This window comes from Dermacentor andersoni, chromosome 8, assembly GCF_023375885.2.
Source record: "Dermacentor andersoni chromosome 8, qqDerAnde1_hic_scaffold, whole genome shotgun sequence".
Taxonomy (NCBI): Eukaryota; Metazoa; Arthropoda; class Arachnida; order Ixodida; family Ixodidae; genus Dermacentor; species Dermacentor andersoni.
Genome location: NC_092821.1, coordinates 9676664 through 9965021, shown reverse-complemented (window position 1 = coordinate 9965021; position 288358 = coordinate 9676664). Strand labels below are relative to the sequence as shown.

At 47.2% G+C, this 288358-nt stretch overlaps 1 protein-coding gene and 1 long non-coding RNA gene across 4 annotated transcripts; one reads left to right on the top strand and one right to left on the bottom strand.

The window, feature by feature from the left end:
* Positions 1–54380: 54380 nt before the first annotated feature.
* Positions 54381–269927, bottom strand: LOC126526671 (uncharacterized). 3 transcript variants are annotated; one of them, XM_050174533.2, is made up of 5 exons: positions 269276–269927; positions 132036–132444; positions 114996–115176; positions 101593–102471; positions 54381–58246 (listed from the first exon to the last, which is right to left on the bottom strand). In XM_050174533.2, exons 2-5 carry the CDS (start codon positions 132262–132264, stop codon positions 56392–56394), a joined length of 3144 nt encoding a protein of 1047 aa, XP_050030490.1. In that variant the 5' UTR covers positions 132265–132444; positions 269276–269927; the 3' UTR covers positions 54381–56391. The 3 variants fall into 3 exon arrangements, 1 of the variants encoding a protein (XP_050030490.1); XR_008611555.1 differs by lacking the exons at positions 54381–58246; positions 101593–102471; positions 114996–115176; positions 132036–132444 and adding exons at positions 192619–193120; positions 195749–195844; positions 196825–196919; XR_008611554.1 differs by lacking the exons at positions 54381–58246; positions 101593–102471; positions 114996–115176; positions 132036–132444; positions 269276–269927 and adding exons at positions 192619–193120; positions 195749–195844; positions 196825–196919; positions 197945–198685.
* On the top strand, positions 103993–155122 carry LOC129383676 (uncharacterized). Its single transcript, XR_008611556.2, has 5 exons — positions 103993–104128; positions 105009–105153; positions 107726–107821; positions 143906–144129; positions 153860–155122. It is a non-coding gene; the product is annotated as an uncharacterized lncRNA (long non-coding RNA).
* Positions 269928–288358: the final 18431 nt, after the last annotated feature.

The window sequence follows — 288358 nt, the reverse complement described above, 5'->3', positions numbered from 1 at the left end:
ATGCCCGTGGATCCCTTAAAAAAGCAACAGCATGACCAGCAAGTCGCCAGCCCACTTCTCGTCCAAGCTTGTAATTGAAGTGGATACCATCTCGTTCAAAACCACCACGCCTTCTCACTTCCTTGTTAATTCGACAACCTCGAAACCTTCCTCCCGGCTCACTTTCCATATCGCCTCATTAGTAGCCACTACTACTCTTTGTACATAACTGTCACGTACAGGCACCTCCGGCACCGTGCACACCATGATCTGCACCTGAGGGGACAGCTCGCGCATGTCGTCTACCCCTTATCCAAGCGCTTAACTGTTTAAAGCGTCATTTAGCCCACCTGCTGTTATGACAAGGTTGCGCACGTGGACATTTTCGGTGAACTTTGCTTTGGCAGACTCCATCACAGAACCCAGTGTGTGCCCTGGAGATGTCTCTACGGCCACTCTTTTATCGTCCTTCACCCTCTCCACAATTGCTTCTGAACACCTAGCCAGATTTGTGTCACCAGCGATAATTACCACTTCACTCTCTCCTACCTCTCCCTGCTTCATTTTGTCCTTTTCCACGTGATTCGGACTGCTCCTAATTTTTTGTGTGGCGGCCTCAAGGTAGGTGCCACACTTTGCCATCTACCCCCTCCCCACGTTGCACGCATTCCACGTGCTTTGCTGGCTTTGCTGTCACCTCGGGAGGCTGCGTTCCACTGTCATTAATGACAGCAATGCAGCTGAGCCTTGGGAAAATTCAGAGCGGAATGTGAGGGAATTTTGCATTCAAAAGCTTGGCATTGCTGTTACATCCGTTGCCAGAGCTCACCGCTTAGAACGTTTTCCGACAGACAAGAAGCGACCCATCACTGCAAAATTTTATAATGAAAAAGAAGTCGAATCTGTCCTTAGTCTTGGCTACAAACTAAAGAACACCAATTCAAGTATATCACGCGATTACTCTGAGGCAGTTCGTCTGAAACGCCGTGGACTATGGCAGTTTTCTAAAACGATAAAGAAGGAGGGTGACCGCATTCGTCTGTCGTTCAATAAACTTCGTGTGAACAATGATTTTTATCTCTGGGATACCACTGGCAATCGGACTGTGCGTGTGTCCGAGTCTTCTACCGAATGACACTATCAAAGTAATCATGATGCTTCCGATCGTGCACCACCATCATTGTCGGGACAGAAGAGTTAGATAGCATGTGTTTCCTATACACTAACATCAGAAGCGTTGCGGCGAAAAGTGTTGCCCTCTCCTCCCTTATCGACTCCACTGGGGCCTCGATATTAGCACGGACTGAAACGTGGCTTAACAATTATATTTCCGACGATAACATCCTTTCATGCGAATCAGGTTTCAATTTTTTTCGATGTGACAGAAAGGACAGGAGAGGAGGTGGCGTCCTTATTGCGGTGAAGCAAGAAATTATTACCGTACCAGTTGTTGCTTCCTCTTTTCTAGAATGTATATCCATCTCTATAAAGTGCATTACTACAAATATTATTGCCGGTGTGTTGTACCGTCCACCCGACCTGTACGATGGGTTTGCTGACGAATTTTGTCGCCTACTGACTGATATGTGTACGCGTTTTCCAAATTCTGCCCTAATTATCTTTGGTGATTTTAATTTCCCTAGTATCGATTGGAACACTCTATCTGTCTTACAAGTGATCAGAATGCGCACGCTTTCCTGCTGTCTTGTCTAGATTTTCGCCTAACTCAGCTCATTAGAAAGCCCACGCTATCCGCAGGTACCACTGCCACCATTCTCGACCTAATTCTAACCAATAATCCCGATGCTTTTTTCTAAAATATTTCATCTTAGTGGACTTTCTGACCATGACATCATTACCGGGTGCATCAATCACCGTATACTTGACAGGAAAACTACCTCAAAGCTGATCAGGTGTGATAACAGGCCTAATTTTGACCAGATGAATCTCGAATTAACCACCTTTTCTGGGCGGTTGTTTGCCGAATGTGCTTTCCTTTCCATGGAACAGAACTGGACGCTGTTCAAAAAGACGATACTTAACCTCCCCCCCCCCCCCCGTTATCTCAATTAGGTGCAGTAAAAGAGCGCCTTGGTTCAATGAGCGGCTGCGAAGAGCCAATAACAAGAAAAAGCGTTTGTATAGGCAGGCAGTTGCTAACAACCTATTAACTACGTGGGAAACCTACAAGAAAAGCGACAAGGATTACCAAAGAATGCTGAAAGCCACCCGGCGCCAGTTCTACAGTGCCGTCTTACCCACTATGCTATCTAATAATCCCCAAAGATTTTTGAGCGTAATTAACCCACATTCACGTCCCGATTCATCCTTAACAAATTCTAATAGTGATCAGCTGGACGATCCCCATTCTGCTCAACTCTTTAACAACGCTTTTTCGTCTGTTTTCACTCATGAAGTCATTACCCCTTCTCTATCACTCAGTTCACTTCACGATTATTCCATGCCCTCTATAGTCATAAGTGATGATGGTATTCTTTCTTTATTAAATAACCTTAAAGATACTACAAGCACCGACCCGCTTGGCTTTAACTACAAAATACTTAGAAATGTATCTCAGAGTATTTTTCAAGTCCTATCTGCACTTTTTTCTCGGTCTTTATCATCTGGCTTCATCCCTCATGACTGGCGAGTAGCTAAAGTAATGCCAATTTTCAAATCTGGCAGCCGCTCTGATCCCCTAAACTATAGACCCATTTCATTGACTTGCACCTTCTCAAAGCTCCTTGAACATGTCATACACACCCATATTATTATCTTGAAGATCACAACATCATATTTAAATATCAGCACGGTTTTCGCAAGGGATTTTCTTGCGACACTCAGCTTGCTGGATTTACTAACGACTTATTTACTTTAGTAGACGCGGGGACTCAAGTCGACGATTTGTTTCCCGATTTTTCTAAGGCATTTGATCGGGTCCCCTACCATCGATTACTACTAAAGTTATCGCATCTCAATGTTCACCCTCAGGTTTTAGCATGGATTAAAGACTTCCTTTCATCTCGCGTTCAGTTCACCACTGTTAATGGTTCTAACTCTTCAATGGCTCAAGTCACATCCGGTGTACTCCAGGGGAGCGTGCTTGGTCCCCTATTCTTTGTAATATTTATTAATGATTTACTTAATTGTGTATCTTCCCAAATCAGACTGTTCGCTGATGACTGTGTTGTGTACCGTGCCATTAAAGGGGAAACTGACCACCAATTTTTACAAACTGACCTCGATTCAATTAACACTTGGTGTTCATCGTGGCTAATGATCCTAAACCACTCTAAAACCCCGTATTCATAAATGCAACTTAAGTCGAAGCCCATGCTTGACTTGATTTAAATGACGCCTGGCGTTAACGTGCACAAAGACGCTCACTGCGCTTCCTTCGGCGCGTTCGCGATAGGCGTCACTTAGATCAAGTCAAGCATCGGCTTCAACTTAAGTTGCATTTCTGAATACGGGGGTTAGACAAAGCTGGTCTCCTTTACAAGAAACTCTTCCCGCATCCCAACCGCACACACTATTAATCATGTAACAGTTGAGACAGCTTCTACTTACAAATATTTAGGAGTTCACCTTCAGTACGACTTAACCTGGAACTATCACATTCATCTGATTCTAGCAGCTGCTAACTGTTCTCTTGGCCTCTTAAAACGTAACCTTCGACACGCTCCGGCACCTGTGCGTAAACTTGCTTGTATCACCCTAATCCGACCTAAAATCGAGTACGCTTCAGCCATATGGGACCCGGATCAAACCTACCTCATAGATAACATTGAATCCCTGCAGAACCGTGCTGCTCGTTTCATTTTTTCAGATTACTCACGTTTAACTAGCGTCACAATGTGAAAGGCTCGTGCTGGTCTTAATAATCTTTCCCATCGTCATAAACTTGCTCGCTTAACACTTTTTCACAAAATGTACCACCACCCGTTGCTTCATGACGATTTCTTTCAATCACCAACGGTGGTCTTTCCACGCCGTGACCATCCTTTCAAGATCAAACGCATCATTTGCCGAACTTCGTCTTTTGCGAAATCATTCATACCCAAAACAATTATTCAGTGCAACCAGCTGCCTGCTTCAATCGCAACTGAAATGAATTCATCTAAATTTCATGAACTTCTAAAAAATGAATGCGATGAGTAGCCTTGTTTCTAGTTTTGTTCCGTTACCGCAATGTGTTTGATTTTTAATATTTTTTGTTCTGTTTATTATGTTGCGTTTTTCCATTATGTCTCATTGAGTGTTGCTGTTCTGCTATTTTATTCTTGTTGCATATTCCTTGAATACGCTTCTCTATGTGTTTATTGAATTTTGTCATCCCCCCATGCAATACCCTCGTTGTGAAGGTCTTTAGAGGTTTCTTGAAATAAAATAAATAAGTAAATATATATTTAAGTATATGCACACATGTACACGCACATACTAACGCCTACATGTGTACATATACATACATGGTTGTCAATACAAAAGAAAACACGTATAAGGTAAAATTGAGTACAATGAAGTTGGAGATGGTCAGTCATCTGCTGTAAAAATACGGATGCACAGGATATGTCCCCAATGGCAGGGGGTAGGCCGTACCAGTTTGCCAGTATGCGAAGAAAAAACAAGGTTACAAATGTTGACGTTTGTGAACGTGGTCGTGAAACCTGCTGCGATTGACTGGTCCGGTATGACATGCGCGATGCGGGCGTGATATAGGGTGCTTGGTGAAAGGTGCCTTTCTTTTGGAATGATCAGCGGCATCGGAGCCAGCTGTGAAAAAAAGACGACGAGCAACGTGAGACTAGTAGAAAGAGCGTGAACGGCAGTATGGGAACGCTGGCATGGTGAGTGGCATGGGAACCAGCTGTGGATGAACACCACTATCAATGCGACAGCAGTGGTATGAGCGCGAGCGGCAGTACTGGAACGCTGGCATGATAAGGGGTGTTGGAGCCAGCTGTGAAAGAAGACCACTATGAACGCAAAAGCAGTGACACGATGGTGAGCGGCAGTACAGGAACGCTGGCATGATGAGCGGCATCGCAGCCAGCTGTGGAAGAAGAAGGCAATGAATGCGCGAGCAGTGGCATGAGTGCGAGCGCCAGTACGGGAACGCTGGCATAATGAGAGGCATCGGAGTCAGCTATAGAAGAAGGTGACGATGAACACGCGAGCAGTGGTCTCAGCGGAAGTACGGGAATGCTGGCATGATGAGCGGCATCGGAGCCAGCTGTGGAAGGAGACGACTATGAACGCAAGAGCAGTGGCACGATGGTGAGTGGCAGTATGCGAACGCTGGCATCGTGAGCGGCATCGCGGGCAGCTGTGGAAGAATGCTACTATAACGCGCCAGCAGTGGCTCGAGCGGAAGTGCGGGAACGTGGCATGATAAACGGCATTGGAACCAGCTATGGAAGAAGACAAAAATGAATGCGCGAGCAGTGGCACGAGTCCAAGCGCCAGTACGGGAACGGTGGCCTAATGAGCGGCACCGCATTCAGCTACGGAAGAAGACGATGATGAACACGCGAACACGCGTGTTAGCGGAAGTACGGAACGCTGGCATGATAAGCGGCTTTGGAGCCAGTTGGGAAAGAAGGCGACTATGAACGCAGGAGCCGTGGCACGATGGTGACCGGCAGTATGGAAATGCTGGCATGATGAGCGGCACCGCAGCCAGGTATGGAAGAACACTACTATAAACGGGCCAACAGTGGTGTTAGCGGAAGTACGGGAGCGCTGGCATGATCAGCTGCATCAGAGCCAGCTTTGGAATAAGACGACTATTAACGCAAGAGCAGTGGCACGATATTGAGCGGCTGTAAGGGTACGCTGGCATGATGAGCGGACTCGCAGGCAGCTGTGGAGCGAGCGGAAGTTTGGGAACGCTCGCATGATAAGCGGCGTTGGAGCCAGCTTTGGAAAAAGACGACGATGAACACGCGAGCAGTGGCATGAGCGAAAATACGGGAATGCTGGCATGATCAGCGGCGTAGGAGCGAGCTGTGGAAGAAAACGACGATGTGCACGTGAGCTGTGGCGTCAGCGGAGGCACGGGAAGCTGGCATGATGAGCGGCATCGGAGCCAGCTGTGGGAAAAAAACGACTATGAATGCGCGAGCAGCGTCACGTGAAGGAGCGGCCGTATGGGAACGCTGGTATGATGAGCGACTTTCAGCTATATGTGGCAGAAGACTACGATGAACACGCGTGCAGTGGCGTGAGCGAAAGTATGGGAACGGTGGCATGATTAGCGGCGTCGGAGCGAGCTGTGGAAGAAGACGAGATGAACACTCGAGCAGTGGCGTGAGCGGAAGCCCGGTAACGCTGGTGTGACGAGCGGCATCGGAGCGACCTGTGGAAGATGATGACTAAGAACGCGCGAGAGGTGGCACGAGCGAGAGCGACAGTATGAGAACGCTGGCAGGCATGATGATGGGCATCGCAGCCAGCAGTGGAAGAAGACGATGAACACGCGAGCAGTGCCGTTAGCGGCAGTACGCGAACGCTGGAATGACGAGCGGCAGCGGAGACAGCTGTGGAAGACTACGAACGAGCAAGCAGTGGTACGAGCGCGAGCGGCATTATGGGAACGCTGGCATGATGAGCGGCATCGGAGCGAGCTGCGGAAGAAGATGACGATGAATATGCGAGAAGTGGCGTGAGCGGCCGTATGAGAATGCTGGCATCATTAGCTGCTTTCAGGTATATGTGGCAGAAGACGACGAACAAGCGAGTAGTGGTGTGAGCAGAAGTACGGGAATGCTGGCATGATCGGCGGCGTCAGAGCCAGCTTTTGAAGAAGACGACGAGAACACGCGAGCAGTGGCGTGAGCGGAAGTACGGTAACGCTGCCATGATGAGCGGCATCGGAGCCAGCTGGGGAAGTAGACGACTATGAACGCGCGAGCAGTGGCACGAACGCGAGCGGCCGCATGGGAACGTTGGCAGGATGAGTGGCATCGCAGCCAGCTGTGGAAGAGGACTACTATGAACGTGCAGGCAGTGGCGTAAGCGAAAGTATGGGAACGATGACATGATGAGCGCCGTTAGAGCCAGCTGTGGAATAAGACGATTAAAAATGCCCGAGCAGTGTCACGAGCGCAAGCAGCAGTACGGGAACGCAGGCATGATGAATGGCATCAGAGCCAGCTGTGGAAGAAGACGATGAACACGCGAACAGTAGCGTGAGTGGAAGTACGGGAACGCTGGCATGATGAACGGCGTCGGAGCCACCTGTGGAAGCAGACGACTACGAACACGAAAGCAGTGGTACGAGCGCGTGTGCCAGTATGGGGACACTGGCATGATGAGCGGCATCGCAGGCAGCTGCGGAAGAACACGATGATGTACAAGAGAGCAGTGGCGTGAGCGGAAGCATGGGAACGCTGGTTTGATGAGCGGAATTGGAGCAAGCCGTGGAAAGAGACGACAATGAATACGCGAGCAGTGGCACGAGTGCGAGCGCCAATACGTGAACGCTGGCATAATGAGCGGCATCGGACTCAGCTATGGAAGAAGACGACGACAAACACGCGAACAGTTGTGTTAGCGGAAGTACAGGAACGCTGGCATGATTAGCGACATCGCAGCCAGCTGTGCAAGAAGGCTACTATAACGCCCCAGCAGTGGCGTATGCGGAAGTACTGGAACGCTGGCATGATGAGCGGCATTGCACCCAGCTGTGGAAGAAGACGAAAATGAATGCGCGAGCAGTGGCACGAGTGCGAGCGCCAGTAGGGGAACGCTGGCATAATGAGCGGCACCGGATTCAGCGATGGAAGAAGACGATGAACACACGAGCAGTGCCGTTAGCGGAAGTAGGCCAACGCTGGAACGACGAGCGGCATCGGAGCCAGCTGTTGAAGAAGACTGTGAACGCGGAAGCAGCGGTACGAGCGCGAGCGGCAGTATGGGAACGCTGGCAGATGAGTGGCATCGGAGCAAGCTGTGGAAGTAGACGACAATGAATACGCTAGCAGTGGCGTGAGCGGAATTACGGGAAATCTGACATGACCAGCGGCATTGGAGCCGCTGGTCACGACGATGAACGATGAAGACGACGACGATGAACACGCGAGCAAAGGCGTGAGCAGAAGTACGGGAACGGTGGCGTGATCAGTGGCGTCAGATCCAGCTGTGGAAGAAGACGACGATGAACACCCGTGCAGTGGCGTGAGCGGAAGCAAGCTAACACTGGCATGACGAGCGGCATCGGAGCCACCTGTGGAAGAAGGTGTCTAAGAACGCTCGAGCAGTAGCAGGAGCGGGAGGGGAAGTATGGGAACGCTGGCATGACGAGCGGCATCGGAGCCAGCTGCGAAAGAAGATGACGATGAATGCGCGAGCAGTGGGACGAGTGCGAGCGCCAGTACGGAACGCTGGCATAATGAGCGGCACCGGATTCCACTATGGAAGAAGACGAGGATGAACACGTGAACGGCGGTGTTAGCGGAAGTACGGGAACGCTGGTATGATGAATGGCATCGGAGCCAGCTGTTGAAGAAGGCAACTATGAACGCATGCGTAGTGGCATGATGGTGAGCGGCAGTATGGGAACGCTGGCATGAGGAGCGGCATCGCATCCAGCTGTGGAAGAAGATTACTATGAACGCGGCAGCAGTTGTGTAAGCAGAAGTACGGGAACGCTGGCAGGATGAGCGGCATCAGAGCCAGCTGTGGAAGACGACTATTAACTCAAAGGCCGAGGCACCATGCTGAGCGGCAATATGGGAACGCTGGCATGATAAGTGGCATCGCAGCCAGCTGTGGAAAAGACTACTATGAACGAGCCAGCAGTGGAGCGAGTGGAAGTTCGGAAATGCTGGCATGATTAGCAGCGTTGGAGCCAGCTTTGGAAGAAGACGACAATGAATGCGCGAGGAGTGGCATGAGTGTGAGCGCAAGTACGAGAACGCTGGCATAATGAGCGGCATCGGAGCGAGCTGTGGCATAACACGACTCTGAACGCGCGAGCAGCAGCACGAGCACGAGCACGAGCGGCCGTTTGGGAAGGCTGGCACGATGAGCAGCTTTCAGCTAGCTGTTGCACAACACGACGATGAACAGGCGACCAGTGGCGTGAGCAGGAGTACGGCAACGCTGGCATGATCAGCGGCGTCATAGCCAGCTGTGGAAGACGACGATATACACGCGAGCAGTGGCGTGAGCGGAAGCATTGAAACGCTGGCATAATGAGCGGAATTGGAGCCACCTGTGGAAGATATATAAGAACGCGTGAGCATTGACACTAGCGGGAGCGGCAGTATGGGAACGCCGGTATGATGATCAGCATCGCAGCCAGCTGTTGAAGAAGACGACGATGTACACGCCAGCAGTGGGAACACTGACATGATGACATGCATCGAAGTCAGCTGTGGAAGAAGACTACTATGAACGCGTGAACAGTGGCACGAGCGCTAGCGGCAGTACGGCAACGCAGGCATGATGAGCGGTATCGGAGCCAACCGTGGAAGAAGACAATTAACACGCGAGCAGTGCCGTTAGCGGATGTACGCGAACGCTAGAATGACGAGCGGCATTGGAGCCAGCTGTCGAAGAATACTATGAACGCGCAAGCAGTGGTACGAGCGCGAGCGGCAAGATGGGAACGCTGGCACGATGAGCGGCATCGGAGCCAGCTGTGGAAGAAGACGACGATGAACACGCGAACAGCATTGTGAGCGGAAGTACGAGAACTATGGCATTATGAGCGGCAGTGCAGCCAGCTGTGGAAGATGACGACTATGAACGTGCGAGCAATGGCACGAGAACGAGTGGCTGTATGGGAACGCTGGCATAATGAGCGGCTTTCAGCTATATGTGGCAGAAGACGACGATGAAGAAGCGAGAAGTTATATTAGCAGAAGTACGGAAACGCTGCCATGATCAGCGGCGTCAGAGCCACTTTTGGAAGAAGACGTCGATGAACACGCGAGCAGTGGCATGAGCGGAAGTGAGGCAACGCTGGCATGATGAGCGACATTCGAGCCAGCTGTGGAAGAAGACGATGATCAACACACGGGCAGTGGCGGGAACGGACGTACGGGAATGCCGTCATGATCTGCGGCATCGGAGCCAGTTGTGGAAGAAGACGACGATGAACACGCGAGCAGTGGCACGAGCGGAAGTACGGGAAAGCTGGCATGATGAGCGGCATCGGAGCCTGCTGTAGAAGAACACGACTATAAATGCGCGAGCAGTCGACGAGAACGAGCGCCCGTATGGGGACGCTGGTAAGATGAACGGCTTTCAGGTATATGTGGCAGAAGACGACGATGAAAACGCGAGCAGTGGCGTAAGCTTAAGTACGGGAACACTGGCATGATCAGCGGCGTCAAATCCACCTGTGTAAGACGACGATGTACACGCGAGCAGTGGCCTGAGCGGAAGCAAGGTAACGTTGGCATGACGAGCGGCATCGCAGCCACCTCTGGGTGAAGATGACTAAGAACGCGCGAGCGGCAGTACGGGAACGCAGGCATGATGAGCGGCATCGCAGCCAGCTGTGGAAGAAGACGACGATATACATGCGAGCAGTGGTGTGAGCGGAAGTACGCGAACGCTGGCATGAGCGGCATCGGTGCCAGCTGTGGAAGAACACGACTATGAATGCCCGAGTAGTGGCACGAGTGCGAGTGGCGTATCGGAACGTTGTAAGGATGAGTGGCATTAGAGGCAGCCCTGGAAGAAGACTATGAACGCGCGAGCAGTGGCGCGAGCGCGAGTGGCAGTGTGGGAACACTGGCATGGTGAGCGGTTTTCAGCTATACGTTGCCGAAGACGACGATGAACAAGCGAGAAGTGGTGTCAGCTGAACTGCGGGAACTCTGGCATGATCATAGGCGTCAGAGCCAGCTTTGGAAGAAGACGACGATGACCACACGAGCATTGACATGAGCGGAAGCACGTGAATGCTGGCATGATTAGCGGCATCGCAGCGAGCTGTGAAAGAGGACGACTATGAACACGCGATCAGTACCGAAGCACGGGAACGCTGGCATGATGAGCGCATTGGGGCCAGCTGTGGAAGAAGACGACTATGAACGGGCGGGCAGTGGCGCGAGCGCGAGCGGCCGTATGGGAACGTTAGCATGATGAGTGACATCACAGCCAGCTGTGGAAGAAGACTACGATGAACACGCGAGCAATGGCATGAGCGGAAGTACGGGAATGCTGGCATGATCAGCGGCATCGCAGCGAGCCTTGGAAGACGACGACCACGAACACGCGAGCAGTAGCGTGAGGGGAAGTACGGGAACACGGGAATGATGAGCGCAATTGAGCCAGCTATGAAAGAAGACGACTATGAACGCGCGGACAGTGGCCCGAGCGCGAGGGGCCTATGGGAACGTTGGCATGATGAGCGGCTGTAGCAAGTAGGTGACGCCCCCTCGGACGTAATTTTGGTTCACCCGCCAAGCTCGGCGGCCTGCTATAGCTCGGCAGGCAACAGTGGTCACCCGCACCACAATAAACACCGACGAGCACGGCAGCTCGCAGGTCAGTAATCTTTCAGCACCACCACGCTGAGAAGCCCTCCCTTGTTCACGACACGGGGTGGATCGTGACACTGGCGACGAGGATGGGATCCGTGTGACTCTAGCGACGAAGCTGGCGACGAGTACCTACGGAGCGTCCCACGCCGCCGCGAGCGGCGAAACACCGCCCCCCGTTGCTGTCGCCATGCCGCTGTACGGAAGGCTCGAGCCGTTCGAGGGAGATGGGTCCGCCTGGCAAATTTACGAGGAGCAAGTCCACGTGTTCTTCCGGGCAAACGACACACCCGAGGCCAAACAGCGGGACATTTTCCTAGCCAGCTGCGGGACCCGCGTCTTCAGCCTCTTGCTCGACCTTCTGAAGCCAGCCACGCCGCACGTTAAGACGCTGGGTGAGCTGCTTGCCATACTGCGCTCGCATTTTAACCCAGCACCGTCCACACTAATGGAGCGTTTCCGCTTCAACAACCGGAGCCGCCGGGAAGGAGAGATCCTCGGGCAATTCGTTGCTGCGCTACGAGGGTTAGCGAGTGCCTGCGCCTTCGGGGACCAATTGGACTCGCTGCTCCGGGACCGTTTCGTCTGCGGAATCAACAACCCCGCCATGCAGACGCGACTCCTGGAGCTTCCCGACCCGTCGCTGGACGACGCCGTGAAGGCAGCTCTGGCAATGGAAGCTGCCGCCAAGGACGCCGGCGAGATTTCCCGTGCGACTGGCTCACCGTCGACGGAAGCGGCGGTCAACAAATTCGCGACAAAGGGCAGTACCTGCGGTCGCTGTGGTGGTGCCCACTCCCCTTCACAGTGCCAGTTCTCTCAAGCACAATGCTTTACGTGCGGGAAAACTGGGCACCTGGCACGTGTATGCCGAAGTGGGAGGACTAACAGCAAGCAGCAGCCGGATTCAAGCCCAGGTACAACACAAGCCCGCGGCCAGGGTAGCCGTCGCAAGGGTACGCGGCGGAGGCATGCGGCAGCAAGCTCAAGCTCTTCCGCGGCCAGGCTCCACGTCGTGGCCGAGGACCCGCCGATTTTCGACATGTGGCACACAGGCTTTGTACCGTCGTCTGTGCCGCCATACATGCTGACCGTCGAAATATGCGGGCACCCCATTTCCATGGAGCTGGACACGGGGGCCAGCGTGTCTGTAATGGCCGGGAAGCTTTTCAAGCGGACTTTCCCCGGCGTGTCCGTCGAGGCTTCGGGCGTGATGCTGCGCAGCTACTCCGGGCAACTCTCCCAGGTCCAGGGTCAGGCACAGGTCAGCGTTCGCTTTGGCGACAGGGAGGCAACCCTTCCCCTTTACTTAACGAAGGGGTCGTCGCCGACGCTGCTGGGCCGAAACTGGATTCATGCATTGGGCGTTCGTCTGCCACAGTACCAGGAAGCCAGCCTGCATGTGGTGCAAGACGTCCCCAGCCTCCTGACCCAGTTCAAGTCCCTGTTCCAGCCAGGGGTGGGCACATTTGCCGGCACGTCGGCTGGCATCTATGTACCTGAGGGAGCCCGGCCACGTTTTTTCAAGCCTCGCCCACTGCCGTTCGCCCTGAAGGACGGGGTTACCCAGGAGCTGCAACGGTTGCAGCGAGAGGGCATCCTGGTGCCCGTAAAGACATCTGAATGGGCCGCTCCCATCGTGCCAGTCCTCAAGCGAGATGGCAGTGTCAGAATCTGCGGGGATTTCAAAGTTACCATCAACCCCGTCGCTACCGTCGAGAAGTACCCGCTGCCCCGGATTGAAGATCTCTGGTCAGCATTGTCCGGTGGACAAAAGTTTACCAAGCTCGACCTCAGAGATGCTTACCAGCAGCTGGTGCTCCAGGATGCCTCCCGGAAGTATGTCACTATATCGACAACTTTGGGACTCTTTCAGTACACGCGCTTACCGTTTGGCGTGGCCTCAGCCCCAGCCATATTCCAGAGGGAGATGGACAACCTCTTCAGGGGCATGAGGCACGTGGCGGTGTACTTGGACGACATCCTGGTTACTGGCAGCGACGACGGTGACCGCCTGCAGAACCTGCACAACGTCTTGGCACGACTACAGGACGCCGGCCTCAAGCTCAAGCTGGAAAAGTGTGTTTTCCTAGCCCCCAGCGTTGAGTACTTGGGACATATCATTTCCCAGGCAGGCCTAGCCCCGGCTCCCCGCAAAGTTGATGCGGTGCTCAAGGCACCTAAGCCCCAGGACAAGAAGGAGCTTCAGAGCTACCTGGGCCTCATCAACTTCTACAGGAGTTTTCTGCCGAACCTGTCGCAGCATCTACAGCCGCTCCATCTTCTGCTTCGAGATGGTCAGCAATGGGTCTGGAAGAAGGAGCAGGACCAGGCCTTCCAGCGCAGCAAGGAGCTAATCACCAAGGCTCCAGTGCTGGTGCATTTCGATCCTGCTAAGCCTGTAGTCCTTACCGTAGATGCGTCGCCGTACGGTGTGGGAGCCGTCCTGGCACACCGGGACAAAGATGGCCAGGAACACCCTGTGTCGTTTGCTTCCCGACGGCTTCATGCTGCAGAACAACGTTACAGCCAGCTGGACAAGGAAGGTTTGGCCCTCATGTTCGGTGTCGAACGCTTTCACCAGTACCTTTGGGGCCGGAAGTTCGAGGCGGTCACAGACCACAAGCCGCTGTTGGGGCTGCTGGGGCCTGACAAGGCAGTTCCTGTGCAGGCATCGCCTCGAGTGGTACGCTGGGCCTTGAGGCTGGCGGCTTACAGCTACCAGCTGGTTTACCGTCCGGGAAAGGACCTGGGACCTGCTGATGCCCTGAGCCGCCTGCCCCTGCCAGAGGTGCCTGATGCTGTTCCAGAACCTGCTGAAGTGTTCATGTTGGAACACGCGTACCCGGAGGTGCTCTCCAGATCTGCGGTATCTCAAGCGACCAGCCGGGACCCAGTCCTGTCTCAGGTGGTCAAGGCGGTGTCCCGTGGAGAGGAATTGGTGCAGCAGGCCTATAGCCACAAGGCCACTGAGCTGAGCTTGCAGCAGGGCTGCCTACTGTGGGGTTCGAGGGTGGTGATCCCACAAAGTCTCCGGTCCAGGGTTCTGCAGTTGCTGCACGCGGGTCATCCAGGGATAGAAAAGACTAAGATGGTGGCCCGGTCCCATGTTTGGTGGCCTGGCCTGGACCAAGACATCGCGCAGTTGGTGCAGAGCTGCCAAATCTGCCAGGAGAATCAGCGAGCCGCGCGTCGTGTGGAAATCACCCCCTGGCCGTTCCCACAGAGACCCTGGTCCCGCTTACATGTGGACTTTGGGGGACCCTTCAAGGGCCATTACTTCCTGGTGGTGGTGGATGCTTTTACAAAGTGGGTAGAGGTTATACCCGTCACCACCCCATCAGCAGGCGCGACCATTGCAGCGCTACGACAGGTCTTCGCCGCCCAGGGGTTGCCAGATGTCATCGTGTCCGACAATGGTCCTGCTTTCGCCAGCGCAGAGTACCTGGCCTGGCTGACGAAAAACGGAATCCGCCGGATGATGGTTCCACCGTACCACCCTGCTTCAAATGGTGCAGCCGAGCGGGTGGTGCAAACCATCAAAGACAAGCTCAAGAAGAGCCAGACTGGGGATTTCCGGACGCAGATTGCTCGGATACTATTCCAGTACCGGACCACACCTCACGATGTCACTGGCCGTGCCCCCTGTGAGCTCCTGCTGGGTCGGATGGTCAAGACACCCTTGCACGTCTTGCATCCGGACCTCCAATCCACAGTGCTTTTGAAGCAGCTGAAGCAGAAGCTGGCTGCTGACCAAGGATGCCGTCCCGGGCCTTTGCCAGAGTCGGGAGCTCCAGTTTTCGCCAGGAACTTCCGTCCTGGCTCACCCTGGTCTGCCGGACAGGTGGTGTCTCCTGCCAGCGCCTCATCGCTGCTCGTCCGCATGCCAGACGGGGCCATGTGGCATAGACACGCCGACCATGTCAGACCTCGCCTCGGGACCTGGCCAGCACCCTCGACTGCCACTGAGTTCCAGCCCGCAGGAGGACTACCGGCAGCACCAGTCGCTTCTAGCGGAGTACCACCTACCTCGGAGGCGGCAACCGTAGCCAGTGGTGCGGCACCCGTTGGACCGGTGTCGAGCTCGGCACCACTCACGAGGCCGACCACTACGGACCCTCCGGATGGAGTGAGGCTGGCCCAGGCAGCACCCGGCGTTGCCACACCCGACCCGTCAACACCGGTGCCCAGGCGGAGTACTCGACGGCGGAGGCCACCAGACCGTTACTCGCCTGGGTAGCAGGCACTGTCGACCCAGCAAGGGTAGAGGCAGAGCCTCATAGTGTGAACTTGGACATTTGTTTGAACTTGGACGTTTGTTTTTTATTTTAACAAACAAACTGGGGGTGAGGGGTTGTAGCAAGTAGGTGACGCCCCCTCGGACGTAATTTTGGTTCACCCGCCAAGCTCGGCGGCCTGCTATAGCTCGGCAGGCAACAGTGGTCACCCGCACCACAATAAACACCGACGAGCACGGCAGCTCGCAGGTCAGTAATCTTTCAGCACCACCACGCTGAGAAGCCCTCCCTTGTTCACGACACGGGGTGGATCGTGACAGCGGCATTAGAACCAGCTCTGGAAGAAGACTATGAACGCGCGGACAGTGGCCCGAGCGCGAGGGGCCTATGGGAACGTTGGCATGATGAGTGGCATTGGAACCAGCTCTGGAAGAAGACTATGAACACGCGAGCAGTGGCATGAGCGGAAGTACGGGAATGCTGGCACGATCAGCGGCATTGCATCGGGCTGTGGAAGAGGACGACCAGGAACACGCGAGCAGTGGCGTGAGCGGTGGTACGGGAACGCTGGCATGAGCGCATTGGAGCCAGCTGTAGAAGAAGACGACGATGAACACGCGAGCAATAGCATGAGCGGAAGTACGGGAATGCTGTCATGATGAGCTGCATCGCAGCGAGCTGTGGAAGAAGACGACTATGAAAGCGCGAGCAGTGGCAGGAGTGCGAGCGCCAGTACGAGATCGCTGGCATAATGAGCGGCATCGGAGTGAGCTATGGGAGAAGACGACGATGAACACGAGAGCAGTGGTGTCAGCGGAAGTACGGGACCGCTGGCATGATCAGCGGCATCGCAGCCAGCTGTGGAAGACGACGATGAACACGAGGGCAGTGGCATGAGCGGAAGTACGGGAATGCTGGCATGATCAGCGGCATCGCAGCGAGCTGTGGAAGAGGACGACCACGAACACTCCAGCAGTGGCGTGAGCGGAAGTTGGGGAATGCTGGCATGATGAGCGTATTGGAACCAGCTGTGGAAGAAGACGACTACCAACGCGCGAGCAGTGGCCCTTATGTAATACCCCCTAAGCGGGATCGTTAAGGTAATAAAGTGAAGTCAAGAGTGCGAGTGGCAGTATGGGAACGCTGGCATGATGAGTGGCATTAAGGTCATTGGAGCGAGCGGCAGTATAGAAACGCTGGCACGATGACCGGCACCGTATTTTATTTATCTTGCTATACGATTTGGGTGCAGTACAAGCAAGTATTGTGGAGAAGCTTTTTAAAGCACATAAAATGTGTATAACCCCCTCCCTCCCCCCTAAATAAACAACGCCTACCAGATCAAAAATGACGCATAAAAGCGTCTCTGAAATGGAAGCAGAAACAGAAGTCTACTCTTGAGAAATCATCCCTTATGTCTGCACATATACGGACATGCTTTGGTTTTATTGTCATTGTTTAGACACAATTTCTGAAACCTGTGCTTATTGAAACAAGGCATATATTCAGAAAAAAGTGTAGAATAATATATAATGCCTTGTAGTTACGAGCGCACGCGGAAATACTTGGCCCACATCTGGTACGGTATCGAGAGACCTCAGAGAAGCTACCTGACGAAACAAAGCAAGTGTAGAGGTTATCTACTTGATGGTAGTACACTTGGTCTTATAACTCGTAGGTCTCTCAACTAGCCTACAAGAAGCAGCGTACTGACAGGGAAGGACTTCTTATTTTGCCCTTAATTCTCAAGACATGGTGAAGTAAGGTTGTGTTCATTGTATGTGCGTGCTGAATTGGGGTAAATGAAAATGCTTTCACCCAAACGTATAACGTTGCAGACCGTTGTCCTCATGAGCAACAGTAGACTTGTATGTTGTTATAGTGCCATAAAGCCTAGTTCACGATTTAGAGTATAAAAAGGGGTAAAAAAGAAACTCATTTCATGTATGTGAATGTGCTTTAGGAACGCTTAACCGCAATACTTGCGTGTACTGTGGTGACAATGTATAACATGCGAGAAGAAAAAAATTATCCCGGCAGACAAAGGTTTCAGATCCGCACCTGAGATAAACACCACAACCGTTGGCGAGATGGGTTTCCAGTTTTTATAACAAATTCTGTCTCTGCTTCGCTGCAAGAAACTATAAGACGGGTGAGTACCTGAGGTGATAAAATATACAAGCGTAGACAAGTAAGGTTTACAGTTTTTGTAATAACGCGCTGCTTGCATACACCAAGTATGCCCTCAAGTTCTCATTCGCTTCACTGGAATGCACTGAATGCTTCGCCGCGTTACAAACCTGCCGTGCGGGGAAGCAACCAAAAATTAGTGTTTTCTATTTTCGTACGTGAAGAATCGTAGCAAACTCGGTGTTTTAGAAAAGTTTCCACCTTGATGTACACTTCATTCCAAGAAGAGACAAGACAATTACGTGCTGGCCACGGGCTTTTCCTTCATGCACTACGGGTATAAGAAAATCATATCCCACGAGGAATTGGGGGCTACAGGAAAATGCTTATGGTTTGAAGCATAGTTTGAAGGCTTATGGACGTACATCTGCAAAAATATGCGCACTTCTCATTCCGTGTGGCATGCACTCACCCACTCCGTGTTATGTGGCGTCGAAATATTTTGGACAAGTGTGCGCTGCGCGTAACGTATGCGGCGTTGACTCTTACCTGATCCTACAAGCGTTCTCAGAAATATGCACTCTGAATTGCAACAAAAACTTACCGTGTAGTCCTCATTTCTGTGTCTTCAACACATGATTCCATGATCATGCCGCCACCGTCTTCTTCCTTTTCTACGTGGCGAGTGTCCACGTTTCGCATGAATGCTTTTTCAGCGTCGTTGAAAAGGGACCGACGCGCTCTCGGCAGCGAGGCGAAGAGTTGTCAACGGCATGCACACAACGATTGCGCAACGTTGGACAGGCTTTAAGTATTTAAACTTGCTTCACGTGCCTCGGATACACCACAATTCAAGTGATGCCTGCTCGTATCCCCAAGTAGGCGTCAGTGCGCACTGCTGCATCGCGTTTACCGCGGCCGAAGCCCAGCGTCTGAGCTTAAACACACTCAAATCTCGAAGGCAACATCGGAAGCCGGGGCCTTCGGAGCCGCCATGCTAGTGGAAGTGGCCTGCGGCGACAGCCAATTGGCCCGCAGCTCTGACCCCCCGGCACGCAGGGGATATGATTTCCGTATACGCGGCCCGGTATGGCACTAGCTTCGGGATCGGCCCACGAGTGCTTAATGCCTGTTTCACCTCCGCCGCGAGTCGGCCCGGCAATGTGCTATCTTCGGGATTTTGTTCTGCACGCGGACACAATAGTGGGGAACGTCGCCTTTAAGGGGAAGCAGAAGCTCGGGTGCTATGTATATACATTTAAATGGTGAATTCGTTTTTCTCGGCAACCACTGCGCAAACTTTGACGAGGTTTGTTGCATTTAAAAGATAATCTTAAAATCCATTGACTGCTCGTGTCCAATATGTGAGTGAGATCGTAATTTTATTATTAAAAATTGGAAAAATCGCAAATTTCCAGAAAACAACACTATGAAGAGTACAATTCTCTTTCGGCAATGAAAAATGATATCACAATTCTGTGCATTGAATCCAACAGTACATCTCAAGCGGACAAATTTTCTATTATACACATGAATCTCAAAAAATATTGTAACATGAAAATACAGATTTTGCAGAACCCTCGTACACAATGTAATGAATTCACGTAATATATAGATTGACATAGGGAATTTGTCCCCTTTGAATGATCTAATGAATGCCATTTAAAGAACCGCGATATCGGTTCTTGATGCAGAGCTATTGAGTTCTAAATTTTGTGCTTCTGTGTTTATCGCGCTTCAGAATTCTTGAATACATTCTAAACAAAAATTCAGGGCTTAAAGAGAAATTCTGCTTCCAGCGGTCACTAGAATTTACACATCTTTCTGAAATGCAATAAATTCCATTGAAATCGATCCAGGTGTTAACTCAGAAAAGCCTTTCGGCGTTTTACATGTATTTGAACAGGCCACATCGCAGTTGGGCCCAAGCTAAAGCTTCCTCTTAACGGCTTCGTTGTAAAAAGAAAAAAAATCAGAAAAAACGCCTCAAGCTTCAACATCACCAACCAAGATTTTGTCATGATTGCACCGTCACCGATGGCACGGCTCTGTGAGCCGCTACCAAGCTGTTCCGGTTCGTTATCTTCCTTGCCTCGGCGGCAGCGCATTGTCTAGGCGCCAGCGAGGCACTATATATCTGCACCATCATTATGTCATGCGTCGCCTCTGCGACGAAGCAAGCTCTCAGCCGCACACGTTCGCTACTATATTGACACTAAGGGTGCGATCTTGTACGCGTTCCAAAATAGAACGGAGGCGGTCCGTTCCATCAAGCCTCACACAATTGGTCAATTTGAACCGCAACGAATGCCATGACGTCAATTGTCACGTGAGCCGTGACGTCTTGCTGCTAATAATCATTCCGTGTCGTCTGCTAACGGACGAACGCCACGGAACGGACGGAGAGTCCGTCCGGAGCGATAGAGCGGATTAGAAAGGCTACCAGACGGCTTGGATTGCATTAGAACGTAAGTGCTTCGGACAGTTAGCACCTTTCGTATCCGGTTCAATCCGATTCCGCGCTCCCAACAGTTGGAGAACATGGCGTTTTTCTCTGCCGTGCCTTTTCGTGTCGCCTGTGCGGCTGCTGCACTCGTGCATAGACGATGACCCGAGGTAGATGATGCATTTGAAGAGTTGACGAAAGAAGAGTTCTGGCAGTATTTTCGTCTGTCCAAACGAACAGTGCGTAGCTTGTGCGACGAGCTTGACCCTATCATTGCATGCCAGCGAGCCAGTGCCCTTTCCACAGAAAGGAAGGTGTTGTACGCGCTGCGATTCTTCGGCACCGGAAGCTTCCAGAGGAGCGTTGGTCGCGAGGAACACGTAGGCATGGCACAGTCGGCCATGAGCAGCACGATTCACGAGGTGACGGAGGCCATCATTTCCGTGTCTGCCCGGAGAAAGTTGGTGGACTTTCCATTGACACCGGCTACCAAGGATGAGGCAAAGGCGGCGTTTGCGCGACGCGGCGCCATTCCAGGCGTGCTAGCGTGCGTCGATGGCACATTGATCGCCATTATGAAGCCAGAGGGACTCAGCCCGGCTGACACGGCGAGCTTCATTGTCGAGAAAGGGTTATTACGCCCTAAACGTCATGGTCGTAAGTACCGTTGGAATGTTTTACTTCAAACTGTGGTTGCCATTTTTACTCGCCTATAGTTGCAATTGTTCAGTTTAATGCCCAAGCTGGCATAACAAGTAATGTAACGATTAAAAGAGGACATGCGGGGAACTGGTCACGAGCTCGTTGAAATCTGACATGTCGGGAGTAATGATGAGTGCCATGTGTTGTGCATAATCAGTCTGCCGTTCCAAAATTGTGTTTTAAATGGGCAGCAGTCGTAGCAGAAATGGATACACTGTAGGGAAGACACGATGGAAGCATTTTGAACACGGAAGTACTTACAACCATTGCATGGGCTGGCTTTGGCTCGTATGGGGGTTCTTGCGCAGTATCGGGCCTCGAGGTTTCATTTAGCTATCAATTAGTGCGAACCATAGGCGTCCACACAAGGGGGGGGGGCGCATTGCGCCCCCCCCAATTGCAAGACCCTGTTCACGCCTATGGCTGAAACAGTCTACTACTTGTACCAGCGTACGTGTATTCTTTTGTGCATATGAATGGCAAAACGGATTTCGAGCATATCTGCAGCGCTATTTTTGTATTGCTCCCCATTGCAGGTGTGCAACGCGGAACTTCGCATTCTTGTTGTGGACCCCCGGTTCCCTGGTTCGTGCCATGACTCTTGGGTGTGGCAGCATAACCCACTGCGTGCACGCCTAGCCGCACAACTGCAGCCTGGCGAGTATCTGCTTGGTTAGTATTCGTAATGCGTACCCCTAACTAGGGCAGAGAATCAGCTGTCACTTTCTGTAATAGGAGACTCAGGATATCCTCTCGAGCCATGGCTGCTTCTTCCAGTACCTGGCAGCCATGCCGGCACCACCTCTGAAGGCCACTACAACCAGGAGCACGCATCCATGCGCAATGTTGTGGAGAGATGTATCGGGGTGTTAAAAAGCAAGTTCCGCTGCTTGCAGCGCTTTCGGACACTGCTATATAGCCCCGATAGAGCAGCGCGAATCATTTATGCATGCGTTGCTCTCCATACCATTGCCTTGGACGCGGGCGACTGGACATTGGACGATTATGGCGGGGAAGTGCCACCAGCTGAGGAGCCAGAGGAGCCAGGAGACATGCAGGTGCTGGCGCCACACGACGTGTTCCTCAGAGGAAGGCAGCAGCACAGCGCCGTTGTCAACCTTTTCTGAAGGACACAGGAATGGCGAGTTTTCATAATACATAATTTATTTATACAAAGTGCAGTGCCCTTAGGCTATCACAGGGCTGTGTTTGTACAGCGGAAAATACAATAAAAAATTTGTATGCACAACAAGTGCACCTCCATACGGATGTTCAATGTTCCAAATCCACACATCCGACAGATTATGGTAATTTAAACACAAACGAAGTACACTTCGTTTCGCCAACGACTTGAAAAATTATGGACCGATCAGCTTACTGTCTGTTGCCTACAAAGTATTTACTAAGGTAATTGCAAATAGAATCAGGGACACTTTAGACTTCCGTCAACCAAAGGACCAGGCAGGATTCCGTAAAGGCTACTCAACAATTGACCATATTCACACTATCAATCAAGTGATAGAGAAATGTGCAGAATATAACCAACCCTTATATATAGCTTTCATTGATTAGGAGAACGCGTGTGATTCAGTCGAAACCTCAGCAGTCGTGGAGGCATTGCGGAATCAGGGTGTAGACGAGCCGTATGTAAAAATACTGAAAGATGTCTATAGCGGCTCCACAGCCACCGTAGTCCTCCATAAAGAAAGCAACAAAATCCCAATGAAGAAAGGCGTCAGGCAGGGATATACAATCTCTCCAATGCTATTCACAGCATGTTTACAGGAGGTATTCAGAGACCTGGATTGGGAAGAATTGGGGATAAGAGTTAATGGAGAATACCTTAGTAACTTGCGATTCGCTGATGATATTGCCTTGCTTCTCAGGGCAACTCGGGGGACCAGCTGCAACGCATGCTCACTGACCTGGAGAGGCAAAGCCGAAGGGTGGGTCTAAAAATTAATTTGCAGAAAACTAAAGTAATGTTTAACAGTCTCGGAAGAGAACAGCAGTTTACCATAGGTAGTGAGGCACTGGAAGTGGTAAGGGAATACATCTACTTAGGACAGGTAGTGACTGCGGATCCGGATCATGACACTGAAATAATCAGAAGAATTAGAATGGGCTGGGGCGCGTTTGGCAGGCATTCTCAGATCATGAACAGCAGGTTGCCATTATCCCTTAAAAGAAAAGTTTATAACAGCTGTGTCTTACCAGTACTCACGTACGGGGCAGAAACCTGGAGGTTTGCGAAAAGGGTTCTACTTAAATTGAGGACGACGCAACGAGCTATGGAAAGAATAATGATAGGTGTAACGTTAAGGGATAAGAAAAGAGCTGATTAGGTGAGGGAACAAACGCGAGTTAATGATATCTTAGTTGAAATCAAGGAAAAGAAATGGGCATGGGCAGGACACGTAATGAGGAGGGAAGATAACCGATGGTCATTAAGGGTTACGGACTGGATTCCAAAGGAAGGGCAGCGTAGCAGGGGGCGGCAGAAAGTTAGGTGGGCGGATGACATTAAGAAGTTTGCAGGGACAACATGGCCACAATTAGTACATGACCGGGGTAGTTGGAGAAGTATGGGAGAGGCCTTTGCCCTGCAGTGGGCGTAACCAGGATGATGATGATGATGATGAAGTACACTTATACAAAGAATCCTTTAAATAGAATGCCACAGCCGCGGAAACAATTGTACCCTCGTCACTATGCAAGTCTCCATGGCTGCCACTTATTAACAGTAGTACTCGTGAAGCAGTCGTAAGGCAATGCTTCATGCCCCTTCATCTGTGAAGAACTGCATTCGCTGCAGCTGCCAAGCTTGCATTGTTTTATGCAATATGCACATCACAAAGTGCTTCTTTCCTCGTGTAACATTAGAAATACGACGCTACAACAGCTTGTATGTGTTGTGTGCATCGTGTGATATGCCACTTTCTGTAGATGCAGCAGTTGTTACTTTCTACTCATGTCCAAACATGTGTTTGTTTTGCCATAGTTGGTGGTTACAGTAATAGGAAATTGGCACAAAGTACTTCTTTCCTAGTGGAACATGAAACGCGGTAGCAACGTGAAAGTGCAGCCTTTTCTTTAAATATCACATGAAATATGAAATAAAAACATCCCTTGACCCATCATAGTCATGACAGACTTGATGGAAGCAATACATATGATTGGCACTCTGTACTCATGGTCCCCATCAGCAAAAGGTGCGCAGAATTTTCATAAAACACACCAGAATGAACGCGACCGCCGCATCCTGTGCATTGGGACGCTCAGTGTACATTGGTAGGAGCGAGACAATATGCTTGCTAGCCATCTCTTGTGCTAGGTGTATCAAAACTTCTGTGCCAGCATGAATACGCAGGCGAGGCAAGCAAGTAAAGTGTAATGAATGCGGATTCAAACACAAACAAAATGTAACGCCGAGTGTAGTGACAGCATTACACTCGTCACATCATGTCCAAATGGGTAGATGTAAATTAACGTAAAAGCGCAAAAAATAGGTCTACTTTATCACACTCTATGATGACAAGTACATCACAAACCTTGTGGTACAACATGCTTCAGGTAGCAAAGCATGTGACAACATTGCAACATCAGCATCACACAATTCGTTTTCACCACGGCACGTAAAATTTGCAGTTACGTTTACGTGACCTTGCAACAAAGTATGACTATCCCAGGTATGTCCGTTCCCTTGTCAGTGTTATGAGTCACTGACTAGAAGCATTCATTTCCCGGAAGCAATTGTAGTGCGATGCTAAACAACAGGTGAATCATAATTGTAAAAGGGTGAGTGCACTTGCCAGCTGTGATGAAACATGTTACTTAAAACATGAATAATTGGCTCTACAATCTCACAGCACCCAGAAAGTGTCACGCGTGAAAGTTATTCTTGCAATGACTCCCTTGGAACGAAGACTAGAGGAAACCAATCACTGGTGTGGTGCAATGATGATGGTCATTTTCATTTGTGAAACTATGCAACTTAAAGAGTGACTACTTTGGTGCTCTGAAAAAAAGACGACATTGTAGTCGTTGCACCTTAGCCTCACTGTGCCGAAATGAAAATATCACAGTGCAAACACTATGCGGTAACGCTTCATAATGAGTGCAGTAAGCTACAACACAGTGAAGCAACATAAATATCACAGTACAAAACCCATACACAGAAATCGACAACTATTTGTAACGATTCCAGTGTGAATGACTAGGCGCCTTCGAAATGTGTAAATAAAAAAAGCACGCTGGCATTGCAGCTGGATAAGCATAAATAGAAAGAGGCAAATACCACATAACAAAAATGGGCGCACGCATTGCACCTCTCAACCAAAAAATTCTCCTCTATTACTCATAAAGGAAACTCAAACAATAAATAAACAAAACAAACGGAACTGGTGAAACACAAATGAATAAAATGATACTGAAAATTATGAATTAATTTCTCTCTTGCTGCAGGTGCGCAGCGATGTCGTGCGCTATGGCGCGCATCTGCTCCAGGATCCCCTCCTCAGCTGCTGCCGTCCGCTCTGCCGCGACAGCGAGGCGGGTGGTGGAGGCCTCGATTCTCGGCAGCACCTGGAATGAATAATCATGGTGGAACTGTTCGCATCAGTTGCTGATTACTCGCAACAAGCTCACGGCTGGAAGCTGCTGTTGTGAAGAATTGCAACGTGCACAACGATTCTCTCTCTGCTGAAGAGCCACTGGCCTGATGGCATCCTTTGGCAGTGTCAAGCGTCGCGTACAAGCTATGCCCTCTTCGTTTGGACAGACAAAGACCTGCTGGAACTACTCTTCCGTCATCTACTCTAATGCATCTCTCACCACCAAACAGCTCTTTTCAGGGCTAACCAACCTTTTGTCCGGCGGCTGATTGTTGGCAAGACACGTTACCGAGCCCTTTATACAACGCATATTTCTTGTTTACATCCCAAGCTGATTTGTTTTTCAGATTCATGATTTACTTATAACAAAGCATAAAGAATATTTATGTCCTTCATGTAAACTGACACCGAAGGGCCTACCATCCTGCAGCATCTCGTCGCCCTGTTCCAGGCTGCGGGCGCACTGCGGCGACATCGTCGTCAAAATATCCACCCGTCGCGGTCGCTGTCGACGTGGTGGCCGAACAGGGCGCTGCAACACTGAAAGCATACAGCATTTTCTACAGTTGCACTGCATTTTATGGTACGAATAAAAGTGGCTATGGCCATGTTATGGTTTATTGGGCTAGTTGAATAAAATACAAGCGCTCATTTTATTTAACAGCTTGAGGATCAATAACTTACCAGGTGCAGCGGCCACCCTTTCGGTAGGCGACGCGCCGCGCGGTGGATCCTCTGCCGCTGTAGAGTAAACACATTAAATGTTTACGAACTGCACACACACTTGGCGATAATTAAAACACTGATTCCTCTGATGATTACGTGTCGCTGTGCTTCTCACGCCCGCAGCCTCGTCTGTACCTTGGACGACTACTTCCATGGCGGAGGTGGGGACGTCAGCCTGCTGGAAAGTGTCATAAGCGTGGCTATTCGTTACAATGCCTATGTTGCAAGTTTTCGTACTAATTTGCGAAAATATTGTGCAATTATTGAGTGCTTAATTATCCCATGTGTTACCATCCTCGTGCACTTCCGTGAAGGCATTTTAATTCTGTGCTAATCACTTAACCCCCCTTTTTCCCGAAAGCGCAGCCAACTGAGATTCTAGTTGATTACCCTACCTGCTTTTCCATTCTCTCCTACGCTATTTTCCTGTTCACCAACGGTGTCGCGTTCCGCTGAAGGTACCACTTACAGATAATGGCAAACTCTAAACCGGCACCGTTCAGGAACCCATGATATTACGGCGGCAGTGTGCTCACCCCTTGGTAGGGGAGGTCGGTCACGCCGTGGAGGCGGACAGTCCCGGTCAGCTGCAGGACTCGGCCATGAAAACCATGTAGTCGCCCCCCTCCTGTGCTTCTGAATATACACGCCAATGTCGAAGGACAAATCGCCCAGACCATTGGACGGTCACTCACCTTTGTTCTTGGGCAATTGCGGCAGCGTTGCGGCGGGCCTCAAACACTTGCTTGCGCCACCACTCCTGCCCCTGCTTAGTGGTTTTCGCGACACGGCTTTGCGTGTTCAGAGCGTCGGTCAGCTGCTGCCACAGCCATCGGCGGTCGCCAGCAGTGAAGCGCGGCCCCAGCTCGCTGGATCTTATAGGCAGCTGGGGATGCTGTTGCATGAAGGCGACCACCGTCTCCTTCTGTGCCTCCGACACGCGCGGCCCCTTCACCGGTGCTTTCACGTTTAGCGCCATGGCTTCAACTGAACGACTGAACCAACCGCTTCACATTTCGCGCCGTGTGCTTGAAACGGGGTGGTAGCTAGCGCCATCATTAAACGTTTCGCAAAACTGCGACACCACCTAGCGCCATTTGAAGACATTAACCGCAATATTTTGTTTCAGTAGTTTTGCATTCCAAATAGAATCGTTGAAAAGCAACACCAACACATTTTGCTACTCACTCATAATAGCTAAATATTTCTCAACATGTTGGAAACGCTTCTCAACATATGATACGGTCCCCAAGCAGACGTCAAGAGCGTGACGCAGGCTTGCACTTCGCTCATTGGCTGTGTGCTTCCTCTCGTTCTCGCGAACACTGCGGACCGCCTATTTCGTTACGTATAGAACGGAGGCGGTTCGTTCTTTTTTGGAACGCGTACAAGATCGCGTCCTAAATTTTGAAACTGCTTGCCTTCGAAAAAACAGCGTGAATAAAAATCGAAAGCGGACTGGGCACAAGGAACATGCTCACGGAGCGATACCATGGAGTAATACAGTAAACGACAAGAGTGGACTCGAGCCGTTACGCAGCCGAGCTATGGAGCTTCGACGATTCGACTAGGTGGCAGAGCACATCAAGAAAAATGTGGCTGCGGTTGCGGCTAGTAGCTTGACAGGCAGCACGACTCAATACGTGCGAGGCCTAGTCAGGCCCCGTCGCCAGGCTCGCGGAGTCTCGTTTTCTTTAAAAAGTTTCCGAGAATCGTTGTTGGGTTCTCCTGCCAGCGTGTGGCACTACTGCTTCGTCGCCGGTGTATGGTAAGGCTACAGGAAATTCTTTTGCGCGTTGTTAAAGAGTAATTCTCTTCGTAGTAACTTATGTCACTGTTAGCGGCATGAAAGAGTAACGGCAGCCTTGAAGCCGTAAACAGCTGCTGCCCATTTGCAACGCTGAATTTCATTTCGCATTCTACTTTTCTTTGTCCTGCGCAGCAATGAGTGTTGATGCTAGTGATAACAGCGTCGCGGCCACGTTCGAGCTGCCAGGCACTTTTGATACAATAACGAAGCTAGAAAATAAAATAGTTCGCTATAAATGCGGCGTGCGAACCCATGCCGTTCGGTGCCGAGAGCTTTATGCTATACACAGCGGCTTCTGAAAACGTATGGTGCTCCACTTTTGCAAGAGAAATGCAGGTATTTCTAAAGCGGTACACGTGCAGCAGTTGCACTATGGCAATAGTGTAAGCTCTCTTAACCTCTGTAGTATGCTATGTGCGCTCGGGCTGCACATAGCCTGCATTGGGCTGCAGGCACGTGTTTTCATGTTGTAATTGTGTGTGGAGTCCTTACGGTAGAAAAGTTCTTGTTTCTTAGCATTTATAACAGTGCTTCCTTGACCTTACGTTAGAAAGAATATGCATTATGCAAAGGAACGCAGAATCTCCATTCAATAGCTTTGAAGCCTACAGTATTGCTTACCTTCTGCCTGTCATTCTACATATTGCAGGAATCTCTACTCTTTCATCCAAGTACACTCTACAGTAGAAGGATATCCTGCATATACAAGGGCAAATTTTGAAGTATCAGGAGACGATTGCAAGGCGTCGAAGACAGCAGGTGAATACCCCCAACACAAAGTACTTGACTGAGATGCCAATATCTTGCAGCTGTTTAATGAGGCACACACTGGCTTACACATTAGAGATGGGAATGTTGGTGCGCGCCCAGTTATTTTTGTAGCCATTTTATTGTGTCACGCAACCATTCACAAAATTTTGCTGCCTTCATTCACCCTCCTTACAAGAAAAGCGTCATGTGCTTTCCTTCTAAAACGTTCTTCTAATTTTTTTTTTCTTTATCTAAATAGTTGCAACACGTCTTGTATGCGTTTTGCATGTCTAAGGTTATTGCCATCACGCCATTCATTTCCAACTATATTCCATTACTTGCATTTCGCAGTTTCTTGCCATTTTCATGTCTGTCACATTTCTCACAATCTTGCAAATTCTTGCACAATCTCACAAATTGTTGTCTGCTGTTTTCGTGCTCTTGGCTGTGCAGCAAGTTGATCTGTGTTGAAGGAACATGGCACATTTATTTAGGATACTTCCTTCGGTGTGGGTTACTAGAAGTACGATATCACAAACGATAAACTTCTACTTCCTCTGCATTTGGCATGATTGTTGCGCAGAGTAACGGCTTGGAACAGCAAATATGAATTTAAACAATACATACATAAAGAGAAACACCTTTGCGCGCTCGTCATCGCAACATATAAACAGCGGCCCAAGCGGCTGAATGAAAGCACTCGACTTATGCGACGTTATGGGTCACACAAAAATAATCAAAGAAATGAAACTGAAATAATGCCCTCTAAGATTCGGCAGCGTGCGGTGACCATCTTGAAGGCTGGGGCGTTTCGCAGATACCGCTTGGTGCGCTGATAGCTAAAGTCAGGTTGGTGTCCCTCTCCCGCAGGGAGCAGAGTTGCGCATGGGTGCGCCCTTGTGTTCCAGCTGTGCAGTGAAGTCACCCCTCGCGCGCGGAGGAGGACCCGCGGTGTTCCATTTGCTTTTTTGTCGGTTGGTCGCGAGCTACATGCGGCAATTGTTCGCAAACGCTGAGAAAGATAACACTTTTTAATGCAGGCTACGCTCGAATGAATGGCGTAGGCGGAGGGATGCCAACCTCCTAAAATGTTTAGTTTGTCTGTACACGCACATATACAAACACTCGCACGAACGTACACATAGGCGCAGGGCCCCCCTCGATCGCTCGAAATAAAATCCTGACTATGTCCGTGACTCGAAAAGATCAAAAGTTCTCATGCAAAGACGCATTACCTTGCAACGAAATGCGGTGCAATGTTTTTCAGCATGCATATGAAATTTTTTCGCGGAGGCCGGAAGACAAGAAATGTTTTAAGGGGTGTTTAATAAAAGCTACACACACGCGCATTACACAATTATGTGAGGACATTTTGGCTGCCGAAATCACACGAATTATGATCGTCACCAAGAAATCTATTGTGCCTGCAGTTATCTCAGGGACCGTTAAGCTGCTGCACGTGTTCGATATATGCGGTACAGACACGTTAAACCCATTTCAAATGTTCACATGCGCACATTTTATGCAAACCTTACTGTTACAATTTATACATTAACATTAACAGCTGCTGCGTAGTAGCAAATCTTCAAGTGGAAAACATTCAAGATGCACGACCTCCTAGAGCAAATTTATTTCGTACAAGGGAATGTATGAGCAATGGCTGGTTGCAGCAGGGGTTGAGTGATGGTTCTTGTAGCCTCGGGGGCAGAATCCAAAGCCACTGGAAAAGCAACAAGTTATTAAGAGCCACAAAAGGTAATTTTTATTGCACTAATTAAATAAGATGGCAAACTTGTAAAGTAATTATTCACGCATTGCAGACTGTGATGTGCTAACACATTTTTCTTTATCTCTTCATACTAGTCAGGTCAATTTACTATAACACAGCACTTATTTAACGTACCAAAATAATTTCATATTCCTCATGTCGACTAAGGCTGATCGAACAAGCAACATATTGCGGGCGGTAAATGCTGAAGCTATCACACCTATCTCATCCGCGGGAAGCAAGATGTTTTTGCTTACTACGAAACAATGAACTCCAGTGCATCAATTGACCTTACATGAAAAATTAGAATGCCGACAATAAAATATAAAAACGGATATGAGAAAAGCCAGGTACAGCGGGCAAATTTCAGCTGCTAATATTTACTCTGTTTCGAACACGCTGTTCTGGAGCCGCATATTCAGAACAGTCGTACAAGCAACACAGAGAATTTGGCAAGTTGGTAAGTTAACATTCTTGGCCTATATGCGCAGCACGACACAGACGTGTAGTCCTTTTTTGTACCACGTCTGTGCCGCGCTGCACATATACACCAAAAATTGCACAAGTGAACAACCTCTCATGCCAGGCGTGCGCATTTCAGCGTGTACAGGAGTGCTACTCGAGATAAAGGCTGCTTTAGTGTAAACAAGACGAACTCACCTCTGTAAACAAGGGGAACGCAACTCGCATATCGTGGTCCCTTTTGGAGCCGGCCGGTCTCGTCCGTCCGCACGGCACTGCGTAAAAAGCTTTGCCACCTTCCGTCCTATTTGTGCAGTTTGGTGCGCTGCAACTTGTCATACTGGAATACAAGTGTCAAAGTGATATAGAACTCAGCAAAGTGACAGCATTTCACCACAGTCGTGAAGTTTGAACTTAATATCTTCGAACACCGTACGTGCAACCCGCAGGCAATCATTGCTACGCACGCTCGACGGACCACCGCTTGCAATTTCGATGGCACTGACGGAACCGAGTCTCCGCCTTTTTCGTAAAGTTGGCTTCGCAGTGGTGCAGTTCATCACTTGACGTCATTTTACCCCACGTGATAGCGCTCGGCGAAGAGCAGTGCGAGCGGCGCTGGCAAAGTTATGCGCAACTCTGTTCCCTGCGGGAGCATATACAGGAATACTAAAGTCGGGCGCAGGCGCCTACGGGAGTGTGCAATCAGCGTGGTCATACTTGCGCGACACGCTATGGTGGCCTGCCACCAGGACATCATGAAGTTGCGGCGATGACAGTTTACATTCGGTGCTCGAGAATAAAAACGAGACATTCAGAGACGTCCGAGGGACGTCAATATCGCCGCGACGCCAACTGTGCCCAACCACGCTGACGACGAAGACGACGACCTCCTGTGTGCAAGCGAGGTGCTAGAGAAGAAGCCTGAACTGAGCGCTTGTCCTAATTACCTCGTCAAATTCGTCGGAAGTGCCACTCTTGAAGTAAACGGCACACTCAACTAATGACGAATCATAAATGTGGCAGGTTCGTTTTCATCAACACGCACAGTTACAGAACTTACAAAAGAACTGTGAAAACTTTAAATACGACGGCATGCCATTCAGTTGTCGTACAATAAAATTACAGAAGCCATTATTTTTCACCGGAAATATAGCTCTAAATATGATGGCTTGTTATTGCGGTGTCGTGGAACGAAAACACTGACTTCTGCAATTTTTACGGTAAATTCCTGCATACGTGACGGTGCGTTATTGCAGTGCTGTGGAATGAAATCACGGACGTCTGTACATATTACGGGACATTCTATTCAGCCGGTTGCTGCCGGGAAAATTCCAGTAAGAACAGCATCGAATTTTTGTTGGGTGTGGGTACACCATCAAATGCGCTGTGGCAAGTATTTTGTGAAGTGTTGTCCGTACTGCAAAGTGTCTCTTACGAGGAAGCTCAAGCTCTCGGCCTAATATCTAAATATATGGGAAAAGAGAAATCGTTTTTCTCGGCAACCCCTGCACTGAATTTAAGGTGCGTTAAGAACCAAGGGTTCTACTCAAATTGAGGACGGCGCAACGAGCTATGGAAAGAAGAATGATAGGTGTAACGTTAAGAGATAAGAAAAGAGCAGATTGGGTTAGGGAAGAAACGCGAGTTAATGACATCTTAGTTGAAATCAAGAAAAAGAAATGGGCATGGGCAGGACATGTAATGAGGAGGGAAGATAACCGATGGTCATTAAGGGTTACGGACTGGATTCCAAGGGAAGGGAAGCGGTAGCAGGCGACGGCACAAAGTTAGGTGGGCGGATGAGATTAAGAAGTTTGCAGGGACGACATGGCCAGAATTAGTACATGACCGGGGTTGGTGGAGAAGTATGGGAGAGGCCTTTGCCCTGCAGTGGGCGTAGCCAGGCTGATGATGATGATGAAATACCGCTCTCCGCTCTTGTCTCAAGTGAGCCATGCCACTGGTAGACGTGCTGGGTATCGGATCATCGCCTAATGATAGGGAGGGCTCCTGCGAGTAGCCCTGCATCCATCCCTTCAAGACATCATCCACGCGTCGAGACACCTGTGCACCGCGCAAGCCGCCGCCTGCAAGGTCTGTGCCCGGAATTCGGCCTCTTGCAAGGAACTTTGTCAGCGACCTCACCGAGTCAGGAAATGGCGCTTGCAAGTTCAACCCAGGTGACTGTTCAAAAAAATCTAGTCCCCACAAACTTCCACGATGACACGTATGAAGACGCCGAAGAGTGGCTAGACCCGTATGAACGCATACCGAAGGTCAATCAGTGGCGTGGGGACCAGAAGCTTTACAATGTGTACTTCGCTCTTGAAGGTAGTGCTAGGACGTGGTTCCAAAATAACGCGGCACATTTGACAACGTGGGACGAATTTTGCCACCGGCTATTTGATACCTTCGGAAACACTGATCGCCGAGATAATCCACAACGCCTTCTCGAATTGCGCATTCAGAAGCCCAACGAAAGTGTCGATGTTTGCCGAGAACATGTCTCTCTTCTTTCGCCGCGCGGATCCCAACATGCCTGATTAGAAGCTGAGCCATTTCATGCGCGGCATCAAAGAACAGCTATTCACTGGTCTCGTGTGTAACCCGCCTACAACAGTTCAACAATCCATTAAGGAAGCCACAACAATCGAGCGGGTGCTGCAGCAGCGTTGCCGGCAATACGAACGCCTGACTAACGATGTGCCTGCAGGAGCCGCAGTACTGACAGTGACAGACGAGACCTCGCTGCGTGAACTAATAAAAGACATTGTGCGCGACGAGATTGCGAAGCAAACTGCGACGCCGAAGGAGTTTACTATTGCTTCGGTCGCTGAAGCTGTCCGTCCAAAAATCCGGCAAGCATTCGCATCGCCTGAGCCACTCCCTGAACCGTGTAACGAGCCGCGCTTCGAGCCACGCGCATACAGTAACGCAGACGCTGTCCGTCGCCCGCTTTCTACCGTGCCAGTACAGCAGTACCACCAGCGGCCACCTATTGGTGCCTGGACACAGAGGGAGCATTTCCCGCGACCCCTGCTTCGCAGGACCGTCGTATGGCGCACTGCTGATCGCCGACCATTGTGTTTTCAGTGTGGCGAACCAGGGCATATTTATCGTTTTTGCCCTCGTCGCCAGGGTGGCATTCAGGAAATGTCACTTGCCACTGCGCGAACGTTTCTAGAGAGACATCCACGCTTCGACGACCGTGTCACTCGGGAACAAGACAGCTCAGCTAATCTTGGGTCGCGCTCGCCGTCTCCCTTGCGTTATTCGCCGAACCGACGCAGTTTCGTCGACATGGTAAGAGGCCGCTCTCCAAGCCCACTGCGGTGAAACTGAAATCGGCGACCTCCGGGGGGAAGGTTGCAAGTCGTCGAACCGCCGAAAATCCCCCATAATTACTGAGAAATGAGCAGAGCAAGCCGGAGAAACGGAACGCCGACGAATTTGTGAGTGCCTACCTACTGTTGACAATTGATGGGCATGACGTGACAGCTTTAGTTGATACTGGCGCAGACTTTTCCATAATGACCGGCTTAAGAAAGTGAAAATGCAATAAATGGGCTCTTACATTCGAAATACCGGGGGCCAGATAATGACACCTACAGGAAAATGTACTGCACGACTCCAGATAGCAAATACAGCTTTTGTTGCCACTTTTATGAATTTAAAGGACTGCTGCAGATCACTCATCCTTGGAATGAACTTTTTGCGGGAGTACGGCGCCGTGGTTAACAAACGGGACGGCGAGATAACCTTGTCAAGTAGTCCAGAGACGAGCCACGACGAAGAGCACCAATGTACATCGTTACGTGTCGGCGACGACGACGTCTACATACCACCACTATCATGCAGCCTTGTCAGTTGCGGACAAAAGTGTAATGAGGACGGTGTAGCCGAACAATTAACTGCACTTCTGTTCCATCAAGGTGTTTCCATTGCTCGGGGTATCGTCAGCCCAATTGGTGGTCGCACAGAGGTACTACTGAATAACTTTACCAGTGAACGCGGGCACATCAGTAAAGGCACCGCTGTGGCATAGTTTGACGAAATTGACCACGTTCAACACTGCTTTGCTGTAAAAGAGGAATCGACCACCGATACGATGCCACATGCACCCATCGTCGACGTTGTCCCAGGTTTAGCGCCGCAACAGAAACAAAGTCTCCGGAAACTGCTTGACGACTTTGAGTACTGCTTCTCTACAACGTCCTGAGTGCGTCAAACACCACTGACGAAACACCGCATCATTATGGAGAAAACGGCAATGCCCATACGACAGTACCCGTACCGCGTGGCTGAGAAAGAGCGCAAAGCAATACAGCAGCAAGTCAAGAAAATGATAGAAGATGATATCATCCAGCCGTCAAAAAGCCCTTGGGCATCGCCCGTGGTACTCGTTAAAAATAAGGATGGTAGCCAGCGGTTTTGTATCGATTATCGCAAGCTCAATCGGGTTACGAAAAAAGATGTGTATCCCTTACCACGCATCGACGATTCTCTCAATAGGCTACGACATGCACGTTACTTCTCATCGATGGACCTAAAAAGTGGACACTGGCAAATAGAGGTCGACGAGCAGGATCGCGAAAAGACTGCTTTTGTGACACCTGATGGGCTCAATGAATTCAACGTTCTCCCTTTTGGGTTGTGCTCCGCCCCAGCCACGTTCCTAAAGCTAATGGATACTGTTCTCTTCGACCCCAAGTAGAAGACTTGCTTAGTCTATCTAGACGATGTCATTGTGTATTCTGCCACATTTGATGAACATCTCAGATGGCTACGGTCAGTTCTTCAAGCCATACGGTACGCTGGGCTTACCTTAAAACTTGAAAAGTACAACTTCAGCTAAGAAGAACTGCAGTTCTTGGGGCACGTTGTAAGCCACACAGGTGTCACACCTGATCCTGAGAAATTCGCAGCCGTCGCAAAATTTTCAAGGCCTACAGACAAGAAAGCAGTCAGGTGCTTCCTGGGCCTATGCGCGTATTACCGGCGATTTATTGCAGGCTTGTCACGCATCGCCTCACCGCTCACCTGCCTAACCAGAGAAGATGTCACGTTTGTGTGCGGCGGGAAGCAGGAGGCGGCATTTAACGAGTTGCAGCACCATCTACAAACTTCGCCTGTTCTCACCCACTTTGACGTGTATGCGCCGACGATGATCCACACCGAGGCCAGCAACGTGGGTCTAGGCGCTTTCCTTGTTCAGCGGCAAGACGGCGCTGAGCGAGTAGAACACTGTCACGTGCCGAGTCGAACTACTCCACCACAGAGAAGGAATGCTTGGCTGTAGTATAGGCAGTTACCAAGTTCCGCCCGTACATATACGGCCGCCCATTTCAAGTCATAAGTGACCACCATTCTCTCTGTTTGTTGACCAACATGAAAGATCCATCTGCAGGCTTGGCGCGCTGGAGCCTACGGCTTCAAGAGTACGACATGACACTGATCTATAAATCGGGAAGGCAGCACTTAGACGCTGACTGCCTTTCCGGATCGCCGATCAAGTCGTCAGGCGGAGATGATGACGAATCTGCATGCTTTTTAGGTCTTGTTGATGCGGCCGCCATCTCTAAACAGCAAGAGGACCAGGAGCTCGCTTCACTAACTGATTTCTTAGAAGGCCGCACCATAAACAAGGTCGGATTGTTCGCAAGGCACCTGTCATCATTCTGCACACGCAACAGTGTTCTTTTTAGGAGGAACTTCTACTACAAGCTACTATGCAGCAACAACTCACAGCTATACAACAGTCAGCGGCACAACAACAATTCGCAACTCAACAACAACACTCTGGCACTCAGTTGGCGGAACGCATCATGAGACTAGGGGAACGCATACTAGCACTGGAAGCTCGTCAAAGCGGGCGCCCCAACAAGACAGCTCATCAGACCCTACCAGATTAGCCAGATTCTCTGAGCTCTCCAGAACCCCCTCCTGTGCACGCATCACCGCCCTTTCGTAACAAAGATGGCTCCTCCTCAACATATATGCAGTAAGCGCGGAGGCTCCCCAGACAAAACCACGGTGTGGCAGTGGAATTGCCGGGTCTACAAAAACAAGCATGGATCACTGATACAATACATCGGTACATCAACAAGACCACCTGAAATCTTCGCACTGCAAGAAACGAACACACACGTCCGCCTACCCGGATACCTCACGTATGACACCGATACAGATGACAGCCTTCACACCCTGGTCAATAAGAAACTAGTGGCCGTTCAATACCATCTTCAACAATCCGAATCGCTTGCCATTCTGCTCGAAATTATCCCAGAGACAAGAAAGGGTCGCATGTTTGTTCTAAACGTATACTGTCGGCCGAAAAGCGCGCCATCGGTCCTAAAACAGGTTTTGGAGCAAGCCACGCACGCAGTAGGCAAACATCCACTTCTAATAGTGGGCGACTTTATAGCAGCTCACCCCCTCTAGGGTTATACCTATACCAACCCCAGTGGAAACCTGCTTCACAAAGTTATTGAGAACAGGGATCTCACACTCGTCAACAATCCAAGGAATAGCACGAGGCTCGGCAAAATGTTGACAGAGACACGAACGCCGACTTAACGCTCACCAGAAGTATCCTTCAAGCTTGCTGGACCAATCTGGAGGAGTACCTAGGCAGCGACTACGCGCTGCTAGCCACCACTCTCCATGGGCTCAAATACAAAGCCAGGATAGGCACTGCTCGCCTCACGGATCGGACCAAGCTGCGGGAGATAAGAGAGGGAAGAGCTACGAACGAACAGAGCCAACAGTTTCAGTCAATTACAGACTGGATCACTAAGCTTCACCAGGATGTGAAGGCGCCTACCAAAATGCTTGAAACATCCACCACCACTCCGAGCATCGACGATCGCTTGCTCCACACGTGGGAAGCCCGGTGTAACTTGCTGAAGCGTTGGAAAAGGCAAAGATTAAATCGCAAGCTCAATAGGCGAATCGCACTACTCACACAAGAGGCTGCAAAATACGCTACCACACTATGCCGACAAAATTGGCTATCCCTCTGCGACAGCTTGCGAGGAAGACTGAGTACTTCCAAGACGTGGACGTTATTGAGGTATTTAATAAACCCGGCCAGCAGAAAACCTGATCCCACCACAATATGGCCCCAGTAATTCACCAATTTCCAGGAAGCTAGGCGGACCTCCTTTTGACTCTCAAAGCCCAGTACCTCCCCACACAGCCATCGGAGCCTCTGCCACCCTACACCGGCACCCCTAACAAGCTCCTAGATGAGGACATTCTTCTACATGAAGTAACAGCGCCGATAATGGGCTTGAGACGCCAGACAGGCCCGGGATTGGACCAAATTACCAATAAGGCACTTGTAAATCTTGACAGGCCCTTGCTACAAGAGCTTACCGCTCATCTTAAGGAAGTGTGGAGGGAAGGAAACCTTCCCGAGGGCTGCAAAATGGCCGAGGTTCGTCTGGTACCGAAGTCAGGCAAGCCACCAGCCATTGAGAACCTACGACTGATCTCCCTCGCTTCGTGTGTAGGAAAGCTCCTCGAGCACATCGTTCTAAACCGGCTATAACTATTCCTGGAGGACTCAGGAAAACTTCCAACAGCGATGACAGGATTGCGTCCACACCTCAGAACTCAAGACACCCTATTTCAGCTGAAAGAGGAGGTGATTGTACCAGCGACACGCAACTCCCCCACGGCTATCCTCGCTTTAAATCTTAAAGGGGCGTTCGATAACGTCAAGGATACAGCAATCTTACAGAGGCTAAACACGCTCGGCTGTGGGGCCGGGACGTATTCCTATATCATAGATTTCCTCTCAGATAGAAAAGCCATCCTAAAGGTCGGGGACCAAGCCACAAACCCCTTCCTACTGGGCGGGCGCGGCACACCACAGGGCAAAGTGTTACAGTGAACTCTCACTTGAGTGAACTTCAAGGGACCGTAGAAAATAGTTCACTTAAATGAAAGTTCACTAAACTGAATATTCACTAGACTTACATAAGACATGGCATCCATAGTGCTAGAAATCTGTGAAATGGAATTTGTACATATCAACAAGTACAAGGTTCATAACAGTTATAATGCTGCTTATCGCACTTAGAAAAAAAATCTGTAAGCTTCTTCTGCACTTGTACTTTTAAAGGACAGGAAGTAACAAAACTGTCCAAGAAGTCAATGTTTTTCTAGACTTCTGGCACAGCTTGCTGTTGAGACACAAAGTCTCTCGACTTTCCAATGGACCCTACAACCTAAGCTAGAGCTATAGGGCTTGAAACTGGCTCGGCAGTTGCCTCTTCGTCTCTTCTTCACCTCTTGATCGAAAGAAAGAGACGACGACCATGCCACGATGAGCCACTCGGAAAAAAACACACACCATGTGGTTTGTGGTGTGACAGATCGCCGCTTTGCTCTGGCGGTGTTGTAAGCGCCAGCGATGTTACTTTGTTCATGGCCTCCGAGATTACATGCTTGCTCGTTTTGTGCGGGCGATCGCGGAGGCCATGCCTTGTTGACGTTCCTTCTACGCGCCGCCGCTTTACCCCAGGGGCGCTGTAGCGCCAACAACGTTACATTGCCGCTGGAGCTGCGGTTTGATGAGGGCGGGCATCGGTTCGTATCATAAAAATAAGCCTTGGTCCTGTGAGCGAGTTCGTTAAGCTGAAATATTGACTGTTCCAAAATTAGTTTAAGTGAAACATTTTGGCATAGAATCTATAAGAAAACTGCCGGGGATTTTTAAAAAGTTCGTTATTCTGAAATATTCGATAAACCGACGTTCGTACAACTGAGAGTTTACTGTATTCCCTCTTCTTTTCAGGATCACCCTAATAGGCCTGCCGCAGCTCCTCCATAATATCCCGGGGATACGGCATGGCCAATATGCCGACGACATTACCATCTGGTCGTCAACAGGGTCCATCGGGGGAAATGGAGAGCCACTTGCAGGAAGCGGCAGACGTGGTGAGCGACTATGCTAAGTCATGCGGCCTCAGCTGCGCCCCCCCAAAAGTCGGAGGTATTCCTGGTCTCACCGCGAAAGAAGCACGCATCCGACTCGCCCACTATTAACATACAGCTGGAGGGACACACCATCGCTCCGTCTCAAAGCGTAAAGATATTGGGAATGGCTTTCCAGTCGGATCGCACCAATACAATATTAATTCACAAGCTTAAGAATACAACAGCGCAAGTTACCCACATGATCCGGCGAATAACAACCAAGACAAGAGGCATGGGGCAGGCGGACACGCTTTCGCTTGTCCAAGCCTTCGTCATATGTCTCGAATAACTTACGCTATTCCATACAAACTACTCAACGCAACGGAACGCAAGAGAATTAACACAATGATCAGAAAGGCACATAAGCAGGCGATAGGCCTGCGGATCAACACGTCAACAGAACGGCTACCACGACTAGGTGTGCACAACACGGCAGAGGAGCTGATAGAGGCTCATTTATCCAGTCAGCGAAAAAGGCTGGCGCTTACGGAAGCAGGGAGGTCCATCTTCTTACGCCTGGGGCTCTCTGCCCCTCTCAGCCATCCGCCGCCTCAGACTGTGAGCTAACCCCATGCCATCTCGAGCAACATCACCGTACATCCTCTACCTCGCAACCTGCGCCCAATGCACCACGCAGAGCGAAGGGAGGCCCGGGCCCTGGCCATACGCAAGCGACACGGGGCTTTGATCTTTACAGCTTACACGGACGCGGATTCTTACGCAAGACGCGCCGCCACAACAGCCACCGTAGTCGTCAACAAAGAACATTGGAGCAGCATTTCGCTCACACGAGACAACCCTCCAAGCCGAGGCAGCGGCCATAGCCCTCGCGCTCTCCCAAACAGAGGTTGCAGTCATAGTGACGGACTCCCAACAGGCGTGCCGCAACTTTGCTAGCGCCAGAATTCATATCATTTCCCTCCAGATCATCATTCAAAAGCCGCCAACGAGATCAGTTATGATCATCTGGGCGTCAGCGCATCACAACATTCCAGGCAACGAGGTCGCCAACCACGTGGCTCGAGATTTGACCCACCGAGCCGACACTGAGGAATCCGAACTCGAGCGCATGCACCCTCTAGTCTCGTACCAAGACATCACATGACACTACACGCTAACCCGCAGAACATATGCACGCACACACAAGTCACTACTTAGAGAGCAGGAGCGATTCCACCGAGCTCTACAGGTTAATACCCAACCAGAAATCACCTGGTAGCCCCTACACAATTCTCTCCGCAATGCCGCTTCTGCGCAGAGCCCGGATCCCTGAAGCACATAGTAGGGGGTTGCAGAGCGGCATTATTGAATCGTCCGAACCCTTACCCCACCAACAAGCTTTGGGGGAGAGCCTCTGCAAGCTCCGACCTCGAGGATCAGTAACGACTGATTGCGACGCGGCCCGAGCTCAAGGCATTCTGGAATGAGGACGCTTTTCCAAAGCTGGATTCACCCAATAAAAATGTTTATTATCTCTCTCTCTCTCTCCCTTCAACTAGGAGCAGATATCTACTAGTTGTCTTTAAAACTCGTGCAGGCCATCGTGCAGGCCTGTCACGATGAAGCTACCTCAGGCCACCTAGTCTACATACGAACACGAACATTACCACGGATCAAAGATGAGTACTACGGCCACGGCTTGCAGCACAGGTGAAGCTCTACGTTCGAACATGCCTTGGCTGTCAGCAACGGAACATACCTCCTACGAAACCTGCCGGACTATTACATCCCGTTCCAGTGCCAGAAACGCCGTTTGCACAAATTGCAATGGGCCTTTTGGGCCCATTCCCAATATCTGCTGCTTGATATAAGTACATCATAGTTGCGACAGATTACCTCATGCGATATGCTGAAACCAAGGCATTTCCAAGCAGAACAGCAGCCGAGGCCGCACAGTTATTCATCAAAAACGTCGTCTTGCGGCACGGTGCTCCAGCGGTCATCGTAACCGACAGGGGAACCGCGTTCACGGCTGAACTTTTCCGGACTGTACGCACCCTCACTGGCAGGGCACACAAAAGGACGACAGCCTATCACCCGCGAAGCAATGGACTCTCGCAGACTCACAAGACACTCGCAGACATGCTGTGGATGTATGTCGATGTAGAACACAAGAACTGGGACCAAATATTACCCTACGTAACGTTTGCGTATAATACGGCTCAGCAAGAAACAACAAGAATGACGTTATTCAGACTCCTCCACGGTTGAGAAGTGACTACAATGCTGGATGCTATGCTTCCTCACGATTCCAGCGACTCTAAAACTGACGCGGCATATTTTACAGAACACGCTGAAGAAGCAAGACAGCTCACGTGCGTTCGCATAACTAGCGAGCAAGACCGTGATGGCCGACGTTACAGTCAACACCATCGAGAAGCATCGCAGAAACTGTAGCGCTTATTTGTATGCTAATATACAAGTGCTGTAGAGAGCTAGATAAGATGGTAGAGAGGGGGCAAGCAGAAGAGGTGGAGAATAAGTAGAATCGGAGTATTCGCGAAATGAGTGAATCACACCTTTGACGTCATTCGCTCACAGTTCTCATAGAGCAGGGAAGTACGGGACAGGAAAAAGACGACGTGAGATAACGAAACTCTACTACTACACGACAGCGGTTGCGAGCAAACTGAAGGTACGGTATTCTACCTTTCTGATATTTCAGAAAAATAAGCATGGAAATTTGTCAAGTGCAGAGCTGACGCAGGGCGTGCACACACAAAGCTGCAAATAATTACCGTAGAGTTTAAGTGACACTACTGAAGTGGTCGCACGTCAAATCAAGAGTTTTGTGCCCGCCGTGGTAGCTTGAAGGCTATGGCATTGTTCGAGGTCGCGGGTTCGATCCCCGCCACGGCAGCCGGATTTCAACGGGAGCAAAATGCGAAAACGGTCGTGCATTTTGATTTCGGAGGACGTTAAAAAACACCAGGGTATCAAAGTTAATCCGGAGTACGCCCATACGGCGCCCCTCATAATCCCATAGTGTTTTTGCAAGTAGAGCACCATAATTCGGCCAACGCGTCTGCCTCGATGCATTGTGCCATGTGAAAATGCCAATGCTCAGCATGTTGCAAACAATGGCGCACAACAACGCATCAAGCAAATACGGCTCGCTGTATGTTGTGTATTACGCAGACAAAGAGTAGTAGTGCACGCAGGGTAACATTTGGCCATCAAATCCCTTCTCTCGTGCAGCGTTCCTAACTAGAACGGCTGCAGAAATTACATAATCTCAGTGAGATGGGTGTAGTCCGCCATTTTATTCCAACTTCTTTTTCACTTATCCCCTAGCACACTTCGTCTTCTTTCATGCATCCAGCGCAGACCACCTCACTCATCCGGACTTCTTTTAATTAGACCTCCTGGGGTACTACTTGAATATCTTTCCAATAGAGGCGCACTCCATTTGAACCGAGGCTCCGGTGTACTAGACGTTTTTCAGTATTCCATGCTGGGATGCTGTCTTAATCACTTGAGATGGTCCGCAAAATTTATAATTTGACAGTACAGCATCTTTGCTTACAAGAACATAGTCTCCAGGTCGTATGTGCGGTATCTCGCTAGTGTGCCTTTTATCAAAGTTGCTCTCCATGCGGCGCTTGTAGACCTCCTGTTCTTTGACAGTTTTCCTTAATTCAGCGAGTTCGAGGTTCTCTAGTTGGCCTAGCTCACGATCTGCAGGAAGTAGGGCCGCTGTACCCGAAGATGCAAAATGAGGGCTGCAGCCTAAACCAATGATGTACGACCTGTTGTGATCTTTCACAGCGGCCTCGAGACAGCACTTCCAGCAACCAGTAAAATATGGATACATTTTCAGATACTGTTAGACGTCTCGTATGGCACGTTTCGCTAGGCCGTTTGCTGCTGGGTGGTATGGAGAAGAATACTTGATCATTATGCCGTGCTCCTGTGCCCACTTTGATAATTTGGCACTCCGGAAAGCCGGCCCGTTGTTGCAGACGAATGTCTTTGTGTGTTTAAAACATTCAGCGTTAAAGGGAAGCTGAAGAGTCTGTCGAATTCAATAAGACGCTCATATACAGATGCGGGAACCTTATAAAACCATGCAGGTAAAATTTTGTGGGCGATTTTTCACTTAGGAGCGACGTGATCGTCGGTTAAAATTGCACTGTAGCTCCGCCCCCCGTCGAGCGCCGCGCGCTGCTGCTGACGCTGACGATGAGAGCGGAGACCGGAAACCGCGGCGTAGTGACGTCAGGACTGGTGTTCTGTTCCTTCGCAGTCTCCGCAATCATGCCTGACCATGCTTATTTCGCATGCGTGCCGTCCCATTCTGCTTCGCTCGACCCTACATTCCTTTGTTTGTGTGTATGTAGGGTGGTAATTGACGTTGGCAGCATCAATTGAACTTGTAGGCCGATCATGCCGGCGCTCTGTGCAGCCTACGGTTGAACGAACACCAGCGGCCGCGACGAAGTTCCGATGTTCTATTAGTTCCCGCAATAAGCTTTCAGCTAAGTTGGAGGCTGCTGTGAAGCGAAATAACTTCAAGCGCTCAAGAACACGAGTGCCGTGCTCTAACCACTTCCGTGACGACGATTACTACCAGAGTTTACCAATAATGCGTGCTTTGGGTTCTCCTTCGTGTTAGCACGCTGAACGGAAGGTGCATGTTTATCTCCCACCCTTGACGCAGGTTTCATCGCCACCGCCGCAAATTTTCTATTCGCACGTGTGTTGTGAAACAGCCGGCCATGTAAATCTGATGAGAAATTTCTTCTAAGTGCGCCAGAAGCCATCATGTCCGCCCGACCAAGGAGTGTCGTGTTATAGATTAAGAATTCTTGGAATCATAGTTGCTCGTACGTGATACTTTTCATTGATCAACTGGAGCTCTTCTGTGCTTTCAAAAATGAAGCGCCAACGGTAACGGCACACAAAGAAGGAACAAAAGACAGGACAAGGCGCTACTTGCAATTGTTTATTGAATTAAAAGGTCGCTGATTATATAGCCATGGGGAGAGGGGGACGAAAAAAGAGGGACTTTTTTGATTCTACGAACTCGAAGATTGTAAAACGTGCGATTGCCACTATGTGCCTCGAGTCCGCTCTTAAAAATCGTGCTGTCATAAGGCCCAAGCAAGCTTTGACGAACAGATTTTGAAGTTGAGGAAGGGTGGCTTTCCAAGTTTGGTTTTAAGCGCAGTTTCGAAGGCGCTTTTGAAAAAGGTGAAAAAAGAAAGAAAAAGAAGCAGTGAAGAATGTCAAACATTCGAAAAGAAAACTAAACCAGTGGTGATACCGTATTCTCATAAAGTGGCGCATAATCTCAAACACGTCACCGTGAAATACAAAGTCCCTGTGGTTTTTTCCGCGCCCCGAAAGCTTGCTGCTTTGTGCCGCCTGATTGGTTCTGATGACTCGAAGAAAGTAGGGTATTCTATTAAACATACGAAACCTTTTATTAAGTGTGCAGAAGGGGTAGTATACCACATACCACTCAAGTGTGGGAAAGACTATATCGGCCAAACTGGGCGAGGTATCAATGAACGCCTGCGGGAGCGTAAGCTTTCACTGAAAAACGGTTATGGTTCATACTTGCCGCTTGCCTCAATGTAATTATTGGCACTGAGGTCTGTAGAAAGTTCAAAAGGTCATCAAATGTTCTTGAACCTTTGAGCTGGACATGACTACGCATCTCGATACACAACCATTGCGTTATCAAAGCTACAAGAACAGGAGACGACAGCTTCGGTTCTGCAGAATACGACAGGCGACGCTGCTCCAGATAGTATTCAAGCCGAGAGCCCCCTGTATACCTGAACAATAGTGCTCCATCCCATATTTCTACTGCGTTGCCTTCGAAAGCCGCTAAAAAGTTGCTTTTCCACTGTTGCCAACATGTTCGTCCATGATCCATGAGTTGTACATCATACCATTTTCTGGCTATAGCGCCCAAGTAGCGGCGCATATTCAAAATCTTTGTGTCGTCGGAGTGCCTCAAGTTCTTGTCACAGACATACTCGAAAAACCACAACCAATTGCGCGCGAGTTACCTTTAAAGCATCCGGTTCAACAATGCCTCGTGTTGAGTGCCCTCGATTAAGCGCTTGGACAAAAGTTCTCATTATTTCATTCTGCTGCATAATGTGTCTTTGCAGTTCCATAACAGTCAAGTATACGCTCACCTTCCCGGCAGGCCTTTCCTCTTTGAGGGTGCCATGTCATGTGGGTTCCCGAACCAGTTCGCTCAGTGTCTGTAGCTGTAGATTCACTGTCACCAATCCTGTTTGCACGAGGCCTTGGCGGCTGATTGCATCTTGTTGCAGCACCACGTTGATCCGCGCGGTAGAACTAACCTTGAGAGGAAGGTCCGCCGCTGGCTCACCGTGCATTTGGTATCGGGTGAACACAACAGACTCCGATGACGCCTGGTCGACGAAAAATGTCCTGCCCGCATGGCTGGTCATTGAATCCTGTCGACTGCGCTGAAATGTAGCGTTCTTAACTAGAATGGCAGCAGAAATGGCATAATCTTAGTGAGACGGGTGTCGTCTGCCATTTTATTTCAACTTCTTCGTCTTCAGTTCTCCCTTAGCCTACTTCTTCGTCTTCATGCATACAAAGCAGACCGCTTCGTCTCGCATTGCAGTGTACACTGAACACTGCGTGCGACACAGTAAACACAGTGCACACAGTACGTGTGATCCGCATCATTTTTAGACTGAATTTATCTGCTTAAGAACGGTGCTCATTAATGCAACATTTTCATTCGCACTGAGCAAAAGCGGCTGTCGTGTCCACGGTAGAATTGATTTAAACGGCTTCAATCTTATGACCACATCATTGCCAACTTCTTAGGGATTGTAGTCGTCACAACGGGATACAAGTGACAGGGAAATGAGGAGGTTCATGAACGGCAAGTAGGTAGTAGCTTGCACAAGACCCTCAGGAAAATGAAATGACTCTTTGAGCAGCGTGGTCAGGAGGCCGTACTATGGTTTCAACATCTATGAAAAATCCCCAAAAATATGAACAGAAGCCGACAAAAATGCGGGCATTTCTGGAAAGGCGAAAGCGCTCGAAATCTCAGGAGGTCATTAGCTTAAATATAAAAGATGACCTAAAAATAAAAAAGAAAACACTTAATGTAGACAGGGTGGCCAAATTTTGACGCATATAAGTTGGGCTGTTGAAGCAGTTCAGCTGAAACCCGATGGTGCGAAATAATGCGAGAATGTCGGCCAGTGTTGTAGAGAGGTCAAGTAGGTTCTGTGAACGACGTCAGCGCCCGGCAGCGGTCAGGCGAGTGCCCGTATAAGCGAGATGCCTCGTCGTCAGTAGTTACAGGGTGATTCGGGTCTGAAATATTGGACGTGGATTCCATCATATTAAATACAGTGTCATTCTTCGACGGCTAGTACCGATTTTCGGGCAATGAGGATGGGAACAAATTGTCTCACGTGCCGACTGTCACATTCGTCGAACTACCAACATTCCTTGCCCGCCGTAGTTGCTTAGTTTTTATTGGGTTCGGCTGCTAATAACGAGGTCGCGGGATCGAATACCAGCCACGGCATCCGTATTTTGATGGGTGTGAAATGCGAAAACCCCGGTGTACTTAGGGATAGGCGCACGTTAAAGATCCCTAGGTGGTCCAAATTATACCGGAATCCCCCACTACGGCGTGCCTCATAATGATATCGTGGTTTTGGCACGTAAAATCCCATAATGTATTATGAAACATTCGTTATTCCTGGCCTTCGCAATCGCACAACCCTTGATTACAAATGTCAGAAGTAGTGCGCCAGGTATTCGAGTATGTGGGTAGCTTTATGGCGTTCGATAATTGCTTGTGTACATTGCGGCTATATCATAAAGGCAGAACGGGAACATGGTAGACAATATGGAGAACACAGAAATCCCGCATTTATTACTGCCCAATAATTTTAAATAGCGGTCTTCACGCACGTGAAGACTACTTTGGGAACTAACTGGAAGTGCTATATATGACGAACCCAAAGGTGTACCTGCCCGGTGGCCAGTAAATGTGACGCAATATTGCGAGCACCATAGCATGCTAACAGACGACTACGATGAGACAGTTGCACAATTCTTGTGTCGTGACTTTTGCGTCAAGGTGCAAAACCAACTCATCCATATATCCATCCTAATACTTAAGCACATCTCGACTTACAGCTGCTGCGGCAGCCCATGAGTGCGGATTGCAAAGTCGCTAGGTCAATAATTGGGGCACCTTAACGAAGTCGATAGGTCAAAAGCAAATGCCACCCACGAAGGCATCTCTCGTAGACGCTGTGCGATGTTCGGACGTTAAGAATGTGTGCCGACTGAAGAAAGGCTGCCACGGAGTGCTTCTTACGGTTACGCTAGCTGGTTTACTCCATAGCATCGAAAAGAAAAAAAGTAAAAGGCAATAAAGAAGAAAAAGAACTGTATCAAAGCCCAGAATCAATTATCGCTCGTCGCGGCTAAACACTGTTAGCATGATAAGCCCAATCCAGGCGACGAACGCCTACGCTTTATCAAGAACACTGATAACGCCGGCGGGACAAGCATTGTGGAGAAGTTACGTGCGCGTGAATAGCTTTTAATTATTTCATTTTTGTTTTGTTGCCGTCATCACCACGTCTCCGCGGGAATTTCGATAAGTTTAAGGTCAGTACGCCACGTGATGGCACTCAAGCTAGCTAAATCCTCGTGTTCAGAAAAGCTGGATGCGTTATGTCCGCACTCGTCTTCGCCCTTTACTTAGAAGCGCTCAGTCGGAGCATCTTGAACTGCGGCAATTTTCGTAGCTTTAATATTCTTGGTAATGTGGTAAATGTGTTAGAATACGCTGATGATATCGCATTCTTCTGCAAAGACAAGCCCAGCATGGATAAAGCTTTTTCTATCATACAAGGGTTTCGTACTGTCTCAGTTGCACAAATAAGTAGTTCTAAGAGCTCAGGGCTATGACTTCGATCTAGGGCCATTACATCGTCACATTATGCTGGCACTAAATGGTCTTGTGTGCCAGTTAAATATCTGGGAGTCCCACTACGTGCCTACAAGTTAGGTGCACACTACGTTCCAGCCCTCCAGCGCTGCCAAAATACCTTTGTCCAAAAATTGTCTTTCAATATTCGGAAGCCTGTAACATGATTTTACCAACCAGTTTTCTATCTCTTTCAGGTTCTTCGCAGTGCAAGGCTTTACAATCAATGTTTTCAGAGGATGTTCTCAACATGTACATAGTCTTCCAGTTTTGAACGTATGAGACGCGACAACACTTTTCGACCAGTGAGTGCGGGAGGGCTAGCGTTGGTGCATTTGTATGTGCGATAGTAAGTCAGGCGCTTTCATTTTTTCGGGATAGCTCTCGTCCGGTATTAAGAGCCTTCTTGCAGGTCAACTTGGCTCATGTCTTTCCAGAATTTGTGATGTCTCCAAACTTGCTTTCTAGACCTTGTTTAGGGGGGTTCATCCGTAATTAAGGTTGACTCTTTTATTGATTTTCTCACTGTTCGCTTCTCTAAAGATTATTTATTCACCGTGCCACGAAAATATATTACTACTACAACTAACCTCGGGAATGTTAGCCAGCGCCACCACTCACAAACCTTGGCGGCGGATGTGGAACATCCTTTCTGCCGCAGGCGTCATGAGTAGGTGATCTTTTTGAATGGAGGCAACTGGCTAATCAAACACCACATGCTACTTGAAAAACAAACATAAATACCCAAGAAAGTGGTTTGGGGAACGGCGCCGCGATAGCACAATTGCTTAGGGTATTGCAAGCATAATTAGAAGAGGTGGGATCGTTCCCCACCTGCGGCAAGTTGTTTTTTTTATCCACTTTTATTGCCATTATTTATCGCTTCTTTATTTTAATTAGTATGTACACGTCATTTCCCCTATGCTCTCTTTGGCGTTTTTGTTGACTTCTCATGATATAATTAATGAAATTCACGCCCCTTGGTTAACAACCTTTCTTCTCCTTCATTAGATAACGAGTTGATCGAATTCTGCAACCTTGATGCCTTCAGATAGCATGTCTGGGTTTATTGGTCAGTGGCCTTCATTCAAAAAGATCGCTTGCTCGTGACGCCTGCGGCAGAAAGCATGTTCCATATCCGCAGCCAAGGTTTGCGAGTGGTTACGCGGGCTAACACTCCCAAGGTTAGTTGTAGTAGTAAAACATAAATGCCCAAGAAAGTGGATTGGGAAACGGCGCCGCGGTAGCTCATTTGGTAAGACCATCGCAAGCGTAATGCGAAGACGTGGGATCGTTCCCCATCTGCGGCAAGTTTTTTTATCCAATTTCATTGCTATTAATTTATCATTTCTTTAATTGAATTAGTAAGTACACGTAATTTCACCTATGCTGTCCTCCTCGTCTTTGTTGGCTCCTCATGATATGATTATAAAAATCGCGCCCTTTGGTTAACCCCCTTTCTTATTGTATACTGAAACATTGCCCATAAGAACATGGCTTCGGAGAAAGTAAAGTTTCGTTTCAACAAAGAACTGTCGCCTTTGTGACGTGCCTTAAACTATTGAACACTGCTTTATTGATCGTACAAATGCCATTTTAACTTGGGATGTCATCCATAGCGACTTTCAGAAAATATTTTGATATAAATTCTCAGAATATTCAATATCTTGTTCCATGCGATGATATAGGTAACATACGATATGTTTTTACTGATGGGCTTGCATAACTTATGGGAAACTCGTACGTAGAAAAACAATTTCCTCAAGATCGCATTTCATTCAAATGATTAAGCACTGAAAGGCCATTTACGACAAGAAGAATGTCAGCAGGTTACATATCAACTTTTGATTAGATGTTTGACTTTTCCTTCGAGTTTTTCGTTCTGATGGAACGTATTGCTTTGTCTGACATTTTCTTTGTATGTACTGCTCGTATAGATCGCTTATTACAGCATGGTGCTCATAATCTTGTGAATACCCGCCATGGTTGCTTAGTGGCTATGGTGTTGGACTGATAAGCACGAGGTCGCGGTATGGGATCCCGACCACGGCGGCCGCATTTCGATGGGGGCGAAATGAAAAACACCAGTGCACGTTAAAGAACTCCAGGTGGTCCAAATTTCCGGAGTCCCCCACTACGGCGTGGTTCGTAATCAGAAAGTGGTTATGGCCTGTAAAACCCCATAATTAACAAAAAATATTGGAGACAGTTCCTGTAGATACATCATTTCATTGATTGGAATTAATGCCATGTCGAAAAAAAAAACAGCCGTGGCGTCGAGGAAGCATGCTCGTCTCACTCCCGGAAGGCTCGCGGGTTCTACTCCCACCCAGACAAGAATCATCAATTCTTTTCAAATGCATTATTTCAATTTTTTACAGGGGCCTTTCTGAGAAATTTGGCGTGACCGAACATTTTTACGCGTTATTTCTTTCTTTGCGCCATCGGACATTCCCGGTACCACGATTCGATGACGCCCCCGAGTGCGACGAATTTTCGCGCGATCGGGTATACCAAGCTTCCGCATTAAGCCTGCATTAGCCCCGTCTACACAGGCTGCAATTGAGCCATTTATCGACAGTGAAAAACGCACTCACCTCCAGTATTCGCGAGTCCACTTCTTCAAAGCAAGGGTCACGCGTCGCGCTTTATGGGATGTAGAAGCATGGCGTAATCCCTGCCATGACGAAAACATTTTGGCTGCTAGATACTGCAGCTTGATGATTATGCCATGTGGGCACTGCCATACGGTAGCCATGTTGTGCCCTCCCGCAACAGAACGACATATTCACGGTGGAAGCTAAACTGATGTCGGGTGGCGCCGAGCGCGCCAAACGTATAAACACAGTCTCTGAGAGTGCACAAGCGTTGCAGGTTTAGTGTGGCTAAACGAACGCGTACAGCTCCAGAAACAGCGACAGCCATTTAGAAAATCTGTGATGCGGTGCCCTTGCATGAAGGTAGTTGGGCGAGAATTCTTTGTTTAAATATTTTAGTTCACTGCAGGCAGTCGATGGTTTGCACTTCTTGCTGCTCGAATAATCGAGCCAGCAGCATCATAGCACGCTGAGTAGTAGACCAGGGGCTCGCATTGCACGATGCTCGACGTAGCGTGGTGCCAACTTAGGGGCCTGGACTAAATTTTTTTAGAGCGCAGCTCTTAAGCGCCCGTTCCTGCGGCGAGCGTTGACGTCGGTGGCGTAGCCGAGCGACCGAGCACACCGAAAGATGAAAGAGCGCACGCGTTGCGGGAACGCGCGGACGCGAGCCGTGAACGGTGGAGACCAACGAGAGCGGCCCCTTCAGTGACGTGCCCGTGGGAAACGTGTCATGCCGACACGCCGGACCGCTCTTTCGTAGTATCGTATGTGCGTGGTAGCCCTCGTTCGTGATTATTTGGTTTGCTTGATTTGGCATCATTGGCGTTTATCTCGCCTGTCATCGTTTGCGAATTTTGTAATTGATTGTGCGCACTACGCGAATTGTTTAACACTTTTGGGAAGCTACGCGGGCACCAGCGACTACACTGGAACCTTCGACGAATTCGTGTATAAAAGCCGACGAGCTTGACCCGCAGATCAGATTTCTGGCGCTCGCCCGCTCTGCTCGCCGCTATTGTTGTGCTTGACCGTTACTTGTTTTAAAAAGACCTAAATTTCTAACTCACCGTTTCGACACTGTGTCATTCATCACTGTCGCAACACATGACAATATAATCATAATGCAAAATATTGTCAGCGAATTCTTTCTGCACAGTGAGCAACGCAAGCGGTAGAAGTGATTCGACTGCTGCAGGTGTTGAGCTAGCTGCCCGAGCAGCGCCGCCGCCGAGAGGACCCTGTCATTTAGATGCTTTGCCACAATATGTTGCAAATTCAGGAGACCTATACAGCTGCGCTGAAAGTTCGCATTCGTCAGTATCGTAATCGTCGGTGAACTCTTTTGCTTGGTACATTTACCCGTCGCGAAATTGCTCAGTGAAAGCGGCCTTGATGTGCAGCCGTCACATCATTAGCAGAAGGGATAAACGTGGAAAGCCTAGACAAAGAATACTATCGCAATAATAAATTAAGCAGCTGGTCTTAGAATCCCGTTTTCAACTGTTTTGAAGGGTTACCTTTACAAAAAGCAATTGTTTGTGCGGTCAGATTGAGAAAGGCGTTATTCCTTTTCTATTTGACGAATTTGCTGTGTGCCAATGTTAAATACACCGTCGGCGGTTGCCGAAATCTATATGTCACGTTTACCTAATCTGAAGCATGACTGACAAAATGTTGGCGTGATGCCATATTTTGCGACTCCAGAATGAGGACGCTAATTGCACAGGCAGGATAAGCGCACACTGCACGATTTCTATTTTACCGCTGCTCCACAGCAGCCGTTTTCGTTACGTAATTCGACACGGCAGATGGCTACAATTTTGAAGGATACAGCGGAATGTGATAGGGTGCGTGTTCAGCTTTTCGGCACCCAACAGGCTGCACTGAAAAATTTGGTTGAATTGTACGAACCAGCTCATGACGGCATGATCAAAACACGGCGGAGGCACTTAGCAGCACGGCGAAGCAGTTTATGCGATAAAGACCGCCCATTTTAGCTGGACCTCTTTACGGCAGTACTGGAAGTCCGCCGTAAATAATTGTAAAAAAAAAAATCTGGAATTCCAAATTTCCCAATCGCCTCAGCAGTTTCTGAATATCTGCCGCCACCTGCTCTAAGAAATCAGGGTTGTTTAAGAAAGACATCATTTGGCGGCGATGCTGTATTTCAGGCAAAGGTGATATTCCGTTTTCCGCTATTTACGGTAGATTATGATACTAAAGACACTCGAAAACTTCGTACTGTATTTGGACAAGGTTATGAAAAAGCACTCTCTCATCAGTAAAAAGCGGCTCTCTGAGCATTTAAAGATTGTTTTATTTTATATTTGCAGTTCGTGCGTAATTTACACTTTATTTAGAACACACTTATTCGACGCCCCTTCCAGTTGGTGGCGTCTAACCGAAGTTATAACAGATTCGAACGACATAAATGTCTTTTAGAAAAGAACGAAACTCACATTCAATCCGACTTTAAGGCAAGAACCTCACAGCGGAGGCCATCTCTATAGAGGAGGAAGTCCTTATAGGCTACGCAGGTAGTGAGGAAAAAGGACAGGCAGGTCAGCCGACCAGAAGCGGCCGTGTCTGCGACTGGCAGCACACTGCGTGGGCTGCCTCGCGTTTGCCCTAAAAGATTATGTGGCCGCGGTGGCGTAGCCTACGACCGTGATATTATTAGAAAGCATACTCGACGTCCACAGCAATAACAAAGAAAAGCAAAATTTTATATTTATTTTCGCGGAAAACTGGGCTCATTGAAGTTCAAAATACGTAGGCAGTCACATTCTTCTTTGGTCACAACACTCACGGCACATAGATGGGTTGATCACAAGTGGTTGACATTGGGGCTACAACAGCAGTTTCCGTTAACCTTGTCGATCTCTAGCGAGAAACTACCACCCTTTGCATGAGTTTGTCGCAAGGCATTGAAAACATTTAATGAACGCAGACTGAATGTTTCTTTAGCAATATGTTTCCGGGAGCCGCTACATTTCTAGGGGATACAACAAAGACGTGCCGATTTCATGTTCATCGATCATAATTAAAGCATGATAAATTAATGCGTTCACCGTAGCAGTACCCTGCTTAAGAAGTAGCTATCATAGTGACAATCAACTGTTTGGATAGCACGAATCTGAAGCAATAATTGTTTTCTTGTCGAGGCAAATAAGAAAGATTCCACATACAAACAAGCCATCTAAATATTTGTATCTGGTCCGTCCTTTCTCACCCATTAGTTGCTGTGTTCGATATACATACTCAGTATCTAGCCTTAAAATTAACATCCTAAGGGATAACTAAAGTTATTGTTATTAATTCAACGGCCTATTCCTACAACCCCAGTGACTTATTCAAGGATGACGCCCAACAACGCAGTAACTTGTATTTTTGCTCTAAATATGTTTTAATTTGCAATGATCGGTGTCTTGACATACTTACAATAGGCAATTTATATAATCGCATCTATTCAAAACAAGCCCTGCTTTTTCTTGTCATCAATGTGTACGTACAGAAGTGCATATCACAATTCACAAAATTTTGATTAGATGCCGCAGTTATAACTAACTTCTAAGCAAATGCTAATCAGTACTTGTAAAGGTAACGTCATTGCTCGTAAGTGAAAAAGGAAATCACAAGTTATTTGACATGTAAAACTACCAGTAATAAAGTCGCCAATATATAAAATAACTTCATCAACGCAAGAAACAAATCCAAATTTGTCATGCAATGCCTCACATATACGAATATTTGTAGTTGAAGTGCCCCCGGAAACTTAAAATGCCTGTAACTTAAGTATTTTGTACGCACTTTACATTTACAGAGCTTGCTTTATGTAATAACGCTTGCACGTTGGCCAACGGTCGGTCCCGCAACTCAAGATAGCGACAAGGGTCAACTGCCTCACGACGCGCAAATATTGACAAAGAAATAGAACTTCGTCAATCTGCCAAAATATCTTCAAGTGCCAGAGAAGCTGTAATACTTAAAAATCATTTGTTTGGTCACACAGAATTTGCCGAAACTATAAAAAATAAATTAGGGAATATCCAGTCACTCTCTCTAATACACAATGGAATACAGACAGTCAGATAGCACATTTCAGGGACATCACATCAGAAAACACATCACGCCAGTTTCCACAGTGGTCCAAAAGTAGGGTGTCCTTATGCCATGATGGCAATGATATCTTTCACTCTCGCCACAGGCTTCACACATAAAGATAGGGCGAGATTGTGTCATTTAGGTCTCACCAAAGCGCCTTCCTTTAGGTTTTGTTATTACAGTTCTCGCTACAGACGTCCTCGCTCGGTGGCGACACAGCACTTCAGAACGCAGAGAAACGAAACAGCTACGCCTTGTCCGTATTGTTACATAGTATGTGCATAATCCGCCGTCCACTCTTGGATTGAAAAAAAAAAATACGTGTTCATAATTGCAGAACTCGCACTCTACTACGCCAAACTGCGAATACGATGTACAGAAATCGACGCCGTTACAAGACAGCTGATTTGAGCTTGCAGGTGTCCTTTTGAATTCTCGCACCTTCCTTGCACAGCCAGCGATACACAAAATGCGCATGATATGTAACGCCCGTTTTCATGACATTAACACAAGCTGCTAGGAATGTCGACCATTTAATATTTTGCTACCCGTGACACTGACGTTCTCAATGCGGTAACTTTGTTTAGCTTTCGTTTTCTCAGAAGCTTTCTGTCATATGCTGTCCATGGGCATTTCCTCTGATCCAACATGTCGAGTTGCTGATGCTGTGCCATCGGCTTTGGATTTGCGAAACTGGCAAGAACGTCTCATCAGTGTTAGCGTCGCAAATGCGAGAATAAATATGGCGACAGCACCGACGCAACCAAGCGCTACAGGAAGCGTAGGAAACCGAGTACAATTCTCTGGCACCTCGTCGTAACCAGATGGGCAGTGCGTTTCTCCGTCACACCAAAGTTCAGGGCTAATGCAGGCTTCCAGTTCAGGGCATTCGTAGAGACAGTCCACGTTCCGGAAAGACTGTCCAGTGTTAGATTTGAAGAAAGGCCGCGTGACCTCCATCCACCTGACCCTGAACGGAGTGGAACTTCCCGTGCAGAGGGTTTCGAGAAGCAAACGCTCCGGCCTTGTTGACGACGACGAAGACATCACGCTAGAGCCATTGGACCAGGAAGGTGAGAAAATGTCGACCCCGGTTATGCTTTCCTGCGCTTCGTCGTGACTACTAGAGTCGGCACAGATGATCGTAGTGTGCGTGAAGTCTTCACCAGAATACACGAGCAGGCGGCTGTCCCCGCAGTTTCGAGACTGCCGCTTTCCCCCGATTACATTCAGATAGAGGAATTTCTCTGGGGCGGCCTCAAGAAGCCACCGACAGCGCTTATATACACCGGAGCGATACGCACCCATTCCTGGACCAGCGAGTCCATTGTCATCGCTAGTGGCTGTGAGCGCCAGTGATGCTTCTCCAACAATTCCTCGTAAGAGCCCCGTGTCTCCACCGCAGTCATTTGGGGGCAAGAACTCGTAACTCGCTTCAAATCCAAAGTTTGTGAAATCTTCATCAACAGTCATTCCAACAATGACGAAGCTGAGGAGCAGTTCACTGCCCACCGATGTGACATCTAAAGGAGATGGTAAAAACGTGGAGTTGCTGCATATACAGCCGGCTGGTATGGAAATGGCCAACCACGATTCTGTGATCCTGAGTTCAGCATGCCGTTGTTTACCAGCACTCGGTCCAAAGGCAGCCACAAAGTGCCGGCTATCATATTTACAAGTGTAGCGCAACTGAGTGGGATCGTACGCCGTGGAGCAACCTTCAGAAGCGAAGAAAACTTTGTCAAACCGCAGGCGTACACGTTGAGAAGAAGTGCCTTGGAAGCGATACGTGCAGGCGAGGTCTTGTTGCCCCCCTCGACCATAGAAAAATGTATTTCTCGGTGAGGCTACGCGACCACGTGACTTTGTTGTGCTGCGGAACACGCGGTCGCACTGACTGTTGTTGACTGGCGCACCGTTCTGAGATGTGTCCACGAACTCGTAGCGGGCAACCAAGGAACTCGTCTGTGATGTCACATCGCCATTGCCAAAGACTCTATACAAGAGTGCCATTCTCGGGCTGCTAGACAGGTAGCTTTCAGTCTCTACGTGGCATGGACGTGGTGGCACAAGGCTTGGATAGTCGTTTGCGTGGCTGCAGATACGAGGTATTGACTTCTCACAGAAGCGTCCCACGAAACCTGCAATAGCGCTGTGATCGCTGGCGTTTTTTTCTCCAGTATGTCTTCCATATTGGAACCTCTCTTGCAGCACTGGTGGTGGCACAAAGCCTGTATCAAACACAGGAGAATCGTAGATTTCCAATTGACTTACATCACATTTTTCGACACTGGACCATGGTTGTCTGTCTGGTACGAAGTAACTGGTGAAGTAGAGCCAGACGCGGTCAAAGCGTGAGCGGCCCCGGAACTCGAACGTGCATATTGTGTTGTCTGGAAGAGTCTGTCTCGGCGTGTAGATAATTCCAGAGCGCCTTTCAGAGCTGTCGACCACAAATTTGCAGGACCTGCATGGAAAAGAAAAAAAAATTGACCATGAAAAAAGGCACCAGGTATATTATTGCTAATTATATACACTCGCCAACACATGTTCGATGCATTGTGCATTAATCCATATCTGCGACTAGGCACCACAACTATAGAGCTGACTATAGCACTACTTATCACATTGCGGCACGGCAACGTGACATTTAAAAGGAAGCTGTGGTGTACTATGACAACATCGGAAATTTCCACGGCAGTGTCAGGACAAAGGTCAGTTCCAAGGTAGCACGTCGTTTGTGGTCAATGACTGGCTCTATCAAGGCCTACTGTTACATTGGCAAAACCAGTTGTGGGCTGTTCCTTTCTAACGTCTGCGGCGCAGGGCTAGTCCAAAATTATAGGTATGCTTTGCCATTTATGTGCAAACAACGCACTCTAAACTCACTTCTATGGCAACTTTTAGGTATGTTATATAATATAAACTACATGTACGTGATATCTATGTAAAATATTATGTTTCTGCCTAAAATATACACAAGCAGATGTGCACACGTAAACTTTAAGGTTAATACGAGGGCAGACACCATGATATCTTTATTATGCTGTAAAACGTACTTATTCCGCCTATGCTTGCGTAAGGACTCAGGTTGTTCGTAGCATGGATTGGAAGTTTGTTCACTAAAGTGCCCTGCACCTATACTACGTTATATTGTCTCGGATAAATTTACAATAGCACACGTATTTTCTAAAACATGCCATCCATACATAAAAAGGCAATGTGAAAGAACTCTGGGAAAGTGAGAAAAATTTTAGGTTTAGTAAAGAAACATTGTTGAAGGGAAAATGTAAAGATTATTTGCTTGCGAAACATTACTTTTTGTTTAAGGTTCAAGGCGCAGTTTTCAGCATATTAGCAGAATATCTCTCTTTATGGTAAAGTGCATGAGAATTCTGAAATAAATGCTGTGAACACAATAGGTTTTGTTCATGCAGTTGCTGTTTTCCGTTTGTGGAGCCGCGAAAGTGCAGGTAGACGGATCTCAAATGCACAGTACAATTAGCCTTATTTGCGGGTAAATATGCTGCTACTCAGAGGGCCAGCCATATCAATCCAAGCCCATGGACATACAGAATGACCCAGCCAACTTAAGCCAAGGTTTAAAAACATGCCAAAGCACTCCAGAAGGACGCCACCAAATGGATCGCATTGACTATTATACGACAAAGTCATACTATTTCTTACAGCGAATCTATTTACCTGATGGGCCTATATGAATGAACCGTATGCGTGGACTCGTAGGAGAGTATCTGGGCTGGCTAACGCCCGTTGAGGGGACACAAAAGATGGTGGCGCTGTGTGGTCTCTTAGGGGGTGCGGGGCTATCTAGGCTGGCTAAAGTCCGTAAAATGCACAAAAAAGATGGCAGTGCGAGCGCCGAATAGGGGGAAAGCCTACGACAGTATGGTGGAGAAGAAAGATAGGACACGCGATTTCACCGCGCGCCGCACCCGCTGAGTCGGTTGTTGTTTACACGTCTTTATTCACATTTTTGTCCTTAAAGGGCTGCGGTGAATTGGGTTCGGAAGTGGCGGGAGTGAGAAGGTGAGGGAAACAGTGGGGGACTTAATTATCTACATCATGGGGTCTGATGCTTTCGCTGGTACGCTCGAGATGAAGAAGTCTGGTCCCAGTGGCTGGAGCCTCAGGATCATCCAGGAATTCGTACAGTGACCGCCGGAGCTCGTTGGCGGTCGCAGCACTGCAGTGTCTCGCTAGCGCCGAGGTCTGTAGGGAGGTTGGTCGTTATTCCGTTGGGAGCGAAGCGAAGGCCCTTTGCCTGGGGCCAGAATACAGCGGGCAGTCCCAGATTAAGTGTTCGAGGTCCGCCCTGGTGTTGCAGGGGCTGCAGGTACCCGCACGCGGACATTCCAGGCCACAAGGGTCCTCCTTTCTGCAAAAACACTGCACGAGGAAGGGAGTAAGGAGTGTGCCAGTCTGTACCTGCCGGAGCAGAACCTGCTGCCGACGAGTAACAGCCTGGGAGGGAAGGGGAGGAATGTCCATGGGATTGGACGTAGTGAAGAGATAGCTGCACCGGTGGCGCTTGGCTTCGGCTATTGCTTCCATGGGATCGTACCACTGACTGTGTATTTCCGTGTCTTCAGGTACGTTGTTCAGTAATTGTTCGGGAGGTTTCGACAGCGCGGATAGTAGCGTGGCGCGCGCTAGTCGATGGGCCCGTTCATTTCCTGGTATACCCGCGTGCCCCGGGATCCAGTGTAACTGAAAATCATGACCTTGGTCAAGCAGACGACGCACTTGGAGGCGGAGTTGGACCACAGCAGGGGTTGTGCGAGTGTCCTGGCAAGCTCTAAAGGCATTTTCAGAGTCCGTAAACACTCTGTAGTGGTGCTTAACCTCTCTTGGAAATTTGTTGGCAGTGTGTTCAGCATGCCGGAGTGCACCCGCACTGGCCGCCTTCGCTGCCAGCTGCATCTGCTGTCCTCTGCGCTCAATGCAACGGCGCGGCGGTTTTGATGGAAAAACACGGGGATGTGCTTCCCGGTAGCCACCGCGGTGTGTAAGAACCAGATTGCGCATTGCAAAGGTAGACCGCTGCAATAGTTTCAACGCCAACAAAAGTGGAGAAATTGGGAGACCACGCACTGTCCACACGGCCGAAGAAGGAGCTGAGTACGAGTAGAGGCATTGACAGCAGAGACGCGACTATAACCATCGACAACGTTTGTCCGTGTGAAAGCGAAGTATCCGGTCAATGACTTTGCCTCCGAAAAAAGTCAGTGAGAGCAGATCTGAGGTTCTAATCTTCGCCGTCGAGCGCAAGCTGCCGATGAAAATCACCCACTGGAGGCCGCTCGTAGGTGTCACGCTAGGTCATTCGAGTCTGCGTCGAAGCGACAGAAGCGTCAGTTACCACTTCCTTCAAGTTTCACGGGGGCGAGTTCCAAATTGAAGAGAATGTTTCTATTCCAGGAGCATGTAACACGCGGCAGCCCTCCCTGGAACGCTGCTTTCGGCAAATGACGGCAGCCGGCGACACAAGTTTAAGCTTGTGCCGTCGCCTGCAGTAGCTCGCATCCCCATAAGCGCAGGCAAATTTGCACATTTTTTTAAAATAAACCAGGCAGTTAACTGAGCCAAGTGTTATACTAAGTGAAGTCGACGCCAAAATGCAATCATTCTGCAAGATTTGAGTAAGAACATTGCAGTGGTGAGCGCAAAATTTTTTTCGAACACGCGCAGGACTCTTAAATATTCAAAAGTGTATTCTAATCATAGAGCGAGCTCAGTGAGTAGTGTTGCGTTCTCATGTCAGTTAGTGGCTGTGGATTACATTGGATGAATAAGTTATGGCAAATGAGTTTGCGGACTCCAGCTATTCGGTGGAAGGTTCATGAATGAGAAATCACTTCCTGCAGCTTCGCTATGTACTTTCGTGCTACATTGGAGTGGACGAGAATTTTACTTTTCATATGGAATAAATAGAATATCAGTAGGCAGTATAGCTGATGTGCTGGAATAAATATTCCATGACTAGCTTTCGCCGCGTGCGGTGCACTCGTGCCTAGCGCCTGTGCAACACGAGAGCTTCTTTAACGTGGATAACATTTTTGGCGCCAGCAGACGAGGAGAGAAGGGAGACATTGACAACACAATCTGGGGTTCCGCCCTTCTGTCCTGGGCTCTCGGTGCTAAGAATATCATCCAAGTTGGAGTAGGAACGTGTCCAACATATAGCAGTTCATTATCGTAATTTCGCGGCCAAAACAAACCCCGAAGAAAGACATGTAGGGTTTCTTTCATGGGGAATCTTGCCTCTCTTGCGCCATAAGAACTGCGTTCGCGTAAATACTAAGAAGCACGACGTACTTCGCTTCTTCGGCCGCCTAAACATACGTCCAAACGGGATAATAGTGGCCGATACACAGTCTCTAATGGCGAAGCGTCAGTTTTTGTCGTCAGACTTGGACCGTTGATCAGGCGGCACACGATCATGATCATGATCATCCGCATTGCTAAAGCCACGGTCCTGAGCAACGGGAGGAGTACGTGCACCATGGGCCCGCTCTTCCTAGATGTAATATGAAAATGAATGTTTTACAATAAAATAAATTGGCAGTAACAACGTGCCATTATGCAATGATCTGCGGCCGATAAAGTAGCATCTAGATGACCCCGCCCCTCCCCCCCCCCACGCTTCCCTCCCTTTCAAGGAACCCTCGATGTCAGACCCGGAGGGGGGGGTGGTATTCTGTAGATGATCATGAAGTGGATATAGCCATTTGATCCACTGCGGAAGTTCTCATTAGCTGGGATGCCTGATTAGTTCTGATGGAAGTTCTGATTTAGCTGGAAATTCTCATTAACGTGCGAGATGTTCCGGAATGACTTCTTGCAGATATTTACTAGTGTCGAGCCCAAAGCAAAAGCTGAAGCTCTTCTAGAAGTTCCAGTGCAAGTTCGCAACGAAAGCATGACGATTTTCAGATATGACTAACCTGTTCAGACACGCCGATGCCTACATGCCAAAAGAGAAAAAAGTTCGCTTCTTGATGAGGCGTGTCAAACAAGAGCGCTTCGCTGGATTGATACACAAGTCGCCCAAGAAATTTGCTGAATTTGTTTTGAAGGCCATAACCATCGAGCAAGGACTCGAAGTTAGGAACAGGCAACCCGCCGCGGTTGCTTATTAGCTATGGTGTTGGGCTGTTAATCACGAGGTCTCGGGATGGAACCCCGGCCACGGCGGTCGCATTTCGAGGGGGAGGGGGGGGGGGGGGGGGGCGAAACGCGAAAACACACTTGTGCTTGGGTTTAGGAGCAGGTTAAAGAACTCCAGGTGGTCCCAATTTCTGGAGTCCCCCACTGCGGTGCGCCTCATAACCGGATTGTGGTTTTGGCACGTGAAACCTCGTAATTCATTTTTTTCGGAACAGGCAGTACAATTGCCGCACACTCCTTATGAACTACGCCGAAGTTCAACCACTCGGCACCGAAGTCCTGTGCGAGAGCATCAGAGCGTTCGTGTGAGAGGATTCATAATGGTAACAGCCCGAGCAAGATGACGACGGAATGAAAGGACACAGGACGAGCGCTGTCCTGTATCAGCCCTCGTCCTGTGTCATTTAACTGCGTCGTAGTCTTGTTCGCGCTGTTACCATTATAAATGTACACCAACTCGCCCAACTTTGCACTTTAATACGCGTGAGAGGAGCTTCAGAGAATGTTCCGAAGATCGCAGCTTCAATTTGCATCAATCGCTGATGTTGTGCGAGAAGAATTAGAGTGGTCATTGGGCCATCCCGAGGCACAGCCGGAATCGCCACAGGATCATCCTGAAGCGATCACCAATACTGCCGTCACCCGCCATCAAAGTAAATCTCTGCGCCCGCGCCAGGGCGTCGTAAAAACGCAGCATAGGCCATGGTGGTCCGTGAAGGCGTCGAAGGGGCGGCCATAAAGGTACGGACGAAACTTAGCCAAAGTCCAAACTATGTGTAAGTAGTCTTTGTCAGTGATGGAATAACTACACTCAGCTTTCTTCGGGGTTCGACTCGCGTACTCAACAACGTATTCTTGGTATCCTGGTTTTCTTAGAGCCAATACTGCCCTAAGGCCGACACCGCTGGCATCAGTTTGGACCTCCGTAGGCGCATTAGGTTCAAAGTGACAAAGAATTGGTGGCGACGTCAGTAAGCGCCGTAGCGTCAGAAAAAATTCGTCGCATGCTCGTCACCAAGCACAAAGGCAGCTAGAAGCTGTCAGAAGCTTGGTAAGAGGCGGGACGACAGAAGCAAAGCCACGCACAAATCGACGAAGATACCAGCACAGCCTAATGAACCTTCGAAGCGTTTTCTTTGAATTAGGTTTGGGATATTCGGCTACAAACCGGATCTTCGCGGTGTCAAGAAGGAGGCCCTCATTGCAGACGATGTTACCTAGTGTCTTCAGCTGGCGCGCAGCAAGATTGCAATTATTATGTTAAGTAGTAGGCTAGTAGAGGTAAGGCACGTGATAATTTCACGAAAATGAACAAGTGAGTTGGAAAATATCGGGAAAAAACAACAATTTCGTCAAGGTAGCAGGGACTTGAATCCACTTGTACCCAAGAAGGAAATTATCAATACCACGTTCGAAAGTAGCTGGGGCATTGCGGGATCCGAACGACATGACGTTACAGCGCGTCAGAGTGACTAAATCTGTTTTAGGTCGGTCATGGTCGGCCATTGGAACTTGCGAATAACCCGAGCATAAATCCAGTGGCGATAAATATTCCGACCGTTGGAAAGAATCGAGTGCATCATAGATACGCATCAATGGGTATACATCCTTCCGAGTTACTGATTCGGTGACAGTCGACACCGTCTGATAGATATATCCATTTTGCGCACAAGTATAACAGGAGACCACCAGGGGTAGTGGGATGGCTGTGTTTACACAACGTTTAAGGATATCATCGACTTATTCGATGATAATACGGCGTTCTTCCGCTGCAACTTGATATGGTCGTTGGCTTAAGGGCGCATGACAACCGGAGTCATTGTGGTGTGTTACGCTCGTTCTACGATCCAAAGATGGTTGATGGCAAACGAAGGAGGAGCGGAAGGACCGAAAAAGGGCCAGGAGTTCGCTATGACATGTTGACAATAGATCGGCGGCAATAGAAGGGTAGAAACTGTCTGGAGCTGGAGGTTCGGGAACAGGTAATGTCATGGCATTCAGTTGAACATGGGGTTTGTCCTCAGCAAACTCCAGGGAGCGCAGGAGGTCCACATCTGGTATGTGGCCCAAACATTCCTCACGAAGTAACGGAGGATGTGAGCCAGTTGGAAACGAACATGGTTGCAACAGTCAATTCAACGGTAAATACGGCAAACGGCAATAGTAGGCGGTGTCGGTGGAGAAGAATTTCTGACGGGTTAAACAAAACACTTCCGTCTGAAGTGGCCTTACAGGACAGGGGTCGCCGTTTTCAACGTAGATCTATGTCCGCAGCAACAGCAAGTTTGTGAGCATCGAGAAGAGCTATGGAAAGAGAGGTTTGCAGTGACTTCAGGGCCACTTCTGCATAGACGCAGCTGATGATGACACGCGGACGCGAAAGGAAGTCCCATCCGAGATTAACGTCGTGGGAGCATGACGGCAGCATGAAAAGCTCTATGACATGAAGTTCCACTTAAATAACGACACGCCCGGTTCACACAGTTGAAGGTATATTGTACAGTTAGCTGGCACTGACGGAACACTGGTCCCGAGAACGACGCGGACACGTTTTATGTTACGGCATAGATTCTCGCAGATTAGTGGAAACGGCGGCCCCATCGTCAATAAGCGCTAGTGCAGCGGTTCTTTTAACAGCGACGTCGACAACCTTTGGTGGCGAAACAGATGGAGGCCTTGGGTAGTTTCGACTCGCATGCAGCTTTTGCCTCCGGAACTGCAACAATCAATTTCCCTCTTCTGTAGTAGGTCGGCGACGCGTGGGCGACAGTGAACGTCGTCATGAAGATGGGAACTGGCGGTTGGCAAGGATGGTTGATCATCAGAGTGCACCTTGGTGGCGTCCGTGACGACGAAGCAACGAGCCTGCTCACAATGTCAAATGTGGAAGGTGTATATCGGCGACAGTGGCGGGAACGGGTCCAGCGACACCATAGGTGAAGCAGATGGGTCTATTTTCCGGCGTTCGCCACGCGTCTCGGTGGCGAAAGACCAAATGGGAGCGGTGCATCATACGCGGTCGCCCGCAAGGCATGGATCGGCATCGTAGGTCGAGCATATGGCGCAGGCAGTTCATGGGGCCGAACCGCGACGGAAGCGTGGGTAAGCGATGCAATGGCGGGAAAATCTTGAGGCTTGGTGGGAGGGCCTCAGCAACCTGGGTCCGAATGACATGTTGAAGGTCCGGAGCCAAAGTGCAGTCTCGTGCGTGAGAGGTAGAAATGAAAGTTTACACGCTGCCTTTTCACTGATAAAGTCCTTGATCGTAGATAGCAGCGGCGGTTGATTGGCAGAGCGCTCAGCTAGCTCTATAGTGTCAGGCATCGTGAGGGCTTGGCGGACAATCGTGCGCTGCCTATGCAACTCATCAAAGCTCTGGCACAATGAGACCACTGAAGCAATTGTGGTGGGGTTTCGCGCGAGCAGCATTTGAAAAGCGACGTCCTCGATGCTATTCAGTATGTGTTTTATTTTCTTCTCCTCCGTTATGACGGAGTTGACGCGGTTGCAGAGATTGAGCACATCCTCGATGTAGGCGAAGAAATTCTTGCCGGGATGCTGCGAACGCTGGAGCGAGCGCTGCTCTGCCCGAAGCTGGCATGCCGTAGGCCGACCAAAGACGTCCGTAATGGAAGTCTTGAAAGCGGAAAAAGAGTGAATATCGGTCTCGCGGTTGTGATACCACAGATTTAAAATAGGACGCGAGTCAGCATCATTTGATCGTCCTATTTGTTATTGGCGCTAACTGGTTCATAAGTTGAGAACCAATATTTAGCAACTCAGTCACGTGAGCCGTTGAAGATGGGAGGATCGCGCTAACGATACACGGCACCAAAGGTGGCATGGGTTGCCGGAGGGTAAGTCTGAGTTGAGGTCACGTTGGCCATAGAGCACGAGCAGAAGGCAGCGTCCGGAAACGAATTTCCAGGTTGGTGCAGGGCACCCACGCAGCCTGCACCTTATGTCATGTGATTTATTAACGTGAATCGTCAAGGAACGACGGGCAACCTCAAAGACGAGCGCCAAGAAACGGTAGGAGTGAAGCTATCAAAATTCAGGCAAGCGAAAGCTTGGGTTGCGTGGCTATGACCAAGCTGTGGCTTGCTTGCTTGATTGACCGCTTCATCGTTACCTGGTGTTCATTACACTATTTATGTGTAGCACCATTCAGAGCGATACGAATTGCGAGTGTGGTGCGTTCTTTTAAAGTAAAGTCTTGATTAGCGCATTGCCAACCCTTTTTCGTATCGAGAATTTAGCCTCATATCGTAGGCTGCTCACGTTGAATGGGCAGTCCGCAAATGTCAGCTGCTATTTCCTACTGGCAACGACTGGCCAGCGTGCTGTTCCGAATAGTTACACCTCTTCGTCCGTATATATATATATATATCTATATATATATATATATATATATATAAAGGGGTCGCTGGAGGTCTTGAAGATAGGTTACCGGGAACGCCTGCCGGACTTCATCGCGCACCACTTCGGCGATTGACGCGATGTGTCTACCAAGTGTCGGTGTCATGATCTTTTGAATTTCCTCTCTGATAGCTCTCTGACCAACTCACGCAAGGAGTTACTGCGGTCACTGCGGCGGCATTGATTGTAGTGCTGGCGGACAGTCGATCGTATTGCCTGCATCTTTGATGAAGGGCCCGCTCAATAGCCTTAGCCTCTTTGATAAACTCAGCGACAGTGACTGGTGGATTGCGCACAAGCCCCGTGAACAACTGCTCTTTTACACCTCGCTGAGGTAGCGCAACTTCTTATCTTCGGGCATGTTCGGGTCGACTCTACGAAAGAGGCGGGCCACGTCCTCGGCGAACATTGTGACCGACTCGTTAGGTTGTTGCACGCGTAGCTCAATCATTTGCTGGGCGCGGTCGCGTCGGTCGGCACTCGCAAAACTTTCCGTGATCCTCTGCCGAAAGTCATGCCAGCTCGTGAGGCTACCCTCGCGGTTCTAGAACCAAGTACGGCCGCTGTCGTCAAGGGCGAAATAGACGTGGGAGAGCTTTTGCTGCTCAGTCCACTGATTAATCTGTGCGACGCGTTCATACTTGTCCAGCCAGTCTTCAATGTCTTCGAAGACAGCACCGCGATAGCGATCGGGAACCAGCGGATGCAGAACGGTTATCTGTTGTGGAGTGGGAAACCGACTGGTTTGGAGTGATTGTGGCGGACTGGTTTCGGCCATTGCGAGATGCGTGCAGCTCCTGGAGAGAGGTGGTTGAAGAGCGGAGAACTCCGGGGCAAGGCCTAGCAGTCGACGACTAAAGCGATGCACGGGTGTCGTAACTGGTGACAGTGCGTCCGGGCTAGATGAACTACTCCCAGAAGGACTCCGACGCATCAGACGCGGTCCGTACCCCGCACCTCCACCAGTGTCGCGGTACAACGCGGACAGATCACAGGGAGACGTTGTTCACGAACAACAGGACAATCTATTCAAAAACAAACAGAGCAGAGACACGTCTTCTTCATCACCAAATGTCGCTCTGAGCCACTAGGCGGAGTCCGTTAGTGCTCCCACCGTCGTCGTCGTCTGCATAGAATATGCGCGTCAATATATATATATATATATATATATATATATATATATATATATGTAATTATATATATATACCATGACTACAGGAGATGGATGGATGGATGGATGAAAAACTTTATTAGGGTCCTTTAGGGCGCGCCCTAGCGCGCAGCGGGCCGCTCCCACGTCGGGACAGAGAGGCCGAGCCTCTCCGCCACGTCGCGGGCCCGTTGGACAGCCCATAACTGTTCTTCGAGGCTGGGGCTGTGTAGGACAGCATCCCAGCGTGAAGAAGTGTTACTTTCATCGCCGCGTAACGCGGGGCATCGCCAGAGCATGAGAGGTAAGTTCGCTAAGTCATTGCATAGTGCACATGTATTTGTCGTCTGAATTTCGGGGTACATCTTGTGAAGCAGTAGGGGGTTTGGGTATGCCCCCGTCTGTAGAAGCCTTAGTGTCAAAGCCTGAGGTCTATTGAGTTTGCAATGTGGGAGGGGGTAGATCCTCCGAGCCAAGTAAAAGTGCTTAGCGATTTCGGTGTACGAGGAAGGAGAGTCCCGATTGTCAGTACCCCCGGCGTCACGTTGCCCGGTAGCTACGCGGTTGATGATCCCTCGCGCAGCTCCGTGTGCCGACTCACTGAGGTTGGGCGGGGCATCCTCGATCTGTCCCATGTGGGCTGGAAACCAGATCAATGTGTGTGGCTTGATCTCTTTGCTTCCTAATATCCCTAGGGCCGGCTCGGATATGGTTCCTTTGGCAAATGCCCTAACAGCTGTTATCGAGTCACTGTAGATTGATGTCCTCTTGTCGTCCAATAAGGCCATCGCTATTGCAGCCTGCTCTGCGATTTCAGAGGACGTCGTCCGAATAGAGAGTGCGTTCGTTATTTGCCTTTCATGATTTATGCTAACTACAGCGAAGGCCTGTCCGTCGGCCTTCGCTGCGTCTACGAAACTGTTCTCTGAAGCCCGTTCACGAGCCTTTTCCAGGAGAGCCTTCGCGCGCTCCCGACGTCTTCCCACGTTGTGTTCTGGGTGGACGTTTCGTGGGATCGGGGCGACAGTGATGCGGTCCCGCTGCTCTCGAGGGATGCTGCAGAACTTTGTTTTGATTACTCTGGGGGGAACGCCCAGCTCCTGTAAGATGTGTCTTCCAGCTTGTGTGGTAGATAGGCTGACGAACTGGGCCCTCTCCTGTGCTTCCGGTATTTCCTCTAGCGTGTTATGCATGCCAAGTTGAAGTAAGCGTTCCGTGGGAGTGTATATGGGGAGGCCGAGAGCTCTCTTGATTGCCTTCCTGATTAATGCTTTGAGCTTATCCCTCTCCGATCTTTGCCAGTTGTGCATGGCCGCGACGTAAGTGAAATGACACATTACGAACGCATGTACAAATCTCACGAGGTTATCTTCTCCGAGGCCTTGCTGCCGGTTGGCCACTCTTCTGATTAGTCTGATGGCATTGTCCGTCCTCTTAGTGAGTCTCAGCACTGTCTGGTTGTTTGAACCATCGAGTCCACCATCATGCCGAGAATCCGGATAGCATCCACCCTCGGAATATAGCCTCCGTCGTTGCCCACGGGCTTTTCGACGGCTGGATGATGTCGTCGCGCAGTATTTCGTCGACTTGTTGCCCAATAGCTTCAAGTTCTCGCGTCGAAACTCGACAAGGGCTCTGGCGGAGTGGTCGAGCACACTCTTCTGTTAATATGCGATGCCTTGCAATTGGTGTTTGTCGAATCCTCGATGCCCTGGAAAAGCAGTCTTTGTATTGTCGCAGAACACTTCTGATCTGCTGCTCCTTACTCAAAGGAAGACTTGGATTTACGTCGAAGTCTGGTTCGGGGGCTATGTTAATCGGGGTAGATGCGGCAGAATCCGATAAGACAAAGCCATTGCTGGTTTCCACAATTTCCTCGATGTACGCGATTGTCGTGCCCTTCTTCACGTGCTTGAACTCTTGGCTGAAGTTGGTTAGCATAACTTCCGCTTTCCCTCCGTGGAGTCGAGCGATCCCTCTTGCGACGCAAATATCATGGTCGAGCAGTAGATGTTAATCGCCCTCGATGACGCCTTCTGCGTCAGCGAGTGTGTCGGTGCAGACGGAAATAATAATGCTGGAGCGCGGCGGGATGCTCACTTGATCTTCGAGCACACTCAAGGCGTGGTGACTAAGAGAGCTCTTCGGCGGTATCCCTTGATCTTCCGACAGCGTTATCGATTTTGACTTCAGGTATATGATTTTGCCGTGTTGGTTCAGGAAGTCCGCGCCGAGAATGACGTCTCGTGAACACTGTTGGAGGATAACGAAGGTGGCAGGGTAAGTCCGGTCATGAACGTTAATTCTTGCCGTGCAGATTCCAGTCGGAGTAATGAGGTGTTCCAGCGGTTCGAATTTTAGGGCCTTCCCATGCAGTTTTAATTTTCTTCAACTGGGCGGCGATGTGTCCACTCATTACGGAGTATCGGCCCCTGTGTTCACTAAGGTGGTAACTGCGTGGCCGTCGAGAAGCAAGTCGAGCTCGGTGGTTCTTTGGCGTTGCAGTTATGTCTTGGCGCCGCATCACGGCTGCATCGTGTTGAACAGAAGCTGGAACGTCGCGTTGTCAATTCGTCTTTAGTCGGTGTAGCCTTGGCTTCGTGACTTCGTCGGGACGGCGGCGTGTCGTTATTATGTCGTCGAGATGGTCTCTTCGTCGTCTTCGTGGGTGGCAGAGGATCGTCGTCAGTTCGACGAACAGCAACCGCATCTCCATCGGTTGCTGCTTTTAGTTTTCCGGATATGAGCTCGCAGAGTGGCCCCGGGCTGGGCCGGTGTATGGTCGGCGCTGCAGCAACAAGTACCGACCTGGTGACGGCGAACGGGACGGTCGTCGAGGGCTCCACTGAGTGGCGGCAAGGTAGTCCGCGATATCGCGAGGTCGTTCGCCTATCTGTGGTCCCGGCGCGTTAACGGCGAACCCTCGGAGTCCCATCTCCCGGTATGGGCATCGACGGTTTCAATGTACTGTTTCACAGTAGACAAATGTGTGCTGTTTTAATTTTCGTCTTTTCCTTCATTATGTAGCTCTTTTTGCAGTTTTTTCATGTTTGTACGTTGCCTTTAACATTGGTCCATCACGCAGTTAACAAATTTTTATTTCTATAGTTACTTATTCTCACTGTTATCGACAAGTTATTGCTGCTTTACTATCACTATTTGTTTGTGGTTTTTATGTTGCCATGCGAAAAGCGTTCTGTTTCTTCTATATTGTACTCCGGGGAGCTGGGAACTAGTCAAGCTGACTTGTCGGCTTCTTTTCCCGCACTCCGTCACTTCATGAGTGCAATAAAGATTGTTATTATTATTATTATTATTATTATTATTATTATTATTATTATTATTATTATTATTATTATTATTATGTGCCCGGCTCCTCCGCAGTGATAGCAAAGGGGACGGTGGTCGGGGGCGCGCCAAACACCAGTCATTCTTGGAATCCCGCCTGGGGCCATGGGTTGGCGTGCTGGCGGCGGGGGTGGTGGCGGGGGTGGTGGCGGACAACGGAACTGTGTCGTCACTGAGCCCTGCCGTGGGCGCGGAGGGGGTACGTGACGGCTGGTTACAGCGGCGTATGTCATCGCTTGCGGCTGAGGATGCGGCAATTCAGGGGCTACTCCGAGTTGTTGTTGGAGCTCCTCACGGACGGCGCCGGCAATTGAAGCCACTTGAGGATGTGATGAAGGGAACAGCTTTTGTAGCTCCTCCCGCACGACCGCTCGGATAGTCTCGCGCAGGTCGTTGGTGGCCAGTGATTCAACTCCGGCGTAGCTTGTCGAGTTCGTGCGGCGGTTGAATTGCCGGTTCCGCATTTCCAGTGTGTTGTCGGTGCTAGTTGCCTCGCGAAGAAACTCGTCGACAGTCTTCGGTGGGCTTCGTAGCATTCCAGCGAATAGTTCTTCCTTTACACCACGCATTAGTAGGCAGACTTTCTTTTCCTCGGACATATCCGGGTAGGCATGGCGGAATAGGCGGCTCATTTCTTCTGTAAAAATCGCGGTGGTCCCATTAGGCAGCTGCACTCGGGTTTCTAGCAGTGCTTGGGCTCGTGCTCGGCGTACGACGCTTGTAAATGTCTGCAAGAAGCCGCATCGGAACAGGTCCCACGTCGTTAAGGTGGCTTCTCGGTTCTCGAACTACGTCCTGGCAGCGTCTTCCAATGCGAAGAAGACATGTCGTGGTTTGTCGTCGCTGTTACAGCTGTTAAACGCAGCGACCCTCTCATACATCCCAAGCCAGGTTTCCGGGTCCTCGAATGTTGAACAGCGGAACGTCGGAGGCTCCCTGGGCTGCTGCAGCACGATGGGGGACGCTGGGGCTGCCATTGTGGTTGCCTTGGCCACAATCTCCCTGGTCTTCTCAGGTAGAAGTCCGTGCTCCGGGGGCAACTGTTGAAGACGGCGGCTTGCTCGATGGTCCGGGACTACGTTGGTATTCTCGTTGCGGTCCGGGCTTGGATCACGGCTTGTTGGGGGCGTCCGGTACATGAACAAAAAGCACCTCCACCAGATGTCACGTGGTGGTGACGTTGAAGGATATAGTAGCAATACTGTGAAAGACAAAACTAACTTTTATTGGTCGAACCTGTGCCCACAAAAACAGGCTACACTTATAGCACAACGATAGCGGCGAACACGGTCGGCGATCGTCGTAAATCTCATCAGCGGGTCAAGGGCGTCGGCTTTTAAACAGCAGTCGTAGAATGTTCGAGACTAATCGCTGGGATCCGCGTGTCTTCCACAAAGTTCTACACCATTAGCGTCATGCGATGAACTCAGATAACACAAGGGTCGGCGACAGCAGACAGCGGATACAAGCATCGATAACATTCCAGAATCTTCTGATACACGCAGGCGCGTCCGGCGCTGTGCGATAACATTTGTTAGGCGGTGAAGCGTGTCGCCCGGTAAAGACAAGTACACGTGTCAATATATATATTGACGCATGCTCCATCTAGAGATTAGACGATGATGATGATAGTGGTTTAACGGACTCCGTGTCGTGGGACTGGGGAAATGTGGAGGCGAAGAAGGCGTCTTTGTTCTGGTGGTTTTGCAACAGCCTGTTCCGCCGTCTTCCACAACGTATTGCCTCTTGTTCGCGTTGAACCGCGGCACTGGTTGAGGTGCGGGTTACACAACCCTGCCTGATCCTCCGGACTCCTCCTGGGAGCCATTCATCCAGCCCGTCTCTAATTACAACTCCTGTGCATCGCTTCAGTCGGCGGTTGCTAGGTGTTGCCCACGAACTCCACTCCATACAGGAACGTCCGTCCGAGCGCTGTCTACCTCTGCCAATGGCGCTCGCCAGCCCGCCACAAGTTCCACGACTTCCAGAAGACAGCTCCACTCACAGTCCGTCCCAGGAAACTCTCCTGAAACCACTGGTTTCTCATCGCTTTCATGGCGGTGCACGTGAAAACGTTTAAGACTGTCTTGACCAATACGAACGTGTTGCCGGCGTCAATCGGTGGGCTGCTCAAAAGGATCTCTCCCACGTGTATTTCGCCCTTGACGGTAGTGCTCGCACGTGGCTCGAAAACCAAGAGACCAACATCACTACAGAGAATTATTTCCAGCGTCATCTCATTGAAACATTTGGGAGTGTTGATTGACAGGACGTGCCAAGTAACTACTTGAGTTGTGCATCCAGGCACCGAACGAAACCGTAGCAATGTTTGCCGAGGGCAAGATCCACCTGCGTCGTAAAAGTGACCCTCACAAGCCCCAGGAAAACCAGTTGCGATACCTTATGCACGACGTTAAAGAAGAACTATTCGCCGGGCTTGTGCGCAGTCCACCGAGTACTGTGGCTGATTTGATAAAGGAAGTCGCTGGTGTTGAACGCCCACTCCGTCTAAGGTGCAGGCAGCACGATCGCTTGCCCAACAGCGCTCCAATCAACGCCCGCCGCAGTGACCGTTAGCAGTCACAACTCTGCGTGACCTAATTCGGGAGATTCTTCGCGAAAAGCTTCGGAAGCTCTGGACACCGGCATTGAGCACACCCATGGCTTCATTTGCTGATGCCGCCTGTTATGAAATCAGGCAAGCGTTCTCGGCAGGCGATCCTAGTCAGGATCAGCGTCCCATAAATTACGCCGACGCCCTCCGACGTGAACCCTCTGTTACGCCCATGGGGTCGCACCATCAGCCGCCGAGAGGCTCACCCTGGTCATCACCACCAGAGGAAACTTTGAGACATCCGCATGTTGTTGCAGTTCCGTCCTACATCCAGCCGCCGTCAGCTACCCTCTGGTCACCGCCACAAGACGAGACTTCGAGGCTTCCACAAATTCGAAAAACCGACGTATGGCACGCTGCTGTCTATAGGCCTGTCATAACTGCGGATGTATCGCTTATATTTGCCGCTTTTGCTGGTACCGTGACACCTCTTTCCGACGTCATCAATTCTGGTCTGACGGTCAGCTCACCTGCGAGATATACAACCTATGACGGGACGATGCTGCCTTTCAAGGTCCTGCGGTAACGCGCACTCTGAACGAGGGCTCTCTGCCTAATCACCAGACCGATTTGAGCCGACGGTAACGCTCTTCGTCCCGTGCTCATTCATCTTATCCGAATGGACGTCTTTTTGCTGACCTTCAGGGAGGCAGGTCGCCCAGCCCACGCCGAGGAAACTAACGGCGGTGACCTCTGGGCGTAAGGTTGCGAGCCGACAACAAGACGATAAAAAACCTGCAATGACCCTGCTGCAGGACGCCGTAAAATTGACCAACTCCGACACCGACGAAATTATAAATGTCGATAAAATTGTGAACGCAAATCTTACTGTTTCTGTTGAGGGACAGCAAGTGACAGCACTAGTCTACACTGGTGCCAATTATTCCATAACGAGTCAAGGTCCAGCCGTTCGTCTTAAGAAAGCAAACACCCTGGACAGGACCCCATATAAGGACTGCAATTCGCCAACTGCTCATGCCTGCTGGAAGCTGTACTGTGAGAATCAGCATTGCAGATTTTTCTTTCGTGGCCACTTTGTCATTCTTCCAACATGTTTTAACGGTTTCATCATAGGCACGTATATTCCAAAGGAATGTGGCGCCATAATCAACATCCCCGACGGCTCGATTACATTTTATAAGAGGCTTGACTTAACTCCCTGCTTACCGCCGCAACGCAACTCCTTTCGTCTTACCCAAAACGACGTAGTCGTCCCACCTCGGTCATGTATCCTTGTTTCCGTAGCATGTGACGCACCATTTCATTATGAAGGAGTTGCAGACCAAGCAACACCGTTGTTATTTACTCACGGTAGGCACATTGCACGAGGCATTGTAAATGTCAACGATGGGCGCAGAAACCTATTGTTAACCAGTTTTAACACAGGTCGACGGCACCTACCAAGTAGCACGGGCGTGGCCTATTACGACGACGTCGCTGCTGTTCGTGGGTACTTTTCAGTACTCGAGGAAGCATCTGCACAAGACCCCGCACCTCGGCTTGACGTAAACGTTACTTTACCGCAACACGAGCGAGAACGGCTTCTTGCGCTCCTGGCCGAGTTACACGACCGCTTTGCGTCGACGTCAAGGACCCGTCGGACGCCTTAACCAAGCACCGAATAACCACAGAGGACACAATGAGACTGATTCATAAAACCCTTATTTTGTGGCCTTAAAGAAGGGAAGGCGATACAACAGGAGGTAAACTAAAAGCTTGAAAACGATGTGATTCAGCCTTCCAAGAACCCTTGGGCATCATCTGTAGTTTTAGTCAAGAAGGAAGGCAGCATGCGTTTCTGTGTGAATCATCGAAAGCTAAATCAGGTTATAAAAAGACGTGTATCCGCTTCCCCGCATAGACAATTCCCTTGATAGGCTTCAAAATGCTCGTTATTTCTTTTCCACGGACTTTAAAATCGCTTTGGCAAATCGCGGTAGACCCGAGGAACCGTGAGAAAACCGCTTTTGTCACGCCAGATGGACTATACGACTAAACGAATTTGGTCTTGCCTTTCGGCTTGTGGTCTGTACCTGCTACTTCCCAACTGCTTATTAATGCCGTGATTTCGGGGCTAAAGTGAAAACCTGCTCAGTCTATCTCGACGATGTCAGTGCTTTCCGCAACGTTTGAAGAGCCCTTTGACTGACTTAAAGTGGTTCTGCACTCAATACGTCGGCCGGCCTCACCCTAAAGCCGGACAAACGTAATTTTGGTTTGAGGAGCTAGAGTTTCTTGGCCATGTTGTAAGTCACGCAGGTTTCCTCCCGGATCCTTAACAATTACCGTTGTCGCACAGTTCTCTGTACCCTCAGATAAAAAGGCTGTCCGGCGCTTTCTGGGCCTCTGCGCATATTATCGGCGCTTTATTGCAGACTTTGCTTGCATTGCGTCGCCGTTAACTCACCTCACGAGGAATGACGTTGCTTTTGTATGGTCCTACGAACAGCAAGCTCGATTTCCCGATTCGCGGGACTGTTTACAAACGCCCCCTGTGCTTGCCCGCTTTGACGAGAAAGGCCCTACAATGCTTCACACTGATCCGAGCAATGAAGGTCTCGGAGCCGTGCTTGGGCAGTGCCAGGAGGACACAGAAAGGGTGATCACTTATGCAAGCAGACTGCTCTCACGCACAGAACCAAACTACTGCACAACTGAGAAGGAATGCCTAGTCGTTGTATGGGTGGTTACAAAATTTCGTCCATATTTGTATGGTCGCCCCTTCAAAGTTATCAATGACAATCACTCGCTCTGCTAGCTCACAAATCCTAAAGATCTTTCCGGGTGATTAGCATGTTGCAGCCTTAGACTCCAAGAATTTGACGTGATGGTCATGTAGAAGTAGAGGAAACGCCATACCGACGCCGACTGCCTGTCTCGGTCACCCATAGAGTCGGCTGCTTTTCCGATGAAGAGGAAACAGTATTCCTCGGTCTTCTCGACACGTCTACGATTGCACAACAGGGTGTCGACCCTGAGCTGCTTGGCATGATTAACTTCTTGGAAGGACAAACTCAGACAGCACCTAAGTGTTTTGCAAGAGGATTGTCATTGTTTTTCTTAAGGAACAATGTTCTACACAAAATGAACTTCTCTTTGAGCGGATCCAGCTATTTGCTCGTCGTTTCTAGTGCTCTTCGTTTTGTAGTGGAAGCATGTCACAACGAGATCAGTTCTGGGCAACTAGGATACACGCGAACGCTGAACAGAGTGCGACAAAGATACTGTTGGCCAAGACTGCTCATTGCCGTGAAACATAACGTTCGGATCTGCCTAGAAAATCAGCTGCGCAATCCATCCCCAACAAAAGCAGCCGGTTTGCTACAACCCGATCGAGTACCGCAAATGCCATTTGACCAGGTCGGATTGGACCTATTGGGTCCAATGCCTACTTCTCCTGCGGGTAACCACTAGGTTATTTTGCAACTGACTTTCTTGCTCGCTACACCGAAACAAAAGCTATCCAGAGAGGCACATCAGCAAAGGTGGCACGACTTTTCATTCAGAATGTCATGGCACATAGCGCATTTACCATCATCATAAGAGATCGAGGCACCGCATTCACAGCCGCGCTTTTGGCACGCATCATGATGCTCAGTGGCACGACTCCTCGAAATGCAGCAGCCTACCATGCACAAAAAATGGACTAACAAAGCGTCTGAACAAATCACTCGAGGACAAGCTTTCAATGTACGTGAATATACACCACAAAGGTTGGGACGAGATTCTGCCTTATGTCACGTTTCCTTATAACACGGCTAAACAATAAACTACACAGATGGCTCCATGCAGCCTCCTTTACGGACCGGAAGTAAGGATGCCATGGGTGGTAGAATGGCTCGATGCCATTCTACCACCCGAACCTGACGACATTCACACGGATGCTGATGCGTTTACGCAACGTGCGGAAGAAGCCAGGCAGCTCGCACGCGTGCGAGTATATCGGCAGCAGGAATACGACACAGGTCCTACCATAGGTCTATCATAGGCCTGTGACTTCTGAACGAATAACCGAGTATGGCTCTGGACGCCTACAGACCTTTTTATCGGGCCACAAGGACAGGGCGCGCGGCGAGCCTTTCCTCCTCTCTGGCTTGTGCGATGGGGCGCGGTTCTGCTTGAAAGCATTGCTGTCACGTGCTGCGGAACGATTTCGAGATCAGACTAGTGTGTATGTGTTGTCAACTATTTTGTGTATATAGGCTTTTATGTAACGAAGAGAACTGGTGTCTCTGTATTACAAGTATGAAATGGTAAATCTGCTCATTATCTGATCGCTTGGAGTAGGGACTAAAACATGAAACATAGGAGCGCATGCTCGTGCATGGCCAACCTAAGGGAACCACGAAACATCTAGGCGGCAGACGCTATCAAATATTTGTGATACACGGGCATCGTTCTCAAGTATTTTATGTGTAGTAGGCTTGAAATCACAATAAGTCTACGCTAGCCATCAGGCATGAGGCCAACGCCGCGGTTCAACACAACGATCACTGCGGTTGGGGTACCAGCATGATACTTACATAAACTATGTGCTTCGGCATTGCCTTTTCGCCATGTAAAGCCATACCATATGAGATGGATCGCATAAAAAGAATGGGATCGCTATTTTTGAGGACAGTATTCCCGTAACACAACCCAAACACAATCCGGTGATAATCCTCTTTCTCAAAAAAAAAAGAGAAAACGGGCTAACGCCGCAATACGACTTCGCATAGTCACGCCGCACAACGTTTATATATCTATAAACGTTGATTCTGTATGCCTGGACCCTCCGCTATATAGAACAAATATATCTGTAATCCAGCACGTACCACTGCATAGAACATTCGCCCAGTTCGTAAAAACGATCGCTTTGCTGGAGAAGCTTAATTCACACTGTAGGGTATGCTCTCCTTGCTAACCAAAACAATTTTATTGATGGCTGAAAACCTCATCTACCGAACCAAGTCTCCACGCAATGTTTCCTGCAGCGAACAGATTGCACGCGTGTCAAAGTATAACAGCACGGCTCCTGTCGTAGCAGAACAGTGCCCACGCTGTTACGATCGTCGCGTCCGTTTCATTGGTCCTAAAACGTAGCTTAGAACTAGAGAATAATACTGCAATAAGGAAACATTAGTGAATGTAACATTCAGAAATACACAATTGATCTCCGAGGCTGATTGCAGGCTACAATATGCGCGCACATATCGCGCTGCGTGCTTCGTCTGCCTCAACGCAAGCAGTAAGTCCGGCCATACCGACTTAAACCACTTCAGTACCTCTCACAGAACTGCTTACCACACAGAAGACGCACGTCATACTAAATAGACCGCACGAGCGGTCTACTTAGTATGAGTAGTATGAGTAGTATGTAGCCGTGGCATCGCCAGAAACTACGGCCGACCGTATACCTGTCATGCAAGATGGAGCACTCGCCCAAGGCAGCATGCCGAGTGCCTATGGATGGCGCCACTGCGTAGCTGTATGGTGCCGCCCATGAAAAAGGGGTGTATACGAAAACGGGACTATTCGAGAAGCTCCTCAGGCGATATTTTGTACCCTATAAAGTACTGTGACGGCTAAGTGACGTCACCTACGATTTCGCTCCAGATAGCCCTTACTACACAAGGCGCCACTAACAACGTTCTGAACTTGCGCATGTGGCGCGCATGAAGTCCTATGTATACGAGTGACTGTAGGGCAGACTTTCCTTTTGACCAAGCGAATTTTCTTGTTGAGCATCGGGGCGATGTTCATTTAGAGAGAGCGCGAATGATGCGTGCTCTATGTAGGCATGTTGACGACGGTGAGGAGAGTGCTGTAACTGACCCTGAGTAGTGGGACAGAGAAAATGCAGAGACGAAGAAGTCGTCTTTCTTCCGGTGGTTTTCCAACAGCCTGTTCCACCATCTTGCTCAACGTATTGTTGTCTCTTGTTCGCGCTGAACCGCGACAATATATTGTGTGAAGGGCGCGGTCGCTCAGTCTACGCCAGCAGGCCCCTGCCCTGGCTGGCCACCCCCTAGAGCGCCGATACCAAGCCTCGAACCACAGCTCGCGCACAGAAATCACTTTGTCCTCCATTTCTTCTCCTGCTGGCTCCAATGACGGAGTTCGCATACTGCCCCTCCCTCTGAGAAGGCGATAATGGCACTAGCCCACGGTGGCTCACAGCGGCGGCACCGCGCCCCCGGCGGCGGGCAAACCTTGTAGACTGCTGCACCGAACGAGGGTCGGCGAAACAGGCAACCTCAGAGTCACCAAGGCCTTCCAGGAACCCGAAGGCCCTAAACCTGGTTGGTTACCGGACTGGCGCTTCGCGAAAATGCGGCAGACCAGATCGTGGAGCCTCCGAGTTGTCGAAGACCAGAAGGCCCTGAAGCATTCTTGGAGGCCCAACTGGTCCGGTCTTCCTGGACCTTGTTATGACGACTGCGCGCCGCAGGTCGCCGGAAGTAGCACCTCTCTGCTCGCTGCCATTCCACCACACAGAGACAACACGGCACCTCACCTCGCAGTTAACAGGAGGGGAAGATCGCAGATGATGATCGTCGCTCGAACGGTGCCACTTCCACTACCATTGCCAACTCACCTCAAGGGCCCACGAGGTTCTCGCTGTAGCCGTCTTTGAACTCCTATTCACCAGAATCATCGTTAGCGTCGTCTTTGCTGCCGCTGCCGCTGGGCGCCGCGGGGAACCGCTGCCAGAGTCCGAGATTTGGCACTCCTCGGGGTCGAAGAGGACAGCGCGCCGTTCTTGTTCTAGGCTTCGCTACCCGACGAGCGGTTCTTTCGAACCGTTTTCGTCGACAGCTTGCCTTTTCGTGCCTTGGCGGCTCCCTTGACGTCAACGGTCCAGTCGCCATCGCCCTCCGACGTATCCGAGTCGCTGGATGCTCCCGCGCCGCCGGTTTTGGAGCCACACGTGGTCTCCGTGCTTCGACTACTTGTCGCATTGATGCAGTACTGTTTCGCGTTGATGCAATAACCGCGCCGGCAGCTCCCTTCTCCAACCGTGGCGCCGGGAACTTAAGCAGTGCGTAGGAGACCGCTCTGCCCCCGTGTCTCATGCCGGACCTGATGACGGTGACAGAGGAGGAGCCGGCGGAAATGCTCCTCAGCAAACGCCAGAGCTGCAGCTGGCCCCGCGGAGATGGTCACGCACCAGGCCAGGCAGGCGTCGGTACTGGCCGTGTAAGGGACGCCGCCCGCCTTCCTCGCGATCATAGTCCATCCCGGAACGCGGCCGAGCTTCACGTTACAGGCGCTAGTGTGGGAACGGCGCAGGCCCCAGTCCGCGCCAGCAGGTCCCAGTCCTGGCCGGCCGCGCCCAAGAGCGCCCAGCCAAGCCTCGAACGACCGCTCGCGCACGCTAGTCACATTGTCCTCCACTTCGACTGCTGGCTCTGTTTCCGGTGCCGTGATTATATAGATATATATACATACATATATATATATATATATATATATATTTATTTATTTATTTGTGTGTGCGTATATATATATATATATATATATATATATATATATATATATATATATATATATATACACCAGAGCACAATCGGTGACGAGCAACTTCACCGATTAAAAAAATCTTTTTCTTCACCAAGACTAGTGGAGATGCCAACGGGCTTTTCGACGGCCGGATGATGTCGACGCGCAGCATTTCATCGATGTGTCGCCTTATAGGTTTTCGTTCTCGCGTCTGAACTCAGTAAGTGCTCTGACGGATTGATCGACCACACGTTTCGGTAATGATGCGATACCTTGCAACTGCTTTCTGTTGAATCCTCGATGACATCAAAAAGGAGTTTTTGTATCATCTGAGAAGACTTTTGAGCTCTTGCTACTTACTCATGGCGAGACTTCGATTTATTTAAAGTTTGGTTCAGCAACTATGGCGGTCGAGGTATATGTGGCAGAATCCGAAGGGACAAACGCATTGACTGGTTTCCACAATTTCCTCGATATATGTAGTCGCTGTGTTCTTCCGGAGGTGTTTGCATTCCTGAGTGATGTTTGCCAGCATTACTTTCGCTTTTCTTTCATGCAATCGAGCAATCCCTCTTGGGACGGAGATTTCGAGGTCTGGAAGATGTTGGTTGCCCTCGACGACGCCTCCTACGTCTTCCGTTGTTTTGGCGCCGACAGAAATAATGATACTGAAGCGAGGATGCTGACTACCTTCGAACACACTTAAGTCATGGTGGCTCCGAGAACTCTGGCTGTATCGCTTGATCTTCAGACAGCGCATTCGACTTCGACTTCAGGTCGATGATTGCGCCGTATTGGTTCAGGAAATCCATGCCGAGAATTTCGTCTCATCAACACTGTTGGAAGATAATGAAGGTCGCAGGGAAGGTCCGGCCATGAACGGTAATTCTTGCCATGCAAATTTCACTCGATGTGCTCCATTGTACTCCAGCTGTCCGGATCTGAGGGCCTTTCTCGGACTACCTGCGGTCTTGTTTTTGTGCATTTATGCGAATAATTTATTATGAGTGTCTAAAGATGTTCCCATTTTTGATGCCGCCATCATGTATGCCTTGTAACGGACCACCGGTCCAATCAAGCTATTTTTCCAACAGCTTTTAGCCAATGGTGTCCAACAGAACTCTTCTATTTCTGGAAATAAATGTTTACTGTATTGCATTGTATTCCCATGCAGCCTCAACAATCTTCAACTGGACGGCCTAGGGTCTAGTGATGACGAAGTAGTCGGCTCCTGTTTTCCACTACAGCGGCGAGTGCCTGGCCATGGAAAAGCACGTCGAGGTCAGAAGATTTTTGTCTTGGGTTCTACTGAAGTCTTGGCATCGAATTACGGCGGCTCCGCGTTGCCATCTGGCTGGCACGCCACGTCGTCACGTCTGCTTTTCTAGGAATATTCTTGGCTTCAAAGCTACGTTGGGTTGGCGGCCTATCGCTGCTACGTCGTCCAGGCGTCTTCGTTGGCGGAATAGGATCTTCGTCGTTTTGACCAACGAAACCGTACCTCCATCGGTTGCCGCTTTTAGTTTTCCCGATACGGACTTAGGACCGTCCACCAGCGAGGCCAGTACATGGGCGGCACTGTGGTGGCAGCTAGCGTCCTCGTGAACGCGAAAGGAAAGGACGCCGGGTCCTCCACTCAGTGGCTACCACGTATACTGGCGGCCAACATTCTGTGGCAGTAAAGGGAAAGCTACGAGCGCTGTCAGGATTGGGGGCTCAATCCCATCGCTAGTGATCCGTTGTCAAGATTGGAGTCCGGCATGAACTCGAAGGTAGCTGGCCCATGCCGTCGTCCAACTTATCCACGCTGAGGACGTTGATGAACGGAAGAACTGCTTCTCATCGAGAACGAGGAATATGGGTTTATTTACAGTATTTATATCAGTCTAACATGACTGCTTGAGAGAGGGTCTCAGTCCAACATGACTGCTTAAGAGAAGTGTGTCGAGCATCCGCACGACAGCAGTTTTTAAACACTCGGTCCTCCCGCGATACAAGGCGACGCGAACGTTCGTTTGGTGATCGCAAACTAGCCGCCTCTCCGCAGCACGGTCTACACGCACAAAAGCACACACGTTCGAAGGTCCGGAACCGACGTCAGAGGGGCCCCGTAGAACTCAGAGCCGTTCCGGGTAGCGCGTTGGGGAGATTGGGAACAATAGTTCGCCCGCCGAACTCATTCCTTCACAAAGTCGATTTAGTCACGCTGTGGCTAGAAGTTGGCGGCGACGCTCCCGGAATGCTGCCGCCACAGTCGCAAGTGGGTCGCAATCTTGTACTGCAGCTCGCCGTTCCTAACAGCGCCGGGATGCTGCCGCCATAGTCGCAAGCGGGTGGCAAACTTGCACTGCAGCTGGCCGTTCTTAACAACGCCTCCATGGCCCGAGAAATCTTGACTGTCTAGCGCTGACAACCGCTGGGCAGGAAGAGAACGGCTGGTGGTCAGGGGGTGATTGATGCCTTGGCTCGCAACGACCACTTGTGTATTGATGTCACCGCCCCAAAACATTCAACAAGGACAGGCAACTGCAAAATGAACCCCACAACACGGCTCTGCGCCGAGATGACGTACATTGGCTCTCACCTTAGACCCGCTAGGCTTCAAGAAAATAAATAATAATAATAACATAAGTGCAGAAACAAAAAAAAATGCTGCATTTCGCTATGCCAATTTCTGAAGCAATTTCGTGCTGACAAATTCAGCAATCATGGAGGGAAACCTGCTAAATGAGAGGAGATCTTCTTGGCTTAAAGAAATTAACACTAGTAACCCTAAAATTTAGGCGGGACCCTCAAACGCAGAATTCAAATTAGCCTGCTCAAACCATCAGCATTGCTATGCAACTTTCCCTTCTTATAACTAACGGAGAAGTTGTGCTCTTGGAGAGTGAGGCTCCATCGGAGCAAGCGGCCATTTTTGTGTGACATTTGATTGAGCCACGTCAGAGGACAGTGGTCGGTCTCGAAGATGAATTTCGCTCCGTACAAGTAACACGACATCTTCTGGGCGGCCAAACTAAACAAGCGCATTCCTTCTCTGAAGCGCTGTAGGCTTCCTCTCTTACATTTAGTTTACGGCTGGCATAGAGGATAGGATGCTCCTCGTTATCGTCGCCGACCTGACTGAGTACCACGCCCATACCTTTGTCGCTTGCGTCGCATTGAACTATGAATTCCTTTGTGTAGTCTGGCGCGCGAAGCACAGTACGAGAAACCAATAGCGTTTTCAAACTTTGGAAAGCGTTCTCTTTGTCCTTATCCCAGTGTAGGTTACTTGGTGCTCCCTTTCGGAGGGCGTCCGTTAATGGACTTGCCATTTGCGAGTAATTCGGAATGTACCGTTGATAGTACCCCACAAGTCCCGAAAATGAACGAAGGTCTGTTTTCTTTCGCGGCTGAGAAAATTCTCCGATCGTAGCTATTTTCAACTCGGCCGGCCGTCTCATGCCCTGACCGACAACATGGCCCAGATAAGTAACCTGCGAACAACCAAACCTACACTTTTCCGCTTTTATCGTTAAGCCGGCTTCCCTCAACCGTGAGAACACCTGTTTGAGGTGCGGTACGCGTTGTTCCCAGCTGTCCGAAAAAATTGCTACATCATCAAGATAGGGCAAGGCGAACCCCTGCAAGTCTTTTAGGACAATATCCCTTAACTTAGAGAAGCTAAACGGCGCGTTCTTCAGCCCGAAGCTGAGTGCCAGAGGGCGAAAAGTGCCTACAGGTGAGATGAATGCGGCATAGCGGCTGGCACTTTCTGAAATGGGAACTTGCCAGTACCCCCGCACGAGATCTATAGTTGAAATGTATTTAGCAGCGCTAACTCTTTCAATTCGCTCCTCAATGTTGGGTATCGGGTACAGCTGATCCCTAGTGATGGCATTCAACTTCCTGTAGTCAACACATGGACGAGGGTCCTTGTTAGGGTTTTCTACCAGTATTAGCGGTGACGTGTAGTCACTCTCAACGGGCTCAATAACTCCCAACTCTAACATGCGCTGTATCTCTGCCTCCATAATCTCTCTCTGTCTTGGAGACACCCTGTAAGGCTTTGATCTTACTGGTTGGGTTGATGTTAGCTCAATTTCATGCGTTATTAGTTCGGTTCTACCCGGCCGATCGCTGAATCTGTCGAGATATTCCCCTAACACCTCTTTTAGCTCATCTAGCTGGTCGGGTCTTAGAGCGTGCGAGCTTACCGAGTGTTCTACTACTTTTTCTAGGCCGATTTCAGAGTTGGAGGTCGCCCTATACTCCTTAAACTTGGTACTAGTGCCATCCTGCTCTTTGATGGTATAGTTAACGACTCCGCTCCGCTCTACATACGGCTTCATCAAATTACAGTGATATAGCTTCACTTCCTTCCTGCGACCGGGCATTTTCAGAGCATAGTTAGTATCTGAAAGCTTGTGCAACACTTTAACGGGCCCGTCCCAGTGAACTTCAAGCTTGTTCTTTCTTGAAGGTTTGAGGATCATTACCTGGTCTCCGGCGTTAAACGTTCGAAGCCTCGCATTCTTGTCGTAATAGAATTTGGCATTCTTTTGAGCTACTCCCATGTTTTTTCCGACTAGTTCTTGGGTTGCGCTTAGCCGTTCCAGCAGATTTAGCACGTATTCTACTACTGTTGGACTCTTCCCTCTTTCCTCCCACATCTCTCTTAACATTCTCAGTGGAGAACGGAGTGTCCTCCCATACACTAATTCTGCTGGCGAGAACCCTGTCGCTTCATGTGGAACCGTTCGCAAAGCAAACAAAGTTGCCGGCAGTCCTCCCTCCGGCAGTCCTCCCAGTCCTCCTTGTGCTCATAACAGAGCGCACGCAAAACTCGCTTAAGCACCGAATGCCACCTCTCTACACTGTTTGACTGAGGGTGATAGACAGAACTGTGTAATAACTTTACCCCGCACTATTGCAAGAATGTGGAAGTCAGTGCGCTCGTGAATACTGACCCTTGATCTGCCTGAATTTCGGCTGGAAACCCAACTCGTGCAAACACTGTCAAAAGCGCGTCTACTACTTCGGTGGAACTGAGCTCTTTCAAAGGGATTGCTTCTGGAAACTTGTAGCCGGACACAGCATGGTAAACAAGTACCTGTAGCCCGATTTTGTTTTTGGAAGAGGCCCTACCGTGTCTATTACAAGTCGTCTGAAAGGCTCTGTTATTAAGGGCACTACCTTCAGTGGAGCTGTCCATGTCTCTCCAGGTTTACCACAACGCTGGCAGGCGTCGCACGATCTTACAAAGTTTTCTACGTCTTTGAAACAGCCAGGCCAGTAGTATTCCATAAGCAATCTTTCCTTTGATTTGTTTATGCCTAGGTGGCCGGACCACCCATTTCCATGACAGAGACTCAAAAGGTCTGCCCTGTACTTAGTAGGTACGACTAACTGATCTAAAATCCTACCCTTTCGATCTCTGTAGTGCCGATACAACAATCCTCCTCTCTCATGTATCGTCACGTTGCGCCTAGCAATGCCTTCTTTAGCTGTGTCATGTAATTTAGCTAAGCTCTCATCATTCTTTTGCTCGGCTGCCAGTGACTCTCTATCCACACGTAAGAGCTGATCAAAGTTCTTTGAGGCCGGTGATAATAACGACCCTGTCTCACTTGTGAGTGCGTCACCTTGCGCTGGCTAGGGAGCATGGCTAGGGAGGAGGGTAACTTCTAATCGCTTGTAACTCCATTAATACGTAACGCTTCACTTAAATTGTGGTGCGAATGTCCTACTTAAGCTGTACCCTACGCGTCTACAAAATTTGTCCGAACCGTTTCAGGGGCCCTTTAAAAGCGCAGCTTTTCTTTGCAAACCTCTCCGGGTTTTTGTGAACGTGAGCGCTACGTGGCATTTCTTTTGCCGGAAACCAATCACAGCGGAGAACGTGCGTGACGTCACCGCCGCTAGGAGCCTCGGAGCACCACCAGATGGCGCTCGCGTCCGCGCACCTGCTTCGAGGTTGTGGAAGTAAACAGGGAAGTGAGGTATGGTGTTTTTAAACGAGACCGGATCTACTTCGAGTACAGGCTGGCACGAGAAGTGGGGTGGCGACTTAGTGGTGGCGCTGTTGCTTTCTTTAGGGGGCCCACGGGCGCTCAGGAGGCCAGAGTAGGTAGTAATGAAGAAGGTCCCCTAGGGGAACCTCAGAAGGGCATCGCCGTCGATAACAGAAAAAGGAAGAAAGCAACAAAGAGAGCTCGCCATGCAATAGGCTACATAAATATGCAGCGTGGCAGAAAAAAGGAAAAGTGGTCAGAGATTGAGGACCAGTTCAACAGAGAACAAATAGGGGTGTATACGGTTACACAAACGCACCTTAGAGAATCGGAAGAGCCGCCAGTGATTGAGAATTATGTGTGGGAAGGGTGCAACAGAACTAAGTCGGAAAGAAAAAGGGAGCGGGAGTCGGAATGCTCATTCATCACGCAGCCAAATGGAAAAGAGTAAATTCAAAATGTCAAGAGTATCTTTTGTTATCAGGCACAATGAGTGGGAAAAAAAGTTGGCTGGGCGTTACGTATTTGTGGACCGGAAATAATTGCACAGACAAGAATAAAGAGTTAGTGGACTGCATAAGTGCTGATATTAAGGGTTTCAGGAATGATGCTGAGATTATCCTATTAGGTGACATGAATGCCTACATCAGTGTTTAGATGCCTGTACCGACAACAACAGGAAGTCAATGCTAGAGCTTTGTGAGCAACATAACCTCGTTATCGAGAATACAGGGCCTAAGTGTGAAGGGCAGATCACGTGGTAAGTGGGAAACCGGCAATCAACTATTACCTGATGACAGAAGGAATTCATGATAAGCTGAGAGAATTGGTAATTGATGAGGAAGGGTATAGCAGCGTAGGGAGTGACCATAAACGTATCATTTTGTAAATGGTATATCTAGTAGGGAAAGAGAGCAAGGAGGGCAAAAATGGCCAGCCCGAATTTGAACGCTGAATAAATAACAAATATAGTCACTGGAGACGACAAATAACTTGGGAAATGGCCAAATAAAGAGTGGGAATATAGTGTGCTTCTAAGTATATTAACAACAGAAATACGGAAAGAGAAACAACATATTCGTTGGATAGGAAAAACGAAACCGAAAAGCTGGTGGAAGAGCGAGATACGAGAAGCGATAGCCTAACAACAGAAATCATCCCGAGAGCACAGGCAGGCAAAGAAGGCGCACTTGCCGCAGGATGAAGTAACCAGTAAATTGTAAATATACCGAGACCATGGTTAAAATACTGGTGCAAGCAAAATTAAAAGGTGACAGTGAACGTTGGTTGTCAGAAATCCGTGAGAAAAAGAAGGCCGCCCCTAGAATATTTTGGAACCACACAAAATTATTAGGCAGGAAGTCAACAACCACACAACGACATATCCTAGACGAAGATGAAAATAGATTGGAATGAGAAGCGGTAATAAATTACATCAAAAAAATAGCAGCCGAATCTTTCCAAGCCAATGACAAGGTTGTATTTGAAGAAAAAAAGAGCCTGAAAGAGACTCAAGTCGAAAAGGTGCTGGTGCTGACAAATTTGAACTGGAAGAACGCGGAAGGGAAAATTCCTAAGCGCACAGCCACCGGGCTAGACGACGTTCCCGTTAGGCTGATTATTGAACAAGGAGCAAAAAGTAAGGAAGCTCTGATGAATGCAGTGGAAACAATTTTTAAAAGATAGACGAATACGAGACAGTTGACGACAAAGCAGAATGAATTTAATTTATAAAGGTAAGGGGGAGAAAGATAGAATTCACTCGTATAGACCATTGACCATTATATCGGTAATGTACAGGCTAGCAATGCAGGCAATCAAATTAAAGCTTAAAGCACGGGCAGAGAATAATGGCATTTTGGGAGAACTTCAGAATGGCTTCACAATATGTAGGCGTCTAGATGATTACTTATTTGTTCTTACTCAGTGTATTGAAACATCAAAGTAGAAAGCAGACGGTTATATACGACATCTTTAGACATTATAGGAGCCTACGACAACGTAGACTGCAACATTTTATGGGATATTCCGGAAAGGGAAGGCTTAGGTGACGATTGTATGCAGCTTTTGAAAGAGATTTACCTAGAAAATGGGATTTGCCGTTGAATGGGAAGCGATGAGGAGCGAGAAGAAAGTTCAGGTCCACCAGGGACTGAGGCAGGGGTGCCCTTTATCCCCACTGCTGTTTATGATGCACATGGTGGGGATAGAGAGGGCGCTAGAAGTAAGTAATATCAGCTTTATTCACTCATACAAAGAGGCGGGTAGAGTAGTAGAGCAGCAGCTTCCAGGTTTATTTGATGCGGACGACATTGTGTTGCAAGCTAACAAGGAAAGTGATTGGCAACGTCTGGCTAATATCTGTGGAAAGGAAATCAACAATTTAGGTTTGAAATTTAGTGTTAGAAAATCAGGTGTTATAGCATTCAATGAAAACAGTGAACAGACAGTGGCGATGCAGGGCCAAGAAATACACCGGGTAACAGAATATAAGTACCTTGGTATATGGATAAACGAAGGTAATAGATGTAGCGAAACACAGGAAAAAACAATAACAGTGTAGCGGAAGAGAAATGGGGCAGCCTTAATGAAGCACAGAGCGCTATGGGGATACAATAGGTACGAGGTATCTGGAAAGGTGTAATGGTTCCAGGACTTACTTTTGAAAATGAGGTTGTTTGCTTTAAATCAGGTGTACAATCAGGACTCGATGGAAACCAAATGTCAGTGGGTCGCCTTGCATTGGGCGCTCACGGGAAGACTACAAATAGAGCTGTGCAGGGTGATATGGGCTGGACTAGTTTTGACGTGAGGGAAGCTTGCAGTAAAATTGAGTATGAACAACGACTGAGGAATATGGAAGAAAGTGATTGGGCTAGGAGAGTGTTGAGGCGTCTGTACAGGAAAAAACATTGATTCACAGTGGAGGAAGAGAACTAGGAACCTTACCAGCAAGTATGCGGCTTGTAGAGTGGGCAACACAGCAACAAAGCACGTCAAGCGGAAAGCCGGACAGGCTGAAATAGTCCCATGGGTGGGGGCAATGGAAGAGAAACCTGCCATGAGGTACTACTTAAGAGGAAAAGGCGAAATCAGGAAAGAAACAATTTACAATAACTCAAAGGGAAGCTCATTACTTCTCGAAGCGAGATCGGGATGCCTTAGAACACGCACCTATAAAGCACATCTATACATAAGAAGGAAGGAGAAGCATGTGCTTGCTACGGTAAAGCTAGGGAAACTACGAAGCATGTTTTATTAGAATGTTAAGACGTCTACCCAGTGGTCCATTTAGGCACCACTGAACTCCTTGAAGCCATTGAGTTCAGTGAGAGCAGTGGAAAAGTAAACATGTCCGCAATAGGGATCAGTAAGAGGCAATTGGAAGATTGGTGGAAGAAAAGTAGGGAAACGACAAAAAAGTGAGACGTACAAAAGCACAGTTCACAATAGGGGATCAGAAAATTTGGTTGTGGGAGTTCATCGGTTTTTTTTTTTATTGCTTAACCTAGGTATAATATTAGGCAGTATAAGAGCGAGAGCTTGGTGGCACAATCAACCGCCCCGTTCCAAAGGGGACGCTCATAACATCCATGAATCCATCCACCCTGCATCATCATCATCATCATCATCACCACCACCACTATTACCGTGGCAGTGGCGGCAGCGGCCGTGCGGAAAAAAAGAACAAAAACAAACAAACTCGTGTTTCGATACTATAGGCTCTCACCGAAATCTTCGCCGTATGTGGATTCCATTTCGTTGGATCTGCTACTTTTTCCTGTTTTTTAAGGTATCGTATAATGGCCGTTCCATGACCTTTCCTATCTGGTGCCTGTTTATATTTTGGTAAAGAAGAAAGTCTGCTCATCGCAGGTTACAGCGCTGGCAGAAAGATTGTATAGCTTCTGGCGGTTCAGGGTGGGCGCACGTGGTTGGATTGCCTATACAGTGTCCTCCTCCAATTTAGAGTCATATGCAGTTGTTAGAGTGCGCTCTGTGCTGTCGCTCTTTGCACCCTTATTCATGTATTTCCCGCAGTACCTCATTTGTTGAGCATGCACTAACTGGAACACAAGAATGTACTTGTGGAAGTCATTTTTTACCTGCCTGTATATCTCTTCTTGGGTTCTTGCCAGTTTGGTGCCACCACTTATTCCTATTATGCCCTGGACAATGTGGGCATAATAAATAAATAAATGAAGATTCGGCTGAACCCAACTCATGATGACTGTCAATGATGCTGCATTTAGCAGGAATCAATAAAGGGGCACAACGTATTGCACCTGTGCAACCGGTTTCTGCATGAAGCGTGCATTCCAGCGAGACTCCTCTTGCGGGTTCACCTCAAAGTACTAGGCGCCGCCTAGAGCCGCCGCCGCGAATCCTCGGCGTGGCACCTGAAATGCAGAGCTCTCCAGTGCACAAGATCGCTTAGGAATGAGTCATGTGTTAGCGGGGCTCCTTGCTCGCAGTTCTTATCGGACACGCTGTGCCATCTAGCGGCACACCCAGAGGGACATACTTAGTGACCTTAGCTAGCGAGGGGTTCATTGAAGTACGGTTCCTTGCATTCACGGCGCAGCTCGCTAAAGCACAGGTGTGAAAGACGCTCATGGAAAACCGGCGTAGACACAGTACATTTGTGGCTTAGCCTTCTATAGCGTCGGATCGCTTTCCTTCAGGAAACCCTTGTGATGTGCGTTTGATTCCGCTTTGCATCGGAGAAAGTTAAGGGATATTTTCAATGCGATTCCTAGAGGGCTTCACTGGCTTCCCGGGGGCTGCGTTTATTTGTTTTTGTGTCTATATATCTATGTTCGTGTCTACGCATTTTCCCACCTACCTGAGTCACTTCATAGTCAGTGATCGAGTGGCTAGCGCATCGAGATTCTGTGCAGAAGTGACAGGGTTCCAAATCAACTGTCAGACCAGATTATGTCACTGAGTATGCGGCGATGCGTACGCACGTGTCGCTCTTCAACGAACTTCGTTCAGGAACACGTGGGTATATGTAACATGCAGGATTGGGTAGGCAGTGTTATTCCAAGACGCTCTTTCACACCGACTGGAAGCACCGCGTATGTATCACTTGGTTTTACTGGTGTATAATGAAACTGTGCCATATAAAATAAGTGACGACGTTGAGCCACAGTAAACCAGAGTCTATTTTTACTGAGCAGAAGTCCCCAGCTGACGGTCACTCCTCGGCGGATAAATCTTCGGCCAGCTCGCGCCGGTCGCTCGCGATCTCAGCCACGCGCCCGCTTCGCTTGCTAGGCAACGGTCTGTCCTTAGCGAGGCGCCGTTCTCCTCGTCTTGATCGACGTCGACGCTGCTACAAAGCTGTTGGACACCAACCTGTGTCACTGGCTATGTTTCGCTGAGTGTGCGGTGAGCGAGGAAGCAATTCTGAGAGTTCGCAGGCATCGGAGCGTCACGCTTCTCGTCTGGGAGGACGCGTGCCCTTCTCGACAGTACCGCCAGAAAGCCTAACCTGCCCAAAAGAATGGGGATACAAGAGCTACAAGGTGCTCCAGGGCCGGCGAAAATATATAATGATTCCATGACTTACATTTTGAAATGCGGTTGTTTGTATTAGATCAGGGGTACAATCTGACCTCGATGGCAACGAAAGGGCAGTTGGACGCCTCGCATTGGGCGCTCAAGGAAAGACAGTAAATTGAGCTGTGCAGGATGATATGGGCTGGTCAATTTTGAAGTGAGGGAATCGTGCAGTCAAATTCATTTCGAATACCACCTGAGGAATATGGAAGGAATTAAATGGATTGCAAAAGTGTTCCGATATTTGTACAAGAAACACATTGAGACAACATGGAGGAAAAGAACTAGGAAGTGTACCGGCATGTTTGCGACAGGTGTAATGAGTAATGCGGCAACAAATAACGTCAAACGCAATGTAAGAGAGGCTGAGACAGTCTCATGTGTGGCGGCAATGAATAAAAACCTGCTATGAGTAGCTACCTAAGAGGAAAACAAGAAATTAGCAATGAAACAAGTCATGATAATAAAAGGGAAACTCTACTTTGGAAGCGAGATCAGGATGCTAGAAGGCGCACTTATAAAGCGGGGTACATGAAAGAAGCAATGGCAGGTAGTTGCTGCGGTAAAGCTAGGGAATTAACGGAGCATGTTTTATCAGAATGTAAAGCTATCCGGCCAGCTGTGTTTAGGCTCCTCTGGCCTCTTTTGAGCCCTTGGTTTCAGCGAGAGCAGAGGGAAAGTAAACATGTCCGCAATAGAATTAGTAAGAGGCGATGGTAAGTTTGGTGCCAAAAAAGTAAGGACACCGCAAACAGCGGATGCGCACAAAAACAAGAGTTCCCAATAGTGTTTCTGAAAGTTTTATGCTGGGAATTTTTTTTTGTTGTTTTTTAGAGATAGGTAGGACATTAGGCAAGATGTAACAAGAGCTTGGTGATGCAAGCAACCACCCCGTTTTAAAGGGGACGCTCGTAGCATCCATCCACCCGTCCATTCATCCAAGCGCGAGAGAGGAGCCTGGTTGTCGCATGACGCGTTTACCAGCGTTAGCACGCACCTAAAGCATTTGGTGGCTAGTCAGCGCTCTGTCCTGTGCTCTTTACTCGCTCGTCCTGTTTCTGTTACTCGCTGTTTCTGTTCTTTTTTTTTATTCCAAAGATGAACCAACCAGCCCCATTGAACACACTGATAACGTACATAACTCGTTTGGACGGTGACAATACGTTGTGTCGCTATATGGATCCAATGCTAACGCATCATCGTTGACAGTCATCGTGAGATTGGTTCTGCCGCAATTGGTTCGTCCCTGTAGAGTGGTAACTTCCCAGTGGCACATACTTAGTTACCCAAGTTGGCACCAGACGTTCACTGAAGAGTGGCACACACCTTTTGGCACATACCCACAGACCCCAGTGCGTATGAAACAGGTTCATTGAAGATTAGTACAGACCGAGTGGCACCTGCTCGAAACTCCAAGTAGGCATTAAAGAGCTTCAGTGAAACGCGACCTACCCAGTCGTGCATCTACATTTACCCATGGCGGTGTGAAATAGGATCGTGGAATAGAGGGGCTCACATATCCACTTTGCTGCGTAGTCATTCACCCAAGTTGGTGTGAAGGCTGGTTTTGCAGCCTGTTCCGTCAGGAAAGCAATACTGTGGGCAACCCATTCAACCATTGACTACAGAGTGAGTCAGGTAGGCGGGCAAAAGATAGATAGATAGATAGATAGATAGATAGATAGATAGATAGATAGATAGATAGATAGATAGATAGATAGATAGATAGATAGATAGATAGATAGATAGATAGATAGTTTCGGTAAGTGTGTGACGTAGTCGAAGAATGCTAACGCGCTAAAAAATTCCCGAAAAATCAATCTAGTTATCAATGTCGACGTTAATTGGGTTCGCACTGGAGCAAAATTGCCTCCGCCGGAAGATGAGGCATGTGTGCAGCCGTATTCATCTATCACGCTTCCCGCTGAACAAGTGGCGCCATCTGGCGGTGCTGCCAAAACGAGGTGGTGTTCCTTTGTTAATATACATTCAGACTAGACGGTCTCAATATATATTTCGTGATGCCATAATGACCTGCGCCACAGCAATCATAGACCACACTATTTTTTTGTAATCGAAGAGCGGCACCAACTCAAAGGCACATACTCATCTGCTCAAATCAAAGAGGTCCGTGAAAGAGCGGAACATAGCCAGCGACTCAAGTTAGCACGAAATAGATCTATTAAAGAGCGGTTGATGCGCGGGGCACATAAGTTAGATACGAGCGAACACTTTTTAGTCTCTGTGTACGCAATTTGGGGACGCCAGTATTGCTTGGCACCTACAAGGCGTTCGGAAAAGCGAGTGCCTTGCAGCACTAACATACATCAAGCTAGATCACAACAGTTAGGCCGGTGACCCGCAACTTCGCAACTACGTAAGCCGCTAACGTTACCACATTGATATGCTAAAACTAAATCACCTGCCTTTAGCTCAAACAAAATAACATTCGTGCGTAAACCTGCACCATGCACTCAGGCCGCCAATGGAAATTGACCCTTGAAACGTTTAACTACCGAACCCTCCAGAGTGAGGCAAGCTTAGCAGGACTCTTCGAAGAACTATCAGACATTGTTTAGGACCTTATGGACCTTAGTGAGATTAGAAGAACTGTGAGGCTTACACACTGCTAAATAACGGCCATCATCTCTGCTATAGAGTTCTCCCGGATAAGAAGCAATACGGGGTAGGATTCCTAATCTATAAGGACACAGCGGGAAACATTGACGAATTCTACAGCATTAACGAGAGGGTACCAATAGTCGTAATCAAACACAATAAGAGGTATCGATTAAAGGTAATACAAACCTACTCTCCAACGTCCAGTCACGACGATGAGGAAGTAGATAAGTTTTACGAAGATGCTGAATTAGCGATGAGAAAAGTGCAAACGCGGTATACAGTAGCAATTCGTGACAGCAGGCGGATGAACAGGCAACTGGCAACTACGCTGTCGATGATCAAACACTTGAGGAGAGATGTTGGTAGAATTCGCAGAAAGGAATAAGGTGAGAATAATGAACACCTTTTTCAGGAAACGTAGCAACACAAAACGGATCTGGAAAACCCTAATGGTGAAACGACAAAAGAAATTAATTTCATACTTTCTGCTGATTCCAGCATAGTGCAGGATGTAGAAGTGATAGGTAGGATAAACTGCAGTGACCATAGGTTAGTAAGGGCCAGGATTCACCTCAATTAGAATAGAGAAAGAGTAAAATTGGTCAAGAAAGAACAGGTCAACTTTGAGGCACTAATGGTAAAAGGAGATAAATTTAGGCTGGTACTTGTAAACAAATATGCAGCCTTAGAACAGAGAGATGGTGATGATGGCATAGAGGAAATGAATGAAACCGCAACGAGGCTGGCTTCCGAGGCAGCAATTGAAGTGGGAGGCAAAGCATCAAGGCAACCAATAGGCAAGCTCTCCCAAGCAACAAATGACCTAATAAAGAAGCAACAAAGAATGAAAGTGTCCAACTCAAGAGATAAGATATATTTCGTGGAACTGTCAAAACTGATCAACAAAGCGAAAATAAGCGATATTAGAAATTACAACGTGAGAAAGACTGATGATCTGTAAAAAATGGACGCAGCCTGAAACCAGTGAAAAGGAAACTTGGCATAGGACAAACCAAGACATATGCAGTGAAAGAAAAGCAGGGTAACACCATCAACAATCTCGAAGGTATATTAAAAGCAGCGGAAGAATTCTATACTGGCCTGTACAGTACCCAGAAGACTCAGGATTACTCTGTTCGAAACAATAATGAACACTATACAGAAACTCCTCCTATAACTAGAGGTGTGGTCAGAAGGGCACTGCAAGGCATGAAACGGGGAAAAGCTGCAGGAGAGGAAGGAATTACAGTCGATTTAATCAAAGATGGAGGAGACATAATACTAGAAAAACTGGTGGCTCTGTATACGAAGTGTCTATCACCTGCAAGGGTCTCAGAAAATTGGAAGAACGCAAACATTATACTAATCCACAAAAAGGGCGACGTTATAGAACTGAAAAATTATAGGCCCATTAGCTTATGCCCAGTATTATATAAAATATTTACCAAAATAGTATCCAAAAGAATAAGGGCAATATTATACTTTAGTCAACCAAGGGAGCAGACTGGCTTCAGGAAAGGATACTCTGCAATGGATCATATCTATGTCATTAATCAGGTTATCAAGAAATTAGCAGAGTAAAATAAGCCTCTCTATTTGAGTAGAACTTGTTGCTGGGAGAGTTGGTTGGGATCTAATGAATACATTGTGGCGCGAAAAAAAAGGAAAATAATGACTTGGGAAGGAAGAGTACGAAACAACGAATTGAGCGCTGAACTTCAACTGATTTTATTTTTAGAGCAGGGCAGGGAGAATGAACAAATGCGCGTGCGTACATCAGTGTTGCCTAGAGCGATTACAGTGACGTTTTCCACATTTGCAACTCGTTTTCAAACAGAAAAACAGACGTATCACTAATACAACTCGTGTCTCTTACTTTTATGTGATATGCCTCCAAACGTTCTCTTGCTAACATATCACAACTCCTGCCAAGTATCTTTATCTCGCGCAGTAGAGGCTGGCATGTTCCTTCCAGGCAAACCCTGCAATGCGCAGGTAAATGCGCGTTACCTTTGTTGATTACAGACAGTTCATGCTCCCGGGCCCGGTCATTAACACATCTCCCCGTTTGTCCAACGTAGGATTTCCCACATTTTAGCGGTATTTCGTATATAACGCCCGTCACACATTACACGTATACTGTCTAGTGTGCTTTTTCTGGCATCCTGACTTTTTGTCAACGCGGCTTATGCGCGGACACAGTCCAGAACGTGCGTGGTGCCGCGAAAACAACTCGCACACCAAACCTTGTGGCGACTTTCTTCAAGTTGTGGGAAAGCTTGTGGACCTATGGCACCACTGCGGGTTTGCCTCGTTTTTGGTCGGGCCTAGGCGTATGCCTTTTCCCTTCACCTTCTGGAGCAATGTTTTGACACCGCCCCAACGACCGAGCTCGGGTAGCCGGCTGTGTGTAGCCTCGCCAATTGCTTATCAAAGCTAGTCTGCATCGCGTTGGCGCACGGCATCATGAGAGCAGATTCAAGCCAGAGTGGCTATTCCTCTTTTAACTAGCTTTGAGTGTGCCGAATCATACGGTAGCAATTCCTTCTGGGCACGTGGACTATACTGCCAACATACGTGGTCTTTGTCAAAAACTAAAGACAGATCTAAAAACTGTAGAGTGCCATGGGAAGGGATTTCATGTGCAAATAGAATGCCCTTCCCATCTAGTCTAAAAACATCTAAGATCTGGCTAATGCACTGGTCAACCGTAAAATTATGGTTACTTTTTAAAAGAATAAAAAATCATCGACATATCTAAAAGACTTAAGGTAGAACCTATCGTCAAAGGAACTGTGCAGGTCGCGGTCAATTGAAGCCAAGAAAATGTCACACAGCACAGGAGCGACGCAGGACCCAATGCATATCTCTTGTCGTTGAACATACAAGTCGTCGTTAAAAGAAATAAAAGTAGACTTTAGGTAAAATTCCAATAAAAGCATAAAATTGTCAATGGATATGCCCACTATATTCTGAAAATCTACTGTGCCGTTGCGGTCAATGCAATCCCTAACAGAGGCACACATTTCCTGTTGAGGCACTGAGTAAAACAAATCAACTACGTCTACAGAAAAAGCGTGTGCGATAGAGGCGTTTCCTTTCAGGAAGACCACGTATGTTGGCAGTATAGCCCACGTGCCCAGAAGGAATTGCTACCGTATGATTCGGCGCACTCAAAGCTAGTTAAAAGAGGGATAGCCACTCTTTGCCTTGAATCTGCTCTCTTGAAGTCGTGCCCCCACGCGATGCAGACTAGCTTTGATAAGCAACTGGCGAGGCTACACACAGCCGGCTACCCGATCTCAGTCGTTGGGGCAGTGTCAAAAACATTGCTCCAGAAGGTGAAGGGAAAAAGTCATACGCCTAGGCCCGACCAAAAACGAAGCAAACCCGCAGTGGTGCCATACGTCCACAAGCTTTCCCACAACTTGAAGAAAGTCGCCACAAGGTTTGGTGTGCCAGTTGTTTTCTCGGCACCACGCAAGTTGGTTGGACTGTGTGCGCGCATAAGCCGCGTTGACAAAAAGTCAGGATGCCAGAAAAAGCACACTAGACAGTATACGTGTAATGTGTGACGGGCGTTATATACGAAATACCGCTAAAATGTGGGAAATCTTACGTTGGACAAACGGGGAGATGTGTTAATGACCGGGCCCGGGAGCATGATCTGTCTGTAATCAACAAAGGCAACGCTCATTTACCTGCGCATTGCACGGTTTGCCTGAAACGAACATGCCAGCCTCTACTGCGCGAGATAGATACTTGGCAGGAGTGGTGATACGTTAGCAAGAGGACTTTTGGAGGCATATCACATAAGAGGCACGAGTTGTATTAGTGATACGTCTGTTTTTCTGTTTGAAAACGAAATGCAAATGTTGAAAACGCCACTGTAATCGCTCTAGGCAGCACTGATGTACGCATGCGCATTTGTGCATTCTCCCTGCAGTGCTCTAAGAATAAAATCAGTTGAAGTTCAGCGCTCAATCTGTCGTTTCGTGCTCTTCCTTCCCAAGTCTTTGTTTTCCTTTTTTTGGCGCAACAATGTATTCAATATAAGCCTCTCTATATGGCTTTCAAAGATTACGAAAAAGCATTTGATTCACCAGCAGTCATAGAAGCATTGCGTAATCAAGCGGTACAGAACGCTTATGTAGATACCTTGGAAAATATCTGCAGAGGTTCCATATCTACCTTAATTCTACACAAGCAGGAAGATACCTATAAAGAATGGGGTCCGACAGGGAGACACAATCTCTCCAATCTTATTCACTGCGTGCTTAGAAGTATGCAAGCTATTAAACTGGGAAGGCTTAGGAATAAACATCGATGGCGGATATAACAGCAACCTTCTGTTTGCGGATGCCATTATTGTATTCAGCAACACTGCGGACGAGTTACCACAAATGATTGAGGACCTTAACTGGGAGAGCGCAAGAGTAGGGCTGAATATTAATATGCAGAAGACAAATATGATAATAAATAACGGGCAAGGGAAGAAAAGTTCAAGATCGCAAGTCAGCCTCTAGAGTCTGTGAAGGAGTACGTTTACATAGGTCAACTATTCACAGGGAACCCTGACCATGAGAAGGAAATTCAAAGAAGAATAAAAATGGGTTGGATTGCATACGGCAGACATCGTGAGCTCCTGACTGGGAGCTTACCGTTATCATTGAAAATTAAAGTATACAATTAGTGCATTTTACCAGTGCTGACATATTGCGCAAAGACTTGGAGACTGACAATGAAGCTTGAGAACACGTTAAAGACCGCGCAAAGGGCGATGGAACGAAGAACGCTAGGCATAACTTTAAGAGACAGAAAGAGAGCGGTTTGGATCAGAGAGAAAACGGATATACACGATATTCTGATAGGCACTAAGAGAAACAATGGCGCTGGGAATGTCATGTAATGCGGAGATTAGATAACCGTTGGACCATTAGGGTGACAGATTGGGTACCAAGAGAATGGCAGCGCAGTAGAGGAAGGCGGAAGACAGGGTGATCTGACGAAATTAGGAAATTTGTGGGTGCTAGTTAGAATCGGTTGGCGCAAGACAGGGTTAATTGAACATCGAAGGGAGAGGTCTTCGTCCTGCAGTGAACATAAATAGGCCGATTCTGATGATGACAATGATGCACTCTCAATTCCTTTCACAGTTTCACTTCAAACATTTCATTAAAGCATGCTCTAATTTTTCCTATGGGGCGACTTATTTATTTTGATTACGATTAGTTGTTAATGGCGTATTTTCTAATTATTCCATTCATTTGTTTCATGCAACACGAGACTAACACTGCTACATGAATTCGCATACAGTTTTCGTGGCGCCTGTATTATGTACCTTTCCGCCTAACCTTCTATTTATTACTTTAGGCTTTCCAGATACTGCTGAGATTTACAACTGGAAATGAAAGTGTCAATTTTCCTACCTTCCGACCAATCGAAGCTCCGTAGGATCGATGAATCGCACCGACACATCCATTTCGACACGGGAGTCAAGGAGTTGCTGGAAGGGGACGCTCACCAGCCGCACAGTAGCGTCTGGTCCAGAGGAAATGACTTCAGGAAGTTGACCAGATCCGCAGAACTGAAGTAGCACCACCGCATCACGTTCACTGCCGGGAGCACCGTCTAATATCTGCACCACGTCACCGGCACATTCCGTCGTCAGGGCCAGAATACCGCCAGCATTTGCTAATCCACTGTGAATGCTAATCTTGTACTCATTCTTCTGGTGGAACACAATCTGTGCAACTCTTCCTGGAGGCGAGTATGTCTGGTGGACGTGGTAAGTGCAGGTGACGTTCCTCAAGTAGAAACCCGGATAATTCGGTGAACGAACTCGACAGTTTTGTTCGTGGCAGTTGGTCAGCACACGGTCGCAGTAGCTTCCGGCTACTTTATCGCCGTAGTATACGCTGTCACGGTGGGATTCAGCCCTCTTCAGGAAGCGATAAGTGAGGAACACTCCTGCTGTGGCCATATTGATGGTAGACGTGACGGGAAATGTTACAGTTAGACTCACGTTTGGACGCGAGCTGTAAAAGGCGGCACTTCGACCAACGAGGCTCCCACAAAACCCACCAAACTCTAGAGGGCTGATGTTAACATGTGGGACTTGAGGAGATGATCCTCGATCTGGCGAAGCTAGCCGTGCAATTGTGTTGTGGTGACTACGGTGGTGAGGGCGCTCCTTCGTGAGAAGCAGGGCCTGCAGAACATACGGCTGCCTCGTCACTGCCAGCGCGTTTCTCTCGAGCTCTTCGGAGACTTGCATATGGCCTTGCAGGCAGCTGGGACTGGAGTTGCTGCGAGGGGAAATGAAAAATAAGCTTTCTTGGGTAAAATGTTACAATCGGTCAAACGAATGAACGAATGAATCAGTCAAACAATCATTCAATCAATCAAAAAGACAGATAATACGAAAATTATGAGAAAAACTGTTGAACAACGTGTAAGACTGAGAAATTATTGGTTATAACATTAGTAGTACTAATTATCGGTCAATCAATCAATCAATAAATCAATCAATCAAACTTTTATTTAGGTGTCCAGTAATAACTGCAGAGCCTTCGTATTGGTGTACTTAAAGAGTAATACGCGAGGCAAAATGTGATAGACAAAACAATGTGAGATAGTGAGACAGAAACATAGGCAAACAAAATCCAAGGAGGCAGACGTAAGCGAGAGGTAATTGCATGCGAATATCTAGATATATGCAAAACATAGAAAATAAACTCTGAAATATGTGGATACAGGCCGAGTACTTATTACATGTTTTTTGGAGTCGAGCCAAAGAATAGGATGAATGGACGGCTGCAATGAGTGTCCCTATTGAGTCGGTGCGGTGCGTTGCGCCACCAAGCTCTTTCCTAAACTTGGCCTAATGTCTTACATATCCTTTTGTTAAACACAGAAAAATTCATAGCAGACAGACTCTAACGCCGTTCAGAAAACGCGGAATGCTGTCTCTTCTAGTTCTGAGGCAAGTCGCCCATAATCGAGAAGCTTCGAACGCTACGTATCACCTTATGGAAGAACATATAATAAGCAATAATTTAATCAATCAATCAATTACTAATTTATTTACCGCGCCCAGCAACGAACTTAATGTCAGAGTGCTGCCGCAAGCATACACTAGTAAAAAAAAAAAAACTGCAGGAGAGTAAATTTAAAAATGAGGAACAATGAATAATTACAATAATTTAGAAAAAAGTGTGCACCCAGCAAAGCTCAAGGTAGATAGAAAAGAAAAAGGAGAAGAAGAGCCATTGAACGACGTTTGAAAGAACGCCAAGTTCGGAAAAGAACAAAGACCGCGAGTTTGGAATAATATTGTCACAGTCGGTAATGTGGGAAGAAGAGGACGCTGATGGTGGCCTTGGAGACGAGGAAGAAGAGATTAGTGTTATCGCTGCTCCACGCTTATTGGCACAGCTATTAAAAGCCATCTGTGAATTGACGCCCGCCATCACTTTCTACCGATGTTGAAGACGCACCTGACAACGCTCGAGCCACCGCGACTAGGTCTTCGAGAAACGAATTCAACAACAGCGGACACTCAGCAAAAACTGGCAACACGAAACACGTCACGCCTAGTTTCAACTCCATCCGTTAGTTGACGCGAGCATCAGAAAAAAAACGAATGTGAAATGAACTTACAGACAACGTTTTATATTTTTTTATTCTTTCCCACTAAAAAAGTTTTGCGTGCAAATGAACTTGTAATTTGCGACTTATTTTTCTTGCGTCGCCTAGCAACAAGCTAGCGGCACGCCACAAGCGCGTGCATGCGTCATGCGCCTGACATGCCGTAGGAGCGAGCGAGGACGGCCGCTATTGCGAAGCTCGCGAGCACGGCGATACGTCTATTTTGGATGTAGCCAGTTTTTTGGGCTCCTGACGTTCCCTTGTATTCCGTCTGCATTTCGACACGGCACCACTGCACTACTGGACTATAGCAAGGTGGGAAATTTTGTTTGAAAGTCTGCGACGCACTTCAAGCACATATAGGCGTACCGCAAAAAACTGAACCTATATAGTGACGCAGTTATCGAAAAACAGCTTCGCCGTCCAAGCGTAGTTAGAGTTAATTACTCGTACCGGGAGATGTTTGCGACGCTTTCTATGAGCCCAAGCATTATTATAACCTATTTCGGCAGTTTTTGGCCACGCTCGCCGCACCTGGCTTTGTGACGAAAAGCACCTTGGCCGTGTGACGCAGTTTCGCGTGTACTGGATCTTACCGGGACAAATTTTGGCGCTTTCTCTGACCCCAGACATTATTGTAAATAATTTCACTACTTTTTGGGGTACATTTCAAGCGCAGTAGCCGAGCTCGGTGTAGTGGCGCAGTTAGCGAAAAGCAGCTCGGCTGTGTGCCGCAGTTTGTTTCGCGTGTACAGCATATTACTGGGAGATGTTCGTGACGCATTCTCTGACCCCCAAAATTATTGTAATTCATTTCGTAACATTTTCGGATACTCTTGAGCCATGGTCGCCACGTCCGGGGTTGTTAAGCTGCTATAGCAAAAAAGCAAGGCAGCCGTGGTGAGTTACTTTTGCGTGTACTGTATTTTAGTGGCCCAAGTTTGTGACGTTTATCGATCTGCAACAGCGCCTACGGGAATGTCGACTCTTTACGCTGACTATATTACTCTACGGAAAGACTGCGCCGGCCGGGAAGAAGCAAAACATGGCGCGAGCCGGCGGAGGAGGCGATTCTTTTCGGCGGCGATTCTCGTCATGTCTTTGCACCAGCGACGTTAGGCGACTGTGTTCGCGTTGTGAAGGCGTCCGGCCGCGTCGGCGATCGCAGTTATGTTAAATTCCGCCGATGTTGCAGGAAATCGTAAGAAGCCAGTGCAACATGGACAACTCGTTGAGAGTGCAACTGCAGGGCGACAATCAGCAACGATGAGCCTCCATGTGCACTGGAGGGTCGGGCCCCGGAGTGTGTGCTGTACAGCTGCGAACCAGTGTTGATAACGGTAGGTTGATTCTTGGTTACCATAGTACAAAATGCTTAATTTCTGCCATTGCATGATTATGAGCCAGCAGATAACGAATCCCGGTGATTAAACGTACATTCGTGTAGTACTAATGCAGACACGCTCATTGAAGTTATAGCGTGTTAACTACCTATATTTGCAGGCGTAGTTCCGTTTCGATTTCCTCAAGTTGGATTACTACTGGCGATATTTTTTGCTTGCGTAGTCAGGTGTCATTTCGTTGAAACTTCATGCACGGATTTTCACTAGGGCTTCCGCTTTTCCCGCCGCTGGTAATCGGGTGTAGCCTTGTGACTATGAAATTTTCCGTTTTTTTCATCTCCCTCGTGGACTTTCTGAAATGAATTCATTGAATTTTCTAGGTTACGTTGGCTGAACGATGGCTTTATTCTGAACCGTTTTCTGGTGTGTTACGCAATTTCCTCGGTGTAATGTGTGGATTTGCGTGGGTTTCTGGCTTTCCTGTTCAATGCGCCGAGTTCACTAGAATTCAAAGCGAAATTTAGTTTAAAGGTTGTTTGAAGGCAAAATAATCATTTACCTCCGACGACGTAGCAGCAGAAAAATGTATCGGTTTGCGCTTGAACCAGAATTTGCCGTAATGTAACTTGGAGAGGACCCAGGCAAGTAAACATGGAGGGGCACGGTGAGGGGGGGCGCAGACCCCGCCCCCCCCCCCGCCTTCGAAATTACGTGCCATATCTCGCACCCCCCTGCCCACGGCACCAATCCTTAGACACCTTCCTAAAGCGCCGCCAAATCAAACTTGAGACTTGACAGCTGTTCGGCAGCCAGCATTTTGCTGTCTTTTTTACTTCTTTTGAATGGCAATAGTTATTGGCATCTCCTGGGTTGTGACAGTAAAACTTCATTTTGGCCTAGTTGGTACATTTGGCCCTAGTTGGTCTAGTTGGGGTGTGAAGGCCAGTTTTCTCATTGATGCGGTGCCAGCGCGATAAACTTGAGATGCGTTCAGTTGTCACCATCTATTGCAACGGCCACGTGCATCGCTGTTGCTTCGTTCGTTCAACCTTCTTTGTTTAGATTCATCCCGGGACCACGAAAGGGATTCATTTTGTAGTCAGCTGCTCTGTATGCTCGTGGAGCAAGTTGCGATCGGCGAAAACGCCAGTGGCGTTTAACGTTTCCTTTTGCATCATTACTTCCTCGAGTGACGGCTCGCCGCGACGCTGGCGGATCCTCGGAACCGTATACCCATGATATGTGTTACATAAGGTGAAAAATAAAATAATACGAGACAGCGTCCATCACCAAACCCTGCAATAACCGTTAAACCTGTAAGCAATATGAATGTCTCCCGTTAGCTCGACTGGTTTCTCCGTTATTGCACAGCACTTTTCGAGAAAATTGGCAACTGGAAACAAGAGGCGCAAGGAGTTCGCTAATTAAGCAATGTACTAAGGGATAGAGGCAAGGCAACAGCCAAACAGAAAGGAAGAAAGAACATTAAGAAATATAACCGTTGTGAAAATATTGATGAATCGACGTCTTTTTATTTAAAAAAAGAAGTAGAGAAAACGCCGTCGGAAGTGGAGAATGATTCCGTCTGTTTTGAATGACGCTTCTACAGTTAGCAGTCGAGCCACCTAACGTAGCCACATCTATGCTGTGCTTATGTGGGTGTTTTTGTATCCTTCCGCGGTGGGCGCAGTACCTCTAGAACCGCAGCGTCTGGCGCTCTACGCGGATGTACGAGAATGGTGACCACGCATCGTTACTCAACTTCCCAAGTAACAATACGAGTCGGTTTTGGCACTTGGAAGAGCAGTAAACGAAGCCTTTAAAAGAACTGTGATTGTTCCGCAAATATATATTTCTTTATAATTCTTCCAGACATAATTCAGAAAACGCTACTAGAAATCTTTATTTTAAATTTTCGCTTGCTTACTTGTTCTTGGTAGTGTTCTTCCTGTGCGAGTCCATTTGTTGTGGTTCCTTGTTTGTCAAGTAAAGGAGAGGTGTATCTCACAGGCGTACCTGTGAGATGCACTTTATTTTATTTCTCTTTTGCGGGTGTGGCGAACGGTTGACATTATTCAAGTTTTTACCAGTAAAGGTATCCCCCAACCCTCATTTTCATAGAAAACTTACCTTGGGCTGCCCCCCCCCCCCCCCCTAAAAAACATCCTTGGTACGTGCCTGACAGGAGCTGTACACTCGTTTCTTTTAGAAGAGGCGAAGTTCTATGCACAGGCAAAATTTCAAAGGCGCAATATATCACGTCCAACTAGCAGTTTTGAAGTTTTATTGCAGACTGAAAAAAATCATTGAATTTCTGTACTTTCGTCATTTCATTATGTCTGAGAGCAGCGTTTCACTGCTAAAAACTATGGAAGAACAAAAAATAATATGTTCTGCATTTTGCTTATGTCTAGTGATTGGTATGTAGTGTTGATTTTCGCCTATGAGGTACCCACTCGCACCAAAACAGGCCTTCATAATACTTTTCATGTGAGCTTTTGTTTCTAGGATTATCAAATTTCTGCAATTTCTTTTTATTCTCACCTAACTGAATTTCTTTTCTATACAGATTTAAAGCGGGAGAGGTCAACACTAATAGCAACGCCACCAAAGAAAGCAGAACCCCCGTTTCTCCAGTGCAACTATACAGTGGACCACATCACCGGTAAGCGAGAAACTGGCCCAACATGGCTTGTCATTTCACTGCGAACAGATCATATGCTTGTGATGAAGCACACGAAGAAAAACCTGTTATTTGACCAGCAGAAAAGTGTGGTGGGGTGCAGAATGAGACAAGGGTTTGCAATATTGCTCACATGCAGGATGTGCTACCACTATACTATCACTACACATATTCACGAGCCGTCCACACATTTCTGCTGAGTTCACACGAGTGGGAAGTCACTGAGTCAGTTTACGCAAGAGTAAATGAACGCAAGCACAGATTAATGCCAATGAGTGTAAGGGAAACAAATGAGTACCCCTGAGTGCCAGCTGACAATGTGGGCTAATTTGTTGCGACCTGCAAGTGTGAAGAAATATGACTGCGAAATAAACCATAAGGCCAAACATATTGAGTTCATGTTGAAGACGACAAGTATACGTGAAATGTGTTTGTGCAGTATGTGAGGAACAGTGGCGTAGCCAGAAATTTTGTTCGGGGGGGGCTCACGTTGCAGCTCGGCCTCCTCCTTAAGAGGAAACATTAGGTCAGATGCTCCTGTCTAAATACACGTAGCAGGAGAATTCGTTTTTCTCGGCAACCACTGCACCAAATTTGACGAGGTTTGTTGGATTTAAAAGAAAAACTTAAATTCTAGTGAACGTCTGTTTCGAATTTTCGATTTAGGTCGTCAATATTTTATTTAAAGTGGCAAAAATCGAAAATTTTCAGAAAACGAGACAATTAAGTTTAGAACTCTGTAAATCAGCAATGAAAATTGATATCACAATTCTGTGAATTGCACATAATAGTACATCTACAGCGGACAATATTGATATGTTACACATGAGTCTAAAAAAATTAAGTATTATGGAAGTACGGCTTTTGCAGAACCCTTGTACATAACATTACTAATCCACGTAAGATACAAATTGACATATCGAATTTGTCCGCTTTGAATGGTGTAATGGATGCCGTTTACAGATCCGCGATATCTGTTCTTGATCCAGAGCTATTAATTTGTAAACTTCGTGCTTCTATTTTTTTTTTCGAACTTTCAAATTTTTTTATATATTTTAAACAAAGTTCAGGCCCTAAATTGAAATTCCGCTTCCAACAGACACTAGAATTTAACTTACTCTCTCAAATGCAACAAATTTCGTTAAAAGCGATTCAGGAGTTATCACAGAAAAGCGTTTCTGCGTTTTACATGTATCTGAATAGGCCACGTCGGAGTAGGGCCCGAGCTAAAGCTTCCTCTCAAACAATTTGCCTAGGGATCAAATACATGAATAATAACTACATTGCCATTGCCAAAGATGCTGCAAACGAATTCTTGAACGCTAAGCACTGTCAATACAAGTAAAATATGTATTTTTTCCATATAAGAATACACTCGTATGTGCCAAAAATTGTGCCCCACTTAACTGATGTCAATGCTTTCATGTGTTTTGTCTATTTAATAAGGAAAGAAAATATCACACGAACTTTAGAACTACATCAGTTCGAAGCCAGCAAAGCAGTGCATTCCGCTGATGTGAAAAATGTAAAGGCCATGAAATGAACGAGTTGAGAACAAATATATTAATGACACTTTGTCATTCAAGATCCTTGTTTACATTCTTGTACATATGCAACGGCCAGTGAAAAATCTCAATGACGCTGTCATTTGTTCCAGCGTATTACGCAGCAGCAGCTGTCACCGGACGTGTATCGTAATTGCACCGAAATTATAGTCGCAACAGAGCACGTATAAAAAGCAGGAGTTCTGCAGAATATACGAGGGCGAGTCAAATGAAAGTGAGCCAATGCGAATATATGACAAACCGGGTACTATAATTAAAAGTAGCCCCCATGAGCATTTAGACATTTGTCCCATTGACTAACGAGTAGCGCAATTCCCGTCTCATAAAGCTCCTTGGGTCGCTCCTTCAAAACCTCTGCAACTGACTTTCACTTCATCGTCCGAGACGAATCTGGTTCCCTTGAGCTGTTTTTTCGTTTGCCCCAAAATGTGGAAGTTGCAAGGCAACAGGTCTTAGCTGTGTGGCAGATGTTGCAGCGTTTCCCGCTTGAACTTTGCCAGTTTTGTTTTAACCCCATCAGCGACGTGGGGACGGGCATTGTCATGGAACAAGATGACCTCATTCGTCAATTTTGCACGTAGCTTGTTCTTGATTGGGGCACACTGCCGATCCCGCGTTTCGCAATATCGGAAACAATTGATAGTCTCTCAAGATTTAGCAAATTCTATGAGTAATGGCCCCTGACGATCTAAAAATAAAAGTCAACAACACCTTTCTGGCAGAAATGACGGCCTTTGCTTTCTTTGGGGGTGGCGAGTTCGAATGTTTCCATTGTAAGCTTTGCCGTCGTGTTTCAGACTCTTAGTAGTGGCATGATGGTTCGTCTCCAATCACAATTGCAGACAAGAAATCGTCACCCTTATTGTGATAGCGGATCAGATGACTAAAGGCAACGCCGATCTTCTCCGTATTCTGGCGGTAGTTCAAAATCTTGCGCATCCACTGCGCGCACAAGAGCCGATAACGGAGATGTTCATGAATTATGGCGTGAACCAAACCGCGACTGATATTCATACGCTTAGCAGTTCATCGATGCTTATCCTCCGTTCTTGTCTCATCAGCTCATCAACCTTTGCAATTTTGTTAGGGGTGATTGCACGATGGCTTTGGCACGGTCTGGGATCGTCCTTGCAACTTTCAGGTCCTTTTTTGAACCGTTTGTTCCAACGCTTCACAGTGGCCAATGAAATGCAATGTTCCATGTACACGGCAGCCATACGGCGACTAATTTCTTTTTGAGAAACACCTTCAGCTGTCAAAAACCTCACGGCACCACGCTGCTCAACTTCTGGAACGTCCATTACGGCACGCAACCATGTACAACCCAGTGTATGAGAGCATTAAAGAACATTTATCCTCACACCAGCGTGTCACTTTTGTAAATGAGAGATCCCTGTGTGCTACGCGCAGGCCTTGCAGATAATCAACAGAACCATAATTGCGCGCGGTGGGTAGGCTCACTTTCATTTGACTCGCCCTCGTACATTAGAAATGCGAAGATACAATGGAATATAGAAATGGGAAGAAACAGCTTGATAAAGGGCAAAACAGTGCCACTGGAAACAAAGTTCACTGCACGTATACACAAAACCTCGCAACAAGATATTTAAGCATACGTATAAATAAATCTCTAATAAATCTACGTATCTAAGAAAAAGTCACGGTATATAATGCGTCAAACAAGGCAAATAAACATGTTGCGCAATCACAGATTCACAGAATCCTAGATCCTGGCCCCATTCCATCCACTCCATCCGATGTATCGCGCGACGGAAGGCGGCGCGCTTGCTCCTCACTTTTCTCCCTTGCGCACACAAGACAGCCACCATCGTCGGCTCACCCATTTCCCCCCCCCCCCCCCCACACACGCTTTCACTTGCACATACAGCATGCGGCGCGGGGTCACGATGTTACCGCACTTGGACTTTATGCGGAACATGAGGACGACGGCGACGGCAGCAGTGCGCCTAGAGTGACGATATAATAGCTATCGCAATAATATAGTAAGAGTATCCGGCAACTGAAGCGTCCCATGGCCCATTTCTTTCCGCAAAAGAAGTAACAAAATAGAATTTTCACGATGCGACAATTCGCTGCACCGCAACAATGCTTCTTTTTTCCTTTTGTGAGGCGGGGGCACCGTAATAAAAAAAAACGCGAAGTATGTTGGTCACAATCGAATGCTTACTTTGGGCAACTAATAATGCTACTAAAGGAATGTCAAAGAAAACACGAGACGCTTGGTCCACCAAGAACCATGCGCATACTGCTCGGTATCCTACGCCGGGGAGACAAGACTTTCTGGAGAGGTTGCGCTCAAGCGAACGCGGTGCAATCCGTCGAGCCCCCACAGTGATGGTGGCTAGCGACCATTGTTTCTTTTTCTCGTCTGCTAGCCAGAAAGCATCCAAAACTCTGCCAGGCGAAAATGCACACGGCCAGAGAAAACCGAACGCGCACCGAAGTGCGCTGCTTGATGGACGGGGCAACACGATAAGAACGCATGTGCTCTGGCTGGCTCTGGCAGCGCGCGGGTAGGGGAGCGAGAACAAAAAAAATTGAAGAGGCTCAACGTGTCCTCGCGATTAAAAGTAAAAGTAGAAACAATAAATAAGAACGTAGTTACCTTTGCTGGCTTTAGTGTCTTCACTGGATGCTTTGGCGCAGGTGAAAAAAAAATGTTGATATTTTTTTATGTGACATGACAGCACGAATGAACCACCACAACGCTTCGTCTCATCAGGCCTCGCTGCGGGCTTTGTCAACTTGTCTGATAGTGTGTTAATTTGGCTTGTCTCGTTGTATGGCCCGATGTACGACTTTGGAAAAATCAATGCACCTTTGGCGTCAAATATTTATGGGAGCATTAAACTTACAATATTGCACAATTGAAAATCTAAAGCGCACGTTTCGGGATGTCAATGCACCTTTCACATAAAAAGTTTATGAGAACTTTATACCCATAAAGTTTCGCAATTGATATCCACGCGCTCCGTAAATTTCATGATAGAGTGTAGATTCAGCGACCTCCGCGAGATGCCGCGGCGAGCCCGTTCGCCTTCAAAACGTCCTTGAAACATTGTGCTCGGATGGGGCTACTTGCGTTATGTGACTCCCGGTGCATGGGCGTTGCCGCGAAATTCAGCCCGAGTTCGCAATTTTCGCGGTGAAATGGCTTTTCGAGCGTGAAAAAGACGCTCTAGACAAAATCGAGAATGATTTCCGGCCCCGGAGGTTGCTTTGGTAGGCGGTGCATGGACAGCACGAAAAAATTTCGGGGGGGGGCTGAAGCCCCATAAGCCCCCCCCCCCCTGGCTACGCCCCTGGTGAGGAACGTAAAAGAGCAAATTTCGATCGCTTGAGTTGCTTGTTCAGAAGATTACGCGCGTTCGTCTATTGTCATGGCTTGAATACTATGTTTACACCATGCATGGATTATTTTATTCAGAGTAAGCAGGGATGTACTTTAGTGCTAATAATGCCATTGCAATTCCAAATACAGTGCTGTAAGTTGAAAGGTCATCCCATGTACACAATTTCTTATTGGTTATGCACATGTGATGTATGGGGTACAGAATGCTGTGCTTTCTGTAGTAAATCATTGCCACCTAGTTGTATAATGTTAAGATGGAAAACTGGGCGTGTTGGTTAGGTATGATTTGATGTGAAAGGTGCAAAGATGACAAACAAAAAGATAAAAACACAGACCGGGCACCTTATTTACTTCAAGCAATGTTCAGTCAGGAAAAAATGCCGCTATTTTATACGAGGAGCACAATCACAGTTCATCTGTGCACATTTGCATTCAGGTAAAGCAGGTTTATTTTAATGAAATGAAAATTAAAGAAAGAGACGTAGTCACCTTATAATGGTGACGGCTATTCTTTTCGAAGAGAAGAAACAACAATGTAGCAGTTCATTTTTGCGATAATAAGATTTATGAAACAGTCTTGCCACTATCACCAGCCTCAATGATCTTTTCGGCGTCAATTACTCTAACCAATTTGACACGGCACGTGGCAGACGTGACAATTTGGCTTACATTTGTAATGTCTAAAATGACTTGCTAAGTTGCGCTCTCTCCCATTTCTAGCATTCTTTTGATCTTGCCTTGGTCAATCATTCACGCAGTGCTCGATTTGCTCTACATACTTTCTACAACGTGACAAAGGAATTACATAAACGACCCCTGCCTGATATGTATGACATAATGTATTTAATTTTGTGGCACAGGCCGGTGTCTTGTGAAAAAAAGGGTTGGTCTTTCTGCAGATCTTTTAAAAGCGTGCATGGGGCAGAAAACACCATCGTTACATTAGGTCACTCGGCAATCTTTGTCAAATTATGCCACATGCGGTGTATATAAGGTATGACTGGTACCTCTTCTTTTTCGCGAGGTACCTTCTGGGTCTGTTGGCGAGTTCAGAACTTCTTCAGGATTTTTTATGCTACGGAAACTGGCATAAGTTGTGGGTAGCCTGCCTGGGTACATTACAGAAATTATTTATTCATTGATCGATTCATTACGTTTATATTTGGATATGGTTACTATTCTTAGAAAGTTTATTATAGTGCACAGGATGAGCTGCAAAGCTAAGCAAGGTTCAAGAGTGCGCTAGTTGGTATTTTGTAACGAATGATTGGATACCTTAACAGAGAGAGTATAAGATTGGGGTTGAATATTAATATGCAGAAGACAAAGATAATGATCAAAAGCCGGGCAAAGGAACAAGAGTTCAGGATCATCACCAGTCAGCCTCGAGAGTCTGTGAAGGAGTACGTTTACCTAGGTCATTTACTCACAGGGGAACGTGATCACGAGAAGGAAATTTAAATAATAAGAATGGGCTGGGGCATTCGGCAGACATTGTCAGACACTTACTGGAAGCTTACTATTACTACCATTAAGTTGAGAGATAGCACTCTTTCTGTCTGCTTTTAGTCTGTCTGTATGACTTCGCGCTACAATTCAATATAATATCAACTTACCATTATCATTCAGAGGAAAGGTATACAGTCAATGCAATCTACCGGTGCTAACAAATGGGGCAGGTACCTGGAGACTGTCAAAGAAGCTCGAAAACAAGTTAAGGACCACGCAAAGAGCGATGGAACGAAGAATGTTAGCCATAACGTTAAGAGACAAGAAGAGAACGGTGTGGGTGAGAAAGCAAACAGGGATAGCCAATATTCTAATCGACATTAAGAGAAAGAAATGGAGCTGAGGAGGTCCTGTAATGCTGCTGCTGCTGCTGATGATGATGATGACGATGATTATGATGATGATTATGATGATGATGTTAATTATGATGATTATGATGATGATTATGACTATGATGATGACGATGATGATGATCTCATAAATGTGAAGCGCCATCAAGAAAACTGTGACCAGAGGGCTATTTGTGTCCGTCCTCTCGTTCGTGCTTTCTCCTTCGCGCTGCGAGTGGATTAGCTGTGACATCTTTGGAGTGGTACACATAAATACACAATGCACAATCTACAGAACATAGACATGTTGGTAAAACAAGGCCAGATAGAGGAATGAACAGCGAAGAGAAGCAGTCAAACAGAGCACTGAATGTTCTCACCTGGCACGGTGGTAGAATCCCACTTGGAAGGAAAGGAAAGAGATCTCCACGAGGTCTCCCATCTCCCCACCAGCAGCGACGAACTCCATCCGACACACGAACGACAGGTGACGTTGAAAGGGTTCACTCATGCGCAGTGCGTACTTGGCGCCTTGTTGGCCGTAGTAGGTGCGGTTGCAGTCTGCGCGTAATAAGTTGGGGTAAAAATTAAAATGCTGCAACAGGTATGAAAAACACCTGAAAAGTGCGGTCCACGTCACTGACAGGCACATTGTGTTTTTATTTTATCGGCACCAACTTTTTTCTTAAAATTGCCAGTGTCAGATAGCATGGTTTTAACCCTTTGGATAAATTACTCGACGAGGCTGCCATTACTTATACAACATCTCAAGATGCCTAATTGTAAAATTAACATAATTACGCGAATTAACCTTTTAGTTAATTAACTACGTTAACTTTTTAGTTTATCACATACTAAGTGTGCGAAATGTTGCTAGTGAGATTGAAGGACATATTGTCACAGCCTAGTAGGAGACGGGAAAGCCGGTGTCGAGGACGTAAAAAAGCACTTTATCAGAGCAGTCAACGCGACGTCGTTGTCGTTCTGTTTTTCTACTCGCGCGCTACTTCAGCGTCGTTTTCATTGCCTGGCACATACCCGCGGGGACCATAGAAGAGGTGGCATTTGTCCCTCCTTTGAAAAGGAGGCATCGTCCCGATGCACGAACGTCCGAAGGCTGTGCACAGACGGTGCAAAGATGAGGTCATGAGAAAAAGTATGGCTTCATACGAAGCACCTGCACAACCTCGGGCAGATGCCGCCGGCGTTTGGAGCAGTTATGGCTGTGGGGGTCAACTTCATAATTCACATCGTTGATGCGGCGCAGAACTGTATACAGGCCGAAGTATCTTTGCAGGAGCTTCTCAGACAGCCCCCGCCGACGAATCGGAGTCCAGAGCCACACCTCGTCACCGACGTTGTATGTGACGGGTCTGTGCCCAATATTGTAGTGTTGGGCATCGTATACCTGTTGTTCTTGGATTCGGAAACGCGCAAGCTGCCTGGCTTCCTCTGCGCGTTGTGTAAACTCCTCGGCACCAGTCTCCTCGTCACCGCTCTCGTGTGGCAGCATTGCGTCCGAAATTGTCACTTCCCGGCCATAAACGAGGTTGAAAGGCGTCACGCGTGTTGTCTCTTGGCGCGCTGTATTATATGCAAATGTAACGTATGGTAAAATCTCGTCCCACTTCTTGTGGTCGACTTCGATGTACATACTCATCATGCCTGCCAGAATCTCATTCAAACGTTCTATCAGCCCATTGGTTTGGGGATGATAAGCCGTGGCCTTTCGGTGAGTGGTACCACTTAGTCGCAAAACGGTGTCCAGAAGCGCAGCCGTGAACGCAGATCATCTGTCTGTTATGACCACTGCGGGAGCGCCATGCCTTAGGACGACGGCTTCGATGAAAAATCGCGCTGCTTCGGCTGCTGTTCCACGTTGGATAGCACCTGTTTCGGCGTATAGAGTAAGGTAATCTGTGACGACGATTATCCATCTGTTTCCGGCAGTAGACTGTGGAAACGGGCCTAACCGGTCCATGCCAATTTGTTCGAACGGCGCTTGCGGTATCTGGACAGGATGCAGCAGTCCAGCTGGCTTGCCGGGTAGGGCTTTGCGGCGCTGGCAATCAAGGCATGTCTGTATGTAACGTTTCACGATCAACGCAAGTCTTGACCAATAGTACTTTAGCCTAATTCTTGCCAATGTGCGGGGGTAACCCAAGTGACCAGCGGTCGGCTCGTTGTGAAAGGCATGTAGGACTTTGTCGCGAAGAGATGCGGGAATGACAAGTAAGTAGCTGTTGCCACTAGGTGAAAAGTTCTTTTTATAGAGAACGTCGTGGCGCAAGCAAAACGAAGGCAGCCCTCTCGCGAACAACCTCGGCACGCTGCTTGTTTTTCCCTCCAAGTAATCGAAAAGAGGAACCAGTTCTGCGTCCTCGCGATGGTGGCGTGAAACGGTGACACTATCTACTACGCCTAAAAAAGCCGCGTCATCATCGTCGTGCACTGCGGTCTCCACAGGAGACCGAGAAAGGCAGTCGGCGTCGGTGTGTCGTTTTCCTGATTTGTAGGCAACCGTGAAGTCGAACTCTTGAAGCCGAAGACTCAAGCGCGCAAGCCCACCAGCTGGATCTTTTAAATTAGCCAGCCAGCAAAGTGCATGATGATCACTGACAACGGTGAAACACCGACCATACAAATATGGCCGAAATTTTAGGACGGCCCACACTAGTGCGAGGCATTCTTTTTCTGTAGTGGAGTAGTCAGCCTCCGTCCTTGATAGCGTCCCACTGGCGTAAGCAATCACTCTTTCGGTGCCGTCCTGCCACTGTACAAGCACTGCGCCACGGCCGACATTACTAGCGTCGGTATGAAGAATCGTAGGAGCGTCGTCATCAAAGTGTGGGCGCACGGGAGGCGTCTGGAGCCGTTGCCGTAGGTCGTCAAATGCCCGTTGCTGGTTTTCGTCCCACACGAAGGGGACATCTTCTCTGGTGAGATGTGTTAATGGCCATGTGATGCGTTAAAATTCCGCAATAAAGCGTCGGTAGTAGGCGCAAAGGCCCAGAAAACGTGGCACGGCCTTTTTATCTGATGGCGTTGGGAAATTAGCAACGGCAGAGATTTTATCAGGGTCAGGTCGGACACCTTCACGACTAACAACGTGACCGAGAAATTGAAGTTCTTGAAAGCCAAAATGGCACTTTTCAGGTTTTAAAGTTAGGCCAGCTGAGCGTATAGCTTCAAACACCGCCTTTAGTCTCCGTAAGTGTTCCTCGAATGTGACGGAGAAAACAATCACGTCGCTGAGGTACACCAGACAGGTTTGCCATTTGAGGCCTGAGAGTACCGTGCCCATTAGTCGTTGAAACGTTGCTGGCGCAGAACACAAACCGAAGGGGAGCACCTGACATTCATAAAGTCCGTCGGGCGTCACAAAAGCGGTCTTCTCAGGGGTCTCTTTCATCAGCTTCTATTTGCCAGTAGCCGCTTTTCAAGTCCATCGACGAAAAGTAACGTGCGTTTCGTAGCCTGTCCAGTGAATCGTCGATACGCGGTAGCGGATAAACGTCTTTCTTTGTGATGTGGTTGAGTTTTCGATAGTCGACGCAGAAGCGCAGGCTACCGTCCTTATTTTTCACCAATACGACAGGCGATGCCCAAGGACTCTTAGATGGCCGAATAGCCCCGTCCTCAAGCATCGTCTTCACTTGGGTTTGTATTGCCTCGCGCTCTTTCGGAGCTACACGATAAGGATTCTGCCGAATTGGTCTGGCGTCGGCTTCGGTGACAATACGGGGCTTAGTGAGCGGTGTCTGGCTGACTGGTGAAGTTGATGAGAAGCAGCTCTTAAACTCATCGGTGAGCTCAAGAAGGCTGTTGCGTTCGACGGGCGACAAGGTGAGACTGATGTCAACCACATGGGTAGTGTTGTAAATCGCACCGCTGGCACGAGTTGTTGCAACCTCAGTGCTGACGCCCGTTGTTGCAAATGGGTCGCAAGCCCCAAGGGTAGCGTTGGCCTGGCGGCCTGGGGCACAACTGGAAGCATCCAAGGTCCCGGCAAAGCATGAGTCAACTGGTAACAGAACAACTTGTTTATTCTAACATCGCAAAAGAGCGGCCGGTCAGGTCGACCGAAGTGGAGAGACGGGAGTGCACGTTACTCAACAGAAGAAATGGGAGCCTCTCTCTCGGCGTCCGGGGGCAGCTGCTCTTATACTCTCGGAGTTGAGGGCAAGAAGGAACGTCTCGGGTTGAGACCACGTGACTCTGAGCCCGGACAGGCTGAGAGACATGTTGAGACGAGTGTAGTGACGCATCGCCGAGCCGGCGCCGATCAGACCTCCTCGCTTCACACTTGGGGAGCTCCTCTCCCCGGCTGCTGCGCTTTGACAAGCGTGGCACACACACACACACACGAAGACACGTGGCACTGAAACACGCCTGGACGCGCTTGGCGGGGAGGCGTATCGGCGGCGCTGAACGGGCCAAAATGTCCGCCGCTTTGAACGAAGCCCCGGCGTCCGTTGCATCCACGCCGGCTATACCGCGCGTCGTAGGCGAAACGTAACAGACCGCCCCGCCGGGGGAAGGAGATCCCGATGGACAGGGGACTGCATCCGCTGTCCGGAGGGATGTCGCTTGATGATGCTCATAACCGAAGTCGGTCGTCCTTCGGCGTTTCTTGAGCGCAGCGCACAGAGAAGGCCTCGTTCTCTCGTTCAGGTTCACACAAGACACTGCAAAGTGACTTCGGGAGAGTTGACATTTTTGTTCTGGTTCCCGGCAAGCGTTAGAACTACGCCGAAACTCAACCGCTCAGTCAGCAAGCACGGCACAACCCTCACTAAGCCCTGCCAGGCTCTTTCCCCTTTTATACTACTGCCTAGTTCCTTACAGTAGTTTAGCAGCACTCAGAACGCGTCCACAAATCGGAAAATTGCACTAGAAAGCACATCATCACTTTGAAACACTACACAAAAGCAATATGTTAGAAATCCTGCCTCAGGAAGAAAAACATCAGTAACAAACAATTTTGAGGCTGATTCCCACGTTAGGGGCTTCGACTTAAGCCATCGGCGTTACCGTTGAGACTCCCCTTTTTGTAACGCACCTCAAAGGAATGTTGTTGCAAACGAGGCTCCAGCGCAGGAGGCGGCCATTTGTGGAAGAGATGGTCTGCAGCCATTGGAGAGGGCAGTGATCCGTCTCGAAGCATGCGAAGCGGAGAACGCAGCGAGCGACCGTACACTAGCTCAGCTGGCGAAAACCCCGTAGCCGCATGCGGCGCGGTCTTTAATGCCAACGTCACCCCAGGCAGACACAGCTCCCAGTCAGTTTGTTGTTCAAACCACAATGCTCTCAACACGCGCTTCATGATGGAGTGGAGCTTCTCAACGGAATTCGACTGTGGGTGGTACACTGAGCTGTCTAACAGCTTTACCCCACACCTTTCGAGAAAAGTTGTCGTCAAAGCGCTAGTAAACGCTGTGCCCTGATCTGACTGGATTTCCGCAGGAAAACCAACTCGCGCAAATATGGACAGTAGTGCATTGACTATCTCAACTGAGCTGAGTTCTTTAAGCGGCACTGCTTCAGGGAACTTTGTCGCTGGGCAGATCACAGTCAAAATGTGTCTGTACCCCGTGGTTGTTACCGGCAGAGGTCCCACTGTATCAATAACGAGCCGTCTAAAAGGCTCCGTAATGATAGGTACCAACTTCAACGGCGCCCTCGATTTGTCCCCTGGTTTGCCCACCCGCTGACAGGTGTCACATGTCCTCACAAAGTGGTCTGCGTCCCGAAAACACCCTGGCCAATAGTACTCTTGCAAGAGACGGTCCTTAGTTTTCTTAACTCCTAGGTGTCCGGACCACGAACCCCCATGCGACAAGCGCAACAGATCCTGACGATAGCATTGAGGCACGATCAGCTGATCGAACTCCACTCCCCTGCGGTCTAGATACTTCCGGTACAGGACCCCACCTCTTTCCACAAAGCGAGCATTTTTCTTGGCGATACCTTCCTTGACATTGCAGCGTATGTTTTCTAGGCTGCCATCCTTCTTTTGCTCGGCTATCAAAGCCGACCGGCTGACTTTTAGCAACCTATTAAGTCCGTCTGACGTAGGCGCGATGAGCAAATCTGCAGACAGCTCTTCTAACTTTCCCGTGTCGGGCATTTCCTCTCCAGTATCTGGTGCCTTTAACGCTACAGGCTCAATTTTATTCAGTTCGGACGTGCTCTGAATATCAGCTTGCTGCGCCTCTGACCCTTTCTCATTGTTCAACAACGTCGGTCCCGCAACTACCGCCTTTGCAGCGAGCTCCCGAACCTTCGATCTGGTTAAGGCCTGAACGCTAGCCTCACCAAACAAAAGCCCCTTCTCGCGCAGGAGGTGATCGGACCTGTTCGAAAATAGGTACGGGTACTGGGGGGGCAGCATAGATGACACTGCGGCCTCCGTCTCAAGTGCTCCGAAAGGTCCTTCAATAAGCACTTTTGCTACGGGCAGACACACGCTATGAGCTTCCACGGCTTGCTTGATCCATGCGCACTCGCCCGTGAACATATCGGGTTCTACGTAAGAAGGGTGAACTACATCCATTGTAGCTGCGGAATCGCGAAGCACTCGGCATTCTTTCCCGTTCACGAGGAGGTCTCGCATGTAAGGCTCGAGAAGCTTCATGTTCTCGTCAGTGCTGCATAATGACAAAAACACGACTTTTGTTTTTGTTTCTGGACACAGCGCCGAAAAGTGACCCGGCTTCTGACACGTATAACACACGCGCGCTTGCCTCGCCTCGAACCGCTTTCTGCGTTCGGCTTCGGCTGCCGCCGTCTCCTTACGTTCGGTCGGACTGCTTTCACTCGCATCCGCACTACGTGTGTCCCCCTTTGCTCTCATGGGCGTGAACTTCGGCCTCTCGAACTTCGAGCCAAATTCACCCTTTTGACCGTCCTTAGCTCCGCGAGCCCGACGCGTCACAAACTCCTCGGCTAGCTCAGCGGCTTTAGCCACTGTACTAACGTCTGGCCTATCCAAGACCCAGTACCGCACGTTCTCAGGTAACCGACTATAAAACTGTTCCAGCCCGAAACACTGCAGAACTTTCTCGTGGTCACCAAACGCTTTCTCTTCTTTGAGCCACTCCTGCTTGTTTGACATAAGCCTGTAGGCAAACTCTGTATATGACTCACTTCTGCCTTTCTCATTTTCCCGAAACTTCCGACGGAACGCCTCCGCTGACAGCCTGTACTTTTTTAGCAGACTCGATTTCACTTTGTCGAAATCCTCTGCCTCCTCTCTATTCAAGCGAGCGACTACGTCGGCCGCCTCGCCGGGTAACAAAGTGAGCAAGCGCTGTGGTCCCGTTTCCCGAGAGAACCCCTGCTTCTCGCACGTTCGCTCAAAGTTAACCAGGAACAAACCAATGTCCTCTCCAAGCTTAAACGGCCGCATCAGGTCAGTCATTTTGAACGATACTCGTTCTCCTGCACCGTGTGCCTGACTTCCATTACGAGCGCGTTCCATCTCTACCTCGAGACGCTTCATTTCCAAAGCGTGGTCGCGCTCTTCTTTTTCTTTCTGCTCTTTTCGTTCGCACTCCTGTTTCTCTTTTTGCTCTTTAAGTTCGCGCTCCTGTCTTTTTGCCCGCTCCTCAATGGTCTCAAGGCATTCCGACAGCTCGTCATCCTCAGCTTCTAACTCAAGAATAGCCCTCAGCAGTTCTGGTTTTCTGAGTTTGTCTGAGACATCCAGACCCAACTCTCTTGCAAGCTCCAGCAATATCGGTTAGCGCAACCACTTCAAATCCATGGCTGCTCTGAATGCTGCTTTCTCTACTGCCTACTATTGTCTTGCCGCAAACTAACCCGGCAGCAACGACAACCACAATTACCAGCTCTATTTCTGACACTAACAAAAGCCTGGCAAAACTCAGAAGAAGAAAGTCCCGCACTCACCAAACCTCGCAGCCAAGAATTCAGCGCAGTCGTTCCGCTGCAGGCAACCAGTCATCACACAGGGCTCGTTGCACTGCTCCCGGATGGTCGTTGTGCTGCTCACCATACAGTCAACCGCATATCTTCGCTGCTGGCCTCCGTTGTCGCGATCTCACCGCTACCAGCCAGTTGTTGTAATCGCACCGCTGGCACGAGTTGTTGCAACCTCAGTGCTGACGCCCGTTGTTGCAAATGGGTCGCAAACCCCAAGGGTAGCGTTGGCCTGGCGGCCTGGGGCACAACTGGAAGCATCCAAGGTCCCGGCAAAGCATGAGTCAACTGGTAACAGAACAACTTGTTTATTCTAACATCGCAAAAGAGCGGCCGGTCAGGTCGACCGAAGTGGAGAGACGGGAGTGCACGTTACTCAACAGAAGAAATGGGAGCCTCTCTCTCGGCGTCCGGGGGCAGCTGCTCTTATACTCTCGGAGTTGAGGGCAAGAAGGAACGTCTCGGGTTGAGACCACGTGACTCTGGGCCCGGACAGGCTGGGAGACATGTTGAGACGAGTGTAGTGACGCATCGCCGAGCCGGCGCCGATCAGACCTCCTCGCTTCACACTTGGGGAGCTCCTCTCCCCGGCTGCTGCGCTTTGACAAGCGTGGCACACACACACACACGCACACACGAAGACACGTGGCACTGAAACACGCCTGGACGCGCTTGGCGGGGAGGCGTATCGGCGGCGCTGAACGGGCCAAAATGTCCGCCGCTTTGAACGAAGCCCCGGCGTCCGTTGCATCCACGCCGGCTATACCGCGCGTCGTAGGCGAAACGTAACAGTAGGCATAGCCACGGTGGACGTCGCGTGCTGCACTGAGAGGCAGTCTTGTACTGAGGTAAATTCGTCGAAGTAAACAACAGCCGTGCCTGTTGTGTCGACGTTCCCTGGTAAAATTCGTCAGTAGGAGTTCAGCACGTCTTAATTGCGGCCCTGGCGATGGAAACGCCTTGACTCAGTACCGGTGCGTCCATGTTTTCGGCGACGCCAATCCCGGTGTTCAAGTTGTCGCAGATAACAGGTACGAGGGAACAGCTTCGCGGCGGAAGCGTGACGTTATCGTCGGCGATACGTAAGCGGGGTCGCTGGTGTTCCGCGGGGTCGACGTCGTCTGAGATCGTAGCAAATCTGACGACGAGGTCACGGACATTAATCACTGCACCGTACTCTCTCAAGAAATCCATCCCCAATATAAGTTCTTTGCAGCACTCAAAGAGAATAACGAGGATGTCGACGAAGGTTGCACCGGCGATTACTATTCTGGCTGTGCATTTTACAATAGGCGTCATCAACTGGCCGACGGCAGTTCTGATGTCGGGCCCAGTCCACGGCGTCTTCACTTTTCTCAGCCTATCGGCCAGCTTATGACTTATTATCGAAAAATGGGAACCAGTATCGACGAGAGCGGCCACTTGGTGGCCGTCAATGCTAACGGCAAGATCGGCGGTGACGGCGTCGGTTACAGGAGGTGTGGTTGGAGTCGTGGGAATTTTAGAGTCGTCGGTCGTCGCTGATGGGGGCTCTTGCAAAGTTAGACGGTTTGCAAGCTCAACCCCGGAGGTCGCTGCCTCTAGTTACCCCCGGCGCGGGCTAGGGGACCTGCCCCTAGAGGCGTCAGGAAAATCGCGACGGGTCGGTGGGGTGTAACGAGCCGGAGAAGGCGAACGCGATCGAGGCGTCGCTGAATCCTCCGGCCGAAAGTTTGTAGTATTTTCGTCGCCGGTACGTGCAGCATCAAACAGAGAGTAATTGCAGTTGGGAAACCTTGGATACCCAGCTGCGCGGTAGTGGCACGCGCGGTAAACATGTCCTGCTTCGCCGCAATGAAAGCATAGCGGCCGGCGGTCAGCGGTGCGCCACAAATCGGTCTTTCGAATCGGGTAGCCGGCAGGGGATTCGCCGTAAGACCGAAGCGCAGCGATCGGCTGGCGGCGATACTGCATAGCTTGCGGCGGCTGTGACTGTCGAAAATAGGGCGTCGGGAGAGAGAGAGAGCAAATGATTGTGGTTGACGGTGTCAGCAGCATCGAAGTGGCGGGAGGTGGACGACAGACAGCTTCCGCGTAGGTTAATCGTCGCGGCACCGCCTGCCGGTCGGGCGACAAAAAGGCTTGTCGAACTTTCTCCCGAACGATATAAGCGACAGAAGCCACCGCTGGTGCCATAGGAGAAATCCCGAGCGGCCAGATCTCCTCTCGCACAATCTCTCGGATGACTTCACGCAGAGACGTGCCGCAGCTCTCAAGTACAATTGAAGCATTCACCGGTCAGTTCTTTCAATCATATTGGCGCTACCGTTGCTGTAGTGCCCGTTATGTAACGGTAGCCTCCTTGGTAAATTCGGCCACTGTCGTCGGTGGGTTCCTCACGAGTCCGGCAAACAGTTCCTCCTTCACTCCGCGCAAGAGAGAGCGTAACTTCTTTTCTTCGGCCATCTCATGGTCTGCTCTGCGGAAAAGGCGGGTCATATCTTCTGCAAACATAGCGACGCTCTCGCTTGGTTTTTGAATACGGGATTCGAGCAGCCGCTGCGCGTTGTTTCTTCTGTCGCTACTAGTGAATGTGTCTAGGAGGTGGGTGCGGAAGGCATCCCATGAGGTCAAACTTCGCTCCCGGTTCACAAACCACGTTCGCGCACTGTCTTGAAGCGCAAAATAGACCTTAGCCAGCTTTTGCTGGGCGCCCCAGTCATTCTGGCGACACGCTCAAGTTGCTCCAGCCAATCTTGTGCATCATCAAAAGCGTCACCATCTTAAGATTCTGTAGCGTCGTCTGCGATGGAGTTGCAGTAGCCATGGCTGAAGTAGGTAGACGGGTTCCTGCAGGGTCCTGCAAAGGGTTGAACTCGGGCGTCAGGCCTAGCAGGCGGCGACTGTAGCGGTGAACAGGAGTTTCGACGAAGGCAGGTGATTCCGTGTTCGAAGTATGGTTCCGCGAAAGGGTGCCGAGCATGAGGTAATCCTACCCCGCACCTCCACCAGTGTCACAGCCTAGTAGGAGACGGGAAAGCCGGTGTCGAGGACGTGTAAAAGCACTTTATCAGCGCAGTCAACGCGACGTCGTTGTCGTCTCTGTTTTTCTACTCGCGCGCTACTTCAGCGTCGTTTTCATTGTCTGGCACATACCCGCGGCGACCATAGAGGATGTGGCAATATTCACTTGAAACAAATTATGAGGATGGCACCAGTTTCAAGATATGCGGCATGAGTAATGCGTCAAAAATGCATTGTTATTCCACTTATTCTTTAGAAAACGCTGTTGTGCGCACTGAAGCACAGACGTATGTGGAGCGCCAGTGCATTTCGGCATACACTTTGAAAATAATTATCTCGCCACTGGTGTAGTCCTGAGAATTTGTTCTACACCTTGTGAAATCAGCAGCAACAATTCGTAAATTGAAATGTGTGCCGTAAAGCAATTATTTAAAGCTAATGTGCAGTTGTGTAAATTCATTACTCACACACATTAATTTGCCCTAGAATTGTTGGGCGCCCCATCGAGTAATTTAGTTCAGTGGTTAGAATTGTGCTATCTGCTACAGACAACTTTTTTTGTTTAATTTGGTCAAAATAAAAAAAGCACTCTATATAAAAGACGCACAGTGTAGTACGAGACGCGATCAAACTTGCAAAGCAAACATGCTTATTTTCACATGTACCAAGCTTTCAAGACCGAGCAGGGTAACGTCCTTCAATGTTTCCTAAGTGAGTTTCCTCCGATATTGCTGGTTATATGCTGGTAGTGGAGTCGTTTTTGCCTAAATTCTAGAGTCTGCCCAATCTTGCCAGCACATTTACTCCAGGGCCACAAAACACGATTTTGTCACATGTTACCGTGATCACACTTCTACGGAATACTGAATAAATCAGCACGTACATAATGCGGCGCAAATACAGTAGTGCGCGCTGCGAACTAAAAAAAAAACATACGTGAATACTTACGCACGGCCTTTATCAGCAAATTCTTGTTTTACACAGTTTATTAGAACATTATAAATGACGTTCCTAATTTTCTCATTAACAAGGGCCAAAATTTCGAATTTTAGGTCAATTATCACTTAAATAAGACACAAATGTGCACGAACAATGTATGTGCAGAAAAAGTTAAAAAAGATAATTCTCAGAACAATCAGGCCAACGCTAGACTTCATTGAACTAGGAAAACAGTTTGTATGTGTCGGCAGCGCAACCCAGACGAAAGACAAGAGGAAGTACACGGTACGAGCGCAGGCTAAAAGCTTGCCGTGTTAAATGAGGAGTACAGACTTGCTTCAGGAAGGGATATTTTACGATGGATCACATCCACGTCATAAATCTGGGCCACTAAAACGTAAAACTATCCAATGTGTTTTTATTCCAATCTTCTGACGTCAAATTTTCGCAACTGCCGACGCAAGCATTGGGCGGTGACACGTAGCGTTGCTTTAACTACCCAAAGAAACGCTTTCTTAGTCTACAGGAGGTCACTGTCCTTTGCTTTCAAAACGAATAACATTGCCTACATTGAGCGGTTTCTCGTTTGTAATTGACTGCCAGGAGGTGCGGAGCACCCTCAAGTGTAGAGGTTTTGGTGGGGCCGAGCCATCACACTGAATATAGATAACCGGATGAAGAGGGTGGTTCCGGCGTCTCCGATTAGTAACTTTTCTCCTACTTAGCTCGCGGTGGCTGGTGGAAAATCGCGGCGGAGTGCAACGGAAGGTTAAGGATGCCCCTGAAACAGATCCTCAGAAAGGAATAGTTAGCAGAGAGAGGTCGTCAGCGTGCTGAAAGTGCTAGAACACGTTACACGGCCACGCAAAAAGGTTTATTATACGCAAATAAACCCATGATCTTTGTCAGGTGCAAGTTGCCAGCGCCTGAGCGATCGGCAGTAGCCGTCTTTTATTCCTTTCAGAACGGGGTAGCCTGCAGCTATTCAGAAGAAAATTCCGTTCTGTTCGGGATATCAATGTATCTTTAACGCGTTAACGTCACATTGACGCGGTGAATTTTCGCGGTTTTCTGGGGTCGCGTCACAGGCAGGTGAAGTGGCTGCAGCCAAAAACTTTTGACCAATGGCCGAGGGCTAATGGCGAAAAGGTGGCGAATGAGAAATAACTATTTTTCTTTTTTTTTCTATCTGATCATGCATAATGACTGTGTACGTGTCATATCAGACGGGGAGCTATCGCGGTTTTTGTGACATCGAGTGACAGAGAGGTAAAGGGGGGTGGTCGAAGAATTTGTTCAACAATCGCGGAACGATGATTGCAGAATGGGAATAGAAAAGTTTGGAATATATCTACATAATAGCGCCCCTATTCCAAGCTTTTCCAATTCTGCAATCAGCCGTGACAGGCATATAGTGTTTATAGGCATTTGGATCCGTCAACCGTCCCGTCCGACAAGTGCACTAACCACTACCGTAAAAAGTTCGTCGAGAGTGTTCACCGAGTGGTTTACAACCTCCCGCTTTCATGTGGGAAGCAATATATCGGGCAACCTAGGCGTTGCTTCAATGTTCGGCTCCTTGAACACTGCCACAACATAAGAAATGGCACCGGTGGATACTTGGCGATTCAATGTCGGCATCATCGATGCAAACCTGTCGAGAACGAGGGCACGATTGTGTTCCTTCGCAGGACGCAGATCATCCGTGAAATAACTGAAGCTCAGATGATTGAAAATTGAGAGAAAAGTGTGTTAGTTTCCCTTCACTGGCTCTCACAAAAAAGAAGAAAGTTTCTTGGAGGCGGCGTCACATGACTCGTAACTATGTTACACGAATTCGCAGTTCGTTTTCATCACGTAAGCGCATGCACAGTCTCTACAGCTTCAGATATATAAGCTGCTTCAGTGGCACAATTATATTTAGTTGAAACTATGCGCTTGGTAATAAACAGGCCTCAAGTGCGGCCTGTTCCCGTGACCAGAACCGGTAATGCACTGCACCAGAGCAGGATTGGCCATTCAGCTGCTGCACTTGGCCACAACCTGCTATATCAATACAAAAATCAAACCCCGTCCCTTAGTCCTCAGCAGCTGCGAAGCAAGTGACCACGGCAGCTGTCAGACCTGTGACGCAGCAGAGGGTGCTAAGAATCTTTGGGTCCGGACAGGCCACCATTGTAATCTGAACCTGGCGACGTTTAACCTGAGAACGTTATCTAGTGAGGCGAGTCTAGCAGTGCTATTGGAGGAATTAGCGGGCAGTAAATCGGATATAATAGGGCTCAATGAGGTTAGGAGGACAAAACAAGCATATGCAGTACTAAAAAGCGGCCACGTCCTGTGCTACCGGGGCTTAGCGGAGAGACGAGAACTAGGAGTCGGATTCCTGATTAAGAAGGATATAGCTGGTAACATACAGGAATTAGATCTATAGCATTAACGAGAGGGTGGGAGGTCTTGTGAAACTTAATCAGAGGTACGAATTGAAGGTCGCACAGGCCTACGCCCCTACATCCAGTCATGATGACCAGGAAATCGAAAGCGTCTATGAACACGTGGAACGGCGATGGATAAAGTCAAAATAAAAGACACTATACTGATGGACGAATTCAATGCCAGGGTAGGCAAGAAGCAGCCTGGAGACAAGCCGGTGGTGGAATATGGCATCGCTTCTAGGAATAGCAGGGGAGAGCTGTTAGTAGATTTTGCAGAACAGGATAGTATGCGCATAATGAATACCTTATTCCGCAAGCGGGATAGCGGAAAGTGGACGTGGAATAGCCCGCATGGCGAGAATAGAAATGAAATAGACTTCATACTGTGCGCTAACCCTGGCATCATACAATATGTGGACGTGCCCGGCAAGGTGCGCTGTAGTGATCATAGGATGGTAAGAACTTGAATTAGCCTAGACTTGAAGAGAGAACGGAAGAAACTGGTACATAAGAAGCCCACCAATCAGTTAGCGGTAAGAGGGAAAATAGAGGAATTCCGGATAAAGCTACTGAACAGATATTCGCCCTTAACTCAGGAAGAGGACCTTAGTGTTGAAGCAATGAACGACAATCTTATGGGCATCATTAAGGAGTGTGCAATAGAAGTCGGTGGTAACATCGTTAGACAGGATACAAGTAAGCGATGGCAGGAATCGAAAGATCTGATTAAGAAACGCCAAGGTATGAAAGCCTCTAACCCTACAGCGGGAACAGAACTGGCAGAACTTTCGAAGTTTATCAACAAGCGTGAGACAGTTGACATAAGGACGTATATTATGGACAGAATTGAACATGCTCTCAGGAAGCGAGGAAGCCTAAAATCAACGAAGAAGAAATGAGGAATAGGGAAGGATCACATGTATGCGTTCAGAGACAAAGCCGGCAATATCATTACTAATATGGATGAGACAGTTCGAGTGGCTGAGGAGTTCTATAGAGATTTGTCCAGTACCAGTGGCACAAACGACCATAATAGAAGAGAGAATTGTCTAGAGGAATTTGACATCCCACAAGTTACTCCGGAACGAGTAAAGAAAGTCTTGGGAGCTATGCAAAGGGGGAATGCAGCTGGGGAGGTTCAGGTAACAGCAGATTTGTTGAAGAATGGTGGGCAGATTGTTCTAGAAAAACTGACCACCATGTATAGGGAATGCCTCATGACATCGAGTGTACCGGAATCTCGGATGTACGCCCACATAGTCCTAATCCACGCCAATAACGCCAAGGACTTAAAAAATTATAGACCGATCAGCTTACTGTCCGTTACCTACAAAGTATTTGCTAAGGTAATCGCAAATAGAATCAAGAACACCTTAGACTCATGTCAACCAAAGGACCAGGCAGTAATTTGTAAAGGCTACTCAACAATAGACCACATTGACATATCAATCAGATAAAAAATGTGCGGAATGTAAACAACCGTTATATGTAGCTTTCGTTGATTACGAGAAAGCGTTTGATTCTGTCGAACCCTCAGCAGTCATGGAAGCATTACGGAATCAGGGAGTAGACAAGCCATATGTAACCATACTGAAATATATCCATAGCGGCTCCACAGCCAACGTAGTCCTGCATAAAGAAAGCAACAACATCCCAATAAAGTAAGGCGTCCGGCAGGGAGATACGATCTATCCAATGCTATTCACAGCGTGTTTATTGGAGGTATTCAGAGACCTGGATTGGGAAGATTTGGGGACAAGATTTAATGCAGAATACCTTAGTAACTTGCGATTCGCTGATGATATTATTAACTCAGGGGACCAATTGCAATGCATGCTCACCGACCTGGAGAGGCAAAGCAGAAGGGTGGTCTAAAAATTAATCTGCAGGAAACTAAGGTAATGTTTAACAGTCTCGGAAGAGAACAGCAGTTTACGATAGGTAGCGAGGCATTCGAAGTGGTAAGGGAATACATCTACTTAGGGCAGGCAGAGACCGCGGATCAGGATCATGAGACTGAAATAATCAGGAGAATAAGGGGCTGGGGTGCACTTGGAAGGCATTCTCAGATCATGAATAGCAGGTTAGCATTATCCCTGAAGAGAAAAGAGTATAACCGCTGTGTCTTACCAGCACTCACGTACGGGGCAGAAACCTGGAAGCTTATGAAAAGGGTTCTACTGAAATTGAGGAAGACACAAGCTATGGAAAGAAGACTGATGGGTGTAACGTTAACGGATAAGAAAAGAGCAGATTGGGTGAAGGAACAAACGCGAGGTAATGACATCTTAGTTGAAATCAAGAGAAATAAATGGGCATGGACAGGACACGTAATTAGGAGGGAAGATAACCGATGGTCATTAAGGGTTACGGACTGTATTCCAAGGGAAGGGAGGCGTAGCAGGGGGCGGCAGAAAGTTAGGTGGGAGCGGATGAGATTAAGAAGTTTGCAGGGACAACATGGCCACAATTAGCACATGACCGTGGTAGTTGGAGAAGTGTGGGAGATGTCTTTGGCCTGCAGTGGGCGTAACCAGGCTGATGATGATGATGATGATGCGCCTGGTGTGCGTTCTTTTTTTACGTCCGCAACCGCAATCGCAGCCCATGCGCAGAGATTACATGCACGGTAATGTCCAGAAAAAAGTGCGTTCGGAAGCATGTAGCAGCATGCCAGGACTTTTATCAGCCCGAAGCTATCCAATAAGTGGCTGGGTTCCCGGAACTAATCGAATTGTTATCACCGTCGTCGCCCACTCGGTCTTCCGCGTCTCATTTTCAACCCAGGTGCGCCACTAGTAGCTTCGTAGCACGCTGTACGGAACTTCTATGTGGGCCTCTTTTGAGTAACGTAGCTCAAGGGGCGAGGGTACAGCCAGAAGGCCTTAAGTTTTCTCGAGCGAGTTGCTCGAGCAGTGCTTCCAGACTGGCAATCTGGGAACGCTGGTGTCACCTCAGGCACACATGGCAAAACGAGGGAACGTGCAAATATAGGTCATTTCTTGTCTGCGAGCAACTGTAATACTTATACGGGCACGATCAATAAAAATTCCTGCTGTCCTGTAATTTTTTCGTGAGCAGCAACAGCCTACTACTCACTTGAGCAGGCGACGGGTTCATCACTCCCATCTCCGCAGTCATCGGTGCCATCGCAGTAGCGGTTCGGACCCACGCACTTCCCGTTGTCACATGAAAATTCGTACAACTTGCACGCAGGCGAAGTCTCCGCGCGACCTTTCGTCCCCAGGGGTTGTAGGCAGAAGCACGCACACAACAACACCACCTGAACCACAAGGGACGCACGACGGTGTTGGGGAAGCTCAGTCATTACTGAAGGCCTCTTCAGATTCCTAGACCTCGCTGGTGAGAGAGCTGTCGTCTAGTTGTGCAGCTGCTTCCTGCGTCGTGTTTTCTCAAAGGTTTGTCAGTCCAGCAGCTCTGGAGAGCCATCGGGGAAGTGGCGGAAAGAGAGACACGCAGGTTCAACACCATCTCGGCGATTTCGTACCTGCGTCAGGCGCAAAAATAAAATCTCTTAAGCAGCACATCGTATCCCGCTTTGCAAAGGCACTTATCGCGCAAGGAATTGCGCACAAATCGCATCAATAACTTACCAGGGCTATTAACAGGCCAAAATATATAAAAATGGGAGATATATCCCAACGCAATCTGACAAAACCTTGTTTCTTTAATAAGAGGCAATAATAGCAATTAGGAAACATTCATAATGATCGATGTCCGTATTTCTCTTGCATAAATCATGGAAAGGCTATTTCATGGCGCTTGTTTTTGTGCATTTGTCCTTCGATACACAGGTGGTACGGATCAAGGTCATCAATTTGCATTGCAAAGGCCGTAGCACGAAGGAAATAACCACATACACTGCAGAACAAAAAAAATGTGTATATACTAGATTACTAAAATCACAAACACAAATCACAACGTCACAAATTTGGCATTGAAACATGTAACACTAAAACTGCATTTCAGTCTTTCTTGCCTCATACATCATGTGAACGCAACCGCTTTGCCGCAGATATCGTCGACATAATTGATAACCAGCATTTTCGTTCTGCACTAGCTAACATTGTATAACAGGAGGATGATAATACTTGTTCTGTAATATGCATGGCATCTATTTATGTATTTTTATTTTGTAACCACTCCCCTTTTTAGTGCCTTTGGCCCTGATGGTTCAATAAATGAAATGAAACGAAAACTGTTTCCTTGCAAGCTACAAATTAAGGACCAAAATACGAGCAGAGAATATCTGTATAAACAATTTTAATACAGAAGAAATGACAACTTGTGTATATATACATAGTGGAAGGCGCGTAAATGTAAACTTAATGCATAATTGATCACTTCACGCGCACTAACGCAAGACAAAGCAAAGGAAATAGGGATCCAACGGAACCGATTGTCATCGCTGTTCCTATACAAAAAGTAACTAAAGACGTATGGAAGGCAGCTTTTAAAGTGCATTTCTTTGCTAGAAATCATTTACTTGAAATGCAAATACCCAGGAGAAGTGAAACAGAGAGATATCGCGAGGGCTAAAATGGTGCAAATAAAAAGTCAAAGCAAACCTATAATTCATTGGCTCGTTTAATGAGTGCATCGGCAAAGTAGACTTTTGTAGCTGATGCGTGAAGTTCAACGTGTAGGCTAATTGTTACGTTCGGAAAACCAGGGCCATTTCTCTGCTGCCACGCCACCAGGCACCATTACAGCGGCAACATATGCGGCAGGCCAAACCCGGCATTTCGATCTGCCATTAGCTATTAGTTGCGGTTGGTTTCCTGCATCCAGGTGTGAGAAAGCTTTGAAAGTCTGTGAGAACAACTCCAATTGTTATTACAGAGCTTAAGTGTAGCATTACTGTGGAGCCGGGCGCAGTTAAAAATAAGTGAGTTACACTTCGCGTGCACAGAACGCTGGGAAACTCTGCACGTTGCGTTCTTCCGCTATTTGTTACCGTTAACGTGCGACAAATCGCTAATGATATGATGCACTGCAGAACATGTCGCAAACTAGCTCTTTAGAACAGCGGAAGCCATCTGAACGCTAACACAAGCTGCTGCTGTGCAGCGTTGTCACTACAGCGGGCTTCGCGCTAAATTTATTCTATTTTTGCCCGGTCTAGTGGCAAAGTTTGTTCTCCTAGAGGGGGAATGATTTTAGCGGTCCTCTTGTATAGGTGGCTCCTTTTCTGGTAGTGCAATCTCTACACCACACATTTGCCTGACAATAGCTTGCGCTTCGCGTGTCGCAGACATACAGTCCGGTTATGCCTCTTTGGAAGTAGGAGGCCATTGTCATCATCATTCACAAACAATGTGCTTCGCATTCCTACTTCGCATTTCTCCCGCGCATACTCCGATATGGCGCTAAATACTGCTTTGTTACACGCTACCTGAGCAAGTTAATTGTTCTCAAGGTTGATAGGATGGAGGCACATAGGGTCAGCGATGACACAGGCCATGGATACAGCCCTGCCAAAAAACAAATAAATACATAGAAGGCGCAAACCATAGGAACATGAAACAGGACCTTTCTTCTTGTAATCGCAATCCATAGCAGGCAATTAACCTTGTTTTCTGGCCAGTAATTATAGTTCTCCGAAACATGTTTTCTCTTGTTTTCGTTTGGCAATACCTTTCCGCATTTCGCAGTCGTGCATCAATCACGTAATAGTATTCATATTTTATATCGGTTTCCAAACTGCCGATGGATGGATGGATGCAAAACCTTAATAAGGTCCTGAGGTACGCGACTCAGCGCGCTGCGGGCCGCTTCCACGTTGGGACAGTCAGGCCTTGCCCGACCGCCGCATCGTGGGCCCTCTGGACAGCCCACAGTTGCGCCCCGGCATCGGGGCATTTGATAGCGGAGAGCCACTTGTCTTCATTAATTTGTTCTGTGCCTCGAAACGAGGGGCAACGCCAGAGCATATGGTCTAGGCTAGCGATGTCATTGCAGTGCCTGCAAGAACTCGTGGCATAGGTGTCGGGATAAATTTTGTGGAATAAAGCCGGGTTGGGATATGAGCCTGTTTGCAATAATCTGAGGGTCAATGCCTGCGCTCTGTTTAACTTCTTGTGTGGAAGGTGAAAGTCCCATACTGCCGAAAGAAAAGGAATTTTCCATCGAGTGTATTTTTTTCGCATTGTGCTTCACATGGACGCAATAAAATATTTGGAACATTGTTCTTAGTGATGCCCGCATTTAGCGGGATTTTAGCGGTTTTGATGCTGGCATCGCGGGTTTTAAAATTGTGGGGGGAACCAACTAGCGGATCTTTTAACTTTAGTTGGCAACGCTTCTGCTACAACACCTAGATGTCAGCTTTTGCAACACACCATTAAACTAAACGCACACTATGTATCGACCCAACCACATGCTACATTAGGCCATCCACACATCACACACTAGGGTGACCACACACAAAAAAGCAGGTGTTCAGCGTCGTCTAACTAAATACAATGTACAAGCTAAAATTGGTATAAGTCTGGCCTCGGAGATATGGAAACTCCTGTGTATTGCGGCGCCCGCAGTCAAATCTCGATGGCCATCTACGTCCCGACCCGTTGTCACTAATACTTTATTGCTGAAGCATCATGACGCAAATATAAAGCCAATACACGCATTTTCAATTATATACGTGTGATTGTAGAAGTGATTGACGTTTGTCACATGCTGTCACATATATTATTCAATAAAGTCAAAGAAGATGGCAATAATTATTGTTCAACCTACGGTTAACTCGTTTTTTCTTCATTTGATATATTACTACTTTAATTTACCCTTAGGTTTCATAAATAGTTCAATACTGTTGGTCGTCCTCCTTCGGCTGGTCGGCCTGTTAATCCGCAAGCACTGCGTGATAGGTGCAGCAGTGAATATGTACTGCGTTTAAATATCTGTGAACATAATAATTTTCTTGTATATTCTCTTAACACTCAAGGTGTAACAACAACGGCCGTACTAGCTGTACACGGCAGCCAAGGATAGGGACACGGAGGCTGCGCGCGCGGCAAGGTCTCAAAGCTCTTAGATTTCGAATGATTACTTGCACTTATAGATGTCACCGTAATGTAAATTTCATGATCACTATTTGTGCAAAAGCAAAGTACAGCTAGTACAGGTGCTGGCACCGGGGACGGCGGTGTGCGGATGTATAGAGCATTCTGTTAGGTTTAGATTTGGTGCGAACTTTGTTCACTTGTACTTTATGAACTTCTAATTTAGTTTGCGTCGCATGCATTCATGTTAGCATTAGTATTCCGCTATGTTCAGCTATCTCAGTATGCTAGTTCGCGCCGTGCTATAAAGCGAGGCACTAACGTTACCGTTACGCCGCTCACTAGCGCAAAGCCCATGCATTTAACGCTACGCCCCTCCACCACAATTAAAAGAATTATAGTGGAATACAGCATACCAATAATTTGACATTATGAGCGCAGTCTGTTTACTTGTAAATCGCGATTTTTTGCGTTTTCAGTTCACCGCTCCCTATTTTATTACGGTTCTTACTTGCAGATGCCACTATATATCCTAATTCGTTGACTAGAAAAGTGCCGCGATTGGGAAGTGGACACTGCGGAAGAATATGTTCATTGATTTCCCAAGAGTTCGCAGGCCCCATAAAGGGGTGCAAATCAACTTCCTTAGTTTTTCGGGCGAATGCACCTAAGTCCCAGAACCTTTTTCTAGGAATAATTATTTTTACTTGATCTCTTCCCTTCACTAGGTACATTTACATGAAGCTGTTCTCAGAATGTCTTCATAGTCGAATAGACTGCCTGTTGGGTGTACTATGTTAAAGGGAAACATAATGCTAAAAGATGTGTGTGTGCCTGTCTCAGACTTCCAGTTTCTTCAATAGTGATGGTGGAAAAATTATTAGACGACACACTGACAGAGGGGCAAAACGCATCAAGGAAATTTTTGTGAGCCCTTAAATACATATTATAGGGCTCATTGTTTCTCCTATCCGTAAAACGTTTCATTTTTTTGTCTAGGACAGTCTGGTGTACAAGAGAAAGCCATTTAGTGCTGCATTGGTGGAAAATGGCATGCTAAGGATACTTAAAATCGTTTATTATGGAGTCGTTTAATTTGACGTGTATGAAGTATATTTGGTGTGCAAAAGTAGAAGCTGCCGAGGCGTTCGTTAAAACCAATTGAACAACTAGGAGCTTATTGAAAGGGGTAAGAGCTCGCATGAAATTTCTCTAGCGTGGAGAATAGTATAAGCTAGGGAAAGTAATACAACGCTGAGCACAATTCTCACATCTCTTCAACACAAGGCTACTTTAATGGTAACGAGTGCCAAAATAGCCCACACAAAAATGCGCAATACCAAGCTGAAGAACAAAGAAAGCGACGGCGAAAGCATCCATTCTGTTTAATTGAATTCTGCGCTTTTCGTACCAGAAACACGATTTGATTAGGAGGCGCACCGTAGATTAATTTTTGACCACCAGGGGGATCTTTGACGTGCCATCAATGGCACGTCAATGGCACGTCAATGGCACGTCTGCCATGAAAAACTACTTAAGAGGAAAAAAACGAAATCAGGAAAGAAACCATTTATGATAACTCACAGGGAAGCTCATTCCTTTTCGAAGCGAGATCGGGATGCCTTAGAACACGCACCTATAAAGCGAGATATAAGAAGGAAGAAGAAGCATGTGCTTGCTGCGGTAAAGCTAGGGAAACGACGGAGCATATTTTATTAGAATGTGAAGACGTCTACCCAGCGGTCGATTTAGGCACCACTGGCCTCCTTGAAGGCCTTTTGTTCAGCGGGAGCAGTGGTAAAGCAAACAGGTCCGCAATAGACATTAGTAAAAGGCGATTGGAGGATTGGTGGAAGAAAAGTAGGGAAACGACAAAAGACGGAGACGGACAAAAGCACAATTCGCAATAGGGGATCAGAAAGTTTGGACGCGGTAGTTCTTAGTGTTTTTTTCTTTTTTCATTGGTTAACCTAGGTAGGATATTAGGCAGCATAGTAGCAAGAGCTTGGTGGCGCAACCCACCGCCCCGTTCCAAAGGGGACGCTCATAACATCCATCCATCCATCCATCCATCCAATGGCACGTCAAAACGGTGTTCTTGGATTTTGTGGCGAATGGACGTCCTTTTCGGGGCTCCGTGGAGACGACGAAATCATAAGTTTTTGTGCATGCTTTGAGCTTGCTTCTGTTTTTATTTGCTGGTTTTTTGCATTTAAATAGTATTTTGGGGGGTTTTCCTTTCCTTTCCCTTTTCTTCCTTTTTTTTTTTTTGTCGCTTCTATTTCGGGTGCGCGGGTGTGCTTCGCGTACATTTGTTTTGCAGGACGATTAGAGCGTGTTTTCGTGCCACGTGTTCCAACACATGCAGCCGAGTGGGACGTTGAGTGTTTGTAGTCTTTAAATAGTAGCTTGGAAGTGGCAAGACAAATTGCTATTAGTGGTTTTACTGTGCGTGTTTGGTAGAAAAGTGAGAGCGTGGCCGTGTGGCGACCGCGTGGCCCTCAAGGCAGATGAGGAGCGGGTGAGAATGGAGAGGGCGTCGGATCAACCGGCACACAATGTGATGTCGATACTAGGCTGCAGAAAATGGAGGCTTTCCAGGAAGAGCTTCTCAGACAGGTGCAAGAGCTCAAAAGTGAGCTAAACAGGGAGCGTGAGGCACGGAAGGGAGTTGAAAACAGACTTGAAGCAGCCGAGGAAAAGCTGAACAGGGCCGCCATTGTGACCGATAATGTGCGTGACAATGGAACGCAGACCCCCGACCCGACAGGCGCGGGAGGGTCAGAGAAATACGTGGAACGCAGGCAGGGTGATGAAGGGTTAGCTAGAAAGAGCAGCACCTGCCTTGAGGCCGCTACGCGGAAAAAGCAGGAGCCCAGGGGACAATGCCCCTTGTCGAGTCCGAATCACGCGGAAAATGACAAAGGGAAGCAGGGAGAGGTAGGAGAGAGTGAAAGGGTAATTATCGCTGGCAATTCAAACCTGGCTGGGTGCTCAAAAGCAATTGTGGATAGGGTGAAAGGCGACAATAGAGTGGCGGTAGGGACATTTCCAGGGCGCACACTGGGTTCTGTCATGGAGCGATCAAAAGAAAAGCTCGCGGGAAATGCCCACGTGCGCAACCTCGTCATAGTAGCAGGTGGGCTAACTGACGTCCTAAACAGGAAAGGGCCAGGACTAGCCCAGCACTTGGCGAAGGGGGTGGACGACTTGCGTGAGCTATCCCCTGAGGTGCAGATCGTGGTGTGCACGGTGCCGGAGGTGCCTGTGCGTGACAGTCATGTACAAAGAGCCGTAGTGGCTGCTAATGAGGCAATATGGAAAATGAGCCGAGAGAAAGGCTTCGAGGTTATCAAAGTAAACAGGGAAGTGAGAAGTTGTGGTGGTTTTCAACGAGACGGGATCCACTTCAATTACAGGCTAGCACGAGAAGTGGGCTGGCGACTTGGTGGTCGCGCTGTTGCTTTTCTAGGGGGCCCGCGGGCGCTCAGAAGGTCAGAGTAGATAGTAATGAAGAAGGTCCCCTAGGGGAACATCAGAAGAGCATCGCCGTCGATAACAGAAAAAGGAGGAAAACAAGAAAAAGAGCTCTCCATACAATAAGCTACATAAACATGCAGGGCGGCAGAAGAAAGGAAAAGTGGGCAGAGATTGAGGAGCAGTTACATAGAGAACAAAGAGGGGTGTATGCGGTTACAGAAACGCACCTTAGAGACTCAGAAGAGCCGCCAGTCATTGAGAATTATGTTTGGGAAGGGTGCAACAGAACTAAGTCGGATAGAAAGGGAGGGGGAGTCGGAACGCTCATCCATCAGGGAACCAAATGGAAAAGAGTAAATTCACAATGTCAAGAGCATCTTTGGTTATCAGGTACAATGTGTGGGAAAGAAACTTGGCTGGGCGTTGCGTATTTGTGGACCGGAAAAAATTACACAGAGAAGAATAAAGAGTTAGTGGAGTGCATAAGCACTGATCTTAAGGGTTTCGGTAGTGGTGCTGAAATTGTCCCATTAGGTGACATGAATGCCCACATACAGGATTTAGATGGCTATACCGACAATAACGGGAAGTCAATGCTAGACCTTCGCGAGCAACATAACCTCGTGATCGTGAATACAGGGCCTAAGTGTGAAGGACAGATCACGTGGGAAGTGGGAAACCGGCAATCGACCATTGATTACTGTCTGATGACAGAAGCAATTCATGATAAGTTGAGAGAAATGGTTATTGATGAGGAAGGGGACAGCAGCATAAGGAGTGACCATAAACGCATCATTTAAAAAATGGGATATGTAGTTGCGAAAGAGAGCAAGGAGAGCGAAATGGCCAGTCCAAATTTGAACGCTGAACAAATAGCAAATACAGTCACTAGAGTTGAGGAAGAACTTGGCAAATTGCCAAGTAAAGAGTGGGAATATGGTGAGCTTCTAAGTGTAATAACGACAGAAATACGGAAAGAGAAACATGTTCTTTGGAAAGGAAAAAAGAAACCGAAAAGCTGGTGGAACAAGGAGATACGAGAAGCGATCGCCGAATGACAGAAAGCATCTCGAGAGCACAGGCAGGCAAAGAAGGCGCAGTTGCCACAGGATGAAGTAAGCAGTGTGGGAAATATACCGGGACAAAAAGTCTATGGTTCAAATACTGGTGCAAGCAAAACTAAAAGGTGAAAGTGAACGTTGGTTGTCAGAAATATGTGAAAGAAGGCCGCACCTAGAATATTTTGGAACCACATAAAATTATTAGGCAGGAAGTCAACAAGAATACAACATATCCTAGACGAAGATGAAAACAGACTGGAAGGAGAAGCGGCAATAAATTACATCCGAAAAGCAACAGCCGAATCTTTCCAAGGCAATGACGAGGTTGTACTTGATGAAAAAAAGAGCATGAAAGAGACCCAAGTGGAAAAGGAGCTGGTGCTGACAAATTTAAACTGGAAGAAAGCGGAAGAGAAAATTCCTAAGCTCACAGCCACAGGGCTAGACGAGGTTCCCGTTAGGCTGATAAATGAAGTAGGACCAAAAAGTAAGGAAGCTCTGATGAAAGCAGTGGAGAAAACTTTAAAAGATAGACGAATATTAGACAGTTGGCGACAAAGCAGAATGAATTTAATCTATAAAGGTAAGGGGGAGAAAGACAGAATTCCCTCGTATAGACCGTTGACCATTACATCGGTAATATACAGGCTAGCAATGCAGGCAATCAAATTAAAGCTTCAAGCATGGGCAGATAATAATGGCATTTTGGGAGAGCTTCAGAATGGCTTCAGTATAAGTAGGCGTTTGGATGATAACTTGTTTGTTCTTACTCAGTGTATTGAAATATTAAAAGCAGAAAGCAGACCGTTGTATGTGGCCTTTTTAGACATTACAGGAGCCTACGACAAGGTAGACCGCAACATTTTGTGGGATATTCTGAAAGGGGAAGGCTTAGGTAACGATTGTCTACAGCTTTTGAGAGAGATTTACCTAGAAAATACCGTTTGCATTGAATGGGAAGGGATGAGGAGCGAGGAGAATGTTCATATCAACAAGGGACTGAGGCAGGGGTGCCCTTTATCCCCGCTTCTGTTTAGGATGTACATGGTGAGAATGGAGAGGGTGCTAGAAGGAAGTAATATCGGGTTTAATCTCTCATACAAACAAGCGGGTACAGTAATAGAGCAACAACTCCCAGGTTTATTTTATGCGGACGACATTGTGTTGCTAGCTAACAAGCAAAGTGATTTGCAACGTCTGGCTAATATCTGTGGACAGGAAGGCAACAATTTAGCTTTGAAATTTAGTGTTAGAAAATCAGGTGTTATGGTATTCATTGAAAACAATGAACAGACAGTGGAGATACAGGGCCATGAAATACCTCGGGTAACAGAATATAAATACCTTTGTATATGGACAAACGAAGGCAATGGATATATGGAAACACAGGAAAAAACCATAACAGTAAACGGGAAGAGAAATGCAGCCATAATGAAGCACAGAGCGCTATGGGGATACAATAGGTACGAGGTCCTCCGAGGAATGTGGAAAGGTGTAATGTTTCCAGGACTTACTTTTGGAAATGCGGTTGTTTGCTATAAATCAGGGGTACAATCAGGACTCGACGGGAACCAAAGTGAGTGGGTCGCCTCGCATTGGGCGCTCACGGGAAGACTACAAATGAAGCTGTGCAGGGTGATATGGGCTGGACTAGTTTTGAAGTGAGGGAAGCTCGCAGTAAAATTGAGTATGAAGGAGGGCTGAGGATTATGGAAGAAAGTAAATGGGCTGGGAGAGTGTTCAGGTGTCTGTACAGGAAAAACATTGATTCACAGTGGAGGAAAAGAACTAGGAACCCTACCAGCAAGTATGCGGCCTGTAGAGTGGGCAACAAAGCACGCCAAGCGGAAAGCCAGACAGGCTGAAATAATCCCATTGGTAGGGGCAATGGAAAAGAAACCTGCCATGAGGTACTACTTAAGAGGAAAGAGCGAAATCAGGAAAGAAACAATTTACAATAACTCAAAATGAAGCTCATTACTTCTCGAAGCGAGATCGGGATACCTTAGAACACGCACCTACAAAGCGAGATATAAGAAGGAAGAAGAAGAATGTGCTTGCTGCGGTAAAGCTGGGGAAACTAAGGAACATGTTTTATTAGAATGTGAAGACGTCTACCCAGCGGTCGATTTAGGCACCACTGGCCTCCTTGAAGCCCTTGGGTTCAGAGGGAGCAGTGGTAAAGCAAACATGTCCGCAATAGACATTAGTAAGAGGCGACTGGAGGATTGGTGGAAGAAAAGTAGGGAAACGACAAAAGACGGAGACGTAGAAAAGCACAGTTCGCAATACGGGATCAGAAAATTTGGTCGTGGTAGTTCAGAGTGTTTTTTTTTTCTTTTTTCATTGTTTAACCTAGGTAGGATATTAGGCAGTATAGTAGCAAGAGATTGGTGGCGCAACCCACCACCCCGTCCCAAAGGGGACGCTCATATCCATCCATCCATCCATCCATTCCGTCCATCCAATGCAGAGGACACGGGCGTTTTTGCATTTCCTCCATGGAAATGCGGCTGCCGCGCCCGGGATTTGATACCGCGACTTTGTGATTAGCATCTCTCTTCTGATCAAGATTTGTTCTATAGAAAGTGCTCTGGCAGCCACACGAATACAAACAAAGGGCCCAGGCAGCGCTTGTTCCTGTTGAGGAAGGCCATATCAAGCTATTGATGAATTCTGAGCAAAAACTGCAGTTATTCGACCCATGAAGCCTGGCTGGCAGTCCTTATAGCAGTCCGAATTCCTTACAGCAGTCCGTTGGGACTGCTATAAGACCCTGAATTTCAAGCGATAAATTGTATTTTTGCGTTTGTCTTATTTTGTCTCCTCGCAATCTCCATTCGCGATTGCGTTCGAGAGGTTGGTATCGTGGGTGGTAACCTCTACTCCTTTTTGTAACACAGTGGGTATAAAAAATTCGCCGGCTCAAACAAACGATTAACTATGACAGAGACAGTGCCCTACAACGGTAGGTCGGCTAAAACAAGCACACAATCGATATAGAATATCAAGGTAAAATGTAAATACTAGCCCAAAATCATATCATAAGTAGCCAACAAGCACTGACACCAAGGACAACATCGGAACAATTACTTGTGCATGGTGTGCACGTTGTGGTGTTGCTTGCAACCTTTGGTGGCGGGAGATATATATAGTAATCCTGGCCCCTCAACTGAGGATATGCTTCAGCTTATCTTGGATAAGAAAGCATTGATGGATGATAGACTTACACGTTTCGAGGAAAAACTAGACACGGTGGCGCAGTCATGCTCTAAGCTACTTGCACTTGAACACAAAGCGCGCGATCTTGAGTGCACTATCAGATTACAGTTGCATTTGGTAGCGGAAGCAGTGCGACGCCCCTTGGATGGACAGCGCTTGATAAATCTCTCCTGTCTTGCAGCCACGGACAGAAACTAATCTCGGGGACAGCGACACCCTCTGGAATCGCCGCATTGCTGTGCATAGGCTGCTCTACTGATGCTGGCCCAGATATCTGACATCAGCCTCCACAGAATTTACTAAGGTGGCCGGTGCGAGCTTGAGCTACACAGTAACATTTGGTAGTGGTAGCAGTGCGACGCCCCTTGGATGGACAGCGCTTGACGAATCTCTCCTGCCTTGCAGGTTGGTTGCTATACTTGGCTGCTCTAATTTGCTTAAGTACTGCTGCTGCTGCCAAATTGCAAAAGTGTTTTTTCGTTGTCCTTTTCTTTGGTTTCTTAGCTAGACATGGCTAATGATAGTGTTGAATGCCCTGAATGTTCTCCACTGTTTCCGGAAACGGGACAGTTCGTCACTTGTAAAGGGTGCGATTAAGCTATTATTTCGGCAGGTGTTCTGGCATGGCAGCGAGAACCTATAAAAAGAAGAAAGCGGATGGCACTCTTCCTGAATGGGAATGCAAAAGAGGCTCGCAAGCTACTCTGCGTGTTGGCGACACTTCTGTCCGTAATCCGGCACCCAATGAGCAGGATATAGCAAGAGCGAAGTCAGCCATTAACAAAAAATTTAATGCATTGCTCCCTCTGACAGAAAAACTCGAATCTCTTCTGGAACTGAAAAAGAAGTCATAGGTGTACAAAAGTCAGTGCAACACATGTCAGATAAATATGACGAAGTTCTGAAAAAGCTGTCAGATCACGACAGTGAAATCACAGGAATTAAAAATCACATGGAGCATTCAGAGCGACACGAAGCGAAGTTGAATAATTGAAAGATCAAGTAAATGATTTAGAACAATATGGAAGAAGGCTCAATCTAGAAATCCATGGAGTCGCCTATGAAGCGAAAGGGGATATTAAGTCTAAGGTAAAGAATATCGCTGAGCACCTTGGTTTCGCCCGCTGACTGATGATGTGGAAGCTATTCACCGCTTGCCCACCAAAGGTGATCGAACGTCACCGATCATAGTGCGATTTCTCTCGCGTAAAACAAAGGCAAAGTGGCAAGAAAAGGCTAAACAATTAAGAGACACTAAAGCAGATGTGCGTTTCTGTGACAACTTGACACCTCGCAATAAGTATTTTCTCTGGCTGGGACGTACCAGGCTAAGGAGAGGGGCTACGAATTCACGTGGCAGAGAGACGGAAAGATTATGGTTTGTAGAGTAAGCGGGGAAGCAGCATTTCACATCAGAAATGAATCAGACCTTGAAAAAATTAAGCACAGAGCTCCCTCAACACATAGCTTTCTCCCTGTAACAAATGGAAACGGAGGCAGAAAATGGGTTTTCAAGCAATGCATTAGAATCGTCCCCATGTTTCTAATGCAAATAAATATGGACAAAGAACGCAACCCGCATAGCTATGTATACCACAGTCTTGAACAATTAAAAAAAAAAAACTGTAGCATATCCTTTCCGTGAACAGAGCAATAAATTCTCGAAATTCTGTCTGAATACAAGAAGTTTAATTCATAAACCTGATATTAGTGTTTTTCTCAGCTACTCAACTACAAATGTGATGTTCTGTCGTTTACAGAGATGTGGTTCACGAATTGCCACAACGCTGTATCACTAGATGGCTCTTCCAACGTATCACTTTGCAGAAAAAATCGTAAAGGAGGAGGCCTCTCACTTTACTTTCGTAATAGTATAGGATATACTTATCTTGAAGACTTCTCTACGGTACACGCTGACTATGAAGTTTCGGTTGGTAAATTAAATGGTATAAGTGTAGTTTTAATTTACAGGCCTCCCTCCGGAAAGATAAGCAACTTTTTATCGTATTTAGGGGATACATTCCAGTGCTTTGCTAACACTAACAACTCGCTTGTTGCACTCGGTGATTTTAACATTGACATGAAATCAGATAGTGTGGCGTCTAGAGACCTATCTGATATTTTGTCAAGTTATAATTGTGAGAATGTTATTACGGCACCTACAAGAATAAATGAAAATTTTGAAACTAGTGTTGACTTGTGTTTTACGGTTTTTCTATGCTCTGATGCTATTTCTGGTGTACTGGCTTCTGGTCTCAGTGACCATCTTCCATTTTTTGCTATCCTACCTATTCATAAATATGAGTTCAATAATTCAACACAGCATTCTTGTTACAGAAAATAAAATGAGAAAACACTGAGCCATCTTTACGAATTAGCCCTTCAGTTCGACTGGTCTGAAGTATACAAGGAAACAAACCCCAGCCTTTGTTATGATATATTCTTGAAAAAAATTTTAGCGATATACGAAATTGCTTTTTCACTGACTCGTTGTACTAAACACAAAAGGTCGAGAAAGCCCAGGATAAATATGGAACTATACAAAAGAATTGTTCACAAGAACAAACTTTTCGCCAAGTTCTTACAAAGTAGAAATTTAAACTTACTTCATACTTTTAAAGTAACGAGAAATAAACTAAGTTCTAGCTAAGCAAGAATATTATAGCAAGATGTTCTTTGAGAAACATACCCCGGAGAAAATATGGAAAATTTTCAATAAATTGCGTTCGAAAGCCAACCCATCAATACCAGACGAGATCAAGATCGACGGAACGGTTTATAGGGGTGCCTCTCTATCAAATAAATTTAATGATTACTTTCTAACTGTATGTGCTAATAACAATGTCACCTCTACCGGTTCCGACCCTACTCACTATCTCCTTAATTGTTCGGCAAGTTCACTCTATCTCGAGCCGGTGACGCCATATGAGATACAGAAGTACGTGTCACAACTAAAGAATAATTCTACTGGAACTGACAATACTAAAGCGGAAGCAGTGAAAACTATAACTAATGTAGTTACACCCGTCCTGGTGCACATATATAACGTAACGTTAGAAAAAGGGATATTCCGCAGCAGTTAAAAACAGCAAGGGTGTCTGTCATTCACAAAGGCGGGAGTCATGATGATCTTAATAATTGCCGCCCAATATCAGTTTTAGCTGTTTTTTACAAAATTGCAGAAAATGTTATCAAGAGCCAATTAACATCTGATTTCACTAAACCATCAGCAATAATAATTGATCAGTATGGTTTCCAGAAAGGAAAATGCACTGAAATGGCACTTATCAAAATAAAAGACAAAATGATTAGTAATATTGAAAATAAGTTTATTAGACTTGGGTTATTCCTAGACCTCAAAAAAGCGTTCGATTCTATTAAACATGAAATATTATTACGTAAGTTACACTTTTATGGAATAAGATATATTGCTCTGGAACTTATTTCTAGCTATTTATCGTCAAGAATACAGTGCACAGTTGTAAACGGTCTTCCATCTGCTTATGGCACAATATGTACAGGTGTTCCACAGGGCTCCATTTTAGGGCCCTTGCTTTTTCTACTTTACATTAACGATATTATCAATGTACCTAGTTCAGCTGGTATAGTTCTGTATGCAGATGACACTAACATATTTTTCTCCGGTAATGAATTCTTGAACACTATAGCAAATGCAAACAAATATTTGTCTAAACTATCATTATGGATACATGCCAACGAGCTTCAGCTAAATGTGAAAAAACAAAACAAAATTTATAGTGTTTAAACATAAAAATAATATTGTAACCTTCGAGCCTGTCCTTAGTTTCAGAGAAGAAAACATTGAACGCATAAGGTCTACACGTTTTCTCGGTGTGGTCTTCAGCGAGTAGTTAACCTGGACTGAGCATAATAATTACTTGCGTTTCAAGATATTACGCTCAGTCGAACTAGTGCATAAATTAAAGATTCTTCTACCAACCTGGCTAAAAAAGAACCATATTTTACCCTTATTGCTTATTTGTATGGGGTAGAACAACGTCTACAAACCTAAACTCCTTAGTCATCTTACAGAAAAAAGCAATTAGAGCGATCCTTAATGTTCCCTACACTTTGAGTACACGAGAATACTGGCGACCACTGGGTCTTCGTAACATATATAAGCTAATAACACTTCGACAGGTAATAGAGGCTCATTGCTTGATCCACAGCAAACCTAACCTTAGCTTTTGTTCAGTTGCACGGCCTGATGCTGTTTATACACTCCGATATGTCTCTCGCAAAACTCCTGAGGTTAGAACTAACTATGGGCTTCAGACCTTTGAACATACCGTCATAACTTTCTTGAATGACAACAAAGATATTGAAACGCTAATACACGAGTTCCCGAGTAAATTACTTTACAAAAAAGAGTTATGGATCTGTTACTTAGGTCATAACACACAACTTATATCTACCGTAGAATTAACGTGGCAAATTATTTACAACATTGCTAGATAAAGGTGATTTACTTATTTGTAGATTTTTGTGTGCTGTCTTTCTTGTTTTTTTTTTCACAGCGGTAATTTAAAGAAGTACTATCTAGAAACATTTATATACTCTACAAAATTACGGATGTTCTTTTTTTGTGCGAATTTAATGTTACATTAGAAGAAAAGCTTGTTGTCTCAAATGCACTGTTTGTCACCACGAGGAGAATAGGCCTCGTCAGGCATATACAGCCTTTAACCTCCCTCCTGAAGTCGCGATGTATGTTTGGATGCTGTATATAACACTGAAAAAGAGAGAAAATAAAGAATTTCAAAAAAAAGAATTAATGAGTCAGAGCATAGTTAGACGCAATAATAATATGGTTTTTGGTGTACCGGAGAGCCCAAATGAGACGCACAAAGACATAGACGACAAAGTAATTAAGGGTGTGTTTGGTGACCGCCTTGGTGTGGCAGTGTCCTCAGTGGAACGGATTCATAGGCTCTGCCAAAAGAAGGCAAACGGGGATAGACACATTATTCTGAAGCTGTATAACTACAGTGAGAAAATAGCCATTTTTATGAAATGCAGAAACTTAAGGGTTCGAAGATAACACTATCTGATGACTGCTCAAAAGAAACTGCAAGAACGAAGGCTACTTTGGCGTTCAGCGCAGTCTGATCGGCAGTCTGGCGCAAGGGTAAAGCTCGCGCATGATAAACTCTTTATCCGTGACGTTGCGCATGCATGGGACTTGACGGGAAATAGACGGGCCTAAGCACGCACTAACCGCCAATCTGGGCCGCATGAGTGTTCGTGACCACAGAAGCCCCAAAAAATAAGGCTACTAAATACAAATGCGCGAAGCATTGTGAATACGCCCGAACCCTTCGAATGCCTGGCTTTAATACATGGCCCTCACGTGCTTGGCATCACGGACACGTAGTTACAACGCGACATTAAAAATGAAGACGTTTTCCCTAATTATTTTCATGTCATACGTAATGACAGGACAAGAAGGGGCGGTGGCGCTGCCTTGTTTATCAAGCACTCAATTAAGTACGAACAAGTTCCCGTCATTGAAGATCAAGAGAGCATATTGTGCCAATTATTCATGGATAGATTCGTTTTAGTAATTCGTGTTATTTATCGTGCCCCTGGCAGTTCCTCCGAGTTTCTTCAGAAGCTTGATAATTACATTGTAAGCATAACTAACAAACGTAGTAGGCTAATACTAATGGGCGATTATAACCTGTCTGGTGTCGATTGGAACGCACGCATACCAAGTACTGTTGATAGACTACACGCGGACTGTACGTTGGAAATAGTGGCAAAACCTAGTCTAATTCAAGTGGTAAATGAACCAACGCAAATACAGGGACAATGCCACTCCATACTTGATCTGCTATTTTATCAGATGACAGTTTTACTTGCCAAATCAATGTAGAAAATGGAAAATTGGACCATAATATCATAGCAGCCACCGTTAGGATAGACGATAAGGGTTTTGCCAAACATTGCAACAAGCATGTGCTAAATTTTCGAATGGCGGATGACACATCAATCCTCGATCACCTAGCTCTTGACACGATACCGCAGGAAAATGATGTGCAGCGTCTTTGGACATATTTTAAATCAACAGTTGCAGATTGTTTCGTAGTTTGTTCTTGTGAGACGGAAACGCGCACAAAAGGCAAACCCGTGGATCATTAAACCATTATTCGCTTGAAACGCCGACTACGGCAAGCCCGGCAGGCAACGCCAAGAAAGCCTGGCACAATATCTGTTCTTAGCACGCAGGTTCGAACTGAATTAAAGACTGCCAGGGCAACTTTCTTTTCAACTACTTTGACCAATCACATGCTTAATAGTCCGGACAGATTCTGGAGATACTTGAACGGATTGAAAACCAGCGCTAGCTGCAGTTCGCGTGGGCGAAGGCATTCGGAGCAAGCCAGAGCTCATGGCGAAGGAATTCAATCATTTCTTCAGGTCAGTGTTCTCGCCTGGCGAAATCAACCCACCGATACGAGAATCACGGGACACCTGCGGCGATGAAATTCAAATTTCCAAGGGAAGAGTATTAGAGCTCCTCTTGAAATTTAATTGTAAGAAGTCATCAGGCCCAGATGACATATCAAATGAATTCCTGAAACGCTATAATGAATGGATTGCAGAATTCCGAGTACGAATTTTTAGGGCATCATTAGACACTGGTACTTTACCTGGTGACTGGCTAATGGGCAGGGTAGTGCCGATCTTCAAGGAAGGAGACAGGTTCAATGTGAACAATGACCGTCTTATTTCTATTACATGCACTGTTTGTAAATTGTTGGAACATATCCTCTGCAAGTATATAACAGATTACATGGAAACGAAAAAAATGTTTTATGTTAAACAACATGGATTTCGTAGGCGCCTCTCCACCCTGACCGAGCTGTTCGAGATAGTTCAATACCTTGCGTCATCCATAAACAATAAAGAAGACATAGATGTCATACCCTTAGATTTTTTTAAGGCATTTGACAGGATTTGCCATGAAAAACTTGTGCGCAAGGTTTATGACGCTGGTCTTAGTCCAAAAATAGTACGATTGGTTCAGGATTATTTAAAGAATCGACAACAGTTCGTAGAAATTTCTAATGAGCGGTCATCAACATTGCCGGTTACGTCCGGCGTTCCTCAGGCGTCGTTCTTGGGACCGGTACTATTTCTGATATACATTAATGATATAGCCATGAACATTAACCCACTGATTGAAGTACGGGAAGAATTGGGGATAAAAATTAATGGAGAATACCTTAGTAACTTGCGATTCGCTGATGATATTGCCTTGCTTAGTAACTCAGGGGACCAATTGCAATGCATGCTCACTGACCTGGAGAGGCAAACCAGAAGAGTGGGTCTAAAAATTAATCTGCAGAAAACTAAAGTAATGTTTAACAGTGTCGGAAGAGAACAACAATTTACAAAAGGTAGCAAGGCACTGGAAGTGGTAAGGGAAAACGTCTACTTAGGGCAAGTAGTAACGGCGGATCCGGATCATGAGACGGAAATAATCAGAATAATAAGTTCGTTATGCAATACAGAAGTGAGGCGTGCAGACAGGACACAAGAGTAGAGAAGTGGACAACACGAACGCCGACTATCAACTTTTTCGCCTCAGTGCTCCCTTCAGCTGATAGTCGGCGTTCGTGTTGTCCACTTCTCTACTCTTGTGTCCTGTCTGCACACCTCCCTTTTTTGCATAATGAATCCTTACCGACTAGCTCAGCTTTCTGTCGTTCTAAGAAGAATAAGAATGGGCTGGGGTGCTGGGGAAAAGGGTATAATAGCTGTGTCTTACCAGTACTCACCTACAGGGCAGAAACCTGGAGACTTACGAAAAGGGTTCAAGTTAAATTGAAGACGACGCAACGAGCTATGGAAAGAAGAATGATAGGTGTAACGTTAAGGGATAAGAAAAGAGCAGATTGGGTGAGGGGACGAACGCGAGTCAATGATATCTTAGTTGAAATCAAGAAAAAGAAATGGGCAGGACATGTAATGAGGAGGGAAGATAACCGATGGTCATTAAGGTTTACGGACTGGATTCCAAGGGAAGGGAAGCGTAGCAGCGGGCGGCAGAAAGTTAGGTGGGCGGATGAGATTAAGAAGTTTGCAGGGACGACATGGCCACAATTAGTACATGACCGGGGTTCTTGGAGAAGTATGGGAGAGCCCTTTGCCCTGCAGTGGGCGTAACCATGCTGATGATGATGATGACGATGAAGTAGGACCAGTTGCAGATGACTGTTTGGTGTTCTGCCGGGTAAAAAGCGCCAGTGACAAAATTTTATTGAATGAGTCATTGCAGATTATTAATGACTGGTGTACCTTATGGGATATGCAAATTAATTTTAAGAAGTCTGCTTGTACGACTGTATCAAATAAGAAACCACCCTCACTTTATTCTTATGCTATTGGCGGTGGTATAATAAAACGTACAAAAGAAATGAAATATCTTCGAATAACTATAACATATGATTGAAAATGGAACCGTCATGTGGCGATTAGTTGTGGATCCGCACAGTGAAAGCTCAGCTTGTTAAAAAGGAAACTGCAGTTTGCCAGTTCCGATGTAAAACTAAGTGCATACCGGGCAACTGTTCGCCCTAGTCGAGAGTACGCAAGTATAGTCTTGGACCTATACCAGCAATACCTCATTAATAAACTAGAAAAAGTATAGCGTCTTCCGGCCAGGTTTATCTTTTCCTGTCACAATCGAACACAATCATTTACAGAGTTACTTGATAGGGCCAACGTTCCGACACTTGCTGAGCGCCGGAGGGTTGCAAGGTTAAAATTCATGTTCCAATTACAAATGCGAAGCCTAAACGTGGATCCCAGCCTGCACTTGCGACCTCCTGGCAGAATATCACCAAGGATTCATCGCAGCTATGCCTTTATGCCTTATTCCTCCAGAGTTGATGTCTTTCAGCATTCTTTTTTTTTTTTGGTTAAAACAATTGTTGACTGGAACAAAACTTAATTCCGAGGTTTATGAAAATTTTTACTCTGTAGTTTCTTTTGAAAGAAATGTTTAACTAATCGTAAGTGTATATATGCCTTGTACTTATATATGCCTTGTATATAATTACTGATTAGTTATTTTTTGCGCATGCCACTGTTTTGTTATAAGGTTGTATTTCCCACCCTGTAATAGCCCGAAAAGGGCTCACAGTATGAACAAATAAATAAATGAAACGCAACGATCCCGCCACCTTCGCGAAATGCGAAGGCTGTGGGATCGTTCCCTACCTGCGGCAATTTGTTTTTGCATCCACTTTGATTTCAATTAATTTATAATTTCTTTATTTCACCTATGAGGCACAAGTAATTTCCCCTATGTTGCGCTTGGTGTCAGTGTTTGTTGGCTTCCTATGATATGACTAATAAAAATAGGGCCCCTTGGTTAACTCCCTTTCTTCTCGTTTAGCCCAAATCAGTAAAACAAAGTTCACATACAGTTCAAATAAAAGTATTGTACGTCATAACACACAAAATTTGCACAGCAGGTAATGTCTTTTAACACTAAAGAGGAGTCACTTGCAGTTTACCATATGCCGCCTTGAAGAAGACAAGTCACTCGTCAAAACATTGGCTCCTGCTTTCACCTTGTTCTCGTTTTGCTCATTGCACTTTACTTGTAGTGCAAGGAAGCACACTCTACAATACAGTATATACAAGGTCACATCACAGCCCACTTTGTCAGTTTCGTTTCGCCCCAAGGATCTAGACAAAACGAGACTCTTTCAATTTTCAAAAATAACTGTTGTTTATGATTTATGCTAACCGCATAGTTCTTGCTGACTATGAAGGAAAGGGACCAACTAACAATGACATTGCATTCTTTTTTCGCAGTTCTGGTAAACAAATAGCATGAACTTAAAATGTTTTGTGTAATTTTACCTGGACCGCAACTGGCTTAAGGTCGACATTGAAATTCCTCAAATATGACGCGTAAACGCAACAAAGGAAGGGGATAAGTGAACAGCAGGTATTTTTTGAAGGGTATAACTAGCACATGCATCTCATGGGATACATATGTAATATATCAACGACGATTAACATTAGAACAAGCATTCACACTTAAAAAAACTGGCATCGCGTAATTCTATGATAATCGTTCTTTTTTTTTTTTCAGAGAGTCCTCTGTTGTTCATATCGCTTGCTTCAGAAACTTATCTGTGTCGACTTGCTTCAAGTATGTACCGTTTTAGCATCCTACTGCGATCAGGGTTCTTGAAAAGGAAGGATCGGGCAACGGTTGACAAAGGTTTTTCATATTTTGGAGAGTTGGCAGGTGTGCCCGTCTTGCTCTAATGGGTTTATGTTTCTTGTGTCCGTGATTCTGTTTTCTCTTGAAGACTTCATGAAGGATAAGAAAAGTTCTTCGAACACGACAGCTGGATGCTTTGGATGGAAACTTGGTGCTGTAATCCCCTGCAATACACCCACCGTGCGACCTCTTCACTGAAATGCACGTTCAAAAACATGCCTATGCCCGGAGGTTACTGCTAAATATCGTATGCTAAGCAAGCAGTGCTCACTGTATCACAAATTTTAACGGAAATGCTTAAAAAGAAGGCCTGAAAGTAACAGATACAACTGAGATTTTTAGTCTCTCTTATGCCTCCCATGTGCCGCACCATTTTTGCTCACTTTCCCTACTATGCCTGTTTCTTTTTTCTCCATTTCTTATTCTAGAACCTGAACACATAGAAAAGGACGAACAAAAATAAATGGGTTTTGCGGAGCACCACCGCGCGAAGCTGAGTTCAAACTGCAGAGATCGGCGGCTCTGGAGTATGACGCCCTCTAACGAGTCACGGATCGGCAGCAGCCATCCCGTGTTGCACTGTCCCATCACTCACACTTTTTGCCCTGTCCTTCCTGCACTGCATTAGCTTCAGTGAACAAAAATAAAAAAAAAAAAAACGTAGAGAAAAATAAATGGCGGTGATGTGGGCGGATTCGGGCTTCCTTTCTCAGGTACTAAAGATGAAGTAGAGGAGGACAGCGCATGCGCAGGCATACGATAGGCAGAAACAGCCGCGTTCTCCACGCGTCGCTGAGTTCTCTCCTGGCCTGGGCGAGATAGGCGGCTACTACGGCCCTTCCCAGAGGAGACTTCGCTGAGACGAGCCGTGCGCGTGCTGGTCGTAACCGGGCTTCCCGTAGAGATAAAAAAAAAACATTTTCTAAAAAGTGCTTATGAGCATGCAACCAGTACAAAAAAAAATATGCAATAAGCATGCAAGCACTCAATGTCGGCCTCAGAAGCAACCACTCATGTATTTTTAGTTTTTGAAGGGAATATTCTGCGTCTTTCTTTATTTAAGACGGAATTTTCGCACGCATTGTTCAGCTATCCAGTACACGCTTTGGAGCGGCACCAACTATATCATCGCGCGTAGAAAAAGATGTGACTCAGCTTTCCATCGCTTATGGTTTGCCTTTCGGTTACAAGTAAGGCACAAAACAGCTTTAGTACATGTGCTAAGCTTAATGGGCATAAATCTAAGCATTCTTCAATTTACAAGGGGCAAAAAATGTATTTCTCGGTTTATATCGTTTTGTCCTTGTCCAACATCCAAAAATTTCTGAAATGGCATTTTTAGATTACTAATAATAGAAGCTGTCATGTAACTATACACCAGCGACGTACTGGAGGAATCAGTGGTATCCGAAACATTTCTCAGATAGGGTCACAACCAGCCTCCCCTGGGGCTCCGAATGGTATTGCAGCGGTTGAAAAAGACAGAATTAGCCTAGTTTGATTTATTGTCTCCCAATCACTGTTGCCAGACATTCAAACAATACAGCTTTGACTCATCATTGTCTATAAAAAAAAAGTCATCACGACCAATTCCTACTGTCATTTATTTTATTATTTTTATTTCACAATTCCGGTAAGAATTATTACGGAAGTGTTTAAGTGATCATCAAAAAGTACAATATGATCAAAATAAAACTGAAGAAATGAGAAGTTAGTATTGAAAAACATGGACGCTTACATTCATTGAATAACAATTTGGAGTTACACAATTGCTCTTGCAAAAAAGAAGAATCTAAGTTGTGATCGCGACTGTTTCTTCTGAATTATTTGTACATGTTTCTAATGTGGGCTGGGCAGTAATAGCAGGGTTTAAGCAGTTCCACTCTCACACACCTCGCGGAAAGAATGAAAAAAAACTTTTTGTCACAGCGTGAAAGCGTGCACATGTCGAGTAAGTCTGGTGTGTTTGTACTTTACAAAGGCGGCGGGATCCAACTTCAGCGCACTGTGTAATAAGTACTAAGTAGAGGAACTTTTATCATGGAACCTTAGCTCGAATTTCGAGGGCAGCGAGGCCTGCGCGAGAAAGAAGTTCTGTTGGTGAATCTGCGTTTGAAACGATTATAGATAAATCGGGCAGTTTTGTTTGTATGCGTTCGAGCGTATGAATGTGGTTTTTGGCATGTGGAAACCATCTTATGTTGGCATATTCGAGTGCCGGTCTGATAAGGTTGACTTAAGCAAGCTGCTTTGTCTGGCTGTTGGAATACGCTAAGGTGCGTTTGAGGTAGAACAGTTTGTTTAGGGCTTGTTTAGCTACGCACTGTATGTGCGCATTCCAGCTCAGGTCGGATGACATGATTTGCCTAAGTATTTGTACTGGGTGACGCTTTGGAGAACAGTGCCGTTAAAACCCTACGGGAACTGCAGGCATGATTTTTTTTGTGACCGACATGCAGACGGTTTTGTCGGCATTTATCACTATTTTCCAGTCTGCACACCACCGCACTACCTTATGTAGGGAATTCCTCAGTTTTACTTGATCGTCGTGGTCACTCACAGCATGCTAAAGAACGCAATCGTCTGTAAAGAGGGGAATCGTAACAGTGACTTGATTTGTTATGTCATCTATGAAGAAACTTGCTGGCTGGTTTCGCGTACCCTTTCAAGAAACCGTTCGGAATTTGATGTGGATCATTGCTTTTCTTTTCATCTAAATTAAACAAGAGAGATAATATGCACGCTTGTGATACTTTTCGGATGTCCAAAACGCTTTCTTGGCAAAGGCTAAGGACGAAATCGTCCACTGACCCATTGTCGACGGTGAAAACGGATGGAAAGTACTTCTTAAATGCGTTAGCTTTTTGTTGACTTCTCTGAGCATTAAGAGAGGGTACATTTCCGGAAACGCGAGGTTGTGACGCCGTCTGTGCAGATAAAAGCACGCAAAGTGCGTTATTTATGGCCTTCCTTATGTGTCATGGTTTTTTGGTGCGCTGCCTTATCTCGCAGGCCATATACGGCCATGTACAGCTCGCCATGGTATAAACTCTCTCGTTAAGCCGAAAACACTGAGAATGGAGTACGGATCTCCAGAAAAGCTCCGACTGATGGCGAATACTTCGATGCCACCACGTTACCACGCAAATGCAAAGCAAGCACAAGCATGTGTTTCTTACCAGTGGGCTCACGATGACGACACGATAGATCACAAGCGAGGGGCTCTCGCTTCAATGCCACTGCCATGTCAAATATTTTTCCGCCGCTGTCGCTTGCATGTGTCATCCGCCATGTGCATGCTCTTCGTAGCCAGACGGGCAGTGGAAAAGCCCATCTGCGGCCCATCAAGCCTTCTGCGGATCGCAAAAGGCTTGCCCAGGAGTCGTCCGTCCTGTAGATACACCATGACCCCATTGGGGGAAAAGAAGGAACGGCACAGGCCTTGTATCTCCATTCTTTTCGGTCTGTGTGTTATTTGCACTGCTACATCATGCCTGACTTGTTTCACTCCAAGAAAACGATCGTCGCAACTTTCAGGAGGAAGAAGAGTTCAGTGAGGAGCGGACGCGCTTGCATGGGGTCCCAGTTCAAGAAACGCTATCTCCAGGCCTAATCATCCGATACCTTTAAAAAATTACCGACGATTACGTTACTTCCTAATGCGAAATTTGAGCGCAGCAAATAAGCTGTTTCACCTTTTCGATAGATTGAGGCAAAGAAATCGAGCAACACATGTATGCGCTATCACAGAATTTTTTTTTTATTTTTCACACGTATTCCTTTAACAAAGACTCCACTAACAGTTCTTGACAGTCATGAAGGAAGCTTTGTGGTCGGAGAAATAGACTGATATATGTTCGACTTGGTACACCAATGCTTGATTCTCAAAGACGAGATCTATACAAGTGCCTCGCGAGGTTGTCACAGCCGTGGGACGCGTTACGAGCGAGAGGAACGGGATGTTCTCCCGCATAAGTGTTAGGAAATTGCTGTTTGTCTTTATGTCAAGCCGCCACCGATCTGGCTCTCTGATTGCCACCGCACAGGGCGAACGGCAGCGGCAATTTCGGCTCGGGCGGTGCACATATACAGATCCGCCGCCACCGATCTGGCTCTCTGATTGCCACCGCACAGGGGTTGCATTGGAGGAGGAGCGAAGAAAGGAATTAAGTTCGAGCCGGCGCTTTGACAAACGGAGACTCGCAGGAAGAGGGGGGAGGGGGGCGGCGTGTACACCCAGCGGCAAACGATGGGGGCAGAAGCGCGCGCAGCAAGCGGACAACACGATAAAGGGAGGAGGGAAGAGATAGCAGCGACTGACTGATGCCGCTGACGCCGATAGTGAGTCAACCCCAGCTGCGGAGTTGGTTTCAGGGACAACGCCGCCGATGCCGACACCAACAATATGATACCCTCGCTTCCGCAGCGCTAAGAAGCAGGTCTAGCCGTGGGAAGGTGGTCACGTATTCGTCGACGTGCCGGGGCCTACGTGAAATAACCGGCGCGTCGGCAACTGAAGAGCACCCTATCCGCCACACAAGAACAGGGGGGGGGACCCTTTCCTCCTCTTTCTGCATGGCGGCGACGGTGTTCTATGCAGTCACGTTATCTTGACTCTCTAGCGGCGTCAGCGGCATCCAGCGGTATCAGTCGGTCGCTGCTAGCGCTGGGGGGATGAAAGGGGGGCGGAGCTGGTTACGAGGCCGACGACAACGCCGACGACGACGCGAAACCCAGGAACGGACGCCAAAGAGCTGCGCTCTAAAACAGTGTCCTTCGACGCAGGAAGTTGGATTGTGTCCGTAGAGAACACGATCCAGGCCGTGAGTCACATTTATCGGTAATTTGTAACCTCGAGAGTTCGTTAGCGGACACCGCTTCGCCGCGCCTAGCCAAGGGTTATGCCCCACTCCGGCAATAAAAACTTATAAAAAACACAATAGAGGTTGATGCTTCTCTCGCGCAAGCGCGTAAAGAATCGGCCGAATGCGCACGTGACTGGCTGACTGTTAAACGGAGCAAACAACGCAGTAAGGACGCACGCAAGGACTCCGACCCGGTTCCCGAGGCACAGCAGCAGTCGCCGCGCAGACTACCACCACTCGCGAGTCAGCACCTGAAAGTGATACTGAGGCCAAGGAAAGGCTTCGTCTTTTCGAAGTGGTCGACCCCGGTCATCGCCAGGGCAGTACTCACGCACTGCTTTCCCGCTTTTCTCCACATATGGCGCGCGAGACTGAGCCCCAATTGTCAGTTCCCCTTGTGCCCGGTAGCGAAATGTGCAGTTGCTGCCGGAGCACAGCGCCGCCCGCCTCACCTCCCTTCCTTCCGTCCCCTTACGGCCTATCGCGCGACGGAAGGCAGCGCGTGCCAGACTGAGCCTCGATCGTCGTCTTTCTTCCCGTACTTTCCCTCGCACATAGAGCATACGACAAGCTGCGACAGTGTTATCGCCCTTAGAATTCGTACGTAACATCATGGCGACGACGATGCCAAAAATGCGCCTTGATTGTCTTTATCAGGGTTGCCAGATGGTCCCATAAAATAGCCAAATCATCTCAGCAGGAAGCCCAAAATGTCCTGAGCAGAATTTTGCGAAAGCGAGAAGTAGCCAAAAACATAACCAAAATGTTTGATGATGTTCTGCAGGTTTCTTATAGATGGTGTCCAAATCTCGCCGCTTATTTTTCCAGCAGCATAGAAACAGTGGCCTCAAGATATTTGTAAAGAATTCTAGCGAGAGCTGCCACTCAGACGTGGACTTAGGCACCACTTATTGTTACAATGAACCGAAATTTTTTTTCCGATTTACTCATGACGCTACTGGTATTTACGGAACCACGTTTTCATCTAACTTTAGTTCACGCCTCGCTTTACCCCAGGAAAAGAGTCGAGCAAAATACTAGCAGCTCTAACTTCGGGGATCAGATTTGGCTGGTCACGAGTGCCCAAGAGGCGGCCCCAACTCAAGGCATTGAAATACGGATGCATTTCCTGTAGGCTTGATTTATAAAATAGACATGTTTATTCTACATATAACAACATATATAAAACATATATAAAGTAACATGATTATAAATAAACATGTTATTTCTCTCCCGCTCTCTCGCTTTCTCTTTCAATTTACTCGAAAGCAGCTCAATAATGATTTAGCGAATGCTGCTGCTCGGAGATACACTGGACTCTGGAGAAAACTTGAAAACTTCTCGCATTTTCCTCGTGCGAAGAAGCGGCAGTTGTGACTGCACTTCGCCTTTGAGTGGCAACAAACAGAACGACCTGCTGGCCCACAAGACAATAGGTGAAATCAAGTTTATGATTTTAATTGCCACCTGTATAACGGCACTAGCAATAATCCAGGTGGTATTAGTATCGAAAAAAGTTGAACTGCACAATATTTAAACAAGGGCTCATTGGCAAGATTCGAGCAATCTGTAAACGTGTACGTAAGTTTCTGTGAATGCAGGCACGAAGGCGTGTGTTGCCTCATTTCCGAGGGGACAGTGCACTTTACTTTGAGTGCGATTTAACTGAAATAAAGAAATGTAATTGCGCTAGGGAACACACAAAATAAGTTTTATGGGTCGCGAACGTCTGTCATTAAGTTATGTACAGCGTAAACCCCTTTCTCAAACAAATTCAAGCACTATACACCAGAATAGGCAGTCGGTCGAACACTCTATGTACCGTTTCAAACAGGCATAACTCTTTGCCCTATAACCAATGCGATATGGGCAAAAACAATAAAATATTGACGTAGCAGTGCCACAAACACCTATTGTGTATATGGAGCGTAGTTTTTTTTTTTCATCACAGTTTGAAAATACGCGTAAGCAAAGTACAATGTAGTTATTGACTAGTAAGACGAACAAAGAGGAATTACAGAGGTCATAAAGCACGTGCATATAAAAAGTCATCCATAATTGCAATTGCTCGTACGCACATAGTTTCAAGGGAAAAAATTGTCGCAGGAGTATGGTATGCAAGCCGACGTGATATAATCCTAGCGTTGGCAAAGCAATCACTCACCGACCTTTCGTGAGCAACTGCCTTGCTATCTTCATTGTGGACGAACATTCTTTTCATATATATACACAGCTTACAATTGTAATAATATGCACCATTCAAAAAGTACCCTGAATCAATCGGAAGTTTCACGTAATACAAAGCTGCTTGACTAAAACAAAGAATTAAAAAAGAAACATTGCGTAGAGTCCCAGTTGACACTTCTCACGCTCGGGATTTACACAATCGGATTAGAAATACAATCCTACCCCATTTCAGTTAACTCTCCACTGCACCTTGGACCACACAGAACTGCAGAGTCGAAACGCGATAAAAACCGCTTATCTGGCTGAAAATCTTTGCAGCAGTCTCCATTCTCTGCCAGACCAAACTTAACCCAGTGTCTCATTCGACATTCGGGTTCTCAGATCATTCTTTGTGAATTAAACCTGGCTGAACAACACGTTTTCAACAGCTGCCTTTGAAAAAGGCAGCGCAAGTAGAGACCAAGCAAGCTCAAATAGGCGGAACATTGAATTCCCGGCACTGCTTTTTCTATTCCTGGTGCTAGCCCACAACTTGACTGGGCCCGAGATTAGAGGCGACGGCCGCCTAAACACCCCTTAGCCCACTAGCTACCGTTCGACGTCGCTGGCTGCTTCCGGAGGACCCCGGCGGCGGTCGTTCCCGCGCTCTACACAAGAGTGACGCGCCGTATACATCAAGACTCAAACCGTCACGTTTCTCGTTTCAAGCGACTTGCTGGTATTTTGGTAAAGTTACTGGGCAAATAAATGCCGTGGTTATTTGCGGAAAAACCAAGCAATAAGGAACCCTTGATAAACATTGAAGGACCACGGGTGAAAATGACGCGCCACGACATGCGTCCGTATACTTGAACTGTTGTGTAAGTCCACATAATAGTTTGCTGTATAGCAGCCGGCACGAAACACGTGCTCGACAGCTGTCAGCTTAACTGTATTCCCTTACTGGATCACGTGTGAACCGCCAGCAGCTGGCGCCGAACCCAAAACAAAGAGAAGAGAGCTTATCGCTGCAATGACGTATAAACATGACGGCCGTGAATTGACGCCATCCTCCCAGCGCCGAAATCACCTAAAAGCACCACCTTCCAGATTGTCTACATATGTTTGTAGTAGCAATTAGCTTTGGGTGTGTTTTCATATATCGACGTTCCCGAATTTTGTCAGTGTTCACGTGTCCTTGGGACTCGGAAGTCCTTAAGACAAAAATCGCTCAATCTGGCAACCCTGGTCTTTATTAGCCCCGAGAACGAAATACAGGGGCGCTGCGAGCGTGACGTCAGGGAACGGACTCACGCCCGTCGTCTGCTGCAGTTCGGGAGGTGCCCGGTCGCCTTCTGCAGTGTTTTCGTTTGCTCGCTCTCGTTCCCTGTGCATGTATACGTATGGCGGTCGTCTGAAATATATTCTTGTGCGACGTCTTCGTTTGCGAAATCTTATTCAAATAGCTTATTTCTCAGACGACAATACAGCTCTCAAAGGCAACGGTACAGTGTCAGCTGAAGCTGCGTAGACAGCCCATTGAGGGTTTTTCATGCACGGATCGACAGCCGCAAAAATTTAGCATATATGAATGCAGTTATGATACCATACCTACCGCGGTGCAACACGTATGTCACAGACACTGGCTATATATTACTTCTAGAACAGTTACGTTGATTTTTATCTGCTAATGCAGGTTTGCTCCCGACGAGTGGTTCATGGTACAATATCGAATTTAGGTATTTCTTCACAGAAACGCTCCGCAGTAACCCGAGGACTTAACGTTCCAGTTTAGAATCTACCAGTACCACTTGGTTCTTTAACTGCTTCTAAAAATTAGGCGGTTCGTGAAGTGTTTAAGTGGCGGTAATTTGAAGTAAAGCTAATTGAGGCTCACAGCTGTGTGCAGAATACGAAAAGGAATGTTCCAATATATATTCCCGTTACCCATATATATTCCCATTTCAGTGCTACACGTTCAACTCACTTGATCAATTTACTGGTGTTTGTTGCTTGAGGAATATATGTGACGAATCTGTTTGGCGAACTGACACAGGCTGTTCGGTCCAAATCTTGTAGTGAAAAACGCCTTTTCAACCGTATGACTGCAAACAGAAGAGGAGGAGGGAAAGCTTTATTTGCTCTAATTGGTTAGAAATTAGCGGTGGCAGATGTGGTCGGCCGTCTTCGCGGTATTCTTCTCATCTGCGCAGGGTCGACGACCCTATTCCAGGGCACCACTGAGGGTGGCTACTCGGTGAGCGTGCCTTACTAGTCCATGCTGGACTTTTGGGTCGCTGCTGGAGAGCACCCTCTCCCACTGCTACGCACTCATTGCAAACAGAAAGAAGCCGGAATGTCATTCATTAGTAGTATGGGACATACTGAAGACATCATAATTCCCCGGTGGAGACTAAAAATCAAGTGAAATACCTAAGGCTTGTGGTGTCCTTCTTGTGAAGGCTTGCGAGGTTCTCTTTTATTTACTGACGAATCTAATAGTTCTCCGTGTGAATAATTAAACAATGCTGGATCGAAACATGGTCAGGCAGAATATGACCCGCCGTGGTTGCTCAGTGACTATGGTGTTGGGCTGCTGAGCACGAGGTCACGAGATCGAATCCCGGCCACGGCGGCCGCATTTCGATGGGGGCGAAATGCGAAAACACCCGTGTACTTAGATTTAGGTGCACGTTAAAGAACCCCAGGTGGTTAAAATTTCCGGAATCCTCCACTACGGCGAGCCTCATAATCAGAAAGTGGTTTTGGCACGTAAAACCCATAATTTTTAGCCAGAATGTGCTTGAATTTCACTTCTCTAGGCACCCTAAGCTGCGCTGTAGTACCTCGAGTATAGTGCAATTGGCGCTGTAAAAAATTGCTTCATGGTTCGAATTCGAAGTTGTAGTGAACTGATGAGTTTCGCGAACAATGTGCGCCTCGGCATAATGACACACAGTTGCAACCGTTGCATGAGGGGTGTGCCCTATTGTCGATAAAAGCTACCGAGGGCTACCATGAAACATTTCATCGCTTGCAATTGATCAGCTCTCGATCTCAGCCACGAAACAGTTATTTCAAGTGATTGCTACTATGGAATTTGTGATATAACTATGTAAATACCCTGCATGACGCGCCATCGTGTTAGCAGCCATGAGCAATTCGTTTTATGGGGGCCCGTTTCAGAGAGCGCTGAAAGTAGCAGCAAGCGTTTTCATACGAAACGCGCGCCTAACACTTTCTTTTACGCATTAATGAAATATCCATATTTCACTAGAACAACTCACCAGAGTAATAATAATCATGACCGCTGCTTCGAAGGGCAGTATCTTTCTAGCACAGATATTCCAATCTTATTTCTATTTCTGTGGCTCTGTCGTGGTGCCAGCCAGACTCTAGCCCTGTTTACTGTTCTGCACCGCGTTACACAATTGTTTTTCTCCATTCTCGAGTGAAGTTATCCAGTCCTAATTTTTCTCTGGATGTTTACTGCGGAATGTTGACCTGTGTACCTTAGTGGTTTCAGCGCTGTTTTGACATGCTACGCATGCATACTCGTCATCCGCAACTTTTGTTGATTACGCGTACGCAGACGCCGTGTACTCGACAGTATGAGGTTACAGCTGCGCGAACTTAAACATGTCCGCAAAAGAAGAGACACTTGGGACAATCGCTAACTTCCAAGTATCAGCTTTTGTTTATTGGCCCGATATATATATATATATATATATATATACACACACACAGTTTAGTGACCGGATTTATATTTCGCACAGCTATACCCTCCTGATGCAAAACCAACTGGCCCACTCTTTCACCTTACTCGAAAATAAAGCTCACTAGGCACAGCGTGTTTGGCAGAGTGCATGAGACCCATTCTAGTGTCCCTAATTTATCGTTGTACATTCAGCTTGAGGTGCAGTGCAGATGCGTGTCTTGGCGACGTGTTGTAATAATTTAGAATCTGCTCTTTCTTTAGAACGTGAACGTTGTGCCGGTAATCGCGAATAGGACTTCGCGAGGTCTATTCTCTAACACAAACAAAAATATTATTCTCTGTAGCAGAAATTGTCTGTACAATTTTGTTTGATCGCCGTCATGGCATACGAGCTTTGGAATTGCACTGCTAAGCCTGAGGATAGGTGAGGAATACCGGCCGCAGCGGCCGCATTTCGACGAGGGTGAAATGCAAAAAAGCCCTTGCACTTTGCATTGAGTTCACGAACTCTGTAGGGTCAAAATAAATACGGAGTCCCCCACGACGGTACGCTTTGTAACAATATATTTGAGTGGCACGTAAAAATCCCTCCATTTAATTTAATTACTTCCATTTCGGTGAAATAGGTAACGTAGTTGCTGCAGCTACGATTTTTCTGTTGAGTGAACTTGAGTAAATGCTCAGCCAGTTTGCTTGAATGGTCCAGGCGGTCGAGGAACTGGCTTCAAGAGCCCAACGCGCGTTATCACGAGAATGTTTAGCACGTGTTCTCAAACATGAGCTATGCCAGGCGGTTACACCAGAAGACATCATGTAGCTATGCATTTTCTTAGAGTGCGCTGCATAACAACACAAACTAATAAGTGTTGTTAAACAGGGCATTCTGATTTTCCTAAGTGCCATGGCCTCGAGAAGTTATGGGCGTTCAACTTCAAAGCAGAGAATAATTTTTCTTTCTTGCCAAGAGAACGATGGAGGGCGTGTGTGCGGAACATGTAAATAAAAGAACATACACAAGTTCGAATATCTGTGAAAGTAAGAAAATTTAGACCTTGCCCTTGGAGCATTTTCTGTGATTTCGCGAGCATGCGATCAATTTCCGACAAGTGCAGGCAAGGAGTCTGGTAAATGGTTCGAGATAGATTATACGGCTCCACATTCTGAGGAGCATGAGCGCCCCGCACTCGTTTACGGAGGCCTGCTTCGAGTTGATGGTTGTTCGCCCGTCAGTCGGTGGCCGGAAATCTGCTTTTTCGGTTGCCTGAGAGCTCTACGCACAACGCCAGGCTGCGTAAGTTACATTTGTAAAGTCCTGCGGAACTCAGATTTGTGTGCCTTGTACCTTTCGTACGGTTTGCCGCATGTTCAGTGTCGAAAGTAGCAGCACCGTTTCTGAAACACAATCTAGGGGAATTGAAACGACTTGGTTTGGAAGCCGTGCTGTCATCGCGAGTCTCTTTTATTTCCCAGCATTCATTGGCCATGTGCTATCATTCGTGTGTAGAATAGAAGTAGTTGTTTCATGGCATTTTTATATAACAGTGTCAAATTCTCTACATTGGGAGATTCTCTGATTACCCTAAATAAAGAAAAGCACCTGCCATGAGTCAGTCGGAAAGTCAACGCAAGTGTATCAAAATGTTTTTGTCCAAGTTTGTACGTACTAAAATGCACATTTGCCTCTCAGGATGGCTTGGAACGCATGCCTCTCACCGTGCATTGTAAGTGGCCGCATCTTTCAAGGCTACTGCCTAGCTTTCTTTGCAAAGACTGGAGATTGCCCCTGCATGTGTAGCCGCAGCGTGGTTTGGACGGGGTAGGTTCAAACAGCGATAGGCACACAATGTTTAAATTAATAAGCAAATTCGGACATTTTGTGTCTGCGGCAGTTGAGCCACAATATTTTGCGATTGTTGACCTAAGCGCGACCATGGGGCGCCGCGGCGACACCATTCAGACGAACTTGCTTGTAGCGCAGTCGCGAAACTGGTCGCTGGCTTCTGAGCCGTGAAAGCATTGCGGACGACGCCACACACCCACCAGACAGCTTTCTTACGGGACAGTTGATCTATAAGTGTTCGGTGAGGCTGTCGCCCGACGCTGTAGGGGCCGCCAGTCGTGCTTTCATTGGACTACAGTAATTTAAACTCGTTAAGATATTTTCTTATGCTACATGCTTCTGTATCAGGGTTAACGTATAACAGCGGAAACAGACGACTAAATTTAGATTATTTAAGGCTTTTTTTCTTAGGCTACGTGTTTCTCTATCAGGGCTAACTTTTAGCAGCGCCGACATACGATTCAATTTTAATTTGTTAAGCCTTTTTCTTAGGCTACTGCTTCGGTATCACTGAAAATTTAACGACGCAAACGGACGAAGAGGAGATAATACGGAAAACGAGAAGGGGACGCCCATGAGCGCTTAAACTCATTTTCCCAAGCGATGAGAGATAAAGCATTAATTGCAGCAGACAACTATAAAAAGATACAACAATCCCCACACACATTATTGTCACCTAAACTTCACACGTATATACAAGACTACATATAAGTAATCAAGAACGTGAACAACTACGCCACCGGATTTGCAGATTTATTTATTCTCCAACCTTTAGAAACGCCACAAAGCTGCATTTGCTCTCCTTTTCCTATTTATCATTTCCTTAAAGCGCCAGCTTTAAGGACAAACCCGAAATGCGCGCGAGCTGTCGCCCGCCATTTCGCTTTGCCGATATAGGCAGACCGCAACGTGTTTTCTGGACGCGTGTGAGACCGCAGCCACGAGCCAAACGTGGTGGAACGCACATGTCAAGTGAGCGCACTGTCCCCGCCGTTCAGGCTCAAACGAAAGACGAGACGAGCAATCAAATCGAGCTGCGCTCCAGCGATCGTAAGCCGCTGCAAACATGCCGAGATAACAGAGCACAACACTTCGCAGCGCAGGCGTCAGTCCAAGCTGGTGCAGGCCACGTTGCGGAGCGTTCATGTTAAGCGTGCTGACGGTTGCACTCGCTTTGCATTTTATTGACTAAGGCTGGATTATGCACATGTTCATGTGGCAAAAAGTGATAAGTGTCTGGTGTCTTGATATATAACCTTGACGCGACCAGAATTCACTCCGACGATGGCCGCCCCTCGGGCCGAAACGTCAGTAAAACATATGCATACCGTTCGTGTTCTTCTTTTTTCAAAAGTCACATCTATCTATCTATCTATCTATCTATCTATCTATCTATCTATCTATATATCTATATATATATATATATATATATATATATATATATATATATATATATATATATAAAATTGACACGTGTACTTGTTTATCTTTCTCGGGCACCCGCTTTTTCACCTGCTAACAAAGGTTGAACGTTATCGCTCAGGGTCAGGGAAGGATGCGCCTGTATGTATCGGAATTTTCTCAAATGTTATCGGTCGTTCTCTGCGTTGTCTGTTGTCACCGAACCTTGTGTAATGTGATTGTATACGCGACGCAAACTGCGTAGTAATTTCTGGAAGACACGCGGCCACCAGTGATTCGTCAGGAATCTTCGATAACTCGTGTAAAAGCCGACGCGCTTGCCCCGCAGATTATATTTGGACAAACGCCGACAGTGCTCGCCGCTATCGTTTTGCTTTGAGTGGAACTTGCTGTTGTGGTCAGAGGTTCAGCCAATAGAACTTAGTTTCATCATTCACAGTTTTGAGAATGTGTTCTTCACCGTCACGACTGCGTGGCATCTAGTGGAGGTGCTTCTGCGTTCATATACCGGACGCCCCCGTCAATCCCACAAACGGAAAGAGAAAACCAGTGTCGCCCCAGGCCATTGACCAACCCGCAAGCTACAAAACGTGCCCCCGGAGCACGGACATCTACCTGAGACCCCTAGAAAGATCGTGGCCAACCCACCAACCACATTGGCAGCCTCAGCGCCCATCGTGATGCAGCAGCCCAGGGAGCCACCGACCTTTCTCAGATGATCGTTTGAGGACCCGGAAGACTGCCTCAAAATGTATGAAAGGGTCACTATATTTAACAACTGCAGCAGCAACGACAAGCTGCACCATGTCTTTTTTCTCATAGGAACACGCCACCAGGACGTGGTTCGAGAATCGAGAAACCACCTTAACAACGTGGGGCCTATTTCACCTAGCCCTCCTACAGGCCTTCACAAGGATCATGTGTAAAGACCGAGCGCAAGCTCTGCTGCAAACCCGAGGGCAACTGCCCAATCTTCACGGAAGAGATTACCCAACTTTTCCGACACGTCGACCCGGCAGTGCCAGAGGAGAAAAAACTCCTCTTTCTGATGGGGCGCGTAAAGCAAGAATATTTCGCCGGACTGATCCACAAACCCCCCGAAGACCGTACGTGAGTTTTTGACAGAGGCAACGAAAATCGAGGAGACGGTGGAAATGCAGCCCCGCCAATACGAACTCCAAGTGCTTATACGATATCTGAAGAAAACGAGTCACAGTGCTGAACAATGGGATGTGACTGAGACAGACGAAGCGCTGTCTGTCTCAGTCACGTCCCGTTGTTCAGCGCTGTGACTCGTTTTCTTCGGACATATAGCAACCAGCTCAAGTTAACACTTTATATGTATATATATCAGTGCAAAAAGTTATTAACACCGATGAGTGACATCACACCTTACTGACTTCAGGGAGCATCGTAACGAAATTTCCGTAACAGTTGCTTTAGCTCTCATGAGTTCAACAAGATTCCTCAGAAATTTCCCCTCGTCCCGCGTCCCTTGAGCGTGCACGAGCTGCCGAGATATTCGGTGAACAACAAGAGCCTTCGAGGGTAGCTTACGCAGGGTCCTCTTGACGCCGTCGAAGCTGGGATTTGTAGCCAGCCCATTTGTCCGCACTAGCGGCAACGCCAGGCGCGCTGGACAAGATGAACGAGCAGCTGTCGTAGCTTATTTGGCGCTGCATCGCTCACTTCGGCCCTGTATTTTTCTTCGTTAAGTGTGCCGGATGTTATTGACTGCGCCAAATTCTGTACACACTGACAATAAAGACTCGGCGAGCCTGAGATGACAAAGTGGGCTTGTATGCCGTGGGGTATAGGGAATGCACGCGAAACCTCCTTAATATCACATTCAATATTGAGTATTTTCCAACACACTCACTCACACACACACACACACACATACACACACATATATATATATATATATATATATATATATATATATATATAAAGTGGATGGATATATATATATATATATATATATATATATATATATATATATATATATAGTCATATCATGAGTAGCCAATAAACACTGCCACCAAGGACAACATAGGGGAAATTACTTGTGCTTAATCAATGGAATGAAGAAACGATAAATTAATGGAAATTAAAGTGAATGAAAAAACAACTTGCCGCAGGTGGGAACCGAACCCACAACCTTCGCATTTCGCGTGCGATGCTCTACCAATTGAGCTACCGCGGCGCTGTTTCCCCATCCACTTTATTGGGTATTTATGTGTACTAGTAGAACCCTGGGACTGTGGATGGGGAAACAGCGCCGCGGTAGCTCAATTGGTAGAGCATCGCACGCGAAATGCGAAGGTTGTGGGCTCGGCTCCCACCTGCGGCAAGTTGTTTTTTCATCCACTTTAATTTCCATTAATTTATCGTTTCTTCATTTCATTTATGAAGCACAAGTAATTTCCCCTATGTTGTCCTTGGTGTCAGTGTTTGTTGGCTACTCATGATATGACTAATAAAATCGGGCCCCTCGGTTAACCCCCTTTCTTCTCGTTTATATATATATATTGTCACGTGGTGGTGACGTAGAAGAACACAGTAGCAATACTGTGAACGAGAAAACTAACTTTTATTGGGCGAACTTGTGCCCACAAAACAGGCTACACTTATAGCACAACGAAAGCGGCGAACACAGTCGGCGATCGTCGGAAATCTGATTAGCGGGTCAAGCGCGTCGGCTTTTATAGATCAGTCGTCGAATGTTCCAGATTAACTGATGGGACCCGCGTGTCTTCCACAAAGTTCTACACCATTCGTGTCACGCGATGAAATCTGATAACACAAGGTTCGGCGACAACAGACACGCGGATAGAAGCGTCGATAACTTTCCAGAAACGTCGGATACATGCAGGCGCGTCCCTCGCTGTGCGATTACAGTTGTTAAGCGGCGAAACGTGGTTGCCCGATAAAGATAAGTACACGTGTCATTACCCCCCTCTTAAAAAGCATCGACCCGATGCTGCTAACAAACGAAAGTAACAAAGAAAAGCACTCGTAGCAAAGAAAACAACAAACTAAGGAAGTTCATCAGCGTCCGTAAAATGGTTTAAGGCGCACCACGTGTACCACTTCAGATCGTGCGCGGCGCCGCTGTGAGTGCGAAATGCCGTCTGGCACGACCTCATAGTCCAGTGCGCCAATACGTCGGATGACCTTGTAGGGTCCGAAATAGCGTCGCAGCAGCTTCTCACTGAGTCCTCGCCGGCGTATCGGGGTCCATACCCAAACACGGTCGCCGGGCTGGTACTCGACGAAGCGTCGTCGGAGGTTGTAGTGTCGGCTGTCGGTACGCTGCTGGGTCTTGATCCGTAGGCGGGCGAGCTGTCGGGCTTCTTCGGCGCGCTGGAGATAGGTAGCGACGTCAAGATTCTCCTCGTCAGTGACGTGCGGCAGCATGGCGTCGAGCGTCGTCGTCGGGTTCCTGCCGTAAACCAACTTGAATGGCGTGATCTGTGTAGTTTCTTGCACCGCCGTGTTGTAGGCGAAGGTGACATACGGCAGGACCGCGTCCCACGTCTTGTGCTCGACGTCGACGTACATTGCTAGCATGTCGGCGAGGGTCTTGTTCAGGCGCTCCGTGAGACCATTCGTCTGCGGATGGTAGGCAGTTGTCCTCCTGTGGCTCGTCTGGCTGTACTGCAGAATGGCTTCGGTGAGCTCTGCTGTAAAAGCCGTTCCTCTGTCGGTGATGAGGACTTCTGGGGCACCATGTCGCAGCAGGATGTTCTCGACGAAAAATTTCGCCACTTCGGCTGCGCTGCCTTTTGGTAGAGCTTTGGTTTCAGCAAAGCGGGTGAGATAGTCCGTCGCCACGATGATCCACTTATTCCTGGATGTTGACATCGGAAACGGCCCCAACAAATCCATCCCAATCTGCTGGAATGGTCGACGAGGAGGTTCGATCGGCTGTAGTAATCCTGCTGGCCTTGTCGGTGGTGTCTTGCGTCGTTGACAGTCTCTGCATGTCTTGACGTAACGGGCGACGTCGGCGGTCAGACGCGGCCAGTAATACTTTTCCTGTATCCTCGACAGCGTCCGGGAGAACCCGAGGTGCCCAGCGGTTGGATCGTCGTGTAGGGCGTGCAGTATTTCTGAACGGAGCGCTGATGGCACCACAAGAAGGTAGCTGGCGTGGACTGGTGAGAAGTTCTTCTTCACGAGCAGGTTGTTTCGTAGCGTGAACGAAGACAACACGCGCTTAAATGCCCTAGGGACAACGTCGGTGTTCCCTTTCAAATACTCGACGAGGCCTTTTAGCTCCGGGTCTGCTCGTTGCTGTTTAGTGAAGTCTTCCGCGTTTATTATCCCAAGGAAGGCGTCGTCGTCCACGTCGTCTTGCGGCGGGGGATCGATTGGGGCGCGTGATAAGCAGTCGGCGTCGGAGTGTTTTCTTCCGGACTTGTATATTACCGTTACGTCATATTCTTGTAGTCTGAGGCTCCACCGCGCCAGCCGTCCTGAAGGGTCCTTTAAGTTAGCTAGCCAACACAACGCGTGGTGGTCGCTGACGACTTTGAATGGCCTGCCATAGAGGTAAGGGCGGAATTTAGCTGTAGCCCAAATGATGGCGAGGCATTCCTTTTCAGTCGTAGAATAATTGCTTTCCGCTTTTGACAGCGACCGGCTAGCATACGATATCACCCGTTCAAGTCCATCTTTCCTCTGGACTAGGACGGCACCGAGGCCTAGGCTACTGGCGTCAGTGTGGATTTCAGTATCGGCGTAATGAGGTGTCCTCCAGCGGTCCGAATTTGGGGGCCCTCCCATACAGTCCTAACCTTCTTCAACTGGGCGGCGATGTGTCCACTCATTACGGAGTAATCGGCCCCTGTGTCGACTAAGGCAGTGACTGCGTGGCCGTCGAGAAGCACGTCAAGGTCGGTGGTTCTTTGTCTGGCGTTGCAGTTAGGTCGTGGCGTCGGATCACGGCTGCGTCGTGTTGAACTGAAGCTGGAACGTCGCTTCGTCAAGTCGTCTTTCGTCGGTGTAGTCTTGGCTTCCTGACTTCGTCGGGACGGCGGCGTGTCGTCATTAGGTCGTCGAGATGGTTTCTTCGTCGTCTTCGTCGGCGGCGGAGGATCTTCGTCAGTTCGACGAACAGCAACCGCACCTCCATCGGTTGCTGCTTTTAGTTTTCCGGATATGGGCTCGCAGAGCGGCCCCGGGCTGGGCCGGTGTATGGTCGGTGCTGCGGCGACAGGTAGCGGCCTGGTGACGGCGAACGGGACGGTCGTCGAGGGCTCCACTGAGTAGCGGCGAGGTAGTCGGCGATGTCGCGAGGGCGTTCACCTTCCCTCGGGCGCTGTGCGTTCACGGCGAAGCCTCGCAATCCCAGGTCGCGGTATGGGCATCGGCGGTACACGTGGCCGGCTTCGCCGCAGTGGTAGCAGAGCGGGCGGTGGTCGGGGGCGCGCCAAATGTCCGTCTTCCTCGCGTAGGTGCGCTGGGCGACGGGTGGGCGTACTGGCGGCGGCGGCGGTGGACGACGGAATTGTGGCGTTACAGGGCCCTGGCGTTGTCGCGGAGGGGGAGCTTGACGGCGTGCGACGGCGGCGTAAGTCATCGCTTCTGGCTGGGGCTGCGGTAATTGTGGTTGCACCTCAGGAACTCCTAGCGATCGGTGCACCTCTTCTTTCACGATGTCGGCGATCGAGGCCACTTGAGGCTGCGACGATGGCAAGACCTTGCGCAGTTCTTCGCGCACGATGGCCCTGATGGTCTCGCATAAATCGTCCGTGGCCAGTGATTGAATTCCGGAGTAGTTTGTTGGCTTGGTGCGTCGGTCAAATTGCCGGTTCCGCAATTCCAGTGTCTTCTCGATGCTCGTCGCCTCACGAAGAAACTCGTCGACGGTCTTCGGTGGGCTTCTTACCATGCCGGCGAAAAGTTCCTCCTTTACACCACGCATCAGTAGACGTACTTTCTTCTCCTCGGACATTTCTGGGTCGGCGTGGCGGAACAGACGGCTCATTTCCTCAGTGAAAATCGCGATCGTCTCATTCGGCAGCTGCGCTCTTGTCTCCAGTAGAGCTTGGGCTCGCTCTTTTCGCACGACGCTTTGAAACGTTTGCAGGAAGCCGCTTCGGAAGAGGTCCCACGTCGTCAAGGTGGCTTCTCGATTCTCGAACCACGTCTTGGCGGCGTCCTCCAATGCGAAATAGACATGTCGTAGCTTGTCGTCGCTTGCCCAGTTGTTAAACGTAGCGACCCTCTCATACGTTTCCAGCCAGGTTTCCGGGTCCTCAAATGTGGAACCGCGGAACGTTGGTGGTTCCCTGGGCCGCTGCAGCACGATGGGGGACGCTGGGGCTGCCATTGCGGTTGCCTTGGCCACAATCTTCTTGGTCTTCTCAGGTAGAAGTCCGTGCTCCGGGGGCAGCTGTTGAAGACGGCGGCTTGCTCGGTGGTCCGGGACTACGTTGGTGTTCTGTTTGTGGTCTGGGCTGGGATCACAGCTTGTCGGGGGCGTCCTGTACATGGACGAAAAGCACCTCCACCAGATGTCACGTGGTGGTGACGTAGAAGAACACAGTAGCAATACTGTGAACGAGAAAACTAACTTTTATTGGGCGAACTTGTGCCCACAAAACAGGCTACACTTATAGCACAACGAAAGCGGCGAACACAGTCGGCGATCGTCGGAAATCTGATTAGCGGGTCAAGCGCGTCGGCTTTTATAGATCAGTCGTCGAATGTTCCAGATTAACTGATGGGACCCGCGTGTCTTCCACAAAGTTCTACACCATTCGTGTCACGCGATGAAATCTGATAACACAAGGTTCGGCGACAACAGACACGCGGATAGAAGCGTCGATAACTTTCCAGAAACGTCGGATACATGCAGGCGCGTCCCTCGCTGTGCGATTACAGTTGTTAAGCGGCGAAACGTGGTTGCCCGATAAAGATAAGTACACGTGTCATTATATATATATATATATATATATATATATAGTAGGTTCATGCTACGGGCTAACTTTCAAACATAGAGAACTTGAGCGGTGCTACAAGGTAAACAGAACAGGTATTTTATTTAGATACTTATTCTGTTTACCTTGTAGCACCGCTCAAGGTATATATATAGGGCATTCTTTTGAACCTCCAAGGATTTTTAAGAATCGCTTTTGGCATGTACCACAAGTGAAGCTGCTGCTGCCGCGTTGCCTCACGTCAGCGCTTCGACGTCGAGTTTCCAGGGTGGCCGACTCAGACGTGTTCATGTATGCTTGTGAGCGTGTGACACCATGCTTGTTAAGTTAGTTAGCGTGCCTATGTTTACAGTATTATACGGCCGATAAAACTACTATCCTTACTTTGCATACCTGTCCACTAATTTGCTATCGCAATCAGTGCTTCGCCTTACAGGCGTTATTGCGACTATTTTTTGAGAACTTTGGTTTTGTCTTGTCAGAAGAGATATCTTTCTGGCCGTCTGAACAGTTTTATTATTTTAAACATTTTATACTCGTGATAGTTATGTAAGGATGTTGCAGTTTTATTTCGCAAGCCTGAAGCTTCGATAAAGGTTCGATGAATAGCATCGCAACAGATGTTATGGGGTGTTCCAGGTCAATGAATTCACGTATATATTGCCCCCAAAAAGCAGCATCTTCGTCTCATGATCCACCTAGCGTCTAATAATTTATTGATTTATTGACAATACTTTACAGGCCTATTGAAGGGCATTGAGTAAGAGGAGCAACCGTAATTACATTACAGAAAAATAGCAAAGGGCAACATCGTTATAGAATATTGACACGCAGCGAATTTAGGTGATCACGGAATGTTTCACTATTGGAGATGGATGCAATGTGATCCTGCAGACCATTCCAATGTTCAATAACTCTTGGTAGTTGAGGTGAGTTAAACGCCTGTGTTTGGCCATGAATGCGCATGAAACTGAGTGCGTTGTGAATGTGTAGAGATGCCGAGATACATGTTAGTAATACGATGCGTGTGCAAACAAGCCACCCCTAAAGAATCAGTCCGCGCATTCTAATTAATCAAAAGAAGAGTGATAAATATGCGCTTTTTGAAAACTTTTGCTTCTTCCCCACCAAGTGAATGAATGCCTCGACAATCAAACCCGCCGCCTAACATAAACCGGCTATCTCAAGCACAATCAGTTCTCGAGAGTCTGCTGAAGAAAGAAAAGAGACTGGAAAAACCAGGAGCCCATCTTTGAAGAAATTGCGATGAGTAATATACAGCTACACTTTCCATTCGTACATTATCTCCTGATTTAAAGATCACAGGGGCAGCAAAAGTTGGTATCTCCTTTTCGGCGCCAGGAAATTCGTCCAACTTGTGTACCCTAGTTTACAAAAATTTTGCAAATCAGTAGTTTGTGCTGAAAAAACCTGAAAAAGAGGTTTGTTTCCTGCTCCCCGTCTGCTATTTATAGTTTTCGTTCAGTTTGCAAAAAAGCATTTGCGTTGAGACGGAACAGCATGTCAACACAATTACTGAGCAGAGGCATAATGCTGACAAGTACAAGCAACGAAACTTATCCGGTCACTGAACACAAATGTGTCAGATTTTCTTCTCTTAAGTGCTGTTTTAGGGGTGGGGCGAATGATCTGCCTACCAATCAGGTTTCTGAGGTTCGATATACTAAGTAGGAGAGCGATTTTCCAGCCTTGCTTCCATCTTCCTAATACAGAGACAAAATTTGCTTCCCTGAGGATACGTTGTCTTATCAGTACTATCTGCGATTCCTGTCTTTCATCGTGTATTCAGTTTGCACCTATGTGCGTATTGTGCCAAAAACTTGTTGGAATTTGGTGCTGTGTGTGTCTTGCTTCTGTGGACGTTCCCTGTCTACTGCACTTTGATTTGCATATAACGCAAGACTAACTATCCGGAATTTCCTTTTTACTTTACCTTGGCGCCACTCCAGAGACTAGCAAATAATAATGTATTTGCAAGGCTAAAATACACTAGCAAATAGCAGCTCCAGAGACTAGCGCCGCTGCTAATAAAGCCATCGTTAAATTGCTACAAAATAAACTTGTGTTCCACTTAAGTTTCCCGAAACCGTTGCTCGAGCCATCTGTACTGTAATGTAAATGCATTATTTACGGCAAAATGGGACCCAATGTCTCGATAGTGGGGCCATGTTCTAGGATTTCTCTTAATTATACATTTTTTCGCTGCTGCTCTGTTTCAATTTAGCATTTGCAATGTGTACTTCATTGTAAAAAGTCGTATTTATCAATTAGGCACTTCCTGAATTAGAGGTACGGATAGTAAGATTCCTTATGCATATAGTTCCGGCTTATTCGGAGATCTATTTGAAGAGCGCATATTGTCTTAATTGGGCAAGTAAAAATAGATTCACACTAAAAACTAAAAAAAGAGAGAGACATGTGGTGCGTACAATTTTAAGTATCGGAAAGCAACAATGCCGGCATTAACTCCATCCCCGAAGCACCATTAATTCCAGTGGCACTCTTTGGAAGTGACTCAATCGCCCCGGCATCAGAGACGTGCCGATATTTACATGAATAGAAGAATCCTTTTGATGAGAGGGATAAAAGCACTTCTTCTTTCTCCATTTTCCGTTTCTGTTTTTTCTGCAACGACGACGGAGGTGGAGCTTTGCTCATAGTAACACCAATTTTGGGGCCACAGAGATGCTTTGGACTCGAAAGACAGGAAGCTCTTCTTCGACCGGGCTGCTAACAAGACTCTGAACGAGAGCCCTTCGTGACCGGCCCCCTTCTAAGCTGAAAGGGCCCGATTTCCCGCCTTTCTGTCTTATTTTCGTCACAGGAAATGACACCTTCCGCACAAACCAAGAAAAGAGGAGCGAGGACGACGTGGAAGCACCACGAAAAACGGCCATGCGCTCTGCTCAATTATCGGGACGACGCCACTGGAGCGAACAGTGGGCGGATGGGTGGGAGGAAGGGCGCTCACCGTAACGAGCGACTTCAAAAGAGAGGCCTTGCGGCAGTAACAAGTCAACGGGTGCGTAAGACTTCGGCAGGCACGCTTCTCCGTTGGTCACGAGTGCCACTGGACAAGGGGAGGCCAAAAAATATAGAAACGTAGTTGCCTCTATGGGCTTCACACTCACATCAGAGCGGCTAATAATGACCAGTCGCGGATAATCAATTTCCGGCGGCACATTTTCTCTTCATTAAAACGTCTTTCTGGGCAAGTTGGTGCATACTTGACATAAAGATTGTTACAGCGCAAACACATGCAACCACAAAGTATGAAGGACTTGTGGTTGTGGCACTTCCTGAATTAGAGGTGCGGATAGTATGATTCCTTATGCATATAGTTCCGGCTTATTCGGAAATCTATCTGAAAACCGCATATTTGTGGTTGCATGGTTGCATACTTTGTGATTGCATGTGTTTGCGCTGTAACAACATTTTCTCTATGCGACCATAGTGATACGACCATAAGTCATGCAACCAGGCGGGACAAGGTCAGACCAGTATCAGTGCTTTCGCATCGTTAGAAGCAGAAAATGAAAAGTAAAGTTTAAGATACAGCAAACCAGTTCTGCCGAAAGAGGTACGTTATGCGAGTTCTCTGAGCAATTCATAAGCGACCTTCGGTGCGCACAAAGTGAATACAGAAGGCACTCTTTAGCGAGATGTCCTCGCACATCAATTTTAGAATTTATGCGAACCATTAGATCAGCGTCTCACTTTCCTCTTGCAAGTGCAAGGTACCTGCTTCATCGCAAAACAATTTTACATTGAGAAGCATGAAAAGCTAACATGCCACATACATTCCATCCTTTTCTTGCTTAGTTGACAAACTTTCACGCACAGTGCGGTTCCTAAGTGTTACCTATCGCCTGGTAAGCACGTGCGGACCTGTTTTAACATTCTTGTCCTAACTGTGCGTTGCCTTACCGGTGTAGCTTTTTCCACTGGCCACATTGGCCGGGTAAGCCTATTGGCCTTTACAATACTTGTCTGAGATTGTGCTCTTGAGGGTAATATTGCGCTCACCGTACTTCGCGCGCATACCTATATGTGCAGATCTAAGAGATCCCACCTGCGCTATCAAAGCTTCCTGATCGGTCAGCGCAACATCTGAACAAAAACTAAGGCACGATCACAAGCGCTGTCTTTTATGAGAAGCTTTATGGAAACGTTTGGTCGATATATACGTGGTTTTTAGGTGCACAAGCTTTTTAAAAATTTTCCTCTGGCCATTTAACCATTGAGCTAAATTACTCGACGAGCGGCCATTATCTTTACGAGAAATTGAATTGCATATTTGAATAAATAGTATAGTTGCTGAAATTACTATTTAAATGATTACACTACTGCGCGCATTTCAATTACAAAATGCTAGCGATTGAGCTTGCAATGCATATCGCCTTGGCACGAATTCTCAAGATGGCAGCAGTTTTCAGATATTCTTCGTGGAACTCTCCGTAAATATGCACTGTGTTCTACTCACATTTCTGTGAAAACGCTGTTTTATAGATTGAACAGCAAATATAACTGGGACGCCAATCCATTTTCTTGGACACATTGAAAGTTATCTCGAAACTGGTTCAATCCTCAGAATTAAATGCAACTATCCCCTTGAGCGCTCACCGACTAGAGTTAGTAAATTCACATATGTGCTATAAATTAACTGGGGATCAACTAAACGACTGTGATAATATGATTTATTCAATTAGGCGTTTTCAATTACCATAGGAGCAATGGCTCCTTCATTGATGCTTCGAATTGCGTTATCTGCCACAGGCAATTAAATAGAAATTGATGCAGGTGGAAAAATGTGGTAAACAAGGCAGATTGCACCAAAGTGAAAAAAAAAAGTTGTGTAGTTTTTAGTGCGGAAATATTATCAACGTAGTCAAAATCGGCCAGTTCTCGCTACTTGTGCAGTATAAAAACTTATCGAACACAGTTATTGCCGCAAATGGAAAAGTAATCACTGTTACTTTATAGCCGAGGTCAAAGTTTATCTTAACGATACATAAAGATAAAGTTGCCAGGTACACAGAAAAAGAGTTCGAAATCGGGTTTTCACGATGTGTTCTTTGTTTTATTATTTATCAAGATATTTAGAAATAAATTATAGCATGGGGTCTACGCAATTAGTCAAAGTTGATGGCAACTGCGTTTACTGATAATGCAAAATTGTAGTCTGAAGAAAATTGCAAATGCTTGTGGCTCTGTTACTCATGCAGAAAGATTTACAACTCAGTCTGTTTATAAAGGTATGATTTATTCATGCTTAACTACTGGCCACCAGTTCCACCACCATTAGGAAGAAATACTGATTGTGCTATATAACGCATTATATTTAACTACATAACAAAAGAAGCCATCATTGATACACAGCACTTCCTCGTGTTCGCCTTTCGAATGGAGCAATATTCTCTAAAATTTCACATAGCCTAAGACATCACTTACATAGGAACATTGATAACTGTGTTCTGTCGCGTAACTGTATTAGTACGGCTATACTTAAGAGCTCACGTGGGGGGCACCACTTGGGATGTGTGGAACTGTGACTGTGGTCCTGAGGATACGCGGTCCTTAGAGAAGTCACGAGAAAAAGACGCTCGCAGTACACTGCTTCATATGGGTACTTTGCTTGATGTCGTTTGTATGTAGCGTGACATACAAAGCGATTATAGCATTGCGTTGCTAAGGTCGAAGTTGCCTGTTCAAACCGCTGACCGCGTTACGGTAAGTGCGAAATGCAAAAACATACCTAGATTTATCTGCACCAGAGAGAGAGAACCAACTTCATGTAGTCGCCAACGGAACGACACCATGACTAAATGGCGCCGTGACGCGGGCCCTGACGTCTTCTCCGCGGGTGGTCTCTACTCAACTCCAGCGCGTGTTACTACCGCGGTCGGTCGCCCTGAGGGGCGACCTTCCGTCGGTTTCGCTCGGCCTTTGTCTTTCAAGAGCCGCCGAGATCTGCTGGACGGCCCAGGTATGGCTTTCGTGGTCGTAGCATTCCGCCGCAGCCGCGAGTCGCGGCGGAATCGTTGCACTTGTCGAAGCTTCGTTGGGGAACTTGGTGCAATCCCGCAGGATGTGCGTCAGGGTGGCCCTCTCCCGCTGGCACACGCGGCACACATCACTCACATATAATTTCGGGTATAGATGAGTCATTAACACTGGGGTGGGTAAGGAACCAGACTGCAATTGTCTGAACAGCACCGCCTCCGCTCGGCTCAGCCCCGGGTGCACGAAAAGCAACCCACATAGGGAAAAGTTAATCCTGAGTCCCCCATTACGGTGTGCCTGCAAATTGGATTGTAGTTATGAGATGATCTCGGCATGAACGTACGAGAGTGACTGCTGAGAGCGCAGTTTTGGACAGGGATGTTGGCACCGAAGCGGTATTTCACTATCCCTTAACCTTTGCTGCCAAGTGTGTAGTCCTTCGCACTGTTGTAACTTGCAACATCGCGGGCAAGATGTGCAGGCACGTAATGGCCTTTCATTTGAAAGTGTGGAAAAGCAGCCCATTGGATGGCACAACATTTTCTCACCTTATTTAACCCAAGGTCATCTTCAACGAGCGTCTAAGTAAAAAAGTTTCAGAGAAATCATGATACGAGGCGCTGCTAAAAAGATAGAGCAGCTCTTACGCAGCGCTACGCAGCCGCAGAAGGGAGACACAGTGACGCCGGTTATCGACGGCCAAGCCGCGGTGGCCCCAACAGTGACTGGGTGACAAGCGCAGCACGCACGGCTGGAGCGACAGCGCATCTGGGGAGCCGCTCTCCGCAGGGGCGTGGCCCACCCGCCCCGCACGCAGACGGCACCCCTCGGCTTCCTTCTCTTTTTGCCCTCACTGGCGCTCGTTACTCACACTGCGCGCCCTCGGCTCTCACCCGCGCTTTCCTTTCCCCCTCCTGTTGAAGCGTCACGTATCTTCTCGGGCCAGCCCGTAGTGGTACACTGTGCATACGGCCCACACATGAGTTGTTCTAAACTAGTCACGCTGCCATCATTAAATCGCGGAACTCAATAACGAAGCACCTGATAGAATCAGTTTCGCAGCATAGCTGACATGGAAAAATAAGAACGCACACTTAACGTTCTCAACTAACACATGGAACTTTATCTGCTTGAGGCCAGGGCGCTTTGCCCCAGGAAAGCGGAAAAAATTCTGTGGCGATTTAGGGGTAAATGCGAGAGCCGTGCATTAGTATTACGTCGCAACTCTTCTAGGTCTCGGTCCGCGTTCACCACATTGCAAAGTGTTGTTCACGAGCTTACTCGACGCAAGTCAAGCTTTCTCGACAGTCGAAGTGCAACTCACTGTATTGCGATAGAGGCCGCCGTCAGTTGCACTATATATACCTCCACCACATGACCGGCATCCCATATTTCATAAACACTTTTTCCCCTTATAGGCTCCTAATGCTAATGTAGTAATAAGATAGTTATAGCTGAGCGAATGTAGAAGAGAATGCAACTTGCAGAAGCATCGCAGGCCACGTGCTAGTTATTCCGCTTTTGGAACTCCTATTCCTTACTTGACACAGAAAACTATGTCATAATGCCACATTTTGCCAGAGTAGCCATGCTGACATATCTGGTCACATGTTTAAAAATTTCTTGTCCTTTTATTTCGCAAACGCCGGAATACTTTCACGTTTAGCTTTGACGTTGTGTAATCACCTATTACAGAGCAATCTCGATTTTCTCATGCAAGGTTGCTCTGCTATGCATGGTATGCAATATTAATGCACGCTTTAAAACAGAACGCGTAAATGGTCTGCTACACGACAACACGGCCTTATGCGTGCACAGAGCGTCATTATCTGGTAAACGCCCGCAGCTTCTGCATTTTCCGACACGTCTCCATCTTCGTGCATTTTCCGGAAGCCCTTGCCCATGCCACATGTTCAGCATTCAACCCACTGGCTTTCCACATTCTTCGCTGTCATCCCCCTTTACGCGCTTTCTCCCAACATTCACCAACCTTCAATGGCACCTTGCTGCTCATATCAGTGAAGCGGCCAAAAGCGTACCCTGAAGCCCTACAGACTGAGGGACCACCTCCCCTATAGGAACTTCTACCTTTTAGTAAATAAAGTGCATGTCCCTTTTCCTTTTACATAAACGGAACATTTTCGTAACATGCTGGAGACTTACATCACGTGTCGCTAACGGCAAGTTGCCATTGCCGACGGGAAAGTTAGCGTTAGTGGGCGGCCACATTCAATATTAGTTTACGTCCAGTCACTGGTGTGCTATACTGGAGGATATCGGAGTGGAAATGACACAAATTACAACTCTGATGGAGGTGGGCAAAGGTAAATTATTAAGAACATTTCCTTTGAATCTATCAGCATTATTGACAAGAGAAAGAACGGCCCTTATCAATGAACTTGACCGGGAGAACAAATTCAAGAAAGAAAATTCTGAAAGTATGTTGTTTAGGAAAGACGACGTCTTGTCAACGGGAGCATGCGACAGTATGCACCACAGATACTCAGCTCAACAGCAATAACAACATATGGCAGGGCGCAGCCCCTCGCACTATAGGGGATTTTTCTTCCTGTCCTCCCCATCAATGTACGTTTCTACAAACTGACGATAGTAATAAAATTTGTGTTGTATGCCTCAGGGAAAATAAATTTCATCAAAAACAGAAGTCGACGTTATTATTATTATTATTATTATTATTCAACATCCTTCAACATCCGCACGGAGTCTGCTTCAGTTCATGATGCAGTGTTACCTCATGAACTGATTACCTCATTACCTCATTACCTCATGGCTTGTCAGTTACGCCTTCTCGGTCGTCATCCTGTTCCTGCCCCAACATTTCCCACGCTGTAAGCGATACGGCTACTTTTGATAAACTGGTCGCCTTGTTTGACTGGTCAGGCCCGTTTGAAAATACCGATAGGCTCGAGCTATATAATGAACTACTACGTTCGATGGACATTATATATAAGTCCCGTGACAGCACATTTTACGTTCGCAAACGCCGCTCGAACCAGCCCTGGATGAACAGCGCGATATTATCCGCTATCAAAGAAAAAGACCTGCTTTGGCAACAATGCAGACGTTCGCGTAGTGATTGCATTTTGCGTACACAGTTTAAAAGTTCTCGAAAAAAAGTGAAGCCCTTGTTCGTGCAGCCAAACGTTCGCACAACAGAAACCGCTTTTATCAGCCTCGTAGAAATTCGTGGAAAACGTGGTCTCGGATAAACGGGGTGAGAGGATTACCTTCAAATTTGGCGAAAGATATTCAGAATCATTTTGAGTCAGACTTATCAACAGTCGTTGATAATCTTAACAAATTTTTTCCTCAGTATTCTGGGGTGTCTGAGCAATCATGTTACACTGGTAGCAATATTACTCCGGTAACTGAATCCGCTTTCCTACCTACTATCACGGAAGAAGAGCTTTACTCATTATTAGGCAGCTTCGGCCGGCATCCGTCACCAGGTATTGATAAAATTCGCATGCTTGATCTTTTCAGGAAATTCGGCGTTCTGAAGAATTTCTTGCCAGAAATCCTAAACAGGATAATTACGAGCGGAAGATTCCTACGCGGTTAAAAACGGCCGTAGTTCAACCACTTCTAAAAGGTGGTGATGCTAAGTGTGTGCATAATTATCGCCCCATTTCTATTCTGCCTAGTTTAGCAAAAGTTCTAGAAAAACATATGTTCTTAGTAATGCACAGTTTTATTAACAAAGCGATGGGGTTCTGCGACTGTCAATACGATTTCATTGAATAAAGGGGAACTCAGGCTTTATTAGAACAATTGAGTGACCATTTATTTTCTCTACGAAAAAGATCTTGTATGTTCTGCACTCTTTTTAGATATGGCAAAAGCCATTGACACGGTATGCCATTCAATTATGGTGGAGAAACTATACAATTTAGGTTTTCGAGGAATTGTTTTTCTATTGTTACAAAATTTCCTTACAGAATACTGCCAGATTGTTTCTATTTCCAACATTTGCAGTTCCCGTGTTTTTTTGAAGGCCGGTGTGCCACAAGGTTCCATACTGTCTCCCCTACATTTTAACGTATACGTTAAGGACACGTGCAATGTGCTATCCATCTGCAAGTTATTCCAATATGCAGACGGTACTGCACTTTTAGCCACACATGTTATTTTTTCAGACGCATTCTCAATGCTTCAAAATGACGTTGCAAAATTATTGGATTGGTTTTGAACAATTGTAATTGACATCAACCGTTCTAAATCAAAGTTGGTTTGCTTCCATAGCCCGCTCAAGAGTTTCCCGCTCGTCAAGAGTCCGCTCGTCAATAGATAGCGTTATCGACCTTGTAACATATGTACAACACCAGAAACATCTGAAACGAATCACTGCGGCCCTATTCCTTGATGTTAAAGGTGCGTACGACAATGTAGATCATCAGGCAATTCTGGACGCCTTAGAAGCTGTAGGGATAGGTGGACGCACCTTTCGCTGGATATGCAACTATTTGCATGGAAGATCTTTCTTTATTTTGACTGAGGACGGACCAACGCCATCTAGCTATACCAGTCGTGGTGTACCGCAAGGCGGAGTACTCAGCCCTACCCTTTTCAACTTGGTGCTCATTGGTCTCGCTGATTCGTTACCGCAAACTGTACAGCTCTCCGTATATGCAGACGACATTTGCATATGGGCTTCAGGCGTGACACGTGTACAAGTCCGCGCACGACTTCAGAAAGCCTCAACGGCTGTGTCAAGATACCTAAGAAGACAAGGCCTGGAGCTTTCTGCTGAGAAATGTGCAGTCGTTGCTTTTACTCGTAAATCGATGTCTCCGTATGCTTTGCGGATTAATGACCAAATCATACGATATAGACGAACGCACCGATTTCATGGCGTCATCATTGATAGAGACTTGTCTTGGAGCCCTCACATCTCGTACATGACAAAGCGTTTGGCCGCCATTGTGGACCTTGCGTTTCTCGGCGGGCAGTCCTGGGGCGCAACAGTACCGTCAATGTTGCAACTATATCAAGCACTGTTTTTGGGCTTCCTGCGGTACAGCTTACCTGTAATAGGTAATACTTGTACTACGAATATTCGCAAACTCCAGAGCGTGCAAGCCCAAGCACTCAGGACTTGTCTCGGTCTTCCCAAAACAACGTCATCGATTGCGACAGTGGCCATAGCCAGAGACGCACCTTTGACAGTCTACATTGATACAGATGTCCTGAGAGCGCACATCCGACACCTGACTCGGATTCCCTCACACCATCTTGCTTGCTTGCCAGCAAAAAGGCCACTTTCAACTTTTGCTAAAACTATTGCAAGACATCAGTCGTACTTGCCATCAGAATTTACGCCCGCTTCACGATTGTCAGATCCATTGTGGTGTCTGCACCGGCCGCAAGTGCACCTGACAATTCCAGGAGTCAGAAAGAAAGCTGGAGCGCCATTGCAAGCTTTGAAGCAAGCAACTTTGGAGCACATTCACAACGTGCACAGATTCCGGAAACATGTATACACAGATGGCTCAGTAAAACTCAACAGCGCTGCTGCTGCAGTCATCATCCCGGCACAATCTGAGGAAATCAAATTAAGAACTTCATGTGTGACCACATCGACGGGTGCAGAACTCGCGGCGCTCCGTGCTGCACTTGATTTCATTAAGCAGAAACCACCGCAACAATGGACAATCTTCAGTGACTCCAAGGCAGCCCTTCAGTGCATACGAAGCCCAATGCGCCACGGACCCAATGAACAACTGGCCTCAGAAATTCGGCACATATATCATCAAAGCTATGATAAGGGACACAACATAATCTTTCAGTGGCTTCCAGGACATTGTAACATCAGCGGGAATGACCAAGACGACAAAGCCGCCCGATCGGCACATGAAAGTGGTCAACGAGTCTTCATTCCGCTTTCGCGAACAGACGCTGCGGCTGGGCTGCGATTGATGTCCCGTGAGTGTACTTTGCCCCTGTGGGACTCAAATGTTTTCACCCTGTGTCGGTTGCGTTCGTTGTCTCCGGACATACGGATGCACCTCCCGCCTGGATTACCACGACGTGAACAGACCATGCTTTACCGTCTGTGGCTAGGCGTTGCCTTTACAAACGCCTACGCTTTCCTCATAGGAATGGCCAACAGCCCCACGTGCGACACATGTAACATCGACGAGACGCTCGCACACATTATCTGTGTCTGCCCGCGATACAGTGCTGAGAGACAAGTGATGTGCAGGGTACTGGACCAGCTGGACAATCGTCCACTTTCAGAACTAAAAGCTTTAGGCCAATGCTCCGAAAGAACATCCGCGTTGAAGGCCTTACTCGCGCTATTAACGTTCTTGCGGTCTACGGGGCTTCACGACAGACTCTAAGAATGCCGCCCCCTACCGTTCTGTAGTGTACGCGCTTTGTTCGTGCTTGTCTCCCTTTCTTTCTATCTCCCCCTTCCACTCTGTTTCTCTTTTTATCCCTCTTAACCCTTCCCCCTGCGCAGGGTAGCCAACCGGAACTACCTCTGGTTAACCTCCCTGCCTTTCTCTGCATTATTTTCTCTCTCTCTCCCTTTCTTCTTTACTTTATCTGCACAGCTCTCGATGTATTATTGTTCCTGCCCTGCAATAAATTTTTCGGACTCTGTAAAGTATTTGGGCATATGGTTTGAGTCTAGCCTTCTTTTTTCTACTCACTTATCTTACGTATGTGCCAAACTTCGTAACATCGCCTGTTTACTGTACCGCATCAAAGTGATTTTACCCTTGTCTGTCAGGAAACTTTTCGTTCATTCGTTAGCCTACAGTATGCTCAGACATGGGATTTCAACATTCGTACATTGTTCTGGTACCTGGCGTCAACGTGTAAATAGGTTGCTAAAGTGCATGTTAAAAAGATTTACTTATGACGTATAGAGACTACAAGAGATGAACCTTTTTCAGATGCCAAAAATACCGAACATGCGATCACTGCTTGTCCAAACAGTGGTACTGAAACATTTCTGGGCGGATACGTTTGAAGTACCCACTGTGCTTTGCCGTCCTTTAGGTCCTTAACCTGCTTTTTCTGTTCCTCACACACGTACCAGATTTCGCAGATATACTCGAGCCTTTTATGTTTCCGACATATTCAATGCTCTTCTTTCTGAAATTTCTTCCTGCGAGTCTATACGCCATACTGCAACAATCTAAAGAAATTGTACATGGAATGATTACAGGCGTCATATTTTATTTTTCCTGTCATTGTGAAACGTGCCTTCGCTTCCTGGCTGTTTTATTTTTGTCTGTTTGTTTTCGTTTTTTGTGATCACTTTTTTTTTCGCCTTGTACTTTATGGCTCTCTACCTTAGATTTTAATGTCGTTTTCATCTTATTTCTTAACAAAGGGAGAAGTCAGCTTTTGTGGCTGAGTCTTGTTACTGACTGCCGGGTTTCGCGTGACAAGGCACTGGATGGCTTAGGCGAACCTGCTTTCCGTATTTGTGCTCGCAGATTTGATAATAAATTATTATTGTTATTATTATTATCATTGTTATTATTACTCTGTCACTTGACGAAACGAATAAGTCGTTAAACAGAAGTGCATCACACAGCTCTGGCGTGCACTGCTTGCTTTAGGTTAAGCCGTGTATTTCAGGTGATGCAAATCAGAATTTTTGCTCCCCTAACCTCAAGGATTGTATAATATTGCACGACCTTATACGTTGAGAATTATACAAAAATACGAACCACCGTTTGATAACTGTAGCCTCGTACCCGGCGCAGTAGCCCAGTGGCTAGGGCGTTGACGTGCTGAGATCGGGGTAACGGCATTGATAATAACCGTAGTGCGCGCACTTCTATAGCGGCTGAATGCAATACAGCCCGCTTACTGTGTAATAGGTGCGCGTTAAGGCCCAACAGATGGTCATCATTTTGCTGGAGTCCTACTACGACGTGTCCCATGATCATATCGTGATCATAACCTCAGAATTTTGTTTTGATGCACATAGAAAATTTAGGGTACTTCACACACTTTCCGAGAGGCTAACTGTGTATCTATCTGTCTGTCTGTCTGTCTGTCTGTCCGTCTGTCCGTCTGTCCGTCCGTCCGTCCGTCCGTCCGTCCGTCTGTCTGTCTGTCTGTCTGTCTGTCTGTCTGTCCGTCTGTCCGTCTGCCTGTCTGCCTGTCTGCCCGTCTGTCCGTCCGTCTGTCCGTCCGTCCGTCCGTCCGTCCGTCCGTCCGTCCGTCCGTCCGTCCGTCCGTCCGTCCGTCTGTCTGTCTGTCTGTCTGTCTGTCTGTCTGTCTGTCTGTCTGTCTGTCTGTCTGTCTGTCTGTCTGTCGGTCCGTCCGTCCGTCCGTCCGTCCGTCCGTCCGTCTGTCTGTCTGTCTGTCTGTCTGTCTGTCTGTCTGTCTGTCTGTCTGTCTGTCTGTCTACGTAACCGTTTTACTGTAAATTTGGTTGTCTGCGTAGACCATGGTCGAATAGGTAGCACATCCAGCGACTGTGCTGAAGACACAGGTTTTGAAATCAACCGTCGGACCAACGTGGGTCACGGGTATGGGGCACTGTGTATGCCGCTTGTCAACGGACCACGCCGACATAAGTCACTGGCCATGCGGGATTGAGTATGCGGCTTCGGTGTGTACCGGGCTTCAATGAATCCCTTTCACGCCGTTTTGGAGCACTGTGTATGTATCACTCGGTCTGCACCGCTCTTCAATAAACCACTTTGAAGGCTGGAGAAAAAACAGCGCTACAAGGTGGCGGACTAAACCACGAACGTGCATGACGGACATGCGCCTGTCCATCTTACATGTTCTTCTTTCAGTCCGCGTCCTTGTAGCAATGCTTTTTTCTTCAAGTATGTTACACCAACTCAACCACATCAAGCTCTTTGATACCAACTTTGGTGACTGGGTGATAGCCACTGGGAATGCGTCGCTCTACTCCGACAATGAGGAGGCTTTTAATTTCTCCGACCCTCGGGGGAACCGAACCGCTGCCGAGCGCGGACTTTCCCGTAGCACTGATGGACGGTGCATCGTGTGCAATGGGACGCAGCACGCAGCGATGGCAGTGCAGCGAGCAAATAGCCCAGCTGAAATTTTACCAGCCGAACGTACCAAGAGAAATTAACATGTGTCCCATGCTGTTTAGAAACGAACCGGCTTAACAGGCACTACTCAAGCACAGCATCCCGAGGCTTTAGCAGGCTGCACCACGAATGCACTAAGTATGCACCGTTTCTTGGACGACGCCTTTCACGCCAACGATGAGCCCCTCGCTTCCACAAACCTCTCGCCAACTAAGGTCACTCAACATCCGCCACTGGGTGCACGACAAGCGAAGGGAGCAGTGGTCAGTGTTTGCAGGTGCGCCACGCTTCTCGGAGAACTCGCGCAGACTTCTAGGCAGCACCACGTGATGGCGCAGCTAGTCCAGTAGGACGCCCGAGAGAGCCCGGCTGCCACGTGACGCGATTTTCAGCTCACGCTCCGGCGCGTCACGCATTTCGGAGACCACGCGCAGCCGTCGCTGCAGCACGGCTAGGGTGAGCATTTAGCGGCGCTATCAAGTTTTTATCGCAAGTCCCACTGCAGAAGACGCCCCTTAAGTAAAGCGTTGCGATCGCGGTAATACGTCGTGCTGCTAGGTTGCTCAAATGGTAAGCGCAACAGCGTACATGTAGCCTTGTGATGGGCTCTGCCGAATTTTTTAAAGTGTAAGAAAACAGCACCGGGACGCTGGCGCAAAAGGCAGACGTCCAGTCATTTTTCAATGTCACTGCACATCGAAGTCATTCTCTTAAACGGGTAGGCAGGATGCTCAGGTATCAACTCTTCTGTTTTCTTCGGTGGCCAGGGACCCGATGACGTATAATTATGCCGATATGCTTTTACTGCAGTCTCCTGACGTCTAACTTACGCAACCACTCACGCATGCATCAGGCGTTAACGAGCAGCGTTGTTTGAAAAGTTAAATTAAACGCGCTTGGAGGTTACTTTTGCTTGATTTCAAAACGAATACCATTGCCTACGTTGAGCCGTTTTTTCCGATCTAATCGGCTAACAAGAGGCGATGCATGAGCATGCTGAGGTGGTGAAGGTTTATATAGTGTTGAGCCAGCACAGTGAAAGTATATAACCGGATAAGGAGGGTGATACAGGCGTCTGCGATTCGTACGATTCCCTTACTTAGCTGGAGCTGGGTGGTTGACGATCGCGGCGGGGTTAAGCCGAACATTTATAATGCCGCTAGAATGGATCCTCAACAAATAGTTTGCAGAGCGAAATCGTATACGTAACGAAAGGGCTCGAGAATGTTGTATTGCCACGCGAATAATTTTAATTAGACGCAAATAAAGTCATGCTCCTCGGCAGCTCATAGTATCCAGTACCATAGCAATCGGGGTCCAGCGATCTTCTATTCCTTTCGTAATGGGGCAGTCTCCGGCCATTCAGAAAGAATGCCAGTCTTCCTCGGCATATTAACGTATCTTTAACGCGGGTCACGCCACCTTGAAAAGCGTGTTTTTCTGGTTTTGTGAGTTTGCTTGTCAGTCTAGCGAAGTGGGTGCAGCCTGAAAACTTTTGACCAATAGGAGAGGGCTAATGGGGGAAAAGGCGTCATATTAGAAATAATTACCTTTTTTGTTGTTCGGCCTAATCATGCATAATCAGTGCGCACATATAATATCAAATGGGGCGTTTTTGCTGTTTTTATGACGTCGCCTGACAGACACGCGAGCTGGGGGTGGCCCGAACATTTTTAGACCAATCATGGAGGAAAAATTGCTGAATGGGAAAAGTTTGAAACAGCTTTACGTTATAGCGCCCAAGGTCAGTATAGCGTCAAATACGTGACTGCCGGCAAATAGCCTTAGTATGACGAGTCGCATTGTACGAGAAGAGTTCAGGGGTGAATTTAAAGCAAGAAAGGCGGCATGGGAACTCGGGATAAGTCGAATGGACTGCCCAGCCACATTGTGCCAGCCGCGGTCCTGCTGCATTTGTATATTTAGGTGGTATTGTGCTGTTTCACTAGGTGGTTTCTCTACATGGCAGACCTTTTACGTGATGGAGACCTGTACGCTTCCTTTTGGCTGTTTTCTAGCTATTCCTTGCGTCAAATTGCTTGACTTCGGTAAAATATGTAAACGAAAGGAATATTTGAATGCGCTGTAAGTTTTTGCGATCTCCGAATACTTCGCAAGCTCACGCCTCACTTGTCTAACAAAAATGAGGCCTACTAACTTCACTACCTCCTATTCGCCTTCGTACAAACCAGATCACTTATTTATCTATTTATTTATATATTTATTTATTTAAAATACCTTACAAGCCCTATGGAGCTAATGTGTAAGGGGGTTACAAGATCAAGGCACAATATAAAAAAACAAGAGTAAGGAGCCTTTGAAGTCTAGTACAAAAGACACGCCCCAATGCAGGGCTGATCAACATTACTAAAACGATCAACACATTAAAAAGGGAAAAACTGAAGTAATAAAATGTCACGAAGGTACATTGAAGGAAAAACACCAGTAAAATTTAACGTAAGGCACTAATATTTGAAAGTACAGTACAGGAAAAATGAACACGTGAAGGAGTATAATGCTTCGAGGGATATTTCGGCAAGAAAAAGCAAAAAAGCACACCGCATGAAGTTCAAAGCACGTTCGTTGCTTTCCCATTCCCTAAACAAAGTTCTGCTTAGAATTATATTATGTAAAATGGCAGACAATACAAAATCAGAAACAGAACACACACACATCCCAATTATAGTTAAGATCGCATTTTTCATAGATGTGTTATGCAATCAGGAACTTGGTCAAGTGCTCTCAGGTAATTAAAAAATAGCTATCCATGACTAGCATGAAAAAAGAAGGAATGAAAGTGCTGCAAGAAAATGTACGTATTTGAATTGAACAACTCTTCTGGGTCAAGAACATATCTTTTTTTTCCTGTGAAGCAGACTCCGTACACACGCCACAGTGTTTGGGTGAATACAGGGAGATGCAAGTGAAGGTCTTTATTGTATACATTGCCAATCAGAGAAAGAGGAAGCCTTTTCAAATACGTATTTCACGTTGACATAATTGCTTCCTGATCGCAAACACATCAGATATCCTTCGCATATGTTGAGAAATGTTTGTCCTGATGACTCCTGGACCGTTTTACCTGGAAGGAAAAAGAAATTCCACTCAATGTTAGACAATTCCAGAAGCCGTTTCACTTTGGCCCTGTTAGGGCTATGTTTTCTTCAACAGTTGTTCAAGGCCAATATAGTAGCGATCTTGCACTAAACAGGTATCTATGGTAACGGTAAACTTCCGAGGCTGTGAGACAACTATCCGAGATCTCTTATGTGACTGTCCTCATGGTAAGAAAGAGAAGAAAGGGGGTTAATCGAAGGGCCCGATTTTTATTATACATATATTGAGAAGCCAAAAAAAACACGAATGAAAACATAGGGGAAATTACTTGTGCTTACTTATTGAATTAAAGCAATTATAAATAATTCGCAATGAAAGTTGATCAAAAAACAACTTGTCGTTGGTGGGAAACGATCCCACGTCTTCGCATAAGTAAGTAATTCAATAAGTAAGCACAAGTAATTTCCCCTTTGTTTTCCTTCGTGTCTTTGTTGGCTACTCATGATATGCCCTCATTTTGGTGTGGCTAGAAAACCAAACTCGACTGCAATAATTTTCACCTCGTTGGGGGAGAGAACTAGTGTCCAGACTGTGCTCAACACCCTTGCGTTGCCCTGCTACTTGACATGCGGGCTGCTGCTACAGTGCGCTATATGGCACTGATATGCACACATTTCTTTTCTTTTTTTATTTTAAATATCGGCTTTCCTGTTTCCTTTCATTGCCTTTATGCCATTTCGCCAGCACAGAGTGGTTGGCTTGTATTTATGCTGGCTAACATGCAAACCTTCCAACCTTTTCTCCTCCTTCCTCCAAGAGCATGTGTCAGCATTATAAAACTGATTTGATGTGAAAGGCACGAAGACGACGACGGACAATCTAATCAAGCCTGTCTAATCAATCTAGTCAAACGCAACAAGGCTAACATTTGCCAGATGAACGTTTTGAAGTCCTGCCCATATCAAGCTATGGAAAGTTTTCTTAAGCAGACTAATGAAGGCAGGCTACCCACAACTTGTGCCAGTTTCCGTAGCATAAAAAATCCTGAAGTTCTGAACTCGCCAAGTGACCCAGGAGCTACCTCGCGAAAAAGACAAGTACCCGTCATACCTTACATACACCGTATGTCGCTTAATTTGAAGAAGATTGCCGAGTGAGCTAGTGTAAAGATGATGTTTTCAGCCCCATGCACGCTTTTATAAGATCTGCAGAATGACCAACTATTTTTTCGCAAGGCATCAGCCTGTGTCACAAATCACAGAAATAAATACCTCATGTCATACGTGTTAGGCACGAGTCGTTTATGTAATTCCTTTGTCACGTGGTAGAAAGTATGTAGAACAAATCGCGTACTGCGTCAATGATTGGCCGAGGCAACATCAAACCAACGTTAGAAATGGGCAAGAGGGCCACCTGGATAATGTAGAGATTGTAGAGATTGCAAACGTGAGCCAAGTTTTCACGCCTGCCAAGAGCTGTGTCAAATGGGTTAGATTAGTAATTGAGGCCAAAAGGATCATTAAGGCACATGATAGGCGCATGAGTGTTGCATCAATCTCATTATTGCAAAAAATAACTGCTATATTGCTGTTTTTGCTATGCGAAAAAAGTAGCCGTCACCATTATATGGTGACTACGTCTCTTTCTTTTATTTTAATTTCAATAAAAAAGATATGCTTTACCTGAAAGCAAATATGAACAGATGAACTGTGATAAAGCTGGTTGTATAGAATGGTGGGGTTTTTCCCTGACTGAACATTGTAGGAAGTAAACAAGGTGCTCGGTGTGCGTATTTATCTTTTTGTTTTTCAACTTTGCGCCTTTCGCATCAGATCATGCCTAACGAACACGCCCGGTTCTTTATCTTAACATTATAAAACTACGTGGCGTTGATCTACTACAGAAAGCTGAGCATTCTGTATCACATACTTCACATATGCAGAACTTATAAGAAATTGTGAATATGCGAACGTGTCTGACCTTTGAAGTTACAGCACTGTGTTTGAAATGTCACTGGCATTATAAGCACCAAAGTTCATCCCTACTTAGCCTGAATACAGTAAGTGCATGCATAGTGCAAACAAAGTATTCATGCCATGGCAATAGACGAACACATGTAAGGCTTTGAGGAAGCAACTAAAGTAAGCGAAATTTCCTCTGTTGCGTTCTTTATATTCTGCACAAACCCATTTCGCATATACTTGTCGTCTTTGAAATGAACTCTATGTGCTTGGCCTTACGGTTTATTTCGCAGGCATATTTCTTCACACTTGCAGGTAATTGGTCCACATTGTCAGCTGGCGCTCAGGGGCACTCATTTATGCCCCTTACACTTACTGGCATTCAGCTGCACTTGCACTGATTTACACTCGCCTAAACTCAGTGACTTCCCGCACTTGTGACATCAGCAGAAATGAGTGAGAAAGCCCTTGATTGGGTGTCTATCTGTAATGATAGTACAATGCGCGCAAGTGCTTGAACTTCATCCACATGCGATCAATATTGCATGTCACACTTCTTTCACTTCTTTCTTTCTGTGGCCCACCCCACTTTTGTGCTGTCAAAATAGCCGTTTTTAATTTGTGTGCGTGATGTAAGCATGCGATTTTGCGCACTGCAATGAACAGTCATTCTGGGTCTGATTATTGCTTACCGGTGCTGTGGTCCACTCTAATTTTGCACTGGGGAGCCGGAGCGTCTGGTTTCTTTGGCGGCATTGGTATAAGTGTCAACCTCTCCCGCTTTAATCCTGTACAGAAAAAAAAAATCAGTTAGGTGAGAATTAAAGAAAATTAAAGAAATTTGATCCTTTGAGAAACAAAAACTCCCAAAAAATGCCTTATTAGGGCTATTTTGGGGCCACTGGTGCCTCAGCCGAAACTCAACAATAGATGGCAATCACTAGACATTAATGAAATGTCATACATGTTATGTTTTTTTATTCTTTCATAGTTTTTTTTTAGCAATGGAGCGCTGCTTTCTGACAACATCACGAAATGACGCAGGTACTGAAATCCATATTTTTCAGTGACGTTGTGAATGGCATGCGAATGTGTCCGACCTTTCAAGTTACAGCTCTGTATTTGAAATTCCAGGGGCATTATTAGCACCAGTGTTCATCCCTAGTAAATCTGAATGCAATGAGTGTATACGTAGGACAAACCAAGTATTCAAGCCATGACAATAGACAAACACGCGTAATGCTCAGAATAAGCAACTAAAGCAAGCAAAATGCGTCCAGTTGCATTCTCCATGTTCTGCACGAACACATTTGACATATACTTGCCATTTTGAATATCAACTCAATGTGATTTGGCTTATGGTTTATTTCACACCCATATTTCTTTACACTTGCAGGTAATAACTAATTAGCCCCATTGTCAGCTGGCTCTCACCGGTACTCATTTTTGTCCCTTACAATTACGAACATTCAGCTGAGCCTGCGTTCATTTACACTCGCCTAAACTAACTCAGTGACTTCCACACTCGTGTAAAATCAGCCGAAATGAGTGAGAGGGCTTTTGAATGTGTTTAGTGACAGTACAGTGCATACAAGTGCTTCAATATTCATCCGCATGTGAGCAATATTGCAAACGCTTGCCTATCACTGCACCCCACCAAACTTTTCTGCAAGCAAAATATGACGTTTTTCTTCGCGTACTTCATCGTAAGCGTATGATCTTTGGGGAGTGCCATGAACAGCCATTCTGGGGCCAGTTTCTCGCTTACCGGAGCTGTGGTCCACGTATTGTTGCACTGGAGAGCCGGGGGTTCTGCTTTCTTTGGTGGCATTGTTATTAGTGTAAACCATTCCTGTTTTAATCCTGTATAGAAAAAAATTCATTTAGGTGGGAATAAAATGAAATTTCAGAAATTTGATAATCCGAAAAACAAAAGCTCATTATAAAAGTCTTATTAAGGCCTATATTGGGGCTAGAGGGTAAATCATAGCCGAAACTCAAGACTACATAGCAATCACTAGACATAAGCAAAATGCACAACTTGTTGATATGTTGGCGTTCTTCCATAGTTTTTCGCAATGCGACGTTGCTTTCTGACATTATGAAATGACGAAAGTACGGAAATTCACAGATTTTTCTCTCTGGAATAAAAGTTCAAACTGCTAGCTTGACGTAAGATATTGCGCGGTTGAAATTTTGCCAGTGGCAAAGAACTTCGCCCCTTCTCCAAGTAACAAGTCTACCGCTCCTCTCCAAGAGATATTGTGGCAAATTCTGTTGCTAGCGCAAACCAATACTTTTTTCTAAGATGCTCCTTCGTCGCAGTGAAATGATCATTTTCACGCCAAACAAGCCTCGAGATAAATTGGGCTTTGAATCCCAGTGAACTTGACGCATTGAATAGGAATGCCAGAAACCCGATCAAATCCAAAGATTACACCGAGGAAACTACGAACAAAGCAGAAAACTGTTCAAAATAAAGTCGTCGTTCCACAAACTTAACCTATGAAATGCAATGAATTCATTTCGCAAAGTCTACGATGGGGATAACAAAAAACGGAAGGTTTCACGGTTAGAAGGCTACACGCGATTACTAGCGGCGCGATAAACCGCAAGCCCAAGTGAAAATACGCGAATGAAATTTCAACGAAAGAACACCTGGCTACGCCAGCAAAAAATACCGCCAGCAATAATGAAATTTGAGGAAACCGAAACGGAACTACGTCTGCGGTTACAGGTAGTTCGCACGCCAAAACTTCAATGCGCGTGTCTCCATTAGTACTACACGAACATACGTTTAATCACCGGGATTCGTTGTCTGCTAGCTCATAATAATGCAATGGCAGAAATGTAGCATTTAGTCGTATGGTAAGCAAAAATCAACCTACCGCTATGAACACTGGTTCGCAGGTGTTCAGCACACACGCCAGGGCCCGACCATCCAGCGCACATGGAGGCTCACCGTTGCTGATTGTCGCCCTGTGGTCGCACTCGCACGAGTTGTCGAAGTTGCACTGGCTTCTTATAATTTCCGGTAACGTCGGCGGAATTGAAAATCACTGAGATTACCGAGAGCGTTCAGAATGCTTACACAATGCCTTCACAACGCGAATACAGTCGCATAACGTCGCTGGTGGAAAGAAATGACGATAATCGCCGCCGTAAGGATTCGCCTCGACCGCCGGCTCACGCCATGTCTTTGCTTCCTCCCGGCCGGCGCAGCCTTTCCTCCTCCTCCGCTATCAAAGCTGCGCACAGAGGCGACGACTTCTTTCTTTGTCTATTCGTTTCTCTCCTTTTGCCTTTCGCTTTTCTTCCTCCCTCACAGCTTTTCCGTAATCCCTCCTGCAGCTATCGCTTTGTAACGCTCTCACAACGCTTCTGCGCGCTTTTTGGGCCCCAAGTTTACAGGGCTGCATATAAACGTCGTGTTTGCTCATTCGCCGCAACAGCCGTGAGCAGCGGGCCGGCCGCGTATTGTCACGCATGATCTTGCTTGAAAGAACGCTTATATGCGGTGGTCTGGGTGAACCGAGAACGTACCTCTTATATAGAGGATGCTATGCAGGACTTGACAAAGAGTGTATAAAACGTAATATGTCAAGGCTGGGGAAACTTGAGAATAAGACATCAAACCACTGCAATACTGAGAAATTTAGCAAAATAGCGCATGTGTCGAGAGCAGCGATAAAAACAGCAAAACATACATACATGAACATCACAGTTAGCAACTTCATTAAGACGGGTGCTACAAATTTTTGGAGATACATTAACGCGAATACACAAAAGCAATACAGTCAGTCCCCGAAGGATGCCTTGCAAAGAGCAAATAAGTTTTATGAGTATTTTAAATCCGTTTTTACTCAGGACTGCGGAACTCCACCAGACTTATGCCATCAGCTGAGGGGAACCGGCAACATACTCGGTGATCTACAGTTAACGGAATCGGGTATACTCTCACTGCTGCTGAGCATCGACATTATAAAATCTTGCGGCCCATATGGCATTCTAATTACCTTTCTCAAGAGATACGCAAAATGGGTCTCGAAATACCGCTCTTATTTTAAAAAGAATATCTACAATCGTCTGACGTGCTGGAACACTGGATAATAGCAAGGGTGGTTTCGTTTTTCAAATCGCTTGACACTGCAAACCCAACAGATGACAGACCAATTTCGCTAACTTGCAAATCTTGAAAAATTATTGAGCATATCGTACTAAAATAAATCGTTACCTTTGCGCACCCTCCTTCCTCCCCTCCCTCTGGTTCCCTGCACGTGACGGAAGGCGGCGCGCTTCCTCCCCGCTTTTCTCCCTTGAGCACCCCAAATTGAGGCGCGGTCGTCGGCTCACCAACGCACGCTTTCACTAGCACATAGAGCGCACGGCTACGGTGTTATCGCCCTCGGACTTCATACGGAACATCACGGGGACCGCGGCGAGTACGGCAAAAATGCGCCTGGACTGTCCATAAAATTGCTATCGCAATAAAAAAAGAAGTGTGTCTGTCGGTGGGATTTCAACATCCTCACCTCTGTGCAGCACGCCAGTTCTCTAACCACTGGGCCATGATTGTTTTTTTAAGCATACGTGCTTTTAGCTCCCGTTGTCAACGACTTTCACGTGAGTGACCTTGGGCTAAAAGCCAGAGTCGTTATCCAGACACTCAAACAGATATATCGTAGCAGGTTGACAAGAAAAGTTATTCACCCGTAGGCACGCTTACAAGTGTTGTGTGAACGTAAAGTACAATATAAGGTATAGCACATGCAATACATCGTACTTGATGTAAACAAAACAGATCAGCAAATGAAATAATAAATGGTGTCTGCTTGGGGCTCGCTTTGCCACACACAACAACAACACATCATTACAGCGTCCACGCAAAGGCATTATTGTGAGCCTCGAATTAATGAAAGACACCCAGGGCACATACAAATACAGAGTCTGAACTCAGGCAAACGGAATTTGAGCATTATTTTGGCTGCAGAAATACTTTGCCTCTGCAGACGGTTGGGTACCGGTAGACCAGCGGCGAAGGAACTCGGCTTCACCCAGATTGAACAACTGTTCTTCAAGATGACCCCATACTATCACCTGTAGTTGTCGCATTCTGGGGTACATTGCTCTATTTGACTGCCGAGATCGTTCTGCAATGTTGCAGAAGCACCACAAAACGTGGCTAGCGCTGTAGTAGAGTAGACTCGCAAACCGATCTCGGCGCTGTGGTGGCTGCACGATGGATATTCCAAACATTCTTGCAACTAACTTCCAGAAGGTGCGTGCTACAACACACACCTTTACTACATGCTCGTTGGTCTCTGTTTGGGCGCAATGCAAGCATTTATCATTCGCTACCATATGCCAGCGTTCAATCCTGTCTCTTGTAGGTAGAATACCCCACTGATAATGCCAATGAAAATCTTTGACTTTAGAGGGCAAATCAGGTGAAAGCACGGCTGTGCATGTTTGTGTAGTAGCTGTCCATGGAGGCACAGCTGCCGCACACAACGTTTCGCAAAGCCTGGAAACTGGTGTCGCACGCCACTATGTAATTCTTAGTTGTACAAGCTGGTTATGCAAGCGCGCAGCCGTCGCATACTGCGGTGCTGGCATTACCGCGGTCGGAAGAAAGTTGCCTTTACTCTGCTGGCAGGTTGCGAGAACAAGACCAGATCACCCGAGCAACCAGTCAAAATTTAAGAAAATGCGGTCTGTGGCCCCGAAACCTCTTTGCAGGACAACATTACATACGCTTGTTACTGACCATACAAGTTACAAAAGATAGTGCTTCCAAGCGCTTTCTGATGTTTATTCACCATACAACTCAAGCTGTAACTTCTAGTATGTAGAACTTTTATTTGTCATTTCCAATAGGGGGGAGGGGGGGCGACGTTCGAAAGGCAGATACAGGGCACCACAAGCTTCATTGTCATCTTAGGCACTGAGCGCTAGTTTGAACGCCAGAGACCTGCAAGTTCCGCGGCGCGGGTTTTGCGTCGCTTCGAGAGATAGTGCCACCGTCCGTGGCACCTCTTTCAGGCGTTTCTATCGGGCGTGGCGGCTCAGCAATCGTGGTGTTGCGCTGCAAAGCACGATGCCGCGAGATCAAATCGCGGTCGCGGCAGCCACACTTAGATGGAGGCGGAATGCCAAAACATCCACGTCCCATGCATTGAGGGCACGTTAAGATCCTGTGGTGGTAAAAAAATTATCCGGACTGCCCCACTACGGCGTGCCTCGTAATGAAATTGTGGCTTTGACACGTAAAACCCCAGAATTCAATTCATTATTCTTATAGCTAGGCGGTGCGCTCTGTCTCCCTGGCGTCTTTCGCTGCCTGTCGCGCGGCATTGAACCGATTTGCTACAGCTAGATCGCCAGCCTGCATGTGGACCAGTGTAGAGTATGGCTTGGTGCGCAGTGGTGTGGTGGGGTGTGCCGTTGTGAACATGCACAAAACCCATTTTAAGATTGTGGCTGGAATCATATCCTACCAATCTGCAATGGCAGTTGCCATTTCATGGTTACAGCTACACTAGATTATGGGAGAGCCGGTAATATTAAGCATGAATGCTGTTAGCTCCCGTTGTCGGCGACCTTCAAGTGACCTTGAACTAAAAGGGAGAGCCGTTATCGGGACACACAAACGAGAACATCCTGGCAAGTATGTTAATATTGATTCCACGCTCAACGCATTACCGTCGTCAGTCATCTTGAGATGCGTTCTGTCAATTCTTTTGCTTAATTGCGTTAGACTTCGCCGTATCAAAGCAGATAGAAAAGGTGTGTTTGTGAATTGTGAGACGGCCGTCGCGTGGTAGAGAGAAAAACGGGAAAACAGAACTTAAAATGTGCATGTGGGTATTGGTGCATGTACTTGTGCGTGTATACATGTGAATCTAATGCAACTGACGGTGGTATGCTCCGGAACACCGCCAGTTGCACTTTGCTCCTCGAAAAGGCAGGACGTGTGGAGTGAGCTTCGGAACACTTCGCAATGTGGTGAATTTGATTTACACCATGGATTCGGGACATCAAAGAGGTGCGACGTATTGCTAACACATTTCTCTCGTGTTTACCGCTAAATCACCACTGATATTTTTTTTATTGTCTTCTGACAATTGGTTATTTAAATGCCGTTTTTAATGGTAGCCGAGTCATTGACCCAGACGCCACGGGGCATGCGCGCACATCCAGCTTCAGAGGTCACTCCCTTGCCCTCCATTGCCGATGGCGGGTATAAATCTAGCTCGAAATAAAGCACGTCGTTCATTCTCTTGCAGCCGTCTAGAGTGTGTTTCATCGGCGCCGCAGCAGCCAATACAGTGTTAATGTAAAGCGATTATACGGTGTTCCGAAGTATAGGCCAAGTATTTTTTTTTTCTGCGTCTCTAGTGAACTGCGTTTAAGTGAGAGACCAGCGCCAAAAAATAAGTGCGTATAGGGTGGTCACGTGCCACAAAAACTAAGCGCACCATTAAGTTTCGAACATCCGCACAAACAGTTAGCGCATGCGAAAATTTTACAATACCGGTTGAGCGCATTTAGGCACGACATCACAGAACTAACCAGTAAGCAGCAAGGCGGGTCGACGAGCAGAATTTCTCGAATTGCAAGCGGGTTACGCGGGCCCGTCACCAGGTCTGGACAATTTGAGCTGACAGGCGCAGTGCATACAGTGCGCGGTAACGATCGTGTCTCCTAAGCATTACCTAGTCGCCGCGCAAAATAAAGCCTAAATTACAAACGAACCGCCCCGCCGCGGTTGCTCAGTGGCTACGGTGTGAGGCTGCTGAGCACAAGGTCGCGGGATCGAATCTCGGCCATGGCGGCCGCATTTCTATGGCGGCGAAATGCGAAAACACCCGTGCATTTAGCTTTAGGTGCACGTTAAAGAATCCCAGGTGGTCGAAATTTCCGCAGTCCTCCACTACGGCGTGCCTCATAATCAGAGAGTGGTTTTGGCACGTAAAACCCCACAATTTTAAAAACGAACCGCAGTTTGCGGTTCTCCTCGCGGTCGCCGCACTCCAAGCCGGGGAGTCGAGGTCATTTACACAAGTTCGCCTACGTACCTGGCAGTGTTGTTACGTCCCCCAGTGATACGTGACTTGAAGAGTGACTTGAAGGGGGCACGACACCGCATGCAACACCATGCTCACCCCACGTCTATTTCTGCAGATGCTCATGTGCTGCCTATCGCCTGGTTCGTGGTATTCCCTTGAGCTTCTGCCACAGCCCAGCACCCTATGCCTTCACGAGGCAGGCGACTGCATCGTTGGATGGCCTACGGACCCGCCGACACTCCCGGAAATCCCAGACCCAGCCCGGATTCTTCTCCTGGCCTGGCAATCCCTATCATCGATTACGTCACCGATCACGCATTCCGAGCACAGGCTACTTAAGGCACAGCAACGAATCGACCACTTGGGGCACGACACCGCATGCAACACCATGCTCACCCCACGTCTATTTCTGCAGATGCTCATGTGCTGCCTATCGCCTGGTTCGTGCTCTTCCCTTGAGCTTCTGCCACAGCCCAGCACCCTATGCCTTCACAAGGCAGGCGACTGCATCGTTGGATGGCCTACGGACCAGTCGACACCCCCGGAAATCCCAGACCCAGCCAGGATTCTTCTCCTGGCCTGGCAACCCCTATCATCGATTACGTCACCGATCACGCATTCCGAGCACAGGCTACTTAAGGCACAGCAACGAATCGACCACTTGGGGCACGACACCGCATGCAACACCATGCTCACCGCACGTCTATTTCTGCAGGTTAGTTACCTCCGCTACTCAGCCGAGTACCGGAGTGACAACCGTTATCTTGTTGCGGTGTCGTGCCCCTACGACCCCGATTGGGACCGTGCTATTCGCATGTGTACGGATGCTGTTGCCTTCAATTTGCTATACCACCTGCTATTGATTCTTTCCGGTGACGTTGAGCTGAACCCCGGTCCTACCAAAGAAATTCTGGCTGTCATAACTAAACTCAAAGAATGCCAAGATAATATGCGGACCGAACTTAATGACCTAAAAACCGCTCAGTTAATGCAGGACAAAACGCTCACAGAAATTAGCAACCGGCTAGCCGCACTGGAAATCGCACACCCGAAAACCAATCCCGACCCAGCTGCCCACGAGGCTATTCAAATCAGGCGTGACATCGCGGTTCTTAAAGCGGCTAGCAACGACACTAACAATCGAATGCGCAGGAACAATCTTCTGTTTCTTGGTTTCGATGACACAGAAAAAGAAACTTGGCAAGAGTCTGAAAAAAAAGATCCTAAAACTTTGCGCTGACACTTTGAAATTGCAATTGGACGGAAACGCCATTGAACGTGCGCACCGCTTAGACAAATATGGTAACGAAAAGAAGAGACCAATTATTGTAAAGCTAAATCACTACAAGACTAAAGAAAACATTCTTGCTTGCGGCCGCCAACTGAAAGGAACTGACTACGCTATCAGAGAAGATTTCCCTCCCTCTACTCGCCACGCGCGCTCCTAATTAATCCAGTTCATACGTCCTCAAAAATGTGCCTTTAAACTTTCCGTTGACAAATTTCACGTAGGCAATAAGTCACATTTTTATGACACTGCAACCGATGCTGTCCTAGAATGCGCAAAACCCCCTGCATTACTACCTGACGCACATCAGTCGCGTGACATCAACTAAACAACAAAGGTCGTTCAAGCAACCGTTCATCCTTGTCAGTAAATGTAAACATTGGTTTCAGGAACATCAGAAGTGTAATTCCGAAACGTGAGCAGCTACATGGTTTTATCACAGACATCGACGCAGACCTAATTCTTCTCACCGAGACATGGCTGACTGACAACATCAAAGATAGTGAAATTTTCCCCTTAAATCAGAATTTCACGCTATACCGTCATGACCGCAAGGAAAGGAGAGGAGGCGGCGTCCTTATAGCAGTGAACAACAACCTATCGTCCTCACTCATCTGCCATGATTCCAATTTAGAACTAACATGGGTATGTGTACATAATTCCTCGGTTAAATCAGTATACGGCATTTGCTATAGACCACCAGACAGTCATCCGCTTTTTTGTGATCACCTTCGCAGTTCCCTTACAAACATAAAAGATAAATTCCCCGATGCGCCTATTTTTCTTTTCGGTGATTTTAACTACCCCCACATCAATTGGGCCCTCCTTTCAGTAACTAATCAGTCGCCATTGAATGAATCCAAACAATTCCTAGACTTGGCACTAGACTTCAACCTCCACCAAACAATAACCAACCCCACTAGAGGCGATAACACAATTGATCTTTTACTCACCAGCTGCCCTGATGATACATCAAGTGTGACAATACTGCCCGGAATTAGCGACCACAACCTTCTTCATGTATCCCTTTCTATACCACTAAAAAGAAGATCACTTACGAAGAAATTAATCGCCGACTATAATAGAGGAAACTTTCAGCTAATCAATCATGAACTCACTCGCGTTTATGAACACTTCGAAAAGTCCTACGCAACCCGTTCTGTGAATGCTAATTGGGAACTCTATAAAAACACGTTGCTGAGCTTAAAAAACAAATATATCCCTACAATCATTATTAAGTCCGACTCAAATAACCCATGGTTTAACAAACACTTAAAATCACTACTTAACCGAAAAAAACGCCTCTACAGAACCGCCAAAGATAAAAATAGTCCTGAAGCATGGGAGCGACATCGCCTCTGTAAGACTGAATATATTAAAGCAATAAATGAGGCCAAGGACAAATTCTTCTCTGTTGACCTGATTACAATGCTTCGCTCAAACCCAAACAAATTCTGGCGTGTCATCTCCACGAAACAACAAACTAACGAAATAAATCTCGTTGACTCAGATGATGAATTAATAAGCCCTAATAATTCCGCAGCAGCCCTAAATGAATTCTTCACGTCGGTATTTCACGTCCCTAATCCCTGAACTATGGAACCTTTACCAAGGTTCTCGGCAAAAACAATGCCTAAAGTGCAAATAAACCCGGATGGCATATCTAATCTAATTCGCTCTCTTAAAATATCATCCTCGGCTGGCTGCGACGAGATAAACACCAAATTACTTAAAAGTACTATAACTCTTTGTACAAAATTTTTGTACCTTATATTTAATCAATCTTTAAACACAGGAAACGTTCCCGACGATTGGAAAAAAAGCGAAGGTAATCCTCATTTTTAAAGCAGGAAGGCGCGATAACCCTACTAATTACCGTCCGATCTCTCTAACCAGTGTCCCATCTAAGCTCCTTGAGCACATTATAGCATCTAACCTAATGGATTACCTAGAATCAATCAATTTTTTTTACCCCTTACAACACGGTTTTCGTAAATGTTTGTCTTGCGAAACTCAACTTGCCGAATTTACCCACGACCTACTACAACACATGCACGATCACCTCCAAATAGATGCAATTTTTCTAGATTTTTCTAAGGCCTTTGACCGCGTGTCTCATAACCATCTCCTTGCAAAATTATCCTCCCTCGGTATCCGCCCCGAGATTATCAAATGGATTGAAAATTTTTTAACGAGACGCGTTCAGTTTACGTATGCTAACAATTTTCAGTCAACCCTTACCAGTGTAACTTCCGGGGTTCCCCAAGGCGCAGGTTTATCTCCTGTATTGTTTTTGATTTACATAAACGACCTTCCCACTAACATATCAACGAAGCTGCGGCTTTTTGCAGACGATTGCGTCCTTTATAACCCCCTTCATACATCTAACGACACGATCGCCCTACAACACGCCTTGACACTATCGCTTCTTGGTGCGAAAAATGGCACATGCCTCTTAACCTCACTAAATGCAAGGTAATATCCTTCACGCGCAAACACACCACCGTACACCACACTTATCACATTAACTCTTTTCCTATTGACCACACGTGTACTTACAAATATCTAGGAGTTCATATGACGCCATCACTTTCATGGGTGAAACATATTCAAACAATTCGCTGCGAAGCTTCACGCACACTAGGGTATTTACGACGTAACTTAAAATCCGCATCGTCTGAAATAAAAAAACTAGCATATTTAACGTATGTGCGACCCAAACTTGAGTACGCATCATCCATCTGGCATCCCTCACAAGCTTATCTCGCCGATGACTTAGAAGCCATACAAAACCGCGCTGCTCGCTTCATTACGTCACAATATTCAAGACATATCAGCGTAACCACCTTAAAACAAACTTTGTCTCTTCCACTGCTTGCTTCACGGCGCGTAACTTCTCGTCTTTGCCTTCTTCACACTTTCTTTTACTTCACCCATTCAGGACACGCCCTCTTAAAACGCCCGTTCAGAACATCATCCCGTTTATCTCACACTCACCCCCTGGCGGCGATAAAGTGCCGGACGACGGCGATGAGCAGCTCATTCTTCCCCCATGCTATAACACTTTGGAACGCACTCCCGGATGACATTGTCTCGTGCAGCGACGGCAAAACATTTCGCGAAAAACTAAACGATTTTGATAATGCCAACATAACCACATGAACACCACATCTATTTATTTATCGCCTTGTTGGTACTGTGTATATGTTCCGTTTTCTTCTTTTTTGACATATTCTTTTTGTACCTATTACAACCAATGTGCACTTAATTATGTAACTTTCTTATGAAGCTGTTCGACTTTGACGCACGCCCCCCCTTATGTAATGCCTTCGGGCCCTTAAGGTTGAATAAATGAAATGAAAAAAATCACCATCAGCCTGGTTACGCGTACTGCAGGACAAAGGCCTCTCCCATACTTCTCCAACTACCCCGGTCATGTACTAATTGTCGCCATGTTGTTCCTGCAAACATCTTAATCTCGTCCGCCCACTTAACTTTCTGCCGCCCCCTGCTACGCTTCTCTTCCCTTGGAATCTAGTCCGTAACCCTTAATGACCATCGGTTATCTTCGCTCCTCATTTTATGTCCTGCCCATGCCCCATTTCTTTTTCTTGATTTCAACTAAGATGTCATTAACTCGTGTTTGTTCCCTCACCCAATCTGCTCTTTTCTTATCCCTTAACGTTACACCTATCATTCTTCTTTCCATAGCTCGTTGCGTCGTCCTCAATTTAAGTAGAACCCTTTTCGTAAGCCTCCAGGTTTCTGCCCCGTACGTGAGTGCTAGTAGGACACAGCTTTTATACACTTTTCTATTGAGGGATAATGGCAACCTGCTGTTCATGATCTGAAAATGCCTGACAAACGCACCCCAGCCCATTTTTATTCTTCTGATTACTTCAGTCTCATGCTCCGGATCCGCCGTCACTATCTGCCCTAAGTAGATGTACTCCCTTACCACTTCCTGTGCCTCACTACCTATTGTAAATTGCTGTTCTCTTCCGAGACTGTTAAACATTACTTAAGTTTTCTGCAGATTAATTTTTAGACCCGCCCTCCGGCTTTGCCTCTCCAGGTCAGTGAGCATGCATTGCAGTTGGTCCCCTGAGTTACTAAGCAAGGCAATATCATCAGCGAATCGCAAGTTACTAACATATTCTCCATTAACTGTTATCCCCAATTCTTCCCAATCCAGGTCTCTGAATACCTCCTGTAAACACGCTTTGAATAGCATTGGAGAGATCGTATCTCCCTGCCTGACGCCTTTCTTTATTGGGATTTCGTTGCTTTCTTTATGGAGGACTACGGTAGCTGTGGAGCCGCTATCTTTCAGTATTTTTACATACGGCTCGTCTACACCCTCATTCCGTAATGCCGCCATGACTGCTGAGGTTTCGACAGAATCAAACGCTTTCTCGCAATCAATGAAAGTTATATATAAGGGTTGGTTATATTCTGCACATTTCTCTATCACCTGATTGATAGTGTGACTATGGTCTATCGTTGAGTAGCCTTTACGGTATCCTGCCTGGTCCTTTGGTTGACAGAAGTCTAAGGTGTTCCTGATTCTATTTGCGATTACCTTAGTAAATACTTTGTAGGCAACGCACAGTAAGGTGATCGGCCTGTAATTTTTCAAGTCTTTGGCGTCCCCTTTCTTATGGATTAGGATTATGTAAGCGTTCTTCCAAAATTCCGGTACGCTCGAAGTCATGAGGCATTGCGTATACAGCGTGGCCAGTTTTTCTAGAACAATCTACCCATAATCCTTCAACAAATCTGCTGTTACCTGATCCTCCACAGCTGCCTTCCTTCCCCCTTTGCATAGCTCCCAAGGCTTTTCTTGCTTCTTCCGGTGTTACTTGTGGGAATTCAAATTCGTCTAGACTATTCTCTCTTGCATTATCGTCGTGGGTGCAACTGGTACTGTACAAATCTCTACAGAACTCCTCAGCCACTTGAACTATCTCATTCATATTAGCAATGATATTGCCTGTTTTGTCTCTTAACGCATACATTTGATTCTTGCCTATTCCTAGTCTTTTCTTCACTGCTTTTAGGCTTCCTCCGTTCCTGAGAGCATGTTCAATTCTATCCATATTATGCTTCCTTATGTCAGCTGTCTTACGCTTGTTGATTGACTTGGAAAGTTCTGATTCATGGTCATATCAGGTATTTGTTTAATCCGTTGCTTCAATAGCCCACATAACCTTTGGAGAAATAATAAACATACAAATCGAATATGTGCGTGCTATTGCTTTTCACTTCGTAGCCTGGCAAGAGAGATGTACTTTCGTCTTCCTTTTCCCACGTCGTGCTGTCGCTCGCGCAGAGAACGAAACTGAGTACTTTCTCTGCCTCTTTCATCCTCTCACGCCCGCCTCAGTGCGCGTGATCGTTTCACCTGCTTGTGTCGCTAATCAGGGGCTCTCGTACAGAGCGCGCAAAATGGTCCTGTGCACGAAACGAGACAGACGCAACAGCTCGCGCGCGAGACCGTTACCGGAAGCGGCGCACTCGGCGAACACGCAACAAAAAAGAAAGTGGCGGAGGGACGCGTCTTCACACGATCCTCCAGCTTCGGCATGGGACAATGCGTGGAGAGAATTTCGCTTGCAGTGGCTACACGAGCAAAGATGAGAGCGTGCCTATGTTGGCGGCGACTTTCACCTCCTGAAATCATCGGTTTGCAGCACTTCAATTATGTTTGTCTCCCCTATGAATAAACTAATTAATAAAATTCTTGCGGTAGGACGCTCCCTAGAGGGCACGTAACCACTTCCAGCGTATAATCAAAATTTGTCAGGTGGCCTGGTGAGGGGCCCTTTAACAAATATATGGTGAGCAAAACCTCACGAATATGAGGCGCGAGAAATTCTTTCTCGGCTACGGGCGCTCTCAGTCACCGCTGTTTAGCGCACATTACCATCAGCCTCTCTCACAAAGGCTGCTGCGCATGTGGCTGCGGCCAGCGCTCAGCACTCCGGTGCAAATGAGACCGTAATCTAATCCCTGTGGCAAGTTTCCTCCGGAAGCCACTTGTTGGGGTGCATCTCCCGTGAAACACATATTTAGATCTCCTGTTTTTTTGTGCTCACTCAAAGCCGTGGTGTCTGCGTTGCCGTTCACCTGCCATGCTAAATCTGCGCAGCACTGTACAAACTGGTGCGAAACATTTTCCGCCGAGGTAGCGAATGTGAAAGGCAGGGAACAGGTCAGGTGATTTCCCTAAACGATGGCTCTGTTCTCTACGCTCCTTTCAGCTGTCTGGGTCCCGGGCGCACGTTCAGTACTACTTCTGGTTGAGTGCAAGGATCCTTGTGAGTTCGCTTACGATGGTGCTGGTTGTGGTTTCTGCAGCGCTGCACAGTTCATTCCTTTCACTAGCGCCAGAGGCCGCCATGGGCGGAATGTGTTTCGCTCACAAAGAGCTCGCTTTATATCCTTTTATTTTCGTTTCGGCGGGGAAGCCGAAAGATAGAAGGCGCCAGGAAGGAGAAACGTAATTATGTTCGCGGGGAGATCGCGCCACTTTTGTTCCACCCATAGAGGACCATTCGAATTTGTGCGCCGCCACCGTAAATTGGTTGGAAAAGTCGATGTGTGCTTTGTATGTGCTCACTGTGCACAACCAACTTTATTCTTGCTTCCCGAATCTAACATATCAATGCCATTCCAATATAAAGTACGAGTAATAGAAGACACAGCTGGGATCAACATGCACTATAGCACGCAACACAACTGCCAAAGCATCGTTGTTCTATTTCTTAACACGCAACCGAGCTTCACTTTTAACTCAACTCTTGTAATCACTTATACCTAATAAAACGACTTACAGCGCGAAGGACAAGCACTGCGAGAGACGACATACACTGCACTGTAAACAATATCAATATTTCGTAAACGATATCAATTTTCTGGTGTTGAATGCCGAAGGAGACAGTCGCTATATTGGCTTCCATTTGACAAATGAAAAGAGTGTCCGTATTGGAAGAGCTCTTTACAGGTATCAAATTGCGCAATAGTAAAGACGAAATGTCCATAAGTGAATGTGCTGGAAATGAAAAGGCAGGGAAAGGAGCCAGAAGAGAAAAAAATATCTACAGGCGTGATATATACCATAAAATCGACAAATGGTAGCTGATGCATGGATGCTGTGGTCGAACCGCATAAAAGTACACTTGCTGACTTTCTTTTTTGCAGTCGAGAATATCTCACTACAGTTTTTTTCTTCAAGCAGCAAGCAGCTGACTAATAAAATGTAAGATCAGAGAAGTCGCACTTGATGTAGAAGAGCTTCCCCTTTTATCTGTGTAATTTTTACGGTAGATTAGCTTCTGAATTTATGTCAAGGTAATACATGTCTCGGCTTTGCTATGCAGATGCAAAATTTTGTCTTTGCTCTGTTTGGGCATACAGTGGTTGTCACTTGTGTGCGAGTTAAGAGGTTTTATCGCTAGAGCATAGAAAATATATGAAAAACAACAAAGCTGCGTCTTCAGGTAGAAAATTGTACAAAAAGGTTGTCACCATACAGAAAAATCGAAGAAGCAGTGAAAGGGGAATGAAAGAGGGCGAGGTAACAAAAAACGTGGGTAACGCGTAGAGGACGATATCAGTGCTACGACCTCTGCGTTCACCGCGTCGCCTAATGGCGATGTCTTTGCGAGAGGACAGGGCAATAGCGCTTTCATTTCACACCCTCACTAAGCCTGCCCACAAAGGTGGTGCCCTTGTCCAAATGAGCAAGTCCGCAGAGGCGCGCAGACACGTGAAGATGCGGCGTTTTTTAAACGCCTTGGTCATGACCCCACTGAACAATAGAAATTTCTGGTCAAAAGCACGGTGCATGATCTCGACAAAAATAAAAAGGTGCCTCACAACGCAATCCATTCTCTCATTCTACTAAGTCCTGCTGCCGGTCACTTTTACCTTTTACCTTAAATAGTTAAGATAAACTCCGCTCGTCCCATCATTTCCGGTATAGGTACAGTCACAGAAAATTTGTCCAGCCACGTAGATTCTCTCATTAGTAATATCCCAGCTACATTTCCGTCCTATGTAAGGGATACTACCGACTTTCTGTCAGACAATATCGATCTCAATATTCCTCAAGGTTCTCTTTTGGTTATACTTAATGTAGCATCCTTTACACCAACATTCCGCATGCAGATGACATCAAGACAGTCGTAAACACTTACGAAGCAGCATTACCCGAGAAGCTAATCGACAGCAATATGTTGGTCACTTTTCTCACACTTATTTTAAAACTAAACAGCTTCAAATTTCCAGGTCAACATCATGTCCAAGCTAGTGGAACGTCGATGGGTACGCGGATCGACCCCAACTAAGCCAATATATTAGTGGGTAAGCTAGAAAATATTTTTTTGCTAACAACAATGTCCATCCATCCATATCGTTTTCTAACACGTATTCTGCTCGTACTATTAACTTTCTTTATATCAGCGTTTCAGGGCTAAATGGCAAAATATCTACTGCCCTGTACAAAAAAACGACAGACCGATATCAATACTTGCACTTCGATAGTAACCACGTTAAACATTACAAAACTAGTATTCCCTATAGTCAGGCCTTACGTTTCAAAAGAATCTGCTCTGAACAATCCTGGTTTCAAAAAAATTGAGCAGCCCTAAAGAACGCTTTAGTCAAACGAAATTACCCACCACAACTATTTGACGACGCAATAAAACGCGCAGACGTGCATGACCGTAGGACGCTACTGTCCACTGCGAAGAAACCAACTCCCTCAGCCCAGACAAATCTTGTCTTAACCCATTCTGCGTCAGTCTCGCGTGTTTCGGATGTATTAAAGAAGCACCAAAATGTTGTAATGCAAAGTGAACGCCTCAAAGACATCTTCGCTGAACCACCTAAAGTAGTATACCGTAAAGCTAGAAATATTCGAGTTATACGATAATCATCTAAGATTGACTGCCCTGACGCCATCGCAAGGCATCCTTGCCGATAACAGCGATGCAGTTTGCCCCTGCATGCGTGCATCGCAGCTGGTCACTAGTACGGCTTCAAATTTGCATTTATAAATCAATCGCGATTTCAACTGCGATACTAAAAACGTAATATATATGGTTATACTAGGAGAGTGCCAGCAAACTTGAAAGTAGAAAAAATCGGGAAGCAGACACAGACAAAGCGACAGGAAGTTGGATGGACCAACAACTGAACTTCATTCATGAAAACGACGTCCCCCAAGTCCGTACTGCACATGCGCAAGGCACAACATAACAAACCACGGTCAACACCTTGTCTATACACGTCTGCACTGATCAAGAAATAAAAGCTCTTTCTTGGTAAGGAACACAGATGGCGCGCTTACACACTTTTCGGGGCCACGTTTATAGAAGCGATAGGCTTCAATCAACTCTCTTTCCTGCTGAGTTCTAGCCTTCCCCAAGATTGAAACGTCACTGACGATGGGATTACAACCAGACTCCTTAGAATCTAGCCAAAGATTACCTCCTGTGCCTGTGGGCATTAGATTCGCATGCTCACACATCCGATCATTCACACAGCGACCGGTTTCTCCTATGTAATCTCTACCACATTTCAAAGGTATACTGCACACTACACATGTGTCGCACGTGCGGTTCTTCATGTACAGTGCTGCGAGGCTCTCATGCAAAGTTTTGCAAGCTTACAGGGCGCAGAACAAACGAATCTTACGTCGTTTCTTGCCGCAACCTTTTTCAATTTGTGTGAAATGGCATGTACATACGGCATAACCACCAAGTTATTTTTTTATTTTATCTGGCACTTCGCGACCCCCTCTGTTTTTCATTTTCGAACGCTTGCAGACAGATTCAGCCACTGCAGTAATCAAAGTATCTGCGTAGCCTGCCGCTAACAGTGTCCTCTCTTGCTGGGCGGCACTGCCTTGCATTAGATGCGTACACTCTTTTCCACTGCATTCGACAAGCACAAAAAAGCTATGCTATGCTTGACCAGATTCGAGTGAGCGGATTGGTACGGTAACAACGTCTTTTCTTGTTCTTGCATTATAAGCCCAGCAAATGTGACCTTGAGTATAAAAAGTTAGAGTCAAATATAAAAACTTGATGGAATTTTCTTGTGGTGCTTCGTGGGTGAAACTAAGGTGTCGAGAGCAGTGCTGAAAAACTGATAAGAAACTGCAAATGATATCAGTGAGAGAATCACTTCATCCGATATTTAGGCGAAGGAAATCATCAACATACCTAAAAACACGGGCGACACGGTAATCGATAATGGTCTCAGAAAGAGACATGTCAAATTTCGGTAAGAAATTACCGCACAGTACCGGCGCAACACTGGACCCTATATATATACCATTCTTCTGTAAAAACACCTTGCCATCGAATTCAACATGAGTTGCTGACAGGCAACAATATAAAAGTTGCATAAAACTCTCACTCGAAAGGCCGCCATTACCTCGAAAAGAAGTCTCCCTTTGACACTTGATAGCTTCCCGCAATGCCCCAAAAAGTTCTTCATGCGGAATAGCATAATACAGTTCTTCAATGTCCACAGAAAAGGTCGCGTTCGCTGTTTGCACTCCAGACCTCAGAGCGTCGATCATTACGTTTGAACTGTCCATACGGAGAGGGTCCTCAGTAGCAAGAGCATTCAAGGAACGTTGCAAGAACCTTCCAACAGGCTTCTGTCACGATCCTTCTTCTGTCCCTATGGCTCTCACAGGGCAGTCAGGCTTGTGTGTTTTCACAGTGAAAACTGCGGAAAGCACATCACCACTGCTCTTCCTAACAGTGTTTTCTAAGAACTCCAGGTCATGCTTCTTTAGAAGCTCCAAAGCAGTTTTTTTTTCACTTTCTCTGGTTTTACTCAAACAGTCTTGAAGTTTTTCTCCTCCCGAACACTTCGTTCTGTAAGAAAGCCAAGGAAGCTTTGAACAAATCATTTCTTATCTATAAGTTTCATACCGTCGCGTCTGGTTTGAATGAAAGTGTTGGAAAATCGAGTTGCCTGGCCACATAGTCGGTCACATCTCCCTCGCTTCGCTTCTTTTTTACCAGTGCGGCACTATTCTGCCCTTTTAGTAGCACGTCCCTATTTCTCGCTTTCGTTCTCAGTTTTGTTCTTGATTGGTGACATAGCACCTATTCGGTGACATTTCTTGCTGTCACCTGATAATTCTTTCGAATTTAATATTTTGTGCATATCTTGAAATTATGCGTTTGCAAACGCCATCTGTTTAGATATGCATCAACTGTTCGTCAGAACGACTGACACGCATTCTGTTCGCGCATTTTATTCAGTTTTTATGTAAACATATCTTCATCTGGTTGATATGCGCATGTATATAAACTGTACCTACACCGTGCATTGTATACTGATGAAGGCCGGACCCCGGTCGAAACGTCAATAAATCGCTTCATACGCGCGTCTACTTCTCTGTATATATTGACACGCGTACTTATCTTTATCGGGCGACCACGTTTCGCTGCTTAACAACTGTAATCGCGCAGCGCGGAACGCGCCTGCATGTATCCGAAGTTTCTGGAAAGTTATCGATGCTTCTATCAGCCGTCTGTTGTCGCCGAACCTTATGTTATCTGATTTCATCGCGTGACGCGAATGGTGTAGAACTTTGTGGAAGGCACGCGGGTCCGAACGATTAGTCTGGAACATTCGACGACTGCTCTATAAAAGCCGACGCGCTTGACCCGCTGATCAGATTTACGACGATCGCCGACTGTGTTCGCCACTCTCGTTGTGCTTTTAAGTGTAGCCTGTTTTGTGGGCACAGGTTCGCCCAATAAAAGCTACTTTTTGCCTTTCACAGTATTGCTACTGTGTTCTTTGACGTCACGACCACGTGACATCTGGTGGAGGTGCTTTGCGTTCATGTACCGGACGCCCCCACAAAGCCGTGACCCAAGGCCTCACTCGGAAGACACCAACATCGCCCAAGACCAGCGTGCTAGCCGCAGACTGCAAGGACTGCCCCCAGAGCACGGACTTCTACCTGAGTCGACAAAGAAGATCGTGGTCAAAACAACCCGAATGGCTGCCCCAGCGTCCCCCGTTATCCTACAACAACCTCGGGACCCACCGACCTTCCATGGAGCAGCGACTGAAGACCCAGAATCCTGGCTGGAGACCTACGAACGAATCGCGACTTTTAACAACTGGGACTCCGACGACAAGCTGCGGCATGTATACTTTACCTTAGAAGATGCCGCCAGAACGTGGTTTGAGAACCGCGAGTCGACCTTGACGACATGGGACCTCTTCCGTACCGGCTTCCTGCGCACCTTTACGAGCGTCGTGCGCAAGGAAAGGGCCGAAGCCATGCTGAACGCCCGAGTGCAGCTACCTAACGAGAACGTTGCCATCTTCACGGAAGAAATGAACCGTCTGTTCCGCCATGCCGACCCGGATATACCCGAGGAGAAGAAAGTCCGCCTTCTCATGCGTGGTGTGAAGGAAGAACTTTTCGGCGCAATGATACGAAGCCCACCGAAGACCGTAGAAGAGTTCCTTAGCGAGGCTACCAGCATCGAGAAGACACTCGAAATGCGGAACCGGCAATTCAACCGCCGTACAAGCTCTACCCACTACGCAGGAAGTCAATCACTGGCCACGGACGATCTGCGCGAGACCATCAGGGCCATAGTGCGCGAAGAACTGCGCAAGTTCTTACCTTCGTCGCAGCCTCAAGTGGCCTCGATCGCCGACATCGTGAAAGAAGAGGTGCACCGAACGCTTGGAGTTCCTGAGGTGCAACTAGAATCACCACAGCGCCAGCCGGAAGCGATGACCTACGCCGCCGTCGCACGCCGTCAAGGCCCCCGTCCGCGACCGCGCCAGGGCCCTGTCACGCCGCAGTTCCGTCGTCCGCCGCCGCCACCGCCAGCACGACCACCCTTCGCCCAGCGCACCTACGCGAGGAAGACGGACATTTGGCGCGCTCCTGACCACCGCCCGCTCTGCTACCACTGCGGAGAAGCGGGTCACGTCTACCGACGATGTCCATACCGGGAGATGGGACTGCGAGGTTTCGCCGTGAACGCTCCGCGCCCGCAGCAATGTGAACGCCCCCGCGACATCGCCGACTACTTCGCCGCTACTCAGTGGAGCTCTCGACGACCATCGCGTTCATACACTGGCCCAGCCCGGGGCCGGTCAGCGAGCCCATATCCGGAAAACTAAAAGCAGCAACCGATGGAGGTGCGGTTGCTGTTCGTAGAACTGACGAAGATCCTCCGCCGCCGACGAAGACACCGAAGAAACTACCTCGACGACATAACGACACGCCGCCGTCCCGACGAAATCAGGAAGCCAAGACTACACCGATGAAAGACGACTTGACGACGCGACGTTCCAACTTCAGTTCAACACGACGCAGCCGTGATCCGACGCCAAGACCTAACTGTAACGCAAGACAAAGAACCAACGACCTCGACGTGCTCCTCGACGGCCACGCAGTCACCGCCTTAGAAGACACACGAGCCGATTACTCCGTCATGAGTGGACCCATTGCAGCCCAATTGAAGGAAGTTAAGACTGCATGGGAAGGCCCTCGAATTCGGACCGCTGGAGGACACCTGATTACGCCGACTGGGATCTGCACGGCAAGAATTACCGTTCATGATCGGACTTACCCTGCTACCTTCGTTGTCCTCCAACAGTGTTCACGATACGTCATTTTCGGCATGGACTTCCTGAATCAACATGGCGCAGTCACCGACCTGAAGTCGAAATCGATAACGCTGTCACAAGATCAAGCGATACCGCCGGAGAGCTGTCGTAGTCACCACGCCTTGAGTGTGCTCGAAGATCAAGTGAGCATCCCGCCGCGCTCCAGCATTATTATTTCCGTCGGCGCTGAAACACCTGCTGACGTAGAAGGCGTCATCGAGGGCGACCAACATCTACTGCTCGACCGTGAAATTTCCGTCGCAAGAGGGATCGCTCGACTCCACGGAGGGCAAGTGGAAGTTATGCTAACCAACTTCAGCCAAGAGTTCAAGCACATCAACAAGGGCACGACAATCGCATACATCGAGGAAATTGTGGAAACCAGCAACGCATTTGTCCTCTCGGATTCAGCCGCATCTACCCCGATGAGCATTGTCCCCGAACCAGACTTTGACGTGAATCCAAGTCTTCCCATGAGTAAGCAGCAACAGATCAGAAGTCTTTTCGGACAATACAAAGACTGCTTTTCGACGTCATTGAGGATTCGACAAACACCAGTTGCAAAGCATCGCATAATAACCGAAGAGAGCGCTCGACCACTCCGCCAGAGCCCTTACCGAGTTTCGAAGCGAGAACGTGAAGCTATTAGGCAACAAGTCGACGATATGCTGCGCGACGACATCATCCAGCCGTCGAAAAGCCCGTGGGCCTCTCCTGTAGTCCTAGTAAAGAAAAAGGACGGAACCCTACGCTTCTGCGTCGAGTATCGTCGACTGAACAAGATCACGAAGAAGGATGTGTACCCCCTTCCACGGATAGACGACGCATTGGATCGGCTCTACAACGCTAAATACTTCTCGTCGATGGAACTCAAGTCTGGCTACTGGCAAATAGAAGTCGACGAGAGAGATCGCGAAAAGACTGCCTTCATCACGCCAGACGGCCTCTACGAGTTCAAGGTCATGCCATTCGGACTGTGCTCGGCGCCTGCAACGTTTCAGCGCGTCATGGACACGGTGTTAGCCGGACTGAAGTGGCAGACGTGCCTTGTTTACCTGGATGACGTGGTTGTCTTCGCCGGAAATTTCGACGATCACCTTAGGCGGCTTGCGACAGTGTTAGAAGCCATCAAGTCATCAGGGCTCACTCTGAAGCCGGAAAAGTGCCGCTTCGCTTACGATGAGCTTTTGTTCCTAGGCCACGTGATCAGCAAATCAGGAGTACACCCCGACCCACAGAATACAGCTGCCATCGCAAAGTTCCCGCAGCCAACCGACAAGAAGGCAGTGCGCAGATTCCTTGGCATGTGTGCCTACTATAGGCGCTTTGTCAAGGACTTCTCACGCATCGCGGAGCCGCTAACACATCTAACGAAATGTGATGTCGCGTTCAAGTGGGAAACGCCGCAGGCCAAGGCATTTCAAGAACTCAAACGACGCATGCAGTCGCCGCCGGTACTTGCACACTTCCACGAGGACGCCGATACCGAAATCCACACTGACGCCAGTAGCCTAGGCCTCGGTGCCGTCCTAGTCCAGAGGAAAGAAGGACTTGAAAGGGTGATATCGTATGCTAGCCGGTCACTGTCAAAAGCGGAAAGCAACTATTCTACGACTGAAAAGGAATGCCTCGCCATCATTTGGGCTACAGCTAAATTCCGCCCTTACCTCTATGGCAGGCCATTCAAAGTCGTCAGTGACCATCACGCATTGTGTTGGCTAGCTAACTTAAAGGACCCTTCAGGACGGCTGGCGCGGTGGAGTCTCAGACTACAAGAATATGACGTCACGGTAATATACAAGTCCGGAAGAAAACACTCCGACACCGACTGCTTATCGCGCGCCCCCATCGATCCCCCGCCGCAAGACGACGACGACGACGACGCCTTCCTTGGGATAATAAGCGTGGAAGACTTCACTAACCAGCAACGAGCAGACCCGGAGCTAAAAGGCCTCGTCGAGTATATGGAAGGGAAGACCGACGTTGTCCCTAGGGCAGTTAAGCGCGGGTTGTCTTCGTTCACGCTACAAAACAACCTGCTCGTGAAGAAGAACTTCTCACCAGTCCGCGCCAGCTACCTTCTTGTTGTACCGTCAGCGCTGCGTCCAGAAATACTTCACGCCCTACACGACGATCCAACCGCTGGGCAGCTCGGATTCCCCCGGACGCTGTCGAGAATACAGGAAAGGTATTACTGGCCGCGTCTGACCGCCGACGTCGCCCGTTACGTCAAGACATGCCGAGACTGTCAACGACGCAAGACACCACCGACAAGACCAGCAGGATTACTACAGCCCATCGAACCTCCTCGCCGACCATTCCAGCAGATTGGGATGGATTTGTTGGGGCCGTTTCCGATATCAACATCCGGGAATAAGTGGATCGTCGTGGCGACGGACTATCTCACCCGCTTTGCTGAAACTAAAGCTCTACCAAAAGGCAGCGCAGCCGAAGTGGCGAAATTTTTCGTCGAGAACATCCTGCTGCGACATGGTGCCCCAGAAGTCCTCATCACCGACAGAGGGACGGCTTTTACAGCAGAGCTCACCCAAGCCATTCTGCAGTACAGCCAGACAAGCCACAGGAGGACAACTGCCTACCATCCGCAGACGAATGGTCTCACGGAGCGCCTGAACAAGACCCTCGCCGACATGCTAGCAATGTACGTCGACGTCGAGCACAAGACGTGGGATGCGGTCCTGCCGTACGTAACATTCGCTTACAACACGGCGGTGCAAGAAACAACAGAGATCACGCCATTTAAGCTGGTTTACGGCAGGAACCCGACGACGACGCTTGACGCCATGCTGCCGCACGTAACTGACGAAGAGAATGTTGACGTCGCTAGCTATCTCCAGCGCGCCGAAGAAGCCCGACAGCTCGCCCGCCTGCGAATCAAGAGCCAGCAGAGGACCGACAGCCAACACTACAACCTCCGACGACGCTTCGTCGAGTACCAGCCTGGCGGCCGTGTTTGGGTCTGGACCCCGATACGCCGACGAGGACTCAGTGAAAAACTACTCCGACGCTATTTCGGACCCTACAAGGTCATCCGACGTATGCTACGAGTGTTTTTGTTTATTACCTTCGTTTGTTTGCAGCATCGGGTCGATGCTTTTTAAGAGGGGGGTATTGACACGCGTACTTATCTTTATCGGGCGACTACGTTTCGCCGCTTAACAACTGTAATCGCGCAGCACGGAACGCGCCTGCATGTATCCGAAGTTTCTGGAAAGTTATCGATGCTTCTATCCGCTGTCTGTTGTCCCGAACCTTATGTTATCTGATTTCATCGCGTGACGCGAATGGTGTAGAACTTTGAGGAAGGCACGCGGGTCCGAACGATTAGTCTGGAACATTCGACGGCTGCTCTATAAAAGCCGACGCGCGCTTGACCCGCTGATCAGATTTACGACGATCGCCGACTGTGTTCGCCGCTCTCGTTGTGCTTTAAGTGTAGCCTGTTTTGTGGGCACAGGTTCGCCCAATAAAAGCTAGTTTTTACCGTTCACAGTATTGCTACTGTGTTCTTTGACGTCACGACCACGTGACAATATTTACACGGATCCAGAAACCTCTTTGTCTGGTGTGTATATATATATATATATATATATATTCTAACGCTGCATCGCAGGAGCGTGCAGGAGAAAGGAAAAGCGGCGCGTGGTGTTTGGGTGATCGGCCGTTTCGGACCATCCCATGTCTTCTCTACTCTTTTCATTGCAAATAAATCCATTCTGCATCCGTGACAAGAGGTGCAGGTGCCGGTACTGCACGCCCTGGACGACTCAGTCCTGAAAGATCTTCGACGAAGCAGTCGCCTGGCTGGACTACCACCAGAGCCAACAAGCATGGCCGACGTTTAAGCACGCCGGTCAACGAACACCATCGAAGAAGGCATCGTTCACGTCAGCCAGAGATCAAGGAAACCTAGCTACTGAACCACCCATATCCTCAGGTAAAACGGATGAAGACGTGGATGATTGGCTGAGACACTACGAAAAAGTAAGCCGGCATAACGGGTGGAGTACGTCAGCGCTACTTGCGAACGCTGCATCTTTTCTCGCCGGTACCATTCCACTTTGGTTTGACAATCATGAACACGTGCTGACCACATGGAAAACTTTTGTCCGGGAATTGAAAGCTTGCTTTGCCGACTCTATTTGCAAGAAGAAGAAAGCTGAACACACGGTTTCGCGCAGATCCCAATTGCCCGATGGAACGTGTACAACGTACATTGAAGAAGTATTAAAGCTATGCGGATTTGTTAACGAGAATATGTCGGATGAAGGCAAAGGAGTTCATGTGTTAAAAGGCATCACTGAAGACGTCTACAATTTTTTAATGACAAAAGAAAACCTGAACACACCTTCCGAATTCAGGCACCAATGTGGCACGTTCGGAGCTCTGAAGACCCGAAGGACCTTACCGAAGTTCGGGCGCTTGGGCATCACCACAGTTGCAAGTATGGACGGCGCTGCCTGCAATGACATCGCCTCCATCGTGCGTCGATTGGTTCAAGAAGCGCTAGCCCGACTTCAGGGAGTAGACGCTGGTTATCAGCGCGCGTTTGACGAGTGCATTCCCGAACCACCATCCTGGTTGCGACAGCATTGCATCGAGCGCCGAAAGCCTTCTGAAGAACCATGCATAAATAACACGAGCTTTCGGTCTTTCTGGGCAAATCTCAGTCGCCGCCAGACCTCACCAATCCGTTGTGGCACTGCGGAGTGCTACCCAGCACCACAACGTGTTCCTGCGGAATACCCGATGCCACGACATGCTCCCACGGAGTCATAATCGGCACCACGCGTAGCTACTCGATTTAGTTACAACCGCGACTTACCCGTCTGTTACGCCTCCGGTTCCCGAGGACATATCGCGCGCTTTTGTCACCGCCATACGCAGCGAGCGCAATCTTCTTCGGCGTAGACAGCTCGCCTGCACGAAGACGCGTCCGCGCCAATTCTTGTCCATCCTCTGCGGCATGAGTGGACGTCGTACCAATCGCGCGATGAGTCCCCTCTCTCAGAGCGCTGTAACGCATTGCAGCATTGCAACGCAGCATTACAACGCCGCCGACCCGACTGCGCCGTTTGTCATCCCGGCGCCGTCGTCCTCCGCCTTCCTCGCCGCAGCTGGGAAACTAGCTGGTGCGGCGAACGGAGGTGCGGTCGCGGAACGGTCAGACTCGCCAATTCCTCAGTCTGTTGTTATGATGAAGAACAAGGTTTGTGTATGTGTGTAGAGACGGTGTATATAATACTGCCCTTCTCGATACGAGCCTTCGCTTCAAAGATCGCTTAGGAGAGATAGTTATGTTCGCGTGGGATTGAAAAGAAACTTTTCGTGGAGTTGGAGGTGAAATGTGCCATGTTCGTGTTTATTCGGTTTTGGTTGCGATCAGAAAACAGCGCTTTAGAGCTGCGTTCACTCTATTGGTCCACGCAACTCATGATGTTATTTTAGGCATAGATTTCCTACGTGAATGCAGCACTACACTTGACTGTGGGACTGGAGATATATTACTAAGGAGCACGTTGCCGAGCGCCATACTTCATGATTTGCTGACCGATCAAGCGGACGTGTTTTCGCTGCCTCAATATGTGTTACTGCCTGGTCGGACAGCCACGTTTGTTGCCGTGAGTTCTTCACGCGTCCGGATGGGATCATGCAGCGCTTTTGTCAAGCCAGATCATAACAACTCGATTAAGAAGAATGTGTTGGTCCCTCGATTCATCCAAAGTTCAAGCCATCGACGGTGTGTGTTGCCCTGCCAGTCGGACTTCAACTGGCGACATTTGAGCAGCAAGCCACAATTGATGTATGAACAGTTGCAGTGTCTCCAGACATCCGTTGGCTAGGTCGCAACTATTCGGATCCCTTGCGACGTATGATAAACAAGTCATTATCTTCAGAGCAGGACGTAGTCCAACAAGTAGTCGCCTGCTACACGTCAGTATTCCATTTTACTGAACGTGAGCCTTCTCGGATGTTGCCGGAATACCGCATGCACCACCGCATCAACACACAGCAAGCGACTCCGATACGTCAGAAACCCTATCGGGTATCTCCAACGGAAAAAGAAAGTGATCGCCGAACAGGTCGACGACATGCTGCAGGAAGGCGTTATTCAGGAGTCTTGCCGTCCTAGGGCAGCTCCTGTTATATTATTGAAAAAGAAAGACAACTCGTGGAGGTTTTGTGTCGACTACCGCTGCCTGAGTGCCGTCACAAAGAAAGACGTGTACACCTTGCCACGCATTGACGATGTTGTTGACTGCCTTCAATCCGCATCGTACTTTACGTCGGTCGACCTCCGGTCCGGCTACTCGCAGATACCGACGCACCCGTCTGACATAAAAAAAGACCGTTTTTCTTACGCCTGACGGACCCTATGAGTGCAACCTCATGCCATTTAGCTTATGTAATGCCCCAGCAATCATCGATCGATGTGGAGACTCCATCCTCCGTGGTCTCAAATGGGAGAGTGTTTGTTGTTTAGATGAGGTGATTATTTTTGGCCGAAGTTTCCACGAGCAAACCAGCCGCTCGGCGTTGTACTGGACTGCATCCGTGAGATTATATATATATATATATATATATATATATATATATATATATATATATATATATATATATATATATATATATATATATATATATATAGAGAGAGAGAGAGAGAGAGAGAGAAGGTAGTCAACAGCATCGTGAATGTGTGGGTGGGGGGTACAATAAAAACAAAATAAGAAACAGCGAACGTCGCCATCATACGACCACACATGTTCATATACGTCAGAGACCTTCGCTTGTAAGATCAGAGACTGGAAAGGAGGCTTGCGCACTATCTGACAAATCTAAGCATGGACTTACTGCGGTAATTTTATTACGTATAATAGCTTTATCTAGGGTTCCACGAGGCTCCATATTCGGGACACTTTTTGTTGGTTCTGTAAATGATCTCGCTGACCATATCTCCAGTGAGGACTGCTTTAGGCTGACGATTGCTACCTTTATCAGAAAATAAGGCTTATCACTGATTGCGCACAGTAACAAACACAACTCAATGCCGCACTTTCGTAGTCTTTGGTGTAGAACATGAAGCTTAACTTGTCCAAATGCAATATAATTCGGTTAAATAAAAACGAAATTATTGGTTTCTCTAAAACGGAAGGGTTGATTCTTTCTATTGTAACTGAATGCAAGTACTTAAGAGAGGTCACAGTAACAATTTCTCTTGGAATATCCATGTTGCGCAGTCATCAGCAAAGTTGAGTCCGGTACGGAACTTTCTGTCAAGCAATATCTATAGCACACCTCAGACTGAATCAAACATTCTGTGTGCTACTCTTCACGTTTCGACAAACCATGCCAAACTGTCCAGCCTGCCGTCGGCTGATTTGATGATTAAACTTTTACAGAAGCATATGTTTTGGGACCCCGTCTTCACAGCTAACCAGGCCAGAAATCCACAAGAGCTCTTCTGCAGTGTGTGAAAGCAACATACATTATTGCCCAACTACAGATGTCGGGCACCTTGCTTAATGCATTTGAATTAGCTAGGTTCATGTGTCCCCCCTCGCTCTCCTTGCTTCACTCCCCCCTCTCCCTCGCCTGTGTAGAGTAGAAAACTGAACAAGTTCTATTTATCCTCCCTTATTTTCCTCCCTTCTACCTCTCTTTTTCTTTCTCTGTGCTTGTCAAACCTGCGTCCACCACCCTCTACTAGATCGAACACAGGTGAAATACTTTGAACGTGTCTAGAAACGTACAGCCAGTTCTGTGAGCAACAATTATGCCTTCATGACAAGCTATAGCGTTCTGGCCGGACAGCTATGATGTCTTTACCAGCTAAATTACTTGGTACTTTCGGTTTACCTTTTTTTTTTTTGTGAAGCAGCAGGGATCAGCAACTGACTCTTTGAAGCACTCGGTACGTGCACACCACGCAACATTGTCGTGTTCTTTTCTTGTCAAAGCTCGCGCTTTGAGGCGCAATATTAGACTACATTATCTCCGAGGCCGGCCCACTTTCCGCAGTACTCTCCTCGTAGCAGCTCACGCTGCGTAAAAAAAACTGTGCGACGTTTTACCGGGTTCGTGTTCACTCAAGTTCATCATATTTTAACATTTCACATCGCTGCATTGCAGTCAAGTGCAAGAGTTTAAGGGACACAATGGTCGCTAATATTTCTTTTCTTCACAACCTAGTCTTAAAGGTTGCCATGATGTCGCACTTCTACGTGCACCTGTTCGACCAGCGTCCTGTAATAATACAATTTTACACTGCACCGTCGCGCTAGAATAATTTTGTTTTATTTTGCTGAGGCCATGATCTCTGGAATCTTGCAATCGAGTGTACATATTCCATCATTGTTTAGCATACATAGCGTAACATACGTACACTCTTTCGACTGTCTATTACTTATTTAAAACACAATAATCAGCATATCTTAAGCTCGCGTCGAACGGATCACACAGAAATCGTGCCACCATACCATCGCATTTAACGTCACCCTGCTGCGGTTATCACACGGGTGTATACACGGATGTACGCCATTCCTAGACAATGCAAAACGAGCCGCTTGATCCCCATTCTGAAACCTGGAAAGTCTCCGCTTGAGCTCTCATCATATCGTCCGATTGCGCTTTCGAGCTGCGTCGGTAAAATGATGGAAAGAATGATTCTTGCTCGCTTGGAATCGTACCTAGAGCAATTCAACATCTATCCGGACGCCATGACAGGCTTTCGTCGAGGTCGCTCGTCCATTGACAACGTGATTGACATCGTAACCTGGGTCCAAAATCAAAAAAGCCTCAAGCGCCTATCAGTGGCACTTTTTCTAGATATAAAAGGAGCATACGACAACGTCCCCCATGAGGCCATACTGAACTCACTTGAGGCTGTTGCAGTTGGTGGCCGGACGTATCAATGGATTCGGGACTATTTGACTGAGAGGTGCTTTTTCTTACAGACTGAAGACGGCCCTACTTCGAAACATTACACCTGCCGTGGTGTGCAGCAGGGTGGGGTGTTGAGCCCCATTCTGTTCAACCTCGTCTTGGTAGAACTAGCGGAGTACCTACCGCAGTCAGTTCACGTCTCAATATACGCCGACGACATTTGCATCTGGGCTTCTGCGGTGACTCGCCCTCAGGTACGAGCCAGGCTTCAGCGGGCGGCAACCATGACGGCGTCTTATCTCCGAGTACAAGGCCTCAGCGTGTCTACTGAAAAGTGCGCATTGGTTGGCTTTACGCGCAAACAAATGAAATTGTATCCTGTTTCAATCAATGGTCAAGCTGTATCCTATGCTAAGACACATCGCTTTCTGTGTGTAATTATTCACCGCAAACTCTCGTGGAGCCCCCACTGCGTCTATCTAAAGAAGAAATTAGTTGCCGTTGCTCAGGTCTTTAAATTTCTCTGCGGGAAAAACTGGGGTACACCAGTCCTCTCTATGATGCAGCTCTACAGGGTACTGTTTCTCGGACTCCTACGTTACAGTCTACCAGTGTTATCAAATGCATGCAAGACGAACTTTCGCGCTTTCGAGAGCACACAAGGTCAAGTTTAAGGTCAAGGTCAAGGTCACAAGGTCAAGCCCTACACACGTGTTTAGGGCTGCCTCGGTGCACGTCAACAGCCGCAACAATCGCCATCGCTGGGGACCATATGATCCAGACACACGTAGCTGTCGACTCTCTCAGAGCGCACATTCGCCATCTGTCAAGGATCCCCGACCATCATTTGGCCTCCCTACCAGCCGAGAGACCTCAAGCGACCTTTTCAAGAGTGATTAACGCTCATAAAGAGTGCATACCATCATATTTTACACCGGCGACGAAGCCTTCACCTCCCCTGTCGGCCTACGACAGCCTCAAGTGAATTTTGCTATTCCTGGAATTACAAAAAAGTCCGATCATCCATCGCCGGCTCTCAAGCAACTTACGCTCCTATTACTGCACCAGACGTATCAGGACCACATACATATATATACCGATGGTTCGACCATCGAGCACTTATTGTGTACCTGCCTCCGCTACGATGAACAACGGGAACCTTTACACCGACTGGACTTAAGACCGTTCAACGAGTCAAAGATACTCGGACCGTGGCCGAGTATCTTTGCACGAAAAGCGAATCGTGCATTAGTGCAATACTTGAAGTGCACCGGCTTACGAGACCGTTTATAGTGTCCCTGTGCATAGTGCCCCGCCCACACGCACTCAGTGCTCACTTTATACCCTTTTCGTCTTTCTCTTCCCCTTTCCCTCACCCCCAGTGTAGGGTAGCAAACCAGATGCTGTTCTGGTTGACCTCCCTGCCTTTCCAATCCTTGATTTTTTCTGTCTCTACATACACAATTTACACAAAGACGTTGGTCAACCTGATATCGTTTGGCGAAATCGTAAATAATGAGGAAAAGCGAGGTAGCTGCCAAATGCTTTGCGGAACATCGATTCTCACAGTGCGCGGATTCTGTGCAAATTTTTGTACTGGAATTTAAATTTAGTGCTGCGGCTTTTACCATTGTCGAACAGTTTTCACGAGCAAGGCGTGTGGCAGGACAGAAGTGTTCCCTCCTGCTGGCACTGCAGTTCCACACCGAGACTCTTACAGGGAAAAATGCATAGGCTGTGTAGGACGCAGCCGCCGTGGATTGCGTGAAACATCTTGCGCGTGCTCCAGACGATTTATGGGCACACGGTGCGGAATTACGCAATCAAATGTGCAAGTTACATTTATTGGCGTGTTAGAAAGCTAACTGAGGCTACACTTGTGAATCTCACGGTAGAATTTGCAATCCTGCTCGCTGCCTATTCGCTGTAGGCTCGTTTTTTTTTTTTTTTTTATTTCCATTTTTTTTTTTTTTTGAATTGGTGTTCAGGCACTAGGGTTAATGAATTAACCCGCAGCCCCGATGGGCGGTACCCGAAAATGCCCTGCTCCACTCGTAGATGATTGTCGCTCCCGCGCGTACCTCAGTCTGTTGCGCATGCGGATCCTGTGCAGACAGACACGTTCCGCCATGTCCAAGAGGGTGGGCTTTCCGCCAGTCTTCCTGCCCGAGTCTCCTCACGCCATTTCTGGACCGTACGTGTTGAAAGTAGGGGCGCCACGCCAAGCAAGCGTGAAATTTTTGCAACAAAGATGCATAATTTCAGGCTTCATGATTCCTCGTGAGCGTCAGTTTGAGTTTGATAAGTTTTATTACTATAGCGTACAACGCTTTCTTAAATGCAAACATTCGCGCTCGGATGGACAAATGCACTGCTGAGGTAGGCCTGCGTCAGCGCCTCACCAAAGCTTAAATTTAGCTTTAATTGCGTGATGTGTACTTAAGCTATCTACTCGAAACAGAATCCGAGTAGACAGGATTACTGAAATATAGAAAAGGAAATAGGTGCGCCTGGAGTGCTACACAGCGCGCGTGTTGGTTCTTTGAACACCGGTGGTAGCAATCAATTTTCCATTTTTAGAACGCTCACTCTAAGGAAGAAAATAGGAAATATTTATTAATGATGTACGTTTAGCGCCCTCAACAAGTCCGGCAGCCATCGCGAGAAAAAAAAAAAGCTACATTTCTTGGGTTTAGGTGCCAAAACCATCAACTGATTAAGGGGCGCGCCGTATTGCGGGATTGCTGATAATTTTTCTCCTGGCAGGGTCATCTAATGTAGACTATAATCTCAGCACAAGACGGTTTTTGGATATCGCCTTCGCCTAAATGCTGCAGCCGTGGCCCGAGTCACAATTGCTCGTCAGCGCAATGGCATGCAACCACTGCGCCATCTCGGCGTGCTCCGTCGTTGCAAGTAAGAAAGGTTCGACGGTCAAGACAAAATGTCGGTACATGCTTCACGCATTCAGATGCAGCAGACGCACTGGAGCTGTGTGGAATTGAGAGTTGTAAAATACAAGGAAAAAATAAAATAAAAAAGAACCACGGAATGAGAAATTGAGCAGCAAGGAGGGGGGGGAACTAAATAATTGCGTTAACTCCACCGCAGAACCTCACTTCAACGCCCTTTCTGTTTTATCTACTGTACTGCCAAGTTTATAAAGAGTGCAGGACCTCTATCAAGCTTACGAGCTTTTAGTCCTGTCTCCTTCTCTGTCCAAGAGAAAAATTAAGACTGAATTGAATTGAAATATGAAGCGATATGTTTTCACCACGCCTAAAAGTAGTGAAGTCAATGTGTAACAAAATAATAACGTAACTAATCGTGTATTTATATGCCCCTAAAAAAAGAACGCGCACTTTGTTCTTCGTGTAACCAATGCAGGTAAGTTCACTCCAGTAAAGATTTAGAAAAGTAACGTAGGTGCAAAAAGGCCGATGTTTAGACGATAGTTATCGAGGACACCACTATGTTGCGACAGAAGCAGTGCATATACTCCTGGCAGAGTGATTCTGCGCACTGTGACTCCCCACCCAAATATGACAAGTGGCACAGCAGAAACCTGCAACCTATTGAACCTGGGCATAATCGAAGCGTACCGAAAAGTGAAATTAACAAGAATATGTCCGGGTGCAAGTGTCCCGTCAACTGGCAAGGAAATGACACTCTTGTCTGAAAGCCTGCGACCACACTCATTTCCTGCGCACATGGATCGATGGGCCTTACGACGTCGTGCTTGTCATATTGTTCCTTTTAGAAAACTTCCCAGCATACTTAAATATTCGGCTGTGGGAGTTTACATAAAGCGTTGCATGTTACTATTTTACTCGTCTTTTGAGTTTGAATTGAATTTATTTATCACATAATTGCACTGATGCACACAAGCAGTGGGGATGGCAGGATAAAAGTCCTCAGCTTCATCGCTGGTGTTGTCTGAAAATGGCTAGCACGTCTTTAATATAGAACGGCACTTATGTCAAGTTTCGAAATATATGTACGTCATCAAAGTAAAATGCTGCCACGCTATTTTCGGTCTTGTAAGAAAGGAAGCAAATTTATGCCTTTTACAGTGTGAGACATGCTATAATAATTAGGGTTTGACGAATTCTATCGCTTACTACAGGAAGCCGTAGTAAGCAATATGGAAATCAGTTTAGTGCCCTTCTATTGACATACGAAGGCTTCAGATCTTTAGATCTGTAGTTAAATGAATACCGTGAAAATATTCGTAAGCACTGATAGCGATGACACTGATAGCGATATACGGTCCTCGTATGCCTATAGCGGAGGGATGATGAAGGTCGGACTGTCTGGTTGTTTGTATTTGCATGGCGATCGTCACGCACGTCCCACCATATTTGCCGAGGGGAAAGTGGTTGGTGAAAGTGCTATGGCGCGAACTAAAATTAGCACAACTCAATAACGCCATTGCTGTTCACGGTGTTTGATTTCCGCAACACGGGAACCGGGCGGCAGCCGCGAAACGGCGGCAAGTTCGGTGGACGTGCATTTTTCCGGCTTACTTCAAGGACAACGCGAAGACTCAAGATACTAACTTCAGAGGAAGCTTTAGTTCGGGTGCTCCTATCTGGAAAAGGAGAGCTCCTTTTTTCTAAGCAACAACTACACTAAACTTGACAAGGTTTGTTGCATTAAAAAAAAAAACTTGAAATCTAGTGACTGTTCATTTCCAATTTTTGATTTAGGTCGTCAACATTTACTAAAAATTGTCAAAAATCGCTAACTTTCGGTAAACGAAACAATCAAGCTTACAAATTCAGCAAGGAAAAATATCACAATTCTGTGAATTCCATCTCATGGTACATCTAAAGCGGACAAAATTGATAGGTTACGCATGAATAGAAAAAAAAGACTCAGTAATACGGAAATACAGCTTTTGCAGAAGCCAGCTTTTGCACACAACTTAACAAATTCACGGAAGATACAAATTAACAAACCACGTTTGCTCGCTTTGAATGATCTGATGAATGCCGTTTATAGAACAGCGATATCTGTTCTTGATGCTATTGACACGTGTACTTCTCTTTATCGGGCGACCAGGTTTCGCCGCCTAACAAATGTTATCGCTTCTATCCGCTGTCTATTGTCGCCGAACCTTGTGTTATCTGATTTCATCGCGTGACGCGAACTCTGTAGAAGGCACGCGGGTCCCAACGACTAGTCTGAAACATTCTATGACTACTGTATAAAACCCGACGCGCTGGACCCGCTGATCAAATTTTCGACGATCGCCGACCGTGTTCGCCTCTATCGTTGTGCTATAAGTGTAGCCTGTTATTGTGGGCACAGGTTCGCCCAATAACAGTTAGTTTTGTCCTTCACAGTATTGCTACTGTGTTCTTCAACGTCACCACCACGTGACATCTGGTGGAGGTGATTTTTGTTCATGTACTGGACGCCCCGACAAGCCGTTATCCAAGCCCGGACCGCAAAGAGAACACCAACGTAGTCCCGGACCATCGAGCAAGCCGCCGTCTTCAACAGCTGCCTCCGAAGCACGGACTTCTACAGGAGAAGACCAAGAAGGTTGTGACCAAAGCAACCCCAATGACAGCACCAGCGTCCCCCATCGTGCTGCAGCAGCCCAAGGAACCACCGACGTTCCGCGGTTCCACATTTGAGGACCCGGAAAGCTGCCTGGAAACGTATGAGAGGGTCGCTACGTTTAACAGCTGGGCAAACGACGACAAGCTACGACATGTCTATTTGGCATTGGAGGACGCCGCTAGGACATGGTTCGAGAATCGAGAAGCCACCTTGACGACGTGGGACCTCTTCCGAAGCGGCTTCCTGCAAACATTTACAAGCGTCGTGCGAAAAGACCGAGCCCAAGCTCTACTGGAGACCAGAGCGCAGCTGCCGAGTGAGACGATCGCGATCTTCAATGAGGAAATGAGCCGTCTGTTCCGCCACGCCGACCCAGAAATGTCCGAGGAGAAGAAAGTACGCCTACTGATGCATGGTGTAAAGGAGGAACTTTTCGCCGGAATGGTAAGAAGCCCACCGAAGACCGTCGACGAGTTTCTTCGTGAGGCGACGAGCATCGAGAAGACACTGGAATTGCGGAACCGGCAATTCGACCGATGCACCAAGCCAACAAGCTACGCCGGAATTCAATCACTGGCCACGGACGATCTGTGCGAGACAATCAGGGCCATTGTGCGCGAAGAACTGCGCAAGGTCTTGCCATCGTCGCAGCCTCAAGTGGCCTCGATCGCCGACATCATGAAAGAAGAGGTGCACCGATCGCTTGGAGTTCCCGAGGTGCAACCACAATTACCGCAGCCCCAGCCAGAAGCGATGACTTACGCCGCCATCGCACGCCGTCAAGGTCTCCCTCAGCGACCGCGCCAGGGACCTGTAACGCCGCAAATCCGTCGTTCGCCGCCGCCAGCACGACCACCCGTCGCCCAGCGCACCTACACGAGGAAGACGGACATGTGGCGCGCCCCCGACCACCGCCCGCTCTGCTACCACTTCGGCGAAGCCGGCCATGTGTACCGCAGATGACGATACCGCGACCTGGGGTTGCGAGGCTTCGCCGCCAACGCACAGCGCCCGAGGGAAGGTGAACGCCCGCGTGACATCGCCGACTACCTCGCCGTTACTCAGTGGAGCCCTCCACGACCGTCCCGTTCGCCGTCACCAGGCCGCTTCCTGTCACCGCAGCGCCCACCATACACTGGCCCAGCCCGGGGCCGGTCCGTCAACCCATATCAGGAAAACTAAAAGCAGCAACCGATGGAGGTGCGGTTGCTGTTCGTCGAACCGACGAAGATCCTCCGCCGGCGACGAAGACGCCGAAAAGACTATCTCGACGACATAACAACGACGACACACTGCCGTCCCGACGAAGTGTGGCAGGAAAGAACACGCTGACGAAAGACCACTTGACGACGCCACGTACCAACGACAGGTCAACGCGACGCAGCCGTGATCCGACGCCAAGGCCTAACTGTAACGCAAGACAGAGAACCAACGTGCTTCTCGACGGCAACGCAGTCACCGCCTTAGTAGACACAGGAGCCGATTACTCCGTCATGAGTGGACCCGTCGTAGCCCAGTTGAAGGAAGTTAAGACTGCATGGAAAGGCCCGTTAATTCGGACCGCTGGAAGACACCTCATCACGCCGAGTGGCATCTGCACGGTAAGAATTACCATTTATGACCGGACTTACCCTGCCACCTTCGTTATCCTGCAACAGTGCTCACGAGACGTCATTCTCGGCATGGACTTCCTGAACCAACACGGCGCAATCATCGACCTGAAGTCGAAGTCAATAACGCTTTCGGAAGATCAAGCGATACCGCCGCAGAGCCCTCGTAGTCACCACGCCTTGAGTGTGCTCGAAGATCAAGTGAGCACCCCGCCTCGCTCCAGCATTGTTACTTTGGTTGGCACCGAAACACCCGCTGACGTAGAAGGCGTCATCGAAGGCGACCAACGTCTACTGCTCGACCGTGAAATTTGCTTCGCAAGAGGGATCGCTCGACTGCACGAAGAAAACACGAAAGTGTTGCTGAGAAACTTCAGCCAGGAGTTCAAGCACATCAACAAGGGCACGACGATCGCATACATCGAGGAAATTCAGGAAACCAGCGATGCGTTTGTCCTCTCGGATTCTGTCGCATTTACCCCGACGACCGTAGTTCCTGAGTCAGACTTCGACATAAATCTAAGTCCCCCCGTGATTAAGCAGCAACAGCTCAGAAGTCTGCGTCGACGATACAGAGACTGCTTTTTGACGTCATCGAGGATTCGACAAACACCAGTCGCAAAGCATCGTATAACAACCGAAGAGTGCGCTCGACCACTCGGCCAGAGCCCTTACCGAGTTTCGACGCGAGAACGCGAAGCTATAAGACAACAATTCGACTAAATGCTGCTCGACGACATCATCCAGACGTGGAAATGCCAGTGGGCGTGCCCAGTTGTTTTAGTGAAGAAAAAGGATGGAATCCTACGTTTCTGCGTCGATTATCGTCGACTGAACAAAATCAATAAGAAAGACGTATAGCCCCTCCCACCCGATACACGACGCACTGGATCGGCTCTGCAATGCTAAATACTTCTCATCGATGGACCTCAAGTCTGGCTACTGGCAAATAGGAGTCGACGAAAGGGATCGCGAAAAGACCGCCTCCATCACGCCAGACAGCCTCTATCAGTTCAAGGTTATGCCATTTGGACTGTGCTCGGCGCCTGCAACGTTCCAGCACGTGATGGACACGGTTTAGCAGGATTGAAGTGGCAGACCTGTCTTGTTTACTTGGATCACGTCGTCGTCTTCGCCAGAAATTCCGACGATCACCTTAAGCGGCTTGCGACAGTATTAGAGGCCATCAAGTCATCAGGGCTCCCTCTGAAGCCGGAAAAGTGTCGCTTCGCTTAGAATGAGCTTCTCTTCCTAGGCCACGTCATCAGCAAATCTGGAGTACGCCCTGACCCGCAGAAGACAGCTGCCATCGCAAAGTTCCCGCAGCCAATCGACAAGAAGGCAGTGCGCAGATTCCTTGGCATGTGTGCCTGCTATAGGCGCTTTCTCAAGTACTTTTCACGCATCGCGGAGCCGCTAACATATCTAACGAAATGTGATGTCGAGTTCAAGTGGGAAACGCCGTAGGCGGACGCATTTTAAGAACCCAAACGACGCATGCAGTCGACGCCGGTACTTGCACACTTCGACGTGGACGCCGATACTGAAATCCACACTGACGCCAGTAGCCTAGGCCTCGGTGCCGTCCTAGTCCAGAGGAAAGACGGACTTGAAAGGGTGATATCGTATGCTAGCCGGTCACTGTCAAAAGCGGAAAGCAACTATTCTACGACTGAAAAGGAATGCCTCGCCATCATTTGGGCTACAGCTAAATTCCGCCCTTACCTCTATGGCAGGCCATTCAAAGTCGTCAGTGACCATCACGCATTGTGTTGGCTAGCTAACTTAAAGGACCCTTCAGGACGGCTGGCGCGGTGGAGTCTCAGACTACAAGAATATGACGTCACGGTAATATACAAGTCCGGAAGAAAACACTCCGACACCGACTGCTTATCGCGCGCCCCCATCGATCCCCCGCCGCTAGACGACGAGGACGAGGACGCCTTCCTTGAAATAATAAGCGCGGCAGACTTCACCAAACAGCAGCGAGCAGACCCGGAGCTAAAAGGCCTCGTCGAGTATTTGGAAGGGAGCACCGACGTTGTCCCTAGGGCATTTAAGCGCGGGCTGTCTTCGTTCACGCTACAAAACAACCTGCTCGTGAAGAAGAACTTCTCACCAGTCCGCGCCAGCTAACTTCTTGTTGTACCGTCACCGCTCGTCGAGAAGTACTGCACGCCCTACACGACGATCCTACCGCTGGGCACCTCGGATTCTCCCGGACGCTGTCGAGGATACAGGAAAGGTATTACTGGCCGCGGCTGACCGCCGACGTCGCCCGTTACATCAAGACATGCCGAGACTATGAGCGATGCAAGACACCACCGACAAGGTCAGCAGGGTTACTACAGCCGATCGAACCTCCTCGTCGACCATTCCAGCAGATTGGGATGGAATTGTTGGGGCCGTTTCCGACGTCAACATCCGGGAATAAGTGGGTCGTCGTGGCGACGGACTACCTCACCCGCTTCGCTGAAACTAAAGCTCTACCAAAAGACAGCGCAGCCTAAGTGGCGAAATTGTTCGTCGAGCACATCCTGCTGCGACATGGTGCCTCAGAAGTCCTCATCAACGACAGCGGAACGGCTTTTACAGCAGAGCTCACCCAAGCCATTCTTCAATACAGCCAGACAAGCCACAGGAGGACAACTGCCTACCACCAGCAGACGAATGGTCTCACGGAGCGCCTGAACAAGACACTCGCCGACATGCTAGATATATACGTCGACGTCGAACACAAGACCTGGGATGCCGTCCTGCCGTACGTAACATTTGCTTACAACACGGCGGTGCAAGAAACAACACAGATCACGCCGTTTAAGCTGGTTTACGGCAGGAACCCGACGACGACGCTCGACGCCATGCTGCCGCACGTCACTGACGAGGAGAATCTTGACGTCGCTACCTATCTCCACCGCGCCGAAGAAGCCCGACAGCTCGCTCGCCTACGGATCAAGACCCAGCAGCGTACCGACAGCGGACACTACCACCTCCGACGACGCTTCGTCGAGTACCAGCCCGGCGACCGTGTTTGGGTATGGACCCCGATACGCCGACGAGGACTGAGTGAGAAACTATTGCCACGCTATTTCGAACCCTACCAGGTCATCCGACGTATTGGCGCACTGGACTATGAGGTCTTGCCAGACGGCATTTCGCATTCACAGCGGCGCCGCGCACGATCCGAAGTGGTTCACGTGGTACGCCTTAAACCCTTTTACGGACGCTGACGAACTTCCTTATTTTGTTGTTTTCTTTGCTAGAAGTGCTTTTCTTTATTACTTTCGTTCGTTTGCAGCATCGGGTCGATGCTTTTTAAGAGGGGGTTATTCACACGCGTACTTCTCTTTATCGGGCGACCACGTTTCGCCGCCTAACAAATCTTATCGCACAGCGCGGGATGCGCCTGCATGTATCCGAAGTTTCTGAAAAGTTATCGATGCTTCTATCCGCTGTCTGTTGTCGCCGAACCTTGTGTTATCTGATTTCATCGCGTGACGCGAACGGTGTAGAACTTTGTGGAAGGCACGCGGGTCCCAACGACTGGTCTGGAACATTCGATGACTACTGTATAAAAGCCGACGCGCTGGACCCGCTGATCAGATTTTCGACGATCGCCGACCGTGTTCGCCCCTATCGTTGTGCTATAAGTGTAGCCTGTTTTTGTGGGCACAGGTTCGCCCAATAAAAGTTAGATTTGTCCTTCACAGTATTGCTACTGTGTTCTTCAACGTCACCACCACGTGACACTATTAATTTGTAAACTTCGTGATTCTATTTTTCTCAAACCTTCACAATATTGAAAATATTTTTAACAAAATTCCAGGCCTAAATCGAAAATCCGTTATAGTCACTAGAATTTTCCTTTTTCTCTCAATTGCAACAAATTCCATTGAAATCGGTCCAGAGGTTATCTCAGAAAAGCGTTTTTGCGTTTTACATGTATTTTAATAGGCCGCGTCGGAGCTGGGCCCGAGCTAGAGCTTCCTCTTAAGTAGCAAATCATTGCACACGAAGCATGCTCGTGTCCATGCTATTATGAGTACACACGCTCGTAAGTGAACACCACAATTCCCTGTCCCGGGTCACCAATATCACCTCTACAGTTGCGACACCAAAAATTAAAAAAAAGAAGGAAAAATTTCAATATGTTAAAGACACCACTTACATTTGTCTTGCAGCTACAGGTTTTATTTATGTCGGTGGATGTTTCCTTGCATGCGTACATCGAAGCTGGAAAAGGGAGCTCACTCCCAGCGGGTTTCGTTGCATGCTCCGAACATTGCGACATTTCTTAAGTCCTTTAATTACACCCCCAGGTTGCACATATCGGAAAGCGACTGATGTGACAACAATGTTGACAGCAGGTGCCTCGTGTAACCCATCGGCAGCGGAAGCTCGAGCTCGATGCTGAGTTGGTTTAGTTAGGTGCCATCAGTTTTTGAAAGTCTAGCTTGTCTCCCTCTACGAAGAAATTCGCTCGCATGAGAAGTTTCAAACACCAGCGAACGGTGAGTAGTTGTATTCACCCATCCATATTGTCACGTGGTGGTGACGTTGAATAACACAGCAGCAATACTGTGAACGACAAAACAAGCTTTTATTGGGCGAACCTGTGCCCACAAAACAGGCTACACTTATAGCACAACGATAGCGGCGAACACGCTCGGCGATCGTCGAAAATCTGCCCAGCGGGTCAAGCGCGTCGGCTTTTATACAGCAGTCGTCGAATGTTCCAGACTAATCGCTGGGACCCGCGCGTATTCCACAATGTTCTACGCCATTCGCGTCAGGCGATGAAATCAGATAACATAAGGTTCGGCGACAACAGACAGCCGGGTATAATCATCGATAACTTTCCAGAAACGTCGGATACATGCAGGCGCGTCCGTCGCTGTGCCATTACAGTTGTTAAGCGGCGAAACGTGGTCGCCCGATAAAGATAAGTACACGTGTCATTACCCCCCTCTTAAAAAGCATCGCCCCGATGCTGCTAACAAACGAAAGTAACAAAGAAAAGCACTCGTAGCAAAGAAAACAACAAACTAAGGAAGTTCATCAGCGTCCGTAAAATGGTTTAAGGCGCACCACGTGGACCACTTCAGATCGTGCGCGGCGCCGCTGTGAGTGCGAAATGCCGTCTGGCACGACCTCATAGTCTAGTGCGCCAATACGTCGGATGACCTTGTAGGGTCCGAAATAGCGTCGCAGCAGCTTCTCACTGAGTCCTCGCCGGCGTATCGGGGTCCATACCCAAACACGGTCGCCGGGCTGGTACTCGACGAAGCGTCGTCGGAGGTTGTAGTGTCGGCTGTCGGTACGCTGCTGGGTCTTGATCCGTAGGCGGGCGAGCTGTCGGGCTTCTTCGGCGCGCTGGAGATTGGTAGCGACGTCAAGATTCTCCTCGTCAGTGACGTGCGGCAGCATGGCGTCGAGCGTCGTCGTCGGGTTCCTGCCGTAAACCAACTTGAATGGCGTGATCTGTGTTGTTTCTTGCACCGCCGTGTTGTAGGCGAAGGTGACATACGGCAGGACCGCGTCCCACGTCTTGTGCTCGACGTCGACGTACATCGCTAGCGTGTCGGCGAGGGTCTTATTCAGCCGCTCCGTAAGACCATTCGTCTGCGGATGGTAGGCCGTTGTCCTCCTGTGCCTTGTCTGACTGTAGTTCAGAATGGCTTGAGTGAGCTCCGCTGTAAAGGCCGTTCCTCTGTCGGTGATGAGGACTTCTGGAGCACCATGTCGCAACAGGATGTTCTCGACGAAAAATTTAGCCACTTCGGCTGCGCTGCCTTTCGGCAGTGCTTTTGTTTCAGCGAAGCGGGTGAGGTAGTCCGTCGCCACGACTATCCATTTATTGCCGGTTATTGACGTCGGAAAGGGTCCCAACAAGTCCATCCCGATCTGCTGGAATGGTCGGCAAGGAGGCTCGATTGGCTGTAGTAATCCGGCTGGCCTTGTCGGCGGTGTCTTGCGTCGCTGACAGTATGGCATGTTCTGACATAACGGGTGACGTCGGCGGTCAGGCGCGGCCAATAATACTTTTCTTGTATCCTCGATAGTGTCCGAGAAAATCCGAGGTGTCCAGCGGTCGGATCGTCATGTAGGGCGTGCAATACTTCTGGACGAAGTCCTGACGGGACAACAAGAAGGTAATTGGCGCGGACTGGTGAGAAGTTCTTCACGAGTAGACTGTCTTGAAGCGTGAAGGAAGATAATCCGCGCTTAAATGCCCTGGGAACAACGTCGGTGTGCCCTTCCAAATAATCGACGAGGCCTTTAAGTTCCGGGTCCGCTCCTTGTTGTTCGGCGAAGTCTTCCGCGCTTATTATTCCAAGGAAGGCGTCGTCATCCTCGTCATCTTGCGGCGGCGGGTCAATGGGGGCGCGTGATAGGCAATCGGCGTCTGAGTGTTTTCGTCCGGACTTGTGTGTTACAGTGATGTCGTATTCTTGTAGTCTCAGGCTCCACTGAGTAGCGGCGAGGTAGTCGGCGATGTCACGAGGGCGTTCACCTTCCCGAGGGCGCGGTGCGTTGACGGCGAACCCTCGCAATCCCAGGTCGCGGTACGGGCAACGGGGGTACACATGGCCGGCTTCCCCGCAGTGGTAGCAGAGCGGGCGGTGGTCAGGAGCGCGCCAAACGTCTGTCTTCCTCGGGTAGCTGCGCTGCGCGACGGGTGGGCGTGCTGGCGGCGGCGGCGGTGGTCGACGGAACTGCGGCGTTACAGGGCCCTGGCGCGGTCGTGGAGGGGGACCTTGACGGCGGGCGACGGCGGCGTAGGTCATTGCTTCTGGCTGAGGTTGCGGTGATCGTGGTTGCACCTCAGGCACTCCAAGCGATCGCTGAACCTCTTCTTTGACGATTTCAGTGATTGGATCCACTTGGGACTGCGACCTTGGGTAGAACTTCTGCAGCTCCTCCCGTACGACCGCTCTGATAGTCTCTCGTAGATCGTCGGTAGCCAGTGATTGAACCCCGGCGTAGGTTGTAGAGTTCGTGCGGCGATCGAATTGCCGGTTTCGCATCTCGAGTGTCTTCTCGATGCTGGTGGCCTCGCGAAGAAACTCGTCGACAGTCTTCGGTGGGTTTCGTACCATACCGGCGAAAAGTTCCTCCTTAACACCACGCATTAGTAGCCGGACTTTCTTTTCCTCGGACATTTCCGGGTCGGCGTGGCGGAATAGGCGGCTCATTTCTTCTGTAAAAATCGCGGTGGTCTCGTTGGGCAGCTGCACTCGGGTTTCCAGTAGTGCTTGGGCTCGTTCTCGGCGTACGACGCTTGTGAATGTCTGCAGGAAGCCACTTCGGAAAAGGTCCCAGGTCGTTAACGTGGCTTCTCTGTTCTCGAACCACGTCCTGGCAGCGTCTTCCAATGCGAAGAAGACATGTCGCAGTTTGTCGTCGCTGTTCCAGCTGTTAAATGCAGCGACCCTCTCGTACGTCTCGAGCCAGGTTTCCGGGTCCTCGAATGTTGAACCGCGAAACGTGGGGGGCTCCCTGGGCTGCTGCAGCACAACGGGGGATGCTGGGGCTGCCATTGGGGAGGACTTGGTGGCAATCTTCCTGCACGTCTCAGGTAGGAGTCCGTGCTCTGGGGGCAGTCCTTGCAGCCGGCGGCTAGCTCGCTGGTCTTGGGCGACGTTGGTTTTGTCCTCGGGCTTCGGGCTTGGATCGCGGCTTTGCGGGGGCGTTCGGTACATGAACGCACAAGCACCTCCACCAGATGTCACGTGGTGGTGACGTTGAATAACACAGCAGCAATACTGTGAACGACAAAACAAGCTTTTATTGGGCGAACCTGTGCCCACAAAACAGGCTACACTTATAGCACAACGATAGCGGCGAACACGCTCGGCGATCGTCGAAAATCTGCCCAGCGGGTCAAGCGCGTCGGCTTTTATACAGCAGTCGTCGAATGTTCCAGACTAATCGCTGGGACCCGCGCGTATTCCACAATGTTCTACGCCATTCGCGTCAGGCGATGAAATCAGATAACATAAGGTTCGGCGACAACAGACAGCCGGGTATAATCATCGATAACTTTCCAGAAACGTCGGATACATGCAGGCGCGTCCGTCGCTGTGCCATTACAGTTGTTAAGCGGCGAAACGTGGTCGCCCGATAAAGATAAGTACACGTGTCAATATTATGCCAGCCACCAACTTCCAAACATGGCGCCTCAGCGGCTGCAGCGCTCCCCTCTCGTACGCGCGTCTGAATCTCGGAGAACACCGAGCAGCTAGCTCCCCCCACTGTTTTAGGCTTTGCATCTCCAGAAGCACGGTTGCCGGCTTCAGCGAACGCGCTGAAACGCGGCCTCTACGGTAGCATGGCGCCCTCTTGCGTTTGCGAAGAGAAGCTCTTTCTTTTGCCCGCTCCGTCGCGCATTGCGCCACGTTCTTTCGTTATGGAAAATCATAATGGAATCTTAGTTAAAACTCATTCGCTGCTTCCTACAATACAAAGACGTCTTGTTGTACATATTTCTTCAAGCAGTTATTCCATCCGAAGTAAATGTTATCCAAGGAATAACTTGAGGCAAAGCGCAAAAAAAAAAAAAAACACGAGGCCAGGCACGTACCCAGGATCTTTTTTCGGGGGGGGGGGGGGGGGGGCACCACCTCCATCATCATCATCATCATCATCAACATCAGCTTGTTTTATGTGCACTGCAGGACGAAGGCCTCTTCCTGCGATCTCCAATTACCCCTGTCCTGCGCCAACTGATTCCAACTAGCGCCCGCGAATTTCCTAATTTCATCGCTCGACCTAGTGTTTTGTCGTCCTCGATTGCGTTTCCCTTCTCTTGGAACCCATTCTGTAAGCCTAATTGTCCAACGGTTATCTAACCGGCGCATTACATGACCTGCCCAGCTACATTTTTTCCTCTTGATTTCAATTTGAATATCGTCTATACCCGTTCGCTCTCTGATCAGAACCGCTATCTTTCTCTCTCTTAACATTGCGCCTAGCAATCTTCGTTCGATCGCTCTTTGCGCTGTCCTTAACTTGCTCTCAAGTATCTGCCCCATATGTCAGCACTAGCAAAATGCACTGATTGCACACCTTACCTTTCAATAATAATGGTAAGTTTCCAGTCAGGAGCTGGCAATGTCTGCCGTATGCGATCCAACCTATTTTTATTCTTCTGTGAGTTTCCTTCTCATGATCAGGGTTCCCTGTGATTGATTGACCTAGGTAAACGTACTCCTTCGCAGTCTCTAGTGGCCGACTGGCGATCCTGATCTCTTGTTCCTTTGCCCGGTTATTTATCATTATCTTCATCTTCTGCATATTAATATTCAACCCCACTCTTACACTCTCTCTGTTAAGGTATCCAATCATTTGTTGTAACTCGTCTGCATTGTTGTTGAATAGAACAATGTCATCGGCAAACTGAAGGTTGCTGAGATATTCTCCGTCGATCTTTATTCCTAAGCCTTCCCAGTTTAATAGCTTGAATTCTTCTAAGCACGCAGTGAATAGCTTTGGAGAAATAGTGTCTCCCTCTCTGACCCCTTTCTCTATAGGTATCTCCCCTGCTTTTCTTGTATAGAATTAAGGTAGCTGTAGAACCTCTGTAGATATTCTTCCGCGAAGGACGAGTCAGTAAGACGAGAAACTATTTACAGATTATATTTACAATAACGGTTGCAGCGCTGACCGGTTAGATTCACAGCGCGAGCCCAGTTCGTTCTTCCTCCTCTTTTCTGGAGTGATGGCGCCCACGCGCATCGTTCAAACAAACAAATACCACACGCATGTAGCAATACTTTCCAAGCTTTTTACGTAAGCGTACTGTACTCCTTCATTACGTAGTGCCTCTATGACTGCTGGTATCTCTACTGAATCAAATGCATTTTCGTAATCTATATAAGCCACATAGAGAGGCTTATTGTACTCTGAAGATTTCGCGATAACCTCATTGATGACATGGATGTGATCCATTGTAAAGTATCTCGTCCTGAAGCCACCCTGTTCCCTTGGTTGATAAAATCCAGTGTTGCCCTTATTCTATTGGATATTATTTTGGTAAATATTTTATATAATACTGGGAGTAAGCTAATGGTCCTATAATTTTTCAATTCTTTAACGTCTCCTTTTTTGTGGATTAGTATGTCTGCATTTTCCAGTTTTCTGGGACCCTTGCAGTCGCTAGACACTTAGTATAAAGAGCCGCCAGTTTTACAAGCATTATGTCTCCTCCATCTTTGATTAAATCGACTATTATTCCACCTTTTCCTCCTGCTCTTCATCGTTTCATGTCTTGCAGGGTCCTTCTGACCTCATGGCTAGTTATAGGAGAGTTTCTGTATCCTGTTCATTACTGTTTCTAAGTGAGATATCGTGACTCCTCTGGGTACTGTATACAGGTCAGCTTAGAATTTTTCCGCTGCTTTTACTATATCTTCGAGATTGCTGACGACATTATCCTTCTTATCTTTTAGTGCATACAACATGGTTTGTCCTATGCCACGTTTCTTTTTTACTGATTTCAGGCTGCGTTCATTTTTTACGGCTTCTTCAGTCTTTCTCATGTTATAGTTCCGAATATCAGTTATTTTCGCCTTGTTGATCAGTTTTGACAGTTCCGCGAATTGCGTAACGCTGTTCGGCCGCCAGTCCCATACAACCACATAGAGCGCAGGACTCTGCGATTCTAGACGAACTGCGCTCACCGCGATAGGTTAGAAAAACACCCACATAAGCACAGCAGAGAAGTGGCTACGTGAGGCGGTTCGACCGATAACCGTGGAAGCGTCATTCAAAACAAGTAATTGTTTTCCACTTCTGGCGGCCTTTTCTCTACTTCCTTCTTAAATAAAAAGATGTTGATGCTTAAATATTCTCATAAACAACGGTTAACTTTCTTTATTATTCGCTTTTGCTTGCAGTTTGGTTGTTGCCTTGGTTCTCTCCCTTAGTAGATCGCTTAATTTCTCAACTCCTTGCGATTTTTTGTTTCCAGTTGGCAATTTTGCACGAAAAGTGCTATACAATTAGAGAAAAAACAGACGAGGTAACGGGCGACAGTCATCTTGCTTATGGGTTCAAGGGTTATTGCAGGGTTTCTTGATGGACGCTCTTGCACATTATATTATTTCCCACCTTATCTAACCCATATCACGTGTATATGGTTCCGGGCATCTGCCAGCGTCGCGGCGAGCCGTAACTCGAGGAAATAATGAAGCAAAGGGAAAAGTTAAACGCAATTGGCGTTTTCTCCGGCCGCAACTTGTTCCATGAGAGTACAGACCAGCAGAGTAACAGCCACATCCCTCTCCTGGTCCCAGGATCAGCCTAAACAAAGAAGGTTGAACTAACAAAAGCAACAGCTATGCGCGTGACGGTTGAATAGATGGTGACAACTGAACGCATCTCGAGTTAATCGCACGGGTGCGGAATCTATGAGAAAACTGTCCTTCACATTACAAGAGATGCCGATAACTACCGCCATCTGAAAGGAGTGAAAAAGGCAGCATAATGCTGACCGATGAACAGCTGCCAAGTATCAACATTGATCTGGCGGCGCTTTAGGAATGTGTGAGGAGTGGTGGCGTGGGTTGGGAGGGAGGGAGTTATGCCACTTGATTTCGGGAAGGGGGGGGGGGGCCCGGGGCCCCCCTTTGGGTACGTGCCTGCACGAGGCCAAGTGAAGGAAACTAAGTCCTCTCTTGTCCCCGTGTTTTTTTTTTTCTTTTTTTTTGCGCATTGCCTCAAGTTATGCAGTACCAGTTAGCCCACCCGTGTGTTCTATTGATGCAAGGGAATAATTTGTTTAGATTTGGAAATTCATTAGAAACTAAAGCAACAATGAATCATCATCATCACCGTCATCATCATCAGCCTCGTTACGCCCTCTGCAGGGCAAAGGCCTCTCCCATACTTCTCCAACTACCCCGGTCATGTACTAATTGTGGCCATGTCGTCCCTGCAAACTTCTTAATCTCATCCGCCACATAACTCTTTGCCGCCCTCTGCTTCGCTTCCCTTTCCTTGGAATCCAATCCGTAACCATTAATGACCATCGGTTATCTTCCCTCCTCATTACATGTCCTGTCCATGCCCATTTCTTACTCTTGATTGCAACTAAGATTTCATTAACTCGCGTTTGTTGCCTCACCCAATCTGCTCTTTTCTTATCCCTTAACGTTACACCCTACAGATGTCATTAACTCGCTTTTGTTCCCTCACCCAATCTGCTCTTTTCTTATCAAATAACGTTACACCCAACATTAATGTTGGGTGTAACGTTGGGTGTAATGTTGGGTAACGTTAATGTTGGCTGTAATGTTGGGTGTAAATTTCTCTTGCGTCAGTGGACCGCCGTTTCAACGGTAGCCTTTTCGATACCGCGGTACTGTGTGTGCTCAGGTTCGTGGATGATTATTTAGTTTTCGTGAGCACTTCTAGCTGGGAATATTTGAAAGAAATTGCTGAATTGTTTAAGGTTTATTAGCGAAGATTTTCAGTGTCACGGATGGCTTTAAATTCACTTGCGAGTTGTCCTTTCGTTTGTTCGTTCAGTTACCTGAATTTTGTCGGAAATTCCAAGCTCCTGGTCGGCGGACAGTTTCGGCATTTCACCATACGCGACGAAATGGAGGCTACATCCAAGGCTTGTGGTATGTGTCCTGTTATGGCGTGCAACGGCTGCTTCTAGGCAGCACTTTCATCCTCCTCGAAAATTTGGGCACATTGACACAAACTGCTTTATATCACCGATAAGGTCCTCCCCCAATCCATTGGCTTGGAGGTGATCCGGAGAGCAGCACCGCAGCACAACCCCGCGACTGTCTGCCCACTACTGAAACTTCTTGCTCACGAATGCGAGTCCATTGTTAGAGACTATGACCTTCAATTTCTAAAAAATCGCTCGGATTAGAAGCGCAACAACACCATCTGTATCTTCTTTTCCAGGGCGTGCAGCTACCATTCTTGTGCATTGGTCGGTTTCCACTAGAAATAACTGTGTTTTCCGCACACCTTCGCTCTTTTTTTTCAACTCGGCAAAGTCCACATGCACTACTTCGAAAAGTGTGCCTGAGTGAAGCGGTAATACGCGCTCGTCCTGCCGTGGGCGGTACTTTGCCTTATTGACCTGGCTCTAGTGATATGACCGAACGTAGTTGCCTACATCCCTCTTCATATTCTTCCACGTGAACCTCTGTACACATTATTATAGGTTCGCCTGAAAGTGTCATGACCTCCAGAGTCGGGAGTGTCATGATACATGTGGAACACTTTTGGAACGAGAGTCTCCGGCACCACGAACTTTCCTTTGGCCAACGGTAGACGTTCGCATCCTTTCCATAGTTTGCTCATGTTTAACACTTCATGTGTAACTTCAACCACCAGTCTAGATAAGGCATCTGCATCCGTCAACCCGCTGCCTGGCCGGCGAATAACCTCAAAGTCACACTGCTGCAGTTCGTTTATCCAGCGCGCCAGCTTTCCTCATGGCTCCGACTGGCTGAGGGTATAGGCCAGAGGCTGATGGTTCGTATACAGTTTGAATTCTTTGCTGTCTATGTACGATCTAAAGTATCGCACTGCCATGAGGACGGCAAGGGCCTCTTTCTCCGTCGTAGTGTAGTTGAGCAGAGAAATGTCAAAGGCATAGGAATAGCGCCCTCCGACACGAAGTTGTCGATTTTGTGAACTGCACTCTGTCTGATACAGCACTGCCCTTGTACCATAATGTGATGCATGATGGTACAGGGGCAGTTCTCCATGCCATCTAACAATTCCTTTATTGTTTATTCTGCATTATTTTTGTGTATGTACAATTCCTTTCTGTACCGCCTACAGGCCTTGAAAGTATGTAAAATTAATAAATAAATAAATCTGTGTTCATTTCGAACGGCAGGCTGAAGTCAGGCATCGTTAGTACTGGGTCATGTGAGATGCAGTGCAGTAGTTCTTGATAGACTACTTCACAATCATCGGGCCAAAAAAGGAACATCCATTTTGTCAGCTTGGTCATGCAACAATAAATTGCAACACTTCGTGCTAGGCTAGTTGGTGATGCATTCTTTAAAATTGAAAACTTTTAAAGAAAGTTGGTTAGGCACTCCGTCTATGCAAAATCCTTAATGAAAGCCCTGAAGTGCCATGCTAGTCCAAGGAAAGCTCGCAACGAATGAAGGTCATGCGGTTTCTTGAGATATGTCAGTATTGCAAAGTAGCCATCCTTGTTTATTGTGACTTCTCCCTTCAACTTTTCCCCTTCGTCTTCTCCTCTACAAGAATGAGCATGTTTGCTGACTGTATACTCCTTGAATGACAAAGGCTATACTTCCAATAAAAGCGCCCATTCCAAGATAACCAAAAGGGCAATCGTCACAATGTGTTGCTGCTCTACTGTACAGAAGTCCTGTTATCACAATTTCGAAATCAATTTTGAGCTACAGACCGAGCGCTTACAGAAAGCTGGCTACCCCTCAGATTTAATTTCAAGCGTAAGTGAACATATCCTCCGCATTTAAAAGGGGGCGAACGACGCAAACAAACCTTCGAAGGTGTTAGGCTTCTTCATGTGAGGCCTTACATGCACCGGGTTTTCCATATTGTCAGGAAGGTAGCGAATAGGTATGGTATCACTACAAACTTTTACGCTCCGTGCGAACTAGCAAATGTTTGTCGTATGATACGCAAAGATAAGATGCCTGTAAAACACGGCATGTCAACCCTTTCACCAAGCATGTCAAAGGGATGATTTATCAAATCCCTTTGTCATGCGGAGGCATTTACATAGGACCGACTGGTCCTTGCCTCAACGCAAGAGCAAGAGAACATGATTTGGCGGGGCCCAGCATTACGGGGGTTAGGCGGGAGCCATATAGATATTCACTACAGGAACTGTGGGTGTAAACCAGTGTTCGAAAACACGATTGCTTGGATTCTGCTTGGAATGACTTCTGGATCAAAGTTGGAAGCTTGCGCCCGCCCTGTGAACTCGTGCCTTCTTTGTCCGTGTTGTTTGCCCTGCTCGTCAAGGTTTTCTACTACATTTACACTCAGGTCATAAATTACCTGGAGGAGCACAGTATCATGTGTAAGCAACAGCACGGCTTTTATAAAGGATATCCGTGCGGCACTATGCTCGTTGGTTTTGTATGCGATTTACACACGTGACTGGATCCAGGTTCTCCTGTTTCCCACCTCAGGCTTATACTAAAGCTAACGCAGCTTAACAAGCACCCTAATGTTGTCTCGTGGATTAAAGAATTTCTTCCGCACAGAACACAATTCACAGCCGTTGCTTGCTCTCATTCTTATGTTAACGTAACATCAGGTGTTTCTCAGGGCAGCGTTCTATGCTCGTTGCTTTGTTTTATTTATATTACGGACCTACCTTATTATAAGTCCTCCAGTGTTAGATTTTCACCGGGTTGTGTACTATACCGTAACATATCAATACCAATCGTGAACTCCTCCAGTCAGACCTTGCTAATGCTATGTGGTTTGCGCAAGGTTAATGATGCTTAATGAATCCAAAACAATGTTAGTGTAATTTACTGAACATAATACCCGTATGCCAGCATAGTACGTGTTAAATAACGCCCAAATTGAACTGAATACTAGATATAAGTAACTTAGAATTCGCTTTCCATGAGGTATAACATGTCATTACCTTATTAGCGTCACCCTTGCTTCAATCCGTCTTATCATTTATACCCTAAAATTTTCCCCAACAGATACGTAGGCTCGCATGCATTAATTACACTTGTTCATCCAAAAAAGTAGCAGTTGCTACCGAAAGGTAGAGCATTGATTGCGATAGTAAATTAGTAGATAGCCGTAGGAAGTAAGGATAGTAGTTTTATTGGCCCTATAAACTTGTAAACATTACCTAACTGTAACAACAAGCATGGTGTCCCGTGCAGACGAGCAGGCATGAACACATCTCACTCGATCACCGCGCAAACGTGCTGTCAAAGCACTGGAGTGAGAAAGCACGGCCGCAGCAGCGGGCGTATTGATCTTCGTGCTGTCTTTCGCTTCAAAGCGATCTACGCGGCGAAAACAGCGCACACGAAGCTATCAGCACTCCGAACAAACTCCCCATCGCAGATCGCTTTAAAGGCTAGACCCTGCGGCAGTGCGCCGTACGCAGCAGCAGCCGGAGTCAAGCACCACCTCCTCCCTCCCCTTCCCAGTGCGTTGCACGCTACGGAAGACGGCGCGCTTCCTCCACACTTTCCCCTATGTGCATGCCAGATTGAACCAGCATCGTCGGCTCACCGTAGCACGCTTTCACTCGCACATAGAGCATACGGAGCGTGGCGACGATGTTATGTTGGCCCTTGCACTTCATGCACAACATTACACCGATGCCAATGACGATAACGAAAATTCGCCTGAATGTGTCCATATAATTGCTATGGTAATAAAACTGAATACGGTTCCGTCATTCGGGATCCACTTCAGGCGTACCTTAATCATAACATTGAATCCATGCAAAACCAAGCTATGCGCTTTATTTTTCAGATTACTGAAATCAGACAAGTATTACTGCACTAAGAGATCTCGCTCAATGGAAAGCTTATCACATCGTATCCTTGCTGCTGGCCTTTCGCTTATTCATAAACGTTGTCAACATTCTAGTCCTTCTGACGATCTCTTTCAGACTCCAATGATTTTTTTCTTCATCACCAGAGCAAAATTATACGAGGAATATGTCACTCTCATCGTTTTCCGAATACATTCATACAGCGCAATATCCTCGTAGGAACCCCTTGCCATCGCACGTCAGTACTGAAAAAAAAACCGCAGCAAAATTGCGTGAGCTGCTGCACACTGCGCGCACTGCCTGACCGCATTGAAGGCTGTTCACTTTGGAAGCGTTCTTGTTTTCAGTTTCCGACACACCAAGCTGTATTGCACTGTTTTTCTCGCATTCCATTTTGAAAGCATTTATGAGCATTTCGCATTTGTATTTTGTTTTCGTAGGTTTTGTGTATATCATAAACATTCCTAATATCCGCTGTATTCATAATATTTTTTTTTCTGTATTACGCATTGTCACTAGTGTTGTATGACTACTAGTCTAAAATATGTTATGATTTCGGGTTTATTGCTTTCGTCCTATCGCCCCTCTCCTGCAGTTATCACGCACTGTTTATAATTCCTTTTTCTGTTTGTATTTCAGTCACCCTATTATTATGTAGCTACTTTGGTGATCATAGGTTAGTGAGGACTAGGATTTACCTCAATATGCAGAGAGACAGGGTAAAATTAGTCGAGAAGAAACCGGCCTACATTGACGCGGTAAGTGTAAAAGCAGACCAATTCAGGCTGGCACTTGCAAACGAATTTGCAGCCTTAAAACCGAGATGATAAAATAGAGGTAATGAATCAAACCGCAACTAGGCTGGCTTCCGAAGCAGCAATTGAAGTGGGAGGTAAGGCACTTGTGCAATCAGTACGTAAGCTCTCGCAAATAAAGAATGACCTATTAAAGAAACGAAAAAGAATGAAAGTGTCCAACTGAATGGATCAGACAGAATTCGAGGAACTGTCAAAACTGATCAACAATGAGAAAGTAGGGGAGATTCGAAAATATAACACGAGAAAGACTCAGGACGCTGTAAAAAATGGGCGCAGTATGAAATCAGTGAGGAGAAAACTAGGCATAGGACTGCCCAAAATCTATGCAGTGAGGGATAAGTAGCATAATATCAGGAATTTCGAACATATCGTAAGAGCTCCGGAATAATTCTATACTGACCTGTACGATACCCAGAACAGCCACGCAACCTTCATTCAATGCAGTAATGAACAGAATAAAGAGGCTTCTTCTATAACTAGCGATTAAGTTGACGGTACCTTGCAAGACATGATCCGGGGAAAAGCGGCAGGAGAACAAGGATTAAGAGTCGATTGAATGAAATATGGAGGACATATCATGCTTAAACTGCTTGCGGCCCTTTATACGAAATGTCACACGACTTCAAGGGTTCGACTGAAAGGTAAGGATGTGAACATTGTACTAATCCGCAAGAAGGGAGAAGTTAAAGAATTGAAAAATTAATGGCCCGTTGGCAAACTTTCGTTATTGCATAAAATATTTATAATGATAATTTTCAATAGAATAAGGGCAACACCTTAGTCAACCAAGAGAACAGGCTGGCTTCAGGAAGGGATACTTCAACAGTGCATCACATCTGTATTATCAGTCAGCTAATCTAGAAATATGCAGAGTACAATCAACCTATCCACATGGCTTTCATAGATTATGAAAAGGCATTTGATTCACCAGGGATACCAGTAGTCATAGGGGCATTACGTTATCAAGAAGTACATGTGAGACACGTGAACATCTTGCAAAATATCTACAAAGATTCCGCAGCCAGCTCATTTCTCCAGGAAAAAAGTTGAAATATAGTTATAAAAAAAGTGGTCAGGCAAGGAGATACAATCTCTCCAACGCAATTCACTGCATGCTTGCAAGAAGTATTCAAGCTATTAAACTGGGAAATCTTAGGTGTGGGGATCAACGGCAAATATCTCAGCAACCTTCGGTTTGCCGATGACATTGTTCTATTCAGCAATACTACAGAGTAGTTACAATAAATAAATGAGGACCTCAAGAGAGAGAGTTAAACAGTGGTGTTGAAGATTAAAATGCTGAAGACAAAGATAATAATCAATAGCCGGACAAGGAAACAAGAGTTCAGGATCTACAGTTAGCCTCTAGAGTCTGTGAAGGAGTACGTTTACCTAGCTGAATACATCACAGGGAACCTTGATCATGAGAAGGAAATTCATAGAAGAATAAAAAAGGGTTGTATCGCATACGGCAGACATTATCAGCTCCTGAATGGAATGTTACCATTATCATTGAAAAGGAAGGTGTTTAAATAGTCCATTTTGCTGGTGCTGACATATGGGACAGAGACTTGGAGACTGACAAAGAAGCTTAAGAACAAGTTAGGGACCGTGCAAGTAGCCTTGGAACGAAAATGCTAAGCACAACGTTAAGTGACAGAAAGAGAGCGGTTCGGATCAGAGAGCAAACGGGTATAGCCGATATACTAATTAATATTAAGAGAAAGAAATTGAATTGGGCAAGTCAGGCAATGCGCAGGTTAGATAACCGTTGGGCCATTAGGTTTACAGAATGGGTACTAAGAGAAGGGAAGTGCAGTCGAGGAAGGCCGAAGACTAGGTGGGCCGATGAAATTAGGAAATTCGCGGGTGCTAGTTGGAATCTGTCGCAACGGCGCCCGCCGCTATCAGTGCCTGATCGACGAAAGACAGGAGACGACTGTAGTCCAACCCGCCAGCAAGGGGAAAGAGTCTTTATTTCCACAGCCGTTTAAGTAGAACCAGCGTGACGTCAGTGACACGTGGTTCCATACATGCGTCAGGCGCAATGACCCGGCGCGCCCAGCGGGAGCGTGCTTTCAGCCGCAGAGAAATACATTCCAGCACAGAATCGGTTGTCGCAGGACAGGGGTAATCTTAAATCGCAGGGAGATGCCTTCGTCCGCCAGTGAACATAAAATAGGATGATGACGATCATGGTCTTTATCGTGAGAAGGAAATATACTGAAGTAGAACAATGGATTGCAGTGTTCGAGACAGAACGTCGCGGTTTTGACGGGGACAAGCAGGGAGAAACGACACGGACGAGCGCTGACTTGCAACTGACTATTCGTCCGTGTCGTTTCTCCCTGCTTGTCCGCGTCAAAACTGCTCTGTTCTGTATCAAATATGACTTACCAACTCGCCCAAACGTCCGTTTCAACGGGTTGCAGTGCATACGGCAGACATTGCCAGATCGTGACTACAGGTTTATCACTATCAGTGAAAAGGAAGGTGTACAATCAATGTATTCTGCCATATAAACAACGAATATTTTTACCTTGGAAGACGAGAGTCGGTAAATAAATATATTTGAGGTTTTGGATTGCAAAATATTTTTTTTTCAGAAACGAACGCAGATGATTGACAAAGTGTGCTTCCACAAGCGGTCAAACAACCTGTGTGTCACTTGGATGGCTCCTTAATAAAATACTTGGTGGTGTATTTATCTGCAGCCACCGTCACAGGCCGTCGTGAAGCATGTTACAGAGAGGCCTTCCGTCTCCATCGTAGCCCATCATCCTTTTCCTCAACTGTTATGGCAGCGACTTGTCATGTGCTGACTGCTTTTGTTCGTCGCGGTCGAAGCGCTGTCACTGTGAGCATTTTTTTTTTTTTTTGGCAGCGTAACGGCGACGTTCCGTTTCCGCTCGGCGTGGTTTACTCTCTTTGATTTCCGGGGCGTGGATGTTCACATGAGTACCGTTTTAATTGCCTGTAGCGCTAGTGATGTCTAAGTTTTTTTATGAGCCATGTAAAAGTCTCCGAACACTCATATAACAATTATTCACAAAAACAGTTAACGACCGCCAAATTTATTTTTCCATCATAAGTAACGAATGCCCTGTGCCACATGCCCCTGGAAATTGAATTGCCGTGGCTTATTACCAAGTGAGTAGACGATTTGTATAGCGCGTGAAAACAAAGAATGAAGCCATATTTTGAAATATCCTTCAAAGCCCTGAATTAACCCGTACACCTCCTTGTTTGTTGAACCACAGGCAGAGCGACATGAATAAAGAAGGCACAAAAGACAATACACAGCTCTATATGTTGTCTCATGTGCCTTCTACGTGCGGGTTTTCCTGCCCGCGCCACAAGAAATTAGACGACGACCTACAAGAAAGCCCATATCGTTACGTAAGTACCCCAAGTTTTGCTGAAGGTGATCGCTAATATGCTAATCAAATTTATCCGGCTTCAACGCTTATATGACAACGCCGCTACCAATCTACCGGTCCCCCGAAGCAACCTAGTTGGCCTCATAGCTACAGTCATCAACAACCGTGGATATAAAAGCGCACCAGCCATCCCCGCCCCTCTGTGGGCGCGATGGCTGTGCAGCAGCGCAGGCCACAGACTCGTTCGTTAATCAGTATTCTCTGTTTGCTAAGAAGTCTAGTAATTATTGCTGACTACAGCTGCCGAGCCCGCAGTTCTGCGTTTGTATTGTTATTGAATGCAGTCATGTCATCCGCTGTTTGTTGCTCCTGTCAGACGACGTTGAAACTAACCCAGGTCCTAACAATTCTGAAGGTTCGCTTGCTGAATTAAATATATATATATATATATATATATATATATATATATATATATATATATATATATATATCTGCCGGCCAAACTATACTTACTTTCGAAGTACTAGGTATCAAAAGCTAGCTTAACGTAACTGACAGTGCCATAACTGGCCTAACTAAGTGTATGGCTGGCCTGTAGACTTAATTTGAGGCCTTTTCATCTTTACGTAACGAGTTTGAAGCAATAAAATCTCATAATGCTGAAATGGTTCACCAGATCAGCTTTCCAGAAGCACGAATCGACGATGCTGAAGATAGCTCGCGTCGTAACAACCATTTATTTTATGGCATTTCTGATACTAACGCGTCCGAAAATTTTGCGGGCTCTGAGGAAACAGCCATTCCGTACTGCTTTACAGCTATCAACTTAACAATTCACCGCGATAGCACAGAACGCACCCATCACCTCGGGCGGTACGTATCTAAACACACTCGGCCGATCATAGTGAAATTTAAGTCATCTCAAACTAAAGAGACCATTCTCTCTAATGGACGGAAATTGAAAGAAACCACCTATAGTGTTGGTGAGGACTTCTCCCTCAGAGTCAGAAACGCCCAAAAGGAACTAGTCACTTTTGCTCAGGCAAAATGTGCTGCATACGCCTTAGGATACAAAATTTTGCATATTGGGCCTAAGCTATACGTTTTCGATGAATCCTAACAAGCAGTAATATAAATATCGGCTGCTGCATCTCGCTGACATTAGCAATCATCCCGAACAATTCATTTAAAAACCGTGCTAAAGGTGCCCGTCTGCCTACACGTGAACTAGGGTGGTTGCTTGGGCTAGTTGGTGATTCATGATCAAAACTAACAACAATAACACACAGCGCTGTGTATGTCGTCTATCGCTGTCCTTGTCCCTCGCGCTGTACGTTATTTTTCATCTACATGTATTTTTCCGCTATAGACACTAACATTTGTAGTTATCTTTCTAAGCGACAACTTGTGTCTAGTCTTGTTTCTACATGCAACAGCAACCTGCTGATATTAACCGAGACCAGGCGGAACGGTGATATCACACATAATGAAATATATTCAGACCTGCCCCACTTCCAACTTTTTTTAAAAGACCGGGACGACGCACGTGGCGGTGGTGTACTTGTTGCAGTCAGCCAGTACTTATCACGTTCCCTAGTTAGCCCTTCATCTCAACTCGAAACATTAACATTAACCTGCACCAAACACTATTTTACTCGGCGTCTGGTACAGGCCACCACATCACAATCGAGATTTTTGCTATCAGCTCAACAACTTTCTAAGTAAACTTATTACAAAGCATCCTAATTCACACCTTGCTGGTGAAGCAGCGCACTGACACGGACACAGTGAAGACACACAAGACGATACTCGCTGCTTTTTTTTTTTCCTCTCAGGCGTCAAAGATGATCAAGGCAAGATTAAAAGCATTTTTAAAAAAAATCATTTGCCCGTGCATACTCGGGCGTCAAAGATATGGCACCTATCGATCATGGTGTGCAATCCTATCGTAATTTGTTGCAACCCTAACAACCATTTTCATTACCCAATTTTTTTTCCTTCTTTTTAGTGTGCTTCCAAAAAGGCAACCTCACGATGGCTTAGATGTACAGATGGCTGACTGATACAACCCTCTCCCCTCTTGTGAATATGAAACCCGCCGTGGTTGCTCAGTGGCTATGGTGTTGGGCTGCTGAGCACGAGGTCGCGGGATCGAATCCCGGCCACGGCGGCCGCATTTCGATGGGGGCGAAATGCGAAAACACCCGCGTGCTTAGATTTAGGTGCACGTTAAAGAACCCCAGGTGGTCAAAATTTCCGGAGTCCTCCACTACGGCGTGCCTCATAATCAGAAAGTGGTTTTGGCACGTAAAACCCCAAATATTATTATTATTATTGTGAATATGAAAGACTTCGATTATTTCCCTGGTTAGCTGATCCTTATGATGCGATAAAACTGTGGTATCATTGTAAAGCGGCCAGCACCCATGTTGTGAGCAGTGCCCCTTAATGTGGGAATGAATGTGTCCCCCCAGTGACCTTTTGTGCTCCAAAAGTCTCGTGTTTACACACCGACCCGTTTGGCCGATGTATGCTTTTCCACACGATGTGGGCAAACAGTAGACTACGGACGACCTGCACTCGGCAAGATTTTCTTTATGCTTGACCGTGCACTTACGACCATTTACTTTTACTTTTGTTGAAATTCTACGATCCAGTCCGGCACATATTTTTCCGAGTTTGTTCGGCGCTGAAAAAACTACTCGTAGACCATATCTGCCACCTACGTTCTTTAAGTTATGCGCAATTTTGTGTGCATGTGGTAGTGACACAATTTTTTTGCTGTTATTCTCTTTTCTGTTGCGCTCTTTCTGATAGCCATTGCGCACATAACGAATGTACGCAATGGCTATCGAGTGTCGTCTTTTCTTGTGTGTCTTCACTGTGTCCGTGTCAATGCGCTGCTTCACCAGCAAGGTATGATGATTACTCACCAACTAGGCCAACTTTCCACTTTCTGAACATCCTAATTCACACGTGTTTTTTGGGGGGGACTTTTATTTTCCGAATATTGATTGGCATAACCAGGCTGCAGCAACAGAAAAAGCGGGAAAGGAAGCGAATTTATTGATAGTTGCCACAATATCTGACTCACCTAATACGGCAACCTACTCGCGTAACACAAAACTGTGCAAACATTTTAGACCTCCTTCTAACAAACCTATCAGGTAGCGTTAAGCCCATTACATACCTCCCTGAGATCAGCGACCACAAAGTCATTCATGCCAGCTTTGAGGTCACACCGATCCGGCGCCGAAAATATAACAAAACTATCCGTCTTTATGACCAAGGAAATTATGTGATTATAAACAATAAACTTAATGCATTTTATGAAGTTTTTGCTCGTAGTTTTCCTTCTCGACGCTTTCACAAAAATTGGTCACTGTTCAAAAATAAACTTGACAGTCTAATTAACAAATTTATTCCCGAGTTCTGCTTTCGCGTTTCACAAAATCCCTGGTTTAATAACACGCTGGAACGTTTGGAAAATAAGAAACGTCTTTACCGTTCACCCAGCACTCGGGGAACAGGGTGACGCAGAGGCTAAATGCCGGGAAGGTGAAAAAAAATTACCTGACAGGAATTCAAGATGCCGATCGTACTTTTTTCATTCCGACCTACCTATTATGCTTACCGGTATACACAAGAAAATTTGGCAAATCGTAAACCCGCATGACACACCCGAGACAACCCTGACAGATTTAACAGTTGCAGTCACCAATGACGCTGAGTACGCGGCATTATTCAGCGCCGCTTTCTCATCCGTTTTCACTAACGAAACAGAAACGTTACTTCCTACGCCATCTTCAAGGATGAAGCATGCAATGATACCACACGGATTGCAACCATCGGGTTCCATCCGTTGCCAAAAATTTTATAGAAAGTCTTATAAAGTCTACAGACACTCACTAGACTGTCTATAGGCTTTGTACAAAAATTTTTGTAAAGGATCATTACTAATCCAAAGCCTAAATATTTCAACCGCTTCTGGCGTTGACAATATTAACTCGAAAGTCCTTAAGAACACTAGGGATATTTGTGCCCGAATTTCTATGTCGACTTTTCACAGAGTCACTTTCATCTGGACAACTACCAGACGACTGGAAAATCGGAAACGTCATTTCAGTCTTCAAATTGGGTAAAAAGATTCAGGCCTTCATTACCGTCCCATTTCTCTTACTAGCGTGCCCTGCAAGCTTATGGAACACGTCATCTACACACATTATGGGCTTCCTCGATTCGAACAAATTCTTCCATTCTTTACAGCACGGTTTTCAAAAAGGTTTCTCATGTCAAACGCAACTGCTATCTTTGTTCAGCATTTGCATACTAATCTCGACACTAACCAACAGACCGACTCCATTTGTCACTCTGCCTAACGATTTGTCTTTGGCCCCGCTCATTACTAACGTAATTTCGTTTGTTGATAAGACGCTTGGATTCTTGCGTCGTCATCTCTGCCATGCCCCTGAACACGTAAAATTACTAGCATACAAAACTCTTGTTTTATCGAAGTTAGAATACGCATCACACATTTGGAACAAGCATCACGCCTACCTTATTAATGCACTTCAATTACGTCAAAACAGAGCAGCCCGATTTATTCACTCTTCATATTCACACGACATCAGTGTATCATCCTTGAAAGCGGATAAGGGTTTGTTGCAACTTTCACTTCGTCGCCGTATTGCGAGTCTTTGCCTATTTTACAAGTTTTTCCCCAGTTCACTATGCTGCGCACCGTACGTTGTCCCGCCAGTCCGCATTTCTCACCGCACGCGTAATCCATTCCAAGTTTCCCGGCCACGTGCCCGCACTGTCACTTTTGCCGCCTTACTTTCTTTCTGGTGTTGCAGCAGGCAGAAATGACCTATCCAAAGACATCACCGTCATTACATCCTCATCCACCTCTGCAGAAATTATTCCAAATCACTTTTCATTGTACTGAACACTATAAACAAACTGAATGTTTGTTCCTACCCCTTATGTAACACCCATTGAATGTGTAAAGAGCAGGGCGCAAAGATCAGGACAGAAGAACGCAAACGACAGGACCGGCGCCATTCGTGTGGCGCTGGACCTGTCGTTTGTGTTCTTCTGTCCTGATCTTTGCGCCCTGCTCTTTACACATTCAAGCATGAACCAACTAGCCAAAGCAAGAGTTTTACTTGTGACACTCTTTGCGGGTCTTCAAGGTAATAAAATGAAAAGAAACGTATCGGAAACTTCTGGAACGTTATGCATGCTTCTATCTGCTACTGCTGTCTTTTATCGCCGAACCTTGTGCAATCTTATAGCATGTATGCGCGACGCGAATCGTATAGAACTTTCTGGAAGACACGCGGGCACGAGCGATTACTCTGGGGCGTTTGATGGCTCATGTATGAAAGCTGGTGCGCTTTACCCGCTGAGCAGATTTTCGATCTCCGACTGTGTTCGCTCGTTCATTGAGTGTAGCCGGTTTTGAGGGCACATGTGCGCCCAAGAAAACGCTAGTTTCGTCATTCTCAGTTTTGCCGCTTTCTTCAGCGTCACTACCACTAGACAATATTGCTACAAGCACGGGGGAAAGGGGTTCATTGAGGCGTGCGAGTGCAGGAACAGCACGCTACGAACAGCAGTAATGGCCACTGCACAGTCTTCGTTCTCCTCTTCCCTTCTTGATCCCCGCGTCCCTTTTACGCGCTTGGACGCAACAATATTATTTAAAAGTGCACTTGCACTCTTCCAACACGCTGTGTCCAACGAACTGCGAGTGGTTTCAAAATGGTTTCGTCGCAATCAACTGTAATTAAAAGCTGACAAGACTAAATACATAATTTTCTATTCACGAATAAAATCCTTAATTATCCTTGAATTAACATATCACTAAAGAAACGAACGTCTTCACATCACTAAATATTTGAGAATTATACTTGATAGTAACGTTCACCGGAAAGACCAATTCAACGCTATTTGTGAAAAGTTGCTTTTCACCTGTTATACTCTCATACGTGCACGACAATACTTTGAATTGAATTTGCTACGATCTTTGCATTTCAGCCTATTTCACTGCCACCTTGGCAATTGTTGCGAATTGTGGGGCCAAGCATACGCAACTTGCCTAACACTGCTACTCCGTTTACAAAAGCGGGCTGTGTGTATGATTACTTAATTTCCCTGCGCAACGTCTGAGTAGTACTCTATTTGAGAAACTACGTGTTCTGTCGTTTATTGCTATGTGAAACTACGAAGTCTACTGACCAGTAAGCAGGATAATCAACCCTAATACACGTCTGCCTCGTAAAGTCTTCATTTTCCCATCGCCGAACGCACGACATGCAAGCAACTGCAATCTCAATATCCCTGTGTGCTTCAATGTGTACGGTGAAAGGCTAATCGAATTTTCCGGTGCTAAGATGCGGAATGACTGACCTCTTGAAATAAAACTTGGAACAAATTCCCAAGCCCTGCTTAATCTCTAACCTAGCATTATCTTGACCTTTTCCTGCTGTACTTTCCATTTTCTGTAATGCCCATAGTTCGTGTCTCTCTTTTTTTTCTTTTTTCTTCTGTGTGTGTTTAGTTATTCATGTAGATTATGTGGTTGTATATGTTGTATTGAAATGGCTGGTTACTAATTAGTACTAATGTGTAACAATTACCTGTATTTACTACCACTAACAGTTTGCACAAGGTTATTAATCATTTTCTGTATTGGACCTTTGACTATAAATTTACGTTGCCAGTCTAAATATTTCTGTATGAACTATTCCAATTCATATAATGCAGCTTTCTGTTTTGATTGATTGATTAACCTTTTACTGCACCTTGTTGCATTTACGCAACATTCAGATGAACGGCGTTAAAAACCGAAGCAAAGTCAGTTTGGAGCTGCCTGTACACGTTGTTGCATATCCGCAACATTGGTCTGTAAAACGCGCCACCTTGTGCTGCAATCTGTGCTAATCCTTCGCATCTTCTACCAAAACAAACATGGCGGAGGCTGCGCGCGCCCGCGAGCAGTTATATAGGTAAGTTTTACAAATTGTAAATGTATTTCTCCATAAGACAAAGCGCAAAAAAAATTCTTACGCTATGCTCCACATCCTTCTGACTCTGTAGGTACAAAAAACATTGTCATTTCGAAATAGTTTGTTCCTGGCGACAGAACATTGCTATGTTGCACAAATGCAACAACGTGTACATAGTTTATTTCCTTTGGAAAAGTGAAATGGCTCCGAAACGCTGGTATGGCCAAGCAATTCCTTCTGATAGTGAAGGCAGTGACTATTCAATTAGTCACGACAGCCCCGAGTGTAAGTCCGTTTCGGTTCAATTTGTGGACAAGATGTTCTCTGGTCGAATTTCCTTTTTTTCTTTTCAAAAGTAAGCTGTGCCTCCGCACGTTGCCGCGTCACGTCGTCACGTGCACAGCTTTACGTCTGTGCTTCGATGTTCTACATATTGACAATAACCCGAATACACTGCAATGGTTCGTGGCTGCACGGGAATCTGCGTGACGTACTGCACGAAGCGTGGGAACCACCTGTGCTGCACAAGTATGATGTACAAGTGCTTCTTTTTGTTCCATACAAATCATAGGTGCACCAATGATTGTCTCGTGCAAATAAGCATCTGAGTATGAATCGCACTAAATCTATCTTTTACTTTCAACTTCTTCTTTATTTGCACATTGTTGCAAATATGCAACATACCCTTTTTCTGCAAATTGAAACCACTGACATTCGCTAAAGTAAGTTTCGATGGGAGTACAGGTACTGTTATGCTTCCCTACAACTCCATGAATAATATTTTGAGGAAGCAAAAAACTGTGCAGTAAAGGGTTTATTGGTTGCTGTGAATCACGCTCACGCGTCACCCACGGGCTGCCTCTCACGGTCTCCCGATAAGCAAGGCAGTCGCTCCAAACTTCGCTTCGTTTGCAATTACGCCGCACGAGGCGGATTGTCCGCACCAGTCAATATATTGCGAAATGAAAACATTCTAAACATTCTAAGCGCTCTAACTTAAAACTAGACAGTATGGCAATCATCGGTGAATGTTTAGCGAGTTCTCGAGGGTCGAAAATAGGGGGTTAAAGTAAGGGTAACGTAGGACAAATGTAGGCGCCGTTTTGTACGGCTAGGATGAAGACAAAAACTGTCGTTTTCAGTTGAAAAGTGCTCCACAAAGCTGATAAGTGAACAGCGAGCATCAATCCCTGACACTTTAAATATTACCTGTAGAAGTGCGGTCAGCAAAAGCGCTGACCTAGAGTGACTGGTTATTGTTAACGGTCCCAATATTGTCATATTGACAGAGACATGGTTGAGTGATGAAGTCTACGAAGGTGAATTGGTTCCTACAGGATACCATGCTCATAGCAGGGGACCGTGGTAGCAGGAAAGGTGGGGTCTGTATATTCTGTAAAAGTGCTCCTTTCGTATTCCTGATACCTGATGTAGGCGACATTAAGTGTATCTTCTGTAGAACCTATAGTTGTAATGTCAGGTGCATTTTATGGGCCATGTACAGGCCCCTTAACTCTACTGTCAGTACTATGAACGTATTGAAGTACTTATGTGGACAAGCTAAACCTGATGACCGGATAATGGTATCTGGAGATTTTAATTTGCCTAATGTTGATTGGTTAAGAATGTCCTTAAAGAATCACAGTGAAAAGGTAGGAGAGGCAATGCTAGATGTTGGTTTCATGTTCGACCTCACCGAAGGTGTTGAAGGTTTCACGAGAATTCAAGAAAATAGTAAATCCTTTCTCGACCTCTCTTTTTTGGTAGGCGGAACTGCTACAGGCAGTCTGTGTCAGATTGTTCCAGGAATTTCTGATCATCTGGCCGATTTCTTTCTTTCTTTCTTTCTTTATTGTTTGTTTCACGGATTCTCTCCGTGTAGGGGGCAGAGGTAAAGGCAAAATGCCTGACAGAGCCTCTGCGCCCCTACAGCTCAAGGCAGCATGACATATCATTCACATACATATTTGCCGAACATATCTTTAACACACAGCACACAGCAACGAAAAATTCAAATTTTCAGAACACATGTCTCCAAAGCATTACTTTTGCTTCAACGGGATACATTTCGAAAAAGCAGAAGATACATATGCAATAAGTATTACATAACAATAAAATTGGCTTACATCAGAAGTCAACAAAGAAAAGAAAACCATAGAATCACTTGCTCGAAAATAAATAGCATATACAGTAAATAGATCAGTACATAGAAACATTTCAGAAAAAAACGAAGGTTTAGACTGATACACAATGTAAATGCCTAAACAATGGCAAATACGATTTACAAGCGCTGAGAAAAATCTGTAACATAACTGAGGTTACATGTGTTATCAGGGATGAGCACAAGTTACTCAAAATGAAAATGCAATGTCACTGCCCACTAATAGGTTTTTACAGTCATTTTTGAAGTTGTGGAAGGATTGTGTGTATTGTACGTTAAAGTGATCACTGTTTAATATATTAATCGTTTCATAATTCAATGTTTGCTTTCCGTAATTAGTTCTTGTGGCGGGCTTTACATAGTGTGGTTTACGTATTGGGTATGAGGTGCAACTGTCGACAGGTATGGTGTGCAGCCTATTTTTATATATCCACTGGAGTAGTTTGAAATAATAAACTTGATCTGCTTTAAGCATGCTATATTTAATGAAGAGCGGTTTTGTTCGGAGTCCTCGTTTGTCACCCACATAGTTTTCACACATTCTCAATATTTTCTTTTGTACAATGATTAGTTTGTTGTAGTTTGAAGCTGTCGTAGTTCCCCAGGCTAAAATGCCGTAACTGAGTTTTGAATAGAAAAGTGAGTAATATAATGTTTGTTTCAACCAGGTGGGCAATATATTTTGTATCTTATACATGCAGCCAGTAACTCGAGATAGCTCACTTTTTAATTTGTCAACGTGAGTATTCCAAGTAAGGTCCTCTGTAAACCATACGCCCAAGAACTTTTGCTCTGTAACTCGTTCCAGTAACGTGTCCTCAAAGTGCAGATCAACACAGTAGGTGTCTCTTTTATTTGCTGGCTTAAAAATTAGATATTTGGTTTTGCTTGTGTTTAAACTCAGCCGGTTGCTTTTAAGCCACCTGGAGAGGTGTAAGAGGTAACTGTTAGCTGATGATTCTATGACCTCTTTTGTAGTGCCAGTAAAGAAGATATTAGTGTCGTCAGCATACATTATTATTTCAGGGGAGTTTGGTATTGACGTTATATCATTTATGTATACAAGAAATAAGAGGGGTCCTAAGATTGATCCTTGAGGGACGCCATATTCGGCTTTCAATTTTTGTGATACCAGATTGTCGACGCATACATACTGATACCGATTTGAGAGATATGATGTAATTAAATTCTGTGCTACTCCTCGAACACCATACGCAGCAAGCTTCTTCAGAAGGATATCGTGCTGAACAGTGTCAAATGCTTTTTTTAAATGCAAGAATATCCCCAGAGTGAGCAGTTTGTTATCAATATTTTCAATTATTTTGTCCTTTATGTTTATTAAAGCTGGTTCTGCAGACTTATCCCTTTGAAAGCCATACTGCGACTTCCTAATTATTTTGTGTTTATGAAAAAAAGACGTAAGCCTATCATTAATAACACGCTCAAATATCTTGGAAAACACCGGCAAAACAGATATCGGCCTGTAGTTGGTAAGCTTTTTCTGATCGCCACCCTTGTAGACAGGGGTGACCTTAGCTATTTTTAATTCATCTGGGAACTCACCACGTGTAAGCATCTCATTTATTATATGGGTTAATACAGGTCTAATAAGATGAGTGACATACTTTACAGGTAAGGCCTTTATTTCGTCTTCCCCGCCTGCAGCTTTGTTTTCTAGAGTCATGATAATTGCTTCAATTTCAGTAGGAGTCGCTGGTGTAAGCATAATGGAATCAACCTGCCCTGTAGTCATGAAACTATCCGCTTCCAACTCTTGTCCACTATATACCCCTGTGCTAACAAAGTGTCGATTCATTTCATCAACAAGCTGTTTCCCAACTACACTGGCATTATCGATTACAATTTCATTCACGATATGCGTTTTAGCCCTCTTCCAGTTAAATCGTTCACTGTATTCCACAGTCTACGTTGATCGTTTTGAATTTTGTAGCCTCAAGAACGTTAATCTTACCAAAAATAAGCAAAATGCACGTTTTCATAACTTTTTACATGCCGATGACGAAACCATTATTGATATGCTTTCATTTCATCTGCACGATTTATCTTGCAGTACGGCTAATGATCGCGAACTTTGGGCTTCATTCAGAAACACGTACAGGAATACATTTATCGATTCGTGCAGCTTATGCGTAAGAAAAAGAACCGCGCGAATGTTTGGCTAAGCCGATATACTATACAAATGCACAGAAAGTTAAAGAGATTAAAGAAAAAACAACGTTTGTTGGCCGACTTCATGGTAATAAAAAAAAAGATTGTGATTTCTCTTTTCAACTTAGAATTCAAGTAGCACGTGACAAGGATAAATATTTGGGTATTTCGTCGCCTAGTTTTATTACAAGTTCACCACAGAAATTTCGACGCACAATTTGCGCAACTTAAACCGATGTGGACAATTCTATGATAGACGGTGTCCTTGTTTCCGATGGCACAATGATTGCGAATGCATTTGATAGACAATTTCAGTCCTGTTTTTTACTAATAAAGGTGGTAAGTTGCCAAATTTTGTGTCAGCATTACCACCTACTTCAGACATTGTCGAAAGCGAGCAGGGAATCTTCAATATTTTCTTGAAACTTGATGTAAAAAAATCCGATGGGGCTGATCATATACCCTATTGCCTTTCTCAAAAGCAATGAGGAATGAGATTCTAATTATTTGCACATTTTGTTTTCTAAATCGTTGAATGAAGGACAAGTGCTCCGTGACTGGAGGACAGCCAGCATAAAACCACTAAACAAAATAGGGAAGACAGAGCAATCAATAATTATAGGCCATTATCACTAGCTTCAACGGTTTGTAAACTACTCGCGCATGTAATTCCCAGTCATATTTCTGATTTTTTTATTGCCCATAGTGTACAATCTGAGTGTCAACACGGATTCAGGAAAGGCTATTCGACTTGTACACAATTAGTAGAGCTTGCTCAAGATTTTGCACTGGCAATTAACACTGGTCTCCAGACAAATGCAATTTTTATGTATTTTTTAAAGCATTCGATAAGGTGCCACATAAAAAATTTATTTTCAAACTAGTGAACATGCTTAAGACCTAGCTTACCTCAATAGCCGGCAGCAATTTGTTATACTTAAAGATAAATGCTCTGGAAATGTTTCTGTAGAATCTTGCGTCCTCCAGAGATCGGTGCTTGGATCGCTTCTTTTTTGTTTAAAAATGAGTGCCTGTTAATCTGTTAACATAAAACTATATGCAGATGACGATGTTATTTATTGAGATAAAAAGCCTAACTTATCAAATAATGTTAAACGCCGCATTTCAAAATGTAATCACTTCGTGTGACACTTGGCTTATACCTATTAACTATGAGAAAACCGTATTTATGAGCATTGCACATAAAAAGGAGTTCCTTATGTTCTAATATGATTAAAACCATACATTTATCAATGAGGTGCAGCACTACAAGTGTCTGGGGGCTAGGTTACTAAAAACCTCTCCTGGAATAAAAACCAATTATCTTGTAACCTGTGTTAACCCTAGACTTTCCATGTAGGGTTCTCAAGTGCTCCGCTCCTATTGTTCGCTTGCTGGCATACAAATGCACAGTACTACCTATACTTGATTACGCAGTCATCATTTGGGATACATTCATGTTGAGTAATATAAACAAGATTGAAAACATTCATAAAGCTTCCGTGTTTTGTCTATAACTATTGCGGTCGAACATCTGTAAGCGCACTGCTAGCGAGAGCAAATATAACGCCCATAGACGAAAAAAGTTTTTCGTCTGAAATTTTTATATCGATTAACTAAACGTTGCTATAATACAGACCTACAGACGAATTGTTGTATTTTTCTCCAGGTTATTCCACAAGGTAACGGCAAAACCTCACCATTGCACCCTTTCAATCGCGAAAATCTTGTTTTAAAAATCCATTTTTTTTTCTGAGTACTATCAGAGACTGGAACAATCTGATTAATGATGATGTCCTACAAACATCTCTTGAAGTGTTTGCTACTTGTCTCGAACAGCTCACTGAGGTTCAGGTTTTGCAATCTGTCCCTATCAACATTGATGTTTTTTCCCAGTTTAACTCTATATCCTACAATTATCTTATCGAAAATATTTGTACCTCTAAAGATCCGCTGAGTTATTTTCTGGTTTTCCTGCGTTTTACATTTCAAGAGTCAAATATTGTGTTTTCTTAGATATCGACAACTTGTAACACTCAAGCTTGCGCAAGTCTGTGTTCCTACTTCTATTCTTCCATATTTGATTGCGTTTTGTCTAAATGTTGTATACCTGCCAAAACATTTTCATTTGTACTATTCCCGATAGTAATTCCCACCTTGCTTTCGATGGGATTGCAGTATCTGAAAATAAGAACAAAAATAAAACATAACGTACTACTAAACTTGTACAGCAGAACACAAAGTACAACGCATAGTCCAGTTCGCACAATGTGTTTGACAGAGCTCATTTGAGTCTGAAAATATCACTCACATTTTGATCCACGTCGTATTCATCGTGTATTTCACTTAAATATAAAATGTGTTGATTGCGTAGAGTTTTCACTGGCATTACTGAATGTATAGTTCCTGTATAGAAAATGACTAGGGTCGAATGTATCAAGCGAGTAAGAGGTGCTTGTATACCGCTTACAGGACATTTTGCAATGGAAATGGTAACGAAGCTCCTGGTTATTGAAGCTAACAGCAACAGCTCACTGCCAAAAGGTGCGCCATTTTAATACAGTAGCATTGGCTGAATTTAAACTAATCTTTATACCCACGTCATGAAGGTAAAAAGCGTCGTACCCTGGTAGTGTCTATATCTCCGTATCTTTGTTGTAAAATGGAAAACAAACTGCTAGATTGTGGGGACTGTGCAATTATTTGACATCACGCTGACCTCATTTCATAATTCAGTACAGTGCAAATAACAGCTAAAAGAAACTTTTTCAGTGGTTTTCTCATTTAATGCGTTGCAGTTGAGCGTACGCAGAAAGCAATCATTGACATCTCCTATAGGGCTTTGCTTCGCATAGTTTCTTCTGTACATCACATAGTTTTTCTGGAATGATTAAGCTGGTTAACTGTTTCTCAACGTATTTGAAATGTAGAGGACAACTTCTAGCAGCATGCCGCAAGCGTCCTTAAAAACCTGCAAGCCCTCGTTATAGTGTATAGGGAGAACGACTTGAAAAAAGAAATACGCTTTGTGCATACTTACATTTCGTGTGGCGTGAGTGTAGCACTTGTTTACTCGGCCGGTTCACTCCTGGGGGGTTAGAACTTCACCATGGGGCGAACAGAAGAAGTGTTCAATAGCACAACTGTGTTGAATAAATTACCATGTCAACGTCTCCACTGAAGCCGAGGCTCGGTAAGCATACGAGAGGCGGCGATGGAGAGTTTGCGTGTAGCTTGAGGCAGCAAGAGCGTGAAATTCCGCCGAACGCGTGAAAGCGCGGCACTTCCGGTGGATTCCAGATGACCCCAGGGGCGTTTACGCTGGCCCGGCGCGACCGACGAAGGTGGCACCCGTCGTTTACATTTGAATGAAGGTGGAAGGAAAAGCTTTCACCCCCTCGTTTCCATTGCAAAACGGAAGCGCTCTCGTCGCCGCGTGCATGCGCGGAGCGACAGCTGACTGGCTGCTCCAGACAGTCTTACTCGGAGATGGATATCCACAACGGAGATCTCGCAGGAGACATGGCTACGAACAGCGCCCGTGGTCGAGCACCAACGTTTTCTTCAGTGGCTGGCGAACAGGTGTCTCGATGCTCTCCCACGTTATTTCGTTTCCCGATAACGCGGCACGCGCACTCCGGTCCAGCGAGTACGCAGCCCCGCGAGCAGGACCGCGCGACGTCACGTTCCGACGTGCACTGAGGCTGCGTTGCACACCAGACGAGCGTCGACCCTCGCCCTCTCCATGGTTGCCCTTTCCATAATGTCTCCCTCCCCTCTCAACGGTTCCCACTCCCTCAGCGATGCGCGGCCGATACGTCTCCCTTTCTTCGCCACCGCCAACACCACCAGCGAGAGCGGTAGTAAAACAGCTCGAAACGCGTCCAATACAAGCAGACACGCGGGAATGCATTAAAGATAAACCGAGGAAAGACTGGTGGCGTCGCGTAGCGGAAGCGGCACCTACTAGTCGGGCTAGAATCCTGGTTGCGCGGGGCCTGAGTCTGAGCGCACCCTTCCCCTTGCGAGCGATCGGCCGTGGCTCGGCACGGCGCCCAGCGAAAGTGGCCTTTGTTGCCACTGGGCCTCAGGAGCCCGTGACTTTGTGGAAGCACCGTGCAGCTAGCTGCTGGAGGGCGTTCCTGGGGAAATTCGGGGGGTTTTGTGTACACGTGTGCGTGAGTTGAGGAAGGTGGTTGTTCTTCTTGATAATTTATTTATTTTGACGTGCTGCGATCTCTTCCCCGAGATTATAGCAGGGTGGTGTAAACTGATGAACAAAGCAAAAGGAAAAGTAGGCTATACAGGAGAAGCAAGTCATCTCACATAAAGTATACATATAATAATGGAACATGGCCACAGACGATGACAGCCAGTCTTGGTTCACAATGCTGATGAAGAAAATTAGCGCAGAAAAAAGGACAATTCACCTGGGAAGAAAAGACACACAAGTGCTACCCTATCAACTATTTATTATAGGGGAGGTTTAACATATATATCTCCTTGTCACACATGCGCACTCTAAAGATACAGAAACATCGCAGGAAGAGCCCGCCTAGGTCAAAGGCACTTGCGCATGAAATCCTACTTTGACTTAAGTGCAATCGGCGGCTTACTTATACAACAATATGCGTTCGCTTTGAGCATAAAAGGCTTCCAATGCATATACAGTATTATTAATTTTTTTATTTATAATAGCCCACAGTGTCATTATTGGCATTATTGCGGAGGCCCGTCACTCCCCCCTAAATATTACTGCGGCACATCATAAAATTATGCAACAGTTTTGCAATCAACCACATCGGCTGGTCATTTATTCAACTGGTCTATGGTTCTCAGAGAAAATGAATACCTAAAGAGATCTTAGTGAGTTATTGAATTCGTGCCAGAAGAACGACTTGAGACACGCCAGAAACACCAGCGTTTTTGACTTGAGACTCCGGAAACACCAGCGTTTTTCCATTTCGGTCCCATAAAATCCTGCCGCCGCAGCCGGGATTTGATCCCGCAAACTCGTGCTTACCAGCGCAACACCATAGCCGCTATGCAACCGCGCTGTAAAGATCTATCCTGGAGGCATGAGGCTAGAACTTAATTTCGTGCTCCATACGTGGACAGGTAGTGCAGGCTGTAGATAATTCGAAGCAATAAGTATTTATTTATTTATTTTATTTATTTATTTAATACATACTGCTAGCCTTATATATAAGGCTGTAGCTGGGTGGGGAAACGAATACAATCGTGAAAGTGGTATCAAACATGGTTAACAGTTCCTGTTATGGTTTGTTTATTGGTTTCCTTGTTGCCTGTCACGGCTAGTCGCCCGTTCGCAGTCGGCGAGAAGTCGTCAACAGGGTATACAAGCCGGTTGGCCGATCCGTACTCAAGCGAACAAAGTGAAGGAGTCAGGGTCGGGAGAAAAAAAGAAAAAAATCATTTATCTAATGACAATGACACACAATTTAAAGAAAACACTAAAAACACAAGAACACTAACATACATGCACTTAATCTAGATAGATGATGAAGACAAAAGAAACAATACGAACAGTTAACAGTGGATATAGAAATTAACACTACACAAAACACAGTTAACGGTGGTCAATTAAACAAAGTTCAAAAGAAAACATATGACGGCATACGCATGGCCGGGCAGCAGCAGCAAGCCCATAAAGCGCGGAGTCGACGGCAGAGCTTTCCCGAAGAATGCTTGCAAGCCGATCTCGTTGCGATGGATGCGCGTGCTGGGCTGGGTTCCAGGCAGTCTAGGTCTGACGTCTTCCCTAGAGCAGGTTGAGCTAACTTGAGGGGATTTACCGTGAGCTTCGTTGCAGACACTGGTTTGTCGTCTCTTACGTCAACTAGTAACTCGCAATTCAGACGTGGCTGGCGGCCCAGGCGATACTGGACGGCACTAGCTCCTTAACGCTTCTCAGTAGGTTGTAGGCTCAGCTTGTAGACTGCCCAGCTCGGTATAAAACTTGCGGTTAAATAACTTCTCCTTTCCCTAGTTCCCTGGATTGGGGAACGGCAGATATTGGTGATGATCCAATAAAGTTCAACCAATTGTATCCCGACTCCTCCTAATGTCTTTTCCGCGCCCCTTTTACTCAGGAGCGAGGTAACAGGTGATTCACCCCTGCTGTTAGAAGTCGCGCACTTGTATTGCACCACACACGCACACTTTTGAAGCCGTGGTGGGCCTCTATTGTTCGTTCACAAACACAGGAGAAACGACGGCAGCCGGCCATACGGCGCTGTCGGCACACATACACTTTCAGCAATTCGTGATCACAGGATTTGACCGAAGCACCACATATTTCGGAGTATTCGCACCCTTGCCTTGTTAGCAAGGTTCTCAATGGTTGCGGGGAGTAGAGAATACCCAGGGGTTTCTACAAAATGCCGTCGGGGTGTCCCGGTGGCGCCCGACGACAAAAAGACAATAATCTCTAAACCTGCATTCATTTGGCGGCTTCAAACTTCCTTCGGCCGCTTGCCCGAGTGGCCGGTAATAGCCGTCTTGCTCACCGGTTCCTATTCCTGCCCCGTTTGGGGCCCGTTCATCGGTGCTTCGCAGAATGGAATAATGTTGCACCGTGACATCTGCACCCCAATTTCTGAATATGATAAAGTATTATTCGCTTTCGCGAGTGGCATCTCCGAGAAAAAGAAGACACACCGTTCCATGTATACCACAAAACTCTATACACACAATATACGATCTCTAGGATACCAAAAAGAAAGTTAATCGAACAGAAAACTACACGCGTATGCATACAATACAAAGATATACAACTGCATAATAGCCCTGTATTCCGCTCAAATAATTAGCTCCCTCATTTTTGCTTCCCTTAACGTGAGTGACCGTGAACTGATCCATTATGCAAAAAAGAAGTCAGGCGTGCAGACAGGACACAAGAGCAGAGAAGTGGACAACACGAACGCCGACTATCAACTCAAGGGAGCACTGAGGCGAAAAATGAAAGAAGACACAAAACTCATCTGCGCATGCTCAGGAATGGTAACACCACGTGTCAGTCGAGTGCACGTGCTGGTCTACGTGAGAGATAACTGTTAAGGCACTTGATCTCTTCCTTATGTAAAGCAATCGAAGGCTGACTCACGGACGCACTTCCACCATTATAGATATGCCATGCCTCTACCATAAGACGAGTAGCTTCATTCTTATGCCTGTACAATATCGCACATTCATCTAACTCTGACATGCAGTTACAATCTCGGCAATGTAGCGAAAGATTAGAAGGCGATCCACTGGTTAACGACCTTTTATGTTCCATTAGCCTCTGATTGATACGCCGTCCCGTTTGCCCTACGTAGAACTGGCCACAGCTAAGGGGAATTTTATAAACCACACCAATAGGACAGTCAGTAAAACTGTAGTTCTTATTGTGGTTCACAGGACAAATATCTGTTCGTTTATTGCCTTTTACCCGCTCCTTTTTTCTCTCCACGGCTGCGCATATCTTACCTAGTTTATTTGAGCAGTGAAAGCAACATTAACATCATATCTACTTGCAACTTTTTAAGCCTGTGCGACACTGAATAAATATATGGAATAGCCACCACTCTTTTTTTGCTATTACTGCTTTCTGTAATTACGTCCGTCTCTCACGACACCGACTTCTTTAGGCGCTCAGTGACAGTGGCCACCGCTACACTATGATAACCTCCTTCTAATAGGCGCCGGACCGGCGCATTAAAACTGGCCCTCCTTTTGTGCATGCAGGATCTGGTGAGGGAAGACTTAAGGCACGACATGGCAATTCCGTTTTTTACTACTTTGGAAAGCTTGGATTGAAAGCTTAGCAACGGCTTTGAAGATCTTGGGGAGTACTGCCAACAAACATGATTTTGTTCCAATATCAAGGAACTCTCAAGAAACTGAATTATGCGTCGCTGAGCAAATTCCTTGGTAAACTTTAATCCTCCCCCATAAAGTTTAAATTGCTCACTTACTGAGGTAGCAGCGGAATCGAATTCTTCCCTTTGCAGAAAATCAGGTAATCATCAACGTTACGAAACATCTTGATAACGCTATCACCTAAGGCTTTCTCTAAGCAGTTGTCAACCTTACTCAGGTAAATATTGCTAGGAATAGGGGCAACCTTTGAGCCAATACAAATGCCTGATTTCTGAAGAAAAACGCCATCTCTCCACCCTATCAGCGTCGACTTCAAGTACATTGAAAGAATTTTTAGAAAAGCTCCCTTCAACCATCAACTGGGCATGCCAGGAGCATTGGAGCTATTCTTTCTGCGGAATCATGGCGTCAGGGTAGGTTCTACGAGGAGTGTCTAAGGGTTCGTTGCGCGGCCCTGGGAGACGGTCGCCATTGGAACCGCCCCTACGCCAATTGGAATAAGTTAGCCGTGCAACACGCGGACTTCCTATGGGGATGAAACTTCCGGAGCTTCAACAAAGTAAGAGGAAACACCTTCCTAATAATTTGCTGTCAAATAACGTACTAGTTCTTGGAGGCGCCATCGTAAGTGATAACCATAGAAGAACCCTTGCTTTAGGTCCTAAGCACTGTTTTAGGCCTAACATAAAACCCATTGACGTTTTAAGCATACCGCGCTGCATAACCAGGTTCGTCCCGGAAGAAGAACGCTCACGCTGTAATTCGGATTGCATTGCCAGCATTAAACAATCAAATTCTCATTTTAAGACGTCTGACCCTGTCCGACCATTAGTTGATTACCTTGTGGAGCATAAACTTAGACCAATAATATCTGACAAGCAAGGTTATTTCGTAATTATGCCAGCTGACATGTTTTCAGAAAAAGCGATTTCAGCCATAGAAAAGTATTTACAGCCAGTAAAACTCAAGCCTTCGGTAGTTAAGCAACGTGCGGTTGACCTCTTGTCAAGACATAATCTTGATAGGGTTGCATGTAATGTCAAGAAAGCTAAATCCCTCACCTTAGAACTGTTTTTCTGGGCCAAGACCCATAAACAAGAAATTCGTTTTCGTGCTATAGTGTCAGAGAAAGGGACGTGGCAGGTCTGTGTCGCTAGTTACCTACAGAACTGCATAGCTTCACTAGTTTTTTCAGACCCCTTTTGCTTACGTAATTCTAACGCACTAGTTCAGTATTTGAGAGAGGAAAATCCTGATGATTGTACAGCTTTTAGTATGGATATCGAAGACCTGTATTATTCTTTGCCGCGTGACGGGTTGCTAAATTCCGTAAATGAGTGCATTAAAGAACAAGTGCAAGAGTCGGCTTTTATTGACAAGTGCGGTGTTTCCACGGGAGCTTTTCTAGAAATTTTTTCAATGTACTTGAAGTCGACGCTGATTGGGTGGAGAGATGGCGTTTTTCTTCAGAAATCAGGCATTTGTATTGGCGCAAAGGTTGCCCCTATTCTTAGCAATATTTATCTGGGTAAGCTTGCCAACTGCTTAGAGAAAGCCTTAGGTGATAGCGTTATCAAGATATTTCGTTACGTTGATGACTACCTGATTTTCTGAAATAGGGAAGAATTCGATTCCGCTGCTACCTCAGTAAGTGAGCAAATGAAACTTTACGGGGGAGGATTAAAATTTACCAAGGAATTTCCTCAGCGACGCGTAATTGACTTTCTTGGCATTTCCTTGATCTTCGAACAAAATCATGGTTGTTGGCAGTACTCCAAAGATCTTCGAAGCCGTTGCTTAACTTTCAATCCAAGCATTCCAACGTAGTAAAAAACGGAATTGCCATGCCGTGCCTTAAGTCTTCCCTCACCAGATCCTGCATGCACAAAATGAGGGCCAGTTTTAATGCGCAGGTCCGGCGCCTATTAGAAGCAGGTGATCGTAGTGTAGCAGTGGCCACTGTGGCTGAGCGCCAAAAGAAGTCGGTTTCGAGAGGGACGGATGTGATTACAGATACCAGTAATAGCAAAAAAAAAAACAGTAGTGGCTATTCCGCATATTCAATCAGTGTCGCACAGGCTTAAAAAAGTTGCAAGTAGATATGATGTTAATGTTGCTTTCACTGCTCCCAATAAGCTAGGTAAGATATGTGCTGCCGTACAGAGAAAAAAAGAGCGGCTAAAAGGCAAAAAACGAACAGATATTTGTCCTGTGAAGCACAATTAGAACAACAGTTTTACTGACTGTCGTATGGGTGCGGTTTATAAAATTCCCCTTAGCTGTGGCCAGTTCTACGTAGGGCAAACGGGACGGTGTATCAATCATAGGCTAATGGAGCATAAAAGGTCGTTAACCGGTGGATCGCCTTCTAATCTTTCGCTACATTGCCGAGATTGTAATTGCACGCCAGCGTTAGATGAATGCGCGATATTGTACAGGCATAAGAATGAAGATACGCGTCTTATGGTAGAGGCATGGCATATTAGCCCCGAGAAAGAGGAATAGCGCCGCCTGGCGGCAGCTTCAGATAACGCACGGCCAGGACTCGAGTTTCGGCAGCCGCCCAGATAACGTGCGCTCGCTTCGTCGCACCGCGTAGCACGGTGTTTGCGTTCGCTTTTTGCTTGCAGCAAGCTTCCGATGAACGACGAAAACAGCAGGGATCGTGTTTTAGGTAAGCAAACAACATTCGTGTGTACAATCGTCCTCAATGCGCGAACGAGAAACGCACGCGCTCCGTCGTGCACGCTTGGAACGCGGTGCTCGGGCGATCGCTTTCGGATATAGTTTCACTTTCACAAGAGTTCTCCGCATGCGTCCGCGTAGGTGTCCGACAACGTTTTCTTTGGCACTGCGCCAAGCTTTCTATCTAAGCACAGTGCCAAGAGCGCTGTCAAGTCTCGCGAAACCTACCAAAAGTGACACTACATCCGAAAGTGATCACCATAGAAAATTCTACCCTAGCTGTTGTGTCAGTTTTCTTGTATGCTCACTGACGCACCTTGTTTAATTTCATGTTTACCTTGTAATAGCTAGCTGTTATCGTTTCTGTTTATGTACACGAACGAGCTGAAGGTGGTATATGCTGGAGTTTCTTTCCTGCTGGCCGCTCGTCTCAAGTCGTGCAGCGCCGCAGCAGCCGCGCTGTCACATGTATTAGTTTGCATAGCCTTCTTGTAAATTATTTTTGTTCGCAGTTGCATTACCGCTGAGCAGCATCAACCGGTATGTGGACAAGGCGTGCGAGACGAGCCGGTGCCTCACTGAGGCGGAGGAGGTTTATTATGCGGGCCACGTCTTTGAGTGCGCCGTGGAAACAGCTGAGAACGCTCGTTTCGACTTTCTGGAGTTCGTCTTGCAAACGACTGCTATCAACAGTGCTCTTCATGAAGTGAAGATTACTGTTTGCGACCCCGGTGGTAGATCGAGCCAGCTGCTCGTGCAAAGCAGGGTATGACTACTCGATCACTGGCCGGCTGCTGGGAAGAAACCTTGTCCAAGTATGCGTAAGCATACCCCCTAATTTAAGTTGGCCTACCCCTAAAATTTAGTTGGCCCACCCTCAAATTTAAGCTGACTCTCTTGCAAATTTAAAGTTGGCCTACCCCCAAATTTTAAGTTGGTCAACCCCAAAATTTGAAATTGGCCGACGTCCAAATTTCAGTTGGCCCAGCTTTACCATAAGCTTCCCCGTGCATTTTCCATGAATCACTGTATCCTTACCTTCCTTATATCCCCCTCTCTCTCCTGTATACTTAGGGTATTATATTGCTACGGCACAGTATGCGCGATCACGAAAGGCCAGCAGTGTGAAGACGACGACGACGATTAGAAGCTAGCGCGGGCTGTTGCCTCTTGGCCAAGCGCAGCGTATTTTCCTTGTAAATATATTTGTACATAGCTTTTCGTCTGCGTCTTCCTACGTAACATATCTGGTGGAGGTGGACGTTCCCTGTACCTCGTCACGGAGCTTCGCAGTGGACGGTACGTCGAGCCTTCCTTCATGGCTCCCGGCGACGACAACCCGACTCCGCCGGCTCCGACACCTGCTGCCACTTCGACGACCTACATCACTCTCCCCGCTCCCCGTGATCCTGGCGTATTCTCGGGCCAAGATGGGGAAGACGTCGATGACTGGATCAGCCCGTATGAACACGTCAGCCGCAATAACCGGTGGGACCCTACTATTATGCTCGCCAACGTAGTCTTTTACCTCGGTGGCACACCTCGAGTTTGGTATCGCACGCACGAAGATGAGCTCACCAGTTGGGATTCACTTAAGACACAGCTTCGAGACTTGTTCGGCAACCCCTACGGTCAACAACTTGCCGCGCAGAAGGCGCTTTCCGGCCGTGTGCAGACGTCAACAGAGCCCTATGTCACGTACATTCAGGACGTCTTGGCTCTGTGCCGCAAAGTTGACACCCACATGACTGAGTCAGACAAGGTTTCCCACATCCTCAAAGGCATTGCCGATGACGCCTTCCACTTGCTCGTTTGCAACAACGTAGCGACGGTGGATGCTGTTATAAGAGAGTGCCGCCGCCTGGAACTCGCCAAAAGCCGACGTATTGACCAGCAGTTTGCCCGTCTGCCCAACACCCCAGCGACATCTTCCTGTGCCGACGCTCCTCGTCCCAACAACACTGCCGATGTTACCAGGATCGTCCGGCGTGAGATCGAGGCCGCCTATCCGGCTGCCTTCGACTCCAGTCCCACCAACACATCTGCAGTCACGGTCTCACTGATCCAGGCAGTTGTCCGCCAGGAGTTTGAAAACATGGGTCTTCACACCATCTGCTCGGCCCATCGCCCTAATACCCGCCCGGCTTCTTCGATTTCGCCCCGTCCCGCATCTTCTTACCCACCACGTTTCCGCAACCCATCTGAATGGCGCACTGCTGACGACAAGCCTATTTGTTTCCACTGCCATCGAATCGGGCACATTTCTCGGCACTGTCGTAGTCGCTGGAGTTCCCCGAGCCGGCCTACTTATACTGCCTACTCTCGCCCCTCAGGTGGCCCTTCTCGTCCCTATGCCGCACGCTCCGATAATGCCGCCACTGATTCTCCTGCAACGAACCGCCCCTATTCTCGTTCGCCTTCGCCCCAACGACGACAATCTCGCTCTCCCCAGCCCCGTCGCTCCTATTCGCCGACTCCCTTCGGACGCCGCTCCCAGCCGGAAAACTAGACGATGCAGCGCCTCGAGGTGACGCTGCATTGCTCCCTACGCCGCCAAATCCTCTACTGACTTTGCCCACTCATCTGAACCTTCTTGACGTGCAAGTCGACGGTGTTTCTGTGTCTGCTCTCATAGACACTGGGGCGCATTTGTCCGTAATGAGCGCTGACCTTCGTAACCGGCTCAAGAAAATTATCACGCCCGCCACGACGCCTGTTGTCCGTGTCGCCGATGGCGGAACAGCCCCCGTAATTGGTATGTGTACCGCCCGCGTCTCCTTCGCCGATCGCTCAACAATCGTGCTATTCACAGTCATCGCCCACTGTCCCCACGACATCATCCTCGGCTTAGACTTCCTTTCCGCACATTCTGCTCTCATCGATTGTTCCGCCAGTACTCTCCGCCTTGACCTGCCTGTTCTGGATCCTGCTGAACCACACCCCAGTCGCCTCAGTTCCGCCGACTTCGTTCGCTTGCCACCTTCGGCACTGACCTACGTTGACCTAGTGTCATCCCCACCAGTCCCCGACGGTCACTACATCGCGGCTCCTATGCAAGACGTCCTCCTTACACACGGGATCACAGTACCCCATACAGTTTTATCTATTACGGCGAATTGCGTCTGCCTGCCAGTGGTCAACTTTGGCTTGACGACACAAGTGCTGCCACGTGGGATGTCTTTGGCCCAGCTTTGTTCATTCGAGGATCACTCAGTAGCATCCATTGCAGTAGACGACACTTCATCCGATACTCCTCTACCATCGCAGTCGGCAAATTGTACCATCGCTGACTTACGGAAAATGATTGCCCCCGACTTGCCCTCCGAGCACGCTCGTGAACTCTACCGCGTTCTGTTTTCCTACCACGATATTTTTGACTTTAACGATCGTCCTTTAGCCCAAACTACAGCTGTCAAACATCGCATTAATACCGGCGATGCCCCTCCTATTCATCGCCGCCCGTATCGAGTGTCACCAGCTGAGCGTCAAGTTATTCACGCAGAAGTTCGCAAAATGCTTGCCAAGAACATTATTGAACCATCATATAGTCCATGGGCGTCACCTGTAGTACTGGTCAAAAAGAAGGATGGCTCATGGCGCTTTTGCGTGGATTATCGGCACCTTAACAGGGTTACCAAAAAGGACGTGTATCCCCTACCTCGGATTGATGACGCCCTTGACTGCCTCCACGGTGCTCGCTATTTCTCTTCTATTGACCTTCGCTCCGGCTACTGGCAGATTGCCGTGGACGATCTCGACCGCGAGAAGACTGCTTTTGTCACACCCGACGGTCTTTATCAATTCAAAGTGATGCCGTTTGGTCTATGTAACGCCCCTGCCACTTTTGAACGCATGATGGACTCCCTTCTTCACGGTTTCAAATGGTCCACGTGCCTGTGCTACTTGGACGACGTCATCGTATTCTCCCCAACGTTCGCTACGCACCTCGAGCGCCTCTCAGCAGTCCTGGACGTTTTTCGGCGAGCCGGTCTGCAACTCAACGCATCGAAGTGCCAATTCGGCCGTCGCCAGATTACCGTCCTTGGACATCTCGTTGACGCGAACGGAGTGCAACCGGACCCAGGCAAGATCCATGCTGTTACGCACTTCCCTGTTCCGAAGTGTGTCAAGGATGTGCGCAGCTTCATCGGCCTTTGTTCGTACTTCCGCCGTTTCGTGAGAAATTTCGCCGCCATAGCACGACCACTAACCGACCTTTTGAAAAAAGACGCTCCTTTCCAGTGGGGCGATAACGAGGCCTCTGCATTCTCTCATCTAATCGACATTCTCACAACGCCTCCCGTTTTGGCCCATTTCGATCCTTCTGCGCCTACCGAAGTCCGTACTGATGCCAGCGGTCACGGAATTGGAGCAGTACTGGCACAACGCCAGCGTGGCCACGACCGTGTTATCGCTTACGCCAGCAGGCTCCTCTCACCCGCGGAGCGCAACTATTCCATCACTGAGCGTGAGTGTCTGGCCCTAGTTTGGGCGGTTGCGAAATTCCGCCCATACTTATATGGCCGATCCTTTTCCGTTGTCACAGACCATCACGCGCTTTGCTGGTTATGCTCACTGAAAGATCCTACAGGAAGACTTGGTCGCTGGGCCTTACGCCTCCAAGAATATTCGTATACTGTCACCTATAAATCTGGCCGACTGCACAAGGACGCTGACTGCCTGTCTCGCTACCCGGTCGACGAGCCTGACGACGCCGACAGTAGTAGCGCCAACGGCATTTTCTCTGTCTCTGCCTTCGGTAACATCGCCGATGAGCAGTACCGAGACCTATCGCTGCGAGCACTTATCGAGCGTCTGCGCTCTACACCTACCGACGCATCCGTTCGCCGATATGTCCTCCAGGGTGGCATTCTGTATCGAAGGAACTTCCTCCCTGACGGCTCTGACCTTCTTCTTGTCGTGCCAAAACAGCTACGACAGACTGTGCTCTTTGAGATGCATGACGCACCCACTTCAGGACATCTTGGGGTAACCCGCACGTACGACCGCGTCCGCCGCCGCTTCTATTGGCCTGGTCTCGCTCGCTCCGTTCGACGCTATGTTGCTGCCTGTGATCCCTGCCAGCGTCGGAAGACACCTCAGGTGCTACCTGCCGGTCATCTCCAGCCGATCACCGTCCCTGTGGAACCGTTCTTTCGTGTTGGATTAGACCTGCTCGGTCCCTTTCCCACGTCATCTTCTGGGAACAAATGGGTAGCCGTCGCGACTGATTACGCCACCCGATACGCTATCACTCGGGCTCTCCCTACCAGCTGCGCCACTGACGTCGCGGACTTTCTCTTGCGTGACATTATCTTGCTTCATGGCGCCCCGCGACTTACTGCTTACTGCTTACTGACCGTGGTCGAAACTTCCTCTCGAAAGTTATCGCTGACATTGTGCGTTCCTGCTCCATTCAACACAAACTGACTACTTCATACCATCCTCAAACCAATGGCCTGACAGAGCGGTTAAACCGTACTCTTACCGATATGCTGGCCAAGTACGTTTCCAAGGACCACCACGACTGGGACATTGCCCTTCCTTACGTAACATTTGCGTACAATTCTTCCCGGCACGACACCGCCGGATTTTCTCCCTTTTATCTACTGTACGGTCGCGAACCTACCTTGCCCCTAGACACGGCACTTCCTCCTGCTGCGGTCTCAACAAGCGAGTATGCGCGCGACGCCATCGCCCTCGCTGACCATGCACGCCAGCTTGCCCGTGCTCGACTGACGGCCTCACAGACCACTCAGCAGTGTCAGTACAACGCCCGCCATCGTGACGTACAGTTTTCACCTGGTGCGCTCGTGCTCCTGTGGTCGCCCTCTCGTCACGTCGGACTTTCAGAGAAGCTCCTTTCGCGATACACAGGGCCCTACCGCGTGCTGCGCCAGGTGACGCCTGTGACTTACGAAATTGCTCCTGTGGCCTCAACCTCGTCCTCTCCTGTGGCATCTAGTGATGTCGTACACGTCAGTAGGCTCAAGGCCTACTACACTGCTTCCGAGTCCGATCTTTAGTCGCTCCGGGACGGCGCTTTTGCAGCCGGGGGTAGTGCTACGGCACAATATGCGCGATCACGAAAGGCCAGCAGTGTGAAGACGACGACGACGATTAGAAGCTAGCGCGGGCTGTTGCCTCTTGGCCAAGCGCAGCGTATTTTCCTTGTAAATATATTTGTACATAGCTTTTCGTCTGCGTCTTCCTACGTAACAATATTATTTGCTTTAAATTGTTCTTTATCGCTTATAAACCTACCCATCTACATTTACACTAGTATATTAAGTAAATGTCGTAATTTTGCATATTACGCATTTTTGAGCATACAAAGGCGTCACTTTTCGCGTGACGGCACTAGGGTACTCGCAAAGAATGCTTATGCCCTAATACTTAAGTTTCCATTTGACATCCGAAAGCACATGTTACACTGTTTTGTTTGATATTGAGATATCCTAGGTGATTTTCTTTTATTGCAAACAAATCTGTTTAATGTCTTCCATGGCAGATAGCGCTATTCTGTCAGATCAACTGTATTATTCGAAAGGTGCGCATTACTTGCACGATAAATTGCAACGTTGTTAGGTAACATCAATGATTCGCTAATTTTCTTCATCATTATTAACTTTGGGGCACATGTTCCTATTGCATAATTCAGGCCAAGCAGTATTTAGGTCACATCCATTTAGCAGAAATATTTGCCTAGCACCAATTTTCTTTTGTATATGTGGTGAAATCTGCCTATATAAACATGTTTTAAATGCATTCCTGTTCCATTTAAACTAGTAACTTTCTTTTTTTGCAGCGAAGCTGTTTTTGAAGTGTCTCTTTTTACTAAAAAGTCACCTGTTGTAGGCTGCAAGGAGCATTAGTCTTGGCAGAAAAGTTATTCCTTCAGACTTAAACTTCACATAAGTCATTGTTCTAATGCATGGTAGCAAGTTTAATGAATGTATAATTAGGCATTATTTATCGAAAAATATTATGCTTAAAGACTAAGACCAATTTGTGAGGTTTAATGTCTTTGGAATTGATATATCCTAACCAATTTTATTTTCCAAGAAATACAAGTGTAAACACATTGTATCTGTACTGCTGCATATTAATGCTGCCAGGACTTTCGATAAGCTCTCGCCAACTGACCAGCCACAGAAGTGGGGCAAGGAGCACAAAGAGCGTGTTAAACAAAAGTATGAGCCAAGAGCTATAGTCGACCTTCCATGTGCATAGAAGGTTTGTACATATATTATTCTTTTAAAACGGAGAGGAATGAGCGAGAAAACAGCAAGTCCAATGCTGAAATGAAGGGCAGCTCACAATTTCTACTTTCAATGTTGGTTTGGTGAAAATGCTCTTGTAGATAGCCTTGCTGTTTGCATTTTCTTAAGCTGCAAGAACAGTTTCATGACTTCAACAAACGCACTGGCTTTACTTTTAAACTATGTACTGCAAATGCTATTTACAGATGCCTTTGTCATAGGCACAGAGTACGAATGAAGTCATTAGTGCTAGCTATTGAGTATAGGTAATATTATGCACACCTTAGGTGAATGCTTGACATCTCTTATTCTAAACAGAAGTAGGATGTAGCACTCTTTCATGACGCGAAAATATGAACCTTTTGCTTGCTTATTCAGTTTGAGAGGTGGGAATATTAATGCACAAACCTTAATGATAGATGCTCAACTATCGAATGGGTGCCGTGTTTACAACTAAGAAGTTTTCATCTAGAACATAACATTGGTGCTTCTCTTGTTGCTACATCTTCCAGGCAAAAATCAACAAGACTCCCCAGCTGGAAGGCAACATACTTGACAGACTTCTGGAGAATGTCAGCTATAAATCTGCAGCAAAAATGCACTTAGACAGAGGTACTGAATTAAGTATGCATTCAAATTTGGTTTGGCTGTTTGAATCTGAGTCTCATAAAGGACTGGCCAGCAGCAGCTGCTTGGCCCCTCACCATAATCTCCTTATCAAGTGGCAGTAATGCAGTGCGCAAACATGTCCCGATACTGCAAAAATTTAATTTTGCATGTCTTTCCTATATTGAGTATTTGCCATGTAGTCGATGACACGCCTAAGGAGCTGCGCTGCAACATATTGCTTAGTCAGGCAGTGTGCAGTGTTTCGTTGTGGTTGCAACATAATTATTTTAAAGAGAAGCACGTCATCTATAACCACAGTAGCAAATAACCAGTTTTAAGATGTGCCAGCTGTATTTATGTGAAGCTTTAGGCAGTTCACTGAGTTTAGCTAAGCCTGAAAAATATTAACCATATTTTTATTCACACATCTGAGGCTGTGTGAGGTGTAAGTAAGGCTCATGCCTTCCAATATTCTTCATAGGCAGCTACATGTAGCAAAATGTAATGTTTATTGCACCAAACCTTGCGACTCTTTTGAATAGACTCCAACGTGTCTTCAAGGCATTTCTCCAGCTACAAACATTTGCTGCTAAGGATATGTTGCTTTGAAACCTTTAAACAGTGTCCGCTGTTCAAACGTAGGTGTCATGACTACCACAGCAATTAATTATCCAAGCATCCGTGTACTTTGCATCCAAGACAAAAAAGATTTTATCTGCTTCATCATATTTCTTGTGCATACCAATTTTCTCCATGCTACAGTGAATGTTAATTGCGCATTATTTTTGGAAAATGTATTTCAGCAACAGAAGCCATGTTGGAGTCAACCACAGAACCAGGATGTTCCACTTCTGAGCCAGCACCCAGAGACTTACCATTCATTGGTTCTTTGAAGGAGTTAAGAAGTTTTCTTGGCATCAGTGGTGAAGTGACAACAGAAGAGCTACTTGGACACTTGCAGGAAAGCAAGAGTCACGAAGACATTATAATGATTGAAAAGTTAACACGAGATCAGGCAAAATCTAGTCTCTGGTTGCGCCACAGGGTAGGCATGATCACAGCTTCTATTGCCTACAGCATATTTACCCGTGTAAAGACGTTGAGTACAAAGGTGGGCCCGCATGATTTGAGACCCTTGCTAAAAAAAGTGATGCGGCAGAATAATGTCCGTACAGCAACAATGTGTCGCGGCAGTGCACTCGAAGGCAGTGCGAGAAAATGTTATCAAAGCCAGCGAGCCACTCATGAGAATTTGGTTGTGAAGCGGTGTGGACTTTTCATAATGGAAGGCCGTCCTTACATGGGTGCAAGTCCAGATGGATTAGTAAAGTGCAACTGTTGTCCTGAGCGGGTACTGGAAATCGAATGCCCTGAATCCATGAAAAATTCTTGAAAGAGAATATGGAGAAAAACAAAGAAAATGCTTTGACTCAGAACCTAAAGCGTGCAACCACATATTTCTGCCAAGTGCAAGTACAAATGGGCATCACGGCAGTTCAGCATGCAGATTTGTATGTGTTTGTCAATAAAGAAGATAATATTTGCATTCCAGTGCTATTTGATGAGGCATATTTCAGCGATGGGGTTGAAAGATCTTCCTATTTCTTTGAGCAGTACATACTGCCACATGTTCTTTCTACATGAACTGCCTTGTTTCAGTTGCATATGCAATTTTTTATGCATCGCACATAACCAAACTACAGCCTACCTTTTTAAGGCACAAAATGACTGATATTTGAAGTTTAACATTCCAACGTAACAAAAGGCTTATTAGGTATGATGTCGGGGGACCATTTACATCAATATTAGGTTTGCTACAACGTGACTAAAGCTAAAGGAGTAAGGTGCCTGGTGGTGGTCTCGTACGGACGATGCCCTCTCGGTGAGCGCAAATTTCCCCTCATCTTTTAAGAGGTTCAATACTTACAAGAATTTGTCTCGCAAACCATATTTATTTCAAGGAAATTTTCCACGTCTCAATAATTTCTCACGTCGTATTCGAGTTCTGATTGACGTGTTATAGTTTGTTAACGAAGCTTTCCCTCAAGTCTAAATATCTTAAGGCAGTTTGTCGGGTGCGTACCATGGCCACGTACGCTTATATCGCCTTCCGTTTCTCTACCACGGGTGCGCTTAAAACCACAGCGTTGCAATTTTGCTTCAGAGACTTTCCTTTCCTTCCTTCTTCGCCTCCCTTAAACTGGCTCTCAACTACTACACGCAGAGACAAAGCAACAACGCGCGCATTAGATCCCATAGATGAGATGAATATTTAGAATTATTATTAGGGTTATAATTATATTCGAGTGCTGATTGCCGTGCTATCGTTTGTTACCGAAGCTTTCCCTCAAGTCTAAATATTTTAAGGCAGTTTGTCGTGTGCGTATCATGGCTACGCACGCTTATATTGCCTTCCGTTTCTCTACCACGGGTGCACTTTAAAACCACGGCGCTGCAGTTTTTGCTTTCCTTTCCTTCCTTCTTCTCCGCCCTTAAACTGGCTCTCTTAACTACTACACGCAGAGACAAAGCAACAGCTCGCGCATGCGATCCCATAGATGAGATGAATATATATATATAGAAAACTATCAGTCATAGCTCTCGTAGTATAGCCCTCTGGGCCGTTTCCTTTTTTTTCTTTCGAAAGTAGTCCTATTAGGGTTATTATATTTACACGAAGGTATTTCGCCCTCGTCAGCAGCAGTCCTTGAGATTGTTATTCTGGCGGCTAGCTTCCCACGCTATGCGTGCCGCCATCGCACCTGGTTAAGCTTCTCCTAGACGCTAGAGTTATACTATGTCCGCGCAACCTTGAGCGATCGGAAAGCGCGTTTCCCCCTCTTGGCCGGCGGGGACGGGAGGCTTTGTCCGGCCGCAAAGCTCTCCACGGCTCAGTAAGGTGCCTGGTGGTGGTCTCGTACGGACGATGCCCTCTCGGTGAGCGCAAATTTCCCCTCATCTTTTAAGAGGTTCAATACTTACAAGCATTTGTCTCGCAAACCATATTTATTTCAAGGAAATTTTCCATGTCTCAATAATTTCTCTCGTCGTATTCGAGTTCTGATTGCCGTGCTATCGTTTGTTAACGAAGCTTTCCCTCAAGTCTAAATATTTTAAGGCAGTTTGTCGTGTGCGTATCATGGCCACGCACGCGTATATCGCCTTCGGTTTCTCTAAAACGGGTGCGCTTTAAAACCACGGCGCTGCAATTTTGCTTCAGACACTTTCCTTTCCTTCCTTTTTCTCCGCCCTTAAACTGGCTCTCTTATGTACTACACGCAGAGAGAAAGCAACAGCGCGCGCATTAGATCCCATAAACGAGATGAATATTTACAATTATTATTAGGGTTATAATTATATTCGAGTGCTGATTGCTGTGCTATTGTTTGTTACCGAAGCTTTCCCTCAAGTCTAAATATTTTAAGGCAGTTTGTCGTGTGCGTATCATGGCTACGCACGCTTATATTGCGTTCCATTTCTCTACCTCGGGTGCGCTTTAAAACCACGGCGCTGCAGTTTTTGCTTTCCTTTCCTTCCTTCTTCTCCGCCCTTAAACTGGCGCTCTTAACTACTACACGCAGAGACAAAGAAACAGCGCGCATGCGATCCCATAGATGAGATGAATATATATATATATATAGAAAACTGTCAGTCATAGCTCTCGTAGTATAACCCTCTGGGCC

Bases quoted from the DNA above. Each gene is read 5' to 3' on its own strand.
- LOC126526671 (XM_050174533.2), bottom strand. From the start codon at position 132,264: ATGACTGAGCTTCCCCAACACCGTCGTGCGTCCCTTGTGGTTCAGGTG. The intron at 102,472-114,995 runs GTGAGAACATTC...TTCCCCTCGCAG, and splicing joins GGATTCTACCACCGTGCCAG to CAACTCCAGTCCCAGCTGCC. The intron at 58,247-101,592 runs GTAGGAAAATTG...TTTTCCATGCAG, and splicing joins GAGCTTCGATTGGTCGGAAG to GTCCTGCAAATTTGTGGTCG.